The sequence below is a fragment of the Pseudophryne corroboree genome, chromosome 1, assembly GCF_028390025.1.
Source record: "Pseudophryne corroboree isolate aPseCor3 chromosome 1, aPseCor3.hap2, whole genome shotgun sequence".
In the NCBI taxonomy this organism is placed as follows: Eukaryota; Metazoa; Chordata; class Amphibia; order Anura; family Myobatrachidae; genus Pseudophryne; species Pseudophryne corroboree.
In genome coordinates this window covers 748,843,557-749,131,914 of record NC_086444.1, presented here as the reverse complement: position 1 = coordinate 749,131,914, position 288,358 = coordinate 748,843,557, and the positions used below count along the sequence as shown (strand labels likewise).

The 288,358-nt window shown below is 46.1% G+C and overlaps 1 protein-coding gene across 2 annotated transcripts; it reads left to right on the top strand.

Annotated features, from left to right (window-relative positions):
- The first annotated feature begins 50,494 nt into the window (after positions 1 to 50,494).
- On the top strand, positions 50,495 to 273,498 carry PARM1 (prostate androgen-regulated mucin-like protein 1). 2 transcript variants are annotated; one of them, XM_063916790.1, is made up of 4 exons: positions 50,495 to 50,824; positions 176,548 to 177,324; positions 226,333 to 226,411; positions 269,839 to 273,498. In XM_063916790.1, exons 1-4 carry the CDS (start codon positions 50,740 to 50,742, stop codon positions 269,921 to 269,923), a joined length of 1,026 nt encoding a protein of 341 aa, XP_063772860.1. In that variant the 5' UTR covers positions 50,495 to 50,739; the 3' UTR covers positions 269,924 to 273,498. The 2 variants fall into 2 exon arrangements, with proteins under 2 accessions (XP_063772860.1, XP_063772871.1); XM_063916801.1 differs by lacking the exon at positions 50,495 to 50,824 and adding an exon at positions 50,971 to 51,045.
- The last annotated feature ends 14,860 nt before the right edge of the window (positions 273,499 to 288,358 follow it).

Sequence of the window (288,358 nt, the reverse complement as noted above, 5' to 3'; positions counted from 1 at the left end):
TCTACTTCCTCAACGTCCAGACCTACTTGTTCATGGCCCTTGTGTCTACCCGGACCTGGCCAGACTGGCTTTGACGGCGTGGCTCTTGACGATTCACTCCTGAGGGCCAAAGGATTTTCCGAGGCGGTTATCCAAACTATGCTAATGGCCCGCAAGCCGGCTTCTGCACGGATTTACTATAGGGTCTGGAATTCTTACTTCACCTGGTGTGCTGCTAAGAATTACGATGTTTACAAGTTTAGTACTTCCAGATTCTGGCTTTTTTGCAACAAGGCTTGGATTTAGGACTTCATCTGGCCTCCCTCAAGGTTCACATATCTGCCTTGTCAGTGTGGTTTCCATCTATACCTAACGTTCATACATTCACTCAGGGCATACTGCAGATACAGCCTCCCTATGTCCCTCCTGTGGCTCCATGGGATCTGACTGTTGCCCTGAATGCCCTGCAAGATTCTCCATTTGAACATCTTGAAACAGTGGACCTTAAATGGCTCACGGCCAATGTCCTGTTTTTACTGGCTATTGCCTCTGCTAGGAGGGTATCGGACCTAGGCGCATTGTCCTGTCGTCCACCCTTTCTAATATTTCATCGTGACCGGGCAGTTCTTCGAACTCTCCCTGGTTATTTACCAAAGGTGGTGTCATCTTTCCATCTCAATCAAGAGATTGTGGTTCCGGCCTTCATCTCTTCTGATTTGTCCTCTAAACAACGATCTTTGGATGTGGTAAGTACTCTCCATATATATGTGGAGAGGACTGCCTCCATTAGGAGGACTGATGCCCTTTTTGAACTTTGTGGTTTCCACAAAAGTGGCTGACCTCTGAATAAGCAAACCTTGGCCAGATGAATTAGAATGGTGATTGCACAAGCTTATGCGCAGGCTGGGCTCCCAGCTCCTGCTGCTATCAAGGCCCATTCTACTCGGTCTGTTGGGCCTTCTTGGGTGGCCCGCTGTGGTGCGTCTGCAGAACAATTGTGCAAGGCGGCTATGTGGTCCTCAGTGAACACGTTCATTAGGTTCTATGCCTTTGATACTTCCGCCTCCCAGGATGCTTTCTTTGGATGCTGGGTTCTCATACCTGCTAAGGTGCGTCCCCTCCCTTGAGGAACTGCTTTAGGACATCCCGATGTATTCCCTGTGGAACACAGTGTACCCAGCTGCAGAATAGGAGATTTATAGTTAAATCTTTATCTGCGAGGTACACTGGGTTCGACAGGACGCCCACACAGATGCACTTAGCTTCTTTGGGTTTGTATGCCATTAGCCGCTGGTCCCTCCTCCTGTCATGAGAACGTGGTTCTATGTGACTAACATCTGCCTTCTCTTTTACCTGCTACTGCATTGGAATGGTTAACGAAACTGATCTCCAGTGCCCGGAGGCAGAGTTATAGAGGAGGCCCTGCAATGCATCCTGGGAACAGTCAAAGCTTTAGCCTGTTGGTGCCTCTGGATCAAGATCCAACTCTACACCCCGATGTATTCCCTGTGGAACCCAGTGTACCTTGCAGAAAAAGATTTAACTATAGTAAGTCTACCATAAATCTCCTTTTTCCAATACCGATACCCGGGATTGAAAAAATGGCCCGGGATTGGCCACCCTAATTGGGACATAACGGACCCACTGGAGGAATGCAGTGATAGGGACCATGCTTAGGGGTGTGGCCAGCCACTAGAGGAGGTGCGGTCAGGGAACACAAGGCATGGCTAACCATCTGAGCATGCATGGTCTGGGCTGCTTGATAAATATAGTCCATTCATGATAACGTACCAGATTAATAACATCAATACACTGTAGAAAATATACCATAGACCTGTGCAGTATAACACATATATAATGTATGAGTCAAGTACACGGTCTGGATCCTGGCCCCTAGAATAGGCAGTGGGCAACTTTGGGTTTCCCCTGTGGGCCTGTGTCCAACCCTGGAAGAGGAAAAGGGGGGGGGGGGTGCTGGGACAGTGACGTGATATGCGGTGGGGTGGGTGAGGCAGAGCCTTTCCTGCCCTACTGCTGCTTGCACCAGAGTTTTGACCGTATAATGTATATGAAAAATACAAACAATATGTTAGAAATATCTTCTTTGTATTTTTATAATCAGTCAAAACTAAAAAGTCTATGGCAGGTGAGGCAGTGCCCTCTGCTTACCTTGTCCGCACACCTCTGATCAAAAGTCAGCAAATTTCCACTGTGTGTAAATCTGACTCTGGTACTTGCCAGTGCCTCCTGAGCCATTTACCTCACAGCACGTCCCTGAGCTGGGGGCCGTGGCACCTTCAAGTGGGCAATGCATTTACAATTCTCTGGCATTGCAAAGTGGGGGTCCACACAAAATCACATCATCAGGCAACCTGGACCCGCCAGTTTTACTTGAAAAGTGATCAGGGATGGGAAGTAGGTAACTGATCTCAGGAGACTTGTTTTTCCACACATAGTAATCTAATCAGCACTTAGCTGTAAAGCTATGCATGTTTAATTGATACAGTAGGTTTGCTCCATCAAAACTGTGCAGTACCGGATGCCTCCAGTTGTATACATATAATTGTTGCTATCATTAGGAATATTATTGGCACATAGTACCCCAACTGTTTCTGTGTGGGGTGTCTATCTGCTGCACTACCTTTCTGGTGTCTGAGGTTATTCCTCTGAATTAGGACTGCTGTTTAGTTGGCAGAATATTGACTCAGAACATTGAGTTTAACACAGGACAACTGGAGGATGGATTAAAATGCTAGCTCTTATGTTTAAGTTACATGACTTAAGCAGGTATTGGTGTCTTGCAGGAATAGAGCAGGATTTTCAATGATAGTAATATTTGCTTCTCACTAATAGTATTTTATACAAAATCTGGTACACACTTAACATTATACTCAGTGGCGGTGAGGGTGTTCTTCCCCTGTGCCCATGATTAGCCTATTCTTCACAAGGGCATGACTAAACATGGTCTGGGAAAATGAAATATTTAAATCTCCTGCCCAGAGGAAATCCAGAACTTGGCTCTTCAGGCTTTGGTTCACTCTCCATGCTGAATTTATCTTCATGAGTGTCAAAGTCGAAAAATATTGCAGTACACACATCACGTACAAACTACACACAGATGGCCTCCGCGCGCGTATTTGTTCTGCCGTGCGTGCACATATCCGCAATTTGCGTATGGTCGCTCCCGCGGTCCTGCGCATTAGCACGTGGTATAAGTATTTACGGTAGAGTTTGTGAACGCACGGAAAGCTATCAAAACACATTACATATTTAATCCAAATAGTGCACAATGTACACATAGTCTCCCTGCACTACATCAGTAAGTTACAACAGTTTAAATGGTAACAGAACAAAGGGATTCACCTTTACAGGATAGGAGGGGACAGAACAAGGTTATAAGGTGGTGTTTGGTATCCAGCTGTAGGGTATTGTAAGGGTAATATTCCGGTGTTGGTTTGAAGAAGATCGCATGTTCCTGTGAATAGTTATGTGCAGGAGCAGAATCTAGATATAAACTGTATTTACTGTACATTAAGTATGCGGCGGGAACCAAGAGGAGACCACCCACAAGTGCATCTTGAACAGACATCACCCACCTATTCAAACCGACCTATGACCTCTCCTGTACTGTAAATGACCATCCCTGTGTCCAATGGACAAAGAGATTACAGTGTCTATTGTGTTAAGTTTTGGAAGATTGTATAAAAGATGCCTGCTGCTGGCCTGGACACACAAGACTCACAAAGTTATCTATCTAGATGACCGAGGACCAGACTGGATAGCGCGGCGAAATCCAAACAAGTATGTATCATTGACTGTAGCCATTATTCTTTTGTATTGTATTGCTTTGTTATTGTAACCCCCTTTCAGTAATAATACGCTGTGGTGTCGGAACCCAGTAGTTTAATTACAATCTGGTGTCGTGTCTTCCTTTCCCTGCTAAGGTTTAAAGTGTATTATTATCGCATTGCATAGCTGTTAAGGGTTCACGGTGTATCATTGGGTGTGTACGCTCTGTATAGTTTGTACAGCCAGCGCAGCGTTTGTACGCAAAGTCCGTACTCGGTACGGGACTCTGTACGCTAACGGTGTAAAAAGTCCGTTGGTTGCGGATTAAGTATAGCGGCCGCAGCGGCTTCATTTAAAGTGTATGAAATGTCTTTTTAAAGTGTTGCTTTTAGTCCTGTATGAAAATCACCATTCTCAATTGGGGGCATCGTCCGGTTTTCCACATACTCACAACCTAACAGGTCACAGCAGACTTAATCTATCAGCAAAAGGGCAGACAGAAAGTATCCTACGTAACCTTTTCTTGGTCGATGGATACACTGAAAACCCTACTTGTGTGCCGATTAGATGACGTCTGCTCTGTATGGTTTGTAGAGATGCTGGTAGAACCCGTAAAACAAACAGGAAAAAAGCTATTTAAAAATCTGTGATTTTTTTTTGTTGGGCGCCAAAAGCGTACACAACAAAAGGCACCCATACTTTGTATACCCTCTCACATTGTTGCCATAAGACTCAGATTGCTAGATTCATTTAGATCTGTGTGAAACCGGATACATTTGTTGCTATATAGTTAAAACTAAAATAAATGTTTAAGGAAGTAAGTGTAAAGCACAAAAGCAGTCTGGCCTGGTTGTAAAGGTTTATACAGAAAAAAACTGTGTGTTGTGTTAAGTGAGCGATTATAGTTAGTATTGCCCACATTTATAGAAGTTGTGGGATTTGTTTTATTGCGGACATACGGTTTTGTACACGTGTATCAGACAAAGTACAGGACTGCGCACGCAGCATAAGAGACACGCACGTCGCGTGTTTACGCAAACTGCGTAAGAGTACGGGCGCTAAGTACAAATTACACAATAGTGTCGTTTAGCTAAAAGGTGGGACAGTAGCCATGCTACAATAGCACAAAACTGCCCGGTTTCTAAAGCAGATTAGTATAAAACTTTTGTTTAAAACTGTATTGCCTCTGGGGGTAAAGCTGCCTATCTGAATGAATTAAAATTTTCTGTACAGAAAAACAAAGTGTATTTGAGTGAGCGAACGTAGGAGTGAGTGAATATTCGAACCCAGGGAATTTGGGATCCTGTCGTGTGGTACATCAAGTAAGTGGAGGCTTGGTGGCGTGAGGTGGCTGACTCACGTTAGTATAAGGTTTAATACGCAAATCGTGAGGTGATTTGCAGAGAAGCGTGATAGTGCATAGTATTGTGAAGTATTGAAGTAAAAATAAGAATTTACTTACCGATAATTCTATTTCTCGTAGTCCGTAGTGGATGCTGGGGACTCCGTCAGGACCATGGGGATCAGCGGCTCCGCAGGAGACAGGGCACAAAATTAAAAGTTTGACCACTAGGTGGTGTGCACTGGCTCCTCCCCCCATGACCCTCCTCCAAGCCTCAGTTAGGATACAGTGCCCGGACGAGCGTACACAATAAGGAAGGATTTTGAATCCCGGGTAAGACTCATACCAGCCACACCAATCACACTGTACAACTTGAGATCTGAACCCAGTTAACAGCATGATAACAGAGGAGCCTCTGAAAAGATGGCTTCCAACAATAATAACCCGATTTTTGTAACAATAACTATGTACAAGTATTGCAGACAATCCGCACTTGGGATGGGCGCCCAGCATCCACTACGGACTACGAGAAATAGAATTATCGGTAAGTAAATTCTTATTTTCTCTGACGTCCTAAGTGGATGCTGGGGACTCCGTCAGGACCATGGGGATTATACCAAAGCTCCCAAACGGGCGGGAGAGTGCGGATGACTCTGCAGCACCGAATGAGAGAACTCCAGGTCCTCCTTAGCCAGGGTATCAAATTTGTAGAATTTTACAAACGTGTTCTCCCCTGACCACGTAGCTGCTCGGCAGCGTTGTAATGCCGAGACCCCTCGGGCAGCCGCCCAAGGTGAGCCCACCTTCCTTGTGGAGTGGGCATTTACAGATTTTGGCTGTGGCAGGCCTGCCACAGAATGCGCAAGTTGAATTGTGCTACAAATCCAACGAGCAATCGTCTGCTTAGACGCAGGAACACCCAGCTTGTTGGGTGCATACAGTATAAACAGCGAGTCAGACTTTCTGACTCCAGCCGTCCTTGAAATATATATATATATTTTTAAGGCTCTGACAACGTCGAACAACTTGGAGTCCTCCAAGTCGCTAGAAGCCGCAGGCACCACAATAGGTTGGTTCAGGTGAAACGCTGATACCACCTTAGGGAGAAACTGAGGATGCGTCCGCAGTTCTGCCCTGTCCCAATGGAAAATCAGATATGGCTTTTGTACGAAAAAGCCGCCAATTCTGACACTCTCCTGGCCGAAGCCAGGGCCAGTAGCATGGTCACTTTCCATGTAAGATATTTCAAATCCACCGATTTGAGTGGCTCAAACCAATGGGATTTGAGGAATCCCAAAACCACAGTGCCACTGGAGGCACAACCGGGGCTGTATATGTAGTACTCCTTTGACAAAAGCTTGGACTTCAGGAACTGAAGCCAATTCTTTCTGGAAGAAAATCGACAGGGCCAAAATTTGAACCTTAATGGACCCCAATTTGAGGCCCATAGACAATCCTGTTTGCAGGAAATGTAGGAATCGACCCAGTTGAAATTCCTCCGTCGGAGCCCTCTCCTTCAGGATCCGGCGTTCAACCGCCATGCCGTCAAACGCAGCCGCGGTAAGTCTAGAGGTAGAGTGCACGGATCCTCCGTGCGCATCTCTTGAAGTTCCGGGTACCAAGTCTTTCTTGGCAAATCCGGAGCCACGAGTATCGTTCTTACTCCCCTTCGCCTTATAATTCTCAGTACCTTGGGTATGAGAGGCAGAGGGGGGAACACATACATTGACTGGTACACCCATGGTGTTACCAACGCGTCCACAGCTATTGCCTGAGGGTCTCTTGACCTGGCGCAATACCTGTCCAGTTTTTTGTTGAGGCGGGACGCCATCATGTCCACCTTTGGTTTTTCCCAACGGTTCACAATCATGTGGAAAACTTCTGGATGAAGTCCCCACTCTCCCGGGTGGTGATCGTGTCTGCTGAGGAAGTCTGCTTCCCAGTTGTCCACTCCCGGAATGAACACTGCTGACAGTGCTATCACATGATTTTCTGCCCAGTGAAAAATCCTTGCAGCTTCTGCCATTGCCCTCCTGCTTCTTGTGTCGCCCTGTCTGTTTACGTGGGCGACTGCCGTGGTGTTGCCCTACTGGATCAACACCGGCTGACCCTGAAGCAGAGGTCTTGCCAGGCTTAGAGCATTGTAAATTGCCCTTAGCTCCAGTATATTTATGTGAAGTGAAGTCTCCAGGCTTGACCACACTCCCTGGAAATTTCTTCCCTGTGTGACTGCTCCCCAGCCTCTCAGGCTGGCATTCGTGGTCACCAGGACCCAGTCCTGAATGCCGAATCTGCGGCCCTCCAAAAAGGTGAGCACTCTGCAACCACCACAGAAGAGACCCCCTTGTCCTTGGAGACGGGGCTATCCGCTGATGCATCTGAAGATGCGATCCGGACCATTTGTCCAGCAGATCCCACTGAAAGGTTCTTGCGTGGAATCTGCCGAATGGAATCGCTTCGTAAGAAGCCACCATTTACCCAGGACTCTTGTGCATTGATGCACAGACACTTTTCCTGGTTTTAGGAGGTTCCTGACTAGCTCGGATAACTCCCTGGCTTTCTCCTCCGGGAGAAAAACCTTTTTCTGAACTGTGTCCAGAATCATCCCTAGGAACAGCAGACGTGTCGTCGGGCTCAGCTGGGATTTTGGAAAATTTAGAATCCACCCGTGCTGTTGCAGCACTACTTGGGTTAGTGCTACACCGGCCTCTAACTGTTCTCTGGATCTTGCCCTTATCAGGAGATCGTCCAAGTAAGGGATAATTAATACGCCTTTTCTTCGAAGAAGAATCATCATTTCGGCCATTACCTTGGTAAAGACCCGGGGTGCCGTGGACAATCCAAACGGCAACGTCTGAAACTGATAGTGACAGTTTTGTACCACGAACCTGAGGTACCCTTGGTTTGAAGGGCAAATTGGGACATGGAGGTAAGCATCCTTGATGTCCAAGGACACCATTAAGTCCCCTTCTTCCAGATTCGCTATCACTGCTCTGAGTGATTTCATCTTGAACTTGAACCTTTGTATGTAAGTGTTCAAAAGATTTCAGACTTAGAATAGGTCTCACCGAGCCGTCCGGCTTCGGTACCACAAACAGCGTGGAATAATACCCCTTTCCTTGTTGTAGTAGGGGTACCTTGACTATTACTTGCTGGGAATACAGCTTGTGAATAGCTTCCAACACCGTCTCCCTGTCGGAGGGAGATGTTGGTAAAGCAGACTTCAGGAATCTGCGAGGAAGAGACGTCTCGAATTCCAATCTGTACCCCTGTGATACTACCTGCAGGATCCAGGGGTCGACTTGCGAGTGAGCCCACTGCGCGCTGAAATTCTTGAGACGACCCCCCCACCGGACCTGAGTCCGCTTGTAAGGCCCCAGCGACATGCTGAGGACTTTTCAGAAGCGGGGGAGTGCTTCTGCTCCTGGGAAGGAGCTGCTTGCTGCAGTCTCTTACCCTTTCCTTTGCCTCAGGCAGATATGAATGGCCTTTTGCCCGCTTGTTCTTATGAGAACGAAAGGACTGAGGCTGAAAAGACGGTGTCTTTTTCTGCTGGGAGGTGACCTGAGGTAAAAAAGGTGGATTTTCCGGCTGTTGCCGTGGCCACCAAGTCCGATAGACCGACCCCAAATAATTCCTCCCCTTTATACGGCAAACTTCCATATGCCGCTTGGAATCCGCATCACCTGACCACTGTCGCGTCCATAAACTTCTTCTGGCAGAAATGGACAGCGCACTTACCCTTGATGCCAGAGTGCAAATATCCCTCTGTGCATCTCGCATATAAAGAAAATGCATCCTTTAAATGCTCTATAGTCAATAAAATATTGTCGCTATTCAGGGTATCAATATTTCCAGTCAGAGATTCCGACCAAACCCCCCCCAGCACTGCACATCCATGCTGGGGCGATTGCTGGTCGCAGTATAACATCAGTATGTGTGTATATACTTTTTAGAGTATTTTCCAGCCTCCTATCAGCTGGATCTTTGAGGGCGGCCGTATCAGGAGACGGTAACGCCACTTGTTTTGATAAGCGTGTGAGCGCCTTATCTACCCTAGAGGGTGTTTCCCAGCGCGCCCTAACCTCTGGCGGGAAAGGGTATAATGCCAATAACTTCTCTGAAATTAGCAACTTCCTATCGGGGGTAACCCACGCTTCATCACACACTTCAATCAATTCATCTGATTCAGGAAAAACTACAGGTAGTTTTTTCACACCCCACATAATACCCATTTTTGTGGTACTTGTAGTATCAGAAATATGTAACGCCTCCTTCATTGCCGTGATTATGTAACGTGTGGCCCTACTGGAAAATACGTTTGTTTCTTCACCGTCGACACTGGAGTCAGTGTCCGTGTCTGTGTCTGTCGACCGACTGAGGTAATGGGCGTTTTAAAGCCCCTGACGGTGTTTGAGACGCCTGGACAGGTACTAATTGGTTTGCCGGCCGTCTCATATCGTCAACCGACCTTGTAGCGTGTTGACACTATCACGTAATTCCATAAATAAAGCCATCCATTCCGGTGTCGACTCCCTAGGGGGTGACATCCCATTACAGGCAATTGCTCCGCCTCCACACCAACATCGTCCTCATACCTGTCGACACACACGTACCGACACACAGCACACACACAGGGAATGCTCTGATAGAGGACAGGACCCCACTAGCCCTTTGGGGAGACAGAGGGAGAGTTTGCCAGCACACACCAAAGCGCTATAATTATACAGGGACAACCTTATAGTAAGTGTTTTCCCTTATATAGCAGCTTAATGTATAATATCGCCAAAAAATGCCCCCCCTCTCTGTTTTAACCCTGTTTCTGTAGTGCAGTGCAGGGGAGAGCCTGGGAGCCTTCCCACCAGCGGATCTGTGTGGGAAAAATGGCGCTGTGTGCTGAGGAGATGGGCCCCGCCCCCTTCACGGCGGGCTCTTCTCCCGGTTTTTTCTGTAATCCTGGCAGGGGTTAAATACATCCATATAGCACAGGGGCTATATGTGATGTATTTTTAGCCAGTAAAGGTAATTACATTGCTGCCCAGGGCGCCCCCCCCAGCGCCCTGCACCCTCAGTGACCGCGGTGTGAAGTGTGCTGAGAGCAATGGCGCACAGCTGCGGTGCTGTGCGCTACCTTAAGAAGACTGGGAAGTCTTCAGCCGCCGATTTCTGGACCTCTTCTCTCTTCAGCATCTGTAAGGGGGCCGGCGGCGCGGCTCCGGTGACCCATCCAGGCTGTACCTGTGATCGTCCCTCTGGAGCTAGTGTCCAGTAGCCTAAGAAGCCAATCCATCCTGCACGCAGGTGAGTTCGCTTCTTCTCCCCTTAGTCCCGCGTTGCAGTGAGCCTGTTGCCAGCAGGACTCACTGAAAAAAAAAAAACCTAACAAACTTTTATTCTAAGCAGCTCTTTAGGAGAGCACCTAGATTGCACCCTTCTCGGCCGGGCACAAAAATCTAACTGAGGCTTGGAGGAGGGTCATGGGGGGAGGAGCCAGTGCACACCACCTAGTGGTCAAACTTTTAATTTTGTGCCCTGTCTCCTGCGGAGCCGCTGATCCCCATGGTCCTGACGGAGTCCCCAGCATCCACTTAGGACGTCAGAGAAAAAAGGTTTTTGTATTACGCTCCGGGCTGAGGGTCCTAGTTTGTACATCGACCCGTGATCGTACGGCAGATAGGTAACAAGTACCTATACGCTGTGCGATTGGACCGCGCATTTGTGGGTGTGATATATACAGCGCAACTTGATACCCCTTTTACGAGTTTTTGCGTAAAACCGCGGTATCGGTAGTGCTGTGTAGAGCATACGCAAGCGTGATTTGTGTATAAGTGTATAGGGAGTTTTCGCTGGTCTCTCTCAGGAAAATCTCCAGCGGTGCATATTCACTGGAAAAGGTAAGTCACTCCTAACACTTCCAGTAAATAGAAACCAGATAGGGACCTCACTGGGTACGCGGTGGTCACTATTGGAGTGAGTCGTGGTACTCAGTGGAGAAGGAGTGGGTGAAAGCGCTCTAAGAACTTTCACCGTCTATTCGTATTGTGCATTGGGGATTGCGTAAAAATGGAAAAAATCCGTGATGGGATCCAATTGCACAAGTGGTGGATGTTTTGTAGCCAGGGTTCAGGTTGAAGAGCCGCGGCCCAAGGGGTCAGCGAGGTTTGTTATGTGTGGAAAATATGGTTCACACACTGAAGACTTTTTGTCCGAATGGGTACGTATGACTGACAAAGATAGGATACCATTCCCTAGGGTGGGCAGCTTTGAACCAGAGGTATTGCAGAACTTAAGGATAAGGATATGTCTGATAAAATCCAGAAAACAAAGGATTAGACATACAGATTGTTTAAATTTATGGCACATTTCTAGGACATTTTTTACTTTGCAAGAGGGTTCACAGACTTTCACCTTGAAAATCGGATTGGGGCTCATTCCTATATCCATTCAAGTTAATTTATTTGTCTGCCCCCTCTGGAAGGGGTCAAACCAGTGGGTGGTGTGTGCAGTGTCAGATTGGGACTAGGGTGGCCAATCCCGGGATTGGGATCAGCGGGATCCCGGGATTTAGGCCAAAAATCAGCTTGGATTCAATCCCGGGATTGGAATCTCCAATCCCAGCGATTGCGGCATCAGGTTGCCCCTTGTGTTTTTAAACCAGGCAGCGTTGAGTGTCCTCAGGATGCTCAGACGCTGCCTAGCTCCCTTCCACCAGCTCCCCCTGTGCAGAGTGACTTAAGTCAAAGGTCACGCTGCGCAGTCAGCTGCCCGCCGTCACCCGCCGCCAAGCCCAAAGGAAGAGTCTCGTCCGTCCCTGTAGTATAGTGAGTTACGTATGTGGTGCGTGGTGGGTGGGGAGGGCCGGTGCAGGGCGAGGGGGACGGACGGACACACAGGAAAAAAGCCAATCCCGGGAATCCCGGGATTGACCATTTCTGCAGCGGGGTACACTGTGTCCCACAGGGAATACATCGAGGTGTAGAGTTGGCTCTTGATCCCGAGGCACTGATAGGCTAAAGTTTTGACTGTTCCCAGGATCCAATGCAGGGCCTCTTCTATAACCCCGCCTCCGACACTGGAGATCAGTTTGTAAGTTGGTGCCTGCAGAGCAGGTCACTTAACAGGTGGGCTGCGCTAGGCAGCCCTGAAAAGAGCTTTTAGAAGACTTCAAGGGCTGCAGCACTTTATATGTCATTGTGACATACTGTGTTGTGGCTCCATCACCTCCCCAGCAGTGCCGCATACTCCCGCTGGCCGAGTTCCCGGGTACTTGCGGCGGAGGCGCTCCGGTTCCCAGGCACACCACCGCTGACGCTCTCCAGGATCGTGTGGCTGCATCTTAGGGAAGAGATAAGAGGGTCCCCCATTTGGGACCCGCCGCTGAATTGCGTTCCGGTCACGATCCCAGGAGACGGACCGCGCCACTGGTGTGGACACTGTGTCAGTACAGAGACCCCACTATATCCACCAGGGCAGGGAGCACAGGTCAGATTGTGTAATATCTGTTTTAAATCGGCTCCGCGGTACCCGGTGGTGAGGACCAGCATAGGGGATAAGGCGCTGACCTGTAGCCCCTCCCGCAGCTCGGGGCACCATCTACTGCTGGTATTCACGCCCTGGAGCTGCTTCTCACTCTCCCTTACTCCCTGACTGAGATTTGGGCGCCATCTTCTCAAGTAGCTGTGTCTGGTCTCCGGGACTGCAGGGCAAAGTCTCCTCTGTAAAGCCGCCTGATTTATCAGCGCTGTGATTCTACAGACACTGAAGTATTGTACATGTCATTTTAAGACAGTTATTTAAGAACAAGTGTACCTCTAACAGAATATATTGTACGAGTTTTCTGATACAGGTTGAGTATCCTTTATCCAAAATGCTTGGGACCAGAGGTATTTTGGATATGGGATTTTTCCGTATTTTGGAATAATTGCATACCATAATGAGGTATCATGGTGATGGGACCTAAATCTAAGCACAGAATACATTTATGTTTCATATACACCTTATACACACAGCCTGAAGGTAATTTTAGCCAATATTTTTTATAACTTTGTGCATAACAAAGTGTGTGTACATTCACACAATTCATTTATGTTTCATATACACCTTATACACACAGCCTGAAGGACATTTAATACAATATTTGTAATAACTTTGTGTATTAAACAACGTTTGTGTACATTGAGCCATCAGAAAACAAAGGTTTCACTATCTCAGTCTCACTCAAAAAAGTCCGTATTTCGGAATATTCCGTATTTCGGAATATTTGGATATGGGATACTCAACCTGTATATACATCCGGTCGGAGACCGTGCATTGATATATATATATATATATATATATATATATATATATTAGTCCAGTGCAGTTTTAGTGTCTGACTAAAATAATTATCTGCATTGTCACTGTGACTGTGTCTGGCTGTATCTGCTGTGTGAATTTCACTTTCACTGTATCACAACCTATAGCTATAACTGAATTCTGTACCCTAGGGGACTAGGTGCATCAGGGTCTATTATATAGTACTGCGCAGTATTTACAGTTAAGTGTATTTTACTATTTCAGTCACCTCATCCCGCATTTATTCTCTGCTTGTGTTTTGCATTTTCTGCCAGACTGCCACATACTGTAAATAGGGGATTTATTTGCAGGTATTATATTTGTCTGGCTATATCGTACTGTTACGCTCTAAGGTTACGTTCACTATATTGTCTACCACAAAGGGCGGGAAATCCGTGGACGCTCCTGCATCTTGCAGCGCATGCACCAAGGATTTGCCTGAGGGGTAAGTTTTGAAGGATGGTCTGTGTAATATGTGCCATACATCTCCCAGTGAGCCCGCTGCTCCTGTAGCCAATCAGGAGACACCTTGGGCGGTGTTCTCAAACATGTTTAATACGCTTGTGACACGCCTTATGCTTAACCTTCTGTGCCATTGCAGCCACATATTGTCCCTGTGGTAAATCCGCCCTGGGCGGATACTCTGTCTACCCAGATACAACAGATGAACCAATCTTTAGTTAGACAAAAACCTACCCCATGTCCCTCTGCGGGCAAGGGGTCATCTAAGCGGGCCGCCTCCTCCTCACAATCCACTAATACTGATCCGTCAGACACTGATACAGTCGCTTCTGACGAGGAATCTACAACGCAAGTTGATGTCCCTGACCTATCGGAGGCTATTAAGCTGATTCTACAAATCGATGATGATGTAGAACCCACTACTGCATCCTCGAAACCTGATAAATTCAAACATCAGAAGGTAACAAAACTAGTCTTACATTATTCTGACCATTTGGTAGACATACGTCAGGAACCCTGGTCTTCTCCCTGTCTAAAAAGATGCTAGCTCATTATCCTCTCTCTGCTGAGTTGTGTAACAAGTGGGAAAATCCGCCGCCGGTGGATTCCCATGTCACCCGTCTTGTGGTGTCATCTACTCTGCCTGTCACCACTGTCACCTCACTGAAGGAACCGACAGATAAGTATGTCGAAGGATGCATGAAGTCTATTTACTCCCTTATAGTTGCTGTACATAGACCCACTATAGCAGCCTCCTGGGCTGCAAAAGGAATTGAACCATGGGTTCAGGCTGCCTCAGGATATATCTGACACTGCCAGACAATGGGGGTCATTCAGACCTGATTGCACGCTAGTTTTTTTCGCTGCGCTGCGACCAGGTCAGAACTGCGCATGCATATGCAATGCGCAGGCGCGTCGTATGGGTGCAAAGCGGTTCATTGCTGAGCTATGGATTTAATGAAGAATCCATTTGCACAGCCGATCGCAAGGAGATTGACAGGAAGAGGACGTTTGTGGGTGTCAACTGACCGTTTTCTGGGAGTGGCTGGAAAAACGTAGGCGTGTCCAAGCGTTTGCAGGGCGGGTGTCTGATGTAAATTCCGGGCCAGAACAGGCTGAAGTGATCGCAGCACCTGAGTAAGTTCTGAGCTACTCAGAAACTGCACAAAACTTTTTCGTAGTGCTGGCTGCACATGCGATCACACACTTGCAGAGAAATATACACTCCCCTATAGGCGGCGACTATCTGATCGCAGCACTGCAAAAAATAGCTATCGAGCGATCAGGTCTGAATGACCCTCAATATCTGTGTCATATTATCGCCGCCTCCCACTACATTTAGGAGGCATCCTCTGAGGTAGGTGTAATGGCGGCCAAGGCGTCGACTACGTCCAATCTGGCTCGCAGAATTCTGTAGTTGAGGTCATGGAAGGTGGACCTGGACTCCAAAAAGACCTTGGAGGTACTCCCCTTTAAGGGAGACATCCTATTTGGGGAGGATCTGAATAAGATTGTAACTGACTTAGCAGCTGCTAAGACTGTGTTTCTCCCAAATACTAACCTTTCTGCACAGAAGGCAAAGAGTACCACTTTTCATTCCTTTCGACCTCAAGGGAAAGCAAAAGGTCAGGCATACCTGATACACGCTCCTGCTCCCAAAACGACTAAGCCCAAAACAAAACCTGGGCTGCCCGTCAGCCTGCTTCCAAACAAGACAAGCCTGCTGCATGACGGGGGATCCCAGGGTGGGAGGCCAACTTCTGCAATTCACCTAGGTCTCGTTAAAGACCACTTCAGATGCATGGGTGCAAGAAGTCGTCTCTCACGGGTACGCAGTCTCTTTCAAGAGATGTCCCGCTCACCAGTTCCGAACTACGCTTATCCCTTCGGACCCGTTGAAGGCACAAGCTCTACACCTGGTTGTGAGTTCCCTCCTGGATACAGGAGTGGTAGTGCCGGTACCCCTGTCCAAGAGAGACAGAGGATACTACTCAACCCTGTTTCTAGTCCCGAAACCCAATGGGTTTTCCGGCCTATACTCAACCTCAAATCACTGAACAAGTGTTACGCACACCAGTGCTAACAGGAGTATACCGGTGTATGAACAGAGAGGGAAGCGAAGCAAACGAACTCACAGACAGTATAACATAACATACACAGGAGGTGATGGAATAACTAATAAACACAAAGTGAACGGAGAAGCCCAAAGGCTCAGGAATTGGGTGTCTCCCTAGTGTCAGGAATGCTCAGATGGAGTAGAGCGGACAATGAAGCGAGGTGTAGTGATTTAACATGTGGAGCACATGAAATGATGTTGCTAAGAGCAACAGAAAAAACCCCAAAGGGTTACCAACGGGTGTGGGAATAAACTCCTTGGTCAGAGATAGAAATATAGACACAAGGAGAGTATCCACAATCCTAACCCCCACTTGCAGGGCACAGGTTCAGCTTACTGCCACTAAACTGACACCTGGACGCCCTGCACAGTGAGGGAGAATTAAGCAAGCAGGTCTGAGAGTACAGCCGCAAACCTGCTGGGTTCACAGAATAGCAAAAGAACCCCAGCAGGTCAAACAACTGACTCCAGTCTTACTGCTAGGTCCGGATTGGCAGAATGAAGTACCGAATCCCAAGGCCTATTCGCAGTAAGCAACAAGTAAATACAAAGTCACACAGTACTAGCTAACTCTCTGGAACTGACTAACAAACAAAGATTCAGCAGCATTTGCCTAGCCTGAGAGGATGGTTTATATAGCAGGTGCTGTCCACGCCCTACTCAGACCTCACAGACTGTGAGCACAAAACCAGCGCCGGATTCCCTGCCGTGCACAGAGCCTGTAACCACTACACAGTAAAAACCCGGACCGGAGTATCAGCTGCGCTCAGGTTACTTCGCTAACACTTGCCTCCCGGTTGCCATGGCGACGTGGCAGCACAGAGCAGGAGATCCTAACAACAAGTCTGTGAGAGTGTCCAAGTTCCGTATGGAAACGCTGCGCTCAATTGTACTGGCCATAGAACCCAGAGGTTATATGGTATCCCTGGATATACAAGATGTTTATCTGCATATACCTATTGCCATATCACATCAGCAATATCTGTGGTTTGCTACTGGCAACCTTCACTATAAGTTCCAGGCTCTGCCGTTTGGACCGGTCACAGCTTCTCGGATCTTCACCAAGGTTATGGCCGTGATGACGGCTTATCTCCGTTGTCAGGGAATCAGAATCCTGCCATATCTGAACAACTTGCTGATCCTGGCAAACTCCCAAGATGTCCTCCTCAGTCATCTGCAACTGATGGTACACTTCCTACAAGCCCACGGGTGGCTCGTCAACTGGAAGAAGTCCTTGCTGGTCCCTGCTCGGAGCATGGTGCACTTGGGGGCACTGCTGGACACACACAGCCAAAGAGTGTTTCTGTCTCCAGAGAAAGTCCTGAAACTCCAGGACAGGATAAGACACTTCCTTTCTTGCCCAAGAGTGTCGATACACTCGGCGATGCAAGTAGTAGGCCTCATGGTGCCGGCATTTGACATGGTAGAGTATGCTCAGTTTCATTCCCGCCCTCTACAGAGGTTAATCCTTTCCAAGTGGGATGGCCTGCCTTATCGGATCAGGTCTCATATGATCTCCTTGACTCCAGAGGTTCGTCTCTCACTAAGCTGGTGGCTACAGGACCAGCAGTTGAACAGGAGCCGTCCCTTCTGGATTCCTGACTGGGTCCTCCTGACTACGGATGCCAGTCTGAGGGTTTGGGGCGTGGTGCTGGAGCAGCACTCTTTCCAGGGTTGGTGGACCAAGGAGGAATCTCTCCTCCCGATAAACATTCTAGAATTGTGGGCCGTGTTCAATGCTCTGACTCTTGCCCAGCCTCTGATACAGAACAGGCATGTTCAGGTACAATCAGACAATGCCACAACGGTGGCTTACATACTGTAAATCATCAAGGCAGCACTCGAAGCCGCATGGCAATGTTGGAAGTGTCCAAAATCCTTCGTTGGGCGGAACACCATGTGCCAGCAATATCAGTAGTGTTCATTCCAGGAGTCCTCAACTGGGAAGTGGACTTCCTCAGTCGTCAGGACGTGCATGCCGGAGAGTGGAGTCTTTATCTCGAAGTCTTTCAACTCAAGTGGGGCCTACCATATGTAGACCTGATGGCGTCTCGACACAATCACAAACTTCCGGTCTTCGGATCAAGAACAAGGGATCCTCAAGCAGCATTCGTGGACGCACTGGCAATTACATGGAACTTTCGGCTGCCCTACGTGTTCCCTCCAGTGTCACTCCTGCCCAGGGTACTATGGAAGTTCAAGCAAGAATAATAATAATAATAATAATAATTTTATTTATATAGCGCTCTTTCTCCAACAGGACTCAAGGCGCTTTACAGACATCAAAAACAATGCACATGATACAGAGGATTTGAGTAATACAACAATAGACAAGCAACACAGACATAAAAGAAAAATCAAAAGTCCACAGAAAGCATAACGCAGGATTGGTGCAGGCATTTTGGGTAATAACTTCCAAGGGTTGTGTATTCCACCCTTATAGGTACCAAGTGCAGCAGCCATCTTGGGCGCTAAGCGTAGGATTACCCAGGGTGGAATAGTCTACCCCTAGAAGAGATGACACAAAATGGGGGTGATTTCAGAGTCCTACAGTGTAGAGTAGGGTTCCAACAAAACCACAAGGTCCATGTATTTTTCATCCCATCCACAAGTGTACCATATGGGGCAGCCATGTTGGGCGCACTTTGAAGGTTACACTGTGGGAGGTGAGCCATACAAGGGCCAAGTTCATATATGGGAAAACTGATGCTTATGTAGTAGTATGATGTACCCTGCATGTAGGGCACAATGGAAAGGTGTGCAATCAGTGGAGGTAAACATTACAGGAAAAACACATGGTGGATTGGAAGCGAGCAATGGAGAGAAAAAAAAACACAATAGCAGGTAACTAGTGGCAGAAGTAGGAGTGGGATAACATTTTGATCAGATCTTAGTTCGGGTGGGTAGGAGAATGAGGGGGGCATACTCAGACGCAATGGGGATGTCCCTGCTGATCCTGGTCCTGGTGCTCTTCCCCCACAGTTCCCTGTTCATCTTGATGGTTAGGCCCAGGGGCAGACTTGATGTTCTCAGACAGAGAGGTGGTAAGCCTGGTCTTGGTGTTTTCATGTTTGAGGCGAGGAGAGGCCACATAAAGTTCCAGAGTATTTAGGTTGTAACACAGTCCGTTTGTTATCTTATTAGTTTGTTTACCTTCTGTTTTCCTTTGGTTTAACACAGGTATAACACTGCTATTGATATTAGCTGCCACTTAATAACTAGCCACTTCATATACTAGCCACTGCAGCGTCCTTATAGGCCTGGCGTCCTATACTATACTGGTTAAGTAAGTCTACAAACACATGCTCTTTGTGATTACAACCCCCTCCCCCACACAGCAACCCTCCACCAAAAGGTGTTAATCAACTACCAAATGTGAGATCACTAAGCCCCAGTCAATCACAAAGTTTTTGCTGACTACAGATATTAATCCACTTAACAATTTACCAAATATATCTTTTTAGCAATAAACACACAGTGATCAGCTCTCTGCTGTAGTTACCAAATATATCTTTTAGCAATAAACACACAGTGATCAGCTCTCTGCTGTAGTTACCAAATATATCTTTTAGCAATAAACACAGTGATCAGCTCTCTGCTGTAGTTACCAAATATATCTTTTAGCAATAAACACACAGTGATCAGCTCTCTGCTGTAGTTACCAAATATATCTTTTAGCAATAAACACACAGTGATCAGCTCTCTGCTGTAGTTACCAAATATATCTTTTAGCAATAAACACACAGTGATCAGCTCTCTGCTGTAGTTACCAAATATATCTTTTAGCAATAAACACACAGTGATCAGCTCTCTGCTGTAGTTACCAAATATATCTTTTAGCAATAAACACACAGTGATCAGCTCTCTGCTGTAGTTACCAAATATATCTTTTAGCAATAAACACACAGTGATCAGCTCTCTGCTGTAGTTACCAAATATATCTTTTAGCAATAAACACACAGTGATCAGCTCTCTGCTGTAGTTACCTGTTGGTGAAAAGGAGAGACAGGAGTCAATTCCAAATATCAGTTGAAGATGCAACCAATGAAACACAGGTATAACACTGCTATTGATATTAGCTGCCACTTAATAACTAGCCACTTCATATACTAGCCACTGCAGCGTCCTTATAGGCCTGGCGTCCTATACTATAGAAGGAGGAATACTACTTCCAGTCGCTCCAGCATGGCCCAGACGGCATTGGTTCTCAGACCTGCAGGGTCTATTGATAGAGCGTCCTCTTCTACTTCCTCAACGTCCAGACCTACTTGTTCATGGCCCTTGTGTCTACCCGGACCTGGCCAGACTGGCTTTGACGGCGTGGCTCTTGACGCTTCACTCCTGAGGGCCAAAAGATTTTCCGAGGCGGTTATCCAAACTATGCTAAAGGCCCGCAAGCCGGCTTCTGCACAGATTTACTATAGGGTCTGGAATTCTTACTTCACCTGGTGTGCTGCTAAGAATTACGATGTTTACAAGTTTAGTACTTCCAGATTCTGGCTTTTTTGCAACAAGGCTTGGATTTAGGACTTCATCTGGCCTCCCTCAAGGTTCACATATCTGCCTTGTCAGTGTGGTTTCCATCTATACCTAACGTTCATACATTCACTCAGGGCTTACTGCAGATACAGCCTCCCTATGTCCCTCCTGTGGCTCCATGGGATCTGACTGTTGCCCTGAATGCCCTGCAAGATTCTCCATTTGAACATCTTGAAACAGTGGACCTTAAATGGCTCACGGCCAATGTCCTGTTTTTACTGGCTATTGCCTCTGCTAGGAGGTTATCGGACCTAGGCGCATTGTCCTGTCGTCCACCCTTTCTAATATTTCATTGTGACCGGGCAGTTCTTCGAACTCTCCCTGGTTATTTACCTAAGGTGGTGTCATCTTTCCATCTCAATCAAGAGATTGTGGTTCCGGCCTTCATCTCTTCTGATTTGTCCTCTAAACAACGATCTTTGGATGTGGTAAGTACTCTCCATATATATGTGGAGAGGACTGCCTCCATTAGGAGGACTGATGCCCTTTTTGAACTTTGTGGTTTCCACAAAAGTGGCTGACCTCTGAATAAGCAAACCTTGGCCAGATGAATTAGAATGGTGATTGCACAAGCTTATGCGCAGGCTGGGCTCCCAGCTCCTGCTGCTATCAAGGCCCATTCTACTCGGTCTGTTGGACCTTCTTGGGTGGCCCGCTGTGGTGCGTCTGCAGAACAATTGTGCAAGGCGGCTATGTGGTCCTCAGTGAACACGTTCATTAGGTTCTATGCCTTTGATACTTCCGCCTCCCAGGATGCTTTCTTTGGATGCTGGGTTCTCATACCTGCTAAGGTGCGTCCCCTCCCTTGAGGAACTGCTTTAGGACATCCCGATGTATTCCCTGTGGAACACAGTGTACCCAGCTGCAGAATAGGAGATTTATAGTTAAATCTTTATCTGCGAGGTACACTGGGTTCGACAGGACGCCCACACAGATGCACTTAGCTTCTTTGGGTTTGTATGCCATTAGCCGCTGGTCCCTCCTCCTGTCATGAGAACGTGGTTCTATGTGACTAACATCTGCCTTCTCTTTTACCTGCTACTGCATTGGAATGGTTAACGAAACTGATCTCCAGTGCCCGGAGGCAGGGTTATAGAGGAGGCCCTGCAATGCATCCTGGGAACAGTCAAAGCTTTAGCCTGTTGGTGCCTCTAGATCAAGATCCAACTCTACACCCCGATGTATTCCCTGTGGAACCCAGTGTACCTTGCAGAAAAAGATTTAACTATAGTAAGTCTACCATAAATCTCCTTTTTCCAATACCGATACCCGGGATTGAAAAAATGGCCCGGGATTGGCCACCCTAATTGGGACATAACGGACCCACTGGAGGAATGCAGTGATAGGGACCATGCTTAGGGGTGTGGCCAGCCACTAGAGGAGGTGCGGTCAGGGAACACAAGGCATGGCTAACCATCTGAGCATGCATGGTCTGGGCTGCTTGATAAATATAGTCCATTCATGATAACGTACCAGATTAATAACATCAATACACTGTAGAAAATATACCATAGACCTGTGCAGTATAACACATATATAATGTATGAGTCAAGTACACGGTCTGGATCCTGGCCCCTAGAATAGGCAGTGGGCAACTTTGGGTTTCCCCTGTGGGCCTGTGTCCAACCCTGGAAGAGGAAGGGGGGGGGGGGGGGGGTGCTGGGACAGTGACGTGATATGCGGTGGGGTGGGTGAGGCAGAGCCTTTCCTGCCCTACTGCTGCTTGCACCAGAGGTTTGACCGTATAATGTATATGAAAAATACAAACAATATGTTAGAAATATCTTCTTTGTATTTTTATAATCAGTCAAAACTAAAAAGTCTATGGCAGGTGAGGCAGTGCCCTCTGCTTACCTTGTCCGCACACCTCTGATCAAAAGTCAGCAAATTTCCACTGTGTGTAAATCTGACTCTGGTACTTGCCAGTGCCTCCTGAGCCATTTACCTCACAGCACGTCCCTGAGCTGGGGGCCGTGGCACCTTCAAGTGGGCAATGCATTTACAATTCTCTGGCATTGCAAAGTAGGGGTCCACACAAAATCACATCATCAGGCAACCTGGACCCGCCAGTTTTACTTGAAAAGTGATCAGGGATGGGAAGTAGGTAACTGATCTCAGGAGACTTGTTTTTCCACACATAGTAATCTAATCAGCACTTAGCTGTAAAGCTATGCATGTTTAATTGATACAGTAGGTTTGCTCCATCAAAACTGTGCAGTACCGGATGCCTCCAGTTGTATACATATAATTGTTGCTATCATTAGGAATATTATTGGCACATAGTACCCCAACTGTTTCTGTGTGGTGTGTCTATCTGCTGCACTACCTTTCTGGTGTCTGAGGTTATTCCTCTGAATTAGGACTGCTGTTTAGTTGGCAGAATATTGACTCAGAACATTGAGTTTAACACAGGACAACTGGAGGATGGATTAAAATGCTAGCTCTTATGTTTAAGTTACATGACTTAAGCAGGTATTGGTGTCTTGCAGGAATAGAGCAGGATTTTCAATGATAGTAATATTTGCTTCTCACTAATAGTATTTTATACAAAATCTGGTACACACTTAACATTATACTCAGTGGCGGTGAGGGTGTTCTTTTCCTGTGCCCATGATTAGCCTATTCTTCACAAGGGCATGACTAAACATGGTCTGGGAAAATGAAATATTTAAATCTCCTGCCCAGAGGAAATCCAGAACTTGGCTCTCCAGACTTTGGTTCACTCTCCATGCTGAATTTATCTTCATGAGTGTCAAAGTCGAAAAATATTGCAGTACACACATCACGTACAAACTACACACAGATGGCCTCCGCGCGTGTACTTGTTCTGCCGTGCGTGCACATATCCGCAATTTGCGTATGGTCGGTCCTGCGCATTAGCGCGTGGTATAAGTATTTACGGTAGAGTTTGTGAACGCACGGAAAGCTATCAAAACACATTACATATTTAATCCAAATAGTGCACAATGTACACATAGTCTCCCTGCACCACATCAGTAAGTTACAACAGTTTAAATGGTAACAGAACAAAGGGATTCACCTTTACAGGATAGGAGGGGACAGAACAAGGTTATAAGGTGGTGTTTGGTATCCAGCTGTAGGGTATTGTAAGGGTAATATTCCGGTGTTGGTTTGAAGAAGATCGCATGTTCCTGTGAATAGTTATGTGCAGGAGCAGAATCTAGATATAAACTGTATTTACTGTACATTAAGTATGCGGCGGGAACCAAGAGGAGACCACCCACAAGTGCATCTTGAACAGACATCACCCACCTATTCAAACCGACCTATGACCTCTCCTGTACTGTAAATGACCATCCCTGTGTCCAATGGACAAAGAGATTACAGTGTCTATTGTGTTAAGTTTTGGAAGATTGTATAAAAGATGCCTGCTGCAGGCCTGGACACACAAGACTCACAAAGTTATCTATCTAGATGACCGAGGACCAGACTGGATAGCGCGGCGAAATCCAAACAAGTATGTATCATTGACTGTAGCCATTATTCTTTTGTATTGTATTGCTTTGTTATTGTAACCCCCTTTCAGTAATAATACGCTGTGGTGTCGGAACCCAGTAGTTTAATTACAATCTGGTGTCGTGTCTTCTTTTCCCTGCTAAGGTTTAAAGTGTATTATTATCGCATTGCATAGCTGTTAAGGGTTCACGGTGTATCATTGGGTGTGTACGCGCTGTGTATAGTTTGTACAGCCAGCGCAGCGTTTGTACGCAAAGTCCGTACTCGGTACGGGACTCTGTACGCTAACGGTGTAAAAAGTCCGTAGGTTGCGGATTAAGTATAGCGGCCGCAGCGGCTTCATTTAAAGTGTATGAAATGTCTTTTTAAAGTGTTGCTTTTAGTACTGTATGAAAATCAGCATTCTCAATTGGGGCATCGTCCGGTTTTCCACATACTCACAACCTAACAGGTCACAGCAGACTTAATCTATCAGCAAAAGGGCAGACAGAAAGTATCCTACGTAACCTTTTCTTGGTCGATGGATACACTGAAAACCCTACTTGTGTGCCGATTAGATGACGTCTGCTCTGTATGGTTTGTAGAGATGCTGGTAGAACCCGTAAAACAAACAGGAAAAAATAAGAATTTATTCACCGGTAATTCTATTTCTCGTAGTCCGTAGTGGATGCTGGGGACTCCGTCAGGACCATGGGGAATAGCGGCTCCGCAGGAGACAGGGCACAAAATTTAAAAGTTTGACCACTAGGTGGTGTGTACTGGCACCTCCCCCTATGACCCTCCTCCAAGCCTCAGTTAGGATACTGTGCCCGGACGAGCGTACACAATAAGGAAGGATTTTGAATCCCGGGTAAGACTCATACCAGCCACACCAATCACACCGTACAACTTGTGATCTGAACCCAGTTAACAGTATGATAACGTAGGAGCCTCTGAAAAGATGGCTCACAACAATAAACAACCCGATTTTTTTGTAACAATAACTATGTACAAGTATTGCAGACAATCCGCACTTGGGATGGGCGCCCAGCATCCACTACGGACTAAGAGAAATAGAATTACCGGTGAGTAAATTCTTATTTTCTCTGACGTCCTAGTGGATGCTGGGGACTCCGTCAGGACCATGGGGATTATACCAAAGCTCCCAAACGGGCGGGAGAGTGCGGATGACTCTGCAGCACCGAATGAGAGAACTCCAGGTCCTCCTTAGCCAGGGTATCAAATTTGTAGAATTTTACAAACGTGTTCTCCCCTGACCACGTAGCTGCTCGGCAGAGTTGTAATGCCGAGACCCCTCGGGCAGCCGCCCAAGATGAGCCCACCTTCCTTGTGGAGTGGGCATTGACAGATTTAGGCTGTGGCAGGCCTGCCACAGAATGTGCCAGTTGAATTGTGCTACAAATCCAACGAGCAATCGTCTGCTTAGAAGCAGGAGCACCCAGCTTGTTGGGTGCATACAGTATAAACAGCGAGTCAGATTTTCTGACTCCAGCCGTCCTTGAAATATATATTTTCAATGCTCTGACAACGTCCAGCAACTTGGAATCCTCCAAATCGCTAGTAGCCGCAGGCACCACAATAGGCTGGTTCAGGTGAAACGCTGATACCACCTTAGGCAGAAAATGAGGACGCGTCCTCAATTCTGCCCTGTCCGAATGGAAAATCGGATATGGGCTTTTATACGATAAAGCCGCCAATTCCGACACTCTCCTGGCTGAAGCCAGGGCCAGTAGCATGGTTACTTTCCATGTAAGATATTTCAAATCTACCGATTTGAGTGGCTCAAACCAATGGGATTTGAGAAAATCCAAAACTACATTGAGATCCCACGGTGCCACTGGGGGCACAACCGGGGGCTGTATATGTAGTACTCCTTTTACAAAAGTCTGGACTTCAGGAACTGAAGCCAATTCTTTCTGGAAGAAAATCGACAGGGCCGAAATTTGAACCTTAATGGACCCTAATTTGAGGCCCATAGATAATCCTGTTTGCAGGAAATGTAGGAATCGACCCAGTTGAAATTCCTCTGTCGGGGCCTTCCTGGCCTCACACCATGCAACATATTTTCTCCAAATGCGGTGATAATGTTGTGCAGTCACCTCCTTCCTGGCTTTGACCAGGGTAGGGATGACCTCTTCCGGAATGCCTTTTTCCCTTAGGATCCGGCGTTCAACCGCCATGCCGTCAAACGCAGCCGCGGTAAGTCTTGGAATAGACACGGTCCCTGCTGAAGCAGATCCCTTCTTAGAGGTAGAGGCCACGGATCTTCCGTGAGCATCTCCTGAAGTTCCGGGTACCAAGTCCTTCTTGGCCAGTCCGGAGCCACTAGTATCGTTCTTACTCCCATTTGCCGTATAATTCTCAGTACCTTGGGTATGAGAGGCAGAGGAGGGAACACATACACTGACTGGTACACCCATGGTGTTACCAGAGCGTCCACAGCTATTGCCTGAGGGTCTCTTGACCTGGCGCAATACCTGTCCAGTTTTTTGTTGCTTCTGCCATTGCCCTCCTGCTTCTTGTGCCGCCCTGTCTGTTTACGTGGGCGACTGCCGTGATGTTGTCCGACTGGATCAACACCGGCTGACCCTGAAGCAGAGGTTTTGCCAGGCTTAGAGCATTGTAGATTGCTCTTAGTTCCAGTATATTTATGTGAAGAGACGTTTCCAGGCTTGACCACACGCCCTGGAAGTTTCTTCCTTGTGTGACCGCTCCCCAGCCTCTCAGGCTGGCATCCGTGGTCACTAGGACCCAGTTCTGTATGCCGAATCTGCGGCCCTCTAACAGATGAGCACTCTGCAACCACCATAGCAGAGAGACCCTTGTCCTTGTCGACAATTTTATCCGCTGATGCATCTGCAGATGCGATCCGGACCATTTGTCTAGCAGATCCCACTGAAAAATTCGTGCATGGAATCTGCCGAATGGAATCGCTTCGTAAGAAGCCACCATTTTTCCCAGGACTCTTGTGCATTGATGCACAGACACTGTCCCTGGTTTTAGGAGGTTCCTGACGAGTTCGGATAACTCCCTGGCTTTCTCCTCCGGAAGAAATACCTTTTTCTGAACAGTGTCCAGAATCATCCCTAGGAACAGCAGACGTGTCGTCGGGATCAGTTGGGATTTTGGAAAATTCAGAATCCACCCGTGCTGTTGGAGCACTACTTGAGTTAGTGCTACTCCGACCTCCAGCTGTTCTCTGGATCTTGCCCTTATCAGGAGATCGTCCAAGTAAGGGATAATTAATACGCCTTCTCTTCGAAGAAGAATCATCATTTCGGCCATTACCTTGGTAAAGACCCTGGGTGCCGTGGACAATCCAAACGGCAGCGTCTGAAACTGATAATGACAGTTTTGTACCACGAACCTGAGGTACCCTTGGTGTGAAGGGCAAATTGGGACATGAAGGTAAGCATCCTTGATGTCCAAGGACACCATAAAATCCCCTTCTTCCAGATTCGCTATCACTGCTCTGAGTGACTCCATCTTGAACTTGAATTTTTGTATGTACAGGTTCAGAGATTTCAGATTTAGAATAGGTCTTACCGAGCCGTCCGGCTTCGGTACCACAAATAGCGTGGAGTAATACCCCTTTCCCTGTTGTAGAAGGGGTACCTTGATTATCACCTGCTGAGAATACAGCTTGTGAATGGCTTCCAATACCGTCGCCCTGTCTGAGGGAGACGTTGGCAAAGCAGATTTTAGGAACCGGCGAAGGGGAGACTTCTCGAATTCCAACCTGTAACCCTGAGATACTACCCGCAGGATCCAGGGGTCCACCTGCGAGTGAGCCCACTGTGCGCTAAAATTCTTGAGGCGACCCCCCACCGCCCCTGAGTCCGCTTGTAAGGTCCCAGCGTCATGCTGAGGCCTTTGCAGAAGCCGGGGAGGACTTCTGCTCCTGGGAAGGGGCTGCTTGCTGCAGTCTCTTACCCTTTCCTTTGCCTCGGGGCAAATATGAATGTCCTTTTGCTCGCTTGTTCTTATAGGAACGAAAGGACTGCGGCTGAAAAGACTGCGTCTTTTTCTGCTGGGAGGGGACTTGAGGTAAAAAGGTGGACTTCCCGGCTGTTGCCGTGGCTACCAAATCCGATAGACCGACCCCAAATAATTCCTCCCCTTTATACGGCAATACTTCCATATGCCGTTTGGAATCCGCATCGCCTGACCACTGTCGTGTCCATAGACTTCTTCTGGCAGATATGGACATCGCACTTACTCTTGATGCCAGAGTGCAGATATCCCTCTGTGCATCTCGCATATAAAGGAATGCATCCTTTAATTGCTCTATAGTCAATAAAATACTGTCCCTATCCAGGGTATCAATATTTTCAGTCAGGGAATCCGACCAAGCCACCCCAGCACTGCACATCCAGGCTGAGGCGATTGCTGGTCGCAGTATAACACCAGTATGTGTGTATATACTTTTTAGAGTATTTTCCAGCCTCCTATCAGCTGGATCCTTGAGGGCGGCCGTATCAGGAGACGGTAACGCCACTTGTTTGGATAAACGTGTGAGCGCCTTGTCCACCCTAGGGGGTGTTTCCCAGCGCGCCCTAACCTCTGGCGGGAAAGGGTATAACGCCAATAACTTCTTTGAAATTAGCAGTTTTTTATCAGGGGTAACCCACGCTTCATCACACACGTCATTCAATTCCTCTGATTCAGGAAAAACTACAGGTAGTTTTTTCAGACCCCACATAATACCCCTTTTTGTGGTACTTGCAGTATCAGAGATATGCAAAGCCTCCTTCATTGCCGTGATCATATAACGTGTGGCCCTACTGGAAAATACGTTCGTTTCTTCACCGTCGACACTAGATTCGGTGTCCGTGTCTGGGTCTGTGTCGACCGACTGAGGCAAAGGGCGTTTTACAGCCCCTGACGGTGTTTGAGACGCCTGTACAGGTACTAACTGGTTTGCCGGTCGTCTCATGTCGTCAACCGACTTTTGCAGCGTGCTGACATTATCACGTAATTCCATAAACAAAGCCATCCATTCCGGTGTCGACTCCCTAGGGGGTGACATCACCATTACCGGCAATTGCTCCGCCTCCACACCAACATCGTCCTCATACATGTCGACACACACGTACCGACACACAGCAGACACACAGGGAATGCTCTGATAGAAGACAGGACCCCACTAGCCCTTTGGGGAGACAGAGGGAGAGTTTGCCAGCACACACCAAAGCGCTATAATTATATAGGAACAACCTTATATAAGTGTTTCCTTATAGCTGCTTAAATATATATAATATCGCCAAAAAATGCCCCCCCTCTCTGTTTTTTACCCTGTTTCTGTAGTGCAGTGCAGGGGAGAGCCTGGGAGCCTTCCTAGCAGCGGAGCTGTGTAGGAAAATGGCGCTGTGTGCTGAGGAGATAGGCCCCGCCCCCTATTCCGGCGGGCTCTTCTCCCGGTTTTTCTGAGACCTGGCAGGGGTGAAATACATCCATATAGCCTCATGGACTATATGTGATGTATTCTTTTTAGCCAGAAAGGTATTAACATTGCTGCCCAGGGCGCCCCCCCCAGCGCCCTGCACCCTCAGTGACCGCCGGTGTGAAGTGTGCCTGAGCGCAATGGCGCACAGCTGCAGTGCTGTGCGCTACCTCATGAAGACTGAAAAGCCTTCAGCCGCCGTTTCTGGACCTCTTCTTACTTCGGCATCTGCAAGGGGGTCGGCGGCGCGGCTCCGGTGACCCATCCAGGCTGTACCTGTGATCGTCCCTCTGGAGCTAGTGTCCAGTAGCCTAAGAAGCAAATCCATCCTGCACGCAGGTGAGTTCACTTCTTCTCCCCTAGGTCCCTCGTTGCAGTGAGCCTGTTGCCAGCAGGACTTACTGAAAATAATAAAACTATCAAAACTTTTACTCTAAGCAGCTCTTTATGAGAGCCACCTAGATTGCACCCTGCTCGGATGGGCACAAAAACCTAACTGAAGCTTGGAGGAGGGTCATAGGGGGAGGAGCCAGTACACACCACCTAGTGGTCAAACTTTTAAATTTTGTGCCCTGTCTCCTGCGGAGCCGCTATTCCCCATGGTCCTGACGGAGTCCCCAGCATCCACTAGGACGTCAGAGAAAAGCTATTTAAAAATCTGTGAATTTTTTTTTGGGGTGCCAAAAGCGTACACAACAAAAGGCACCCATACTTTGTATACCCTCTCACATTGTTGCCATAAGACTCAGATTGCTAGATTCATTTAGATCTGTGTGAAACCGGATACATTTGTTGCTATATAGTTAAAACTAAAATAAATGTTTAAGGAAGTAAGTGTAAAGCACAAAAGCAGTCTGGCCTGGTTGTAAAGGTTTATACAGAAAAAAACTGTGTGTTGTGTTAAGTGAGCGATTATAGTTAGTATTGTTCACATTTATAGAAGTTGTGGGATTTGTTTTATTGCGGACATACGGTTTTGTACACGTGTATCAGACAAAGTACAGGACTGCGCACGCAGCATAAGAGACACGCACGTCGCGTGTTTACGCAAACTGCGTAAGAGTACGGGCGCTAAGTACAAATTACACAATAGTGTCGTTTAGCTAAAAGGTGGGACAGTAGCCATGCTACAATAGCACAAAACTGCCCGGTTTCTAAAGCAGATTAGTATAAAACTTTTGTTTAAAACTGTATTGCCTCTGGGGGTAAAGCTGCCTATCTGAATGAATTAAAATTTTCTGTACAGAAAAACAAAGTGTATTTGAGTGAGCGAACGTAGGAGTGAGTGGATATTCGAACCCAGGGAATTTGGGATCCTGTCGTGTGGTACATCAAGTAAGTGGAGGCTTGGTGGCGTGAGGTGGCTGACTCACATTAGTATAAGGTTTAATACGCAAATCGTGAGGTGATTTGCAGTGAAGCGTGATAGTGCATAGTATTGTGAAGTATTGAAGTAAAAAAAGGTTTTTGTATTACGCTCCGGGCTGAGGGTCGCAGTTTGTACATCGACCCGTGATCGTACGGCAGATAGGTAACAAGTACCTATACACTGTGCGATTGGACCGCGCGTTTGTGGGTGTGATATATACAGCGCAACTTGATACCCCTTTTACGAGTTTTTGCGTAAAACCGCGGTATCAGTAGTGCTGTGTAAAGCATACGCAAGCGTGATTTGTGTATAAGTGTATAGGGAGTTTTCGCTGGTCTCTCTCAGGAAAATCTCCAGCTGTGCATATTCACTGGAAAAGGTAAGTCACTCCTAACACTTCCAGTAAATAGAAACCAGATAGGGACCTCACTGGGTACGCGGTGGTCACTATTGGAGTGAGTCGTGGTACTCAGTGGAGAAGGAGTGGGTGAAAGCGCTCTAAGAACTTTCACCGTCTATTCGTATAGTGCATTGGGGATTGCGTAAAAAGGGAAAAAATCCGCGATGGGATCCAATTGCACAAGTGGTGGATGTTTTGTAGCCAGGGTTCAGGTTGAAGAGCCGTGGCCCAAGGGGTCAGCGAGGTTTGTTATGTGTGGAAAATATGGTTCACACACTGAAGACTTTTTGTCCGAATGGGTACGTATGACTCACAAAGATAGGATACCATTCCCTAGGGTGGGCAGCTTTGAACCAGAGGTATTGCAGAACTTAAGGATAAGGATATGTCTGTTAAAATCCAGAAAACAAAGGATTAGACATACAGATTGTTTACATTTATGGCAACAGGAGGGGGATGTGCAAAGGGAATTAGCTTGCGCAGCAGATTCCAAACCTAGCGGGAAAATAATGACGACCGCACCACCACCACCACCACCACCACCATATATTGTGGGGGAGAAAGTGGCTACAGACAATGGTACATTGGTACAGGATAGGAGAGTAATTGATAAATGTACTAAAGCTAACCCTTGCCAGTTGTATCCCGTTTTACATTTTCCCCAAGACTGCGAGCAGGAAGATGAGCCCAGCACGATATTGGCACTCTCTCTAGCAGCCACCATACAGGACACTCAGGTGGGCACAGCCCAACCAACAAGAGTTGTAGCAAGGCCCACTAGCGGAGGGATAAGTGAGGTCGTGTCCACAGGTAAGTACGGTACCATACATTATGCAGAGACAATAGCTCCCCACATTGTAGAATCAAACCAGAAGGATGTAATTGAATTAAATCCTGTCAGGGTAATTGCAGTCCCCAACGGGAAAACTGACAATCAGGGAGTAACTCCTATCAGGAACATTGCCATGCATTGTCCCTGGTCCCGGGCAGAGTTAAGGTCAATTATGTCTGAATTTCCCGATCCCAGGAAAGATCTAGTCGGATGCCAGAGATTCATTAAAGAGTTAGGTAACGCCCATGAGCCTACAAATAAAGATTGGCGAACAGTGCTACGAGTGTGTTTACCCTCAAATATTGACATCACAAAATTTATAGCAGACAGTAAGTTAGATGCAGAAGTACCTTTCACTGATGAATACAATCAGGAGAACGTAAAGCAAATCAATCTGCAACTAGGAGTGTATTTCCCTACTGTTGTCAAATGGAATAACATTTTCTCCATAAGTCAAAAAGAAGGTGAAATGGCATCCGAATATTTCCATCGAGCACTGCAGGAAATGGCTAGATACACTGGGATCGAGGACATTAAAGACAATGCACATCACAGGGAAGTAGCTGTTACTGTATTAATGGAAGGGTTGAAGGAGGCACTGAGAACAAGAGTGCAGACCTCTCTACCAAACTGGAGAGGTATCTCGGTGGCTGCATTGAGAGAGTCCACTATCGAGCACGATAGGAACATCAGTAAGCACAGGGAGTCTCGGGGAAAAGCTGACGACCGTAAGTATAGACACACTTACAAAAAAGCCATATCAGCCGAAATCACAGACCTCTGATGGTAAGTCACGTGTAGTAACATGCTATACTTGTCAAAAGGTAGGACATTACTCGAGGGAATGTAGGAATAAAGGTACACTTAATGTATACCGACCCCCTAGACCAGGATATGAGCCACACTACAATGCACATAATTGGTATCAGGGACCACTTAGGAGAAATTACGAGCCACATGCAGGGGAAACAAGGAGGTACCCACCAAGGAGAGACTGGCAGGCCTCCGAAAATTCTCAGCTACCCCCCTCACATATTGTAGCTGCCAATGCGCTGTGGGAGGGTCTCAACGCACAATAGGGGTTGGGCCACACCTGTAGTCTGCAGCCAGTGAAGTTGATTGCTAGCCTTGGTAGTGAACCTGAGGTAACGGTTGATGTAGCTGGTGTACCATTACCTTTACTTGTAGATACAGGGGCGGCCAGGTCAGTGTTGAATTCCACATCAGGTATAAAGATCACGGGTAAAACAATTTCGGCAATGGGAGTAACAGGAACTGTGCAACAATACCCTTTGAGTAGACCTGCAGAGATTACGATAGGGCCCTTGCAAACCAAACATTCTTTCCTGCTGGCTGCATCGGCTCCGACTAATCTACTCGGCAGAGACGTATTGTGTAAAATGCGGTGTGTCATATATTGTACTCCTGAGGGTGTCTTCTTGGATATACCTGAGAACCACGCTCAAGAAGTGCAAGATATATTAGACACCCCTCAAAGGCTAATGTCGCATTCTGCTGTTATAGACAAGTGTCCATCAAAGGTAGAGGAAATGAACTCACAACTACCGGGTTCCCTTTGGACCAAAGATGGACAAGACACTGGATTGATGACATATGTAGCTCCAGTAGTAGTACAAGTAAAAGATGGTAGGATAGCTCCAAAATTCCCTCAGTATCCTCTGAAGCCAGAGGTAGAATTAGGAGTGTACCCTGTCATAGAGCGGCTGCTACAGCAGGGCATCCTAGTCAGGACGTCCAGCACCGCCAATAGTCCCATCTTCCCTGTGAAAAAGAGTGGGGGAAAGGGGTTACAGGCTAGTGCAGGATCTAAGGGGGATAAACAAGATAGTTGAGAGCCAATTCCCCGTAGTCCCCAATCCAGCTGTCATCCTCATGCAAATTCCCTCTACTGCAAAATTTTTCACTGTCATTGACCTCTGTTCTGCTTTCTTTTCTGTCCCTCTTCACCCTGACAGCCAGTACCTTTTTGCCTTTACATACAGGGGAGTACAATACACCTGGACTCGTCTCCCCCAAGGTTTCATTGACAGCCCGAATATTTTCTCTCAGGCCTTGCATGACTGTTTACAATCCTTTTCAACCTGAGAGTGGATCAGTGCTAATACAGTATGTCGATGACTTATTGTTGTGTTCTGACTCACTCGAATCGTCCTTGTAAGACACGAAACGGCTTCTGTTTCATCTTTTCCAAACGGGACACAAGGTTTCAAAGGATAAGTTGCAGTTGTGCCAGACCAGGGTAAAATATTTGGGACATTGCTTGACTCAAGGACTTAGACACCTCACCGCTGATAGAATACAGGCGATTCGCGACATGACTCTGCAACAAACACAGCAACAGATCCGCACTTTCCTTGGAATGTGTGGGTCCTGTCGAAACTGGATTCCAGGGTTCTCTATACAGGCTTTACCTTTGCAAGAAATGGTCTCTTCAAACAAACCAGAACGAGTCTCGCACACAGATGAGTCTGAACTGGAATTTGAGAGACTCAAACAGTGCCTATCACAGGCACCTTGTCACAACTGAGGGCCTGAGCTGACGGGAGGCAGCCTCAGTTGTAGGGGCTGAGATGTAACGGAACCTGGGAGGTTGTATCAGACCCCTAGACATGTAAGTAACATGTAGAATAACTGCCCGAAGGCGTGACCACGACAACCAGGATAAAAGTCAATGATGTTTATTATGACAAACTCCGTAACACAGCAGCAGTAAAAGGAAACATATAAGTCAACAGAGGATAAATACAATTCCTGGGTACTACAGGGTGGCAAGGGCCACAGGCACTGGTAGTGTGAGACAGTTCTTATAATCTTCTAGTTGGAAAGTCCTTACCAGGCCTAACTGTAGCAATGGAGAGAACCCAGGATCGTACCAGCTGATGTTCCAGGAAAGGCTGGGCGGCTGAAGGTAAAACGGCTGCTGTGGATACTGGCTGGAACCAGACTGTTGTTGGTACGGAGTGGATACTGGCTGGAACCAGTTAAATAATAAACGAACTTGAGAGCGATGAAATAATAATGAAGTTTGGAGTTTGAGAGCGGTGAAATAATAATACCGGTGGAGAGTGGTAAACTGCAGAAAAGGACACCGGCCCTTTAAGAGAAGCTATACACTGCTGGAAGCTGGGCTGGAAGCAGGTGATTGTTTGAGAGCGGTGAAATAATAATACCGGTGGAGAGTGGTAAACTGCAGAAAGGACACCGGCCCTTTAAGAGAAGCTGTACACTGCTGGAAGCTGGGCTAGAAGCAGGTGATTGTTGTAGCTGGAAACAGGTGAGTCCAGAATGGATCGGAGAGTCAGGCTACACCGCAGATGGAATGCTGGTGCGGGTCTCTATAGCAGAAGTCTGGAGACAGGAGCTGGAACCTGGAAGACAACCACAGGAGAGAGACAAACTGGAACTAGGTTAGACAACCAAAGCACTGACGCCTTCCTTGCTCAGGCACAGCATACTTATACCTGCAGCAAGGAAGGGGTTGGCTAGGCAATTATGCAAATCAACAATACAGACAGCAGATTGGTGGAAATAATCAGATGACAAAATCCAAGATGGCTGCGCCCATGCAGACACTTGGAGGGAAGTTTGGTTTGTAATCCATGTGAGAATTGAAACAGTAATGGCGACGCCGGCCACAGGAGACAGGAGACGCCAGACTGACAAGCGCACATTTAACCACGCGGGCACAGCGGAGGCCGCGGCTGATGAAATCACCACTCTGACATTCTGCATGTGGAAACTCAGGAACAGCGGGATCCGGTCCTGGAACGCTGAGCCAGCCTTAGGAGGCATCTGAAGGGTAAGTAATGGCGTCCAGATACCCGGATCGTGACAGCACCCCCCCCTTTAGGAGTGGCCCCAGGACACTTCTTAGGCTTTAAAGGAAACTTTGCGTGGAAATTTCGGACCAAGGCAGGAGCATGGACGTCTGAGGCATTGGTCCAAGAGCGTTCTTCAGGACCATAGCCCTTCCAGTCAATGAGGTATTGTAACTGACCGTAACTGAAACGTGAGTCCAAAATCTTGGCCACCTCGTACTCGACTCCCCGTTGAGTCTGAACTTTGGGAGCTGGAGGAAGTGCGGAATGAAACCGATTCAGGATCAGCGGTTTCAACAAAGAAACATGAAATGTCCTGGGTATTTTCAAGAAGGATGGTAACTGTAACCTGTAGGCAACAGGATTGATGACTTGTTCAATCTTGAAGGGTCCGATGTAGCGAGGTGCAAATTTCATGCTGGGAACTCTCAACCTCAAATTCTTCGTGGACAGCCACACACGATCACCCACCTTGAGAGCAGGAACCGCTCTACGCTTCCTATCGGCAAACTTCTTATACCTGAATGAGGCTTTAAGCAGGGCTGCGCGGACGTTCCTCCAGTTATTTGAAAACTGACGCAAGGTGACATCCACTGCTGGAACAGAAGTTGCGGGAAGCGGTTGGAATTCTGGGACTTTAGGGTGGAATCCATAATTAATGAAGAATGGTGTAGAAGAAGATGAGGAATGGTATTGATTGTTGTGGCTGAACTCGGCCCAAGGAAGGAGTTGAACCCAGTCATCTTGAGAGGAAGACACATATATACGGAGGAAGGCCTCCAAGTCCTGATGCACCCTCTCGGTTTGACCATTGGTCTGAGGATGGTAAGCCGTGGAAAACTTTAACTTGACTTGGAGGGCTTGACACAAACTTCGCCAAAATTTGGCTACAAATTGTACTCCACGATCCGAGATGATCTCTTCAGGAAGACCGTGAAGTCGGAAGATCTCTTGTATAAACACTTGAGCCAACTTGGAAGCTGACGGAAGACCGGTGAGAGGGATGAAATGTGCCATCTTGGTGAACCGGTCAACTACCACCCAGATGGTATTAAACTTGTTGCAGATAGGTAGATCGGAAACAAAGTCCATCGACAAATGGGTCCAAGGTCGACGGGGAACAGATAATGGAACCAGTTGCCCCGCAGGCGACTGGCGGGAGACTTTGTGTTGGGCACACTTTGGGCAGGAGGCAATAAATTCCATAACGTCGTTCTTCAGAGTTGGCCACCAGTAGGACCTAGAAATAAATTCAAGGGTTTTCTGAATGCCTGTATGTCCAGCAAAACGGGAAGCATGGGCCCAATGCATGAGCTTCTTCCTTAGAACTGGCTTAACAAAACTTTTCCCTGGTGGAGGCGTAGAGTCCATCCCTACCGTGGAGAATGCCAACGGATTAATAATAGGATGCTTGTCTGCAGACTCGGACTCATTTTCTTGCTCCCATGAGCGTGAAAGGGCATCGGCCTTACGATTCTGAGAACCCGGACAGAACTGGAGTTTAAAGTCAAACCTAGAGAAGAAAAGTGCCCATCTGGCCTGACGAGGATTCAGACATTGTGCGCCTTTGAGATATATAAAAGATTTTTGTGGTCGGTAAGTATGGTGATTGAGTGGGAAGCTCCCTCCAACAGGTATCTCCACTCCTCCAGAGCGAGCTTGATGGCTAGCAACTCCTGATCGCCAATGGCATAGTTGCGCTCAGCTGGGGAGAACTTCCGGGAGAAGAAACTGCAAGGATGTAGATGTCCATCTTTGGCCCTCTGGGATAACACTGCTCCTACTCCAACGGAGGAGGCATCTACCTCTAAGATAAAAGGAGAGTCGGTGTCTGGCTGTTTCAGAACTGGTGCAGAGATGAACCGTTGCTTCAGAAGGTGAAAGGCCTGTGTAGCTTCCTCGGACCACTTGGACGGATTAGCACCTTTCTTGGTTAATGCAGTGATAGGCGCCACGATGGTGGAAAAGTCTCGTATAAATTTTCTATAATAATTGGCGAACCCTAAGAACCTCTGGACCCCTTTGAGGCTTAAGGGTATAGGCCAATTCTGGATTGCTTGGAGTTTCTCAGGATCCATCTCTAGTCCGGAACCGGACACAATGTAACCTAGAAACGGAATGGTTTTAACTTCAAACACACACTTCTCCAATTTACAATAGAGGTGATTGACACGGAGACGGGAAAGAACCTCTTTTACCCATAAACGATGATCTTCGAGATTATTAGCAAAGATGAGGATGTCGTCTAGATAAACCACGACATGGCGGTACAAGATGTCCCTGAAAATCTCATTCACGAAGTGCTGGAAGACTGCTGGAGCGTTGCTCAATCCGAAGGGCATGACGAGGTACTCATAATGTCCGTCACGGGTGTTAAAGGTGGTCTTCCACTCGTCACCCTCACGGATTCGGATGAGATTGTAGGCACCCCTCAAGTTCAGCTTTGTGAAAATAGTTGCACCACTAACTCTATCAAAGAGCTCGGTAATCAGGGGTAAAGGGTATCGGTTCTTGACGGTAATGTCGTTCAGACCTCTGTAGTCGATGCACGGACGCAGACCACCGTCTTTCTTCTTAACGAAGAAGAAGCCTGCGCCGGCTGGAGAAGAAGATGGTCGGATGAAACCCTTCGCCAGGTTCTCTTTGATGTACTCTTCCATGGAGTGTGTCTCAGGCAGAGACAACGGATAAGTTCGGCCTCGCGGTGGAACCTTCCCTGGAATGAGGTCGATTGGGCAGTCCCATTCTCTATGAGGAGGAAGGATATCAGCAGAGGCTTTACTGAACACGTCCGTGAAGTCTTGATATGGAGGAGGCGGAACATCAGATGACCTGGGGAAGGAAGAACAAACAGGGAGAACTTTGGCTAAACAAGTCTCAGCACAGGAGGGACCCCATGCCAGTATTTGCGTAGTCGTCCAGTCAATTGATGGGTTGTGGAGACGGAGCCATGGAAGGCCTAAAACCACTGGATGTGTGGCTCTTGGAATCACTAAAAAAGAAATATACTCAGAATGAAGAACTCCCACTCTCAGACGAACTGGAAGAGTCCTTAAGGAAATGACTGCGTCAAAAATCTTGCTGCCATCCACGGCAGTCAAAGAGATGGACGAGGACAGTCTCTCGGTGGGTAGGGACCACCGTTTAACATAAGCTTCGGTTATGAAATTCCCAGCTGCTCCGGAATCAAGGAGGGCAATGACGTTCCTGTAACGTTGAGCAATTTGGAGCGACACTGGGAGGTTACAGTCATGAGGAGATGGAGAGGAGATCATTACTCCTAGCCGGCCCTCTCCTTGGCGAGCTAGGATCTGGAGTTTCCCGGACGTTTGGGACAGGCATTGATAGTGTGCGACGGAGCTGCACAGTAGAGACTGAGAGACTCAGAGAGACGTCTTCGGCGCTCAGCGGGAGATAGACGGGAACGACTAATTTGCATAGGCTCATCCTTGGATGGAGATGGTTGACGAGGAGGAGGAGCAGAAGATTTAGGAGTAGATGATCTTCCTCGCTCGGTTGCTCTCTCTCTGAAATGTAGATCAACCTTCGTGCAAAGAGAAATTAGCTCATCCAACTTAGAGGGCAAGTCTCTGGTAGCTAACTCATCCTTGATGCGTTCTGATAAGCCATGCCAGAATGCAGCATACAGGGCCTCGTCGTTCCATGCCAGTTCGGATGCCAGGATTTTAAACTGTATAAGATACTGTCCCACAGTACGTGTTCCCTGGCGTAAACGGAGAATCTCAGATGAAGCAGATGTTATCCGGCCTGGCTCGTCGAAGATGCGCCTGAATGTAGCTACAAAGTCAGTATAGGAGGATAGCAGGGGATCAGACTTCTCCCATAAAGGTGATGCCCAGTCAAGGGCTGAGCCACTGAGAAGGGAGATGATATAGGCAATTTTGGTACGGTCACTGAAGAAATTGCCAGGTAGAAGCTCAAAGTGGATTTCACATTGATTGAGAAATCCCCTGCAGAACCTTGGAGATCCATCAAATTTTGCTGGCGTTGGAAGATGTGGACTGGAAATGGGTAAGGTGGGTGGGGTTACAGCTGGTGTTACTGTAGTGGACGCACCGGACGTGCCAGGTCCACGGAGGGTCGTTTGAATCCCATCCAGCCGTGTAGAGAGATCCTGGAGACAGCGGATGATGTGGCCCTGTGCAGCCTCCTGATGTTCAAGTCGGGCTGCCAGTTCTTGCATCGGCCTGGCCGCTTGATCCTGGTCTCCGGCTGGATTCATTAGGTCAGTGCTTACTGTCACAACTGAGGGCCTGAGCTGACGGGAGGCAGCCTCAGTTGTAGGGGCTGAGATGTAACGGAACCTGGGAGGTTGTATCAGACCCCTAGACATGTAAGTAACATGTAGAATAACTGCCCGAAGGCGTGACCACGACAACCAGGATAAAAGTCAATGATGTTTATTATGACAAACTCCGTAACACAGCAGCAGTAAAAGGAAACATAAAAGTCAACAGAGGATAAATACAATTCCTGGGTACTACAGGGTGGCAAGGGCCACAGGCACTGGTAGTGTGAGACAGTTCTTATAATCTTCTAGTTGGAAAGTCCTTACCAGGCCTGACTGTAGCAATGGAGAGAACCCAGGATCGTACCAGCTGATGTTCCAGGAAAGGCTGGGCTGCTGAAGGTAAAACGGCTGCTGTGGATACTGGCTGGAACCAGACTGTTGTTGGTACGGAGTGGATACTGGCTGGAACCAGTTAAATAATAAACGAACTTGAGAGCGATGAAATAATAATGAAGTTTGGAGTTTGAGAGCGGTGAAATAATAATACCGGTGGAGAGTGGTAAACTGCAGAAAAGGACACCGGCCCTTTAAGAGAAGCTATACACTGCTGGAAGCTGGGCTGGAAGCAGGTGATTGTTTGAGAGCGGTGAAATAATAATACCGGTGGAGAGTGGTAAACTGCAGAAAGGACACCGGCCCTTTAAGAGAAGCTGTACACTGCTGGAAGCTGGGCTGGAAGCAGGTGATTGTTGTAGCTGGAAACAGGTGAGTCCAGAATGGATCGGAGAGTCAGGCTACACCGCAGATGGAATGCTGGTGCGGGTCTCTATAGCAGAAGTCTGGAGACAGGAGCTGGAACCTGGAAGACAACCACAGGAGAGAGACAAACTGGAACTAGGTTAGACAACCAAAGCACTGACGCCTTCCTTGCTCAGGCACAGCATACTTATACCTGCAGCAAGGAAGGGGTTGGCTAGGCAATTATGCAAATCAACAATACAGACAGCAGATTGGTGGAAATAATCAGATGACAAAATCCAAGATGGCTGCGCCCATGCAGACACTTGGAGGGAAGTTTGGTTTGTAATCCATGTGAGAATTGAAACAGTAATGGCGACGCCGGCCACAGGAGACAGGAGACGCCAGACTGACAAGCGCACATTTAACCACGCGGGCACAGCGGAGGCCGCGGCTGATGAAATCACCACTCTGACATTCTGCATGTGGAAACTCAGGAACAGCGGGATCCGGTCCTGGAACGCTGAGCCAGCCTTAGGAGGCATCTGAAGGGTAAGTAATGGCGTCCAGATACCCGGATCGTGACACACCTGCATTAGGTATGCCAGCTTATGAGAAGTCCTTTGAATTGTACGGTACAGAAAGTGCTGGGTGCGCTGCAGGGGTTTTAACACAGAGACATGGTGATGCCAGCAGACCGGTAGCATACTACAGTGCACAGTTGGACACTGTAGCGCGGTCTCTCCCCACTTGCTTGTGAAGTGTTGCAGCGACAGCTTTGCTGGTAAGTAAAAGCGAGGACATAGTGTTAGGACATGACCTGACCATTCATACACCTCATGCAGTATCAGCCTTACTGAACTCAGCCCAAACCAGACATGTCTCATCTGCTCGGTTTACAAAGTGGGAATTATCACTGATGGCCCCGGTAAACATCACCATTAAGAGATGCAGCTCACTAAATCCTGCAACTTACTTGCCAAGTGTGCATGGACAAGCACAAAGGGTGGAGGATGAGAATAATGGTGAAGGAGGATTTAGTGCAGACACCGATACGCATGATTGTATGGAATACCTGAACCAAACTTTCACTGCGTGACCTGACATTAGTGACAACCCACTGGAAGGAGTGGACTTTACCTTCTACACACTGACAGTAGTTGCCACAGACAGACAGAATCGGGAGACTTGTGTACTGGATATGCAGTTGTAGACGACAGAGGTATCAGAGAAGCTGAACCCCTGGGTCCACCGCACTCAGCACAAGTTGCTGAGTTGATCGCCCTAACCAGAGTGGGTGAATTGGCCAAGGGTAAGTCAGCTAATATATACATGGATTCCAGGTACGCCTTTGGAGTAGTGCATGATTTCTGGGCCCTATGGTGCCTCAGAAATTTCATGACGGCAGCTGGCACACCTGTAGCGCATGCGTTCCACATATAAAGGCTTCTAACAGCGATACAGGAACCAGACAGAGTGGCTGTTATCAAGTGCAAAGCACATACTTACAACCAAGACCAAATTTCACTTGGTAACAGCCGGGCAGACGAAGCTGCTAAATCAGCAGCCAGCACCCCCATACAAACGAACATCACATCACTGATGACATTTAACACGATCAACACACAACAATTAATTGAAATGCAAGATTTGTGTTCTTTACAGGAAAAGGCGGTCTGGAGGTCAAAGGGGTATGGCCAGGAATCCTCAGGACTGTGGACAGATGGACAAGGTAAGCCGGTGGCCCCCAGAGCATATCTTCCAAGCTTAGCTGAGGCGGCACACGGTCTGACTCATCTGGGCAAAGAGGGTATGTGCAAGCTGGTAAGAGCCTACTGGTGTGCGCCAGGATTCTCTTCTCATGCAGGTAAGAGAGCAATGACATGCTTTACTTGCTTGAGGAAGAATATTGGAAAGTCAATACCAACAGAGCAATCCCATATCCCTCCGACAGATGGACCTTTTCAGGTAATACAAATCGATTTCATACAGTTACCACCCTGTAGGAATTTAAAATCTGTGTTAGTTTGCATTGATGTATTTTCCAACTGGGTAGACGTGTTCCCTGCTGCCACAAATACTGCTACGTTCACTGCAAAGAAAATTGTGCAGGAATTTGTGTGTAGATATGGTATCCCTAGAATAACTGAAAGTGACAGGGGTACCCATTTTACAGGTGAAGTCTTTCAGGTCATGTGCAAACAGATGGGAATTAATAGCAAGCTGCATACTCCGTACCGTCCACAGGCGAGTGCAAAGGTGGAGAGAGTGAACAGCACTATTAAGAACAAGCTGAGCAAATGAATGGCTGAAACTGGATTGTCGTGGCCAGAAGCTTTGCCACTAGTGTTGTACAGCATCAGAACCACTCCCAGGTCTCCCCTTAACCTATCACCCTTCGAAATTCTTTTTGGTCGACAACCTCGTGTAATGATAGACCCCCAGGATGATTTGAAATGTATTAATGAAGTGACTGTGAAATATTTGGTTGGGATGAGCCAGCAGCTGAAAAATCAACAAAGAATTTTAAAGCTGGTGATTCCTGACCTACCGAACAGTAATTGTCATGACATTGAGCCTGGAGATTATGTGATGATTCGAAATTTCTTACGCTCAGGTTGCCTCATAGACAGGTAGGAAGGACCATACCAAGTCTTGTTAACCAGCATGACAGCATTGAAGGTCGCCGAAAGAGAGACTTGGGTCTACTCGTCCCACTGCAAGAAGGTCGCTGACCCGGAGAGAACTCGTGACAAAGAGCAGAGTACAGAGAATCTCATATCACTGGAGTGTCTGTTCCGGGAAAGTTGAGAGGCAGGACTGTTGAAAGGCATCTGAGCACAGAGAGTAACAAGACCTAGAACGGTTGTCGTACCACTTTCTTTTTTCACCTCCCCCGGCATTTTTCCTTTCTTTTCTCCTTCTTATTTTCCTCCTTTCCCTAAACAAAATGGATCGATCACAAGAGACTGCATTTCGGGTTCTGTTAGTAATTCTGGTTTTAATCAGGACAGTTTGTTTTGGTGAGGGTCCTAGAGAGGTCGAGCAGGGATCTGGACTGGGATCTGATGGCATGTATGAATTTGTAGGATCTCAGGATCAGCACATCACTTTGGTAAAGGCTGGCATCAGTAAGCGCTCTGGTAGTCAGGGAGCTCGGAGGCACTGTGAGGGGTTATTGTCTGATGAATATTGTATTTGTAGGAATTGTGAGAATATAGTCGAGGATGGGCTCATCCAGAGATGTCAGTCCAACCTTAATATCGACATGGACCGTCATCCGTTGAGTGATTACCACACTAGTGGGTAAGGTCTTAAACCAGACAGAATGCTGGGTGTGCTCACAGGTACCTCAAGGTCAGAGCAAGTCAGGATTAGTACCATACCCTTTAGCAATAGATGAGGTACTCGAATTACGGGGTGGGAGACCGGTGGACAAGAAATTCAATATCTCTATGCCCCCTAGTTTGAAGCTCCACCAGTATCATGTAGACAGGTCCTTATTGTGTTATAATATTTCCAATTACCGAAAACCGGGCAATTGGAAAGTGACGTGGAATGACCAGACAATTACCTTTTCACACAGAGCTGATAGCATACCCATAGACTCTGAACTTGTATGCCAAATAGCCAAAAGTGGGAGGTATTTCCGGTATAGGTATACTCGAGGAAGCAAGACCATGTGGGTTGGAAAAGTATCACCAGGGTATTGTGCTCATATCATCCAGCCCGATACTTGTACTGAGCAGATGGGAGAACTAGGGATTGGTTTCTTTACTTGGAAAATTTGTAATATGGTAATGTTATATTTTGTCCCCTATGTTCTCCCAGATGATGCCTATTTCATATGTGGGAGGAAGGCGTACAAGTGGCTTGCCCCGAGCTCAGAGGGATTGTGTTATATTGGGAGAGTACTGCCAGAGGTCATGACCATAACCCATGGTAAAATGAAAGATGTTCACCGCAGTGCTCAGGCTCCTTATACTCATACTCACTATGAACACATTGTCAAGAGACACCTCATAGATAGGACAGAGCACGCAGCCTCTGATTTGATCCACAAATCCACCAGGATTCAGTTCCTTCTCGCGTTAGACATCACCCGTACTGCCAGAGGAACTATAAATTATAGGTATATCCATGCGCTAGCGAACTTGATAGATAATATCACTGAGATGTGTGACAACACCTTCAGGTATACGGGAAGGGAGTTACAAGCTTACAAGAAGGAACCAATTCAGCACAGGATGGTCCTTAATTATGTCACAGCCGTGACAGGTGGGTATTGTGTAATGCTGGCAACTCAATATGGTGTGAAGTGCTGTACGTATATTACAAACAGCACTGACGACCCAACGGAGATTATCGATCGAAAGATGGACGATATTTTGCAGTTGAAGTGGGAGTTCAGGAGGAAGCACAACCTTACCTTAGCGACTGTGAGTAATGAACTGACCGGCTGGGTCTCATGGTTGAACCCACGCAAATGGTTCTCAGGTTTAGGAGAGTGGGCTCAGAATGTCATTATGAGTGTGGGGAAGTTTCACCTTTGTATTCTGGGAGTCATCATAATTATTGGTTCGATATTTAGGTGTGTTCGAATTCTAATGTGGCGCAAGCACGGCACAACTCTGATGAGTCTAAGGAGCGAGGGCGCTGTTATAGCAGCAGATTTAATTTATGACCATCCATAGAGACAGTGTTATGATAAGGATTGCAAATGAATTTCATGGCCTGTTTCTTTCACCCGTTTTTCTTTTGTTTCCCCCTCTGCCCAGATACTTCCATCCGGAAAAGACATCAGCCCTACCCAAAATGTTTATGTGAATGTATTTTATATATGTGTCTTATCTTCATCTCTACAACCTCCAGTTAATGGCACACATAGTCGACAGGTGATATCCACATATACTAACACTCACATATGTTTCCCCCTCCATGTATCATCAACTAAATGTGCACCCCATTTGTTGGAACAAGAAGCCGAAAAGAGCTCGGTAGTGTTTGTTGGCCCATTTACAGACCCTTAATATGGGATGAGAAGGATTTAATGTATACTTCGCAATACCTAGAAGCTTATTACATATACGGCACGATGATACATGCCCCTCAGACATGGAGTCATACATACATGCTTTTTACTATCCCACTAGGTTATATATTTCCCACCTACAACTCTCCCCCGACCATCCAAACTTCTGTAGATATTGTGTAGATATTTTTCTGTTTATTGATTAGATAGTGGCAGTTATTGGTGACTGCCAAAGGGTGGACTGTCAAAGTCGAAAAATATTGCAGTACACACATCACGTACAAACTACACACAGATGGCCTCCGCGCATGTACTTGTTCTGCCGTGCGTGCACATATCCGCAATTTGCGTATGGTCGCTCCCGCGGTCCTGCGCATTAGCACGTGGTATAAGTATTTACGGTAGAGTTTGTGAACGCATGGAAAGCTATCAAAACACATTACATATTTAATCCAAATAGTGCACAATGTACACATAGTCTCCCTGCACCACATCAGTAAGTTACAACAGTTTAAATGGTAACAGAACACAGGGATTCACCTTTACAGGATAGGAGGGAACAGTACAAAGTTATAAGGTGGTATTAGGTATCCAGCTGTAGGGTATTGTAAGGGTAACATTCCGGTGTTGGTTTGAAGAAGATCGCATGTTCCTGCGAATAGTTATGTGCAGGAGCAGAATATAGATATAAACTGTATTTACTGTACATTAAGTATGCGGCGGGAACCCAGAGGAGACCACCCACAAGTACATCTTGAACAGACATCGCCCACCTATTCAAACCGACCTATGACCTCTCCTGTACTGTAAATGACCATCCCTGTGTCCAATGGACAAAGAGATTACAGTGTCCATTGTGTTAAGTTTTGGAAGATTGTATAAAAGATGCCTGCTGCAGGCCTGGACACACAAGACTCACAAAGTTACCTATCTAGATGACCGAGGACCAGACTGGGTAGCGCGGCGAAATCCAAACAAGTATGTATCATTGACTGTAGCCATTATTCTTTTGTATTGTATTGATTTGTTATTGTAACCCCCTTTCAGTAATAATATGCTGTGGTGTCGGAACCCAGTAGTTTAATTACAATCTGGTGTCGTGTCTTCCTTTCCCTGCTAAGGTTTAAAGTGTATTATTATCGTATTGCATAGCTGTTAAGGGTTCACGGTGTATCATTGGGTGTGTACGCGCTGTGTATACTTTGTACAGCCAGCGCGGCGTTTGTACGCAAAGTCCGTACTCGGTACGGGACTCTGTACGCTAACGGTGTAAAAAGTCCGTAGGTTGCGGATTAAGTATAGCGGCCGCAGCGGCTTTTTTTAAAGTGTATGAAATGTCTTTTTAAAGTGTTGCTTTTAGTCCTGTATGAAAATCAGCATTCTCATGAGGATACTAGGCCCCAGCAGTCTCACTGTTTCCTCAGGAAGGGCTCTTTTAGCTCAGCTATGCGATATGCTTCCTGGTATCTCCATGTTCCTCATTCAGAACTGGGTTGCAGTAGCCCAAATATTGCCAGCCCCATGTCTTACTCGGGTAGAGCCTAGCACTTGGAGCTCCCCACGGTAGTTCCATGAACCATACACAAAACTACTAAAGACTGCTCCCAATTCCAATTGCTTGGGGGTGAGGACAACAAGCCAACACATGCCAGGACACACCAAACCCTTTCTGGACCACAAGGGAGTCGAGCTTTCTTGGACTACAGAGCTCTAGTTCCTGAAAAAGTGGAACTGGAGCAGTGGCACAGTAACAGGGATGCATCGCACATGAAGACATTCAAAAGGAGAACCATGATAATGCAGACATAACCACACAGGAATACTCAAGTAGAAGAAAGAAACTAGAAGAGCCCGTCCATATGCCAACCAATCCCGGGGAGAGAGCTGTCCTAGTGCTCATATACCAAGGGTTATGCCCCATGAAGAGCCAACTAAGGAGACCATATAGCTGAGAAATGATCACACTCATTGTTAATAATTCTGGTAATGTGTTAATAAATTTGTATTTTTAAAAACATAACATCTAAACACATTTAGCCTTCATTTTACATAGATACACTGGTCTGTGCCTCACGCTATTACTACAGTCCATTTGTGCCGCTGTAGGCTTTCCCTTTCTTGTGAATAATGTGAACCTCATAAATATGAAGTGCATGGCACCTCAGCAACAGCCCGCCATTCTGCCAGTGCAGCCATTGTAAACATCTGAGATCTGTCACCTCTGTGAAGTGCCTACTATACAAACTCTACACTACAGTAGATGATATCTGAGATGTGGACCCATCTACTGTCGTTTTATTACCGCAGGCGATCTGGCCCTATTGTAATCTGCATAACTGCGTCCACAAGGTTGACCAAGGTAGTTTGTATCTGGCCTTGTCCTCCTGGCACATCCGCACACATAGAAAATGAGCTAAATGTACAGCAAGTGTAAAATGGTAACAAATAAACAAAAAATTTAGTCACACAGTTACACAACATAAACCTTTTATTACAAAATTATTTTAAAGAGAAATTTCTGTTGAGGTTGTATAGCAATTTTAAGTTCATTAATAGCGCTACTAGAATTACCCAGTTTTATATAAAACTGGTTAATAAGAGTAACTAGATTAGTTCAATCTGCCAAAATAAAGACAGAGTCCCTTATTCCGAGTTGATTGCTCGCTAGCTACTTTTAGCAGCCAAGCAAACGCATAGTCGCCGCCCATGGCGGAGTGTATTTTCGCTTTGCAAGTGTGCGAACACCTGTGCAGCTGAGCTGTGCAAAAACATTTTGTGCAGTTTCTTGGTAGGTCCGGACTTACTCAGCCCTTGCGATCACTTCAGTCTTTTTGATGCCGGAATTGATGTCAGACACCCGCCCTGCAAACGCCTGGACACGTCTGCATTTTTCCAAGCACACCCAGAAAACGGTCAGTTGCCACCCATAAACGCCCTCTTCCTGTCAATCTCCTTGCGATCGCCCGTGCGAATGGATTATTCGTTAAATCCATAGCTCAGCAACAATCCGCTGTGTACCTGTATGACGCGCATGCGCATTGCAGTGCATATGCATGCGCAGTAGAGACCTGATTGCTGCGTTGCGAAAAACGGCAACGAGCGATCAACTCGGAATGACCCCCAGAGTGCATTACCAAAAATGTAAGACAAAAGCCCCCATTGTAGCATTAGGTCTACATCACAAGCTGAGCAACATTTGGGCACAAGAGAACAAAGGGGCAGATTTATTAACCTGGAGAAGGCATAAAGAAGTGATAAACCAGTGATATGTGCAAGGTGATAAACGCACCAGCCAATCAGATTCTAAGGGGTCTATTCATGCAGCAGAGAAAAGCCCTGTTTTGCGTTAAACAAGGCTTTTCTCTGCTTACCGCAATTCACAGAGCGGGTTACCGTGGAGAAGTCCCTGACTTCCCCAGCGGCACCCCCGCTCTGTGGCTGAATCGCATCACCATACCTTTGTATGGTGAGTGCGATTCATGAAGGTGCGGAAAGCTCTGCTTTCCGCTTCTCCATGGAGTTCAGGTTCGTCATCTCAGGACGGCGTAACCTGAACTGTGGTGCGGAGACGGCAGGGAAGCTCAATGCTTCCCTGATCGCTGCTCTGCACCTCGCGCTGGCTCCGCCCCCTGACCTCCCAGCAACCACTGCGGCCTGCCGGGAGGTCAACACCATGCGCAAAGGGACCCGCCGCTGGACCCCGCGCATCGCTGGGAAGGACCGCTGGAGATGACCTCACCGCAGGAGCCCTAGACACCGCAGCGCATCGTCGGAAGGGTGAGTATACATGAATTGCTACTTATTACAGCTATACATCGCATCGAAGCGATGCAATGTATAGTGATAAGTAGCAATTCTGTTTTCGTTTTCTACATGAATAGACCCCTAACTGTTAATTTACATATTGGAGCTGATTGGCTGGTGTGTTTATCACCTTGCACATATCACTGGTGTATCACTTCCAAGTTCCTTGTGCCTTCTCCAGGTTAATACATCTGACCCAAAGGCTCCGGAAAACATCCTGATCCTTTTATTTTCTGCTACAACTTCTGCGTTTTGCTGCACTGACTATTTTACTTGTTAGCCAAACAATAGTGCCTGTCATCGAGACTTCTTGTCACTGATCAAAATAACATGTCATTAGAAGCATAATTATAAATGAAGCAAACCTCTTACATTATTAATAACAACTAAAAATACAGAACCCTAGCCTCCCTCCTTTTACATGCCCTCTTGCAGATGAATATTTCATAACCCGTATGAGTTACATGGACAATCTGTTTATGGATTTATTTATTTTAGGCAGGATCATCTGCCAACCTCGGCTTCCCCGGTGCTCGTTACTTGCTGCAGATAAACGCCAGGTTATACCCATTCTGCACACAAGTAAGCTGCTGGGGCTGCCTGTGAGTGAGATGGCAGCAGATTGCCCAGAAGAGGTCGCCGTGTGGCAGATCACTGTCGCAGGCACAGTATTATACTGTACCAATGTGTCACTGATCAGAGAGACAGGGAGGGAGGCGTGGGAAGGGGCAGGCGGGTCTCATACCGGAGTGTGTGTCAGATAAGGAAGCATGGACAGTAGATCAGAGGCTTCACGGGACAGGAGTAACAGGTGCCTTGCCTATTACTGTTACAGGCTGTGAGACACCTGCTCTGCATGCATTGCCCGCCAGCTTCCCACCCCGGGTTTTATTCTTCAGCAGTTCTTCCCCTAGCCCTGGCCGGATCGCAGTGACAAGGACAGCGCTGCGCCTTTCCTTCTCGTTTCTGCTCCGTCGCGTTAATAGCGCAAGATGGATTTAACCCAACAGATGCTACAGAGCTCAGTCGCAGCAATGATCTGCAGGACAGCGATTGCATGCCTGCTCCTATTATCAGGTAATGTGCCGTGTTTTCTAACTTCCCCCTTGCTCCCTGTGTGGGATGATGTGAGTGAGGAGAGCAGGTGGTTATAGTGATCCCTGCCTGGGATGTGTAATGTGTGATAGAAGTCTAATGTGTCATGCTGTACAGAGGACTCATACAGGACATTGGCCATGTTGCTGCTTGGGTGGTTGTATACATACTGTACATAAAGTATTTGTGGAGCAGTATGCCAGGTCTGTAAGTGATGCATTTATACCTGTCACTTGCTACACAACTGGGTTATCTAATTATAATGTCGTAACTGTGGTAAATATATATCTCAAGCAAGATTTTCAGATCACTGACCCAGCATACACATTTATATCTATCTACATAATATATCTGTAAATATGTCTGTTCATAGATTCACACATTCATACACACCCACCACACACGCCTACATGATGTAAACACATACCTGTATACAGTGTGTTTATATGTAAAACGTACATGGAAATATTTACAGTCACTTTGATGATGGTCAGCAAGTCTATACAGTGCTTTTGTTACAAATCAAACTGCATTGTCATTGACTTTCTGAATAGCAGTGTGCTGCACATGAGCTGGTTATACAACACACTCATAGTAACATAAAAATAAGCACTTTGTGGAAACTGTTTTCCAAAGATAGAAAGCTGTTGTGGTCTGATGTCCACTATCTCTACTTATTGCCAGGCAGCTGCACTCCCTTACAGTGTAAGAGGCCCATTTATCATCAATCGTATATTCATATCGTATCATTAATCGTATATGCAATCTGGCGTGATATTAGCACCCAGAATCTTATTGCAATATGCGATTATAATGGCGGGATGTATCATTGGGCATCTGCAGGGCCCGTCCCTGCTACAGTATGTGCTCAGGGAGCTACCGCTGCTCCTGCACGTGCGCAGTCCTGCTTACTGCACATGCACAGGATACATTTCCATGGAAGGTTCCAGGGGAACCCTCCGGAACTACATTTGTAGTGTGTAGCCCAAAGGCTACAGCAGGCTACTGCCATCTTCAGAAAGTAGCAGCATCGCATCCCCCATAGTATCTGGCAGCATCACATCCCCCATAGTAACTGGTAGCGGATGCGGCTGTCGACGGGATTGGAGGGAGAGCAACAGGTATCTTCATCCCAGTTTGGTGCCCCCCCCAGTGCTCTCAGTCAGTCTACAGGGACTGAAGTCCACAGTAAATTGGCAGCGCTCCAGGTACACATTAGGGGGAATTCAAATGTTTGAAAAGTCATTGGGTGTCTGTTTTTTACTGTCTTATTAGATAGGAAAAAACACCAACTGACTTTTCAAACATTTGAATTCCCCCCTGTGTGTGGCAATGGTCGGTGGATCAGGGTCAGACGCACGAGATTCAGCAGCATGCAGAATCAGCCTTCACCGGTGGGTCCCATCTCACAGCCCAGCAGCAGCGGCGGGTGCACCATCACTTGCTACAGTGCAGTCATCCTGTGCCCTATTGCAGGTGTTAGCAGGGCTCTGGGATAGAGCCAATTAACTTTGCAGCAGCAGCGGGTGCGCCACAGAGCTCCATTGGAAGAGCAGTGGTCACATCTGAATCCCGCTGTGAACAACGCAGGTGTCCCTTCAGAGCTTGGAGCCCAGAGGCAGGTATCTCCCATGCCTCTGGGAGATAAGCCCCTGGTTGTCTGGATGCAACCATCATTAGTTACATCATATGCTTCCTCATGGGATGGTATCGGGAGACCGGAGTTTGGGATCCCGGAGTTCACTATACCGACCCCGGGATCCTGGCCGCTAGAATGCAGACGGGGGTGAGCGCAATAGAGCCCCTTGCGGGATCGCTTCTCTCACCATGCAGCACACTCGGTGGCTCACTGTGCTCACCACAGATTCTATTCCCACTCTATGGGGAATAGCCCCTGTTAGTCGGCATGCCAGAGATCGGGATTCCGGCATCAGTATTGTGACCGGCGGGATCCCGACTACGTCCCCTTCCTTATTGCAGCCTTATCTGGTAATAGTTTTCCTGCTGCTGTGTATGACTTCATTCAGGGAGGACAGTTTCATTGTAGTTCAACTCATCTCTACAACAAGAAATTTTCTTATAATTGTTCCATTGTAATTAGAGCCTGCAGCACTGTTCCAACAGTTAAGGTTGAATGATTTTATTTAACAAATTTGTAAAATAAATATAGAAACAGTCTGGAAAAGACTGCTGGCTGGTTGAGGAGTTGGCTGGTATTTGCTGTTTCTATTTCAGAAATTGACTCTACAAAGTTCATCCTGCATTGAGCATTTTAATGGTGATGAAGCCTTGAGTCTTTGAGATTATGAGGGACTAAGGAGATTCCTGGGCTGTGTGCACCTGGTTGGGTATTGGTGAAGTGGTGGTGGTTTTGTGGTTATTTTAGCTTACTGTAGTTTACTTGCATTTAGCAGCTGGAGAGTCCTGGTTTTCATCTTAATTCTTCCAAAACCAGTGTGACATGTTGTTATTTTCAATGTTTAGCTGATCAGATAGGTCTCATGCAGATCTCATGTTCTTTTGAACAAATATGAACTAAACAAATTCTGTACATATATGCTACTTGCTTTTTGATAGGCTGGTTACTTAGCATATAGTAAACATTAAGGGAGACCTTCATGTTTCCGATATCCTATCAGATTGCTTTGTTTAATAATGATTGGTTGTTTTATATTAGTTTATTTTAGTTCTCTGCATTTTAATAAAAGGTTTAAAGGGGTTGCCCACTTTTGGGGAAACTATCTGGATATACTGTAAAGTGCCCCTATATGCAGCCATTCAATGTAGTCCCTCTCTGTGTCTCCCAATAAGAACCTTGGGTACATAGATGTTGTTACATTGCTAGGCTAGATGTGTCACAGGAATTGAGACGATAAAGATGAAAAAAAGAACTAAATAACTAAATAAAGTTAAATATATGTCATTTGTATTGGTCAATATAGGTAAGATATTTAAATAAATAATTACAATATTACTATTCTTGAGATTTAAAGTATTGACAAAGACGCATCCACTCCATTCAATTGCCCCAGTATGTATCTACCCTGTATCCATTACATAGAGTGCCTTGTGCAATATGGGAAGCGTTTATTAGCCTTCCTGGGAGCTTAGCTGACTATCTACTAAAACTTTCATAGAGAGTCACAGGCAATGAGATGTATTAGGTTATTTTTACCTGTTCTGCAATGTGTAATGTTGTCCTCCGATGTATGTCTCACTGTATACCGTACTCCTTAATAATACTACATATACTGACTGGTGCTCCGCAGTTTTCATGTTGGTAATCGCAATGGTGCCATATGACCAGTCACGATACACCTTCACCACAGCAGCAGGTGAACACAATACTACTACCCTTGGCCCAAAAGCCAATAATCATCCCTTTTTGCAACTCGGATAAATCACCCCTTTAACCCATGACAGCAACAAGTGATATGTGTGCAGACGGCATATCACACACCTTATATACCCACCAAGCCATACATACTGTCTATTTTTGCTTGAGTTTCCTCTTGATGTTCTGGTCACAATCAATCTGGTAGATGTTCTTTTCAAGGCCTACTAAGGGGGAAATTTACTAAGCAGTGATAAGAGCGGAGAAGTGAGCCAGTGGAGAAGTTGCCCATGGCAACCAATCAGCACTGAAGTAACATCTATAATTTTCTTACTATAAAATGATACAAAGCTGCTGATTGGTTGATGGGGCCATTTCTCCACTGGCTCACTTCTCCGCTCTCATCACTGCTTAGTAAATGTCCCCCTAAGTCTTGGATAGTGATAAAGTGGAGAGAGATAAAGTTCCAGCCAATCAGCTCCTAACTGCCATGTTACAGGGTGGGTTTGAAAAATGTCAGGAGCTGGTTAGCTGGTTTATTTCTCTCCAAGGCTTGATAAATAGACCCCCATGTCCGTCTGTAACACAAATGTTACTGAGAAGCAGCAGTTACTTTTTTTCTCTGTTGTTGCTTAAGTTTGTGGTGTTATATGATTATATGGGGTACCTTGTAGGTTTGGAAGTCTTTACCGAACTATTTGTCGTAACGTACATATATATTCCACAATTCTATTCATATAGATTAGGTACAGACTGGGGTTGTTATTAAATTGGATTGCAGTCAAGCATTTCTTACTACCTTATAGAATTATAAAAATACTGAATAACAAAGATGCAAGGTAACTTGTTTAGTCAATGAGAAATATACTATATTCTGTACATGTCATGATTTTGACTGTACCTTACTTTAAGACAGGGGTGTCAAACTCAAATTCATCGGGGGCCGCATCAGCAGTTTGGTCCCCATCAAAGGGCCGGTTGTATCTGTAGGTCTATCCAAAATTTACCGCTCCACCTGCCTTATATGTGCCCAGCCATCTGCCCCCTTTTAAAGTGCCCAGCCATGTGCCCCCTTTTATAGTGCCCAGCCATGTGCCCCCTTTTATAGTGCACAGGTCCCCATTTTACACATTGCGGCAGGCACAGGTCCCCATTTTACACATTGTGGCAGGCACAGGTCCCCATTTTACACATTGTGGCAGGTACAGGTCCCCATTTTACACATTGTGGCAGGCACAGGTCCCCATTTTACACATTGTGGCAGGCACAGGTCCCCATTTTACACATAGCGGCAGGTACAGGTCCCCATTTTACACATTGTGGCAGGCACAGGTCCCCATTTTACACATTGTGGCAGGCACAGGTCCCCATTTTACACATTGTGGCAGGCACAGGTCCCCATTTTACACATAGCGGCAGGTACAGGTCCCCATTTTACACATTGTGGCAGGCACAGGTCCCCATTTTACACATTGCGGCAGGTGGTGGAAGGAGGGAGAGAGAGAGAAAGAGAGGAAGGGAGAGGGGCTGACTTACATTTGAAGCGGTTCTCGCCGCTCTTCAGCCGCCTCTCCCTCCTCGTCTGCGCGGCTCCCTTCTCCCTCCTCCGACGGGGTTTCGTTGAATGACGCGTTTGCGCCGTGACGTCACGACGCAATCGCGTCATTCCGCGAAACCCCGCCCCCCCCGAGCTGGGCACTCGGGAGAAGGGGGTTTCATGGCGGCGGCACCGCGGGCCATCAGACGAGGTCTGGCGGGCCGGATTTGGCCCGCGGGCCTTGTCTTTGACACCCCTGCTTTAAGACCTAGCAGTTTTCACAGTCAATTTACTGAAAATGTCTAAAAATAGTACGGCAGTATCATCTCCTTGTCTTGTTAGTGGTTTGTCACCAAACTGGATAATATGAGCAGGTGTTCGACCTGCTGTGTTAAATAGAATAGAAGATAATGCAAACTATGATGCTTAAATCCCATATTCAAATGTTGTTGCATGATATTTGCTACATTTTTCTACATACAAAAGTATAAAAAGGTACTAGACATGCAGTGAAAGGCAGCTGATACACATCTGGGGACACATGGGCGGCCATCTAACTTTTGAAAGGGATACACATTGCCCATTTTCTTAGTAATTGGTTAAAACAATATATATAGACAACTAGACTACTATTTGTGGAAACATATCATTATATATTTTAAGCAAGTGTTACCTGTTATAATAAACAAATCTTGGCATAAAAGCAGGAAGTCACTGCCAAAATGTAACAGACTGAAGGGCTAAGAGCCACCTGTTGCCTACCATATATTTTTTGCAAGGAGTTATAGTGGGATCTGACACACTGGAAATGGGAAGGCAGAACCTACAGTATGAGAAAGGAGAGATCAGGATAAATTAACTCTTATCACCTTGATCGATGTTTTCCAAATAGGAAAATAGGTTTTCTTAAATTACTAAAAGGTAAACTATCTTGGCTAGACTTGTTGCTGTATATATATTACAAGACTTTATATGCAAAATACATCAAACTTCAGAGTCTTGGGACACTGTGATATTTAGCTACAATGTGTGATAGACCCCAAAGTATTTAGTAGCCATCGGCAGACAGGAGATTAGCTTTTACCCATATTGTACATGGTACCAGCTGCGTGGCAGTATTAATGCCATATACGTATATAAAACAGAAAGTGAAGATGTTGCCCTTAGCAACCAAACAGATTCTAGTTATTATCTTCCAGAAGGTGCTAGACAAATGATAAGTAGAAACAATATTTAGTGAAAAATGACTCTGTGCGCAAACAGGTGCAGCCTGTCAGTTAGATACTCCTTGAAGGTGTCCTCCACCCTTCACCAATAGTGCAAATGACAAAAAAAAAGTTGGCAATATAACTTAACCAGCGCTCCTTAGTAGAATGTATATTCACTTAGTTCCCTATGTTGTCTCTCTGTTTTAAAATAACCAGTCATAGGATGAGAAACAGAGAAGAAACATATAGTGAAGTACAGTTTAATATATCACATTAAAACACATATATACAAAAGGAATTTCTGCTCAATCACAGAAAGAAACTAAAAGCAGTATCTCTATTGCAAGAGGTTTCCAAGTAACTTTCAAACAGCGGATAATTACCACAGATGTTGGAACTGCAAATTAACAGTTCTAAACAGCACATAGGTTTAGTAAAGGGAATCCCGGGACTTCACCGCACTATGTCTGCTGTCGTTAGGTAGTTTCACCACTGTCACCATGAAAAGAAAGGATTGTATAAATGTGTGTCAGAGTCTTTAATGGTCCATAAATATCTTTTCATTAACTGAACATATCAGACAGTGAAGAACGTGATTATTTCACCAAAGAGGCGTACCCCAACTCACTTTTCCAAAGAAAAGATTACACTCATAAAGGTATCTTTCATCCACCACTGTGTTAGACAGAATCACTCTCACGGTCAAACCCTTTTGCACGGGAAGAAGACGGGCATACCTCACTCACAATAAAGGAGGCTGCTTCAAACGCATCAAGGTTTCTTTTGCTGATAGTTCTTTCTTCCTCCTAAGCAAAAAAGTTTTTTTGCTTAGGAGGAAGAAAGAACTATCAGCAAAAGAAACCTTGATGCGTTTGAAGCAGCCTCCTTTATTGTGAGTGAGGTACTGTATGCCCATCTTCTTCCCGTGCAAAAGGGTTTGACCGTGAGAGTGATTCTGTCTAACACAGTGGTGGATGAAAGATACCTTTATGAGTGTAATCTTTTCTTTGGAAAAGTGAGTTGGGGTACGCCTCTTTGGTGAAATAATCACGTTCTTCACTGTCTGATATGTTCAGTTAATGAAAAGATATTCATGGACCATTAAAGACTCTGACACACATTTATACAATCCTTTCTTTTCATGGTGACATCTACACGAGTGAAAGGGAGGTCCTGTCAAAGAAGAACATTGAGGAACGTATTGTAAAGTACCAATCACGTCAATATCTTAGCGCCTGTATTTGTTTGAGTCCCACACATTTTTTGTGTCAAATTTGTTTAAACTTTGAATTCTAGTGAGATTCAATTGTGGTGAATCACGGCTCGGGCAGCTTCCAGGGCGCCATTTACAGGGGTTCTCATATCCATTTTCTCCTAGTTTCACCACTGGATCAGACTGGAACACCTTCTCACCGACGCGTTTCTACCCCTGGCTGGGGTCTTTATCAAGGTGCAAATAATGAATGCTCCGGATCTGCTTGGAGCCGCTATTTAAATTAACCATGTCCAGTCCTACGAATAGAGAATAATCGAATATGCCTGGTCAGTCTGGAAGTTGATCTGTAAATCTCAAACAAGCCTTATTCATAGTTGAACACTACACATAGCTTGTAAAGGCACAACTATTAAGTAATCAACCCTTAATACAACACTCAAACAGTTTCATACAAAACATTGTGGGAAGGGCAGAGCCGGATTAAAAATGGGGCAGATGGAGCCGCAACTTCCAGACTGACCAGGCATATTCGATTATTCTCTATTCGTAGGACTGGACATGGGCCCTCATTCCGAGTTGTTCGCTCATTATTTTTTTTCGCAACGTAGCGAATTGTCGCAAACTGCGCATGCGCAATGTTCGCAGTGCGTCTGCGCCAAGTAAATTTGCTAAAAAGTTTGGTATTTTACTCACGGCTTAACAAAGAAATTTCTTCGTTCTGGTGATCGTAGTGTGATTGACAGGAAGTGGGTGTTTCTGGGCGGAAACTGACCGTTTTATGGGTGTGTGTGAAAAAACGCTGCCGTTTCTGGGAAAAACGCGGGAGTGGATGGAGAAACGGGTGGAGTGTCTGGGCGAACGCTGGGTGTGTTTGTGACGTCAAACCAGGAACGAAACTGACTGAACTGATCGCAGTGGCAGAGTAAGTCTCGAGCTACTCAGAAACTGCAAAGAAATTTCTTTTCGCAATTCTGCGAATCTTTCGTTCGCAATTCTGCAAAGCTAAGATTCACTCCCAGTAGGCGGCGGCTTAGCGTGTGCAAAGCTGCTAAAAGCAGCTAGCGAGCGAACAACTCGGAATGAGGGCCATGGTTAATTTAAATAGTGGCTCAAAGCAGATCCGGAGCATTCATTATTTGCACCTTGATAAAGACCCCAGCCAGGGGTAGAAACGCGTTGGTGAGAAGGTGTTCCAGTCTGATCCAGCGGTGAAACTACCGAACGACAGCAGACGTAGTGCGGTGAAGTCCCGGGATTCCCTTTACTAAACCTATGTGCTGTTTAGAACTGTTAATTTGCAGTTCCAACATCTGTGGTAATTATCCGCTGTTTGAAAGTTACTTGGAAACCTCTTGCAATAGAGATACTGCTTTTAGTTTCTTTCTGTGATTGAGCAGAAATTCCTTTTGTATATATGTGTTTAATGTGATATATTAAACTGTACTTCACTATATGTTTCTTCTCTGTTTCTCATCCTATGACTGGTTATGTTAAAACGGAAAGACAACATATGGAACTAAGGCCCTCATTCCGAGTTGTTCGCTCGCAAGCTGCTTTTAGCAGCATTGCACACGCTAAGCCGCCGCCTACTGGGAGTGAATCTTAGCTTATCAAAATTGCGAACGAAAGATTAGCAGAATTGCGAATAGACACTTCTTAGCAGTTTCTGAGTAGCTCCACACTTACTCGGCAACTGCGATCAGTTCAGTCAGTTTCGTTCCTGGTTTGACGTCACAAACACACCCAGCGTTCGCCCAGACACTCCCCCGTTTCTTCAGACACTCCCGCGTTTTTCCCAGAAACTGTAGCGTTTTCTCACACACTCCCATAAAACGGCAATTTTTCGCCCAGAAACACCCACTTCCTGTCAATCACATTACGATCACCAGAATGAAAAAAAAACCTCAGAATGCCGTGAGTAAAACACCTAACTGCATAGCAAATTTACTTGGCGCAGTCGCACTGCGGACATTACGCATGCGCATTAGCGACTAATCGCCCCGTTGCGGAAAAAAATTAATGAGCGAACAACTCGGAATGACCCCCTAAGTGAATATACATTCTACTAAGGAGTGCTGGTTAAGTGCTGGTTACTCCAACTTTTTTTGTCAAATGATAAATAGAATCTGATTGATTGCTATGGGCAACATCTCCACTTCCATAAACCCGCACAATAGTATATATAGCCCTTAGAGTCCAGGGGCCGGATTGTAATGCAGTACGAGACAGCTGTATTGTACTGCAGGACGTGCAGATTTTGGATAGACCCCAGTGACTTCTGCTTGGTCTTCATCTACTTTCCCCTCCCCCCCTTCCTCCCCGCCCTACACTCCAGACCCATTTTAAAGTGGCAAACGGAAATGTTCAGTCATATAGATGGTAGTGTAACTTTACTTGAGCAAGAACTTTACTAGTTTGTTTGTACTTTTGTCAGTTTTCAGCAGTTTTACATCTATTTTTATACTTGTTATTAAATGAAGTGAGAATAATGTTTGGATATAAACCTGTAGTAATTCTGTAGTGTGGCCATAAACCAATAATGGTTGCTAAATTCTGTAGTGTAATTAGTGTATTAGAGATTTATTACCACAAAGCTAAATCATTTAATTTAATCCATTGTCACAATGGCACCAGAAGCTTGAGTATGACTAACATGCGTGACATAAGTGTCCTTCCGTTGCTTTGTCTAATTATCCCATGAGAGCTTTGTGGAAACACTGAGATAAATAGTTGCTCCCAGAGGTGCTTATAAATATATGTAATAATGCTACGTGTAAAAAGGTACAAATGACCCACAATAAAAGTGATTTATACTTCAGAATGTCTGCCAGTTTCTTATTTATTAATAATATCCATACAGAATACCTGATGCTAAAGTGCGGCATATGATTATTTTAAAACAGGGTGTTTACAACTTTTGGTCCAAAGGACACATTTGGAGATTTTATATATATATATATATATATATATATATATATATATATATATTGATATCCGGTCTTTAGGTCGACAGTAAAAAGGTAGATAGTCAATAGGTCGACCACTATTGGTCAACATGCATTAGGTCGACATGGTCAAAAGGTCTACATAACAATGGTCGACACAGCATATGGTCAACATGAGTTGTTTTTTTTCACATTTTTATAACTTTTTTCTAATTTACCATCCACGTGGACTACGACTGGGAATGGTAATACCAATGTGAGAGGACACGGTACACTACTTGGTGGGTCCATGTGCTAAAAGTGACAAATTGACACCTCAGAAACTTAAAAAACTCACGTCGACCTTTCCATGTGTCAACCAGTTTCATGTTGACATTTTGCTTGTGTCAACCTTGTGGACCTTGTGCAATTCGACCTTTTGGGGTCAACCTAGACACTGTCAACCTTTTAACTGTCGACCTAATAAACCATACCCATATACGGTATATTGAAGGGAACACAAAAAGTCGACTTAAAATAAAAAATGAAGCAAAATATGAAGGAGAACAGTAACCTATCTGCTCTTGTGGCTTACATCTGTACACAAGCACAAACTAAGGGGGGGATGTATGCAGACGTGTAAAAAAAAAGTGGAGACGTGAGCCAGTGGTCAATATGATATATACTGGTGATGTTATTAAAAGTATGACGTGTAAATACTCCCAGCACCACAAATGTGTACAATGCACTGTAGTGCCCCCAATTCACATTATGCCACAAAGAAAGCGCAGTTCATGGATGTCACTGTGCCCTCCATGCTGGTGATGTAGCTATGTATGGGGGACCAATGCCCTCCTTGTTGTTAATCTTGCACTTGTAAATCTCCAGTAAATCAGTTGCCCTTGTACCCTCACCTCACCTCACCTCATTGCCTACATGACACACTTCTTACCAAGCATCATATGCTCCCTTCCCCCAAGTCCCCTGTCTACATTACCATCTTTCTACTGACCTGACGTGTACAGGCAACAAAACTTAGGGGGACATTTACTGAGCAGTGATAAGAGCGGAGAAGTGAGCCAGTGGAGCAGTTGCCCATGGCAACCAATCAGCACCGAAGTAACATCTATCATTTGCATACTATAAAATGATACAGAGCTGCTGATTGGTTGATGGGGCAACTTCTCCACTGGCCCACTTCTTCGCTCTTATCACTGCTTAGTAAATGTCCCCCTAAGTAACATGAGACAAGACTTTAATAATTTCTCTCTTGCAATACTAGGCTGGGCAGAAAAGGGACAGACTGGCAGCCATTCAGAGTGCAGATAGTTCACTGTCTTTCACTGTCAAACTGATCTCAGTAGTGTCCTTATCCCCACTGCCGTAGTCAGAGTCAATGCAATGAGGGACAGGACTTAGGAGGTCCCTCATTACATTGCATGATCGCAATAACCCCATTCCCGGTGCCAGTGCGCATGCACAGGTCACGTCCTACGCATGCGCAACCAGCCAATGCGATCTGATCGCAATGGCTGTGAACGCCTCTGCCTGATTGACAGGCAGAGGCGTTTGCGAGGTGGGCGGCGATGGAGCATTGTGGGTGGTGGCGCTGGGAAACTGGGGGTGGGTTGGCTGCATTTTTGGTGATGTCACACGCAGCAGCTCCGATAAGAAAAATGGCGGCTGACCGCCTGCATACGCAGCTTAGCTGCGGCTGCAGGGGGTCGTCCCCAGTTGCTGCGACCTCAATTAAATTGCGGTCGCATCCGCTGGGCAGGCCATTCTGCATGCTGGGCGGTCCCCAGCAGGCGAAAGAAAGGATTGCAAATTCTGCTTATTAGCAGAACCTGCAATCCGTACTGAATAACCCCCTAAGGCTGCACAATCGGAGTATCAACATTAAATATTACCCATCAATGTCACTGTCATCACCTACCCATTGATAGCAGGCAACAAGTTTCTTTGTTCACAGAATAATGTGAGTAGACTGGGTGGCACTTCTGGCCATGGGTTACCAGTTTGCTATTAGCCAGCCTGTGGCTGTACAGTCGGGACATGCTGGGACACATGAATATATACCAGGACTCATATGAGCTTACACCCAATATAGCACAGCAGTTAATAATAAAAATGTTGAGGTGCTGCCATGTAATCAGCCCCCAGAGTAACACTTACATGCTGGGTTTGTCTTGAGCAACTGTTGAATCACTAGTGCTGGAAGAGATAACCCCTACGAATTATCAAAATAGCCACAGCTGCAAGGGAACATGCCAGATGGTTTTTTTGGGGGGTGGGCAATGACAGAAATACCATAGGTCCCAGAGAACCAGGTCTTTTTCTCTTTATCCTGCTTACTGCAGGCTGAAAAATGGTAGGGACCACAAGTAGTTTATCGATGTGTTACATAGACACCAGGATGACGTTAACCTGGTTGGAAAGAGTCCCAGGGTTCCCTCACATTTCCTGTACTAAGCCATTATGGCAAATAATATAGAACACAGGCAGCAATGTTCCCAGAGGCAGGGGGTATGAAATAACACTATTTGCACAGATTTAAGAGGTCCTGGAAAAGGTGGTCATGCATAATGTTTTAGTATTTGTTCACTGCTAGATGTAAAGGAAAAGTCACACATACAGTAATTCAAATAGGATTAGTCAATCATACGGGATCCGGTTTTTGGTCTACAGTAAGTAGGTCGACACTGTCTAGGTCGACCACTATTGGTCGACAGTAAGTAGGTCGACATGGTTTCTAGGTCAACAGGGACTCTAGGTCGACATGTTCTAGGTCGACATGACAAAAGGTGGAAATGAGTTTTTAAAAAATGTTTTCATTTTTTTAACTTTTTCATACTTTACGATCCACGTGGACTACAATTGGGAACGGTACATCGGCTGAAGCATGGCGAGCGAAGCGAGACATGTGAGGGGACATGGCGCACTAATTGGGGTTCCCCGTCACTGTATGTAGAAAACGACTCCCAAAAAAATACAAAAACCCTCATGTCGACCTTTTCTCATGTCGAGTTAGTACATGTCGACCTAGAGTCCCTGTCGACCTAGAAACCATGTCTACCTACTTACTGTCGACCAATAGTGGTTGACCTAGACACTGTCGACCTAAGTCTAATCTACCTAACATACCACACCCGATCATACATCAACCAAAAATGGTTTTAATGTTAAGAGTACAATGGTATAACTAAAGAATATGCTGGCCATAGTAAGCAATAGTGCTCTGTGAAATATTTTAAACAAGAATAATTGCCTGTATTTATTGTATATAGCAAAAACTGTTTGAATAGTTTTAGCCAATGCATATTTTAAGATAGCGGATCTCTCTTTGTGGTAAAAACAACAAAGTAATACGCTTTCATTTCTAACTGAAAAACAAGAAATCTTATGCTGAGTACACACTATATAGCCAATGATATATCGTCCTGACCATCTGTAATGTGTACACCCAATACACCTGTGAATGTCTTTCACCGATATACAGTACTAGTCGTTCTACCCGTTCTTCACATGGGAGTTTGTGATTTTCACGGTTGTAAATATAAATGAGTGTTAAAAATTTGGTAAATCTATAGAGATGTACATTTGAGACATCTTAATGTAAGTAAATATTAATCCCTGGTTCTTGGCGTTACCCGAGGAGCACCCGTAGCAGATATGGTAAAAAGTGACAGGACCATTTTTATAGTTTATGAAATTCTACACACTGGAGGTGTAATCCAAATTTTGGTCAGATTGTCCATTTGGGCGTTATCGTTCACACAATGCAAGCTACGCATCGGTAATGATGTCATTATGTCACCCCCTTTTTATCCCCTCTATGAGCGGGGCTCCATCTGTAGTTAGTGAGTGAGTGAGTGAGTGAGTGAGTGAGTGAATAAGTGAGTAAGGGCTTTCACATTTATATATATAGATTTCATCGGCTATGCTGTATGGCAGATGTGATGTATCGCACAGATATGTTATACATATTGTGTATATGGACAACAAAATGACCGCACAATATGATGGCCACAGGAACCTTTCAAAATGTCATCAAAACTGGGCGGGCATATTTAAGTGAGTTCTTCTGCACATACATATCGGTAAATGGGTATGCATAGTTACCTACAGTACACTAGTTATATTGCTCGGTCGCTCCTCACATTGTTCAAGTGTGTACCCTACATAACATTACTTGCTTTCCAGGGATGTACAGCCAGTGTAGGCAGAGCCTATCCTGTCATACTCCAGAGTTTTTATATAAAAACAATTAGAATAATACAAAGAAGATATTTATAACTTATAAACATCTTCATTGTTTATTGTATGTATTTTTATAGTTAAAACTCACCAGATCTGTGGAGCTTCTGGAATTGCAGGGAGATAGACACTGCTTGAGGAGCTGGGGACGGGGCCACATCACAGCCAGTAATACTGCACAGAAAATAAGCCAAAAAGGCATGTCTCTGAGTGTGGTGGTTGTGCCTTGAGCACTGACGGACAACTTGGATGTGTCATGTGACCAGTAAGTGCACTGTATGGAGACCAGAGTTCAGCAGTAGGAATGGCCATCAATGTGGTTTTCATCAACGGTTACCATTGATGGTGATATGACAAGTGGCCTCGATGATAGCCTGCTTTGCAATGGATGACCATTGATGGTTTCAACAACCGATGCTCATCCCTGTTCTTTGACTGACTGTCCCATGGGCCAATCAGAACCTGGGGGGGCTTTTCAGGTGTCAGGGCGGAGCTATGTTCCATGTCCCGGCACCTTGTAAGAAAAAAAAAACATAAAAATTTACAGTGCCATTGATGGAGGGAAACCACCTGGTTCTCCCCCATCAATGGTAAAAGTATTCTACATCAGCCATAAACCATTGATGATTATGAATGATGGTTGATGGCCATCCATGCTCAGCAGCAGCAGGGGGGGGGGGGGGAAGGGAAGACACAGTGATGCAGGTAGGCGAATCAATGGACACTGAGGCTTAGTGTAATAATGGGAGAGTTACACTGAGTAGGGGGTGAGACAGGCTCCCGGCACTCAGACCCACCCCTATGTGTGCTTCCCCAGCAATTAACCTGTCACTGATGCTTTCAGGTGACATGAATTTCGGTTGGAATAAGGAAGGTTGTGAGAAAAACTTTTTGGGGCTCATTCGAAGTTGGAAGCAAAGAAAATAAGCAATTACCTTTGTATCTGGAACAATCCATGTTGCAATACAAAGGGTGCAAATATATTTATGTTTGCATGCATGGTAAAGACTGGCTGCTTTTGCATGCAGCCCACAATTGCTGGAAATCTTCAGAATTAGGCTTGGACACAGCCCCTCTGGAATATAAATCTCTCTGCACATTTTAAATCCATGGTTTTACTAAGGTGCAAAGTTGCTTTTTTTTCATTGCTCTCTACTCAGAATCAGTTGTTTTAGTGAAAACACAGCCAAGGTAAGTAGAATACCTTTTCAAGTACATTATACTCTTAGGTGTAAATGTATTGAGCTGCAGGTTTTCAAGTTGACAGATTTGTAAGTGATTATGTCAGCCATTTATAACGTTATTGAAGACAGAATGTGCTAGCTTTTGCGGTTTTAAGAAAAGCCGGCAAAATTGCAGAAAATTGCCTATTTAGAAAAATCACAGCTCCATACATCTACCCTTGCAGCTGATTGGCTTGGTGTCAGTAACTAGAAAGCTGGAGACAGACATGGCATAAGTGATCTACCCCCAGGCCAGATATTATAGGCCACTCATTGTATAACAGCAGCTAGGAGGGGATACGGTCGTTAGGTCGACACAGCTTAGGTCAACAGTCATTAGGTCGATCACGGAATGTCGACATGCATTAAGTCAACATGGTCATTAGGTCGACATGTGCTAGGTTGACAGGTCAAAAGGTCGACATGAGTTAAAAAAAAACAAAAACAATTTTCCATACTTTACGATCCACGTGGACTACGATTGGTAACCTCTGCCGAGCGAAGCAAGGCACCTTGCCCTGAAGCATGGCGAGCGAACACGGTGCACTTATTGGGGTTCCCCGTCACTTTACAAAGAAAACGACACCAAAAACAGTCCAAAAGCTCATGTCGACCTTTTCACCTGTTGACCTAGTACATGTCGACCCAATTCCCTTGTCGACCTAGTGCATGTCGACCTAATGCCCATGTCGACATTCAGTGGTCGACCTAATGACTGTCGACCTAAGTTGAGTCGACCCAACGACCCATATCCGCTAGGAGTGTGGAAAAGAACAGAGCATGCTCAAATAGGAATACACATTGAGTATGACCCATTATTCTTGCACAAATAAATAGTTTGCCTGCAGTTTTTAAAAGTATTTTGCAGAGACATCATAGGTTTATCCCATGATGCACTTTTGCCTGTTACGGACTCATGTCATCATGCTGAAGCATTTGTTAGTGCATGAGTTATGTTTAGGCTTCCCATACCATCCTTTTACACCGGGACACTAATAATACCCCTTTCAGACAGAACATGAAATTACCGGGTGAAGCAGTTCCACCCGGTAATTTCATGTAACACGCGGGTCCTTTTTCTGTGTGAAAGGGTCAACCCGTGTTGTAATTCCCGGGACTTCGACCCAGGAATTTACCAGGGTCGTTGACAAGGGAATTATGACACAGGTTGACCCTTTCACACAGACAAAATACCTGTGTTGACCTGCAAATTACCGGGTCGAAATGAGGGGGGGGGGGGGGGTCAGGCAGGTCCCGGCAAAACGACCCAGCACTGAAATGCCGGGTAATATCCGGGACATTCAGACTTTTCTGTCTGAAGAGGGTATAAATTACATAGGTTCCGTGGCTGATTAAACCAGGTGAAATGGAGGCTTGAAGTTAGCCAGTCACAGAACCTATGCAATTCATTAGTGTCCTGGTTTAAAGGTATAGTATGGTAAGCATAGTTATGTTGTATTATATATATCTTGATAAAGGGCTCTGAAAAATTGGGGGTAATTCAGAATGCGTTTTTTGCATCCCTGCGATCAGGTAGTTATTGCCTACAGGGGGAGGGGGAATTGGCTGTGCAAGTGTGCGTTCGGATGTGTTGGAGAGCTGCACAAACTCATTTTGTGCAGTCTCTGCGCAGCCCAGGACTTACTCTTCCAGTGCGATGATCGGGGCCGGAGTTGACGTCAGACACCCTCCCTTCAAACGCCTGGTCCCTCCTGCGTTTTTCTGGACACTCCCTAGAAACGGTCAGTTGCCACCCATAAACGCCCTCTTACTGTCAATCTCCATGCGATCGCCGGTGCGTTCAGATTTTATGCACCATCCCGTCTAGGGAGGCCAATCCCGGGCCGTTTTTTCAATACCGGGTATCGGGATTGAAAAATGGTCAATCCCGGGATTTCCGGGATCCCCGGGACTGGCGTTTCCCTGTGTGGCCGCCCCCTTTGCCCTGCCCCGCCCCAGGACACATCATCAGCTTTCTCCCGCTGGCATGTCACAGCGCAACGTGACCTCTGACTGCACGTCACGCTGCGCTGGGGAGCTGGAAGGAGGAAGCCGGCCAGAGTCTAAGCGTCCAGAGGACGCTCAAAGCTGATCCTTCAACCCCCGGGATTGGAGCTTCCAATCCCGGGATTGAATCCCGGACGTTTTTGACCCTAAATCCCTGGCATCCCGCCAATCCCGATCCCGGAATTGGCCTCCCTAATACTGTTGCTGCCCGCGCAGTTCAGACCTGATCGCCTGCTGTGCGAAAATGCACAGCAGCGTTCTGGTCTGAATTAGCCCCATTATCTCATGAGTTAGCTGCACTGCTTAGTTAAAATATACCTTTCTGTGAAAATTTTATTTTTACCGCTTCCTACCTCTTTGCTATTTTATGGTATTTCAAATGTTCCTGTTATTTTTTTTATACTTTTGTGTAAAAGTATTTTTGTGTAAAGAATCACAGAAAAATTAATTTTGTACTTTCCAATTTATGTTTAAATTACTAGCCCAAATGTATGCCAAAGAAAAAAAGAAAAGAATAAATCCATGCCTGTCAGTAGTTTTATTAATGAGAGGTTTGTGTAGTGTGGTTTGTTGTGGTTTGTATTACTAATATGCTGAACGTTGTATAGACATACTGTAGGACTGTCTCATAGACATCCTGCTTGTTGTAATGCATAGAACGTTGGGGGTAATTCCAAGTTGATCGCAGCAGGAAATTTTTTAGCAGTTGGGCAAAACCATGTGCACTGCAGGGGGGGCAGATATAACATGTGCAGAGAGAGTAAGATTTGGGTGTGTTATTTTGTTTCTGTGCAGGGTAAATACTGGCTGCTTAAATTTTACACTGCAATTTAGATTGCAGATTGAACTCACCACACCCAAATCTAACTCTCTCTGCACATGTTATATCTGCCCCCCCTGCACGGCACATGGTTTTGCCCAACTGCTAAAAAATTTCCTGCTGCGATCAACTTGGAATTACCTCCATGGTTTTGCCCAACTGCAAAGGCCCTCATTCCGAGTTGTTCGCTCGCTAGCTGCTTTTAGCAGCATTGCACACGCTAAGCCGCAGCCCTCTGGGAGTGTATCTTAGCTTAGCAGAATTGCGAACGAAAGATTCGCAAAATTGCAAATAGAAATTTCTTAGCAGTTTCTGAGTAGCTCGACACTTACTCTGCCACTGCGATCAGTTCAGTCAGTTTCGTTCCTGGTTTGACGTCACAAACACAACCAGCGTTCGCCCAGGCACTCCCCCGTTTCTCCAGCCACTCCCGCGTTTTTCCCAGAAACGGCAGCGTTTTTTCACACACACCCATAAAACGTCCAGTTTCCGCCCAGAAACACCCACTTCCTGTCAATCACACTCCGATCACCAGAACGAAGAAAAATCCTCGTAATGCCATGAGTAAAATACCTAACTTTTGAGTAAAATAACTAAGCGCTTGCGCTCTGCGAACATTGCGCATGCGCAGTAAGCGACTAATCGCAATATAGAGAAAATCGGCAATGAGCGAACAACTCGGAATGAGGGCCAAAGTTCCTGCTGCAATCAACTCAGAATTATTCCCATTATCAGGCAATGACATCTCAGTGTGTGTGCTGACATAACACATAAGTTACACACAGGGGCGGATCCAGAAGAAAATGAAAAGGGGGGTACCATGATAGGGGAACGGTAATGGTTATATTTACATGCACCTAAGGCATGCGTGCTCCCAGATAAGAGTAGTGGTATCACAGGGGGCGTGGCCTCACAGAGTACGCCATCAGCTAATGATTGGCTGTAGGAGTGCATCCTGGTTTATTGCCAATGTTTCACCCTGATGAAAAGGCTGATTGGGGCTTGAAATGTTGGTCACCTGTTCCATTAGTTATGGGAGCCTGGAAGGGACCCCAGCACAATATAATTATTATAGTTTTTAGTTGGTGGTGGCAGGTGCAGCATACCTTGTTTTGGGCACTGCAGTGAGACTCAGACTGCAGGACACGAACTGCCCATCTTTGATTAGCAGAAGCAGCCAGCTGGATCTCCAACAAGCAGCATAAGACATCTGCAGGACAGCCCTGTCACAATCACATGGGCAGCCTTCTCAAAGCTGAGGCGGAGTTTGACTGCACCTAGCATGGTGGTAAAGGAAGTGGAGGAGGAAGCGCTGGGAAACTGTGCGGTGCAGTGAGGGCTAATGAAGCCTTCTGCGCCGTCATAAGTAACAGTCTTACTCGATGCTGGCATTTGAACCCCGCGCCTGGGCTGGACTCTGGCTGGCTTGCAGTGGGGGAGGTAGGTTGCAGTGTGAGCAGGGGAAGGCTGGAGCTGCAGCTCACCTCCCCATTGGTTACCACACGGACTTGCTGTTAGAGCAGCGTCGGGTCCTAGTGCCTGCCGTCTCTTTTATCAAATCTGACTGACGGAAATAGCAGTAGTGCTGCTGTTGTTCTCCTTTTGAAAAGAAAAGAAGTCAGAAACGACAGGGGGGGCACGGGCCGAGTGCGTTTTTTGCATCCCTGCGATCAGGTAGTCGCCGCCTACAGGGGGGAAGGGGAAATCGCTGTGCAGGGGTGCGATCACATGTGCAAGAGAGCTGCACAAACAGAAGTTTGTGGAGTCTCTGCACAGCCCAGGACTTACTCTTCCAGTGTGATGATCGGGGCCAGAAACACTCCCTTCAAACGCTTGGACACCCCTGCTTTTTCTGGACACTCCCTGAAAACGGTCAGTTGCCACCCACAAACGCCCTTTTCCTGTCAGTCACCTTGCGACTGCTTTTCTCGTACATCCCGTTGCTGCCCGCCGATCCCCATTGCTGATGACTGACACGCCTGCGTATTGCGGTGCATACGCATGCTCAGTTCAGACCTGATCGCAATCTGTACGAAAACGCAGCCTAGCAATCAGGTCTGAATTAGGCCCAATGTCACTGCACTACTTCCTTACTACATTGTACTTGGTAGTCTCATCCTTTTTATGTCGCACATCTGTGGAATCAGCGACGTGGCATGTGGGCATACTAATAACATCTCCATAGTGCTACTGGTTACAGATCTGGACAATAAAGATCTCCCAGCAGGATTGTGTCTAAATAAGTCTGAATACGTTTTTCCACTAAAATCCAAATGAAATTGTTTGTTTTGGTGATATCAAATGTAATGTCAAACTTAGGAGTCTGGTGGTCATTCCGAGTTGTTCGCTCGTTGACGTTTTTCGCAACGGAGCGATTAGGTGGAAAATGCGCATGCACACGGTACGCAGCGCGCATGCGTTCAGTAATTTAACACAAAACTTTGGAGATTTGCACAAGCTCGAGCGACGTTTTTTCATCGCTCGAGTGATCGTAGTGTGATTGACAGGAAGTGGGTGTTTCTGGGTGGTAACCGGCCGTTTCCCGGGAGTGTGCTAAAAAACGCAGGCGTGCCAGGTAAAAACGCAGGAGTGGCTGGGGAAATAGGGGAGTGGCTTGCCGAACGCAGGGCGTGTTTGTGACGTCAAACCAGGAACTAAACGGACTGAGGTGATCGCAGTCTAGGAGTAGGTCTGGAGCTACTCAGAAACTGCTTGAAATTTTTTAGTAGCAATTCTGCTAATCTTTCGTTCGCAATTCTGCTAAGCTAAGATACACTCCCAGAGGGGGCTGGCCTAGCGTTTGCAATGCTGCTAAAATCTGCTAGCGAGCGAACAACTCGGAATGACCACCTCTATGCAGGTAATTCAGAGTTGATCGCAGCAGCAAATTTATTAGCAGTTGAGCAAAACCATGGTGGTCATTCCGAGTTGTTTGCTCATTGCCGTTTTTCGCAACGGAGCGATTAGGTGGAAATGCGCATGCGCACGGTACGCAGCGCGCATGCGTTCAGTAATTTAACACAAAACTTTGGAGATTTCCACAAGCTCGAGCGACGTTTTTTAATCGCTCGAGTGATCGTAGTGTGATTGACAGGAAGTGGGTGTTTCTGGGTGGTAACTGGCCGTTTTCTGGGAGTGTGCTAAAAAACGCAGGATTGGCTGGGGAAACGGGGGAGTGGCTGGCCGAACGCAGGGAGTGTTTGTGTCGTCAAACCAGGAACTAAACGGACTGAGGTGATCGCAGTCTAGGAGTAGGTCTGGAGCTACTCAGAAACTGCTTGAAAATTTTTAGTAGCAATTCTGAGGGCGGCGGCCTAGCGTTTGCAATGCTGCTAAAAGCAGCTAGCGAGCGAACAACTCGAAATGTCCACCCATGTGCACTACAGGGGGGCAGATGTAACATATGCAGAGAGAGTTAGATTTGGGTGTGGTGTGTTGAAACTGAAATCTAAATTGCAGTGTAAAAATAAAGCAGCCCAGTATTTACCCTGCACAGAAACAAAATAACCCACCCAAATCTAACTCTCTCTGCACATGTTATATCTGCCCCCCCCCACCCCCTGCAGTGCACATGGTTTTGCCCAACTGCTAACAAATTTGCTGCTACGATCAACTCTGAATTACCCCCTATGTACTAAGACTTGGAGACAGATAAAGTGGACGAAGATAAAGGAGCCCATTTTTCAACGAGTCATTGATAAATGGACCTCTTTATCTCCGTCCACTTTATCTCTCTCCAAGTCTTAGTACATAGGGGGTCATTCCGACCCGTTTGCACGCTGCAATTTCTCGTAGCCGCGTGAATGGGCCTGAACTGCGCATGCACGCGTGCGGCAATGCGCAGTCGCGCCGGTCACCGGTGCCAGCCAATGCCACGAAGTGACGGACCTTACGAAGAAACCGTTCGCAGCGGCGAACGCAAGAAGATTGACAGGCAGAAGCTGGACCTGGACGGCAACTCACCGTTTTCGAGGAGTGTTCGGAAAAATGCAGGCGTGCCCAGCCTTTGAAGAGGAGGGTTCCTGACGTCATCTCCAAGCCGGATCATCGCAGCGGGTAAGTCCAGAGCTGTGCAGAGACTGCATAAACTTTTTGTTTGTGCAGCGCTCTGCACAAGCGATTGCAGCCCTGCACAGCCCTAACCCCCTCCCCTGTAAGCAGCGATTACCTGGTCGCAGCAGTGCAAAAAATAGCCTGCATGCGACCAGGTCGGTATCACCCCCATAGACCAACAAGTTTTACATTACATTTTATAAGTTTTTCCCACAGCCGAAAGAGGGAGAATGTAAAGTACTTCGACACACAGGTACTTTAACACTCTCCCTCTTCGGCAACCATGTTTTTAATCCATGTTGGCTTTATGTGGACGCGTTTCACCTCGATCCGGAGGTGAAGCAAGTCCTTACACATTACGGCCGAAGCATCTATTTTAATACATCTACCCCTTAATCTCAGTTTACTTTATCTCTCCAATGATTAGTACACAACCCTCTAGTTTTAAGGGGGGTACACACGGAGCGATGTTCACCTAATTTCTAAGCAATCTGACTAGATTGCTTAGAAATTAGAAACACATCGCTCCGTGTGTAGGGGTGTCGGCGACAATGATAAGCGGTCCCGCGCGTCGCTATTGCCGGTGCCTGGTTGGCCGCGCGTCGCTATTGCCGGTGCCTGGTTGGCCTGCATGCAGGCACAATCTAGCAGGTTGCTCTCTTCACCACTGGGTGAAATGAGCACCCGTCTGTCCGTCCCCCCTCGCTCAGCACACATCGTGCTGTGCTGAGCGGGGGGAGAGGTGTGCACTGAGCGGTCTGTGCTAGACCGCTCAGCACACATCTCCCTCCACATCTCCCAGTCTGTACAGCCCTATAGACATCCATCATAAATGGATACTACGGATGGTGTAATGGTTAGCATTACTGCCTCACAGCACTGAGGTCATGGGTTTGATTCCCACCACGGCCCTAACTGTGTGGAGTTTATATATTCTCCCCGTACTTGCGTGGGTTTCCTATGGGTACTCCGGTTTCCTCCCACAATCCAAAAATATTCTGGTAGGTTAATTGGCTCACAACAAAATTAACCCTAGCGTGTGTGTGTACATGTGATAGAGAATATAGATTGTAAGCTCCACTGGGGCAGGGACTGATGTGAATGGCCAAATATTCTCTGTAAAGCACTGCGGAATATGTGTGCGCTATATAGATAACTGGTAATAATAACAATAATAAATAGTCTGCAAGAATTATGAATTTATATCTAATATATTAAAAAACGTGACTTACTCAATTTTGAGCATGTCACTTGTCACATACAGTTGTAGGAAAGTATAGTATATATGTAGAATAAATGGAAAGTCCTTTTTTTATTTTTATTTTCTTCAATTAAGTGGATTTATGCATTTTTTGTAGGAGTCCCTCCACCATCTTTCTCTGTGCTGTGGGGACACTTGACATCAGACCCCCACAATGGAGGACTTGGTATGGATATCAGGCTGTAGTAGAGAATAATGCCATCAATAATCCACTAGATCAGTGGTTCCCAAAGTGGATGCTGTAGCACCCTGGGGTGTATTGTAGCACTTGCAGGGGTGCCTCGGGTTGATGTTCCAGGACCAACTCAAATTATTTATGGTCAATGTAATAGGCAAAACTAGTGCTTGTGGCTTCTAATCATAAATTATGTGGAAAAACAGAAGTGAATCCTGCCCCTCACCATGTAACTGAACCCAAGGGTCACATGTAAACACAATTTACTTAATTTGATATTTTTTATCAGAAATTCCCAATACGAAACATTTGGCCTAGGGGTGCCGTGAAAAAAATGTCTAATTCTTTAGCGCGCCGTGACTCAAAAAAGTTTGGGAACCACTATACTGGATTATTATGCTGGTATGATGAGCACTTGATGTGCAGTAAAATACATTGATATTGCACAGATGTACCTAGTTAGCTCACCTTGAGTAAACCATGGTACATGACTGCCCTCTGCTATCAGAAAGCAGCTTTACAACCTAATAGCATGGCATGGGTGCAAATGTTTTTAGTCAACCTTCTACCACTTTAGAATGTTCCCATTAATTTAATTTAATGTTTCAGTCCTGCTTGGTTTAGCCTCATCTGTACATTTATGTTACGCAATTATCTTATATCATACTTGGCTACATTTTGGACCTTCCCATAGAGAGTGTGACATTGTGATATGCATCATTACCTAATGACATCACAGATGATGACTAGTCACCAGCTGGCTACACGATCGTACGTAAATCATAGGCAATTAAATTGTATTTCTATTATCCTCACAATGTAATACAGTTGTTATATTTATACACAGTAAGGAGACACGTATAGATTAGAGTGTGTACACGCACACAACTCTTGTTACACTTCTTCTGCTTCCCAGTATAGGCCCTTAAACATTATCAGCACCAGGCATATGTAGCCCTTAATCCAGGATTCAGGCACTGACTTTGATGGAATTGGCATCATCAAGGCACTTTTTTCTGAAGGAAGTAATGTAGACACAGGAGGGTGGCCTACAAAATCCAAGAGCAGGCAATATGTCTTAAGGTGTGTACACACGGTCAAAATCGCAAGGAAAGTTAGTGGAAAGCGCAAGGTGTTAAGCAGCTTGCGATACTGATTCGATCCCTATGCGCACTCCCGCGGGGTATCGCATGGCTAGATAGACTGTGCAGGCAAGTCAATCATGACTATATAGTGTACTATCTAGTACAAAGTATACTCAAAATTGGCACAAAATCTGTACTATCTATGCTGTCTGGGCTCTGGGGGAGTTCAAGGGAAATTGCATAGTCAACATCGGTCATAGCAGGATCTCACCGTGTGTATGCACCTTTACATAGGAACAAAATACCACTGTACTCCAAAGTACAGTAAATTTTCCACGAAATTACAGCATATCATCTGGTTATAGCTTCTAGGTATTCACTAGTTCACACATGTGTTTACTTATAAGCGGGATTAAATTTAAGCCACGGTGTAACTTTTTGTAAATAATTTGCTTTCTTAGGAAGAAATGCACACCTCTAGGGTGTGTACACATGGTGAGATCCCTGCTATGTTCGATTTTGACTATGCGATTTCCTTTGAACTCCCCCAGAGCCCAGATAGCACAGATAGGACAGATTTTGACTATCTGTGCTTGAGATTTTGTCTATGTACGATTTTGATTAGTGTGTACACACGGTGAGATATTTTCTTGAGATTTTGACTATATAGTCAAAATCTCAAGAAAAGTTAATGCAGATCGCAAGGTGAAAGTCACCTTGCGATCTTGATGCGCGGTCCCGCCAGGTCAGCATCGCAAGAAAAGATAGACTGTGCAGGCAAGTCAATCCTTGCTAGATCGGTGTACTATCTAGTTCATCTCACATGTCAATGACATCTCACATAAGCCAAAATCGTACATAAGCCAAAATCGTAAGCACACATAGTCCATATCTCAAGAAAAGTTAGTCAAAATCTGTGCTATCTGGGCTCCGGGGAGTTCAAGGGAAATCGCAAGTAAAAATCGGGCATAGCAAGGATCTCACCGTGTGTACACATAAGTGCCAATTTTGACTATACTTTATACTAGATAGTACACTAGATAGTCAAGATTGACTTGCCTGCACAGTCTATCTAGCCTTACGATACCGACCCCACGGGAGTGCGCATCGGGATCGAATCTGTATCGCAAGCTGCCTAGCACCATGAGATATGCACTAACTTTTCATAAGATTTTGACTATATAGTCAAAATCTTACAGATTTATCTCACCGTGTGTACACACCCTAACTTTATGGCTGCTAGCAGGTGACATGTTGATATTAAATATTTATTATGTGAATGATTTGGCAGTTAGTCAAATAGGAAACAGTGATATATTTACTTATATCTTTCAATTGCCATTCTAGATTCATTGTTCCATTCTAACATGCTTTATTATCTCAAAAGCCATTTAGTTCTTCAAGTATGCTTACTTTCTAGTGTGTAACTTGCACAAACATACGACACTCTCTACAATTACACAAGATTGCAGCAGTTTGTGCACATCTTCTTTTGGTGGGAAAATTATAAGAAAACACACATTCTGTTGATATTCTTTATGGCATACCCATTACACTATTCCTGCACTACTGACTATGATCGAACTTCACTAGTACACAATGACAATTAACACATTTTCAGGCACATTTATCAAGGAATTTTCCTCTTAAAAACTTCAGAAATACCAGTTTTTGCATATATTTAATTATATATTTAAACTTAAGTATACAGTAAATGTATCAACTGGTCAACGCAGGAGATTTCGCATAAATCTCCTGTGTTACGTAGAAAACACAAAGGAACTGCTCTATCACCGCAGTCCCCATGACTGTAATGGAAATATCAATTTACAGTAATGTAATAAGCTCTGAAAATATCTAATTTCTTTTTCAGATCTTTCCCCTTTCTACCTGCATCTCTGGCCTCCCTAATAAATACAAGTTCTCTTTTTCTAACTTCCAACTCGGCTCATTCCAGCACAAGAGTATACTCCTTTCTAGCAGTCCCCAACTTCTCCTTCCTAGTACAATTCATACACCACTGGCTGCTTTTCCTTTAGTAATCTACTTTTTTTTTTTACTACCACAAAAACCCACATTTGTTGTACCTAACCCCCTCTTTCCATTGTCCATTTTCTTTGTCCTATACTCAGGTTTAAAAAAAATAATTAAGTTAAAAAAAGTAAAAAAACTAAAAAATAAAATCTGTTTTAGTGAAAGTGTCTTTTAAAAAAAATAAAATTTAAATGGAGTACAAGCTTATTAATTACTGGATAATTCAGTGTGATTGTATGGCTCTCAGGCCACTGAAAATATTATGAACTACCAATATTCAATGTTGATCCTTGTTAAAAATAAAATAAAAATTCACTAATGAATTGCACGGGTTCTGTGACTGGAGCCCATCACAAAACCTATGCAATTCATTAGTGTCCCGGTCTAAAGGGATGGTATTATCCCAAAATTGGTATGATGAGCGGTAAAGAGTTTATGGAATGAATATACGAGAAAGAACTACGCCATAGGAAAAGAAACCTTTATGTGCAAGTTAAAGTTTACTAAACTGTAAAGGGCCATATATACGGGGAGATGTGGGGAGAGATGTGTGCTGAGCGAACCGCTCAGCACACATCTCTCCCCCGCTCAGCACAGCGTGATGTGTGCTGAGCGTGCAGAGGGAGACGGGGGGGGGGCGCTAATTTCACCCAGCGGCTCAAATGAGCGACCTGTTAGCACCAGCGACTGCGACGCGTGGGGCCGCGCATCACTATCGCTGTGGGGGGGGGGGGGGGTACACATGGACTGATCATGCTTAAAATCTAAGCAATCAAGTCAGATTGCGTAGATTATTGCTCCGTGAGTACCCCCCTTAAGTTTGGTACGTTATCTATCTCTTTGTATCATCATCACTTGTTGGATACCTCTTGGGAATACAGTATAGCGGTGTATAAGGACCACTCGTTGTTGTGGACTGTAAAAAAAACCTTTATGAGCAGGGCCCTACTTCACTTGGGTGTGAGAACGGCAGGATAATTTATCCATACGTTTACCTGTGGAGGAGAAGCCTTTCTTGAGATACCTTTACATTCTTTTGATTGAACTTTGCTTTTAAACATACTACACTATATTGTTGTTTTTTTCTGTTTTTTGTGGTCATATGGTACGGAGGCACTTTCGTCTAGAAAATCCAGGAACGTTTGACCACTCCGGAGAGAAGCACAAGCTCCTTATATTTTTCTAAGTATTTTGTACAGAGACTTCTTATATATATATGATAACATTTTATGTGTAATAGTGAACGCAAAATTATTTGGTTGTGTTTCAATTCACATACGCACACAATTAACTTTTTGCAGCTCCTAGCGTGCGCAGTGGTAGATATACAATTTTTGTTTACAAGGTGCCATGATACAGCTTGTACACGTAAAACTAATGGGCCCTACACACTTATAGATCTAACTGAACGATATGAACGCTCTTGTTCAAACTCGTTCATATCGCTCAGTGTGTAGGCACCAATGATGAACGATGCGTGGCCCGCACTCATTCATCATTGATGCCAGGTCGCTTATACATGCATGCCAATATGGACAATCTCATCCATATTAGAATGCAGAGCTATGGGGCCGGGTGTCGGGAGAGTGAAGTCAGACGTCAGGCACCTCTGTGGCCAATCACCTAATGTGTAGGGCCCATAAGTACATCTGCAGGCAGTGTCTTGAGCCTTTGTGTCCAGGGTACTTCTTCAACTTTTATACTAAGCACTAAATCAGTCAAATTCAGTTTGTGAAATGTGACTATTAGCTAGATATGAAGCAAACTCAAGTAATTTTTTTCTGAATGAATATATCCATAGATAGCGGTAAAAATGTATTGTTTTCAATTTAGTGGATTTTTTTTTTCTGGAGAAAAAAACCCAGTAAGTAACAAGGATAAGAAGGGCCGGATTAAGCATTGGGGATGCCCGGGGCACTTAACACAGGGGGACCCAATGGAAGGTGGGGGATGTAGATTAAATTGTGCATACCTCCCAACATGTCCCATTCCAGGAGGGACAAAATGCTCTCTACCTGGACTTCCCACTTAACATATGATTGGTGCCACCTGTGTTGAGCTATTTAATTGAGAAGAAAGGTACTTCAACACAGGTGATTGCAATCATAAATTAAGAAGGAAGTCCAGATAGAGAGCATTTTGTCCATCCCGGAATGGGTGATGGTGGGAGGTATAGATTGTGTATATTAAATTTAAACCAATGGTGTATATTAGTTTTAACTAATAGTTTAATTTTGTCCATCCCGGAATGGGTGATGGTGGGAGGTATAGATTGTGTATATTAAATTTAAACCAATGGTGTATATTAGTTTTAACTAATAGTTTAATAAAGCCTGGGTACTGTTTATAGCTCCACCTAATTGAAAGACAACTATTTTATAAACTTTTCTTAAAATACACATAGAAAAATAAATTAATTTATCTTGTCACATGCAAGAATAACAGCAGCCTCTGTACTACTTACACACTGGGACATTACTCAGGAGGACTCCCTGTCTGTGTCTCTATCTCTAGACCCTAATGGTTTAGTTGCATAACAGTTTACACAGGACCCAGACAAAGAACAAAGAACAAAGAGACGGTTATTGAGTCGGGCGCACAAGTCAAATTTGTTTGATTAGTTATTATAATAAAATGTAGCTTTTATTGCTTATATTAATATTAAGACAGTTCCTATTATAGGACACATACAGCAAAATATAGAGGTTAAAATATGACACATACGAACATATAAGTGATAAAGAGTAGGAAAATAGTGTACTAGGTTGATTAAAAGGTGGGCTCACCACAATACCTCCTGCAACTTTATGTTTATAGTGTGTCAATTGAGCCACTTAATCCATTATTATTGATTCATACCACTGTACATTTGTAAAAGTATTATTGATTCATGCCACGGCACATTTATACAGGTGTAGTGAGCCCGTGAGGGGTCACGCTGCGCTCGCCTAGGGATCCCGGCGTCGGTCTCCTGAACGCCGGGGTCCCGACCGCCGGGATCTCATACTGTTCCACAATGGGTAACTGCAAAGTTGTATCTGTTAAAGCTCTTAAAAGGAAACTATGAAAACTTGCAACAGAATAGTAGAAATAAATAGACTACCAAATGAGTTGTGGATTCGTATGTGAAAAGGGCTGCATTTTGTCCAGCTGTAGATATGATACAAATAAAAGGGAACTAAATCACCTGCAGCAATGTTGCTGAACCCTGGCAGAAGCAGGCTGTTTGGGTGATGAGAATTTTTGTAAGATATTCAGCACTCAACCACCTGACTGAAAGGGCCCAATAGAAAAGCGATTAGAAGTATTTGTTGGTTTCTGCCATTGTTCATTAGTTTCATTTCAGTCTACAGGATTTGGCTGTGAAGTCTATCATAAACTAGTAATACGATGGAGTTTTAGACAGAAAAAAATGATGGGTAATGCCATCAAAATTCAATAGACACTCAAAAATGCTGCATTTAGACTCTCCAAACCGACAGTGATGTCCAGCAATTTGGTTTAGAAGTCAAGCACGATTCTTAGTAAATTTACCACTAAATCTTTCCAAACAAAATTCATAATTAGAAGGCAAATAAATCATATTTTAGCCAAAAATGTTAGCACCATGTTTGCAAACTGTCCAAATTTTGTTAGGATTTTTCAGATTCTTGGATCCCAAAGAAGGGCACAGCCTGTCTAAAATGAGTTTAATGTCACATGATAATGGTGAATTGCTTCGTATGTAGTTTGTGCAGATTGAGGCTTGATTTTGGCAGTTAAGGGTGTGATTTGTTTTGTACTATTTTTTGTTCATTTTAGAATGTTGGTAATTACTGTATGTAGTATACTGTATTAAATATATCCGAAAAGGAATTATGCAAGAATAGACTGCCATTAACCTTTGGCAATAAGTTAATAAAGAAGCTATAGCAGTCAGCAACTTGTGACACCAGGGTAGGAATGACTAATGGAATCAAACAATAATGAATTTGAGTACTTAGATCCCTATTGGGCCTCTTTAGCCCTGCATGGAGCTAGCAGTTGTGACCTCTATGGGGTATATGCAATTGCCGGCGAATCGCGGAAATTTTTCGCCCGTTTTTTAATTCGACACAATTCGACCGTCGAATTCCGGCAAGTGGGTGCCGGAATTCAACATATTCAATAAAAAACGGATTCGACAGTCCCGCTGTCGAAAAACGGCCGATTTGACGGATTTTGATTAGATTTTTTAAAAACGGGAAAAAACAGGAAAAAATCAGAAAAAAAATTGCGTGGGGTCTCCCCTCCAAAGCATAACCAGCCTCGGGCTCTTCGAGCTAGTCCTGGTTCTAAAAATCCGGGGGAAAAACTGACAGGGGATCCCCCGTATTTTTAAAACCAGCACCGGGCTCTGCGCCTGGTGCTGGTGCAAAAAATACGGGGGACAAAAAGAGTAGGGGTCCCCCGTATTTTTTACACCAGCATCGGGCTCCACTAGCTGGACAGATAATGCCACAGCCGGGGGTCACTTTTATACAGCGCCCTGCGGCCGTGGCATTAAATATCTAACTAGTCACCACTGGCCGGGGTACCCTGGGGGAGTGGGGACCCCTTCAATCAAGGGGGCCCCCCCAGCCACCCAAGTGCCAGGGGTGAAGCCCGAGGCTGTCCCCCCCATCCAAGGGCTGCGGATGGGGGGCTGATAGCCTTGAAAAAAATGAAAGAATATTGGTTTTTCCAGAAGAACTACAAGTCCCAGCAAGTCTCCCCCGCAAGCTGGTACTTGGAGAACAACAAGTACCAGCATGCGGGGGGGAAACGGGCCCGCTGGTACCTGTAGCTCTACTGGAAAAAAAATACCCAAATAAAAACAGGAGACACACACCGTGAAAGTAAAACTTTATTTCACACCTGCCGACACACACATACTTACCTATGTTGACCCGCCGACTGCCACGCCCCCCTCGTCACTGTAGAATCAGGGGTACCTGTGAAAAAAATTCTACTCACCTGATCCAGTGTCCAGATTATAATCCACGTACTTGGCAAAAAAAAAAAAAATGAACACCCGGACCAGGCGGACTGAAAGGGGTCCCATGTTTACACATAGGACCCCTTTCCCCGAATGCAGAGACCCCCCCCGTGACTGCTGTCACAGAAAGGTCTCTTCAGCCAATCAGGAAGCGCCACTTCGTGGCACTCACCTGATTGGCTCTGCGCGTCTAAGCTCAGACGCGCATTGCACAGCTCCCTCCATTACTTTCAATGGTGGGAACTTTGTGGTCAGCGGTGGGGTCACCCGCGGTCAGCCGCTGACCGCGGGTAACCCCACCGCTGACCGCAAAGTTCCCACCATTGAAACTAATGGAGGGAGCTGTGCGATGCGCTGTCTGAGCTCAGACGCGCATACAGGCGCTTCCTGATTGGCTGAAGAGACCTTTCTGTTACAGCAGTCACGGGAGGGTCTCTGCAGTCGGGGAAAGGGGTCCCGTGTGTAAACATGGGACCCCTTTCAGTCCGCCTGGTCCGGGTGTTCGTTTTTTTTTTTTTTTGCCAAGTACGTGGATTATAAGCTGGACACTGGATCAGGTGAGTATAATTTTATTTTCAGGTACACCGTGGATTCTACATGGACAAGTGGACAGAGGTCGGCGTGTGAACATAGGTAAGTATGTATGTGTCGACATGTGTGAAATAAAGTTTTACTTTCAAGGTGTGCGTGTCCTGTTTTTATTTGGGTATTTTTTTTCCAGTAGAACTACAGGTACCAGCGGGCCCGTTTTTCTCCCGCATGCTGGTACTTGTGGTTCTCCAAGTAACAGCTTGCGGGGGAGGCTTGCTGGGACTTGTAGTACTACTGGAAAAAACAATATTCTTTCAATTTTCTCAAGGCTTTCAGCCCCCCATCCGCAGCCCTTGGATGGGGGGGACAGCCTCGGGCTTCACCCCTGGCCCTTGGGTGGCTGGGGGGGGACCCCTTGATTGAAGTGGTCCCCACTCCCCCAGGGTACCCCGGCCAGGGGTGACTAGTTGGATATTTAATGCCACGGCCGCAGGGCGCTGTATAAAAGTGACCCCCGGCTGTGGCATTATCTGTCCAGCTAGTGGAGCCCGATGCTGGTGTAAAAAATACGGGGGACCCCTACGCTTTTTGTCCCCCGTATTTTTTGCACCAGCACCAGGCGCAGAGCCCGGTGCTGGTTTTAGAAATACGGGGGATCCCCTGTCAGTTTCCCCCCCGGATTTTTAGAACCAGGACCGACTCGAAGAGCCCGAGGCTGGTTATGCTTTGGAGGGGGGACCCCACACAAATTTTTTCTGATTTTTACCATTCCATTTAAAAAAATAATAATAAATAAATAAAAAAATATTTTAAAAATATATATAAATAATACTTGTACCTCCAAAATAGACAAACCAAGTACCTAATCCCTTCTAATATAAATAGATATGCTATTACCAATAAAAAACACACCAAAAAAAACATGTTTTTTAAATTTTTTATTAGATTCCGCCACCAAAGTGTGGCGGATTGAAAATGACGAATTTACTGTCTAAAAGCACTGTTGTCGAATTTCCAAACTTCAATTGAATATACTTTTGTCGAATTGCCGCATTTGTACCCTTGCAGAAATGTCGAATTTGACAAATGTCGAATTTCAAAAAGTCGAATTTGGAAAGTCCGTTTTTTTGACGAAAAGTACTTTATTGCATTGTCGAATTTTTTTTTTTGGCGAAAATGTCCCGTTTTTCGACATTTTCGGGAATTCGACCGCAATTGCATATACCCCTACATGTCTACATCCAGTTCTATACAGAATTTATCTGTCTAGAAGCATCACCTGAGAGATGGTGCAAATCTACACTTTATACGTCTCTCCTGGAATTTATGGGTGTTCTCAGATAGTCTTACAATCTCCCTGAAGCCAGGCCAGATTGACAAATTGTAGTTGAAACCCAGCATGATCTAGGAATTTGAATCGTCACACTACACCTACTATAGTAGGACAATGGGATATTTTAAGCTGATTCAGAAGTGGATGCTGTTTGCATCGTCAGTATCACTTCATCTTTCTATACAGCAGCTGTGCGAAAATATACAGAAGCCGCAGGAAACATCTTGTGTGAAAAGACACCGTCTAATGGCTTCTGTGATCCACTTGCTGCATCCTAAGACTCAGCATTGGATCACCATTGCAGCCATCAGGGCAGGCATCAGCCATCTGAGTAAACTTATGATTACTTAGAATAGCCGCCACATCTCAGCTGCCGAGGCCATTAAAGCATACTTACCTACTTTTTGGCAGCTCTCTCCGGGAGAGAGCTGCCAGGACGGCTCAGTGGAGGGGCTGGGCTGAACAATGATGAGAGGAGGAGGCGTAACGGGGTGTGGCGGAGGAGGGGCAGAGGCAGAACGAGGACGGGGTTACAGCGGGACACTGCTTAAGCCACGCCCCCGCTCTGTAATGCCGCTATAACCGGCATTTTACAGCAGGGGGCGTGACTATGATGACGCGATTCAACAAGAATCGCGTCATCTACTGTCCGGACCGCCCACTTTGCTCTCAAAGTGGGCAGCCGGGCAGGGGGGTACTGAAAAACCGGGAGACTTGCCTGCTCTTCCGTGGGGCCGGGAGGGTCACTGATTTTCGGGAGCCTCCCGGCCATTCCGGGAGAGTAGGCAAGTATGCATTAAAGCTGTGTTGGAAGACACAGTCCTGGGTCTCAGCTCTTCCATATAAGGAAGCAACACACCTACATACTTCCCAATTGTCCCGATTTTCGTGGGACAGTCCCGTTTTTTGGGGACAGTCCCGCTGTCCCACCCGCGGGCCGCAGTGTCCCGCGGTGGGGGGGGGGGGGCAGTTGGGAGGCTCTGTCTGTCGCTGCCCTGCTTAGCAGAGCAGCGTTGAATAGACGCTGTGCGCATGCGCACAGCGTCTATTCAGGGGAGTCAGAGGGAGAGGGGGCATGCCAGCGGCTCACAGAGCGCCGGGCATGCCCCCTCAGTGACGAAAACGGGGCGTGGCTCGTGATCGCAGGTCCTCCCGCGAAGCCATGCCCCTTTTCTTAGGCCACGCCTATTTTTCGGGAGCGCGCGCGGCTTCGCCGCGCGTGTGTCCCTCTTTGAAGAAACACAAAGTTGGGAGTTATGCACCTATGTTTTGTGCAAGGGTCTCCACCGCCTCCCCCAAACAGGGTGTGGCTCAGCCCACAATGTGTCTGTGAGCATGTGCTGAGATACTGCTGCAGCTCAGGCCGTTTGAGAAAGGGACAGGGACCATTGCACAAAACACAGTTAAATAAGTCCCTGTGTCATTATTCACCTCCCACCATGGGACAGTAGTATAATTATTTCCTTCTACCCATCCCTGACTTCACAGAGTCCCCCCAGCATCTTCCAGACTGGAGGGCTGAAAATATGGCAACTATATTCTATGATCATTCTTCATATGCCCTTTGTTCAGTATAAAATGCACTCTAGCACTATGATACATATTCACTCATCAGAATTAAATAAATAATATTTTTCAGAAAATGACTTTAAAAACTAGGAAAAAATACAAGCTGGGAAAAAAAAATCAATCTGCATTAACCTTCTTACTAATATATACAATGTAACAAATTCAGTAAGTCACATATTCAGTATATCTGTATCCTGCTGTGATATAATAAAAAATCAGCAAAATTGCAGATCCAAGGGTTACACGAAGATCAGATTTTTATTGGCATATACTGTTCTCAGACTCAAGAAAGAATTAGACATCTACTTATCAAAACAGGAACTTCATGGCCACTGCCGAAAATAAATCCTGAGGCTGTGTTGATCCAACGAGTAGTCTGGTTGTCAGTATCGAGACAGTAAGATATTTTGTTCCCCTCTTAAGGGAGCTTCAGAAGAGCCATCAGGTTCCCTGTCCTGCCTGCTCCCTCCACCACTCACATGAGTTCTGCATGCTGTCAAACAGACGTCTTTTCTCTGCACAACACACTGCCTATCTGAGAAGAGTACAGGTTGGTGATCTCTGCTGCACTCCTCTCCCTCCTGTCTACTTAAGGCCCTAACACACTATACGATTTTGAGCTCAAAGTAGCTCACTTTTAGCGTTTTGAGCTCAAACTCGGGCAGTGTGTATGGCCGGGTGATAAGCAGTAAACGCCGATGCGCGCTTCCGCATCATTGCTGGCCACCGCCGTCCGTCAGACTGTTTTACCAGCCGAGTGAAGCATCACATTCTCCTCGTACATCCTAGTCACAATGCGTTGTGAATAAGATGCATTTTCTGCAGGAAAAAAAAAAAAGCAAAAAAGATGACAGAAAGTAGAAGATTCTCACGCAACCTGGCGTGCCAAGAGGGGCTGTTTGGTGTGACTGCAGCAAAGATGTACAGTATGAGGACACATCTGTAAAGACAGATTCAATTAGCTGGGATTACTGTGCAGCTAAATTCCGGGGTTTAATATCCAGAACTGTTCAAGAATTAGCTAATTTCCCTAAGTCCGTGGCTAATGCGTATTAAACAATAGATTCTGGGTTAAGTTCTCGAAGGCTTTAGACTACCCCACACAGTAAGCTCCAGTGGGTGCACGTAACAGATTTTCCTCCCAACTCCAGAGGCTGTGAGGAAAATCCACATTAAGTGGATCCTTTGAGGGTTACCCTGTGTGGTAATGACATTGATTGAATAGCTGTTGGTAGAACTGTAGACTCGCGGTAAGCCCTGCAGCTAATTGATTCTGCCACTTAGTGATTCACATCAGGCCATACCCCAGTGGAGCTTATAGTCTATATAACTTATTGTATGTATACACACACACTTATGCATTTAAGTTAAAAAAAAATTGTCAGAAGCTAATTAACATATCTGCATGTTTTTGCGAAAGACCGGAAGAAGCCCACACAAAAATTGTGAGAACATGCAAACTCTGTGCATATCAGGCCTTGGTATTAATCAAGCCCTCAGTGCCTTGAGGCAGCAAGCCAATTATTGTGCCCCTGTGCTGCCATAATAAAAGTAGATGTCACCATAACCTCAGAAGTGTCAGCTTATGAAGTAAAATACATGGCTGGAACTGTTCTCTTTTATGAGCAGGCACTGATACTCATAGAGCTGTGAGAGTCTACTCTGCATATTGGGGTTGTATAACCATACCCTCCAACTGTACCTTTTTGCCAGATACAGGACCTTTTTTTTATTGTCTGTACTGATTTTTGGCTCTCCAAACTTCCATTGAAAGTATAGGAAAAGGGGCGCCCCTTTACCAGTGACCACACCCCCTTTTCAAATTTGTACTGATTTTTCTGTGTAAAATGTTGGAGGGTATGTTTAACCAGGGCCAGCGACAGGGGTGGTCAAAGGGGACACCTGTACCGGGCCCCAGGGACCAGAGGGGCTCCAAGATACGCAGCTTAGTGCCCGGAAGGGATGTAAGCCATCTTGTCCAAGTAAGGCAGCGAGCTGTAGGTGATGTGGGTGCGGTCTCAGAGTGACAGGAGCCTCTCACACACAGTGACTGTGTGGTACAAGTGTGCATCCACTCTTCCGAGTCCAGCTCTATTGCAGGCATTTATGGGACATGGCAGAAGCTCCGCTGCCAGGACTGCGCCCGCCGGCCTCTTCTGGTGGGGTGGTACCTACTATGCGGTGTGAGGATCTGGATACTGGGGAGTGCAGTGCAGGTATGGCTTGGTGAGGGGATACAGGGCTTTGGGATGGGGAGGGAAGTTGTGAATACAGCATGGAGTAATTGAGAGAGATAGACTTTGGGGAGTGTGGGAGGAAGGAGAGAGGGAGACAGACTGTGGTGTGTGTGGGGGAGGAAGCAGAGATATACATATTTATATATGTGTATAAGTAAATAAATATTTATGAAGTTTCGTATATAGCGCAGCAAACCTAGAATTCAGTGTGTGTGTGTGTGCATGTATATGTATATGTATATATATATGAAATAAAAATAGAGGAATTGGGCGCCCTAGGATTATATCAACCCCAGAAGATTGGAAAGAACCTCAAATAGTTACACAATAAGATTTACTATGGCTTTAGAATATAGAAATGAACTGTTCATTTATAAAAATGTATTAAAAAGATACAAGAGCATACATAGTGTCCATCGTATTACATAGGCAACAAGATGTAAATCTCCTATACTTTGTGGAAGAATGCAGTCAAACTTCTGCTGTGTCTTTAATCTTCCTTATAGAATGTTCGGAGATAACATCAGAAAACAGAGTAATAACCCTTATATTTATTTATGAATTTTCATATATAGCGCAGCAAATCTAGAATTCAGTGTATGTGTGTGTGTGTGTGTGTGTATGTATATATATATATATATATATATATATGTGCCCTGATGAAAATGCTGCTACATTGAAATGTTGGCTGAAAGTGGCTGTTGTTTGTTTATTCCTGAGTTTAGCTGTTGAAACTTGTTTATTTATACTGAATAAACAGTATATAAGATCTAAAGGGGCTCCAGAGATAACTATACCGGGCCCCAAGATTTCTGTTGCCGACCCTGGTTGCAATTACCTCTCTATCTGTCCCTGCTGCCTCTCTATCTGTCCCAATGTCCCTGCTGCTTCTCTATCAGTCCCTACGTCCCTGCTGCCTCTCTATCTGTCCCTGCTGCCTCTCTATCTGTCCCTACGTCCCTGCTGCCTCTCTATCTGTCCCTACATCCCTGCTCTTTCTATTAGTCCAAATGTTGTTGCTGTCTCTCTATCTGTCCCTACGTCCCTGCCACCTCTCTCTGTCCCTACGTCCATGCTGCCTCTCTATCTGTCACTCTGTCCCTGCTGCCTCTCTCTCTCTCTCTGTTTCTATGCCCCTGCTTCCGCTTTCTGTCACTATGTCCCTGCTGCCTATCTCTGTCCCTATGTCTTTGCCGGCACTCTCTCTCTCTGTCCCAGCTGCCACTCATTCTGTCTTTGTGTTCCTGCTGCCACTCTCTCTGTCTCTATGTTCCTGTTGCCTCTATTTGTTCCTACATCCCTGCTGCCTCTCACTTTGTCCCAACTGTATATCACAAAATCCCTGCTGACCCTCTATCTGTCTCTGTCCCTACTGCCTCTCCATCTGCCCCTACGTCCCTGCTGCCTCTCTGTTTCTATGCCCCTGCTGCCTCTTCCTGTCCCTACATCCCTTTTGCCGCTTTCTCTGTTTCTATGCCCCTGCTGCCTCTTTCTGCCCCTAAGTCCCTGCTGCCTAACTATGTCCCTATGTCTTTGTCGGCACTCTCTCTCTGTGTCCCTGCTGCCACTCGCTCTCTGGAGATCTGAGTTGGGAGACCCCTTAAAAATGTTGCTATGGTACCCACAAAGTTCTAATCACGCCCCTGCCTCTATATAAATATGGTGCTGATTTAGAGGTGGGCGCTAATGGCACCTCTGCAGAATTATGCAAAAGCTACATGAGGTGTATTAAGTAAAAAGTAACCCAGGATTCTGTGATGCGCTGCTGCATCTGAAGGGGCAGCATGGGATCATCTGCGTGCACATAGGACATCTAGTAACCCTGAGGTTACTCAGGATGTTGCGGGACCAGAACTGTACGTGTGCAGTGCGGTGCCTGCTCATGTGCAGATCATTAAACATCAGAGATTTATGTAAATCACAGAATCAGGCTCTATATGGGTAACCAAATATCTCCCCCTATTAGCTAATAACTGTTCTGTAACATGACTTTTTTCTTTTATCTTTGGCCTAATCTGAGCCATGCCAGTTCAGGAACTCCAACGGCACATCGTGTCCTACCAGCATTACAACATGGAGGTGCAGGAGAAAACCTGAGATTTCGGCACTACCATAAGTGCCCGATATGTGCTCAGCTGGGCAAGGGAGAGATGTAGCAAACCTTCTAAAGCGTTTGTTGTCCATAGCAACCAATGAGCTTCTAGCTATCATTTATCAAATATGTTCTTTAAAATGATAGCTAGTACCTGGTTGGTTGGTTGGTTGGTTGGTTGGTATGGGCATTGTATGGTGGTCACTGGGATGCTCCTTGTATTGAATATCTCTCACTGGAATGGTAGACAGAGACATTGTGATGAGACCAGTGGGTGTTTAACAATGATGAGACCCCAGTCAGAATGATCTATATTATAGTGATCTTTTACAGGTCGGTGCTAATCTTTGGAATTCCCTGCTGTTGGATTAAGTAGTAATAATCATTTAATGTGTCTGCTTGTCACCCTGGTGTGCTGACTCTGCCTACCAGTACAATGCCTCACTTACTGGTGTGATCACCCACTGTGGCACAATCTTTCTGCTGAGGCCACTACATGAGGCCACTTTTCATATTTTTCCAGGGACACATTAAGTTCCTAATCCGTCCTTGTCTGGCATAGAAGAAACGTGAATGATAAATCAAAGTAAATGTACCAGGAGGGTATTGATAAGCCATTAGAAAGTTATCAGAAGATAGAAACCCTTTTTAACATTATCTTATACTGTGAATTTCTTACCATGTTTCCAAGACAAAGACATTGGTGGTCATTCCGAGTTGTTCGCTCGCAAGCTGCTTTCAGCAGCTTTGCACACGCTAAGCCGCCGCCTACTGGGAGTGAATCTTAGCATAGTAAAATTGCGAACGAAAGATTAGCAGAATTGCGAATAGACACTTCTTAGCAGTTTCTGAGTAGCTCCAGACTTACTCTGCCACTGCGATCAGTTCAGTCAGTTTCGTTCCTGGTTTGACGTCACAAACACTCCCAGCGTTCGCCCAGACACTCCCCCGTTCCTTCAGACACTCCCGCGTTTTTCCCAGAAACGGCAGCGTTTTTTCACACACACCCATAAAACGTCCAGTTTCCGCCCAGAAACACCCACTTCCTGTCAATCACATTACGATCCTCAGAACGAAGAAAAAACCTTGTAATGCCGTGAGTAAAATACCTAACTGCACAGCAAATTTACTTGGCGCAGTCGCAGTGCGAACATTGCGCATGCGCAATTAGCGGAAAATCGCTGCGATGCGAAGAAAATTACCGAGCGAACAACTCGGAATGAGGGCCATTGTCAATTATTCAGTTAACTTTTTAAGTAAGTGAAAGGGAGACATGATATTTTCCGGGAGATGTATCAAGCCACGGAGAGAGATAAAGTTGGGTATTTTCCCAAAGCAAATGATGCTTCTAACTACAGGTATAATTTCATGAACTGTGCTGGATAAGTGACAGAAGATGATTGGGTGCTTTGGACATTTCCACTTTCTCTCTCTCCAGGCTTGATACATCTCCCCAAGAGTGCTGTATATAAAATATGTCTAGTAAAATATATGACAGTACAGTAACAGTCATATTAGTAATAATTTGCGGACCCTGTGAAATTATCATGCAATAAAGAATGGAGACTCAGTCAATTAATACATATTATGAAGAATATTCAACAAATAATATTTGCGAGACATCTCAGAAAACAGTCGGTTTTGGAGGCTGCCCACAAATATTAAACAGCCCCTGAATGTATGTATTGGGGGCTGCAATAGATATTGAAGATATCTGCTGCATTCTTCCTATTGTGATTGCAAAGTAGCCACCAAAAGTTTCTACGGCAGCTGGTAAACTGCAAAACTCACCAAGCTCCAGAATGTGAAGCATTTCTGAGCTTGGCCCGGCAGCTAATGCCATTTCTAAATGACGTTTGTATCCCGTGGGTTACATTATGCAATTCTTCTCAGGAGAAGGATCCTTGGGATCCCTCTGCATTACTGTCTGCTCTCACATACGCAGTCTGACGAATGCACATGTGAAGTAGCGCAGCCGGGTTCTAAACCCAGAAGTAAAGTGATCACATTAGCGATTATTTTACTTCTTATACATTGCAGGGACGGGCATGAGATTGATACTCATTATGGCAGAAAAGCTACACCTATGGACTCACAAAGAGTCATCCTTCAGCACTCAGGAGAGGAAAAACCCCCTTGGGGGGAAACCTCTGGGGAACCATAGCCTCAGGATTGCCCTTCCCTCTGAGCATTATAGGTGTACTAATAGTGGGATCAGTATGATATCCCGGCGCACGGGATCCTATTGGTCGTAATACCGACGTCGGGATCGTGGTGCAAGAAAGGCCGATAGGGATGAGTAAGAGGTGTTTTCCCCTCTCCCCACCCCTTTAACCCTCCCTGTCCGCAGCCTAAAACTGACCTCCCCCTTTGTGCCTAACTCTAACCCTCCCGTGGAGGTGCCTAATCCTAACCTCTATCCCCACTGCCTAACCCTAACCCACCCTATCCGCAGCCTAACCCTAACCTCTCCCCACCCACAGCCTAAATCTAACCCCACTGGGAGCTATGACTAACGGGAGGGGTAGAATACTTACCTATACCTGCCTATACTTGCCAAAGGTCAACTGCTGTGTAGACTAAAGGTGGGTACACACTAACAGATATATCTGCAGATATATCTATGGACAGATCGAGCAGTGTGTTCAGCATACACACTGCTCGATCCGTCGGGGACTGACGTCATAAACTGGGCGGGCGTGTACACACGCCCGCCCAGTTCACCTGTCAATCACCGCCGGCCGCCGCAGCATGTGTACACACACAGCGACGCGCCAATATATCGGTAGATATATTGGCCGTCGGCTGTGCTGCGCGGCCGATGCGATACGTCTGTGTACGACGGAGTTCACAGACGTATCGGCCGTACACACGGGCCGACGGTCCTGCGATATAACGGCCGATATATCGACCAGTGTGTACGGGCCTTCAGAGGAAAAGAAGAAAAAACATTGTTAGTGGATGAACAGAGAGACAAACTGCAAACAGTGGTGTGGTTGTATAGAGAGACTAATCTCTCTATGGGGGTCATTCCGAGTTGTTCGCTCGTTGCTGATTTTCGCTATGCTGCGATTTGTTGCTAATTGCGCATTCGCAAGGAACGCAGAGCGCATGCGCTGTTATTTAACTAAAAACTTAGCAGTTTTGCTATGGATCCTGCGGCGCTTTTCAGTCGCACTGCTGATCGGTGAATGATTGACAGGAAAGGGGCGTTTCTGGGAGGTAACTGAGCGTTTTCCGGGTGTGTGCTACAAAACGCAGACGTGCCAGGGAAAAACACAGGAGTGGCTGGAGAAACGGGGGAGTGGCTGGCCGAACGCAGGGTGTGTTTGTGACGTCAAACCGGGAACTAAACGGACCGAGCTGATTGCAATCTAGGAGTAGGTCTGGAGCTACTCAGAAACTGCATGAAAATTTTTAATAGCAATTCTGCTAATCTTTCGTTCGCTATTCTGCTAAGCTAAGATACACTCCCAGAGGGCGGCGGCCTAGCGTGTGCAATGCTGCTAAAAGCAGCTAGCGAGCGATCAACTCGGAATGAGGGCCTATGTAAATATGTTACTCTAACTATTGAGGACATGGAAAACACCTAAATTAAGGACAATTAACTCAAAGGGCCAGTTGTATTTATACTACACACATTGGGGGGGATACGTTCCTTCTTTTAGTAATAAGTGGGTACCTTCAGAATAGAAATTTGACCAGTAAATAATAAAAGCTATAAATTGCTAACATTTAGGGGTCAATCCAATTAGGTACAAGTTGCCATTGCTGCGATGTTTCAACATCGGCAACGGACCCAAACTCGCACTCCTCGTGGCCAGATAGGGCTGCGGGCACTTTTGAGCGACTTTAGGCTGCCGGAAAGTGCGGCTGTTGTAAGACAAACTCGCACCTAATTAAATTGACCCCTTAGTTGTTAAATGTAGTGTTCATGCTAGGCTGTTCTAGCAGGGCGCTGCGCCCTGCCCGATTTTTTAAGGGCAAAATCCACCCTGCCTTTTCTGCGGCGCCCTGTTAAAACAGCCACCTGCTTCTCGCCCTTCCAGCGTGTAAAGATGCCATGTGCATGCGCACGGCATCCATTCCCCTCTGGGAGAGAGCTTGGGGGAAGCTCAGCACTTTCGTAGGTGCTGGGCACGCCCCCAACAGTGATGCCGCCCATGCCCCATGTAATAACGTCTGTGGACCACACCGCCCACTTCAATGACGTAGAATGGCCACGTCCCCTTTTTGGACGCGCACGCGGCTTTGCCCCGCGCACACACATATGCCCCCTGCAGTCCAGCGCTGTGCCGTGCCCAATTCCTGAAGTGAACACTATAAATGTGATAGAATAGTAAAATATAATGGTGTAATTGTGAGCCTGATTCACTTGTGGTTGTTGTAATCTTTTGCCATTCGCAATTGCATCGCAGTACACCCTGAGTGAGTCTGAGCTTTCGTAGGCTGAACAAGTCTCCTAGACACTGAGGGCTCTCCAGCATCAACACAGGTCGCAATGGGTAATTTATACACGTTCACGGAAAGGTGTTTGAACAGAAATGACACGCCTGTATACAGTTAGCTACCCCCGTTACCACCCCAAATGCCGACTTCCTGCCAGTCACTTTGCAATGGGATCCTCTATGTGAGTTAATATATCTGTCCCCAGTTCATTGATAAAAGGTCACCCAGTTCACTATCACCAGAGGAGCGGCTCTTCCAGTTTTGACATTAGGGGAAACGAACAGAGAAAATAGGCTCCCCACTTCTACTGTGGGCATTGTGTGTATAAGTGGCAGTACTACTGTATGCATCATGTGTATAAGGGGCATCACTACTGTTGACATTATGCATTATGCATATAAGGGGCACTACTGTGGGCATAATGTGTAAAAACAGCACTACTACTGTGGCCAATATTTGTATGGGGCATTATGTGTATAATGGGCACTACTGTGTAGCATAACATGACTAGGAGGCGCTAATGTGTGAGGTAATGTGAATAAGGGACACTACTATGTGGTGTACTATGAATCAGGGCACTACTGTATGTGCAGTGTAATGTAAATAAGATTGTGATTTTGTGTCACGTAATTTGAATTTGGAGTGCTATTGTGTGTTGACGCCCCTTCTTTGTGAGACCATACTGCTTTTTTTCAGCCAGCTAGCTGTCACTTTATGGGAGGGCTGAAATTTATAATTTGCAGGGGGGCGCCAAACACCTTAGCACCGTCCCTGCCCCCACACCATCGGTATGTCCCATACTGAGTTGTCCAATCTCCCCCATAGTCTCTGTTTTGTACTGTGCTCTCAATACCCCCCACCACACACACAATTACATAAGTATGGTAACTTACCTCCTGCATGTTATCCTCCAGTCCTTACTGCCTCTGCGACCCCTCCCGTCATTTTCAACTGACTTTGCAGATCTCTTTGCCGGTCACCCGACACTGCAAATCTATTTGCCAGAACTTTGCCAGAACTTTGCCAGATGATGATCTAAACAACCATAATTTCTTGGTCAGACAGAGTACTGTATGTGTATAATTGTACTACTACATTTTGTTACGTACTTTCAATTTTAGTAATTTGCAATTTATCTATTTTATCGACTTTTTCACCCAAAACCAAGATCCTGTCTCATAGAGACCCAAGTTATCTGCTCCAGGTTTTATCTTCCCTAGTGCTAGGGCCATGTTAGTATCATACAATACCCACAGTGTGCAGGTTACAGTCATAATTATAGAGCTACTGTAACTATCCTTTATACTAGAAATTACATTGTGTATAAGGGGCACTACTGTGGGCTTTAAGTGTATAGGGGCACTATTGATGTGCGCATTATGTGTAAGGGGCACTACTACTGTGGGCATTATGTGTAAGGGGCACTACTAGTGTGGGCATTATGTGTAAGGGGCACTACTACTGCGAGGATTATGTGTATAAGGGGCAATACTGTGGGCATTATGTATAAGAGGCACTACTTTGGGCATTGTGCATAAAGCATTATGTATAAAGGGCATTACTGTGTGGCATTAGGTGTACAAGGGCCGCTACTATTGTGGACATTATGTGTATAGGGGCACTACAACTGTGGGCATTATGTGTATAGGGAGCACTACTGTGGGGATTATGTATATAAGGGGCACTACTACTGTGGACATTATGCGTATAAGCGGCACTACTACTGAGGGCATTATGTGTATAAGTGGCACAACTACTAAGCGCATCATGTGTATAAAGGGCATTACTACTGTTGACATTCTGCATATAAGGGGCACTACTGTGGGCATAATGTGTATAAGCAGCACTACTACTGTGGGCATTTTTTGTAAGGGGTATTACTACTGTGGGCATTATGTGTATAATGGGCACTACTATGTAGCATAATCTGACTAGTGGGCGCTACTGTGTGATGTACTGTGAATAAGGGATACTACTGTGTGGCGTACTGTGTATCAGGGGCACTACGTGCGGTGCAATGTGAATAAGATTGTGCTTTTGTGGTGTAATTTTAAATGGGAGTACTATTGTATGGCCTTGCCCCTTCTTTGTGAGGCCACACCCCCTTTTCAGGCTACTTGCTGTCACTTTACAAAGTATGGGAAGGATCAAATTTATAGTTTGCAAGGGGGCAGCGTACACCCTAGCACCACCGCTACCCCCACACCATACTGAGCTGCCTCCATCTGCCTGTGTCCTATACTGAGCTGCCTCCATCTGCCTGTTTGTATTGTCCGCTCTCCCCATACCATAGTCTCTGTTTTGTACTGTGCTCCCAATATCCCCCACAACACACACAATTACATAAGTATGGTAACTTACCTCCTGCATGTTATCCTCCAGTCCTTGCTGCCACTGCGACCCCTCCCGTCGTCTTCAACTGACACTTTCCAGATCTCTTTGCCGGTCACCCGACACTCTGCAAATCTCTTTGCCAGAACATTGCCAGATGATGATCTTCTAAAAAACACAAAAGACTATCCATAAGCCTAGTACTAGTTTAAGTACAATAAAATGTCCATGAGTCAACCACTTTCCCAATGTTCCTTAAACCAAACAACATAGTATCAATTTGCCATTTATCTATTTTATTTACTTTTTCATCCCAAAGCAAGATCCTGCCTCATGGAGACTTCTCTACATCCACGGCCCTCTTTATTTCTGTAATGCTACAGTACATTTGTATTCTTAAATATGTAATTCCTTCTTATGCTTCTCCTAATGTGTGTTTGTACCTATATTAACTGTTCTGTCTATCTTGTCTTGCCTTTGAGCTGACTATACTGCACTCTGTCTTTATTACCCCCTCCATCATACCCTACTATGTAGGACTCACCTCCTCCTACCTGTCTTCCTGCATGGTAACTGGAAACTTCTGCAGCTGTAGATAGAATGTTACAGGAAGAAGCATTGTGATGTCACAGGCTAGTGATGCCACAGGATAGGTGTGATGTCACAGTAACCAGCAGCAAAGCTACTAAGTTACAGCTTTCTTACATATACATTTTATACATCAATTATAAATGGATTTACATGAATTTCTAGTTTAAAAAAAAAATGTAAACTAGTGTAGAAAATTAACTATTGTACAGAGTGCCTCAATATATAGGTAAAGGGAAAACAGAAGTGAGAGGCATTTCTAGACTAAATCACTACTAATATTTTATAAGGAAATAAAGCTTTATCTAGCAGACTGAATTAATAATTTTTCAGTATATGAGTGTGTATATATATATATATATATATATATATTTATAGAATATATATATATACACACACACACACACACACACACACACACACATACATACCGCCCAACTGTCCCGCTTTTTGTAGAGCAGCAGTGATTAGACGCTGTGCGCATGCGCTGTACAACATGCCCCATTTTCTGCAACGCTGCCTGTTGCCGCAGTATCGCACTCCCTGATCTGCACATGCGTGTATCTGAAAACATCAGAGATGTATGTATACACCAGGTTTACTCTTTGGGCGAAGCAGTAAATTAATCCTTAAATCTCTTTCAGGGTGAACTGCGTTGACAAAAGACTTAAAAAAATAAAAGTAGGCATTCAGAATAAGAAATCACCTTAAGCACTGCTGTTTCATAACTCATCCCCAGATATGCGGGCACAGATAGTTATAATTGGTAGCATCAGCAAAGGCTACAGCTATAAATGGGATTAAAGGGGTTTTGTACAATGCTCCTTAATCTATTCTCACAGAGAGGGGCGGTGAAACCATCCTGCAGCCTGAGTCAGAGGGTTGTAAGGGGTATATTTATTAATGTGTGTTTTTGGGGGGTACCTGCAAATATAATGGATCCAGTAAAGAAATAGGGTGATTCTGCACAAGATCATTCTGTACATTCAGTAAGGGCAATGATTGGACTTCCGAGTTTAGGACCCAGGAGTCCTTCTGCTCCCGCATAGACTGATGCTCGCACCGCAGGGGACACTGGGAGGGATCCATTTAGATCCCTCTCAGGAATCAATAAGAAGCCCATAAGCTTCTATTAGGTAAGGCTACCTACAGATGGCATTGCCTACTGGGTCCAAGCTCTGGAAAGTATCTCTTTCCAAAGCTTGGTACATATGGGAATCACTTTAGTACATCCCATCCAAAGTCCTTTATGGATTTTAAATGGGAGATAGAGTATTATTTGTATTGTAACAATCATAGATTATGATATATTTATTATATTGTCCTAATTGGGATAAGTACATAAGGCCTGATTATGACTGGGGCGATGGGTTGTCTACTGATACGCCCACCAGCTGCGGCTGTAACCCACTGCACTGTGCAAACAGTCGCACCATCGGACTTTGAGTAACCCCATAGGGTCAAACCACTCGCCCTCTGTGGGGAGAATGAGAAAAAGTCCAGCACTCCACTCTTCCAATTACCGTACTTGCCCTGGTGCCCTCCGAGATGTCCAAGCATCAGAAATTACACAATATGGAACAGCACTACTCATGGTCACACACAGAATAGATAACTGAAAGGCGGCCTCTGTCCTTTATGTAGCCCACAGGAGATAGAAGGATGTATGGGGAGAAGCAGACGGCTGATTATTTGATCCTGCTCCAGTTATCAGGGCCGGCGACAGGGGGCGGTCAAAGGGGACACCTGTACCAGGCCTCAAGGACCAGGAGGGCCCCAAGGACACAACACTTATTGCCCGGCAGGGATGTGAGCCGTCTTGTCCAAATAGGGCAGCGAGCTGTAGGCTGTGTGGGCGCAGAGTGACAGGAGCCTCTCACACATACTAACTGTGCGGCACAATTGTGTCCCTGCTCTTCCGGGTCTAGCTCTGTTGCAGACAGTTACGGGACATGGCAGCAGTTCCCCTGGCCAGGATTCATGTGTTCTGCGCTGGCCTCTTCTGGTGGGGTGTGAGGGCCGCATGGTACCTGCTGTGTGGTGTTCATGTCTGGATACTGGGGAGTGCAGTGCAGGATAGTCTCTTCCCAGGGTAAGAGTGGATTGGTGAGGGGATACAGGGCTTTGGAATGGGGTGGGGGAGCTGGGAATGCAGCATGGAATCATTTGGGAGAACCAGACAGTGGGGCGTGTTGGAGGAAGGAGAGAGGGAGGCACAGACTGTGGTGTGTGTGGGAGGAAGGATAGAGGGAGACAGACTGTGAGGTGTGCGGGAGAGGAAGGAGAGAGGGAGGTACAGACTGTGGTGTGTGTGTGGGGGAGGAAGGAGAGATATACATACTTACAGTATATAGTTGTATAGATATATATATATAATTTTATTTCCCGTTTCTTAGATAGGGCAGCAAATTCTGTTGCGCTCTGATAGATATATATATATATATATATATATACAAACTCAGAATGGCGGCACTCACGGGTCTTGTACTGTAGTTGTACTGTAGTAATAATCAGTCTGCTGGCACCTTCTAGCTGGTTAACATTTCAGTTTATTTTAAAACTTTCGTCAGAACAAATAACAAATAAATTTGACTTACCTATATAGACAAACACCAAGTAAGCAAGACAGCGTGTGCTCCAGGCTGTGCGCCAGGTGGATGACGTCACAAACTTGCGACGGGCGCTTCCCTATGAATGATCTGAGGGGGTCCCAGTGAAATCAATGTACCGGGCCCCAAGATTTGGGTTGCCGACCCTGTGTATAACTTGACATAATGAGGGGATACTGCTTTGCTCAGTTAAGGAACGACTGCTCTGCATACTGGGGGCTACTGCTGTGCACATTGGAGCTTGACATTGGCACATTACAGCACAGTCCTTCCTGGTCTAGGCTCCATACGTTATGAGTTGCGGCACACAGGACGCATGAGAGCCGCTAGCTCCTGTGCGACTCTGCAGTGCCGGGCTTCTTTTTCACATTGCTATAATGAGTATACTAGAAAACAGCCGCTAACACTGTAAGGTAGCATTTTGTATACAGATACAGCTGCAGTCACACACAGAATATACACATATTTTTATCAGCGTAGTCTGCTTGAGCATCTTATTCGCATAGCATTTTCAGGGGAAAAATACGCACAAAAAGACGTCTGTCATTAGTAAATTCGCTCGGAACTAGTAACGACTAGAAGGACAGTTTAATGTGACTGCAGCAACAACGGAGGACACATCTGTATACAGCTGTATGCTGGTGTCTGTCACTATGGGATGAAACAGGCATGATTATGTAGGTAGATAAGGGAGGCCCAAAGCACAAAGGGTTGTACACCAGGACCTAGGAGTCTTTCAGTTATCCCATATACCCACTGTAGCTTGGGGATACATGTACTGAAGTGTCAGATGTTTCAAACAGTTTCTTCCTGTTGGCAGATTGGAATTTAACTATCTTTGAATCATATACATTATATACAGAAGTGGGAATACTGTATCACTTCCATAGTAAAACATCTTCCATTTCCCATTTCCCTTCTTCAGGTTTTTGTTTTATTTTGGATTATGGAGTATAATAGTTATTAAGTCGTCTCCTGAATGCATTGCCTTTTCTTATCCTGTCCTGATACCATTTATTATAGGTAGTACAAAGGAATGTTACAGTATACTTCCCATTAATGGTTTGTACGTTTCTTCAGATTACACCACTTGCTAAAATCATGTAAAGCAGGTGTTCGGTGTTGAACTCTTAGTGCTGGGAAACTCATAGAAGTCCAAAGTGTATGTGACAGAAATGATGCATTGATGTACTGTACTCCACAGATTGGGAGCAAATAACATCAATGTAGCAAATAATTAACCTAAAAAAAAAATCACAAAAAACAACAACAAGGCAGACTTTCAGGATTTATCTGGCAAACATCATAAGCAGGATCTGTTCAGGATCCCGGCGTTCCGGATGCCGGCGGTTGGAAATCCGATGCCAGAATCCTAACACTGCTTAGAATATCCTGATATCGATCGCAGTACCTGCGCCAATCCCAACTGCCTGCATTCTGAACATAAGTATGCCGGAGCGGCTTAAGGTTACGTTTAGGCTGCGGGGAGAGGGTAAGGGTTATGCTGCAAGGGGGGATGGGGGACGGGGGTGTTAGGCATCACCGGGGAGGGCTAGGGTTAGGCTGTGGGGGTGGGAGGGTTTGGTTTAGGCAGCAGGGGGTGGGAGAAATAAGGTTTAAGCACCATCGGGGAGGATTAGGTTTCGGCTGCTGGGGGTGTGAGGGGTCAGGGTTATGGTCGGGCTGCGGGGAAGGAGGGTTGTAGAGGTAGGAGGCTAAGCTTAGTATACTTACCTATTAGGTGTCGCGATCCTGTGCGTTGGGATGCCACTGTCTGTATTCTGGAAATTGTTTCATGAGAATTGTAAATTACTTGAGATTAACTGTTTTTTTACTGTATTGTCCAGATCAATTTTTTTTTATAACATATTGTTTACTGACGAGTTTCAGTAAAAACTATCATACACAAAATACGTCCACAAAAGAATGCTACAGAACACTGCAATAAATCAGCAAGTATTAGATTACCAAAATACTGTACATGAAGCAAAAATTACCCCTTACAAAAGAATCGGTGTGTCATTGTAATATAAATGGGGTCATACCGAGGCGTACCCTTGAAACAAAGCACAAGTTGCTCTTTAATGTGGGATGTTGCATTTGTATGTTCTCCCGTGCTTGCGTGGGTTACCTCTCACACTCCAAAAATATACTGGTAGGTTAATTGGCTCCCGTCAAAAAATTAACCGTAGTGTGTAAGTGTGTGCATGTATTTGTGTCTAGGGCAGACTAGATGGGCCAAGTGGTTCTGCCATCAAATTTGATGTTTCTATATTGACGTAGGAAAAATCTTTGTGGAAGTAAAGAAATCGTTAAGAAGAGTTTTGGTACTTAGGGAGGGGAAATGATCTAACCAGTTCACTAAGCTGGTAGTGGTTTCATAATAATAATAAAAATTTTTTTTTTTTTAAATTGCCTCATAAACACATAATGGAACAAGACTGTGGGGAAAGTAGCGACTCAAAATGATTATGCCAATCATGTGGAGACAAACAATGAGCAACATGACTAGTTCAATGTTGGGCTTGAAGAAATTTCAATTGAACGTGGGCTAAAACATTGTAATTGTCTAGTAACTCCTGACAGGAAAAAAGGCTGTGGTGAATCGGCTAAGAAATTGGCCTATTGACTTAGACTCCATCTATTCCATAATGTGTAGGGGTATGCTGCCTTGTTGTCTTGGAAGGAAGGGTTACTCAATAAGGGAAGGAAAGGTGAATAAATTGAATTTAATGCCTCCATTGCAGTATGTGGCAAGTTTTTTCAGAGTGACATGAGGAGGGGATTGAGCTCACTTTTGTATACAGTGGATAAACCTCCAAATATACCCATTGGTTGAATTTAACATCACCATTACTACACAGCTAACTGCGGAAGACCCAATTATACTTGGATAAGCTCTCAACCTATTTACTATTGGTGCAAGACCTCTAATAATAATAATTAAATAACAACTTTGAATTCATATATATTTCCCCACTGGCACCACATAATTTTCTATGATTAATGAGGACAGCTACCCAAAGGGCGTGAGAGGTTTTTTTGGGCACATTGTAATTACTATTTCAATCACTAAAATATTAGCATCCACATCATTTTTTTTAATCTATTATATTATTCAGCTATGTTATCTGATTTTTTTAATCAAATTTGATGTCTGTAATCAATTAAAGAAATCTTTCCGCTCTACATTTTTTGTCAATATTTCATCTTAGCATTTTCTAGAATACTCTGTCTTTCAGTAAGATATTGATGTCTCCTATTGTGCCAATTCAAGCAAAGCTGTTTAAATTCCCATAAACTCACATGCACTTTCATTTCTATTTATATTGTACTCTAGCATCTATGCGTGTAAATGTATACATTTAAAAAATGCAAGTAATTAGTCTTGGGTATCATATGTTTATACATCTTTGAAATTCCCCATTTATCTTAGCAACAGCTGCTAATACATGTAGATTGTAAAACCTTGCAAGCTTGCTATGTCATTGTGTTCCAAAATATCGTACTAGACTTTATTTTCAGTCTGTACTGAAAAGATTTTTATTTTTGTAGGAATGGAATATATTGAGTTAAATGTAGGTTTCTTATTTTGTTGTGTAAAACAGATGTGACATATTTGATATATGTTAGTTGGTGGTCAAATTTGAAGCTTTGGCCTTTATTTATAAAGCGGTGGCGTTTGTAAGCCACCACTTCCCAGCGGTTTGGAGGTGAAAATTTAAACCGTCTCTCACAGTCAGTCTAATACATGTTGGGCTTTACACTGACTGTGGAGAGCTGTTTTCCCCTCCAACCTGCCAGGAAGAGGCGGCTTACAAATGCCATCGCTTTATAAAGAAAGACCTTTGTATAATTTGTCAATCAGCTATAGAGAGATATAGACATTGGCTCCTCTTGTGTTCCGTTAAGTATTTTACCGCTATCTCTAACCCTAATCCCTAACCCACTCTCTAGAGTCTATTCCTAATCTCCCCCCAAAGCCTAGCCCTAACTCTCCGGCCCACAACCTAACCCTAATGTTAACCTAACCTAACTGACAACATACTTCCCAACTTCCCAGCCAAATCTCATCCTAAGCCTCTGTTCCACATTCTCTATGTACCCCATCTGTGTCACCCCTGTCTGTCTACCCCTCCCCTTTAGAATGTAAGCTCTCACGAGCAGGGCCCTCTTCCCTCATGTGCTTATCATTTGTCTTACTTTAATAATCTTCAACTGCACCACATCCAGCAGTCTTCTGCCACCTGATACTTATTCCAGTGTCATCTGCTGAAGTAACTATGTGTATTTACCCTGTACTTGTCCTATACTGTCATCAACTGTAAGTTGCTGTTTTCCTGTTTGATTATTTATGTACTCTGTAATTGGGCGCTGCGGAACCCTTGTGGCGCCATATAAATAAAGGATAATAATAATAATAACTTATGTAACAGCGGAGGAGGGACACTAACACGCAACGAAGGGGGGCGTGGTCTTGTGGTAAGGGGGCGTTGCCTTGCTGCAAGCGACATGAATGCAAGCCACGCCCCCATTTTTGTCAATATGAGCTTATGGACATCGCTCAGTGAGCTGCTGGTCATGCCCCCTGTCCCTCTCTGTCAGGGAATAGACGCTGCGTGCATGCTCAGAGCAGCGAGTGACAAGGGGGATCTCCCAACTGTCCGTCCCCCCAACCGCGGGACACTGTGACCCGCAGGTGTAACAGCAGAACAGACCGTGAAAAACAGGACTGTCCCGCCAAAATCGGGACAGTTGGAAGATATGCTGACAACGAGGAAATGTTGCCTGTCTACATTTTGTTGTCAACATTGTTATTGTTGAACATTTGACTACGTCCCGTTTTATAATAATGCATTGTAAACAATATAGCCATGCACTGGTTTTTCCGGGTTATGAGCAGGTCACTGTTACCAGCATGCACAATAATTAGGATTTCTACTCTGCGTGTAATATGGAGGCCTGCCAGTTTGAGGCATTATAGCCTGCACCATACTGTTTCCCCTGCCCTGACCTCTGCTCTGTTTCCACTGGAAAACTATTTACTATTCCTCAAAAGTATTTCTAAGTGCATATTTTTAATAACATTCCTAATAAGACAAAAACACTGTAAAACCATCAGCTTAATGATAATAAAAACAGCGATAATGGGCATACAGAGCATGCGGAGAAGGAAAGATTCAGACAAGAGCACGGCTCGTTATTTCAATCATCAATCTGAATCACTTTGTGGTCTAAATGCAACATATTAATTTTTTTTTTTTTTTAATCAGAATCGGTTTATTGCCAAGTACTGTATGTCAGTACATAATACACAAGGAATTGGTTTCCGATAACCACAGCTCTCAGACAAATACGACACATGACATAACATAGAGAACAGAAGCATGATGGGTACTTGAGTACATGTTACGTGTATGAACATGAAATGAATTGGGCGATTGTTGCTTGGGGAAAGAAACTGTTCCTATGTCTAGCAGTTGTCACCAGCTGCAAGCTGTACCGTCTGACAGACGGCAGCCATCGGAACAGGACGTGAGCAGGGTGGGAGTGGTCGTCAATGATCCTTTCCGCCTGCTTCGTGACACTTTCCCGATAGATATAATCAATTGCTGGGAGATTTGTCCCTATGATTTTTTCCGCTAAATAATATGTAAATGCTATACAAATGCTGCCAGCTAAAGCCATGGTGTGTTGAGTTTGTTTTCCTATTACAGATCTTGATATTAACCTTGAAGAGTACAGATGTGACCTCATAGATCATTGCTGCAGTTGTGCCAAACAGCCCCTCTTGGCGTGCCAGGTGCCATGAGACTGTGCTATTGCCGATCGTCTTTTTGGTTGAAAATGCATCTAAGTCGCAACGCAATGCATATACACACACACTACAGTATTAATAATTAACACTATAAATGGTCTATAGAATAGGCTGTATAAAAAATATTTAACTAATATAAATAACATAAGCGATCAGGAAAAGGTTAAACATCTCATGATATATACACAAACAACAGAACCAATAGGAGACAGAACTACACTTTCGAAGCACTTATTCTCCCACCTCATGGTAAGGCACCTGTCTCTTCTTCCTGGCAGCTACTCTCTGTTCCATTGCACTGATTGAGCGCTCATATGCACACACAGCAAACTTGCTAAGCTGCATGTTCAGCACTTCCACTCTGTCTCTTAAACTGCATGTTGTGGCGGCAGCTCTAGCAATCATATTATACACTATTACACTATTGCCAGTGGTTCTCAAACTTTTTAAAATCACGGCGCCCTAGAACATCAGAATTTTTTTTCTCAGCATCCCTAGGCCAAAAGTTTTGATTGAGAAATTTAGAAATAAATATAAAATTAAATTAATTGAGTTTATATGTCACCCTTAGGTTTAATCGTGTGGTGAGGGACAAGATTTGCTTCTGTTTGTCCACATATGTTATGATTGACAGCTACCAGCACTGGTTTTGCCTATTGCAGTGACCATAAATAATTTGAATTGGTCCTGAACCACCAATCCAAGGCACCCCTGCAAGAGTCTCACAGCACCCCAGAGTGCCACGGCACACAGTTTGACAACCACTGCACTATTGCTATTGTAGTCCTAATTTGAGCAACTGGCCAAGTGGAGGGGGCTGACGCCCCCCACCCCTGCATTTGCCTATGACTTTGCCACTCTCCCAGTGAGATTTTGCCTCTCCATAGATATGTGTGCATTGTGCAGTTGTCCTATAAATGGTAACACTGGGCCTGATGCAGAAAGGCGGATGTTATTCTCATCGCTGGTCCATCTTTTGAACGCAGCAAGGTGAGAAAATATTCTAATGGTGCAGGATGCATCTGAGGACAAAATACCCTCCTGACAGCATTGCAGATCCAAATGCTGCGTCTGAAGACATAGTATTGGATCAATATCCCGACAATTGCCGCCCTTGGCTATCTAAGTAAGTCCAAGCTAACCCAGAATGACTGCTGGAAGCTGTTCAACTGGAGCCAGTGCCGATCCTGCGCATGCGCCAATCTGTAACAGTCAGGACGTACACAATCCATCGTTAAATGAGGCATACAGTTCACTTCAAAACAGTACACACATGCAGGCAGGATATTGAATTTATGGGGTCATTCCGAGTTGTTCGCTCGTTGTCGATTTTCGCAACGGAGCGATTAAGGCAAAAATGCGCATGTGCATGGTACGCAGTGCGCATGCGCAAAGTATTTTAGCACAAAACTTAGTAAATTTACTCATGTCCGAACAAAGAATTTTCATCATTGAAGTGATCGGAGTGTGATTGACAGGAAGTGGGTGTTTCTGGGCGGAAACTGGCCGTTTTCTGGGAGTGTGCGGAAAAACGCAGGCGTGCCAGGAAAAAAACGCGTGAGTGTCTGGAGAAACGGGGGAGTGGCTGGCCGAACGCAGGGCGTGTTTGTGACGTCAAACCAGGAACGAAACGGCCTGAGCTGATCGCAATCTGTGAGTAGGTCTGGAGCTACTCAGAAACTGCTAAGAATTTTCTATTCGCAATTCTGCTAATTTTTCCTTCGCAATTCTGCTAAGCTAAGATACACTCCCAGAGGGCGGCGGCCTAGCGTGTGCAATGCTGCTAAAATCTGCTAGCGAGCGAACAACTCGGAATGACCCCCTTAGTACGGTAATTACATAATCTATTCACATAGTACATAAAACAATTAAGCAACATAGGTTAACACTGCATGGCTTTTAACCAACAGTAATGGATTGCATCATAATTCCATCACATTTCACCAGCTGAAAAAGTATTGTAAACTGGAATTTTTTCATATAAATGTAAAATCTATAGTATGGCATATCTCTCAACTGCCCCGATTTTGGAGACCCTCTCTCACAATGTCTATTCGCTGGGAAAGAGGGAAATGGGGCATGACAAGCAGCTAACACAGTGATGGGCATGCCACCACAGCTGTGTAAGCGGGGACCATTCCTGTTTAACTCCCCCTAGCGGCAAGGCCACGCCCTGATAATGTCGATATTATCTTAAAACATAAAGCTATATCTTTAAACACACTTTTACCATGGAGCCGCTGCGGCCGCTAAACTTAATGTGCACTCTACGTACCTTTTACGCTATTTGCATAATGCGTCCCGTACCATTTCCGTACTGTGCATACAAACGCTGCGCTGGGGATGCAAAGTACACGCAGCGCGTACACACTCAATTAATACACTTTTAAACCTTATACAGTTAGGCAATGTAATACACTTTAAACCCTAGCAGGGAAAAGAGGACACAACACCGATTTGTAGTTAATCACTGGGTTCCGACACCACAGAGTAATATTTCTGAAAGGGGGTTAACAATACAAATTATGCACTACAATACAACAGAGTAAATGGCTACAGTCAATGTACATACATGAGATTATTCGCATGCGCTTCCCGGTCCGGTCCTCCGCTATCAGGTAGATAGCGTTGAGAGTCTTGTGTGTCCGGCCAGGCAGCAACAGGCTTTTTATACAATACTTCCAAAAGCAATACAATGGATATTGTAATCCCTTTGTCCATTGGACACAGGGATGCATCTTTACAGTACAGGAGAGGTCATAGGTTGATTTGAAAAGGTGGGCGATGTCTTTCTCAACTGTTCTTGTGGGTGGTCTCCTCTGGATTCCCGCCGCATACATAATATACAGTAAATACAGTTTATATCTATATTCTGCTTCTGCACATAACTATCCACAGGAACATGCGATCTTCCTCAAACCAAACCGGAATGTTACCCTTAAAATACCCTACAGCTGGATACCAGACACCACCTTATAACCTTAATCTGTCCCCTCCTATCATGCAAAGGTGAATCCCCTTGTTCTGGAATCATTTAAACTGTTGATACTTGCTGATGTGGTGCAGGGAGACTATGTGTACAATGTGCACTATTTGGATTAAATATGTACTGTTTTGATAGCCCTCCATGCGTTCACAAACTCCGCCGTAAATACCCACACCACGCGCAGGACCGCGGGAGCGACCATACGCAAATTGCGGATATGTGCACGCACGACGGAACAAGTGCACGCGCAGTGGGCATGTGTGTGTATTTTATACGTGCTGTGTGTTCTGCAATATTTTTTGACTTTGACAGTCCACCCTTTGGCAGTCAACAATAACTGCCACTATCTAATCACTAAACAGAAAAATATCAATACAATATCTACAGACGATTGGATGGTCCGAGGAGAGTTGTAGGCGGGAAATGTAGGACCTAGTGGGATAGTAAAAAGCATGTATGTATGAATCCATGTCTGAGGGGCATGTATCATCGTGCCGTACATGTTCTAGATAAGCTTCGAGGTATTGCGAAGTATACATTAAATCCTTCTTATCCCGTATTAAGGGTCTGTAAGTGGGCCAACAAACACTACCGAGCTCTTTTCAGCTTCTTGTTCCAACAAATGGGGTGCACATTTAGTTGATGATACATGGAGGGGGAACATATGTGAGTGCTAGTATATGTGGATATCACCTGTCGACTATGTGTGTCACTAACTGAAGGTTGTAGAGATGAAGATAAGACACATATCTAAAATACATTCACATAACATTTTCATAATCTTTCTTGGGTATGGTCGATGTCTTTTCCGGATGGGTGTATCTGGGCAGAGGGGGAGACAAAGGAAAAACGGGTGAAAGAAACAGGCCATGGAATTCATTTGCAATCCTTATCATAACACTATCTCTATGGATGGGTCGTAAATTAAATCTGCTGCTGTAACAATGCCAACGCTCCTTAAACTCATCAAATTTGTGCCGTGCTTGCGCCGCGTTAGAATTCGAACACACCTAAATATCAAGCCAATAATTATGACGACTCCCAGGATACAAAGGAGAAACTTTCCTACACTCATAATAACATTTTGAGCCCACTCTCCTAATCCTGAGAACCAATTTCGTGGGTTCAACCATGAGACCCAGCCGGTCAGCTCATTACCCACAGCGGTCAGGGTAAGGTTGTGTCTCCTCCGGAACTCCCACTTCAACTGCAATATATCATCCATCTTTTGATCGATAATCTCTGTGGGGTCGTCAGTACTGTTTCTAATATACGTGCAGCACTTCACACCATATTGAGTTGCCAAAGTGACAGTACCCACCCGTCACGGCTGTGATATAATTGAGGACCATCCTGCGCTGGATCAGTTCTGTCTTGTAAGCTTGTAACTCCCTACCCGTATACCTGAAGGTGTCGTCATACATCTCAGTGATATTATCTATCAAGTTCGCTAGCACATGGATATACCTAAAATGTATAATTCCTCTGGCAGTACGGGTGATGTCTAATGCGAGAAGGAATTGAATCCCGGTGGATTCGTGAATCAAATCAGAGGCTACGTGCTCTGTCCTTTCTATGAGGTGTCTCTTGACGATGTGTTCATAGTGAGTATGAGTATAAGGAGCCTGAGCACTGCGGTGAACATCTTTCATCTTATCATGGGTTATGGTCATGACCTCTGGCAACACTCTTCCAACATAACACAATCCCTCTGAGTTCGGGGCAAGCCACTTATACGCCTTCCTCCCACATATGAAATAGGCATCATCGGGGAGAACATATGGGACAGAATATGACATTACCATATTACAAACTTTCCAAGTGAAAAACCCCATCCCTAGTTCTCCCATCTGTTCAGTACAAGTATCAGGCTGGATGATATGAGCACAGTACCCTGGTGATACTTCTCCAACCCACATGGTCTTGCTTCCTCGAGTATACCTATACCGAAAATACCTTCCACTGTTGGCTATTTTGCGTACAAGTTCAGAGTCTATGGGTATCCTATCAGCTCTGTGCGAAAAGGCCATGGTCTGGTTATTCCATGTCACTTCCCAATTTCCCGGTTTTCGGTAATTGGAAATATTGAAACATAATAAGGATCTATCTACATGATACTGGTGGAGCTTCAAGCTAGGGGGCCTAGAAATATTAAATTTCTTGTCCACCGGTCTCCCACCCCGTAATTCGAGTACCTCATCTATTGCTAAAGTGTACGGTACTAGTCCTGACTTGCTCTGACCTTGAGGTACTTGTGAGCACACCCAGCATTTTGTCTGGTTTAAGACCTCACCCACTGGTGAGTGGTAATCACTCAATGGATGACGGTCCATGTTGATATTAAGGTTGGATTGACATCTCTGGATGCACCCATCCTCGACTATGTTCTCACAATTCTTAGAAATGCAATTTTCCTCAGCCAATAACCCTTCACAGTGCCTCCGAGCTCCCTGACTACCAGATCGCTTTCTGATACTCGCCTTTGCTCGAGTGATGTGTTGCTCTTGAGATTCTACAAATCCATCCTTGCCATCAGAACCCATTCCAGATACTTTCTCGACCTCTCTGGGACCGTCCTGGTCAACAACAGGATTAACAGGAAAACCCGGAACGCAGTCTCTTGGGGTAAGTCCATCTTGTTAAGGGAAGAGAAGGGAAACAAGAAGGGGGGGAAAGAGGAGGAGAGAAGGAGGGTAGTGGGAGATGGAGAAAATAATAAAAAAGAAAAACTGGTGCGACAACCGCCTCTGGTCTTGTTGTTCTCCGCGCTCAGGTGCCGTCTCAACAGTCCTGCCTCTCAACCTTCCCGGAACAGACACTCCAGTGATGCGATGTTCTCTACACTCTGCTCTTTGTCACGGGTTCTCTCCGGGTCAGCGACCTTCTTACAGTGGGACGAGTGGACCCAAGTCTCTCTTTCGGCAACCTTTAATGCTGTCGTGCTGGTTAGTAAGACTTGGTACGGTCCTTCCCACCTGTCAATGAGGCAACCTGAGCGTAGAAAATTTAGAATCATTACATAATCCCCAGGTTCAATGTCATGACAATTACTGTTCGGTAGGTCAGGAATCACCAACTTTAGATTTCTATTTTGATTCCTCAGCTGCTGGCTCATCTTGACCAAATATTTTACAGTCACTTCGTTATTGCATTTCAAATCATCCTGGGGGTCTATCATTACATGGGGTTGTCAGCCAAAAAGAATCTCAAAGGGTGATAGGTTAAGGAGGGACCTGGGAGTGGTTCTGATGCTGTACAATACTAGTGGCAAAGCTTCTGGCCACAACAATCCAGTCTCAGCCATCACTTTGCTCAGCTTGTTCTTAATAGTGCTGTTTACTCTCTCCACCTTCGCACTCGCCTGTGGTCGGTACGGAGTATGCAGCTTGCTATTAATTCCCATCAGTTTGCACATTACCTGAAAGACTTCACCTGTAAAATGGGTACCCCTATCGCTTTCAATTATTCTAGGGATACCATATCTACACACAAATTCCTGCACAATTTTCTTTGCAGTGAACGTAGCAGTATTTGTGGCAGCAGGGAACGCTTCTACCCAAACACATCAATACAGACTAACACATCAATACAGACTAACACATATTTTAAATTTCTACAGGGTGGTAACTGTATTAAATCAATTTGTATTACCTGAAAAGGGCCGTCTGTCGGAGGGATATGGGATGGTTCTGTTGGTATTGACTTTCCAATATTCTTCCTCAAGCAAGTAAGACATGTCAGTGCTCTCTTACCCGCATGAGAAGAGAATCCTGGCGCACACCAGTAGGCTCTCACCAGCTTTCACATACCCTCTTTACCCAGATGAGTCAGACCGCGTGCCGCCTCAGCTAAGCTTGGAAGATATGCTCTGGGGGCCACTGGCTTACCCTGTCCACCTGTCCAGAGTCCTGAGGACTCCTGGCCATACCCCTTTGACCTCCAGACCGCCTTTTCCTGTGGAGAACACAAATTTTGCATTTCAATTAATTTTTTTGTGTTGATTGTGTTGAATGTCATCAGTGATGTGATGTTCGTTTGTATGGGGGTGCTGGCTGCTGATTTAGCAGCTTCGTCTGCCCGGCTGTTACCAAGTGAGATTGGATCTTGGTTGTAAGTGTGTGCTTTGCACTTGATAACAGCCACTCTGTCTGGTTCTTGTATCGCTGTTAGAAGCCTTTTTATGTGGGATGCATGCGCTACAGGTGTGCCAGCTGCCGTCATAACATTTCTGAGGCGCCATAGGACCCCGAAATCATGCACTACTCCAAAGGCATACCTAGAATCTTTGTATATATTGGCTGACTTACCCTTGGCCAATTCACACGCTCTGGTTAGGGCGACCAGCTCAGCAACTTGTGCTGAGTGCGGTGGGCCCAGGGGTTCAGCTTCTATGATACCTCTGTCATCTACGACTGCGTATCCAGTACACAGGTCTCCCGAGTCCGTCTGTCTGTGGCAACTACCATCAGTGTAAAAAGTAAAATCTACGCCTTCCAGTGGGTTGTCACTGATGTCAGGTCTTGCAGTGAAAGTCTGATTCAGATATTCCATACGATCATGCGTGTCAGTGTCTGCACTAAATCCTCCTCCACCATCATTCTCATCCTCCACCCTTTGTGCCTGTCCAGGCACACCCGGCAGATAAGTTGCAGGATTTAGTGCGCTGCATCTCTTTATGGTGATGTTTACAGGGGCCATTAGTGCTAATTCCCACTTTGTAAACCGTGCCGATGAGACATGTCTGGTTTGGGTGGAGTTCAGTAAGGCTGATACTGCATGAGGTGTATGGATTGTCAGGTTGTGTCCTAACACTACGTCTTCGCTTTTACTTACTAGCAAAGCTATTGCTGCAACACTTCGCAAGCATGTGGGGAGAGACCGCGCTACGGTGTCCAACTGTGCACTGTAGTAAGCTACCGGCCTGCTGGCATCACCATGTCTCTGGGTTAGGACGCCTGCCGCACACCCAGCACTTTCCGTACCGTACAATTCAAAGGGTTTCCCATAATCTGGCATGCCTAATGCAGGTGCCTGTGATAGGCACTGTTTGAGTCTCTCAAATGCCAGTTCGGACTCATCTGTGTGCGAGATCTGATCTGGTTTGTTCGAAGAGACCATTTCTTGCAAAGGTAAAGCCAGTATGGAGAACCCTGGGATCCAGTTTCGGCAGTACCCACACATTCCAAGAAAGGTGCGGATCTGTTGCTGGGTTTGTGGCAGAGTCATGTCGTGAATCGCCTGTATTCTATCAGCGGTGAGGTGTCTAAGTCCTTGCGTCAAGCAATGTCCCAAATATTTTACCTTGGTCTGGCACAGCTGCAACTTATCCTTTGAAACCTTGTGTCCTGTATTAGAAAGATGAAACAGAAGCTGTTTCATGTCTTTCAAGGACGATTCGAGTGAATCAGAACACAGCAGTAAGTCATCTACATACTGTATTAATACTGATCCATTTTCAGGTTGAAAGGATTGTAAACAGTCATGCAAAGCCTGGGAGAAAATACTTGGGCTGTCAATGAAACCTTGGGGTAGGCGAGTCCAGGTGTACTGTACTCCCCTATATGTAAATGCAAACAGGTATTGGCTGTCAGGGTGCAGAGGGACCGAAAAGAAGGCAGAACAGAGGCCAATGACAGTGAAAAATTTTGCAGTAGGGGGAATTTGCATGAGGATGACAGCTGGATTTGGCACTACGGGGAATTGGCTCTCAACTATCTTGTTTATCCCCCTTAGATCCTGCACTAGCCTGTAACCCCTCCTCCCACTCTTTTTCACAGGGAAGATGGGACTATTGGCAGTGCTGGACGTCCTGACTAGGATGCCCTGTAGTAGCAAGCGCTCTATGACTGGGTACACTCCTAATTCCACCTCTGGCTTCAGAGGATACTGAGGGATTTTTGGAGCTATCCTACCATCTTTTATTTGCACTACTACTGGAGCTACATTCGCCATCAATCCAGTGTCTTGTCCATCTTTGGTCCAGAGGGATCCCGGTATTCGTGAGATCATTTCCTCTACCTTTGATGGACACCTGTCTATAACAGCAGAGTGTGACATTAGCACTTCCTGAACGTGATTCTCGGGTATATCCAAGAAGACACCCTCAGGAGTACAATATATGACACACCTCATTTTACACAATAAATTTCTCCCAAGTAGATTAGTCGGAGCCGATGCAGCTAGCAAAAAGAAATGCTTGGTCTGCAAAGGCCCTATCGTAATCTCCGCAGGTCTACTCAAAGGGTAGTGTTGCACTATTCCTGTTACTCCCATTGCTGAAATTGTTTTACCCGTGGTTTTCATACCTACCGTCGAATTTAACACTCACCTGGCCGCCCCTGTATCTACAAGAAAAGGTAATGATCTACCAGCTACATCAACTGTGACCTCAGGTTCACTACCAAGGCTAGCAATCAACTTTACTGCCTGCAGACTACAGGTGTAGCCCAACCCCTATTGTATATTGTGACCCTCCCGCAGCGCACTTGCAGCTACAATATGTGAGGGGGTTAACTGAGAATTTTCGGAGGTCTGCCAGTCCCTCCTAGGTGGGTACCTCCTTGTTTCCCCTGCAAGTGGCTCATAACTTCTCCTATGCGATCCCTGATACCAATTATGTGTATTATAGTGTGGTTCATATCCTGGTCTAGGGGGTCGGTATACCTTATGTGTGTTTTTATACCTACAATTCCGTGCAAAATGTCCTTCCTTCTGACAGTTATAGCATACTACTACACGTGACTTACCATCAGGGGTCTGGGGTTTTGGCTGATGCGGTTTTGTTGTAAGAGCATTTATACTTACTGTCATCAGCTTATCCCCCTGAGACTCCCTGTGCTTAATGACGTTCCGGTCGTGCTCGATAGCGGACTCTCTTAATGCAGCCACCGAGATACCTCTCCAGTTAGGTAGAGAGGTTTGTACCCTTGTTCTTAATGTCTCTTTTAACCCGTCCATTAATACTGACACAGCTACCTCCCTGTGATGTACATTGTCCTTAATGTCCTCGATCCCAGTGTATCTAGCCATTTCCTGCAGTGCTCGGTGGAAATATTCAGATGCCATTTCACCTTCTTTTTGTCTTATGGAAAAGATTTTATTCCATTTGACAACAGTAGGGAAATATACTCCTAATTGCAGATTGATTTGTCGTACATTCTCCTGAGTGTACTCATCAGTGAGAGGTACTTCTACGTCTAATTTACAATCAGTAATGAATTTCGCGGGGTCAATATTGGAAGGTAAACATACTCGTAGCACTGTTCGCCAATCTTTGTTTGTGGGTTCGGTGGCGGTACCTAACTCTTTAATGAACCTCTGGCATGCGACTAGATCCTTTCTGGGATCGGGAAATTCTGACATAATTGCCCTCAATTCTGTCCGGGACCAGGGACAATGCATAGCAATGTTCCTGATGGGAGTGACTCCCTGAGCGTCAGTCCTCCCATTGGGGACTGCGATCACCCTGACAGGATTGAATTCAATTACATCGTTTTGAGTTGACTCCACAATCTGAGGTGCTATTGTCTCTGCATAATGTATGGTACCGTACTTACCTGTGGACACGACCTCACCTATCCCTCCGCTAGGGTGCCTTACTACTGCTCTTGCTGGTTGGGCCGTGCCCACCTGAGTATTCTGTATGGTGGCTGCTAGAGAGAGTGCCGATATCGTGCTGGGCTCATCTTCTTGCTCGCAGTCCTGAGGAAAGTTTAAAATGGGATACAACTGGCAAGGGTTAGGGTTAGTACATTTATCCACTATACTCTTATCGGATACCAATATGCCATTGTCTGTAGCCATTTTGTCCCCCACAATATACGGTGGTGGTGGTGCGGTTGCCATCATTTTCCTGCTAGGTTTGGAACCTGCTGCGTGAGCTAGTTCTCTTTGCATATCGCCCTCTTGCTGCCATAAATTTAAACAATCTGTGTGTCTGACCCTTTGTTTTCTCGATTTTATCAGACATATCCTAATCCTTAAATTCTGCAATACCTCTGGTTCAAAACTGCCTACCTTAGGGAATGGTTCCCTATCTCCCGCAGTCATACGTTCCCATTCATTGCACAAAACTTCTGTGTTTGGTCCATACTTCTCACACATTATGAACCTCGCTGACCCCCTGGGCCGCGGTATGTCAACCTGAACCCTGGTTGAACGTCCCTTACTTGAGCAACTGGCCCCCATATTTTGCAGGTATTGTCCTTTCGGCTAATCCCACAAAAAAAAAAAAAAAATACTCAATATAAGGCAACGGTGAAAGTTCTCCGAGCGCTCTTCACCCGCTCACCGTCCACGTTGGCCAGTACTACCATACACTGTCGATAGCAAAGGCAATGTACCCAACTTAGGGCCCTATGTAACCTCTATTTACTGGAAGTTTCTGGGAATAACTTACCCTTTCCAGTAAATATAAGCCGTTGGAGTTTTCCTGAGAGAGACCAGCGAAAACTCCCTAAACCTTTATTATACACAAATCACGCTTGTGTATGCTATATACAGCGCTAATGATAACGCGATTTTACGCAAAGCTCGTAAAAAGGTATCACGTTGCGCAAAATATTGCACCCACGAACGCGCGGTCCAATCACACAGCGTATAGGTTCTTGTTACTTATCCGCCGTACGACCACTGGAATCGATTTTCAGGCTGCGAAACCTCAGCCGGAGCGTATACAAAAAAAAAACTAAATGGGTAAACCTTCGCTAACCCCCTGGGCCGCGGTACTCTAACACAATTGGCTACCTTGCTCCTTTGTACTTCAATCTATATTAACGTGAGTCAGCTGCCTCACGCCACCAAGTCTCCACTCACTTGATGTACCACTCGACGGGATCCCGAATTCCCTGGGTCCACTACGTTCTCTGTTACGTTTGCTCACTCACGTTCACTCATTCAAATACACTTTGGTTTTTCTGTACAGAAAATTATCTTTCATTCAGATAAACAGCTTTATTCCCAGAGGCGATACAGTAAAAAAGGTTTTATTTAAACTAAATCTTGGAAACCGAGCAATTTGTGCTAATGTAGCGTGGCTACTGTCCCGCCCCTAAATTAAACGATGCTATTGTGTAATTTGTACTTAGCGGTCATACCCTTACGCACGTTGCATAAACACGCGACCGTGTGTATGTCTTTACGTTGCGTACGCAGTCTCGTCCTTTGTCCGAGACACGTGTACAAAAACCGTACGTCCGCAATAGTACAAATCCCACACTTCTATAAATGTAAGCGATATTACCTATAATCGCTCACTTTACACAACACGGTTTCTTTCTGTATAAACCTTTTTAACTAGGCCAGACTGTGTTTGTGTTTTACGTTTACTTCCTTAATATTTATTCTATATTTTAACTAAATAGCAACAAATTTCTCCGCACAGGTCTAAATGAATCTAGTAATCAGTACTTATGACAACAATGTGAGCAGGTATACAGAGTACAGGTGTACGCTTGTGTTGTGTGCGCATTTGGCGCCAACCAGAAATTCACAGACTTTTTAAATAGCTTTGCGTATTTACTTTACGGGTCCCACCAGCATCCCTACAAACCATGCAGAGCAGACACCATCTAATCAGCAATAAAATAGGGTTTCCATTGTATCCTGCGGCCAGAAAAAGGTTTACGTAGGATACCTGTCCGCCCTTTGCTGATAAAGTCTGCTTTAACCTGCCCGGCTGCGGGTATGTGGAAAAACCGGACGATGCCCCCAATTAATAATGTCGATATTATCTTAAAACATAAAGCTATACCTTTAAACACACTTTTATCATGGAGCAGCTGCGGCCGCTAAACTTAATATGCACTCTACGTACCTTTTACGCTATTTGCGTAATGAGTCCCGTACCATTTACGGACTCTGCGTACAAACGCCGCGCTGGGGGTACAAAGTACACGCAGCGCGTACTCACTCAATTAATACACTTTTAAACCTTATACAGTTAGGCAATGTAATACACTTTAAACCCTAGCAGGGAAAAGAGGACACAACACCGATTTGTAGTTAATCACTGGGTTCCGACACCACAGAGTAATATTTCTGAAAGGGGGTTAACAATACAAATTATGCACTACAATACAACAGAGTAAATGGCTACAGTCAATGTACATACGTGAGAATATTCGCATGCGTCTCCTCTGGATTCCCGCCGCATACATAATATACAGTAAATACAGTTTATATCTATATTCTGCTTCTGCACATAACTATCCACAGGAACATGCGATCTTCCTCAACCAACACCGGAATGTTACCCTTAAAATACCCTACAGCTGGATACCAGACACCATCTTATAACCTTAGTCTGTCCCCTCCTATCATGCAAAGGTGAATCCCCTTGTTCTGGAATAATTTAAACTGTTGATACTTGCTGATGTGGTGCAGGGGGACTATGTGTACAATGTGCACTATTTGGATTAAATATGTACTGTTTTGATAGCCCTCCATGCGTTCACAAACTCCGCCGTAAATACCCACACCACGCGCAGGACCGCGGGAGCGACCATACGCAAATTGCGGATATGTGCACGCACGGCGGAACAAGTGCACGCGCAGTGGGCATGTGTATGTATTTTATACGTGCTGTGTGTTCTGCAATATTTTTCGACTTTGACACCTTATTTAACTTGCTAGACCATCAGTAGATTGGGAGGTATGAGACTGAGTATGCCCTTTTAGAATGCTTAAAGCCATTTCCTATGTGCAGCCATTAATATTCCTCACAGTTACATAGATGTTTGGTGGCCTGGCATATGTGTAAGTTTTTCTTCATTGTTAAAGATATTTACTTAGTTAATTAATTAATTAATTAATTAATAACTCTAAACAATAAATCCCTACTTAGCTTAAGAATTCTATTACTCAAAAGAATTACACACTATTCCTTTGTTACAAGCAATGCCTATGCTCTGGCATTGATAGTCTGGTACAACCTTATTATGGGTGCCATGCTTTGAATGAAATGCCTGATTCAGAGATGAATGCAGAAGACACAGCAGCTGCGTCTTTGGACGGAGCCTTTTTGCGAAAATATGCTAATATAGCAGGAGGCGTCTTGTGTTAAAAGACACCCACTGCTGGTATCTCAGATCCAGAGACTGAATTATCCTTTTTGCAAACTCTCTCACTCAGGTTATCCCCCACGTCCCCAGACTCAGACCTTCCCCCAACTCATACACGCACGCACCCACGCACGCACGCACGCACGCACTATATCAGCTTTCCTTCCTCGACATCCACACTAACCCCCTGCTCCTCCACCAGGTCCCCCAGGTGAAGAGAAAAGACGATATGGAAGTCCGGGATAGGTGACGGCCATGCAAGAGAGCTTTAAGGTTGCCGCCCCCTAGGTGAAGAGTGCATGCTGCCCTTTGCCGAACTCTTCAGGGGGATGGCCCCGTCTCCTCTCCTCTGGCCAGACTCCATGTTTTTTGTTGCAGTCAGCAGCGGCCATAGTACACGGCCCTGTCGGCGTTGCCCTCTTTTGCCATGCCTGTCACGGTGCCCAGGGCACGTGATCCGCTCTTGTTATGTCACTGCACTGTTCCCTTTTAATTTGTGTCTCAGCCATTCCCCATATTGATGCCTAGCCCCCTCTCCCTAGCTGAGTCAGCTCCTACCCCTTTCATTACAACAGCCCCCTCTCCTTATCTGTGCCCCTACCCCATTTACCTAAGTGTGCCCATGTGTACTTCTGTTTATTTACCCCATGTGTGCTTCTGCCCCTAATCCCTTGGCTGGCAGCTGCTGATCAGAGTTGGTATGGAGGAACAGATGATCAGGCAAGCACACTTTTCGGTTACTAAATCATTAGGGCAGGGTTGAGACGTTTTTAATTAGCTTAATTTGGTTAATACAATAATTACATGTCATTATTGGGGAGAAATTCTGCAAAGGGCAGAATAAAGAGTTAACAGATATGGGGGTGCTGTTTGGATGTACAGGTGTTTCTCTGACGTCCTAGTGGATGCTGGGAACTCCGTAAGGACCATGGGGAATAGCGGCTCCGCAGGAGACTGGGCACAAAAAGTAAAAGCTTTAGACTAGCTGGTGTGCACTGGCTCCTCCCCCTATGACCCTCCTCCAAGCCTCAGTTAGATTTTTGTGCCCGAACGAGAAGGGTGCAAGCTAGGTGGCTCTCCTGAGCTGCTTAGAAGTAAAAGTTTAAATAGGTTTTTTATTTTCAGTGAGTCCTGCTGGCAACAGGCTCACTGCATCGTGGGACTAAGGGGAGAAGAAGCGAACTAACCTGACTGCAGAGTGGATTGGGCTTCTTGGCTACTGGACATTAGCTCCAGAGGGACGATCACAGGTTCAGCCTGGATGGGTCCCGGAGCCGCGCCGCCGGCCCCCTTACAGAGCCAGAAGAGCGAAGAGGTCCGGAGAAAGCGGCGACAGAAGACGTTCCTGTCTTCAAATAAGGTAGCGCACAGCACTGCAGCTGTGCGCCATTGCTCTCAGCACACTTCACACTCCGGTCACTGAGGGTGCAGGGCGCTGGGGGGGAGCGCCCTGAGACGCAATAAAAACGATATAAAAACCTTATATGGCTAAAAAAATGCATCACATATAGCTCCTGGGCTATATGGATGCATTTATCCCCTGCCAGTTTCCTGAAAAAAGCGGGAGAAAAGGCCGCCGTGAAGGGGGCGGAGCCTTTCTCCTCAGCACACAAGCGCCATTTTCTTTCACAGCTCCGCTGGAAGGACGGCTCCCTGACTCTCCCCTGCAGTCCTGCACTACAGAAACAGGGTAAAACAGAGAGGGGGGCACTATTGGCAGCTAATATATAAATACAGCAGCTATAACAGGGAGTAACACTTATATAAGGTTATCCCTGTATATATATAGCGCTCTGGTGTGTGCTGGCAAACTCTCCCTCTGTCTCCCCAAAGGGCTAGTGGGGTCCTGTCCTCTATCAGAGCATTCCCTGTGTGTGTGCTGGGTGTCGGTACGATTGTGTCGACATGTATGAGGAGGAAAATGATGTGGAAGCAGAGCAATTGCCTGTGTTAGTGATGTCACCCCCTAGGGAGTCGACACCCGACTGGATGGTAGTAATTAAAGAATTACGTGACAATGTCAGCACTTTGCAAAAAACTGTTGATGACATGAGACAGCCGACAAATCAATTAGTGCCTGTTCAGGCGTCTCAGACACCGTCAGGGGCGCTAAAACGCCCGTTACCTCAGATGGTCGACACAGACCCTGACACAGATACTGAATCCAGTGTCGACGGTGACGAGACAAACGTAATGTCCAGTAGGGCCACACGTTACATGATCACGGCAATGAAGGAGGCATTGAACATTTCTGACACTACAAGTACCACAAAAAAGGGTATTATGTGGGGTGTGAAAAAACTACCAGTGGTTTTTCCTGAGTCAGATGAATTAAATGAGGTGTGTGATAAAGCGTGTGTTTCCCCCGATAAAAAACTGCTGATTTCTAATAAATTATTGGCACTATACCCTTTCCCGCCAGAGGTTAGGGCACATTGGGAAACACCCCCTAGGGTAGATAAGGCGCTCACACGCTTATCAAAACAAGTGGCGTTACCGTCTCCTGATACGGCCGCTCTCAAGGAACCAGCTGATAGAAGGCTGGAAAATATCTTAAAAGGTATATACACACATACCGGTGTTATACTGCGACCAGCGATCGCCTCAGCCTGGATGTGCAGCGCTGGAGTGGCTTGGTCGGATTCCCTGACTGAAAATATTGATACCCTGGATAGGGACAGTATATTATTAACTATAGAGCATTTAAAGGATGCATTACTATATATGCGAGATGCACAGAGGGATATTTGCACCCTGGCATCTAGAGTAAGTGCGATGTCCATTTCTGCCAGAAGAACGTTATGGACGCGACAGTGGTCAGGTGATGCGGATTCCAAACGACATATGGAAGTATTGCCGTATAAAGGGGAGGAGTTATTTGGGGTCGGTCTATCGGACCTGGTGGCCACAGCAACGGCTGGAAAATCCACCTTTTTACCCCAGGTCACCTCTCAGCAGAAAAAGACACCGTCTTTTCAAACCCAGTCCTTTCGTCCCTATAAGGGCAAGAGGGAAAAAGGCCGCTCGTTCCTGCCCCGGGGCAGAGGAAGGGGAAAAAGATTGCACCATGCAGCCTCTTCCCAGGAGCAGAAGCCCTCCCCCGCTTCTGCCAAGTCCTCAGCATGACGCTGGGGCTCTGCAAACAGACTCGGGCACGGTGGGGGGCCGTCTCAAGAATTTCAGCGCGCAGTGGGCTCACTCGCAAGTGGACCCCTGGATCCTGCAGGTAGTATCACAGGGGTACAAATTGGAATTCGAGACGTCTCCCCCTCGCCGGTTCCTGAAGTCTGCTCTACCAACGTCTCCCTCCGACAGGGAGGCAGTATTGGAAGCTATTCACAAGCTGTATTCCCAGCAGGTGATAATCAAGGTACCCCTCCTACAACAGGGAAAGGGGTATTAGTCCACGCTGTTTGTGGTACCGAAGCCGGACGGCTCGGTGAGACCAATTTTAAATCTAAAATCTTTGAACACTTACATAAAAAGGTTCAAATTCAAGATGGAGTCACTCAGAGCAGTGATAGCGAACCTGGAAGAAGGGGACTATATGATATCTCTAGACATCAAGGATGCTTATCTCCATGTCCCAATCTACCCTTCTCACCAAGGGTACCTCAGGTTTGTGATACAAAACTGTCATTATCAGTTTCAGACGCTGCCGTTTGGATTGTCCACGGCACCACGGGTCTTTACCAAGGTAATGGCCGAAATGATGATTCTTCTTCGAAGAAAAGGCGTATTAATTATCCCTTACTTGGACGATCTCCTGATAAGGGCAAGGTCCAGGGAGCAGTTAGAGGTCGGAGTAGCACTATCTCAGGTAGTGCTACGTCAGCACGGGTGGATTCTAAATATCCCAAAATCACAGCTGATTCCGACAACACGTCTACTGTTCCTAGGGATGATTCTGGACACAGTCCAGAAAAAGGTGTTTCTCCCGGAGGAGAAGGCCAGGGAGTTATCCGAGCTAGTCAGGAACCTCCTAAAACCAGGACAAGTGTCAGTGCATCAGTGCACGAGAGTCCTGGGAAAAATGGTGGCTTCTTACGAAGCGATTCCATTCGGAAGATTCCATGCAAGAACTTTTCAGTGGGATCTGCTGGACAAATGGTCCGGATCGCATCTTCAGATGCATCAGCGGATAACCCTATCTCCAAGGACAAGGGTATCTCTCCTGTGGTGGTTACAGAAGGCTCATCTTCTAGAGGGCCGCAGATTCGGCATTCAGGATTGGATGCTGGTAACCACGGATGCCAGCCTGAGAGGCTGGGGAGCAGTCACACAGGGAAGAAATTTCCAGGGCTTGTGGTCAAGCATGGAAACGTCTCTTCACATAAATATCCTAGAGCTAAGGGCCATTTACAATGCCCTAAGTCAAGCAAGGTCTCTGCTTCAGGGTCAACCGGTATTGATCCAGTCGGACAACATCACGGCTGTCGCCCACGTAAACAGACAGGGCGGCACAAGAAGCAGGAGGGCAATGGTAGAAGCTGCAAGGATTCTCCGCTGGGCGGAAAATCATGTGATAGCACTGTCAGCAGTGTTCATTCCGGGAGTGGACAACTGGGAAGCAGACTTCCTCAGCAGACACGACCTCCACCCGGGGGAGTGGGGACTTCATCCAGAAGTCTTCCAAGTGATTGTAAACCGTTGGAAAAAACCAAAGGTGGACATGATGGCGTCCCGTCTCAACAAGAAACTGGACAGATATTGCGCCAGGTCAAGGGACCCTCAGGCAATAGCGGTGGACGCTCTGGTAACTCCGTGGGTGTTCCAGTCGGTATATGTGTTCCCTCCTCTTCCTCTCATACCAAAAGTACTGAGAATCATAAGAAGGAGAGGAGTGAGAACGATACTCGTGGCTCCGGATTGGCCAAGAAGAACTTGGTACCCGGAGCTGCAAGAGATGCTCACGGAGGACCCGTGGCCTCTACCTCTAAGGAAGGACCTGCTCCAGCAGGGACCTTGTCTGTTCCAAGACTTACCGCGGCTGCGTTTGACGGCATGGCGGTTGAACGCCGGATCCTGAAGGTAAAAGGCATTCCAGATGAAGTCATCCCTACCCTGATCAAGGCCAGGAAGGATGTAACTGCAAAACATTATCATCGCATTTGGCGAAAATATGTTGCGTGGTGTGAGGCCAAGAAGGCCCCTACGGAGGAATTTCAACTGGGTCGTTTCCTACATTTCCTGCAAGCAGGATTGTCTATGGGTCTAAAATTAGGATCCATTAAGGTTCAAATTTCGTCCCTGTCGATCTTCTTCCAGAAAGAACTGGCTTCAGTGCCTGAAGTTCAGACGTTTGTCAAAGGGGTACTGCATATACAGCCTCCTTTTGTGCCTCCAGTGGCACCTTGGGATCTCAATGTAGTTTTAGGGTTCCTAAAATCACATTGGTTTGAACCACTTGCCACAGTGGATTTGAAATATCTCACATGGAAAGTGGTAATGCTGTTGGCCCTGGCTTCAGCCAGGCGCGTATCAGAATTGGCGGCTTTATCCTATAAAAGCCCTTACCTGATATTTCATTCGGATAGGGCGGAATTGAGGACTCGTCCTCAATTTCTCCCTAAGGTGGTTTCAGCGTTTCACATGAATCAACCTATTGTGGTACCTGTGGCTACTAGGGACTTGGAGGACTCCAAGTTGCTGGACGTAGTCAGGGCCCTGAAAATATATGTTTCCAGGACGGCTGGAGTCAGAAAATCTGACTCGCTGTTTATACTGTATGCACCCAACAAGCTGGGTGCTCCTGCTTCTAAGCAGACGATTGCTCGTTGGATTTGTAGTACAATTCAACTTGCACATTCTGTGGCAGGCCTGCCACAGCCAAAATCTGTAAAAGCCCATTCCACAAGGAAGGTGGGCTCATCTTGGGCGGCTGCCCGAGGGGTCTCGGCTTTACAACTTTGCCGAGCAGCTACTTGGTCAGGGGCAAACACGTTTGCTAAATTCTACAAATTTGATACCCTGGCTGAGGAGGACCTGGAGTTCTCTCATTCGGTGCTGCAGAGTCATCCGCACTCTCCCGCCCGTTTGGGAGCTTTGGTATAATCCCCATGGTCCTTACGGAGTTCCCAGCATCCACTAGGACGTCAGAGAAAATAAGAATTTACTTACCGATAATTCTATTTCTCATAGTCCGTAGTGGATGCTGGGCGCCCATCCCAAGTGCGGATTGTCTGCAATACTTGTATATAGTTATTGTTACAAACAAATCGGGTTGTTTATTGTTGGAAGCCATCTTTTCAGAGGCTCCTACGGTTATCATACTGTTAACTGGGTTCAGATCACGAGTTGTACGGTGTGATTGGTGTGGCTGGTATGAGTCTTACCCGGGATTCAAGATCCTTCCTTATTATGTACGCTCGTCCGGGCACAGTATCTTAACTGAGGCTTGGAGGAGGGTCATAGGGGGAGGAGCCAGTGCACACCAGCTAGTCTAAAGCTTTTACTTTTTGTGCCCAGTCTCCTGCGGAGCCGCTATTCCCCATGGTCCTTACGGAGTTCCCAGCATCCACTACCGACTATGAGAAATAGAATTATCGGTAAGTAAATTCTTATTTTTTAACTTTGAAGGTGGCAGGGACAGGTGTTTCTAACAATTTTTTTTTAAGTTGCTCAAAATGACTACAAAACCATCTAACAGGCATTTGTATGCACCCCTACAAATAACTAAGAAATTACTTTCTATCATTCTTAGGAGGATATGTACTAAGCCTTGCAGAGTGATAAAGTACCAGCCAACCAGCACCAGTGTTTGAAAAATGGCAGTTAGGAACTGGTTGGTTGGTAACTTTCCAATGCTTAGTACATCTGCCCGCTAACCTGCTGTTGAAAAATGGAAAAATCAGCCATTTAAAAGTACAGAATATTTAGCTTTTGGACAGTAATAGAAATATATTTAACGTTATCCAGTTTTTATTTGCATTTTGTTTAGAGTACAGGCTGATTTCCCCATTTAAAAAAAAATAAAAAATGTGGCTTATAACAGAAAAAAGTTCTCGCGTACATTTTTTTTATATTTACATTTTTTTGCTGCGGGAATCGGGAGTGCACATAGCTGCGTTAACCAGAAATTGGTTACGATAGCCGCGTAATTACAGTTAATTGGATATATTGATTACATATTTATAACAAAACTGGTGTCTTTTGATAAGGATGTAAGTTATTTATTAGTTCTGTTTGACCACATAGCTTTTTAAATTGATGAAGCCTGTAGATTCTAAATTTACTGTAGATGACACAATTTTTTTTTAAAACAAATTGAAAAAAAAATTGTCAAGAAAATATTTCTTTATTTTGGGATCATTAAATTGGACACAGATAAACAGCAGCTTCTGCAATTATAATGTATCTGGTAGCTGATATTCTTGATTTTCTGCATTCTTGTAACATTTGCAACAATTGTAAAGGGCAGGATTTTTTTTTTTTTTTTTTTTTACATTGTCTTTGGCATATACTCTACGTACATATAAAATAAATTCAAAAGACTGTTTGCCAAAGCAGTTTGATCATTTGCTGTTGAGCGAATCTGCATTATTGGAAAGTAGATTTTTTTTTTTAATCTTCTGAATTAAAGACATTTCAAACTCACTGTTCTAGTGTATCTCGCAGAGTATGCTTGCAGTGTTCCATGAGTAATTAGATCATTATACATGTATTATAAAGTATATAAGCTACTAATGTGCAATGTAAATCTTGCTTTTATGTCTGTCATTTTTGCAGTCAGGATCAGCATTACCTTTAGGCACCTAGAGTGGCATCATTTTTTTTTCAGGGGTGGTGGGTGACCTAAAACACTGACTAAGTGACATCGTGACACATGTCACTCGTGCAGACTGTTCTGATTTTTCCCCCCAGATCCCTAGAGATTGAAATTAAAATTCTCTCCCTTTCTCAGTGGCTGACAATAGGAAAGAAACAATGTGTTGCTGAGTGGGGGATGCACCTAGCGTCTTTGCTTTGGTCCTGTATACAGCATATGTAGATATTGGTGGTCATTCCGAGTTGTTCGCTCGCTGCCGTTTTTAGCAGAATTGCGATCAGGCTAAAAACCGGCAATTCTGCGCATGCGTATGGGCCGCAGGGCGCATGCGCAAAGTACTTTCACACAAAACTATGCAATTTTACACAGGGCTGTGCGACGCTTTTCAGACGCTCTTCTGATCGGTGAGTGATTGACATGAAGTGGGTGTTTCTGGGTGGTAACTGAGCGTTTTCCGGGAGTGTGCTAAAAAACGCAGGCGTGCCAGACGAAAACGCAGGAGTGGCTGGGGAAACGGGGGAGTGGCTGGCCGAACGCAGGGCGAGTTTGTGACGTCAAACCAGGAACCAAACAGTCTGCAGTGATCGCAATCTAGGAGTAGGTCTGGAGCTACTCAGAAACTGCAGGGAAATATTTAATAGCAGAACTGCTAACCTTTTGTTAGCAATTCTGCTAAGCTAAGATACACTCCCAGAGGGAGGCGGCCTAGCGTTTGCAATGCTGCTAAAAGCAGCAAGCGAGCGATCAATTCGGAATGAGGGCCATTGTAAATAGTGAAATGGAAAATGTTTTACTCTCTGTTTTTTCCATTAGAGAAAAACTATCATTTTGTTAAGGGTTCTATAAAAAAAGCAAATCACAAATCAAATCACAGATTTTCAAGTAGTGTACAAATCAAATAAGATATCTCACGCAAACGTATCAGAAAGAAAAATGGAAATTCCGTTCTCCACTGTTAGAATATAGGATAATTGGAATAGTTCAACCTGATCCACTGGTACAAATCTAGGAAGTTCCAATTGGTGTCCCTTAAGGTCCCCGTGCACTACTGCGACTTCTCTGAGGGGAGAAGTCGCATGCGTCTTCCTTAAACTGACCGGCAGCTTCTCGAACAGCAGGATCGCATACAATACATTGTGTGCAGTCCTTTTGCATACGATGTACAAGGGGAACAGGGGAACACATGGCACGGGGAGCATGGGCTAATATGGGTGGTATTCATGTGACGGGCGGTCAGGAGACCGATGGTCACATGACCTCCACAACAGCCCATCCCCTCGATATCCCGACGGTTGGCATGCCGACCAACAGGGACTATTACCACTCGTGGGTGTCCACGAAACCCGTAGAGTGGGAATAGAGGTCACCACTGAGCCCACAGCATGGCGAGAGCTCCGAGCCCGCAAGAGGCTTGCTGCACTCGCCCCCCACCCCGTCGGGATCCCAGCGCCGGTATGCTGCTGGGATGCCGGTATGCTGCTGGGATCCCGGCATCGTTATGCTGACCGCCGGTCAGTTATACCACACCCGCTAATATATAGCACAGGGGCACAGAGTAACACATGGCAAAGGGTTGTACAGGGTAACACATGGCACAGGGGGCACATGCTAACATATAGCACAGTGGGTGCAGTGTAACAAATAGGACAGGGGGACACAAGGTACATTGCTAAGGGGGACACAGATTAATAGCACAGTGGGGCACAGGCTAGCACACGGCACATGGTAACTCATGGTACAGAGTAACGCATTGGCACAGGGGGGCACAGGCTGACACATAGCATAGGGCGGCATAGGGTAACACACGGCACAGGGGAGCATAGGCTAACACATAGCACAGGGTGGGACAGGGTAACACATGGCACAGTGAGGCACAGATTAACACATGGCATAGGGGGCACAAGGTAACACATGGCAAAGGGTAATGCATAGTACATGGGGGCACAGATAATTACATGGCACCACAGGCACATGTGGGATAACACATGGCACGGGGGGAACTGCCGGAGAATTGTATGGAGAGAGAAGGAGGGGAAGGAGGGGTACATGGTGGTAGCTGGCGCCTGGGCATTACAATGCACTGCAGGAGTACTGGGAGCACACACTGCCTCCTCTTCTCATTGGCTCGCTGTAGGACCTCAGCTACTGCTGGGTCCTTGGCTGCTGCTGGGTCCTCCCCCACTGAAAATGGCGCTGGGCTGTACACAGGGTAATCTCTTCCATTGGCAGCATGGGAAGGAAGCGGGGAGCACGAGGGAGAGAGGTTGCTGAGTTTGTGCAGCCAGGTAGGGAAGTGTGAGCACAGAGCAGGGACGTGCAGTGAGCTAAATTGCTGAGGAGGCACTGGCTAGCACCAGAGCCAGATTTACACTCAAATATAAGCCAAAGGGTACATGGGGGCATTATACACATGTGCAGCTGTATAAACTCCTAGAAATTTGCTGAGTGTTGATCAGGGATGTGTGGAAAAGGTCAGCAGGTGAGGCACTGCCTCACCTGCCATAGACTTTTTACTCCACAGTTTTGGCTATAAAAATTATTAGAATAATGCAAAGAAGATATATCAAACATACTCTTTGTATTTTTCATATACTTTATACAGTAAAAACTCTGCCACAAAGGCTCTGCCTCATCCCACCGCGCGTCACTGGCACAGAGCACGCCCCACATGAAGCAGATCTGATGGAGCCTCACTGGGGGCGAGATGTATTAACATACATCGCCGCCCCTCGCCGGTTACCGCAGCGATGTTGATCGCATATGTACTAACATATGCGATCAACATCGCGATGCGGTGACGGAGGTGCCCCGCGATACCTGTTAGGTGGTCTGCGGGGGGTCTCCGTCACCTCCCAGGGGTCCCCACACAGGCTAGATGCCGGGAAGCAGCAGCAGGCTGCCCCCGCCGCCTCCTCCTCCCCCCTGCAGCCGGAAGGACGTCCGGCTGCGTTGCTAGGGGGAGGAGGAGATTACCTTCCGGGTCCAGGGTAGCCTGGAGGAAGGTAAGCTGGGGGGGAGGGGGGGAGGCATCTGCGGCGGTGTTGACGGTGTCGGCGGGTTGCGGCGGTCGGCGAAAAGAAGCCCATAGGCTTCTATAGGGTATCGCCATCCAGAGATGGCGATACCCTGGATGCCGAAAACGCGGCGGTAGGGTGTTAGTAAATATGAAAATGCGGTAAAACCCCCGTTTTCGGGGGTTTTACCGCATTTTTGCTTTAGTACATCCCACCCACGGCCTGTTTTCTGTGCAGCATTATTGGCTGCAGGTTGGCCCCGCCTCCAGTCCCAGGCACTGACTGACATACGGAGGGGAGGCAGAGCTGGTCACTACCTGTCCTTGGCTTTTCCCTGCCTCCTCTCCCTGGAGTACCACATATTTGGTGACATTTGACTATGAAAATTAGTAGAATAATAAAAAGAAGATATTTATAAGTTATAAATATCTTTTTTGCATTAGTCTAAGAATTTTTGTAGTCTGCCTCCCCTGACTGCAAGTCCCTGCTAAAATCCATCCTTAATAGGTGGTGTGCGTAAACAACTCTATAAATATCCTCCCAATGTGATAGATATTGAGTGAATACTGACATTTCTGCTTACATGAGCAATATGGTATAAGAACACGTAAAGGTTTCTTTTAATACATGTAGAAGTAGGGTCCACCGGGTAGATTATCCCCAAATCACCATGTGTTGCATAATTTGAACTGGAGGCCACTGTAATGGGTCATAATCTGATCTGTTCATTGTAATGTGGAGGACACTATAACGTTGCATAATAAAAACTGGTACACTGTAATGTAGCACAATATGCAATGGAGGCACTATAGTGTGGTATAATATGAACTGGGGCATTGTAAAGTTGCATAATTTGAACTGAAGGGCACTATAATGTGTCATAATATCAACTGGGGATACTGTATGCCATAATGTGAATTGGGGATACAGTGTGGCATAATGTGAACTAGGGTACTACTATGCGGCATAAAATAAACTAGGGCACTATTATGGGGCATAACATTAACAAAGGCGTTACTATGGTTCCAAAAATGAACTAGGGCACTATTATGGGGCATAAACTTAATAAATTCTGCGATGAGATGTCTCTCAAGAATCATTGAGACAATAGCCCTTTTAATATGTTACTATGTGGCCGACAAACTTCTGGTCACGCCCTTGCATGTATGCTTACATGGATATTTTGTTTGCAGACACATCTAGGTATCTTTATCTTTAATCATCAATCGGGATGCTTCCTCCGCAATCGATAATGGAAAGAGAAGATTCCACACAATGTGTGATAAGGTTATTTAATAAATCTCCAAAACATTATATACACTTATAAAGAGGACCTGCATCTTTACTGGGAAATAACGGTATTCAATTGCCACAACTAAAAAAAGTGAAGGACCGGGTATCCTCACCCCCTGGTGGTGTAAACAGTCACTGGGAGACAGATGAAAATGTTCTGCACAATCCCACCAATGCATTTCAACAGTCCAATGTCTTTATTAAGGTTGTGCTTGCACCTGTATATATAGATCACTGATATATTTTAGACAAAGACTTTTGCTGTTGGCTCTAACATAATGTACTGCAAATCTGTGTTGTCTAGCAAATAAAAGCATGGGGCTTTTGTTCATATTTTGAAACATTTAAACTTGCAGCCCATCGTCAAGGAATCCCAATTCTTTGCAAGTCGTTGCACTAGCATATATGCCTTAAGGCCCGTACACACTGGTCGATATATCGGCCGTTCTCTTGAACGGCCGATATATCGCGGGACCGTCGGCCAGTGTGTACGGCCGATACGTCTGTGAACTTCGTTGTTCACAGACGTATCGCGTCGGCCGCGCAGCACAGCCGACGCCCAATATATCTACCGATATATTGGCGCGTCGCTGTGTGTGTACGGCCCGTACACATGCTGCGGCGGGCGGCGGTGATTGACAGCTGAACTGGGCGGGCGTGTATACACGCCCGCCCAGTTCATGACGTCAGTCCCCAACGGATCGGGCAGTGTGTATGCACAGCATACTGCCCGATCCGTCCATAGATATATCTGCAGATCAATTGATCTGCAGATATATCTATTAGTGTGTACCCACCTTTACACACTGGGCAACACACTAGATAATATAAATGATAACGATTTTAATAAAAAAGATCTATCTGTCATATTGTCCAGTGTGTATGGATGAACGATACATGCACCCATGGGACGTTCTCATTCATCCATGATCTACCGAACATGCAGCTCAATGTTAACTACATCTTTGAGCTGCATGTTCGGGGAGTGAGGGTGATGAAGTTACTGAACGATATCGTACATCGATATCGTTCAGTGTGTATGCACCTGCGATCTCCCCTAATTAGCAATCAGTGATATAGCGCTGATTGCTAACTAGGGGAGGTTGCCCAGTGTGTTCCCGGCTTTACACACAATTATAAGATAGATGGTACTGACCCCAGGGTCTTGTGCCCTGTGCGACAGTAGCATACACACCCATAGTTCCGTTCCTGACATAAATCTGTAAGGAGTTGTTACATTTGTATTGTGCTATCTATCATATGTATTGCTTGCTTGTAAAACATAGTCTTTAAATTGTTTAATAATGGCAAATTGTTGTTTATTACGCTTATTAACAGATAGGGAAACAATAGGCTGGTAAAGTTGGATGCACTTACTGAACTAGAAAAACAATCACTGAGCACTAGCTAAACACTGTACCTAACCATACAGCATAAACACGTCTTCCATATCCTACAGGAGATCATTGGTTCCTAAACTTACTTGAATCACGGCACACTATATTATCAGTATGTTTATAAAAGGAACCTCTATGCCAAAAGTTTCTTATTAAGAAATTCACAAATACATTAAATTAAGCACATTGTGGTCTATTTACAAAGCCTTGGGTGGAGATAAAGTGGACGGAGATAAAGTACCAGCCAATCGGCTCCTAACTGCCATTTTTCAAACCCAACCTGTGGCATGGCAGTTAGGAGCTGATTGGTTGGTACTTTATCTCCATCCACTTTATCTCCATCCAAGGCTTAGTAAATTGACCCCATTGTGCCAGCTTGTCATCCTTCTGGTCAGTTATGTGATGATGGAAGGGCTGTGCTTCTGTTTGTCCACATATTTTGATTGGCAGCCACTAGCACTGGTTTTCCCTACCAGATTGACCATAAATAATTTGATTTGGTCCTGGACCACCAATCCATGCCACCTTCCCTGTTGCATCCCAAGGTGCCACAGCACCCAGTATGGGAACTACTGTCCTTAATAGATTTGTGAAGACAGAGATTTGAGACAAAACCTTTAGTTTAAAGAACCCTGCTGCTTTCACATTGCATAACATTTGACTATATGACATTGCAGTTAGAGGAGCATTACGTAATTAATACATTTTTATGATAGATTTCTTTTAATCATTTGAGCGGCTATTCTGCATGTACAGAGCTCATGGATTCATGTTAACTTTCGCACTCACTCTTTGATTTATATGTCTGTTTTTTTGTAATGTGTACAGCAATTCTCCAGAAAGAATGAGTTACTGTATCACTTCTCGCAAAAAGCATTTTTTCCTGTAAGAAACTGGTTGAAAGGATGTTATAATAAAAGCATAGTATCAAGCAGGGGGTCAGTCTTGTGGCATACTTCATCTAGTTTGAAAAGAATTTGGAACTTTGCAAGACAAGCGCATTGTGTTTTGCATTTTTATCTCCTTTAGATCTCGCCACATTTCATATCATTTGCTCAATTCTCAAAGAAGAACCATCTGTACTTTTTCCTCTTTCTTCTTTGTGATAGTGTTTTTATGACCCAGGCTGCTGCCTGCTTTTGTGTTTCCCTAATTGCCTTCAGCAATCTTCCAAACTAGGGTAACAATACATTCCTATCACAGTAATGTCTGCTGGTTCAACTTAGCGCACTAAGCCGAAAATGTCCACAAATATATTCTATTGTACTCTGAATTGTGGTACCCCTTTCAAATAGGAAAGAACGTGTTTAATAGGAATTGTAAACCGCATATATTATTATGGGCCTAATTCAAGGTTGATTGCAAAAGGTACATTTTCCTCTAATGGGCAAAACCATGTGCACTGCAGGGGGATGTAGTTATGTGACCGGCGGTCAGGAGACCACCGGTCTCAATACCACCCGCTACATCCCGCCCCCTCACAATCCCGACGGTCGGCATGCCGACCAACAGGGACTATTCCCACTCGTGGGTGTCCACGGCACCTATAGAGTAGGAATAGAATTCATGTCGACCGCAGGGCGCCACCAAGCCCGCAGCATGGCGAGTGCAGCGAGCCAGCAAAAGGCTTGCTGCACTCGCCACCCCCCGCCGGGATTCCGCTGCCGGGATCCCGGCGTCGGTATGCTGACCGGCGGTCCCGGAATGCCAGCGTCGGTATGCTGACCGGCGATCCCGGGATCCCGGAATCAGTGTGCTGACTGGCGACTGGCATACCATACCTCACTGCAGGTGGGGCAGAGATAACATGTGCAGAAAGATTTAGATTTGGGTGGGTTATATTGTTTCTGTGCAGGGCAAATACTGGCTGCTTTATTTTTACACTGTAATTTAGATGTCAGTTTCAACACACCCCACCCAAATCTAACTTTGCGCGAACATGTCGGTTCTGTGCATGCGCGGCAGCCGCAATACGCAGGCGCATCGTTGCCCAGCAACGCCCGTCGCTGGGCAACGACAAGAAGACCGAAGAAAGCATTCGCTGCTGCAATCGCAAGAAGATTGACAAGAGGAAGGCGTTCCGGGGCATCAACTGGTCGTTTTATGGGAGTGGTGCGGCGAAGCAGGCATGTCCAGGCGTTTGGAGGGCGGATGTCTGATGTCAATTCCGGGACCTGCAACGCTGGATTCATCGCACAGGGTAAGTATCTCTTACCCTGGTCTTGTTCTACACAAAACTTTTTTTGCATAGGGCTGCACAAGCGATCGCAGCCTTGCTATGCAAAATTACACTCCCCCATAGGCGGCGTCTAGTTGATCGCATGGGCTGCAAAAAGTTGCTACGTGCGATCAACTCAGAATGACCCCCCATGGGCAGCGTCTAGTTGATCGCATGGGCTGCAAAAAGTTGCTACGTGCGATCAACTCGGAATGCCCCCATGGGTTTTGCTCATTAGAGGAAGATTTTTCTTTTGCAATCAACCTGGAATTAGGTCCTATATACGATACGTGCCTACTGTTTTATTCTCCTCCCTGGTACAAGCCTGGAGAGGAGACGCAGGAGGTGGGGGTGGGGCCATACAGAGAAGACAGAGAAATGCCCGCTATTCCCCCCAGCATAACATTAGCCCCACAGTGCTGAAAATATCCTGCTTTGGGGGAGATGTAGTAAGCGTTGGAGAGTGATAAAGGGGATAAAGATAAAGTACCAGCCAATCAGCAACTAAATGTGATTTTTCAGACACTGAACCCTATTCAGAGTTGTTAGCAAATCAAAAAAGTTAGCAATTGGGCAAAACCATGGGGGTCATTCTGAGTTGTTCGCTCGCTAGCAGATTTTAGCAGTATTGCACACGCTAGGCCGCCGACCTCTGGGAGTGTATCTTAGATTAGCAGAATTGCGAATGAAAGATTAGCAGAATTGCGAATAGAAAATTCTTAGCAGTTTCTGAGTAGCTCGAGACCTACTCACAGATTGCGATCAGCTCAGGCCGTTTCGTTCCTGGTTTGACGTCACATACACGCCCTGCGTTCGGCCAGCCACTCCCCCGTTTCTCCAGACACTCCCGCGTTTTATCCTGGCACGCCTGCGTTTTTCCGCACACTCACAGAAAACGGACAGTTTCCGCCCAGAAATACCCACTTCCTGTCAATCACACTCCGATCACTTCAACGATGAAAATTCTTCGTTCAGACGTGAGTAAATCTACTAAGTTTTGTGCTAAAATACTTAGCGCACTGCGTACTATGCGCATTTTTGCCTTAATCGCTCCGTTGCGAAAATCGTCAACGAGCGAACAACTCGGAATGACCCCCCATGTGCACTGCAGGGGGTGGGGGGGTGGGGGTGCAGATATAACATTTGCAGAGAGAGTTAGATTTGTTGGGTTATGTTGTTTCTGTGCAGGGTAAACACTGACTGCTTTATTTTTACATTGCAATGTAGATTTCAGTTTGAACACACCACACCCAAACCTAACTCTCTCTGCACGTTATATCTGCCACTGCCCCCCCCCCCCCCCCCTCCCCCTGCAGTGCACATGGCTTTGCCCGGTTGCTAACTATTTTGGTTTACTAACAACTCTGAATAACCTCCCTATTCAGGTTCGGATGTAGTATGGTATGCCGTCGGCTGGGCCCCCGGCGACCAGCATACCAGCGTCGGAATCCCGACCGCCGGCATACCGACAGCGTGGCGAGCGCAAATGAGCCCCTCGCGGGCTCGCTGTGGTTCAGTAGCAGATTCTGCTAAATAGCAGAGTCTTCTACTGCTTGTGAACGCATGCTGGGGGCCGCCAAGCATGGCAAGTCCCTCCCAGCTTTGCGATGTCAATCTAATTGTGTTTAAATTGCTGACAAGGGAATAGCAAATGCCCCCCTGCATATGCCGCCATCTATTTCATCGGAGCGGCTTTGTGCGACAAAACGCAGTCGCCCTGAAAAAAAGGTCCGGCCATGCCTGCGTTGGTCGGACCACTCCTCTGCAATGCCATCCCCCCCAACAGCCGTCACTGTCAATCGAAATGAGATCCTCCAGGGATGTGATCGCATTTTGATCCCCGCGCACCTGCATTTGCAGACGCGTTTTCACAGCACTGCGATCCAATCTGACTGAGGGCCACAGACTGTAACATGGCAGTTAGGAGCTGACTGGCTGGTACTTTTTCTCTCTCCACTTTATCACTCTCCAGTGCTTAGCACATATCCTCCTTAGAGAGACTTGATTACTGGCTGTGGTGATTGGCAGGGGTTCACTACGGCTGGCCGGCGGTCGGGCTCCCGGCGACCAGCATCCCGGCGCCGGGAGCCCGACCGCCGGCTTACCGACAGCTTGGCGAGCGCAAATGAGACCCTTGCGGGCTCGCTGCGCTCGCCACGCTACGGGCACGGTGGCGCGCTACGCGCGCCACACTATTTTATTCTCCCTCTATGGGGGTCGTGGACCCCCACGAGGGAAAATAAGTGTCGGTATGCCGGCTGTCGGGCTCCCGGCGCCGGTATACTGAGCGCCGGGAGCCCGACCGCCGGCAAACAGAAGACCACCCGATTGGCAGATGTCCTGGTTACATGTTAGGATCCTTCTATGTACACCATATGTTGTAATGGGGATTGACCTCCACTACAATACTGCTATTGTGAAGTTAGGGTATTTAATCAAGTTTATAATTAAAGTGGAAAATTAATTTAAGCAACAGCAGTGCCTTAGTCATAAACATTAACCATATATAGTGATGATAATAATAATAATAATAATAATAATAATTATTATTATTATTATTATTATTATTGTAGTACTAGTAGTAATAATAGTAATTCATTTCTAAAAAAAAAAAACCTAAAACATTGCACTGTGGCCAGCCTGTTACTACAGATCAAGTTGTTTATATGATGTATGACGGCATTTACTTCAGCTGTCCATGTTGTAAGTTACATTATAATATGGGATCATTTCAAAATACATATAGCTATTTCAGAAGTGGGCACAGTTATACAGACAGATGTAAGTTAGAAAACAAAATATATTTATTGTGTTCAGAAAATCATAGTGAAAACCCCAGCAATGCATTGCGGTTCATTAATCATCCGTTTATGGGGCCTTATTCAGCTTCAGTTGCAATATCGCAAATCGGGTAATTATCTGCAGACTGCGCATCATGTGCTGCGAATGCATTGCGCATGCGCAAAGGCTACATTGTGATTGCCATTTAGTGAAATGTGATCGCAGTTTGATTGACAGGTAGTGACTGTTTGTGGGTGTTAACATGGCGTTTGTGAGGAGTGGTTAGGAAAACGCAGTCGACTCATGGCCGTTTTCGAGGTGCATATCTGACGTCAGTTGCAATGGATGGCGCCGGTGCGACTGCATTCACGTTATTCTGAGTAGTCCTGGGTCAACTGCAATTGTCTACGGTACTCGATTTGTGTATATGCATCGAAATTTTGCGATTACATCGGTGGGAGTCTTTTACCTTTCTGGGTGGCTCTTCACATGCGATTTTTAGCAGAAGTAGGACTGAGAAAATCTAATTTTTTTTCTCAATAGCGATTCAAGCTGAATGAGGTCCATGATGTTGTGTGAGTATATTTCTCAGGATGACTATATCACACAACATCTATGGACGGATAGACAGTATGGCAATAGGCGGTAAGATGGTCTTGGCAGTTGCTAATTTGTACATATTATGAACAGAGATACCTTTTGAACAACACTGCTCAGTTACTTTTCTATAATAGATACATTGATCATATCATAACTAATTAGCCAAGGACTCCTGATTCTTTCCTTGACTGGTATAATGGGGCCTATTTATCATTAAATATTTGTGGGGTACCGGCAATTATTAAGGATCCCCCAGATGTACTATGGAGGTATCACAGTGGATATCTCTGATATCAGCCACAGTCCCTCCATGTTCATCTGCAAATGCACAGATTGAGCCGCAGGGATTCAGCCTGCTTTTGGTGAAACAGCTTCAACGTCAAAGCCCTGACTTCTTGGAGTGACATCAGCAGGATCTACATTGGCCTCTCCACTCTCACAGGCATTGTGCCAAAGAGAACTCCTTATGGTCCTAAGTATATTGGGTAACTTATGACTATTTAACCAACACGAATAACTATACTTACCTGTAGCTCTGTGGACTTTATACTGAATATTAAAAGACAACTGTCCCTTTTTGTATACAAATTCGATTTTATACAAATTGGGCATTATATTGAATTGCTACAGTACCAAGACTAAGGACGGCTACAAATCAGAAGGATCGCGAGGCGGCGGGTTGCGGATCATATAGTGGTGACATTTGGCGGGGGGTGGCCCTTTCATGATTTTGCTATGGGGCCCACAAAGTTCTAGTTTCGCCCTTGGTCTCCCCTCTGAGAGCACGTAGCCATTATGGAACTATTTGCAGGCAGAGAAAAGAATAGCATTTGATCCTGAGCCCTACTAATAGGATAAAAGTAAAGCTACAGTATATGGTAATGTATTTATTGGTCATCTTAGCAAATACATAAGTGCATAATCTATTTTGTGTTTTGCTGGTAGACATAGAAATGGATGTTAATTAAAAGATCAACAGTACATAGATAGTGTCAGGAATCGACTTACCAGGCTGACATCCGTCCGCCGCTGCGGACTCCGTCCTGGCTCCCTGCGGTCACCTGTCACCTATGCCCCTGCCATGGGACATCATCAAGGGCCTGGGAACACTCCTGAGACAGCGGGCATGTAGCGCGCCGCGTCCCTGCTAGGCCGCAGCGTGGGCGCCGCCATGACAGTCTGTAAACAGCCAGTATACTGCGGCCAATCCGGTGCTTGGCCGCACCCACTTTCCTTCACTCATCCAATCCCTGTGCACCATGGGGTACATAGGAGACTGCAGGATCAGTCTGCAGGCATCCTGGACTTTGTGTCTCTCCAGCGACCCATGTGAAAGGATCTGTTCCTGTTCCTCCTGTGTTCCTGGTTCTCTGCTTAAGAACTTGTACTCCTGGTTACTCAGCACAGCTCCGTGGAACTTCAAGGCCCAGCAATACCTGCAACCTGCAAGTAAGGCTTCACACTCATCACCACCTTGTGTGCTTCAGCCTGCAGTTGAAGACTGACTCCAGGTGTGTTTCATTCCTCCACCTGTGATACAGCTTGCTGCTGCCAGTGCCTCATCACCTGCACTGTGAAGTCAGACTCCTGCCTCTGCTCAGGTTTGCCATTCTACACCTTGCTGCCTAAGTTTCCTGTTTTAAAACCTGCACTGGTTTCCAAACCAGAACCATTTCACAAACACTTGTTCTTCTGTTTATATATTACCGGATATTATTTTCTCAAGTCATCTGTCATCCATTGCCATAGACTTTCAGTTATCATACTGAGTGATTGACTTTATTCATCTGTTATTATTGTTTCTGCTACCATTCTGTGTTATATCATCTGCCAAATAAAATACCATTGCGCTCATGCGCAGGAACGTTATCCAGCCTCCTCGTTTTCTCCCATCTACCTCCACTGACCCACTAGCGCCCCCTCCGGGGACACAGCCCAAACACAATCTGACAGTAAGTCCAGGATCGATGGACTCGGATGGTGGACGGAGTGTGGGGTCAGAGGCCTTGCAAAATCTGGTCTCTCGTCTGGATGGTCAAGAGGTTGCGCAGCAGCAGATGCTTCAATTCCTGCAAGGGATGTCCTCCCGATTAGATACACTACAGCAATCCCTGCCTAGTGTACTCTCTCCTACTGTTCCTGTTACTCCAGCACCTGCCAGTGCTGTGAGTTCTTCTATGCCGGCTGCATCAGCTCCAGTGTCACGTCTGCATCTGCCCGTGCCGAGCAAGTATGATGGCAGTCCTAAATTATGTCGCGGGTTTCTCAATCAATGTGAAATACAGTTTGAGTTATTGCCACATAATTTCCCCACGCCAAGGTTGCCTACATCATCTCCTTACTCTCTGGATCTGCTCTGAGTTGGGTGTCTCCTCTGTGGGAACGTGCTGACCCTCTGATTAACAACTACACAGACTTCGTGTCAACCTTCAGATGGATCTTTGACGAGCCTGGTCGTGCGACATCAGCTTCGGCAGACCTGATCCAACTTCGTCAAGGTACCCGAAGCATGGGACAATATGTCATCCAGTTCCAGACGTTGGCTGCAGAGGTTCAGTGGAACAACCAAGCTCTGGTAGCAGCTTTCTGGCACGGACTCTCGGATCGGATCAAGGATGAACTGGCGACCCGTGACATTCCTGTTCAACTGTCTGATTTGATCTCCCTGTGCATTAAGTTGGACTCTCGCATCCGCGAACGCAATAATGAACGCGCTCGGAGTGAGCCACGCAGATCAAGGTTCATACCTTCTGTACAGTTCCAGTCTCCCTCTTCTGACGAGCCTATGCAGATAAATAGGTCCCGCCTAACTCCTGAAGAGCGGGCAAGAAGAATACGTGAGAGACTCTGCCTATACTGTGCTGCTGCGGGCCATCAGATTAACTCCTGCACGGTGCGTTCGGGAAACGCCAGATCCTGACTTGTAAGGGAGGAGTCAAGTTAGGATCTTTCAGTCAAGCTCCTTCTCAACAAGACCTCATCCTTCCAGTGATGCTAGAGACTCCAGTTGGGCTCCAGTCTGCGTCAGCATTAGTGGACTGCGGTGCTGCAGGAAACTTTATCACCCAAGCTGCGGTAAATAAATTTTGCCTATCTACCTGTGAACTTTCTTGTCCAGTTTACATTACTGCTGTGGATGGTAGTCGAATCTCCAAGGGGAACATTTCTCATCAAACTGTTCCAGTGGTTCTGGGAGTTGGATTTCTCCATTCTGAACTGATCAAGTTCCTGGTCATCCCTCAAGCCACCCAGGAGATTGTCTTGGGCATGCCCTGGCTCCAGCTACATAATCCACAGTTTGACTGGTCAACGTTGCAGCTTACCTCATGGGGTTCACATTGTCATCAATCCTGCTTAGCCCAAGTGTGTCCCATTAAGTCTACCGAAGTAAAGACACAGTCAAGTCTCCCAGCAGCTTATCAAGACTTCTCAGACGTCTTCTGTGAAAAGGCTGCTGATATCCTGCCGCCCCATAGGGAATGGGATTGTCCCATCGATCTCCTTCCTGGCAAGAAGCCACCTAGGGGGCGCACCTACCCATTGTCTGTTCCTGAAACTGAGGCGATGAGTAATTACATCAGAGAGAATCTTCAGAAGGGATTCATCCGTCCGTCATCATCTCCCGCTGGTGCAGGTTTCTTCTTTGTTAAAAAGAAGGATGGAGGACTGCGTCCATGCATTGACTATCGGGGTCTCAATGACATTACTATCAAGAATAGTTATCCATTACCACTCATTACCGAATTATTTGACAGAGTTAAAGGAGCCCGCATCTTCACCAAGTTAGATCTCCGCGGTGCCTATAATCTCATCAGAATCCGGAGTGGTGACGAGTGGAAGACAGCTTTCAACACTCGAGATGGCCATTATGAATACCTGGTAATGCCATTTGGGTTGAGTAATGCTCCAGCAGTGTTCCAACACTTTGTGAACGAAATCTTTCGTGATGTCCTGTATAAGTACCTCGTTGTTTACTTAGATGATATCCTTATCTTCTCCCAAGACCTTCCATCTCATCGTCTACAAGTTTGTGAAGTTCTCCGACGTCTTCGTGAGAACCGGCTCTACGGGAAACTATCTAAATGCACCTTTGAAGTTCCCTCTATACCCTTCCTGGGTTATATAATTTCCGGATCGGATCTTCAGATGGACCCGACAAAATTGGAAGCTATTGCCAATTGGTCCATTCCAAACTCTCTCAAGTCTATCCAGCGATTCCTGGGTTTCGCCAACTACTATAGAAAATTTATTCGAGGATTCTCCACTATCATCGCTCCTATTACCAACCTGACTCGGAAAGGGGCAGACCATTCCAACTGGTCAGAAGAAGCCTTGGCAGCCTTCCAGAAGATCAAGCTAGCCTTTATGTCTGCTCCAGTGCTGTCTCAGCCAGATGTCAACAGACCATTCGAGTTGGAGGTAGATGCCTCTACAGTTGGGGTTGGAGCTGTTCTCTCCCAGAAGGGATCCGATGGGAAAGTCCACCCTTGTGGATTTTATTCTCGAAAGTTTCTTCCTGCAGAAGCTAACTACTCCGTGGGAGATCAAGAACTACTGGCGATCAAGCTGGCTCTCGAGGAATGGAGATATCTCCTAGAAGGGGCCAAACATCCGTTTAATATCTACACGGATCATAAAAACCTGCTATATTTAAAGGCAGCTCAGTGCCTTAACCCTCGCCAGTCCAGATGGGCTATGTTTTTCTCACGTTTTAATTTCAAGCTTCATTTCCGCCCAGGTTCGCAGAATGTGAAAGCCGACGCGTTATCCCGATCCATGGAATCTGAAGAAGGAACATCTGACTCAGTGCCACATTCCATCCTGAGTCCCGTGGTTTTCGCTGCATCTCAAGTCTCCCCAGCTCCTCCTCCTGGTAAGACTTTTGTTTCCCCAGATCTCCGTCCCAAGTTGCTATCTTGGGCCCATCAATCCAAGTTCACTGGTCATCCTGGGGTCCTGAAGACCTTCAAGTTCCTTTCTGCTACATATTGGTGGCCAAAGATGAAAATGGACATCCAGGATTTCGTGGCATCCTGTCCTAAATGTGTGCAGCACAAGACTCCTCGTCAGTCTCCAGCAGGTCAGTTACAACCACTGTCTATCCCTAGTCGTCCCTGGTCACACCTGTCCATGGATTTTATCACCGACCTTCCTCCTTCTCAAGGACATAATACCATTTGGGTTGTAGTGGACAGATTCACCAAGATGGCTCATTTTGTTCCTCTCCAGGGTCTCCCTTCTGCCCCAAAACTTGCCCAAATCTTCCTACGGGAGATTTTCCGCTTACATGGTTTACCCTCTGAAATAATATCTGACCGGGGGGTACAGTTTGTAGCGAGGTTTTGGAGGGCCCTCTGTTCTGCCATGCAGGTCAAACTGAAGTTTTCATCTTCATACCATCCTCAGACGAATGGGCAGACAGAGAGGGTCAATCAAGAACTTGAGACTTTTTTAAGATTATATGTTTCATCTTCCCAGGATGACTGGTTCGATCTGCTCCCATGGGCCGAGTTTGCCCACAACTTTCGATACCATACTGCCACTGAAACGACACCATTCTTTGCAGTATATGGGCAACATCCCCGTGTACCTGATTTCCAAGAACTCCCTCATATGGATGTTCCTGCTGCCACTACTGCTCTGAATCAGTTTTCATCTATTTGGAGAAAAATTCACGTTTCCCTCAAAAAGGCCTCCAGTCGGTACAAGGTCTTTGCCGACCGCAAGAGACGTGCGGTTCCCCATTTGAAACCTGGGGACAAGGTTTGGCTATCAACCCGTAACCTCCGTCTCAGGGTCCCATCCATGAAGTTTGCACCACGCTTCATTGGTCCTTACCCTGTCGAAAGAGTCATCAACCCAGTGGCCTATAAATTAAAGTTACCATCTTCCCTTCGTATACCTAACGCTTTTCATATTTCTCTCCTCAGACCTCTAGTCCTAAACCGCTTTCAGAATACTCTTCCAGTAGGTCCCAAGGTTCGAACTCAGCGGGGCGTGGAATTCGAGATCAACAAAATTCTGGACTCCCGTTGTCGGTATGGACGTCTCCAGTACCTGGTCGATTGGTCCGGTTATGGCCCAGAGGAGAGAAGTTGGGTGAATTCGTCCGATGTCCATGCTCCTAGGTTGGTCCGTGTCTTCCACAGCACTCATCCCTCCAAACCACGTGGGTGTTCGGTGTCCACCCCTAAAGGAGGGGGTACTGTCAGGAATCGACTTACCAGGCTGACATCCGTCCGCCGCTGCGGACTCCGTCCTGGCTCCCTGCGGTCACCTGTCACCTATGCCCCTGCCATGGGACATCATCAAGGGCCTGGGAACACTCCTGAGACAGCGGGCATGTAGCGCGCCGCGTCCCTGCTAGGCCGCAGCGTGGGCGCCGCCATGACAGTCTGTAAACAGCCAGTATACTGCGGCCAATCCGGTGCTTGGCCGCACCCACTTTCCTTCACTCATCCAATCCCTGTGCACCATGGGGTACATAGGAGACTGCAGGATCAGTCTGCAGGCATCCTGGACTTTGTGTCTCTCCAGCGACCCATGTGAAAGGATCTGTTCCTGTTCCTCCTGTGTTCCTGGTTCTCTGCTTAAGAACTTGTACTCCTGGTTACTCAGCACAGCTCCGTGGAACTTCAAGGCCCAGCAATACCTGCAACCTGCAAGTAAGGCTTCACACTCATCACCACCTTGTGTGCTTCAGCCTGCAGTTGAAGACTGACTCCAGGTGTGTTTCATTCCTCCACCTGTGATACAGCTTGCTGCTGCCAGTGCCTCATCACCTGCACTGTGAAGTCAGACTCCTGCCTCTGCTCAGGTTTGCCATTCTACACCTTGCTGCCTAAGTTTCCTGTTTTAAAACCTGCACTGGTTTCCAAACCAGAACCATTTCACAAACACTTGTTCTTCTGTTTATATATTACCGGATATTATTTTCTCAAGTCATCTGTCATCCATTGCCATAGACTTTCAGTTATCATACTGAGTGATTGACTTTATTCATCTGTTATTATTGTTTCTGCTACCATTCTGTGTTATATCATCTGCCAAATAAAATACCATTGCGCTCATGCGCAGGAACGTTATCCAGCCTCCTCGTTTTCTCCCATCTACCTCCACTGACCCACTAGCGCCCCCTCCGGGGACACAGCCCAAACACAATCTGACAGATAGTCAATAAGGCAACACCAGATGCTTGATAGTCAAAAGGCTGACAGGGTCAAAAGGTCAAGGGTGCCATATGGTTGACAGGGTCAAAAGATCAACATGCAAAAGGTCAACACAGAAAAGGTTGATTCATGTTTCTTTGTTATTTTAAACCTAATCCTAAACCTGACTCTGTATCCGGTCTCTAGGTCGACAAGACTTAGGTCACCAGTGTCTAGGTCGACCACTATTAGTTTACAGTAACTAGGTCGACATGTTCTAAGTCGACAGTTCAAAAGGTCAACGTGAGTTTTTCAAATTTTTTTTTCTCTTTTGGAACTTTTTCATACTTTACGATCCACGTGCACTACGATTGGGAATAGTAACCTGTGCCGAGTGCAGCGGTAACCATGCGAGGAGTCATGGTACGGCAAAAACGTCACCATTTTAAAAAAAAAACCTCTTGTGGACGTTTTGACCTGTCGACCTAGACCATGTCGTCCTAGAGACCCTGTTGACCTAGAATCCCTGTCGACCTAGTTGCTGTTGACCAATAGTGGTCGACCTAGACACGGTCAACCTTGCATACCACACCCACCTGACTCTCCCCCTAGTGCCTAACTCTAGCGCCTCCCTATGGCATAACCCTAATTGTCCACTTCTGCAGCCTAATCATAACCCTCTGCCAAGGGCCTAGCCCTAACTTCCCCTCTGGTAGCCTAACCCAAACCATAAAAATCAGGAAAAATCATGTGTCAGCCTTTTCTGTGTCAGCCATTTAGATATCGACCTATTGACCGTGTTGACCTATTGACTATCGACCATCTGGTGTGGACCTGTTAACTACCTATTTACTGTCTATCTTCCATCCAGATACCCATATAAATATGCTTGGAGGAAAGATAGGTTTTGTAGGTCTTTTACAGGGAATTCTTTGTACCAATTAAAGCTCATTTAAATATCTTATTTCAAGACGCAATATAATTTTTGCACACAGCTGTAGTACTAAGCAAAGAGAGCCATGTTCCACTCAATTTTAGCAGGTCCCCTCATTAGAAGATGGAAATACTGCACCACTCACAAGTGTCAACTTCACGCTAATAATGCATGTGCTTCCTGTAGATGTGGGAGCAAAAATAGTCCAAAATAGGCATGTCATTACAAATTGTAGCTTGATCTGCAAACCTGCACTTTCATAATGTAACGTCACCTAACAAGCTTCGCAATGTTTTTCATAAGGAAACTATTAATGAAACTAGCCAGCAGCAGTGGCGGTCTATGGTGCAGGCTAGCAGGGTGGGCACCCAGGGCTCTGCGGCCCTTAGGGTGCAGCCACAGTCACCCTGCAAATGCCATGAATTGCGCGCAGAGAGAAAAAGCGAGAGTTGGGAGCTGGAGAATCTATTGCCGCGGGTGGATGGTGAGAGACAGGCACACCAGCAGCAGCACACAAACGCGCACACATATACATACATACACACACGCACTCTCTATCTCTCTCTATAGAGGGGCTCTACCTGGCGCAAAGTGTATAAGGGGCTTTACCAGGCACAATGTGTATAAAGGGCTCTACCTGGCTTAACATACTATATATAAAAGAGTCTCTACATGGTGTAACGTGTATCCGAGGCTCTACCTGGCACAATGTGTATAAGAGGCTCTACCTGGCGCAAAGTGTATAAGGGGCTCTATCTGGCATGTATAAGGGGTACTACTGTGTGGTGTAATGTGACTGACGGACACTACTGTGCAGTGTAATGTGAATTCATACTATTCTGTGGTCATGCCCCTTCCCCATGAAGCCATGCCCCTATATCTTTGGCATGCACCTTTGGCATGCACTTACCCTGTTTTGAATGGGTGGGGGGGCACCAAAGGAAACATTCGCCCTGGGCGCCACAAGGTCTAGAACCGGCCCTGGCCAGCAGAGACTATTATCTATGAAACAAAGCTGCAGGGCTTGTTAAATACGGATGGTTTTGCCAGATGTAGGGCTTACCTATGTCGTGATACACAGTATACACTCGGATATCTGGCAGCTCTTTAGACACTCGGAAATCTGGCAACTTTTTATTGTTAAAGTCATGACAAACAAAACATAAAATTGACATATTTACATTCTCTGCTGAACTTTCATTGTCCCATGTAGTTAGAAGATTTTACATAGTAAATAATGAGACAGCAGAAAGGGTGTACAGTATTATTATGTAATGTAGCTTAGTGTTAATATCATTTTAAATAATTCCCTTGCAGAACTGTTAAAGATATAACCAAAGAATAAATAAGAATTTACTTACCGATAATTCTATTTCTCGTAGTCCGTAGTGAATGCTGGGGACTCCGTCAGGACCATGGGGGATTAGCGGCTCCGCAGGAGACAGGGCACAAAAGTAAAAGCTTTAGGATCAGGTGGTGTGCACTGGCTCCTCCCCCTATGACCCTCCTCCAAGCCTCAGTTAGGATACTGTGCCCGGACGAGCGTACATAATAAGGAAGGATATTGAATCCCGGGTAAGACTCATACCAGCCACACCAATCACACTGTACAACTTGTGATCTGAACCCAGTTAACAGCATGATAACAGCGGAGCATCTGAAAAGATGGCTCACAACAATAATAACCCGATTTTTGTAACAATAACTATGTACAAGTATTGCAGACAATCCGCACTTGGGATGGGCGCCCAGCATCCACTACGGACTACGAGAAATAGAATTATCGGTAAGTAAATTCTTATTTTCTCTGACGTCCTAAGTGGATGCTGGGGACTCCGTCAGGACCATGGGGATTATACCAAAGCTCCCAAACGGGCGGGAGAGTGCGGATGACTCTGCAGCACCGAATGAGAGAACTCCAGGTCCTCCTCAGTCAGGGTGTGCCCCTGACCAAGTATCAGCTCGGCAAAGTTGTAAAGCCGAGACCCCTCGGGCAGCCGCCCAAGATGAGCCCACCTTCCTTGTGGAATGGGCATTTACATATTTTTGCTGTGGCAGGCCTGCCACAGAATGTGCAAGCTGAATTGTACTACACATCCAACTAGCAATCGTCTGCTTAGAAGCAAGAGCACCCAGTTTGTTGGGTGCATACAGGATAACAGCAAGTCAGTTTTCCTGACTCCAGCCGTCCTGGAAACTATATTTTCAGGGCCCTGACAACATCTAGCAACTTGGAGTCCTCCAAGTCCCTAGTAGCCGCAGGTACCACAATAAGCTGGTTCGGGTGAAACACTGACACCACCTTAGGGAGAAACTGGGGATGAGTCCGCAGCTCTGCCCTGTCCGAATGGACAATCAGATATGGGCTTTTTTGAGACAAACGCCGCCAATTCTGACACTCGCCTGGCCGAGGCCAGGGCCAACAGCATGGTCACTTTCCCTGTGAGATATTTCAAATCCACAGATTTGAGCGGTTTAAACCAATGTGATTTTAGGAATCCCAGAACTACGTTGAGATCCCACAGTGCCACTGGAGGCACAAAAGGGGGTTGTATATGCAGTACTCCCTTGACAAACTTCTGGACTTCAGGAACTGAAGCCAATTCTTTCTGGAAGAAAATCGACAGGGCCGAAATTTGAACCTTAATGGACCCCAATTTGAGGCCCATAGACACTCCTGTTTGCAGGAAATGCAGGAAACGACCGAGTTGAAATTTCTTCATGGGGCCTTCCTGGCCTCACACCACGCAACATATTTTCGCCACATGTGGTGATAATGTTGTGCGGTCACCTCCTTCCTGGCTTTGACCAGGGTAGGAATGACCTCTTCCGGAATGCCTTTTTCCCTTAGGATCCGGCGTTCAACCGCCATGCCGTCAAACGCAGCCGCGGTAAGTCTTGGAACAGACATGGTACTTGCTGAAGCAAGTCCCTTCTTAGCGGCAGAGGCCATGAGTCCTCTGTGAGCATCTCTTGAAGTTCCGGGTACCAAGTCCTTCTTGGCCAATCCGGAGCCACGAGTATAGTTCTTACTCCTCTATGTCTTATAATTCTCAATACCTTGGGTATGAGAAGCAGAGGAGGGAAGACATACACCGACTGGTACACCCACGGTGTTACCAGAACGTCCACAGCTATTGCCTGAGGGTCTTTTGACCTGGCGCAATACTTGTCCAGTTTTTTGTTCAGGCGGGACGCCTTCATGTCCACCTTTGGTCTTTTCCAACGGTTCACAATCATGTGGAAGACTTCCCGATGAAGTCCCCACTCTCCCGGGTGGAGGTTGTGCCTGCTGAGGAAGTCTGCTTCCCAGTTGTCCACTCCCGGAATGAACACTGCTGACAGTGCTATCACATGATTTTCCGCCCAGCGAAAAATCCTTGCAGTTTCTGCCATTGCCCTCCTGCTTCTTGTGCCGCCCTGTCTGTTTACGTGGGCGACTGCCGTGATGTTGTCCCACTGGATCAATACCGGCTGACCTTGAAGCAGAGGTCTTGCTAAGCTTAGAGCATTGTAAATTGCCCTTAGCTCCAGTATATTTATGTGGAGAAAAATCTCCAGACTTGATCAAACTCCCTGGAAATTTTTTCCCTGTGTGACTGCTCCCCAGCCTCTCAGGCTGGCCTCCGTGGTCACCAGCATCCAATCCTGAATGCCGAATCTGCGGCCCTCTAGAAGATGAGCACTCTGTAACCACCACAGGAGAGACACCCTTGTCCTTGGAGATAGGGTTATCCGCTGATGCATCTGAAAATGCGATCCGGACCATTTGTCCAGCAGATCCCACTGAAAAGTTCTTGCATGGAATCTGCCGAATGGAATCGCTTCGTAATAAGCCACCATTTTTCCCAGGACTCTTGTGCAATGATGCACTGACACTTTTCCTGGTTTTAGGAGGTTCCTGACTAGCTCGGATAACTCCCTGGCTTTCTCCTCCGGGAGAAACACCTTTTTCTGGATTGTGTCCAGAACCATCCCTAGGAACAGCAGACGTGTCGTCGGAAACGACTGCGATTTTGGATATTTAGAATCCACCCGTGCTGTCGTAGAACTACTTGAGATAGTGCTACTCCGACTTCCAACTGTTCTCTGGACCTTGCCCTTATCAGGAGATCGTCCAAGTAAGGGATAATTAAGACGCCTTTTCTTTGAAGAAGAATCATCATTTCGGCCATTACTTTGGTAAAGACCCGGGGTGCCGTGGACAATCCAAACGGCAGCGTCTGAAACTGATAGTGACAGTTCCGTACCACGAACCTGAGGTACCCTTGGTGAGAAGGGCAATTTTGGACATGGAGGTAAGCATCCTTGATGTCCAGGGACACCATATAGTCCCCTTCTTCCTGGTTCGCTATCACTGCTCTGAGTGACTCCATCTTGATTTGAACCTTTGTATGTAAGTGTTCAAAGATTTCCCATTTAGAATAGGTCTCACCGAGCCGTCTGGCTTCAGTACCACAATATAGTGTGGAATAATACCCCTTTCCTTGTTGTAGGAGGGGTACTTTGATTATCACCTGCTGGGAATACAGCTTGTGAATTGTTTCCAATACTGCCTCCCTGTCGGAGGAAGACGTTGGTAAAGCAGACATCAGGAGCCTGCGAGGGGGAGACGTCTCGAATCTCCAGTCTGTACCCCTGGGATACTACTTGTAGGATCCAGGGGTCCACTTGCGAGTGAGCCCACTACGCGCTGAAACTCTTGAGACGACCCCCCACCGCACTTGATTCCGCTTGTACGGCCCCAGCGTCATGCTGAGGACTTGGCAGAAGCTGTGGAGGGCTTCTGTTCCTGGGAATGGGCTGCCTGCTGCAGTCTTCTTCCCTTTCCTCTATCCCTGGGCAGATATGACTGGCCTTTTGCCCGCTTGCCCTTATGGGGACGAAAGGACTGAGGCTGAAAAGACGGTGTCTTTTTCTGCTGAGATGTGATTTGGGGTAAAAAAGGTGGATTTTCCAGCTGTTGCCGAGGCCACCAGGTCCGATGGACCGACCCCAAATAACTCCTCCCCTTTATACGGCAATACTTCCATGTGCCGTTTGGAATCTGCATCACCTGACCACTGTCGTGTCCATAAACATCTTCTGGCAGATATGGACATCGCACTTACTCTTGATGCCAGAGTGCAAATATCCCTCTGTGCATCTCGCATATATAGAAATGCATCCTTTAAATGCTCTATAGTCAATAAAATACTGTCCCTGTCAAGGGTATCAATATTTTCAGTCAGGGAATCCGACCAAGCCACCCCAGCGCTGCACATCCAGGCTGAGGCGATCGCTGGTCGCAGTATAACACCAGTATGTGTGTATATACCTTTTTAGGATATTTTCCAGCCTCTCAGCTGGCTCCTTGAGGGCGGCCCTATCTGGAGACGGTACCGCCACTTGTTTTGATAAGCGTGTGAGCGCCTTATCCACCCTAAAGGGTGTTTCCCAACGCGCCCTAACTTCTGGCGGGAAAGGGTATACCTCCAATAATTTTCTATCGGGGGAAACCCACGCATCATCACACACTTCATTTAATTTATCTGATTCAGGAAAAACTACAGGTAGTTTTTTCACACCCCACATAATACCCTTCTTGTGGTACTTGTAGTATCAGAAATATGTAACACCTCCTTCATTGCCCTTAACATGTAACGTGTGGCCCTAAAGGAAAATACGTTTGTTTCTTCACCGTCGACACTGGAGTCAGTGTCCGTGTCTGTGTCTGTGTCGACCGACTGAGGTAAATGAGCGTTTTACAGCCCCTGACGGTGTTTGAGACGCCTGGACAGGTACTAATTTGTTTGCCGGCCGTCTCATGTCGTCAACCGACCTTGCAGCGTGTTGACATTATCACGTAATTCCTTAAATAAGCCATCCATTCCGGTGTCGACTCCCTAGAGAGTGACATCACCATTTCAGGCAATTGCTCCGCCTCCTCACCAACATCGTCCTCATACATGTCGACACACACGTACCGACACACAGCACACACACAGGGAATGCTCTGATAGAGGACAGGACCCCACTAGCCCTTTGGGGAGACAGAGGGAGAGTTTGCCAGCACACACCAAAAACGCTATAATTATACAGGGACAACCTTTATATAAGTGTTTTTCCCTTATAGCATTTTAATATATATATACATATCGCCAAATAAGTGCCCCCCCTCTCTGAGTGCAGTGCAGGGGAGAGCCTGGGAGCCTTCCCACCAGCATTTCTGTGAGGGAAAATGGCGCTGTGTGCTGAGGAGAATAGGCCCCGCCCCCTTTTCGGCGGGCTTCTTCTCCCGTTTTTCTGAGACCTGGCAGGGGTTAAATACATCCATATAGCCCCCAGGGGCTATATGTGATGTATTTTTAGCCAGAATAAGGTACTATCATTGCTGCCCAGGGCGCCCCCCCCCAGCGCCCTGCACCCTCAGTGACCGCTGCTATGAAGTGTGCTGACAACAATGGCGCACAGCTGCAGTGCTGTGCGCTACCTTATGAAGACTGAAGAGTCTTCTGCCGCCGTTTCTGGACCTTCACTTTTCGGCATCTGCAAGGGGGGTCGGCGGCGCGGCTCCGGGACGAACCCCAGGGTGAGACCTGTGTTCCGACTCCCTCTGGAGCTAATGGTGTCCAGTAGCCTAAGAAGCCAATCCATCCTGCACGCAGGTGAGTTCACTTCTCTCCCCTAAGTCCCTCGTAGCAGTGAGCCTGTTGCCAGCAGGACTCACTGAAAATAAAAAACCTAAAAAACTTTTACTCTAAGCAGCTCTTTAGGAGAGCCACCTAGATTGCACCCTTCTCGGCCGGGCACAAAAATCTAACTGAGGCTTGGAGGAGGGTCATAGGGGGAGGAGCCAGTGCACACCACCTGATCCTAAAGCTTTTACTTTTGTGCCCTGTCTCCTGCGGAGCCGCTAATCCCCCATGGTCCTGACGGAGTCCCCAGCATCCACTTAGGACGTCAGAGAAATAAAGATGCCAAAAATAATTTACATACTGTAGCTGCATAACTGACTCTTTTGCAACTACGGTATGTGTCTGTATGTACAGGTAAGTACATACCTTACAAGGTAAATATCGTGTAAACTATAGGGGTTCCAAATATTTTTCCATCGGATGGGAAGAGTTAGCTTTATTGGGTGAATCCTTGCTAAGTGCAGGCAGGCCATACATATATGCCTGGTATTGCACCCACATTGAAAAATTAAATTCCAATTAATTTTAAGAGATGTAGGGGTATATTTACTAAAGTCTGGGTTCATACAAGTGGAGATGTTGTCCATAGCAACCAATCAAATTCTACTTACCATTTATCTAGCTCATTCTAGAAGATAATAGCTAGAATCTGGATAATAGCTAGAATCTGCTTGGTTGCTATGGGCAACATCTCCATTTCTATAAAACCTCACTTAAGTAAATTTACTCCGTAGCAGAGGTGTCGGAATGGGTGGGGCAAGGGGGCAGCTCGCTCCCCCCCCCAAACATGAGAGGCACCGGCCAATGTTCACAGGAGGAGCGGTCAGTTTAAAGATCGCATATCACAACCTCCGTGCAGCGCAGGGACTAGGCAATGGCACTCCCCCACCCGTAACTCCCAGCAGAGCAATGCCAAACTGCCGCGAATCGCAGGTGCTTTGGGGACATGGCTTAACGCCTCCATGAGAGACCTGTGGCTGTGCTGCTATGTAATCAGGACAGGTACAATAGTGTCTCTCTCACTTCATCTCTCTCCCTGTTCCACTCTCTCTCCCTAACACTCTCTCTCTCTCCTCTCTCTCTCTCTCTCCCTAACACTCTTTCCTCCCCCTCTCTCTCTCTCTCTCTCTCTCTCTCTCTCTCTCTCTCTCTCTCTCCCCCTAACACTCTCGCTCCTCTCTCTCTCTCTCTCTCTCTCTCTCCCTAACACCCTCTCTCTCTTCTCTCTTTCTCTCCATAACATTCTCTCTCCTCTTGCTCCTCTCTCTCCTTGACACTTTCTGTCTCTACCTGACACTGTCCCTTTCTCTCCCTCACTCTCCCTGACTCTTAGTCTCTCTCTTTCTTTCCCTGACAGTCTCCCTCTCTCTTCCCACCTCCTTCCCACCATGGTGCCGCCTCCATTTTGTCCCCGTAGTACCGCCTCCTCCTCCCCGGTGGCTCCGCCCCCAGGGGGGCACCAAATGAGGATCTATCTTTCCTTCCCCAGCCCATAAATGTTCTGACGCCCCTGCCCCGTAGTGCACATTTATAACAGTGTTAATGGGATAGTTGGTAGCTGCAGATCCTTTTTTCTCTGGAAAGCTTTATGGAATCACTGCACCCTAGAGTATCAGATTTGTTTTCTCGGCACCCCTAGGCAGGATCGTTTTGGCCTTAGAGCTCACCAGGAAGATTCCGGGTAGGCCGACATGTCTGTGGGGCCTGTTTTGTGTGTTGCCATGTTGTACCGCTCCCCACATGACAGGTAGCCCACCGCACTCAGCACACTGCATTGTCCCCATTCATTCTGGTATTTCATCTCTGTAGTACTGCAACTCTGCCATCCAGTGATGCTGCCATGGCTACACAGTATGTTATACCTCTTGTGCTGCCCATGTTGTGCCACTTTTAGTTCCCCTGGTCTCAGACAAAACTGCGGCAAAATACTGAAGGAAGGCCGCAATTGCATACAATCAGGCCCTATGAGGAGGGATCCCGCCCCTCCTCAATAGACCCCACCCTCTCAGACCGCACCCCAATTAGGGCTGCTTCCATAAATTTCCCGGGCTGGTTTTCCATACCAATCCGCCCCTGCCCCTAGGCCAAAAGTTTCTTATTGAGAAATTCAGAAAGAAACATTAATAAAGTAAATTGTGTTTATATTTCATTCTTACGTTTAATTGCTTCTGTTTGTCCACATACAGTGCATCCGGAAAGTATTCATTGTGCTTTACTTTTTCCACATTTTCTATTGTTACAGCCTTTACCTGACACGCCTGACTACGCAGGCGTGTCAGGTAAAAACACAGGCGTGCCTGGAGAAACGGGGGAGTGGCTGGCCGAACGCAGGGCGTGTTTGTGATGTCAAAGCAGGAACTAAATTGTCTGAAGTGATCGCAAGGAAGGAGTAGGTTTGGAGCAACTCTGAAACGGCATGAAAATTTTTCCGAGCAGTTCTGCTAACCTTTCGGTCGCACTTCTGCTAAGCTAAGATACACTCCCAGAGGGCGGCGGCTTAGCGTTTGCACTGCTGCTAAAAGTAGCTAGCGAGCGATCAACTCGGAATGAGGGCCAATACCCTATAATGACAAAGTGAAAAAAGTTTTTTTGTGATTTTTTTTCAAATTTATTAAAAATAAAAAAACTTAAGAAATCACATGTGCATAAGTATTCACAGCCTTTGCTCAATACTTTCTTGATGCACCTTTGGCAGCAATTACAGCCTTTTCGCATATGATGCCACAAGCTTGGCATACCTACAGTATCTTTGGCCAGTTTCGCCCATTCCCCTTTGTAGCACCTCTCATGTGCCATCAGGTTGGATGGAAAGAGTTGATGCACAGCCATTTTCAGATCTCTCCAGAGATCTTCAATCGAATTCAAGTCTGGGCTCTGGCTGGGCCACTCAAGGACATTCACAGAGTTGTCCTGAAGCCACTCCTTTGATATCTTGGCTGTGTGCTTAGGGTTATTGTCCTGCTGAAAGATGAACCGTCGCCCCAGTCTGCGGTCAAGAGCGCTCTTGAGCAGGTTTTCATCCAGGATGTCTCTGTACACTGCTGCATTCATCTTTCCCTCTATCCTGACTAGTTTCCCAATTCCTGCCTTTGAAAATCATCCCCACAGCATGATGCTGCCACCACCATGCTTCACTGGAGGGATTGTATTGGCCTGGTGATGAGCGGTGCCTGGTTCCTCCAAACATGACGCCTGTCATTCACGCCAAAGATTTCAATCATTGTCTCATCAGACATGAGAATTTTGTTTCTCATGGTCTGAGAGTCTTTCAGGTGCATTTTGGTAAACTGTAGGCGGACTGCCATGTGCTTTTTACTAAGGAGTGGCTTCCGTCTGGCCACTCTACCATACAGGTCTGATTGGTGGATTGCTGCAGAGATGGTTGTCCTTCTGGAAGGTTCTCCTCTCTCCACAGAGGAATGCTGTAGCTCTGACAGAGTGACCATTGGGTTCTTGGAAGCTCTAGGAAGAGTCCTGGTGGTTCCGAACTTCTACCATTTATGGATGATGGAGGCCACTGTGCTCATTGGTACCTTCTAAGAAGCAGATATATTTCTGTACCCTTCCCCAGATTTTTGCCTTGAGACAATCCTGTCTCGAAGGTCTACAGACAATTCCTTTGACTTGGTTTGTGCTCAGACATGCACTGTCAAGTGTGGGACCCTATATATTATATAGACAGATGTGTGCATTTCCAAATCATGTACAATCAACTGAATTTACCACAGGTGGACTCCAATTAAGCTGTAGGAACATCTCAAGGATGATCAGTGGAAACAGGATGCACCTGAGTTCAATTTTGAGCTTCATGGCAAAGGCTGTGAATACTTATGTACATGTGATTTCTTAGTTCTCTATTTTTAATACATTTCTAAAAATCACCCAAAAAATTTTTACGTTGTCATTATGGGGTATTGTGTGTAGAATTGTGAGGGAAAAAATAAATTTATTCCATTTTGGAAAAAGGCTGTAACATAACAAAATGTTGAAAAAGTGAAGCTCTGTGAATACTTTCCGGATGCACTGTATTTTATGATTGACAGCCACCAGCACTGGTCTTGCCTTGACAATTGCATTGACAATAAATAATTTGAATTGGTTCTGGACCACCAATCCAAGGCGCCCCTGCAAGTGCCCTGAGGCTCCCCAGGGTGCCACGACACACAGTTTGAGAACCAATGGTATATACAGTAAATGAGAACTTTTCAAATGCATATTATACAGGAAGCTACATTCTAAGTACAGGTTGAGTATCCCTTATCCAAAATGCTTGGGACCAGAGGTATTTTGGATATCGGATTTTTCCGTAGTTTGGAATAATTGCATACCATAATGAGATATCATGGTGATGGGACCTAAATCTAAGCACAGAAAGCATTTATGTTACATATACACCTTGTACACACAGCCTGAAGGTAGTTTTAGCCAATATTTGTTATAACTTTGTGCATTAAACAAAGTCTGTGCATTCACACAATTCATTTATGTTTTACATACACCTTATACACACAGCCTGAAGGTCATTTAATACAATATTTTTAATAACTTTGTGTATTAAACAAAGTTTGTGTACATTGAGCCATCAGAAAACAAAGGTTTCACTATCTCACTCTCACTCAAAAAAGTCCGTATTTCGGAATATTCCGTATTTCGGAATATTTGGATATCGGATACTCAACCTGTATATTCTACTAATGTAATAGAACTTAATGCTAACGTGTTTTCACAATTTCTTAGTGATTAACCACTTAACTGATGATTTGTTTTTCGAAAAACCACTCAGAAATTGTCTGGGTTTTTTTAAGAGTGAATTAGGTGAAGATAGGTATAGGTATTTAAGCTTATCCAAAATGATTTTAGTAAAAAAAAAAAGGAAAAAAAAATGTTTTTTTTTTGTATATTTGCCAAAAAATTTGTTTACTTTCAAACATCGGAACATCAGTCAGTACCATCGGAACATCGGAAACATTGCGACCATCGCAACTTTCCTTTTAACAGCCGGGACAGCCACTAGGTACATGGTGGGGGGCTTGGTGGATTTCATTTACACTTCCCAAGCTTCTACTGTAGTGCACTAATGATGCGGGTCACAGCCTCACTTGTCGCATAGAAACAAGAAAGTAGAGATTATATCCTGTGTCGCTTGTGTCTCCACAACACGGCTTCTAAATCATTTCTGCAAATTCAGTATGGTAATAAAGTAATGGTATGCCATACCTTTGTATTCCACCCTATTTTGAGCACTGAGTATGTTATAAAGGTCATGGCTGTAAGAGAGGTTTGGGAGGTTGAACACAAGACAGCCTGTGAGAAGAAGGTCACAGCCCATTATGTGTGTTCATTATGAAATGGCTTAGATGGAGGAAGTTCAAACCAGGTTGTAGTAGGGCGTGGGTAAAATGAGCTACAGACATTAAAAGGAGACTTTGATTACCTGTACATCTCTGTATAGTTTAGATGCAGAGATTGCATTTTAGGATTGTGGGCTTGATTCTGAACAGGTACTGTAAGGCTGGAAGGGCCTTACACATAAAGGGGGTCACTCTGACCTGATTGCACGCTGCCGTTCATTGCAGCACAGCAATCAGGTCAGAAGTGTGCATGCACCGGCGCATGGCTGACAGCCGACGGCTGTCATTGCCTAGCGATCGCCTCTATCGGATTAACAGGCAGAGACAGTGGCTGGGCGGAAGAGGGCGGCACGGCGGCGTTTGGCCGCCATTTTGTGGGCGCGGTCCGGCCAATGCAGGAGTGGCAGGACCGTGCGGGGGGGCGCAGCGGCTGCGTGATGTTGCACGCAGCCGCTGCGGCCCGGGCAGCGGCGAGTAGCTCCTGGCCATGACGCAAAAGCTGCGCTGGCCGGGAGCTACTCCTAAAGTGCAAAAGCGCTTTTGTACTTCTACGTAGGGGGGCGGGCCTGACATGCGGGGCGGACTAGCCCTGTGCTGGGCGTCCCCCCGCATGTCAGTGTGCCTGATCGTAGCCGTGTAAAATTTTAGGTCTGAATTAGGTCCAAAGTCCTATTGGATTGTTTGCTGTGCTACTTGCATATATGACGATACCAGGCATCACTGGATTGAGTACAAGGATGATTGGTTATGTAGCGCTCAGACTTATTTGTGTGCAATAAAACATCAAAAGTTTACACAGTAACACAAAATGATATGGTGTGGTAAGCAATGAAAAAAGAAAAAGAAAAAATTGCAAACGAAGCAAGTTTGCCCATTTCAAGTTCATAAAAGAAATATCAAAGTTACAATGTCAGGTATTTGGAATCCGGTAGGATTATGCCGGCTGTAGTTATCTTCCGTGGTTTGAGGATGGTTTTGAGGGTGGATGGTAAGGGTTCAGTGTGAGAGGGACGGCATCCCATACCCCCCACTCTCCACAGAACGAGATCTGGTCTTTAGGTTGACAGTAAGTAGGTCGACACTGTCTAGGGCGACATGGTTTCTAGGTCGACAGGGACTCTAGGTTGACATGACAAAATGTTGACATGAGTTTTTCACTTTTTTTCTTATTTTTTTTTTTTACTTTTTCATACTTTAAGAGCCACGTGGACTACAATTGGGAACGGTAACCTGTGCCGAGCGCAGCGGTAGCGGACCGAGGCAACACGTTGCACTAATTGGGATTTACGGTCACTGTACGGAGAAAACAACATCAAAAAAAGTAAAAAAACTCATGTTGGCCTTTTCTTATGTCGACCTAGTACATGTCGACATAGAGTCCCTGTCGACCTAGAAACCATGTCAACCTACTTACTGTCGACCAATGGTGGTTGGCCCAGACACTGTCGACCTAAGTCTAATCTACCTAACTTACCACACCCCACAGAACTTACCCGTCCGATGTACAGGATGTGTGTTTTCTTTGAAATTAATGGTGTTAGCTGCGATTTGTTATTCTCCATCCACCAGGGGTCCATGCTTCGCCGGTTAGAATCTCTTCTTACATGGCTGGTTGCCTGGGGGACCACTGGTCTCTACACTGACTTCCGTAAACTCACGCTATTGCAAAATCGCACTGGTCCTATGATCAGTTACTAAGTTACTGGCCGCTCGACACGCCAGTTGGCGAGGAGACTTGCGGGGTTAGCGGTCAGTGGTTGGTGCACACACTACTCCATGAGGAAGGCCTGCTAAGGCATAAACGCGTTGGAGCACAAACCAACACCAATTATCAACAACCACTGACCGCTAACCCTGAATGTCTCCTCTTCAGCCGGCGAGTCGAGCGGCCGGTAACTCAGTAACTGATCACGGGACCAGAATTATCTCACAATAGCGTGAGTTTCTGCAAGTCAGTGCAGAGACCGGCTGTCCTGATGGCTCTTTTTCACACAGCATGGAGCAGGTACAGGTCCCAATGCTGATGATCTCAGCTGCAGACATCAAAACATTGTGTAGGTTGGACACATGGATGTCCAGCATACACAGGAAGCAGATTCCCCCATTAACATAAGCTGGCCTATTCATACGGCTGTATGTGCAGCACATGTAAATAAAACATGTAGTCATTGCAGAGTCAATGGTGGTCATTCCGAGTTGTTCGCTCGCTAGCTGCTTTTAGCAGCATTGCAAACGCTAGGCCGCCGCCCTCTGGGAGTGTATCTTAGCATAGCAGAATAGCGAACGAAAGGTTAGCAGAATTGCTACTAAATAATTCCTTGCAGTTTCTGAGTAGCTCCAGACCTACTCCTAGATTGCGATCAGCTCAGTCCGTTTAGTTCCTGGTTTGACGTCACAAACACGCCCTGCGTTCGGCCAGCCACTCCCCCGTTTCTCCAGCCACTCCTGCGTTTTTGCCTGACATGCCTGCGTTTTTTTAGCACACTCCCGGAAAACGCTCAGTTACCACCCAGAAACGCCCCTTTCCTGTCAATCACTCACCGATCAGCAGTGCGACTGAAAAGCGCAGCACGAACAACAACAAAACTGCTAAGTTTTTAGTTAAATAACTAAGCGCATGCGCGCTGCGTACCATGCGCATGCGCATTTAGCAGCAAATCGCAGCATAGCGAAAATCTGCAACGAGCGAACAACTCGGAATGACCACCAATGTTATTTGGAAGCTATATTGTCACATTTTACTTGTTTTTATCATGTACATTTTCACTTGGTCCCATATTTACTGACTTCGGCCATTTTTCACTGCTGCAATAACCCGGGTTATTGTTGCGGCTTGGTGAAAAAGGGTCCTTGAACAATAACACGGGATAACTACCAGGGTCAGACCTGGGAAGGACTCGGGTAGCCTGTGCTGTAGTAGGCGCAACCTGGATTATCTGACCCGGGTCACGCTAAAAGTGTAGAGAGAGCTGAATCACCAGTACTTGGAGATGATGTCATATCCAAGCGCCTGCAGAACAAAAAGACTGCACATGGGTGCAGTGTGAAAGGGCTCTACCCGAAAATATGCTAGATCTAGCCTGCAGTTCAATGATACTTGCCTACCCTCCCGGAATGGCCGGGGGCTCCTGAAAATCGTGTGGCCACCCAGAAAAGAAAGCAAGCATCCCGCATCCAGCTTGCACCCCCGCACTATCCCCTGCTTACCCCCGCTACTAGTGGAAGAGTGGGAGGGGTGATGTCGTGATTCACGCTAAATTGCGTAATCGTGGCCCGGCTTTTCATTGTACAACGCCGGTAATGCTGGTATTGTATAGCAGATGGTGGAGCCGTGATGATGCAATCGCATCTCCACATCCGCAGACCGCACACTTTTCAAGAGCACCGCCCCCCGTTGAGCCGACCTGGCTTCTTCCTCCCGGAGGGAGCAGCTAAAAAGTCGGCATCTATGGGTTTAAATGTGAGCTGACCTGGCTGTGACATGGGTTGGACCGGTGTTTGAAAACCCAGGTTGGACTTGGCATTTTGGTGGAAAAGTGGAATTACCGTACAGCCAAACCCACCTTCCAGGTGCCCCTAACTGCAGGTATTAAAGTTGATTACATGTTTCCCAAAGAAAACATAGAATTAAGATATAAATGCAGTCTACACTACAGAAATATTAAAGTTATATTTCAATACACATGAACTTTTTTGGTTAACCTTATGTAGGCCCCTTTCCTAGCACAAGATCTCTGTTTGCTGGAATCTGTCTTGGGAGGACCCATTGTTGATACATCAGTGACGAAAAGATGCAACACCATCCAACTGTGTTGCTATTCCTGATAAATACATGCTGGCACACTGGGCTGCAGCTCTAGCACCTGCACACCTAACATTATATCCTGTATAATAAAAGACTAACGCTTCTCCTCACCTCTGTTATGTGCGCCGGCGGCCACTAGAGGGCACCTGATGAACCAATTGACTCCTTTGTGTGCTGCATGCTGTCACAGGTGAAAGTGATACTCCAGGGAGATGTTATAGCAGATAGGGACTGGAGGGAGGGAGAGGGGGGTTGGGGTAGATAGGGACTGGGGAGAGAGTGGAGTGGTAAAGGCAGATAGGGACAGTGGAGAGAGAAATCCAGATTTTTTTCAATATAGTATTACATATCTATATATAAAAGGCTAATGCTGCTCCTCACCTCTGTGGTGCTGCCGGCGCCAACTGGAGGGGCATACACACACATACTCCTCTATGTACATTGCACCATCCACCATATACTGCCCTATATATACATTGCACTCCTATACCCCTTCATACACTGCTCTCTTTATACAGGGTACCCCCTCTTCCATATACTGCTACCGCCATATGCTGTATACTCTGCACACCCTCCTCCATATACTGTGCTGCAAACCCCAGGTTTCTTGCCATCCTGGGACTCAGCAACAAGTAGCAACAGTAACCAGGAAACGGATGCAGGAACCACAACTCAGAGGCACTGGGGACAAGTGTGGCCACTTACCGGCAAGGTCAAATTAGTTTGGCAGGAAGGGGTGAGACTCTGTGTGTGTGGTGCTGGGGCTGCAGATGATGCGGGTAAGAGGAGGAAGACAACCAGCTCTGAATGCTATATATTTACTGCACGGTGGTGGAGGGGTGGGGTCCTGTGCTCGTCCCTCCCACACACCCACACAGACCATGCCCAGACTCCTCCGGCCAGCTGCTGGTGGCTACTGGCCTCCTCTACTCACTGACTGGCCTGAAGCTGTGCGGGGACTGGTACAATGCCGGTAATGCTGGTATTGTATAGCACGTGCCAGTACTGGTGTATATAGTGCAGCATCATTGTAGCCTGCCCATTACAGATATACAGTGATATGGTACTGTATATTTAATGGCACTCAGTAATACAATTTAGTAATAACATGCAGTGGAACTAACAGAATGGGCAATAAGTGCAATGACATATAATCAATACAGACAGTGATAACCTGTTTAGACAGTTGACAATGAGGCTGGCATCAATACTGTGTTAAATATCTTACGCTGCATAAAGCACTCAGTTTAGGGTGTGGGCGTAATATGGGCAATGTTCACATTTACAGACACACACCCTGATCTGATAAACGTCTGGGTAATCAGACTACTGTATGTTAAATGGTAAAACTAGAACATGAAGAGTTAACTACCATACATACTACTGTACAGATGTCCCAATACACTGTGGCTTCTGTTGTGCCAAAAAGCCCCACTTGGCGTGCCAAGCCCCGCTGAGCAATTTTGCTCATGCTGCAGAAGGGGCGGGGGTTGCAGAAGTGGGTTAAGGGTCAGGCTGCAGGGAATGTTAGGGTTAGGGACCTGGGAGGAGAGTTAGGGTTAGGCACATAAAAGGAGAGGTTAGGGTTGAGCATCAAGCGGGGAGGGTTAGGTTTAGGCAGCGGGAAAGTTAGGGTTAGGCAACAAGCGGGGAGGGTTAGGTTTAGACAGCGGGGAAGTTAGGGTTAGGCAACAAGCGGGGAGGGTTAGGTTTAGACAGCTGGGAAGTTAGGGTTAGGCAACAAGCGCGGAGGGTTAGGTTTAGGCAGCGGGGAAGTTAGGGTTAGGCAACAAGCGGGGAAGGTTAGGTTTAGGCAGCGGGGAAGTTAGGGTTAGGCAACAAGCAGGGAGGGTTAGGTTTAGGCAGCGTGGAAGTTAGGGTTAGACAACAAGCGGGGAGGGTTAGGTTTAGGCAGCGGGGAAGTTAGGGTTAGACAACAAGCGGGAAGGGTTAGGTTTAGGCAGCGGGGAAGTTAGGGTTAGGCAACAAGCGGGGAGGGTTGGGTTTAGGCAGTGGGGAAGTTAGGGTTAGACAACAAGCGCGGAGGGTTAGGTTTAGGCAGCGGGGAAGTTAGGGTTAGGCACCCAACAGGGAGGATTAGGGTAGGGGGAATATTAGGGTGCATACTGGGGTGTTGTCGGTATTGTGATGAACGGGAATGCCGCTGTCGTATTCTACCCACCGGCTTTGTTCATTGGCAAAGCATACTGATCCCCAATATTTAGTAATAAGAAGTAGTGGAGATTAGCTCTTCATAGAATGTTTTGCAGCTGACTAGGTTTGAAAACATTTTGGGCTCTTAAAATACTGACCATATTTGATAAGTCACTAGTAGCCCGGCGATTGCAGGTGTATGTGTCATACCTGTACCATCCCACGGCCGTCTGTCTCAGCCTCTTGAAGAGCCCCGGACTGCACTCCTGTGTACATTTTGGCAGAGGGATGCAGGCAAACCCAGAAGACCTCCACAGAAAAAGTGGCAGACAGAATGTATGCAAAAGGACTTTTGTATTTATTTCTAGAGACTCAATACAGGTTAGAATGGGTCACTTCAATTATAGGAACATATGGCAAGCATTTCTCAAATCATATCAACACAGGTATCACTAATGCCTACTTAACAGTTGTCAATTAATTCTACTTAGCAGTTTGCAATAATTTCTACTGAACCATGGAATAATATAGTCACATACATTCCTATACACTCTCAGTGTGGTTTGGTTCAATTAAACTTAAATAGATGAAAAGTCTAGAAGACAATGTCATCTTTGTCTTTAACACCAGTCCATGTGAATCAGGCAATAAGCTGTGTATTTCAGTGGTATAGTTGCAACGCTGATATATGTATTACAGACAATGGCCCTCATTCCGAGTTGTTCGCTCGCAAGCTGCTTTTAGCAGATTTACTCACGCTAAGCCGCCGCCTACTGGGAGTGAATCTTAGCTTCTTAAAATTGCGAACGACGTATTCGCAATATTGCGATTACACCTCTCTTAGCAGTTTCTGAGTAGCTCCAGACTTACTCGGCATCTGCGATCAGTTCAGTGCTTGTCGTTCCTCGTTTGACGTCACAAACACACCCAGCGTTCGCCCAGACACTCCTTCGTTTCTCCAGCCACTCCCGCGTTTTTCCCAGAAACGGTAGCGTTTTTCCGCACACACCCATAAAACGGCCAGTTTCCGCCCAGTAACACCCACTTCCTGTCAATCACACTACGTTCACCAGAACGATGAAAAAGCCGTGAGTAAAATTCCTAACTGCATAGCAAATTTACTTGGCGCAGTCGCACTGCGGACATTGCGGAAAATCGCTGCGATGCAAAAAAAAATACCGAACGAACAACTCGGAATGACCCCCAATGTCTAGCACAGGCTGGTGCATGCGTAGAAGACATGGGTGTCTCTCACCAAATCAGTGAATCTATCAGGCTTCTCCTTCAGGGCAATCTGGGATGACTTGGAGCTTTCCTTTCCTGTGAAATGCTTGGTCTGGCTGTGGCACCACAAGTCTCAGCCACCTATTTAATGCAGTTTATCTCTCTGGCTACTGTCTTTCCCATTTGCCGCTTGCTCTTCTTTCATGGCTTCATACCCTCCAACTGTACCTTTTTGGCAGGTACAGTACCTTTTATTTATGGTCTGTACCGATTTTTGGCTCTCCAAACTTCCATTGCAAGTATAGGAAAAGGACTCGTGGCCACGCCCCCTTTTCTAATTTGTACCGATTTTTATGTGTCGAATGTTGGAGGGTATGAGGCTTTCACACATCACGTAACTTTCTCTGGCTGTCCGCTTCACATCTCCCCATCATGGACTCTTCCTTTTGTGTTCTCAGCTAACCCTTTTTTCCATTCACTTTCCTTGTTTTCCTCCACCCAGCCCCCAGCTTGAGGGGTCATTTATTTGCTGGTGATGACACAGGTAGGGGGGGTTTGTTAACCCCTGCAGCTTGATATCCAGCTGGTAAGCAAGGGCTCTCCTGGGATGCCACACATAAAGTACACTGCTGGTCAGCATTTTTAGAACACTCCCATTTGTCCAGTATTTATTGAACTTTCCACCGTTTAATAACTCAAAATAATTAAAGCGTAGAACAAATAAACAATTTCACATAAAAAATAAATCACAGAATCATTTTGTTTAATAAAACTTAATCTGAATTTCCACATCTGGAATAAGGTTTGCAGGGGCCCCTGGGCAACACACTTGTGCGGATCCCTAAGCGGAGATTGGTCACAATCGATGTGTATGGAACATGGAACCAAAAATTCTCGCATGGCCCTGACATGCCAATTTATGTCTCTAAATGCCATCAGATCTTCCAACATGTTCCTTATATGCACATAAGACCCCCCCTATACCATTAGATCTGCCCATACACCTCATACTTTATACACATCAGCCTGTACCAAATGCCTCTATGAGATATTAAGTGAAGATGTTGACCCTGATCATTCCACTTAGAGCCCAGTGGACACTTAGGATCTCTGATTAACATAGCCCACTTTCATGTGGGTTCTTCTGAAAAAATGAGAAAATAAAAGAGGCAAGAAACCTATATATAATCCTCTATCTGTATTTTGTAGCCCACCTCTACCCCCTCAAAGTTCTGATTGGATCTTGCTGAAATGGGTGTGGCTTTGCATAAAGGGGCATGTCATTGCAGGAAAAGACTACCTTATACCCCAGTTTTGCAACCTGCACGCCCAGACGTTGGTCACCACAGGAAAAAAAAATAATCCTGATTCATGCCCCTTACATTATTTGTAATTTTTCCTCCTTATAGTAATGGCCAGTATACATTATGCCACATACTGCAATGGCCCTTAGACATTATGCCACACACAATAATCCCATATATATATATATATAAAAATATATATAGTGATTCAAAAGTTGCAGTACACCCTTTTGTTTCAAAAACTGTGCAGGAAATGGGAAAACTGACTACTCCAGTAAGGTAAGGGTGAGGTGGGCTATTTTAGGGTATGTACCGAACATCTTGAATCTAAGACAGTTTTCACATTTTCTGCTCAGTTTTTTAAACAAAAGGGCGACTTTTGAATCACCCTGTATATATATATATATATATATGCCTCCCACCTGCGTAAGGCATATATCAAACTTCATGTGTTTATTTACCATTGCCTTGAATCCTGATGAAACAATTTGACACATTATAATGATGTACGTACAGTATGTGATCCATGTAAAATCATTTGAGGGTGCTGCTAAACACAACTGGGCAGACTAGGCGTTAAACCTAATGCCAGAGCTGGTACAGATTGTTATGTGCTATATGTGAAGTCCACATTTACAGTATCTGCATTAGCATTACTGTGTCCATGTGTGATTAACAGTATGAAACACATACAATCCAATGCGGTGTGAATAAAATATATTTACAACAACATCACTATGCTGTAGGACGCAGGTAGAAATATATATACATAAAAGAACGCAGATTGGTCACTGCATCTTTATGTTTGTTCCCTTAAAGAAGGTAAATTTCCAGGAGGGCGTTGAATACATTTTTTTCTGAAAAAGGGGCGGTAGGCCAAATAAGTTAGGGAACCCCTGTCATCGATGAACAACTATTCAGTGCGCTCTGAGGAGGCATAACTTTTGTAAACAGACAAAACATGAACAACCTAACAAAACATAATTTCTCTATCGTCCTAAGTGGATGCTGGGGTTCCTGAAAGGACCATGGGGAATAGCGGCTCCGCAGGAGACAGGGCACAAAAAAGTAAAGCTTTTACCAGATCAGGTGGTGTGCACTGGCTCCTCCCCCTATGACCCTCCTCCAGACTCCAGTTAGATTTTGTGCCCGAACGAGAAGGGTGCAATCTAGGTGGCTCTCCTAAAGAGCTGCTTAGAGAAAGTTTAGCTTAGGTTTTTTACTTTACAGTGAGTCCTGCTGGCAACAGGATCACTGCAACGAGGGACTTAGGGGAGAAGTAGTGAACTCACCTGCGTGCAGAGTGGATTTGCTGCTTGGCTACTGGACACTAGCTCCAGAGGGACGATCACAGGTACAGCCTGGATGGTCACCGGAGCCGCGCCGCCGGCCCCCTTGCAGACGCTGAAGAGAGAAGAGGTCCAAAATCGGCGGCTGAAGACTCCTGAGTCTTCATAAAGGTAGCGCACAGCACTGCAGCTGTGCGCCATTTTCCTCTCAGCACACTTCACACAACAGTCACTGAGGGTGCAGAGCGCTGGGGGGGGCGCTCTGAGAGGCAAATAAAAACCTTATTAGAGGCAAAAAATACCTCACATATAGCCCACAGAGGCTATATGGAGATATTTAACCCCTGCCTAACTTCAAAAATAGCGGGAGACGAGCCCGCCGTAAAAGGGGCGGGGCCTATCTCCTCAGCACACAGCGCCATTTTCTCTCACAGAAAAGCTGGAGAGAAGGCTCCCAGGCTCTCCCCTGCACTGCACTACAGAAACAGGGTTAAAAAAGAGAGGGGGGGCACTGATTTTGGCGATATTGTATATATATAAAAGATGCTATAAGGGAGAAACACTTATATAAGGTTGTCCCTATATAATTATAGCGTTTTTGGTGTGTGCTGGCAGACTCTCCCTCTGTCTCCCCAAAGGGCTAGTGGGTCCTGTCCTCTGTCAGAGCATTCCCGGTGTGTGTGCTGTGTGTCGGTACGTGTGTGTCGACATGTATGAGGACGATGTTGGTGAGGAGGCGGAGAAATTGCCTGTAATGGTGATGTCACTCTCTAGGGAGTCGACACCGGAATGGATGGCTTATTTAGAGAATTACGTGAGAATGTCAACACGCTGCAAGGTCGGTTGACGACATGAGACGGCCGACAATCTATTAGGACCGGTCCAGGCGTCTCAGAAACACCGTCAGGGGTTTTAAAAACGCCCATTTACCTCAGTCGGTCGACACAGACACAGACACGGACACTGAATACAGTGTCGACGGTGAATAAACAAACGTATTTCTCATTAGGGCCACACGTTAAGGGCAATGAAGGAGGTGTTACGTGTTTCTGATACTACAAGTACCACAAGAAAGGGTATTATGTGGGAGTGGAAAAAACTACCTGTAGTTTTTCCTGAATCAGATAAAATAAAATGAAGTGTGTGATGATGCGTAGGGTTACCCCGATAGCAAATATTGGCGTTATACCCTTTCCCGCCAGAAATTAGGGTACGTTGGGAAACACCCCTTAGGGTGATAAGGCGCTCACACGCTTATCAAGTGGCGTTACCGTCTCCAGATACGGCCGCCCTCAAGGAGCCAGCTGATAGGAAGCTGGAAAAATATCCTAAAAAGTATATACACACATACGGTGGTTATACTGCGACCAGCGATCGCCATCAGCCTGGAGATGCAGTGCTGGGTTGGCTTGGTCGGATTCCCTGACTGAAAATATTTTATTCATGTAGAGCATTTAATAGGATGCATTCTATATATATGTATGTGAGATGCACAGAGGGATATTTGCTCTCTGGCATCAAGATAAGTGCGTTGTCCATATCTCCCAGAAGATGTCAGGGACACGACAGTGGTCAGGTGATACAGATCCCATACGGCAGATGGAAGTATTGCTGTATAAAGGGAAGGAGTTATTTGGGGGTCGGTCCATCGGACCTGGGGACCACAGCAACAGCTGGGAAATCCAACCTTTTTTACCCCAAGTTACATCTCAGCTAAAAAAGACACCGTCTTTTCAGCCTCAATCTTTCCTTTCCCATGAGGGCATGCAGGCAAAAGGCCAGTCATATCTGCCCAGACATAGAGGTAAGGGAAGTAGACTGCAGCAGGCAGCCCTTTCCCAGGAAAAGAAGCCCTCCACCGCGTCTGCCAAGTCCTCAGCATGACGCTGGGGCCGTGCAAGCGGACTCAAGGTGGGGGGGTAGTCTCAAGAGTCTCAGGGCGCAGTGGGATCACTCGCAAGTTGACCCCTAGATCGTACGAGTATTATCCCAGGGGTAAAGATTGGAGAGTCGAGACATCTTCTCCTCGCAGGTTCCTGAAGTCTGCTTTACCAACGGCTCCCTCCGACAGGGAGGCAGCATTGGAAACAATTCACAAGCTGTATATCCAGCAGGTGATAATCAAAGTACCCCTCCTACGACAAGGAAAAGGGTATTATTTTTCCACACTATATTGTGGTACTGAAGCCAGACGGCTTGGTGACACATAGTCTAAATCTAAAATGTTTTGAACACTTACATAAAAGGTTCAAATCGAGATAAAGTCACTCAGAGCAGTGATAGCGAACCGGAAAAAAGGGGACTATATGGTGTCCCTGGACATCAAGGATTACCTCCATGTCCAAATTTTGTCCTTCTCATCAAGGGTACCTCTGGTTCGTGGTACAGAACTGTCAATATCAGTTTCAGACGATGCCGTTTGAATTATCCACGGCACCCCGGGCCTTTTTACCAAGGTAATGGCCGAAAAGATGTTTCTTCAAAGAAAAAAGGCATCTAAATTATCCCTTACTTGCACGACCTAAAAAGGGCAAGTTCCAGAGAACAGTTGGAGGTCGGAAGAGCACTATCTAAAGTAGTTCTTCGACGGCACGACTGGATTCTAAATATTCCAAGAATCGCAGCTGTTTTCCGACGATACGTCTGCTGTTCCTAGGGATGATTCTGGACACGGTTCAGAAAAAGGTTTTTCTTCCCGAGGAAAAAGCCAAGGAGTTATCCGACCTGTCAGGAACCTCCTAAAACCAGGAAAGGTGTCTGTACATCAATGCACAAGAGTCCTGGGAAAAATGGTGGCTTTTTACGAAGCAATTCCATTCGGCAGATTCCATGCAAGAATTTTCCAAAGGGATCTGTTGGACAAATGGTCAGGGTCGCATCCTCAGATGCACCTGCGAATAACCCTGTCGCCAAGGACAAGGGTATATCTTCTGTGGTGGTTGCAAAAGGCTCATCTATTGGAGGGCCGCAGATTCGGCATACAGGATTTGATCCTGGTGACCACGGACGCCAGCCTGAGAGGTTGGGGAGCAGTCACACAAGGAAGAAACTTCCAGGGGGTATGGACGAACCTGGAAAAGTCTCTTCACATAAACATTCTGGTACTAAGAGCAATCTAAAATGCTCTAAGCCAGGCGGAACCACTCCTGCAAGGAAAACCGGTGTTGATTCAGTCGGACAACATCACGGCGGTCGCCCATGTAAACAGACAGGGCGGCACAAGAAGCAGGAGTGCAATGGCAGAAGCTGCCAAGATTCTTCGCTGGGCGGAGAATCACGTAATAGCACTGTCAGCAGTGTTCTTCCCGGGCGTGGACAACTGGGAAGCAGACTTCCTCAGCAGACACGATATTCACCCGGGAGAGGGGGGTCTTCATCCAGAAGTCTTCCACATGCTAATAAACTGTTGGGAAAGACCAATGGTAGACATGATGGCGTCTCGCCTCAACAAGAAACTGGACAAGTATTGCGCCAGGTCAAGAGATCCACAGGCAATAGCTGTGGACGCACTGGTAACACCTTGGGTGTACAAATCAGTATATGTGTTTCCTCCTCTGCCTCTCATACCAAAGGTATTGAAGATTATACGGTGAGGAGGAGTAAGAACAATACTAGTGGCTCCGGATTGGCCAAGAAGGACTTGGTACCCGGAACTTCAAGAGTTGGTCACGGACGACCCGTGCCCTCTACTTCTGAGAAGGGACCTGCTACAACAGGGTCCCTGTCTCTTTCAAGACTTACCGCGGCTGCGTTTGACGGCATGGCGGTTGAACGCCAGATCCTAAAAGGGAAAGGCATTCCAGAAGAAGTCATTCCTACCTTGATTAAGGCAAGGAAGGAAGTCACCGCGAAACATTATCACCGCATTTGGCGAAAATATGTCGCGTGGTGCGAGGATCGGAGTGTTCCGACGGAGGAATTTCAACTGGGTCGTTTCCTACATTTCCTACAATCAGGATTGTCTATGGGTCTCAAATTGAGATCTATTAAGGTTCAAATTTCGGCCCTGTCAATATTCTTCCAAAAAGAATTGGCCTCAGTTCCTGAGGTACAGACTTTTGTTAAAGGAGTACTGCATATACAGCCTCCTGTGGTGCCTCCGGTGGCACCGTGGGATCTAAATGTAGTTTTAGATTTCCTCAAATCCCATTGGTTTGAACCATTGAAAAAGGTGGATTTTAAATATCTCACATGGAAAGTGACTATGTTACTGGCCCTGGCTTCCGCCAGGAGAGTATCTGAATTGGCGGCTTTATCTTATAAAAGCCCTTATCTAATCTTCCATTCGGATAGGGCAGAACTGAGGACTCGTCCGCATTTTCTCCCTAAGGTGGTATCAGCGTTTCACCTGAACCAACCTATTGTGGTGCCTGCGGCCACTGGCGACTTGGAGGACTCCAAGTTGTTGGACGTTGTCAGAGCCTTAAAAATATACATTTCAAGGACGGCTGAAGTCAGAAAATCTGACTCGCTGTTGATACTATATGCACCCAACAAGTTGGGTGCCCCTGCTTCTAAGCAGACGATTGCTCGTTGGATTTGTGACACAATTCAACTTGCTCATTCTGTGGCAGGCCTGCCACAGCCTAAATCTGTTAAGGCCCATTCCACAAGGAAGGTGGGCTCATCTTGGGCGGCTGCCCGAGGGGTCTCGGCATTACAATTCTGTCGAGCAGCTACGTGGTCGGGGGAAAACACGTTTGTAAAATTCTACAAATTTGATACCCTGGCAAAAGAGGACTTGGAATTCTCTCATTCGGTGCTGCAGAGTCATCCGCACTCTCCCGCCCGTTTGGGAGCTTTGGTATAATCCCCATGGTCCTTTCAGGAACCCCAGCATCCACTTAGGACGATAGAGAAAATAAGAATTTACTTACCGATAATTCTATTTCTCGGAGTCCGTAGTGGATGCTGGGCGCCCATCCCAAGTGCGGATTATCTGCAATACTGTACATAGTTATTGTTAACAAATTCGGGTTATATTGTTAAGGAGCCATCTTTAAGAGGCTCTTTCTGTTATCATACTGTTAACTGGGTTTAGATCACAAGTTGTACGGTGTGATTGGTGTGGCTGGTATGAGTCTTACCCGGGATTCAAATTGCCTCCCTTATTGTGTACGCTCGTCCGGGCACAGTACCTAACTGGAGTCTGGAGGAGGGTCATAGGGGGAGGAGCCAGTGCACACCACCTGATCTGGTAAAAGCTTTACTTTTTTGTGCCCTGTCTCCTGCGGAGCCGCTATTCCCCATGGTCCTTTCAGGAACCCCAGCATCCACTACGGACTCCGAGAAATAGAATTATCGGTAAGTAAATTCTTATTTTATATTTTGTTACGTCTGAGCACATACAGTATGAATTGCAAAACTGACTGAATTACTTCTGCTACAATTCCCAAACAGGATACATATTTGATATGATACACTCTTGACTGGCAACACTAGTATATAGATTATCCATGTAACACGTTTTTGAGTTACTCAAATTGAAGCCTGTAGAGCAGGGGTGGGGAACCTCCGGCCCGCGAAGCCGTTTGGTCCGGCCCACCCGCTCCTCTCAGTGAGACACGCCGCCGCACAGTGTCTCAGCTGTCACCAGACGGAGGAGAGCGCGGCTATTGTCAGGCGGCGGCGGCAGCGTGTAGGACTTGAAACCAGCCGCCGGTTTGTGAGCCAATCAGAGCTTGCGGACCGGCAGCCAATCAGGATCCGCGGCTGCCGGTCCGCGAGCTCTGATTGGCTCTCGAACCGGCGGCTGGTTTCAAGTCTTACACGCCGCTGCCCAACGTAGCCGCGCTCTCCTCCGTGTCCCCGCCGAAAGGAGCGGTAAGCGGGGGGGGGGGGGGGCATCTGCATACCTGGCACTGTGGGGGGCATCTGTATACCTGGCACTGTGAGGGGCATTTGTATACCTGGCACTGTGGGGGCATCTGTATACCTGGCACTGTGGGGTCATCTGTATACCTGGCACTGTGAGGGGCATTTGTATACTTGGCACTGTGGGGGCATCTGTATACCTGGCACTGTGGGGGCATCTGTATACCTGGCACTGTGGGGACATCTGTATACCTGGCACTGTGGGGGCATCTGTATACCTGGCACTGTGGGGACATCTGTATACCTGGCACTGTGGGGACATCTGTGGGGACATTGCTGCAGTAGTGATCCCAGATGTGTCCTAGGATGCAGCATCAGTTCACTCAGTTACCATTGGGCGACTTATGGCACCCATGGTGCTGCACAAGCCACTTGTCGCAGAGGCCTGGAAATCTCCGTCCAACGACAGAGATCCCTAACTTCTTCTCCTCCCCTCTATGGCGGCAACACGCCTCCGTTTTCACAAATGGAGGCCATCGCCGACCAATCCCTGCGCACCAGATGGCAGCAGACTGTCAATCACTGACAGTAATCTACTGTTGATTTGTATTGTATTGCTCCCATTCATTCAATCAGCTATGAGAACAAAGGCGGACTATGGTAAAACCACTTATGTAAACCCTTCTTCAAATGCAATGGTATGCTTAGTACTCACTGAACTGTAACAAACAGTATCCAAAAACGTGTGATACACAGGAACACAACACACAGTGACATAACTGAACAGAATGTTTTTATTTTAACATGCAATTGAATACTGTGCGCTTGCATTAAAAGCACGAGGAAGGGCCACGTTTAAATGCTAGTGGATATTTGACCTAATATTTGTGAAATAGTGAAAATCAATAAATTATATCTTTAAAAAAAAAACTATATGTACTTTGCGTGCTTACATAAATGTTTAGTTTATAATGCTGCTTTTAACATCAAAGCAGATGTTTACGTAATTTGCTTGGGTTATTTGATTATGTTGTAGTTCTCTTAATAGAATGACTAGCAACAACCTGTAAGTATACATGCATCATTATATGTGTTCCTTTACCTCTTTCACACCAGGGGTGGGGTGAGTTATTACAATATGTACTAGCTATTTCTTTACATGTAACTTTCACTATTCTAATTGTCTGTACTTTTATTTCAGGACTTAATTGTGAAAGTCCTGTCACTGAAAGCTTACAAACAACACAGACCACATTGCCTATCTCAATGAGTCCTCATTTGGAATCATCACAATCTTTAACAACATTAGAACTTTCAAACACTGTTACTTCTTCTGTTGCAGTGACGGAAACATTTAAGTCAAAAGAATCCTTGCAAACTAAAACAGAAGGTCCATTCCAATCCACCCTATCAGGTGACAATAGCGCCACTACAGCACCAGATGTCAATTTCAATTCTACCGCTATGAAAAATGATTCAGCAGTCATGAATTCCACTACTGAGAGCAATGAAAGAAATATGAGCACCACTGCTCCTAACAGTTTACCAACAGATTCAAGTATTGCACCTAGTACACCTACAGTGGTAAGTGGTGAAACTCTTACCACTAAAATTGTTGAGCTTTCAAGTGGACCCGTGGAATCCAGCACAGAAACAACAAAAAATCTGGCAACAATAACTGAAAATCAGACAGAAATAACTACAAAACAAACAGAAACAACGAAAAATCAGACAGAAACAACAGAAAATCAGACAGAATCAATTTCAAATCAAACAGTTGCAGTAACCATAGCTACTGGGAATAATCCAATAAACAGTACTAGTGGAGAGTTCTCATCTACTGCTTCTACTCTAGTCGAATCTGGCAAAACTGCTGGTAATACAGATCCAACAACACCTGTAAGCAAAATCGATCCATCCACAAATGCTGATGAATCAACAGAAAGTAATAAAGAGCTTCACAAGGCACTAAGTACAGGTGAGTGTTGGGGCCTTCAAAGAAGTGACTGTTGCAACTATAAATGTTTTGCTATAAGTCTTGTTAGTTAGGGCTAGCCCAGCACTCTGATTGGTGTACTTGCTGACTCACTGTTAAATGATTGGTGCTAGCAATCAAAGTGCTTGGAGCTGTCTCCTTGGTATGATGGCTTCACGTCACAGTCAAACGTCCTCTGTTGTAAGAGACCGTGTGGGTCCACAGGGAGGGTAACCATCATTTGGGAATGTCTCCTGTTACCACAATAGATCTAAGACATGCAGTGTGTCATCACATGAGCCATGGGGCATTCTGCATTGTAACGGCACTAGAAATTTAGATGACGTGCAATGCAGAGCCACCAGAAACCTGGGATCTTTGTTATAAAGACACTAAATGTTTGGGAGTTCTGCATTGGAAATCCACCAGAGCTTATGTTTATGCACGTTAAAACCATTAGAGATGTGGAGGTATGCTTTGTGTAGTGGCCTCCTGTGTTGTGGTTCTTAGTATGCACTGCATTTAGTCTAGTGGTCCCTGCAAAACTGTGTTTTGTGTAGTGGCCACTAGAATGCTTTTTGCATTTCATATTGGTCACAAGGATGGTTTCAGTATTGTTTAGCTGGTTTTTACATCTTTTTTTTGTAGTCTAGTATATTGGTGGTTAAAATGTTGGCAGTATTCTGTACCAAGCATTATAATGTTCTCTGGATTGTGTTTTGGTCTGCATTGTATGTCAATCACTAAGATACCCAGTGGGGACCACACTGCACACTGGGTACCCATGGAATATACTTACCTTGCAGCTGCCACTAAAGATAAGCGCATGTGCAGTAGAGAAATCATCTGGAAAATGTCATTTGAGCCATTTACCTGTAGATACAGTATACGCATGTACAGTAGGCTCTAACATAGTGCCACAGTCTATAATGCACATGTACTGCTAACGAAGGAAGTCTGCTTGGAAACTGCACACTGACCTCCTCGACTCATAAAACACCCCTGTATAGGTACTGGATTGAAAACTAGTTAGGCTGGGCTGTAAAATTTCTCCTTGAAGCTTTTTAGATAACAATTTCCCTATATTTTAAGGAAAACCCATGTTTCCATTGTGTTGTGTTGCTATAAGAACTTGGTCCATCTATGTGATTTGCCACAAGGACAAAAGTTCCTCTGAACCTTCACCAGAGCCGAAACTAGGGGGGGGGGCTAGGGGGGCACGCGACTTGGGCGCGGAAAAGGAGAGGGCGCCGGCGCGAGGCAGTAATCGGGAACGAGCAGTGCAGGACGGCGCAGGGTTGAAGAGGCGCCGTCCCGCTCCGCTGCACCAGGACGCTTCCGTAGCGTAGAGGCTAGTCAGAGCTGCTTCCTGATAAGAAACACAGCCGTCGCTTCTGCCAGCGCGGTGTGTGTGACTGTGACAGCGCGCTTCGGAAATGGAGAGGAGGGGGCCCTGACTGACACAGCAGATCAGCACTAAAAGTAGGTAGGGAGAGGCGGGCAGCTATATATGTACAATATGTGTGTGTGCAGTGTACTTTAACCTAATGTGTGTGAGCAGTGCAGTGTAACCCTGAGTGTGTGTGTGTGTGTGTGTGTGTGTGTGTGTGTGTGTGTGTGTGTGTGTGTGTTGAAGCAGTGCAGTGTAACCCTGTGTGTATGTGTGCTTGAACAGTTCAGTGTAACCCTGTATGTATGTGTGTTGGAGCAGTGCAGTGTAACCCTGTGTGTGTGTGTGTGTGTGTGTGTGTGTGTGTGTGGGTGTGTGTGTGTGTGTGTGTGTGTGTGTGTGTGTGTGTGTTGGAGCAGAGCAGTGTAACCCTATGTGTGTGTGCATGTGTTGGAGCAGTGCAGTGTAACCCTGTGTGTGTATGTTGAAGCAGTGCAGTGTAACCCTGTGTGTATGTGTGTTGAAGCAGTGAAGTGTAACCCTGTGTGTATGTGTGTTGAAGCAGTGAAGTGTAACCCTGTGTGTGCTGGAGCAGTTCAGTGTAACCCTGTGTGTATGTGTGTTGGAGTAGTGCAGTGTAACCCTGTGTGTATGTGTGCATGTGTTGGAGCAGTGCTGTGTAACCCTATGTGTGTGTGCATGTGTTGGAGCAGTGCAGTGTAACCCTATGTGTGTGTGCATGTGTTGGAGCAGTGTAACCATGTGTGTGTATGTTGAAGCAGTGCAGTGTAACCCTGTGTGTATGTGTGTTGGTGCAGTGAAGTGTAACCCTGTGGGAATGTGTGTTGGAGCAGTGCAGTGTAACCCTGTGTGTGTATGTATGTTGAAGCAGTGCAGTGTAACCGTGTGTGTGTGTGTGTGTGTGTGTGTGTGTGTGTGTGTGTGTGTGTGTGTGTGTTGGAGCAGTGAAGTGTAACCCTGTGTGTGAGTGTGTGTGCTGGAGCAGTTTAGTGTAACCCTGTGTGTATGTGTGTTGGAGTAGTGCAGTGTAACCCTGTGTGTATGTGTGCATGTGTTGGAGTAGTGCAGTGTAACCCTGTGTGTATGTGTGCATGTGTTGGAGCAGTGCAGTGTAACTGTGTGTGTGTGTGTGTGTGTGTGTGTGTGTGTGTGTGCGCATTTGCTGGGGCAGTTCAGTGTTACCCAGTGTGTGCTGGAGCAGTGCAGTGTAACCCTGTGTGTGTACTGGAGCAGTGAAGTGTAACTGTGTGTGTGTGTGTGTGTGTGTGTGTGTGTGTGTGTGTGTGTGTGTGTGTGTGTGCATTTGCTGGACCAGTTCAGTGTTACCCAGTGTGTGTCTGCTGGAGCAGTGCAGTGTAACCCTGTGTGTGTACTGGAGCAGTGAAGTGTAACCGTGTGTGTGTGTGTTGGAGGAGTGCAGTGTAACCCTGTGTGTGTGTACTGGAGCAGTGCAGCGTAACCCGGTGTTGTGTGTGTATGCTGGAGTATATAATTTGTATGTATAGGAAGGGTGTAATTAATCACAGTATATTGGGGTATGTGTATATACAGGGGCACGTATATATGTTAATTTTGGCAGTATGTGTATATTCAGGGGCTGATTATTGATAATGTGTTCATGTATGGGAGGATGTATTTCTGTATAACAGGGGGGGGGGGGGGGGTGACAGAAACCCTAGTTTCGGCCCTGCCTTCACATTTAGAGTTACTCCTATTGAGCCAGTTTTCTGTAATATGTATGACCAAGGGGAATCTTTACTGAGTCACGGTTTGTTAAAGTTGACGATTATCGGCTTTTAATAGGAATTAATGCTAAATAAGCTTTGACAAATCACAACTTAGTAAATCAACCCCCTTGCATTTACATTCCAGCTTATTTTGAATAATGGATTACATTTCGTAATTTTTCTGAAATATTTCTCATCGGGGGGAAGAGTAGTTGCTGCATATGGTGAGTGAGTGAGTGAGTGAGTGAGTGAGTGAGTGAGTGAGTGAAATACTTGTTAAGTTTGTACAGAATTAACTGGATATTTTCTGTTAGGATCAAACTAAATGGGTACAATATTCCTGCGTTTGGGATGCTGGCAGTCAGAAGACCGACCGTGGCATCTCAAATGCTTTCCTTTCCCCTAATGTCCCTCTAACCCTAATCCTCCCTTTCTGTAGCCTAAACCTAACCCTCCTTCCCCCGCAGCCTAACCCTAACCCCGCAGCCTAAACCTAACCTCGCTTCCCCCGCAGCTTACCAAAGTGCAGCCCCGCTGAGCGGTCGTTCAGAATCCTGTCGGTCTGGATTCCGGCACCAGGATTGTGATCTTTGTCGAGATGCCGGCGCTGACATTCCATTTGTTGGGATTCCGGTGTCAGGGTTTCAACTGCTTTGATCCCTACCACCAGGATCCTGACCGGATCTCCATCAAACGGTGTATTGAACATTATTCTTATGTATTCAAGTTTTACTGTTTTGCTCAATAGGTTTTTGTGACTGGCAATGATTTTTTTTGTAAACAATGACTTCAGGCATAGGTTTATAGCATTGGATAGACATTATTATGTATATTTAAGGATCTGCAGAGCTCAGCCACATATAGAGGGCACAGGGAATGTTATCAGTGTTCTTCTACAAGTAAGACCCTTGCTTAGTGTTTAATAGCCATTATCTTTCAGAACTGACTCAGATTAGGACATTTGCCAATGGCAGTAGTTCTATTGCAGTATGCTTTGCTGTGCAACTTTCAATCTTTCCTTGTGTTGTATTAAACAAACACTCAGGGTTTCCATTGTTCTGTTTGTATGCAGCATCCTTTGATGATACAATTTAGATGTGCAATGTTTATACCAATATACAGAAGCATTTGTATAAGAATTTTCCCCATAGACAGAAAGAAGCAGAGATCTTTGAACGGGATGCGGTACAACTACAGTATGTCCTTATTATCTAGTAATAAAACTGACATGGGAAAAAAATGCTTTTAGTTTTGTAGAAAAACCACGCTGTGCAGCCTGAGATACATTTCAGATGAATATACCTATACATAAATGTAAAATAAGTCCATTTAGTTCATATGGGATAGGCAATTGACTAATACGTTGATGTTGGGGTTACCTAAAGGTTAAAAAAAGGGCAGTCTAGATGGGTCATGTGGTTCTTATCTGCCGTCACCTTCTGATGTATGTTCTAATTTCTTGGCAAAACTTAGATCTTCTGTTTCACATCCTCAAATTTATCAGATCAGAGTGGAGTTACTGATAAACAGGGGAAACACAGCCGAATAGTGGGTCACGTGTGATAACAGCATAAGAGAGTTGGGGGCTGATTGAGTCGCACACTGCTGTGACCGCTGTAGCATCTTTCACCATAGTCACTCCTATAACTTTATGCTAATGCTGCCACAAGCAAGTGTCTGACTATGTAAGGACTAGGATGCCCACTCTGGACCTGATTCTGAGTCTCATGCAAAAGCGCACACAGCAGCATCTATTAGTGGTCATCTGGCTGTGAGTTTATACACATGGCTTACAAACTCCTTCCCTTGTGTACATCCCTGCGGCTGAATATGCTCGGACAGATTGGTGTAACCTTATACGCCATAATCGGTTACACCATCGTAAATTGCACCAGGTCTATGGCAAGTGTAGTTTCTCCGTCTGACTGTAGCCTCCTAGGCCTGCGCTGTGCACCTGTAAACGCAGTTGCTTACATTGACACTCCTGCAACCCTCCCATAATACGTCCAATGAGCGGCACATTTTTCTGTGCACCGCCAAGGAACAGCCATCACTTTTCCGCCACCTTACTGTTACTGCCTGAATGGATCGCCACAGCACCTTTGTGCGTATACTCTGTATCGCATGCGTCATTGGGGTTTTTATTACCTTTTGCCCATGGCGTGTGTATTGTGTGTGACTCAGACCTTTGGGGTCTATTTACTAAGCCTTGGATGGAGATAAAGTTGCTGGAGATAAAGTAATAGCCAATCGGCTCCTAACTGTCATTTTTCAAACCCAGCCTGTGACATGGCAGTTAGGACCGATTGGCTGTTACTTTATCTCCAGCAACTTCATCTCCATCCAAGGCTTAGTAAATAGACCCCTATGTCTTTAAATGCAACCATCAATCGCTCCATTAAAACTTTCACCAGCCCCATGCTAGGTGCAGAATCTCTAGACTATGGCCTCCAATGTAAGCAATTAAGCGTCTGAATTTGCAGCCAGTTATGCAACATACCCATGACACTCCCATAACTCCCATAACTAGCACATAAGACGGTGTATCTCTGTGCGCCTGAATAGCCACTGCCCATACACTTTTGAGACTATGGGGTATATGCAATTGCGGTCGAATTCCCGAAAATGTAGAGAAATTGGACATTTTCGCCCCCCAAAAAAATTTGACAATGCAATTCAGTACTTTTCGTCAAAAAAACGGACTTTCCAAATTCGACTTTTTGAAATTCGACATTTGTCAAATTCGACATTTCTGCAATGGTACAAATGCGGCAATTCGACAAAAGTATATTCAATTGAAGATTGTAACTTTTTAAAACCAGCACCGGGCTCTGCGCCTGGTGCTGGTGCAAAAAATACGGGGGACAAAAAGCGTAGGGGTCCCCCGTATTTTTTACACCAGCATCGGGCTCCACTAGCTGGGTAGATAATGCCACAGCCGGGGGACACTATTTTTTTTCCAGTAGAACTACAGGTACCAGCGGGCCCGTTTTTCTCCCGCATGCTGGTACTTGTGGTTCTCCAAGTACCAGCTTGCAGGGGAGGCTTGCTGGGACTTGTAGTACTACGGGGAAAATTAATATTCTTTCATTTTTCAAAAGGCTATCAGCCCCCCATCCGCAGCCCTTGGATGGCGGGGACAGCCTTGGGCTTCACCCCTGGCCCTTGGGTGGCTGGGGGGACGACCCCTTGATTGAAGGGGTCCCCACTCCTCCAGGGTACCCCGGCCAGGGGAGACTAGTTGGATATTTAATGCCACGGCCGCAGGGCGCTGTATAAAAGTGACCCCCGGCTGTGGCATTATCTGTCCAGCTAGTGGAGCCTGGTGCTGGCACAAAAAATACGGGGGACCCCTACTCTTTTTGTCCCCCGTATTTTTTGCACCAGGACCAGGCGCAGAGCCCGGTGCTGGTTGTTAAAATACGGGGGATCCCCTGTCATTTCCCCCCCCCATATTTTGGCAACCAGGACCGACTCAAAGAGCCCGAGGCTGGTTATGCTTAGGAGGGGGGATCCCACGCAATTTTTTTTCGGGTTTTTTCCCATTTTTTTAACATTTTTAAAAATCTAATCAAAATCTGTCAAATCGGCCGTTTTTTTCGACAGCAGGACTGTCGAATCCGTTTTTATTGAATATGTAGAATTCCGGCACCCACCTGCCGGAATTCGACTGTCGAATTGTGTCGAATTAAAAAACGGGCGAAAAATTGCCGCGATTCGCCGGCAATTGCATATACCCCCTATGTGTATCAATCACTACTGCGACTCACACTACTGCGTAATACACCATTGGATGCATGTGCTATTCAACTTTTTGGCAACTGAGACGCATGTGCAGCTGGAAAACATGGACTGTTTGCGAGAATATCGGCATTGCATACAACTCAAAATCAGGCCCTTAATGTCCATTTTCTTTGCTGTGTCGTGTCCCATAGGTTAGCATTAGATGACTTAGTGCAATAGTCCATTGGTCTTGATTAAAACTGCAAAACATACAGAAAATGCATGACATTCTACCAGTTTTGTTGCCTACATTCAATGTTTGGGGATTAGCATTTGCCCCTGTGTAAAATATGTTCTCATCTGTTTCCTGATTCTTGTTAAGTCACGAAAATGAGAAAAATATCAAATATACTTCTATTTAAAAAAAACTTATAAAACATATGTAGGTGTGAAATACTGTCATAAGTCCAGCAGCCTACAGATATTTGTCTTTCACAGCATAGTCAGTGGATCAACAGTAGAAATCTCTTGGAATGAATTCATTTCACTTACAGATTGGCATGACTCACCAGATTCATAAGATGCATAAACCTATCAGTGCATAAACAGCATCTGCAGTCACAGAACTACAAAGACAAATAACCCAAAAAGGCAAGATCCCCTTTTCAAGGATCCAGTGGGTGTAGTGATATTCATAAATAAGAACTATAGGAGGCGGAGCACACATATCACATGGCAATAATGTACCTTTTTTATACAATCAATAAAATATTTTTTATTATGCACTACAGGTATTCAGATGAAATTAGCAGGGCCGTAACCAGGTGTGGGCGGATGGTGCTTAGCATACAGCGCACTTGTGCCTTGGGCGCACCATCCGCATACACCCTGATTGGCCGCCACCAGCACCGTAGCGCTGCGCCCGGCTCCCTCTCTGCTGGACGCTAGCTGGCAGCGCTGGGCAGCAGTGTCAGTCTCCCCTGTGTGCTCCGCCCAAAGCCCCCCTCCCTACCTGCTGCAGTTTGGCATGTGGTCATTCAGGACCCTCATGACACTCACCATTCAGACAGAAGGCGCTGTGGCTGAGCGGCGCTGGACGGGTGGTGGAGCCGGAGTGCAGTGATCTGAGGTGGCAGGTGAGCAGCTGCGGGCTGACGGGAAGTGATGGGACACGGCTGCGGAGCACGGCTGATGCGCAGGCTCGGCGAGGGGAACAGTATCAGAGTGGCTGGTATGCTCGCTCAGGAGAGGGAGGGTGATGGCGTCATGTGTCTCGTAGGCCGGGACTGGGCAGCATGATGACCTGTCCGCATGGTGATTGGTCCTAGCTGGAACGTGGCCAGTCACAGCGCCCCCTGCCTGTGTTTGCAGAGTCCAGGCTGCATGGTGACTCATAACTGCCGGAACATGCCAGAACGTGGCCGGGCACAGTGCCCCCTGCCGTGTAGGCACCTGAACCTCTCTTGTTCCCTCTCTGCTCCAGCATCCCCTCACCCCCATTCGCGGCACCCCCCAGGCCCCTCCCCCACACAGGTTCCTCTCTTGTTCCCTCACTGCTCCAGCCTCCCAACTGCGGCACCCCTGCCCCCCCTCCCCCACACAGGCTCCTCTCTTGTTTCCTTACTACTCCAGCATCCCCCTCACCCCCATTTGCGGCACGACCCAGCCCGCCCTTCCCCGCACATTCTCCTCTCTCTCGTTTCCTCAATGCTCCAACATCCCCCTCACACCCATTTGCGGCACCCCCCAGCCCTCCCTCCCCCGCACAGGCTCCTCGTTTCCTCACCTCCCTAGCATCACCCTCACGCCCATTCGTGGCACCCCCCAGCCCCCCTCCCCCGCACAGGCTCCTCTCTTGTTTTCTTACTGTTCCAACCACCCCCATGCATGCCCCCCTCCCCCACACAGGCTACTCTCTCCACTCTGTTATTCTCCCTCACTGCTCCTGCACCCCCCCCCCCCCCTGCAGTCCTCTCTGTTCCCTCACTGGTCCAGCACCCCCCACCCCATCCACACCTCCCTCCCCCGGCCCACCCCTTCCACGCACACGCTCCTGTCTGTTTCCCCACTGCTCTAGCCTCCACCATCTGTGGCACCCCCCAATCTCACCCTCTTCCACATAGGCACTTCTCTCCAGTCCTCTGTTCCCTCACTGCTTTCTTTCCCTGACAACCTCTATCTCCATGACACCCTCTATCTCCCTGTCACCCACTATCTCAGTCACCCACTATCTTCCGGTCACCCTCACCATGTCACCCACTATCTCTGTCACCTTCACCATGTCACCCACTATCTCTGTCACCCACTATCTCCCTGTCACCCCTGCCTCACCAGTTACCCACTATCTCCCTGTCACCCCGCCTCCTCAGTTACCCACTATCTCCCTGACATCCACTATCTCCTTGTCACCCTTCCCATTCACCCACTATCTCCAGGGGAGGCACCAGACAGAATATTGCCTGGGCCCCTAGGGCATCAAAATAGTCAGGGCCGTCTCTGGCTCCGCTCCACTCCACCTCCCTCCTCCTCCATTCGTGCAGCAGCCCAGTGTCCTTCCAGCATATGGGCTGGTCCGGGGATGTGCCTCCTCTCGGAAAAGAGCTGCCCAGGGGATGCCGGGAGGACGAGTTTGACCAGGGACATCCCCCACTGCAGACACCGCCATGGCTGCCCCCAGGAAGAGGTACCTTCACCACTGCCGGGTGAGTGCACTGCCTGCCACCATTACATAGGTACCTGTGGCTCTCCCGCATGTGCTCAGGCTAGGCTCGGGTACCTCTCTGTCTTCCCACCACACTCTCTCTGTCTACCTGCCACCTTTCTTTCTCTCTTTCTCCCTCCCTCTCTTTTTCGTGACTCCTCCTGCCGTACTGTGTAAAAGGAATCTCTACCTGCTGTACTTTGTGAAAGGGGACTACGTGCCGTAATGTGTAAAAGGGGACTCTACATTGTGTAATATGTAATATTGGGCACTACCTGGAGTAATGTGTGATAGGGACTCTACCTGACGTAATATGTGACAGGGCTCTGCCTGGCATAATATGTGACAGGACTCTACCTGGCGTAATATGTGACAGGGGCTCTACCTGGCGTAATGTGTGAGAGGGGCTCTACCTGGTGTAATATTTGACAGGGGCTCTACTTGGCGTAATATGTGACAGGGGTTCTACCTGGCGTAATATGTGACAGGGGCTCTACCTGGCGTAATATGTGACAGGGGCTCTACCTGGTGTAATGTGTGTAAGTGGCACCACTGTGCGGCGTAATTTGAATAATTAGACTACTGTGCAGCATAATATGAATTGGTATCGTTTTCATGGCCCCGCCCCTTCCCCATGAAGCCATGCGCCTATATTTTTGACGCGCGCCTGAGGTGCGCACTGGCCCTGTTTTCAATATGGGGGGGGCGCCGATGCGGTTTCTTGCACACATTGCTAAAATGTCTAGTTATGGTACTGGAAATTAGGATCATTATTTGTATCACCCAACTAGTTTTCCTATCCCAACTTCATCAAGGCCATGTCACGGTTTGGTGCACAAGGTTACCTGGGTCTGGTGATGACCGACGTCCAGGGTCTGAGGCTTGGAGCTGGAGTGGAGGAGGCTGAATATAGCTCATTTGCATGGGATTTGGGTAACAGTGAGAACTGCCTTTGATACAAGTTCAAGGTTATGAACCATGCAGTGGTAATGTACCAGACTGGTTACCAGCTGAGTAAAACAGCTGGACCGGATTGGTTACCAGCTGAAGAGATGCTGCTGGACTGCACCGGCTAGCGGCTGAGGAATACAGCTGGACCAGACTAGCTACCGGCTGAAGAGATGCTCCTGGACTGGACTGGCTTACAGCTGAGGAATACAGCTGGATCAGAGTGGCTACTGGCTGAGGATATGCAGGACTGGACTTGTTACCAGCTGAGGATATGCAGGACTGGACTGGTTACTGGCTGAGAATATGCAGGACAGGACTGGTTACTGGCTGAGTATATGCAGGACAGGACTGGTTACTAGCTGAGGATATGCAGGACTGTACTAGTTACCAGCTGAGGATATGCTGGACCTGATAGTACCACATGGAAGAATTAAAGCAGGTTCACTTGTCACACTACCTATGTGACTAGTTACACAGGCCCTGAATGCATGCAGCTGGACTTCCTTTAAACCCCCTACTGGGCTGTGATTGGCTGCAGGGAAACTGGCTGGCCGGACTGAGGCTTAGGTTGGTGAAGTGGAGATCAGCTGGAAATCATGGAATACAGCAATGTCAGAAAGTATCATAGACTGCACATAGGAGCTTGAACAAATCTCAGGCTCACAAATAGTTAACAAATGCATACCTCCCAACTTTGATTCCAGCGGCGGAGGCCGTTTTAGGGGGCGTGACCTAAGGAGAAGGGGGCGTGGCTTCACGGCAAGTGCCGCTATCGCAGGCCACGCCCCCGTTTCGTCATTATGGGGGCATGAACAGCGCTGTGAGAGCTGCTGGTCATGCCCCCTGTCCCTCTCTGCCGTGAATAGACGCTGTGCGCATGCGCACAGCATCTATTCACCGCTGCTCTCCACAGAGCAGCGAGTGACAGGGAGGGATCTCCCAACTGCCCCCCCACCCGCGGGACACTGCAACCCGCGGGTGGGACAGCGGGACAGACCGTAAAAAACGGGACTGTCCCGCCAAAATCGGGACAGTTGGGAGGTATGCAAATGGTCTGAAAACACTTTTGCAAAATGGAATCTGTGCAATCAGCCTGGGAAGGTGCTGCAGTTTGGAAACTAGTGTGCACAGCAGACACTGGAGTCAGAGCATGAAATAAGGATTTCAGGAGCAAGGCTGAGTGAACTCTAGAATGCTACAGGAAGTCCTGGCCCACAGGACAGGAGACTGGGGTAAGTCGCAGAGCTGGTTACTACTTACTACAACATATGAGAATCTAGTCAGGTTCATGACAGGCCATAGCAAGTTATGTCAAAAACCCATTATAAATCTACCTTGAAAGTGACCAATAGGCAGCTGTAATTGATTACATCATTGATCATTGGAAAATAAAATATAATAATAATGTATCACATGCTCAAACAGAAACTTTAGGGGTCAATACAATTAGGTGTGAGTTGCGAGTTTGTTTTATGAAACTCGCAGACTTCACACGAATGTACGCACCCGAGAATTCTCTAGACCAATTAAAATGTCTATTTGCGGTACTCATAACGGGAGGGTGCGATGTGGGATAAGTGCATGAAAAAATGGGCAGACCTTCCTGGACCCCAGAATAGTGATAATGTCATTAGCAGAATAAAATAGAAGGATGTTAGTGGGCAAAAGGAAAATAATAGACTACTTTAAAAGATGTAAAATGGCTGATTTGTGCCTTTTTTTAAGAAAGTAAAATAATGCAAAAAGCTTACAAAATTTCATTAAATTATAAAGGAATTAAATGAAAAATGCAACAACAACAAAATCATAGAAAAAAGGTGCTTGTGGGGTAATTTGCGGCCATTTTAAAGTGTAAAAAAAAATGGGGAAAAATGATCCAAAGCTCTTATTTTTGACTTAAATAAATGCTTTCTTTAAATTTGTGGTGCATATTCTAACAAAAAAGTTGATTTTGGGGTAATTTGAGGACAATTTTTTTAAATCCCAAAAATGGACCAAGTAAGCTTATTGAAAACTTCAAAATGCCTTACAGAGGGAGCCACACTAATCGTGCGAGTTTCTAATCGGATTGCAAATTAATTCTCAATGTGAATTTGCAGAGAAAACAGCAACTCGCACATCCAGGACAATACTTTTTATGTGTTTCCAGAATATTAAATTACATAAAAATACTTTATGGTTCATTTGACCTATTCCGTATTACTCAGTGTTTCTAATCTACTATTTCTCACCTATCACTAACAAAGAACTTAAAATCTGTTCATGTACTCTATTAAGGGGCTATGTTCCCAGCAGTTGAATTAATGTAGTTTCATTCCTTAAAATGTGGTTGATAATATTTCCCCTCTTCTGTGAGTCACAGAAATTGTTTTCACCTTGTAAACTATAGAAGATGGCAGCTGTTGATCCAATCAGTTTTGGACTTGTATTGGCACAGTACATACTATGATTGCCTTGATGTGAATAGCATGAGGTACAAAACACATACCTCCCAACATGACCCTCTCCACGAGGGACAGAATGCTCTACTCCTGGACTTCCCTCTTAATTTATGATTGCAATCACCTGTGCCGAAACACCTTTCTTATCCATTAACCTGTTCAACACAGGTGCTGGCAATCATAAATGGAGAGAAAAGTCCAGGAGCAGAGCATTGTGTCCCTCCTGGAGAGGGTCATGTTGGGAGGTATGAGAACAGGTCACTGAAATCGCATGTAACAGCCTAACTGCTTAGTATGCCAAACTCTTAACATGAGAGTCCAGGACCCATTCCAAGGCCATGTGATAAAAATGTTGTGTTGCAGAATACCACATTGTCTACCATGGAAAGTCTTCTGGTTAAATGTAACCACACACATACATAATGTTAGTTATGTAACTTTGTCTACCCCTCAGATCCACCACTTTCCAAAAGTTTTGTCTGAATGAACAAACACATATAGAAAACACTTTAGATGGGCTTTTTGTTGTTCCCTGGGCCAGAACTAAGAGCATTTTCCCTAACTTATATAAATATTAATGTTTGCGGCAACAGTTGTTTCGGACTTCGATACCACCCCTTTGCTGATAATACCCAAATTTACCTTTCTACCATGGACTTCTCTCCCTCTGTCCTCTCCTGTGTCACCTCCTGTCTGTCAGCCATCTCATCCTGGCTTGTAAAACACTTTCTGAAACTCAATATTTCTAAAAAGAAACTCACTGTCTTTGCCCCAGACAGAACTTTGTGGGCCCCATTGCAATATTTTGAATAGGGCCATTGTCCCAATGCTTCTCTGCAGCAGTTGTCAATTTGATGCCCCATAACAGTTCTTTAGTTCATTTTATGATTCATAGTAGTGCCCTAGTTCACATTATGTCACATTGTAGTGTTGCCAGTCACATTATGCAATACAGTACCTCCATTTCATTACATACAGTGTCCTAAGTTCATATTATGCCACACTATAGTGCCTACGTTTCATATTGTACCACATTACAGTGTACCAGGCCATATTATGTAACATTATAAAGCCCTCTAGTTCATTTTATTCCACCTTACAATGAGTAAGTCCAGGGACATAACTAGATAAATTATAGGCCTGAAGGCAAAAGCTTGTAAGGGCCTCTATGTACCACCCAATGTTGAAAATTGTATATACTCTAACACAAGTAACTGGGACAGGAAGGTGGCCACTCTCAGCTCTGGGCCCCATAGAAGCTACACTCACTGCACTTATTGTATCTACACCCTTGGCCCCAGCCAAAGCCGCCTCTTCTCCAGTGTCACTCTTCACACTTCCCTTTCCTTCTCCCCTCCCCACAAAGTCCCTTTCACAATGATGCAGTTTCCACTGCTGTAATATTGCCAGATTCAGCCTCTTCCTCAATTCTCCCCTCCCCACAAAGTCCCTTTCACAATGATGCAGTTTCCACTGCTGTAATATTGCCAGATTCAGCCTCTTCCTCACCCTGCATGCTACAAAACCTCATTTCCCACCTCAGTTACTGTAATCTGCTCTTCTCTGGCCATCCTAACGTACTCCTGACCCCTCTCCAGCCTATCCTAACCTCAGCTGCCTGCCTCATTTTCCTCTCGTCTCCCTACCTCCGCTGTTCCTCTCTGCCAGTCACTCCACTGACTCCCTACACCACTCAGCATTAAATTCTAACTCCTCTCATCTCCCTACCTCCGCTGTTCCTCTCTGCCAGTCACTCCACTGACTCCCTACACCACTCAGCGTTAAATTCTAACTCCTCTCGTCTCCCTACCTCCGCTGTTTCTCTCTGCCAGTCACTCCACTGACTCCCTACACCACTCAGCATTAAATTCTAACTCCTCTATCTCACCTACAAAGCTCTCACCCTCACTGCTCCTCCTTACATCTCCTGCTCATTTCCCAACACACACTCTTTCCAGCCCTCTTCACTCTAGTAATGATTGCCGCCTCATCTCCTTCATGATCACTTGGTACTCTCACATTCAGGATTTCTCTCGGGCTGCTCTTAACTTCTGGAATGTCCTCCCTCATTCCATTATACTTTCTCTGACGTCCTAGTGGATGCTGGGAACTCCGTAAGGACCATGGGGAATAGACGGGCTCCGCAGGAGACTGGGCACTCTAAAAGAAAGATTAGGTACTATCTGGTGTGCACTGGCTCCTCCCTCTATGCCCCTCCTCCAGACCTCAGTTAGATTTCTGTGCCCGGCCGAGCTGGATGCACACTAGGGGCTCTCCTGAGCTCCTAGAAAGAAAGTATATGTTAGGTTTTTTATTTTACAGTGAGCCCTGCTGGCAACAGGCTCACTGCAACGAGGGATTAAGGGGAGAAGAAGCGAACCTACCTGCTTGCAGCTAGCTTGGGCTTCTTAGGCTACTGGACACCATTAGCTCCAGAGGGATCGACCGCAGGACCCGTCCTTGGTGTTCGTTCCCGGAGCCGCGCTGCCATCCCCCTTACAGAGCCAGAAGCATGAAGATGGTCCGGAAAATCGGCGGCAGAAGACTAAAGTCTTCACCAAGGTAGCGCACAGCACTGCAGCTGTGCGCCATTGCTCCTCATACACACTTCACACTCCAGTCACTGAGGGTGCAGGGCGCTGGGGGGGGGGCGCCCTGAGCAGCAATAAAAACACCTTGGCTGGCAAAATAATCACAATATATAGCCCCAGAGGCTATATATGTGATAATTACCCCTGCCAGAATCCATAAAAAAGCGGGAGAAAAGTCTGCGAAAAAGGGGCGGAGCTATCTCCCTCGGCACACTGGCGCCATTTTCTCTTCACAGTGTAGCTGGAAGACAGCTCCCCAGGCTCTCCCCTGTAGTTTTCAGGCTCAAAGGGTTAAAAAGAGAGGGGGGGCACTAAATTTAGGCGCAATATTGTTTATACAAGCAGCTATTGGGGAAAATTCACTCAGTGATAGTGTTTATCCCTACATTATATAGCGCTCTGGTGTGTGCTGGCATACTCTCTCTCTGTCTCCCCAAAGGGCTTGGTGGGGTCCTGTCCTCAGTCAGAGCATTCCCTGTGTGTGTGCGGTGTGTCGGTACGGCTGTGTCGACATGTTTGATGAGGAGGTTTATGTGGAGGCGGAGCAGATGCCGATAAATGGGATGTCGCCCCCTGTGGGCCGACACCAGAGTGGATGGATAGGTGGAAGGTATTAACCGACAGTGTCAACTCCTTACATAAAAGGCTGGATGACGTAACAGCTATGGGACAGCCGGCTTCTCAGCCCGCGCCTGCCCAGGCGTCTCAAAGGCCACCAGGGGCTCAAAAACGCCCGCTCCCTCAGATGGCAGACACAGATGTCGACACGGAGTCTGACTCCAGTGTCGACGAGGTTGAGACATATACACAATCCACTAGGAACATCCGTTACATGATCCCGGCAATAAAAAATGTGTTACACATTTCTGACATTAACCCAAGTACCACTAAAAAAGGGTTTTATGTTTGGGGAGAAAAAGCAGGCAGTGTTTTGTTCCCCCATCAAATGAGTGAATGAAGTGTGAAAAGCGTGGGTTCCCCCGATAAGAAACTGGTAATTTCTAAAAAGTTACTGATGGCGTACCTTTTCCCGCCAGAGGATAAGTTACGCTGGGAGATATCCCCTAGGGTGGATAAGGCGCTCACACGTTTGTCAAAAAAGGTGGCACTGCCGTCTTAGGATACGGCCACTTTGAAGGTACCTGCTGATAAAAAGCAGGAGGCTATCCTGAAGTCTGTATTTACACACTCAGGTACTAGACTGAGACCTGCAGATAGTGCTGCTGCAGCGTGGTCTGTAACCCTGTCAAACAGGGATACTATTTTGCGAACATAAGTCGTCGTCTTATATATGAGGGATGCACAGAGGGATATTTTGCCGGCTGGCATCCAGAATTAATGCAATGGCCATTCTGTCAGGAGGGTATTAGAGACCCGACACTGGACAGGTGATGCTGACTTTAAAAGGCACATAGAGCCTTATAAGGGTGAGGAATTGTTTGGGGATGGTCTCTGGGACCTCGTATCCACAGCAACAGCTGGGAAGAAAATTTTTTACCTCAGGTTTCCTCACAGCCTAAGAAAGCACTGTATTATCAGGTACAGTCCTTTCGGCTTCAGAAAAGCAAGCGGGTCAAAGGTGCTTCCTTTCTGCACAGAGACGAGGGAAGAGGGAAAAAGCTGCACCAGTCAGCCAGTTCCCAGAATCAAAATTCTTCCCCCGCTTCCTCTGAGTCCACCGCATGACGCGGGGGCTCCACAGGCGTAGCCAGGTACGGTGGGGGGCCGCCTCAAAAATTTCAGCGATCAGTGGGCTCGCTCACAGGTGGATCCCTGGATCCTTCAAGTAGTATCTCAGGGGTACAGGCTGGAATTCGAGGCGTCTCCCCCCCGCCCTTTCCTCAAATCTGCCTTGCCGACAACTCCCTCAGGCAGGGAGGCTGTGCTAGAGGCAATTCACAAGATGTATTCCCAGCAGGTGATAGTCAAGGTGCCCCTACTTCAACAAGGACGGGGTTACTATTCCACACTGTTTGTGGTACCGAAACCGGACGGTTCGGTGAGACCCATTTTAAATTTGAAGTCCTTGAACACATACATAAAAAAATTCAAGTTCAAGAGGGAATCGCTCAGGGCGGTTATTGCAAGCCTGGAGGAGGGGGATTACATGGTATCCCTGGACATCAAGGATGCTTACCTACATGTCCCTATTTACCATCCTCACCAGGAGTACCTCAGATTTGTGGTACAGGATTGCCATTACCAATTCCAAACACTGCCGTTTGGACTGTCCACGGCACCGAGGGTCTTTACCAAGGTAATGGCAGAAATGATGATACTCCTTCGAAAAAAGGGAGTTTTTAATTATCCCGTACTTGGACGATCTCCTTATAAAGGCGAGGTCCATGGAGCAGTTGTTGGTCGGAGTAGCACTATCTCGGGAAGTGCTACAACAGCCCGGATGGATTCTATACATTCCAAAGTCACAGCTGGTTCCTACCACACGCCTGCTGTTCCTGGGGATGGTTCTGGACACAGAACAGAAAAAAAGTGTTTCTCCCGCAGGAGAAAGCCAAGGAGCTGTCATCTCTAGTCAGAGACCTCCTGAAACCAAAACAGGTATCGGTGCATCACTGCACACGAGTCCTGGGAAAAATGGTAGCTTCTTACGAAGCAAAATTCCATTCGGCAGGTTCCATGCAAGAACCTTTCAGTGGGACCTCTTGGACAAGTGGTCGGAATCGCATCTTCAGATGCATCGGCTGATAACCCTGTCTCCAAGGACCAGGGTATCTCTACTGTGGTGGCTGCAGAGTGCTCATCTTCAAGAGGGCCGCAGATTCGGCATACAGGACTGGGTCCTGGTAACCACGGATGCCAGCCTTCGAGGCTGGGGGGCATTCACACAGGGAAGAAATTTCCAAGGACTTTGGTCTAGTCAGGAGTCGTCCCTACACATAAATATTCTGGAACTGAGGGCCATTTACAATGCCCTAAGTCTGGCAAGGCCTCTGCTTCAAAACCAGCCGGTACTGATCCAATCGGACAACATCACGGCAGTCGCCCATGTAAACCGACAGGGCGGCACAAGAAGCAGGATGGCGATGGCAGAAGCCACAAGGATTCTCCGATGGGCGGAAAAAATCACGTCTTAGCACTGTCAGCAGTGTTCATTCCGGGAGTGGACAACTGGGAAGCAGACTTCCTCAGCAGACACGACCGACACCCGGGAGAGTGGGGACTTCATCCAGAAGTCTTCCAACTGTTGGTAAACCGTTGGGAAAGGCCACAGGTGGACATGATGGCGTCCCGCCTAAACAAAAAACTAGATATTGCGCCAGGTCAAGGGACTCTCAGGCAATAGCTGTGGACGCTCTAGTGACACCGTGGGTGTACAAGTCGGTTTATGTATTCCCTCCTCTGCCTCTCATACCAAAGGTACTGAGAATAATAAGAAAACGAGGAGTAAGAACGATACTCGTGGTTCCGGATGGGCCAAGAAGAGCTTGGTACCCAGAACTTCAAGAAATAATATCAGAGGACCCATGGCCTCTACCGCTCAGACAGGATCTGCTACAGCAGGGGCCCTGTCTGTTCCAAGACTTACCGCGGCTGCGTTGGACGGCATGGCGGTTGAATTCCGGATCCTAAAGCAAAAGGGCATTCCGGAGGAAGTCATTCCTACGCTGATAAAAGCCAGGAAAGAAGTAACCGCAAACCATTATCACCGTATTTGGCGAAAATATGTTGCGTGGTGTGAGGCCAGGAAGGCCCCAACAGAGGAATTTCAGCTGGGTCGTTTTCTGTACTTCCTACAGTCAGGAGTGACTATGGGCCTAAAATTGGGTTCCATTAAGGTCCAGATTTCGGCTCTGTCGATTTTCTTCCAGAAAAAACTGGCTTCACTGCCTGGAGTTCAGACATTTGTAAAGGGAGTGCTACATATTCAGCCCCTTTTTTGTGCCTTCTGTGTCACCCTGGGATCTCAACGTGGTGTTGAGTTTCTTAAAATCACATTGGTTTGAGCCACTTAAGACTGTGCATTTGAAATATCTCACGTGGAAAGTGGTCATGTTATTGGCCTTGGCTTCGGCCAGGCGTGTGTCAGAATTGGCGGCTTTGTCATGTAAAAGCCCTTATCTGATTTTCCATATGGATAGGGCAGAATTGAGGACTCGTCCCCAGTTTCTCCCTAAGGTGGTATCAGCTTTTCACTTGAACCAACCTATTGTAGTGCCTGCGGCTACTAGGGACTTGGAAGATTCCAAGTTACTGGACGTAGTCAGGGCCTTAAAAATTTATATTTCCAGGACGGCTGGAGTCAGGAAAACTGACTCGTTTTTTATCCTGTAGGCACCCAACAAAATAGGTGCTCCTACTTCTAAGCAGACTCTTGCTCGCTGAATTTGTAGCACAATTCAGCTGGAGCATTCTGCGGCTGGATTGCCGCATCCTAAATCAGTAACAGCCCATTCCACGAGGAAAGTGGGCTCATCTTGAGCGGCTGCCCGAGGGGTCTCGGCTTTACAACTTTGCCGAGCTGCAACTTGATCAGGGGCAAACACGTTTGCTAAATTCTACAAATTTGATACCCTGGCTGAGGAGGACCTTGAGTTCTCTCATTCGGTGCTGCAGAGTCATCCGCACTCTCCCGCCCGTTTGGGAGCTTTGGTATAATCCCCATGGTCCTTACGGAGTTCCCAGCATCCACTAGGACGTCAGAGAAAATAAGATTTTACTCACCGGTAAATCTATTTCTCGTAGTCCGTAGTGGATGCTGGGCGCCCATCCCAAGTGCGGATTGTCTGCAATACTTGTATATAGTTATTGCCTAACTAAAGGGTTATTGTTGAGCCATCTGTTGAGAGGCTCAGTTATATTTCATACTGTTAACTGGGTATAGTATCACGAGTTATACGGTGTGATTGGTGTGGCTGGTATGAGTCTTACCCGGGATTCAAAATCCTTCCTTATTGTGTCAGCTCTTCCGGGCACAGTATCCTAACTGAGGTCTGGAGGAGGGGCATAGAGGGAGGAGCCAGTGCACACCAGATAGTACCTAATCTTTCTTTTAGAGTGCCCAGTCTCCTGCGGAGCCCGTCTATTCCCCATGGTCCTTACGGAGTTCCCAGCATCCACTACGGACTACGAGAAATAGATTGACCGGTGAGTAAAATCTTATTTTCATCCAGACTCCCAGCCTTAAAGTGTTCCCTTATAACTACTAAGTTTTTTTTAATACTAGCTTACCACCCCTCCTCCTAACTCTATAGTCACTGTCCTCTTCTCTCCATTATTTCCATCCATATCACCATAGATTGGAAGCTTTTATGACAGGGCCCTCTCCACTTTGCTTTCTCTATATAATTATCCTAAATGCTCACCATAATTATGTATATATGTGAATGTATATACTGTCTGAATTAGTACATCTTGTCGTCAGTTCAGTCCCCCTGTACGGTGCTCCCACACCTTAGAAATAAAGGTAATAATAATAATAATAATAATAATCATGGCTTCCACCTATTGTTAAGAGATATACAGTGTGGAAAATGTACTGTACCCTAATGAAAGTTTAATATCACTCAGCATCACTATCTCACAATCCAAAGATCTATATCTTCTTGTTCCCATGGTGTAGATTGCCTGAAGATGCATAGTATAAATTACAAATGTAGAGGCAGATACAGAGACACATGCAGTTCTTATAAAGTGATGATCACTTACAATTCTAACCTATGTTAATATAAATTAATCAATTCTTGGCTTTTTTTCATGAAATACAGACAATTACTACTAACTAGAAAGCTACAGTTAAAATATAGATAAACTGGGTCTGACTATGAGTTGGATTCATCTGCAGGCGCTTGTCCGTCTGGCTGCGACAGCCTGCTTGATACCTTATGATACTGCAAGCACGTCTGTGCCACAGATCATGCGGTTGGGCCGCCCACTGTTTTCCATCTGCGGTCATCGTCATTGCTATCTGGACTTGCACCTACCATACACTGGGTGCAAAAGATGGGCCATCTCATCTATGTCCGCATGCTTCAAAGGAGCACAGAAATCAGCCTACATGCCCACGACACTCCCTAGAGATGTGCAATTGCATGGTATCCACCCAGTTGCCGCTCTTCCATGGAACGAGTGATCCGTTGAGTAATTGCTTTGCTTGAAAAAGGGTATTCTAGTTACTCTCTTTATATATAGGGTTAATTATTATTATTATTATTATTATCTTTATTGTGTAAAATTCTAAACAAACCTGTAACCCTTACTAATACACGTATATATGTAAATATGTATATTAATAACTTCTATAAGGGTCTCTAAGGTAATATTCACTTTTAAATACTGTCTGCTTTATTTTTACATTACAATTCAGATATCAGTTTGAACACACCCCACCCAAATCTAACTCTCTCTGCACATGTTATATCTGCCCCACCTGCAGTGCACATGGTTTTGGCCATTAGTGTGCTTTTTTGGTTTGCTAACAAACCTGAATAAGGCCCATTGTTAGGAAAATGTGTCAAGATTTTTCATGACTTAAGTTGCTGCATACTGCAGCTTTACCAGTGTCATTTTTTTTTTTACATTACTATTTATTGAAAATTTTTCACAAATAAATGGGGTACAGAAAGAAGAGAGAGGGAGAACAAATAAAAAAAAAACATTAAGGGAGCCAAGTACACTTCATACAGGTTGAGTATCCCATATCCAAATATTCCGAAATACGGAATATTCCGGAACACAGACTTTTTTGAGTGAGAGTGAGATAGTGAAACCTTTGTTTTCTGATGGCTCAATGTACACAAACTTTGTTTAATACACAAAGCTATTAAAAATATTGTATTAAATGACCTTCAGGCTGTGTGTATAAGGTGTATATGAAACATAAATGAATTGTGTGAATGTACACACACTTTGTTTAATGTACAAAGTTATAAAAAATATTGGCTAAAATGACCTTCAGGCTGTGTGTATAAAGTGTATATGTAACATAAATGCATTCTGTGCTTAGATTTAGGTCCCATCACCATGATATCTCATTATGGTATGCAATTATTCCAAAATACGGAATAATCCGATATCCAAAATACCTCTGGTCCCAAGCATTTTGGATAAGGGATACTCAACCTGTATAACAAATTCAAAGCCCGGTTGACCTTTAAACTAAAATACAATTTTATCATTAGAATTTTCTATTATAATAAAGATTATCACAAATCCGAATGAGGAGAGTGTAGCACAGACAGATCAGTTGGAGAACTGTGTATAGTGGAGTGGCCCATTTGTTCTCTATAAAGATTCCAGCCATACCACTTCATGAGAATAGAGGACGAGGAGGAATATTTAGCCCCAGCTGTTTCAAACATACAGTGTTTGTGTACTTTATTCTGAATAACTAACAAAGAGGGAACTGCTTCTGATTTCCAGAGCTGAGCAATCGCAGCCTTGGTAGCAATCAAAATATGTCCCATAACATATTTATCCCCAGCAGATAACTGGCCTAAGTAAAGATGAAACAGAGCTATAGATGGATCTGCAGGAATATTCACTCCAAGAATAGTACTCATCATTTGGAACACCTCTCTCCACAGTGAGTGTAACTGTGGGCAAGCCTAAAAAATATGATAAATATCGCCTACCCCACCACATTTCCTCCAACAAAATGGAGACGTAGAAGGCCAAATTTTGTGTTGCCTCTCAGGGGTGAAATATGCTCTCTGTAGTAATTTGAGTGATTAATGCATTTGGAAAGTCTGAAGCAAGTACCAAAGATTGAGACCCACTCTTCATCAGTAAAAGATCTAGTCAAGTCCCTCTCCCACGTAATCTGAGACTTAAGTTTACCTTTCCTACCATCATGAATTCGGAATTGGTACTACCAGGAAATCTCCCCTTTATGAGAAGGCGAATCAAGTTTGGCCTTAATAAAAGCTAGGAACACTGGTTTCTTATGGGATTTAAACAAAAAAGTTTGAAGCCAACTTCTTATTTGCAAAATCTTAAAAAAATCTTGTTTCTGAATATTGGGGGTCATTCCGAGTTGATCGCTCGCTTGCGGTTTTTAGCAGCCGTGCAAACGCTATGCCACCTCCCACTGGGAGTGTATTTTAGCTTAGCAGAAGTGCGAGCGAATGGATCTCAGAGCAGCTACAAAACCATTTTGTGCAGTCTCAGAGTGGCTTCAGACCTACTCAGCGCTTGCGATCACTTCAGACTATTCAGTTCCTGTTTTGACGTCACAAACACGCCCTGCGTTCGACCAGCCACGCCTGTGTTTTTCCTGGCACACCTGCGTTTTTCCGAACACTCCCTGAAAACGGTTGACACCCAGAAACGCCCACTTCATGTCAATCACTCTGCGGCCAGCAGTGCGACTGAAAAGCTTCGCTAGACCTTGTGTGAAACTACATCGTTCGTTGTAATAGTACGACGGGCGTGCACATTGCGCCGCATATGCATGCGTAGAAGTGACGATTTTTTGCCTGATCGCCGCGCAGCGACCGAAAACAGCTAGCGATCAACTCAGAATGACCCCCATTGTACTGATTTTGCAGCTGAGAAAAAATATAATAAACTGTCTCCAATAAATAAATCTCCTATAGTTTTAAGCCTGCCACTAATCCAAGTATCCAACCCCAAGTTCTGAATAAGTATCATCAAGGCATGTAATGATAGAAAAGGGGATGGTCAAGTAGCCTCCTCACATTTGGAGAAGAGTTTATGCCACACATCAACAGTGGTTTTAATTGATTACAAGAACACACCCATTAGCGGGTAATGGAAGTCGGCATCCACAACAAATCAGGGAGAGCTATCGGATGACAACTACTGCTTTCTAAAGTGACCCATGGCTTCGGGGATTGTAGATCAAACCAATCTCTAATCTGGTTAATCAAACACAAAAAAATTATATTTCTCAATATCAGGGAAAGCTACACCTCCTGCTAATTTAGGTAAAATTAGAGTGTTCTTCGCAATTTTTGGTTTGGAACCTTTCCAAATATATTTAATCAAAATCTGATTGAATTTATTATATAATGATTTTGGGAGAAGCCGAGGAATAGCGCGAAACAAATACATAAGTTTTGTCAAAAGAACCATTTTTTGCTGCCGCTATCCTACCCAACCAAGAGACCTCCTGTAACATCCAATCTCCAGTCAGTCCCTCGAAGGCCCTCAGTAGGGGGCCATAATTGCAGTCAATTATATTGTCTTCAGTTGCCAGATTGATCATAAGGTATTTAAAAAAACGACCCTGCCAGGCATATTCGTATGTATGTTTAAGTCTATCTAAAATATCAGCAGGGATCTTAATAGAAAGTGCTTCTATTTTATTGGTATTTAATCTGTAGTACGAGATCTTGGAGTATTCCTGCAAGACCTTATGAAGTTCCGGCAAAAAGGACTCCGGATCCTACAAACACAGCAAAATATCATCTGCAAACAGACTAATTTTATGGGAGTACCATCCTATCAAAGGTCCTCTAATTGATACCTGCGATCTAATTCTTTCAGCCAAAGGTTCTATTGCCAGCGCAAAGATAAGAGGGGACAACGGGCATCCCTGTTGAGTGCCATTAGTTATATCAAATCCCGAGGAAAGACAACCATTTACAAATACTTTAGCAGATGGAGTTGAATAAGGCGCCAGGATAGAATCTAAAATCGTTCCAGCGAAGCCAAATGTTTCCAACTTGCTTGCAACAACCCCCAATGCAACCTATCGAACGCCTTTTCGGCATCAAGCGATAACACTAGAAGGGGCTGCCCCTGATATAAACACTTTTCAATGACATTGATTACCCGTCTCGTATTGTCCAGGGCCTGTCTATTCAACACAAAACCCGCTTGATCAGGCTTAATAAGGGACGGGAGGAGAAGGGAGAGGCGATTGGCTATTAATTTCACAACATTTTTTCACATCGGAATTAAGAAGAGCTAATGGTGTAGAATTTTGAACTGACGATTGACTCTTTTTTTGGTTTGGGAATAGCAATAATTTGTGCTTCCAACATTTCTTTTGGAAATTGTTTTAACCCAGAAGCCTCATTAAACACAAAATATTTTGTAGAAATTAGATGGGTACCCATCAGGGCCCGGCGATTTGTCACTGGGTAAAGAGTCAATAACTCGTTCCACCTCCTCTAATGTCCAAGGTGCATTAAGAGCTGAACAAACCCCAGACGGCAACAAGGGGAGATCAAGAGCCATCTACTATATTAGGTTGATGGGTGGAGGTGTCAGTTTTCAAATTATAAAGTTTAGAATGATAAGATGCAAAAACTTCTGCTATGTCGTTAGGGTCAAAAACCTTCATTCCTTTATCTGAATGTACAAAATTAATCTTTTCCCTCGCTTTTTTACCTATCAATTTTCTTGCAAGTAATCTGCTGGCCCGGTTACCATATACATAGAATTTCTGATTGTGTCTAGTAAGGTTACGCTGAACCTCGTTGAGATAAAAGACATTTACTTTGTCGTTAGCTGCACACAATTTAAATTGTGATTTATCATGTGGGTTGGTTTAATGCGCTCTTTCTAATCTAGCAATTTTTGGATTCGGTTTGCTCAAATTTACCCCTATAATCCTTCTTAAATTTAGCCACTATCTGTATTGCTGAACCTCTTATCACTGCTTTAAGAGTGCACCAAAAATTTCAAATGGTTGCTTCCTCGGGAGAGTTAACACTCAAATAACAGTCTAGGGAGATTGAATGGCCTGCTTAGACTCTATCTGGATGAGACTGTGTTTCCCCAAACACCAAGGTTCAGGAGATGTCTTTCTATTCCCAATATCACACACAATAAATAATGGCGAATGATCTGACCATGTCATGGGGAGAATAGTAATCTTAGTAATAGACGATAAGGTCCACATGTCAGATAGTGCTAAATGTATTCTAGAATACGTACCGTGTACATGAGAATAGAAGGTATAGTCTTTTTGCGACGGATGTTTTGTACGCCATATAGCAAACAAATCATATTCTGCTAACAATTGCCAAAAACCCATTGCGGTGTCAAGGGGTCGACTGGAGAGAGGAGTTCGTTTATGCAATCTATCAATTAGTGGGTCCAAAACCATATTAAAATCTACCATTATTAGTAGGGCACCTTTACCAAATTGTTGAATTTTGGAGCAAAATTTCTTACAAAAAGATAGTTGTTTAGTGTTTGGGGCATAACCAACTACCAGAGTGGTCTCTACGTTCTCAAGAAACCCAATCAAAATCCGGTATCTCCCTTCAGGGTCCGAATGTTTGGAGGTGAGAGTGAATGGACAGTGCTGTAAAAATAGAATAGCCACCCCTGCTTTCTTTGTGTGGCCATTGGCCATATGACAGAGAGGATATCTCATATTGCTAAACTGAGGTGGGGCTGAATTTTTAAAGTGAGTCTCTTGTACTGCCACTACCAGTGTCATTAATCAGCTTCTATTATGCACTGTCCAGAACGCTCATTGGTCATGGATTGCACCCAGGTGATCCTCTGCTCTCAGCTCAGTATTATTATTGTTGAATGCCACACAGACAATTCTATCTGGATTGCAGGAACAACAGTACATACTGGCATAGGCATTTCTATAATGGGTGCAGTATATACGGTGCACACGGGCCCATGGGTCAAGGGGGCTCACACTGCACACCCTGCACCCATGTTTAATGTCTTATCTCTCTGGAGTCGCACTTTGGCGCTGCTGATGCAGTAAAAATCCCCCCCAAAATGGCGCGGTGGCCATATCCCCAGTGATTTGCACATGTGCAGTACAGGTTTGTCTCCAACTACATGGTGGCCCCATGTTTTTTGAGATTCACACATGAGCACTAGAGATTAGTCTCCGGAAACATGGTGGGCACCATGTTACCAGAGACTTGTGCATGCGCAGAGCCTGCGGCGCTGCGGGTTCAGTATGAATTACCGGCGGTCGTCAGTACACTGACAGCAGAATTCCGGACACCAGTATGCCGGCAGTGGGTCGAGCACTAGAATGACCCATGCAGGCTCACTGTGCTCGCCATGCTGCGCTTGCCACACTGCTGGCACGGTGGCTCGCTGCGCTCACCGCAGGTTATATTCTCCCACAGAGGGAGAATAGCCTGTGGTGCTGGTTTTCCAGTGGCGGGATTTCGCCGCTAGTCGGGATTCTGGCATCGGCATTGTGACCGCCAGGATCCAGACTAGCAGTATTTTTTTTTTTTTTTGCAAATAGATTTTTATTGAAGTTTCAGAATGAACGAAAACAAGAAGTTGCAGAAACAATACAATAGCTTCTAGTACCATCAGAGATACATCATCTGGAGATACTCAACACCGTGTATAGTAAAAAGACCCGTAAAGGGGGATATCGCCTTTCCACAAACGTATCGTGTCTCCAGAAAAAGAAAAAGAAGCAAAGAATAGAGGAGTAAGAACCATAAACGTTTCATGAATTACAACTTCTTGAAGCTAAAGGGAAAGAGTAGAAGTAGGAGAGGAAAGAAGGGTAACGAGAGACAGAGAGAAAGATAAAGGGATAATGAGTAGTGTTACTCTCAGGGTAGAGGAGTAGAAAGAAAGATAGCGTAGAGAGACAAGGTTTAGGGAGGGGGGGGAAGGGGGGGGGTCTCTCTTCCTATCCTAAGGGGCTTTAGTCGTGACTTATATCAGGTGGCTACTGGAGGTAAAAAGGGGGGGGTTTCTCTTAAAGAGAAGATTTGTAATGGGTTGTCGCTTTATAATCCAGCCATGGGCTCCAAGTAGCAGTGAAGGAAGTGTTTCTCATTTCCAAAGACAAAATGAGGTCCTCCATTGCCATATAGTGATCTAAGCGGGCGGTCCATTCTTTCATAGTGGGGGACACTGTTGATTTCCAGTGAACTGGGATCACTGCCTTAGAGGCACTCAAAATGTGGCGAAGTAGTGATTTCTTGAGATGATATCTAGGTGTACGCATGAGATTTAATAACCAAAAACTAGGGCAAAAGGGTAAGTCCTCACCGAGGATAATGCTAGCTGTCTCCACCACCTTGCGCCAATATGGTTGCAAGAGAGAGCATTCCCACCAAATATGTAGTGGGGTGCCTACTGCTGTCCCGCATCTCCAACACGTGTTGGGTACTCCAGGATAGATTTTCGCAAGGATATTTGGGCATCTATACCACCTTGTAAGTACTTTGTAGTGAGTCTCCAGGACTAGCACATTGGTAGTTAATGAGAAAGTATTTTTATAAATACCCTCCCAATCGTCTGTGGCCACCAAACCCCCTAGGTCTAATTCCCAATCTCTGACAAATTTCGGTTGGGAGGAAAATCTATGGTTCAAAATCCATTTGTAGAACGTGGAAAGAGTGTGCCTAGGGTATGTGTGGGAGAGGCACATCTGCTCAAACAGAGTCAGTGCTCGTATACCCTTTCCAGAAGAGCAAAAAGTCTGTAGGTAATGTTTAATTTGGAGATATCTCCAGATTTCTTTATTGGGTAGATTCCATTTAGTTTGCAGTTCGGGAAAAGGTATTATGCCAGATGAGTCCAGCAGTTGATTAGTTCTCAGGATGCCCCTTTCCTGCCATGAACAGAACGACAGGGAGTGGCATCCTGGGGGAAACTCAGGATTCCCAAACAGCGGTGAGAGTGGGGAAGGATGCGCTGAAACATGAGGGAGGGAGCGTAAGAGACGCCAACACGAAAAGATGGGACCAGCTAGTGGGTGCAATACCTGGGGGACTTTAGAAAGCCAGGGGGAGTTCGAGCTAAGAGAGGGAAGAGAAACCAGTTCAATGTCTACCCATTGTTTCCTGTGGAGTTCACTACTCCACTCCATGACCCTCGTAAGGAGTACTGCATGGTAGTAGGATAAAAAGTGGGGAAGCTGGAGGCCTCCTTGATGTTTCCGTCTAAAGAGAATCTCATGCTTAAATCTGGGTTTTCGCCCTGCCCAAATGTAGTCTCTAATCTTTCGTTGTAGTAAGAGGAACCATGATCGAGGAATAGTAACCGGCAGAGTTTGTAATAGGTAAAGAATTCTGGGTAAAATATTCATTTTGATTACTGCTATTCTCCCTATCCATGAAATTTTTTTCCCACCCCATTTGGAGAGATCAGATTGAAGTTTTGATAGGAGTGGGGGGAAATTCAATTGGCAAATCTGGGAAAGATCCCTGTGTAGGATTACTCCTAAATATTTTAATTGTGTTGGATGCCATGCAAAGGGCGAGATAGATTGTAGTACTTGGAGGCTGGTCTGGTCTAGTGTTAAATTCAATGCTGTAGATTTTGATAAATTAATTTTAAAATTGGAGAGAGTTCCAAAACGTTTGAACTCTTTAAGAAGGTTGGGTATAGAGGTCAAAGGATTAGAAATCACTGCAAGGAGGTCATCTGCAAACAAGGCAAGCTTGTACTCCGTCATCCCCACCTGCAGCCCTGTGATGTTAACATTCTGGCGAATGGCCCTCGCCAGGGCCTCCATGCTAAGCACAAAAATAAGTGGTGACAGAGGACACCCCTGACGAGTGCCATTCCGTATCTGGAACGGGTCCGACAGTTCACCATTGATACGAACGCGAGCAGCGGGACCAGAGTACAGGGCCCTAATTCTCTGGAGGCCTACCATGCCCAGGCCCATGTGCTCCAACACCCCCAACAGGAAATCCCAGTCCACTCTGTCAAACGCTTTTTCTGCGTCTGTTGAGAGGAGGATGGAGGGGGATTTACAAGTTGAAGCGTAATAAATTAAATCCAGAACCTTCGTGGTGTTGTCTCTGGCCTCGCGACCCGGAACGAAACCCACCTGGTCCGAGTGTATCAGTTTTGGAAGGAAGAGTTTTAAGCGATTCGCCATTAATTTGGCGAAGAGCTTCAAGTCTACATTTAACAGGGAAATGGGTCTATAACTGGAACAGTGGGTCAGGACTTTGCCCTCCTTATGGATCACTGTGATATGTGCGAGCATAGACTGGGGAGAGAAGGAGGACTGGTCTGAAACCTGATTAAAAGCTCTAAGCATCAGAGGTAGCAAAACATCTCCAAATGTCTTATAATAGGCTAAAGAGAAGCCGTCAGGGCCCGGACTCCTGCCATTAGGGGTGGTTTTAATAGCTTCTTCAAGCTCTGCCAGAGTGTAGGGGTCCTCAAGTGACTCGACTTCTTCAGGTGTAAGAGTGGGGAAATTAATTTCACGTAAAAACTCTGCAATAGAGGCCTTTCGTGAGAGATCAGATTCGACCTCCGTGGAGCCTCTTAGATTGTATAACTGGGTATAATAATGTCGGAAGGCTGCTGCTATCTCTGTCGTGGTGTGTTGTGTTGTTCCCGTATGCGATTTTACTTTAGATATAAAAGATGCCACGCGTTGAGCCTGGAGAGCCCGCGCCAGCAGCTTCCCAGGCTTGTTCCCCCATAGAAAATAACGACTACGACATTTTCTAGCCTCTAATTTCAATCTGTGGGACATAAGCGAGTCTAATTCCTTCCTAGCCATTAGTAGTGATTGAAGGTTATCATCTGACATGGTGGATTTATGGAGAAGTTCTAAGGCTTGAATTTTTTGTAACAAGGCCTCCCGTGCCGCCATATGTTGTTTTTTCCTATGGGCGCCCAGTTGAATGAGTTTTCCCCTTATTACACATTTGTGGGCCTCCCAGACTACCACTTTAGAGATCCCCTCTGTATCGTTAACATCAATATAGTCAGCTATAGCCTCTCTGATCTGCTGCTGGCAACCGGGATCCTGGATGATCATCTCGTTTAGTCTCCACGTGTAGGAATTCGGGCGAGCAGGGGACAAGCGAACCCCCAAAGAGACAGGAGCATGATCTGTCCAGGACATGCTGCCCACAGCAGATGCCTCAGCCAGGTGCAAAAATCTATGCGGGATAAACAAGTAGTCAATCCTAGTGTAAGTGTTGTGAGGGTGTGAATAAAAGGTAAAATCCCGAGTGGAGGGGTGTTGAATCCTCCAGACATCAATGAGTTGGAAGTTATGTAGAATCCTCCGGACCCTACGGTGTAGTTTATCCGAATACCTAGGGGAGGGGTTGGAGGAGTCTAGTCGGGGCTCCAAAGACCAGTTTAAATCCCCGCCAAAAAGCAAAATCCCATTAATATGGGGTTGGGCTAGGGTGAGGACTCTTTCCAAAAAGCCTGGCTGTACCTTGTTAGGGGCATAAACATTAAGAAATGTAAGAGCTCTATTGGCGATAGTGCAATTTATAAGCAGAGCCCTGCCGGGGACAAGTTGATGACAAACAACATCAGCAAGGGCAACATGTTTGGCAAACAGGATCGCTACCCCCAAAGTCTTACCATCAACGTTATTGGAGAAATACCCTGTAGGGAAGTCTCGATTCCTGAGAGAGGGGGCCACCCCCTCTTTAAAGTGGGTTTCTTGCACAAAGGCAACGTCTGCTTTTTCAGCTTTCAATTCTCGTAAGGCCCTTGACCGTCTCTCAGGAATGTTGAGTCCCCGGGCATTAATAGAAACCACTTTTAGTAGCGCCATTTACCCGTTCCAAAAAGAAATAGTGAATCTGGTCTTACAGAGGTCCCAGCAGCATAGAGTAGGGTTTGGGTGTTGGTGAGTCTAGGTAGTTTTGGAAGGGAAGAGAGAACCTGAAGAAGAGAAGGGGAGAAAGAAGAGGACAGAGGAAGAACAACAGAACAAAAAAGCATAACAATATAGAACAATTGAACAAGTGAAGACATAACACCGCTCCTGGTGATACGAACAACGGGGACAGTGTTCCCATCGATCGTTCCAAGACCAAACATTGCGGTGCAAATGGGGTAACAAGGGAGGGACGGATTTGCCCTCCAACACGAACTATATCAATGGAACATAATTAACGACCACAATAATATGAACATTGCATGTCACAACAATAGGAACAGTACATTACCCGAACTATGTTAATGCAGTAGAGACCGTGGCAAAGTTGCTTAAATCTCACTCTATTCGGGAAATTAAAATGTCTAGGTCCCTCGGGCATGATGGGACTATCAAATATAGAGACGGGGGTCCGAGAGGCATCGCGCCCCTCAACTGCAAGGTGCCTCAAGGGAGGAAGTCTTCATATAGGAGCCGTGGCCCCTCCTATAGTGTCTCGACATAATGAAGCAGTCCTCTTTATGCCAATCAATCTTGCGTAGCGAGAAAAAGTTGCCATTCTAAAGGTGGGGTGATCAGGTCTTCGCAGCCGAGGAGGAAGATGAAGATGGAGGGGATGGAAGGGAGCGATTCCGTTTCTGTGCTGCTGAAGGAGATCCCACTGTTTGGAAAGGTGTGTCAGCCCGGGGGGGTTGGGGGGGGCGGATCCTCAAGCCTACGGATTGCCACTCAGGGACTTGTACTGGGTCAATAGATAGGGTGGAGCAGAAGGGGGCGACATCCTCGGGGGTCCGAATCGTTGCAGACCGGCCGTCATTGGTTGCTGTAATGCTGAAAGGAAATTCCCACCTGTATTTGATGTTGTTTTTACGGAGGGCATCGGTTAGGGGCTTTAATTGACGTCTAGACTGTAGGGTGTGACGAGAAAGATCTTGGAAGACCTGGATAGGTGAGCCGTTGAAGTCTAGGTCTCCGGCGTTTCGGAGTTTCCTGATTATCTCTTCTTTTTGGCTGTAGTAGTGAAGACGGCAAATAATGTCTCTTGGTCGATCGGACTGCAGGCCTCTGGGACGCAGTGCTCTGTGTGCCCTGTCAAATACAATGGGGTCGTTCGGGTCGGTTTCCAGGACTGCACCAAAAATCTTGTTGAGGACATCTGGGATGCTTTGCTGTGGTATGTCTTCAGGGATGCCCCTCACTCGCAGGTTGTTTCTACGTCCCCTGTTGTCTATATCATCAAGATGGTCGTGCAGGTTCTGAATCTCTTCTGCTTGAAGTCTGATAGTATCCACCAATGCGTGTTGAAAAGCGTTGGATTCATCTCCCCTGGTCTCCAATGTTTCGATACGAGAGCCCAGCTGAGTCAGTTCAGACCGAAGTGAGGACACCTCAGAGTGGACCACGTCCCGAAGTTTGCTCTCCAAAGATGTGAAGTCCGCCATAGTGGGCAAGGTCTGTAGGAGGGTGAGGACTTTCTGCATGTCTTGCTGTCCAGCGGAGCTCCTATCTGGTGTAATCACCCTGGTTTCGCCTTGCGTCTCCGACCTCTCGGAATGAGCCGGAGAGGAAGGCGTCGATGGAGTCGACATATCTGTATCTTTCCGGAGATTGAGAAACCGCCTTAGGTCTGAGCGGGGGGTGACTGCAGGCTGACAAGTAGAGGTTTTCACTCCCCTACGTTTCCTGCGACTCATGGGTAATAAGAGGGGGATAGGAGCGTCGAAACCTGCACGGCAAGCGCTGGAGCAGGGGTATTGGGCGACTCAGTACCACAGATCACACCTTGATCACTCCCTCGGTCCCATATCCCAAAGCTTGGGGCTGATATTCACAGATCCCTATGTCGCCACCATGTAGAAGAGAGTGTCAGGTGCAGTGGTGGGTGCGTTCGGTAAATCGCATAGTTACAGACATGTCGGAGTGTATGCGTTATCGTGTCGGGCCTAGCGAAAGACTGCAGAATCAGCAAAACAGATCTGTGGTCGTTTTGGTGGTAGATCGTGTCAGAAGGCGTCAGCCATCATCCCTCGAGACGGCCTTACATGGCTGCAGGAGGAGGCATCTATTTCCTTTTGGGTGGTGACATGATGGTCACACGGCGGTGACTATTTGTAGGCAAGTTGGTTTGTTATAATACAGGCAAGTGTAACAGTGGGGGAGGTGAAATGCAACAGGGATCCACAAGGGGGAGCTTCAATTCCCTATGTCAGGCAAAGAGTGTGCAGTCAGGTTTAGCTCGTCCCCTATAACTAGTGGGGTGGCTGGAATTCTGTGTCAACAGCCCCTGTCACCGACACCATAGGTGACAGCAGGGCTATAAATCACCACAGAACAGCTTCTCTTAGTGTGGGCGCCTTTCCAGTTATAAAGATGGCGCCGTCAGGCTTCTATTTCCAAATGCCTGTAGAATCTTCCAGGATTAAAGATGGCGCCGCCAGGCTACTAACTCCCAGTGCCTGTAATAGGCCTCATGTAGCCCCTGCCTGCGGGAGAAATTCGGTGGTGGCAGTGGCTGGCGGCCCCGGAGCCCAGGTGGGGCCCCAGGAGACGCGCGGTGAGCGCTGGAGGTAGCGGCGGCCGCGTCCGGCTCCAGGAGCGGCACCACGTGACCGGCGCCGCGCTCCCTCGCACCACGGAGCTAACCGCCGGGCTCACGGGGGACCGCCGCACGGAGCGGACCGGCCGGGGAGAGACTCACCAAGACGAGGTGAGGAGTGCGGGGGCTCCAGGGGTGAAGGGGACAGCTCCGGCCCGGCTCTCCGCGGCAGGGCACCGCACTTCCGGTCCGGAGCAGCTCCAGGCGCGAGGTCCCGGCTCCAGCTGGCAGGGTAGGCCGCAACCCGCACGGGTCCAGGAGGCACCCGCCGGCTCCGCAACCGCCCTGTTCAGTGCTGGGGGGGCCCGAGTAGGCAAAGGGTGGGTAATAATTCTCCGATTAGAGAGGCTATTGAGCAGTTAAAACTGCTACTATGGCAGGGGCTCGGGTGCTGCACAACCTCCTGCATCCACAGCCAGGCCACGCCCCCAGACTAGCAGTATTTTAACCGCTTCCCGATGCTGCATACTGGTCAGATGGGATCCGTTCAATTTGCCAGCTCTTGAGTTCCTGGCGGTCAGGAATACTGACATCGGAATCCTGACAGCCAGCAATGCCGCCAGCCAGAATCCCGGCAAAACAGGACTGTTACCAGTCATGGGTGTCTACAACACCCATACAGTGGGAATAGATCCTGTGGCAAGCGTAGTGAGCCACCGAGCCCGCAGTGTGGCGAGCGTAGCTAGCCCGCAAGAAGACTCTTTGCGCTTGCCCCGCTGCCGACATTCTGGCGGATGGGATGCCGCTGTCGGGATATGGACAGCCTGCATCCCACCCGCCGGTAAATCGTATGTATTCCTGGCGAATGTATAGTGTACTAGAATTTTTTCTGTAGCTCTTAGAGTAGGTAGCTTATCCAGAGGGACACTTTAGTTCCCTATCTACTTAACTTACATTGATTATCTGGTATATTTATTTATTAATTACCAGGTATTTATATACCCCACACATATTCCGCAGCTCATTTAGATCATTAACATAATTTACTGGCAGAGTAAAGCTTACAATCTATGCACCTAATTCAGTCCCGATCGCTAGGGTGCGTTTTTTGCATCCCTGCGATCAGGTAGTCGCCGCCTACAGGGGGAGGGGGAAATCGCTGGGCAGGGATGCGATCTTTGCACAGCCGAGGACTTACTCTTCCAGTGCGATGATCGGGGCCAGAGCTGACGTCAGAAACCCTACCTTCAAACGCCTGGTCCCTCCTGCGTTTCTCTGGATACTCCTTTAAAACGGTCACTTGCCACCCACAAATGGCCTCCTCCTGTCAGTCACCCTTTTTTTTTTTTTTTTTTTAATTTGTCAGTAGCTAATTAATCTATCAATACATTTTTTTGGAGTGTGGGAGGAAACCTGGGATACCCAAGGGAAATTTGCAAACATGAGAAGAATATACAAATGAATACATCGGTTGCCTGACTGTAAGGACAACACCTGCAGAGAGGTTGGCTATGGGAATCTGTCTGAATATTTAAATAAAGACCTGAGAGTACTGATTGTCTACAAAGCACAAAGATCAGCCCTGTGGGGAGTTATTGGATGCTATATTATTGCCTGCGTCATAAGGGAAATGGTCAAAACCTCGTCAAAACTAGTTACATAATACATCATGGAACCATCTAAATGACCCACGTGTTGTATCATTTTGCAGGCCATGAAATGTGATACATCATGAAAAGTGATCCTTAGTCTCCTGCCCAGGCAAGATGCCCACTGTGTTTATCTCTGACTGTTGAGGAAATTCATTTACTAGCAGCTGAAGCATGTGAGTTGTCTACTCCAGGGTCAGCTAAATATCAGAATGGATAGAAAGACGACAATGATGCATAGTACATTTAAATGAAAACAATGTTAATAACATATAAGTACTGACAATGCAATTAATAGTTGTAAAAAAGACACGTTAGAATTTCAGATAGTACAGTATCTAAATAATCTCCTGCTTCAGAAGTGAGTTAAAAAAAAAATGTTTAGATTATCACTGTAAAATGTATGCAGCTTTCAAAAATAAAAATCATTTAATATATTGTTTCCTTTCTGCAGCGGGGTACACTGTGTTCCACAGGGAAAACATTGGGGTGTAGAGCAGGCAACGGTTTGACTGTCCCAGGATGGATTGGGGCCTCCTCTATAACCTCGCCTCCAGGCACTGAGAGCTCAGTTTCGAGTGCTGCCTACAGGCAGCAGATCACCTAACAGGCGGGCTGCACTGGGCAGCTCTGAAAAAGCTTAGAAGACTTTAAGGGCCGCAGCACTGTTATGTCAGGTTGGCATTCAGTGCTGCGTCTTCGCCACCTCCCAAGCGGTGTCGCATACTCCCGCGGCTCAGATCTGCATATTTGCAGGGGAGACGCACTGGCTTAGGCACACGGTCGCAGACACTCTCCTGGTTCGCATGGCTGCTACGAAGGGAGGAGGTAAGAGGGTCCCCCAGGTGGGACCCGCCACTTAATCGCGTTCCTGGTCGCAGTCTAGGGAGACGGACTGCGATGCTGGCGTGGACTCTGTCACAGAGCAGGGACCCCACTATATCCGCCAAGGCATAGGAGCACAGGTCGAGTATACTAGCGCCCCTATTGGTAAGGCTCCATAGTACCGGCGATGAGGCCCAGCATAGGGGAGTCGGCGCTTGACCTGTAGCCCCTCACCCGGCCCAGGGCGCCATCTCTTCACATATTTCCCGCCCTGGAGCTGCCTCACACTCTCCCTCAGTTCCTGACAGAGACACTGGGCGCCATCTTCTGAGCATTGCTGCTGCTGGTCTCTGGGATTGCAGGGAAAAGTCACCCCTGTAAAGCCGCCTGTACACAGCGCTGAGACTTTACAGTCACTTGAATACTCTACATGTCTTATTACAGACAGCGTTAGTTAAGAAAGAGTGTACCTATTCCAGAATATATTGTACGAGTATTCTGATATGTACCTCCGGTCTAAGACCATGCTGTGTATGGTTTCACTCTCATGTGTATCCCATCTAAGGTAGCTGTCACTATATTCTATACCCGAAGGGACTAGGTGTGTCATGGTCCTATAATATAGGGGGTCATTCAGTCCCGATCGCACGCTGCATTTTTTCGCAGCTGTGCGATCGGGTCTGAACTGCGCATGCATGCAGTCTGCAATGCGCAGGCGTGTCGCTGTCCACAGCGATGGTTTCTACGACGAAAGTGATCGCATGGGTGATCACAAGAAGATTGACAGGCAGAAGGTGTTCCTGGGCGGCAACTCACCATTTCCTGGGAGTGTCTGGAAAAACACAGGCGTGTCCACCCGTTTCGGAGGAGGAGTCCTGACGTCACCAGCGGCCCAGACCGTTGCAGTGGCTGAGTAAGTTCTGGGCTGTGCAGAAACTGCACAAACTTCTGTTTGTGCAGCTCTCTGCACAGCTGTTCGCACCCCTGCGATGTGCTTACCCCTTCCCCCTGTAGGCGGTGATTACCTTGTCGCAGCAGTGCAGAAAATAGCCTGCATGTGACCAGGTCTGAATTAGGCCCATAGTGTACACAGTACTTATCGCTATACGGATATTTTACTATGCTACAGTCACGTACACCGGATTTAATATACAAGGTGTGCTCTTACGCTGGTTGTGTACTTTGTCCGCAGGTTGTGTACTCTGTCTGGCTTCATCGTACTAATAGCCTGATTGTTGCTTTATTACAATGTCTAACAATAAGGGCAGTAAAACTCTGGAGGCGCCTGTAAAATGCAAGGTATGCTCCAGAGGTTTACCTGAGGGGGAAGTATTGTGTGATGGTCTGTGTTCTAAATGTCATACACCTCCCAGTCAGCCTGCAGCTCCTGTACCTACAATGGAGCCACCCTGGGCTATGTTCACTACCCTCCTGGGGACTATGGTGGACTGTTTAGCCCCCGCTATGGGAACTCCGGTGCCACTGCCGCCACAAGTCCCTATAGTAAATCCACCCTGGGCGGAAAATTTGTCTAACCAGCTGCAGCAGTTGAATCAGTCCTTGGCTAGACAGAAATCTACTCCAGGTCACTCCCATGTCCCTGGGTCCTCCAAGCGGGCTGCTTCCTCCTCACAATTCACTAACCTCTCTGATGTTTCACCTGATGAGGAGAGGGAGCATACGGTCCTGTCAGACTCTGAATCATGTGTTACTGATGAGGATTCTACCTTACAGGTTGATGTCCCTGGCCTGGTGGATGCCATTAAGCCAGGCATGTCCCAACTGCGGCCCTCCAGCTGTTGAGAAACTACACATCCCAGCATGCCCTGACACAGCTTTAGCATTCTCTGACAGCAAAACTGTGTCAGGGCATGCTGGGATATGTAGTTTCACAACAGCTGGAGGGCCGCAGTTTGGACATGCCTGCATTAAGCAGATCCTGCAGATCACTGAGGATGAGGATTCCACTACAGCGGCCAAGAAAACTGATATGTTTAAACAACAGAAGGAGGTAAAAACTATATTACCCCATTCTCATCATGTTGTGGACATCAGGAAGGAACCCTGGTCAACCCCAGGTAAGAAATTCCCACTCCCTAAATGGGCTTTGGCTCGCTATCCTGTCCCTGCAGAGTTATGTAGTAAGTGGGAAAACCCCCCGCCGGTGGAGTCACACGTCACCCGTCTTGTGGTGTCATCTACTCTGCCGGTCACCACTGTCACCTCACTAAAGGAACCGACGGATAAGCGTGTGGAGGGATGCCTGAAATCTATATATTCCCTCGCAGGGGCCATTCATAGGCCCACCATAGCTGCCTCCTGGGCCGCAAAGGGTATTGAGGCGTGGGTTCAGGCGTTACAGGATGAGCTTCCCGAGGATATTTCTGACCAAGACAGACAATACCTGTCTCACATATGCACCGCCACCTATTACATTCAGGAGGCGTCCTCTGAGGTAGGGGTACTGGCAGCCAAAGCGTCATCCACATCTGTCCTGGCTAGCCGCATACTGTGGTTAAGGTCGTGGAAAGTGGATTTGGACTCCAAGAAGACCTTGGAGGTACTCCCCTTTACTGGGAACATTTTATTTGGAGAGGACCTGAGTAAAATAGTGTCTGAATTAGCAGCTGCTAAGACTGCTTTTCTTCCTCCTACTAATTCTTCTACTCAGAAGACGAAGTCTACCACTTTTTGTTCCCTTCGACCTAAAGGGAAAGCCAAGTGTCAGTCTTACCCCAGACAATCTCATGCTCCCAAAACCACCAAGCTCAAGAGGAAACAGTCCTGGGCAGCCCGTCAGCCTGCTTCGAAACAAGACAAGCCTGCTGCATGACGGGGCGGGCTTTCCCCTCTGAGACCCCAGGGTGGGAGGCCAACTTCTACAGTTTGCCCAGGTCTGGTTGAAGACCACTTCAGACGCTTGGGTACTGGAAGTTGCCTCTCACGGTTACGCTGTCTCATTCAAGAGACGTCCTCCTCACCAGTTCTGCACTACGGTACTCCCTTCAGATCCATTGAAGGCGCAGGCTATACAAACGGTAGTAGGTTCCCTCTTGAGTACAGGAGTGGTTGTGCCGGTACCTCAGTCCCAGCGTGGCAGAGGCTATTATTCGACCCTGTTTCTGGTGCAGAAACCCAATGGGTCTTTTCGTCAGATACTCAACCTCAAGTCACTGAACAAATTTGTGAGGGTAGCCAAGTTTCGTATGGAAACGTTGCACTCTGTTGTGCTGGCAATGGAACAGGGAGATTACATGGTATCCCTGGATATACAGGATGCTCATCTGCATATTCCTATTGCCATAACGCATCAGCAGTTCCTGCAGTTTGCTGATGGCGACAGTCACTACCAATTGCAGGCTCTGCCGTTTGGACTGGCCACGGCTCCTCATAAATTCACCAAGGTTATGGCCGTGATGACGGCGCACCTCCGTTGCCAGGGAGTCAGAATCCTGCCGTATTTGGACAACCTGCTGATTCTCACAAGTTCCCACAATATCATTCTCAGTCATCTACAATTGACGGTGAGTTGCTTACAAGCCCACGGATGGCTGATCAATTGGAAAAAGTCCTTGCTGATCCCAGCTCAGAGCATGGTGCACCTAGGGGCGCTTCTGGACACACACAGTCAGAGACTATTCCTGTCTCCAGACAAGATCCTGAAAATCCTGGCAAGGATAAGACACTTCATCCGTCACCCCAGAGTGTCGATTCACTCGGCGATGCAGGTACTTGGCCTGATGGTGTCGACATTCGACATGGTGGAATACGCTCAATTTCGTTCCCGCCCTCTGCAACGAGTAATTCTTGCCAAGTGGGACGGCCTGTCTCTTTGGATCAGATCCAAAATGATCTTGTTGACTCCGGAGGTTCGTTTGTCGCTGACCTTGTGGCTCCAGGACCAGCAACTGAGCAGGTGCCGTCCCTTTTGGATTCCCGACTGGGTCCTCCTGATGAAGGACGCCAGTCTGAGGGGATGGGGAGCGGTGTTGGAGCACTCTTTTCAGGGTCCAAGGAAGAATCACTCCTTCCAATAAACATCCTAGAGCTGAGGGCGGTATTCAATACATTATCACTTGCCCTGGAACAGATCGGTTCAAGTACGGTCAGACAACGCCACGACAGTGGCATACATAAACCATCAAGGCGGTACTTGATCCACATGGCTGTGAAGGAAGTGTCAAAAATCCTTTGTTGGGCAGAACGACATCTGCCAAGTATATCGTCAGTGTTCATTCCGGGTGTCCTGAAATGGGAAGCGGACTACCTCAGTCGCCAGGATGTACACGCCGGAGACTGGAGTCTTCATCCAGAAGTCTTTCAACTCCTCGTGGACAGGTGGGGTCTGCCGGACGTAGATCTCATGGCAAATCTCGACACAGTCACAAAGTTCCAGTCTTCGGCTCAAGGACAATGGAACCTCAAGCAGCGTTCGTGGATGCACTAGCGATTCCATGGAACTTTCAACTGCCTTATGTGTTCCCTCAAGTGTCACTCCTGCACAGAGTTCTACGGAAGTTCAAACAGAAAGGAGGAAGATTGCTTCTAGTCACTCCAGCGTGGCCCAGAAGGCACTGGTTCTCAGACCTGCAGGGTCTATCGACGGGGCATCCCCTTCTACTTCCTCAACATCCAGACCTCCTCGTACAGGGCCCTTATCTCTACCCAGACCTGGCCAGACCAGACTGACTTTGATGGCGTGGCTCTTGAAGCATCACTTCAGAGAGCCAAAGGATTTTCAGAGGCAGTTATTCAAACGATGTTGATAGCCTGCAAACCGGCCTCTGCCCGGATTTATTACAGGGTTTGGAATTCTTTCTTCACCTGGTGTGCTGAGAAGAATTATGATGTCCTGGAATTCAGAACTTCCAGAATACTGGCTTTTCTGCAAAGATGCAAGGACTTAGGGCTTCGTCTGGCCTCCCTCAAGGTTCATATTTCTGCCTTGTCGGTTTGGTTTCAGAGAAAAATTGCCTCTATACCTGATGTTCAGACGTTCATTCAGGTCGTTATTTCGATTCAGCCTCCCTATGTCCCTCCTGTGGCTCCTTGGGATTTGTCTGTTGTGCTGAATACTCTGCAAGAGTCTCCATTTGAACCTCTTGAATCGGTGGACCTCAAATTGCTCACAGCCAAGGTCCTGTTCTTGCTGGCCATTGCCTCTGCAAGACGGGTGTCGGACTTAGGCGCTTTGTCCTGTCGTCCACCCTTTTTCATATTCCACCGGGCCCGGGGGTTATTTGCCTAAGGTGGTGTCATCTTTTCACCTTAACCAAGAGATTGTGGAGAGGACTGTCTCCATCAGGAGGTCAGATTCCCTTTTTGTACTGTTTGGTTTTCACAAACGTGGCTGGCCTGCGAACCTTGGCCAGGTGGATTAGAATGGTGATTGCACAAGCCTATGCGCAGGCTGGACTCCCAGCTCCTGCTGCAGTTAAAGCCCATTGTACTCGGTCTGTTGGACCCACTTGCGTGGCCCGCCGTGGTGTGTCCCCAGAATAATTGTGCAAGGTGTCTACGTGGTCCTCAGTGAACACATTAATTCGGTTCTATGCCTTTGATACTTCCACCTCCCAGGATGCTTCCATTGGACGCCGGGTTCTCTTACCCACTAGGGCGCGTCCCCTCCCTTGAGGAACTGCTTTAGGACATCCCTGATGTTTTCCCTATGAAACACAGTTTACCCCGCTGCAGAAAAGGAGAGTTATGGTAGACTTACCATGGTTAACTGTCTTTCTGCAAGATACACTGGTTTCCACAGGGCGCCCACCCTGATGCACCTAGTTTCTTTGGGTTGTATGGCATAAGCCGCTGGTACCCTCTCCTGTCGTGAGATTGTGATTCAATGTGACTAACATCTGCCTTCTCTTTTACCTGCTCCTGCATTGGACTGGTTAACAAAACTGAGTTTCAGTGCCTGGAGGCGGGGTTATAGCTTTAAAGCTTTGCCTGATGGTGCCTCTGGATCAAGATCCCGCTCTACACCCCGATGTTTTTTTTTCCTGTGGAACCCAGTGTAACTCGCAGAAAGTCTACCATAACTCTCCTTTTTTTGAGACTTTTTAACACAAGGTTGTAAATTTAGATTAAAAATGCAACATATTTTAATTAACCACATACCTGGCATGATCACATCATGCAAACGATGCAACCAGTTAAAACATAATGAGCATCAAAAATTATGTTTTTAGCCCAAAAATACATAGGATCCATGAAAAACCACGGACCAATGTATTTTGCCACACTTTTCTCAGAACAAAGCCTGCCTGAGCCCCGTCGGTGGTAATTAGCTGCAGTAAATTGGCGTGGCTAATAGGATACCGTCCATAGCGGTTGACTGCCGGAAGAAAACCTTCCTGCAGCCGCCAATTACAGAGGGACTTTCGTATCCTCTGCATCTCTGCACACTCCCCCAGTATCTCCCATGCTGCCGACCACTGCTGATCAGTGCAGCAGGACCCCCCACAGAGTAGCAGTCACACAGGAGATGTAAATTAAACACCCCCTCCCAGCCCCCTAGAGCAGGCCTGGCCAACCTGTGGCTCTCCAGCTGTTGTAAAACTACAAGTCCCATCATGCCTTGCCACAGTTTTGCTATTAGGGAATGCTAAAACTGTGGCAGGGCATGCTGGGATGTGTAGTTTCACAACATCTGGAGAGCCACAGGTTGGCCAGGCCTGCCCTAGAGTGTACCTGGTGGATCTTCTGATTCCTCCCCTTTAAACTGGACTGGCCTCATCTTCCTCTTTGCACAAACTGCACAGTAGTAAATTCCCTGAATATAGTGTCAAAATACAGTTGCTACTGTATCATTAACAGTATATCTTATCTCTTCGCCAGAACAGAATCATATAGGATACTGTGTTTTGGCAAGAGTTGATTGATAAATAGCATTGAAATAACATCTCCAATTGTAGCAAATAAAGCAATACGTAACGGGACAGAAATTCCAAAACTGACAATTAAGTCCACTGGTCAGATTAATTTGTATGTAAAAAAAAAAAAAGGCTATAAATGTGTTTCTGGGTATTGGTAGTTACAGTAATTTTCAGACACTGGTTAGGTGCAGCCCCACATAAAATGTATAAGAGCCATAAATCTACGGGAAACCAACGTTTTAATGACTGTAGTTTACAATTACTGTTCTAATTAGGGTTTTTTTTTTTCTAATTAATGAATAGCCCAGTGTATAGTACAGTTATGATAAGAGTTTGCTATACAGTCACTGACAGATGAGTTGGCTGTAAGATCCCAAGACACAAAATGCAATTTTCAAAATGATACATTTCTCTCTTACATTTTACATCTAGTAAAATTTGGGAACTATGCTGTGATTGCTTGCATTCCCCCTTAGCCTCAGCATGATTGATATGCTGCTGCATTTGGGTGGTGGAGTGTCGATGGCTGGAACCGCTCTACAAAACGTGCATGTGTCGCCCTTGTTTTGTAGGCGCACCAAACCCGGGGTCTTCGTCATTGGATACAGACTTCCTGGACCCGGCAAAGAAGTTCCCACAGTCAAACTTGACTCCGGCTTACTGATGGCTGAGAACTACGACCATCATTTCAGTTGTTTGGTATTGCACAGTCGCTTCCCTCAGGCCATGTGTTCCTTAAAAGAGTGGTAATTATTACTTAGAAACTGGTGTAATATACTTTATATCATACAAAGTTAGACATTTAGCATCGCTCAGCAATGTTCCTTCTGGACTTCCACTCACCCAGCAATCATTTAATCAGTAGAGCAGAGAGGAAAATAACAAGACAAACAATAGACTACAGCTGCTTCCAGGCAACTCTCTGGCCACAGGAGTACATGAGGCCCACATGTGACTATAGGGCCACCAGTTGGTCTCCAATCTGAGGTGATACTTTTATAACTGTTCTACAAAGGAATGCTAGCAGTTTTAATGCAACACATGATAGCAACTCTTGTTATACATATAGGCAGGGCATGTGTGTCATAATTAACTGCATTTGTTAATACAGATATGTACGATATATACAAAGCATATAATACGTACAGCTGCATCTCTCAATCAAGTTGGCTATGCCATGGATAAGTTTTGCCTGTAACACCCTCTATCTCTGTAAGAGCAGAAACGCTTGGGTCTGATATCTGCTTGGGTGATACTCATCCGTATACTCCTTCTGTCTTGGTGGTTTGTAATGGTCTGTTCTCATTTCACCCTGTCTGCTGCCACAGCAAACCCTCTTAAATGGTTACTAGATTTTGTGTTTAGGCAAAGGTGCTTTACATGGTTTGGTAACAGCTATTTTTCTTTAGTTGCTTAGCTGTCATATCTATCTATCTATCTATCTATCTATCTATCTATCTATCTATCTATCTATCTATCTACCTACTGTATCTATCTGCCTGTCTGTCTACTGTACCTATCTATCTCTCTATCTATATCTTTTACCGTATATATTTCTGAAAAAGGCAAGGTGAATGCATTTACTTCCTGCACAACATGACACTTTGGCAGTAATGATGAATCAGAGGTTAAAAATTCTGGGGCGTGACTGACGGTTCAGTGTAATCTTGAAAGGAAACTTGGCAGGAATGAGTATAGCAGTTGCTATTACTGAGGCTTATTTTATTGATAAGTGTATTACTTTCGTTGCTGCCTAAGTATATTTATGTGGAAAATGTTATGTTCCTGAATTTTGCAATAGCAAATACAAATAAAAAGAATAAAGGACTATAAACCTGCAAAATAAAGTGTAATGTTAAGAGAATCTGCTTACTGTAATGTGTTCATATGTCCAATGGTCTTATGCATGAGTACATTTTTATTTTAAATTCAGGAATGTTACAAATATGTAGATACTGTGTGAATTCATTATCATAATGGTACCTTTTTTAATTGTATGGTAATTACAAAACGTATAATGTTAAATATGTATAGCTTTCTGTTGTTGTTGATGTTTTGTTTAATTATCTTCCTACCTTTCAGATAACAAAATGATATTACCGAATCTACAGTATATAAATCCAGTATATATTACCATGCTGTTTTAATACAGAATAGCCTCACTGTAGGCTGTTTGCTGTGATTAAGATCAAACTGCATTTAATAATCATAATTTGTGATAAATTGTGTACATTGTTATCTTACAAAATCATAATGTTTCCATAGGTTTAAATAATAAAGAGTACTTGTCATATATTTACAGTATGTTACAACATAAATAATAAAAGCCATGTACAGTTATTAGCAAATATACCTTTATTTATTTTTTAAATGGAATAAAACTCTGCTCCCCCATGCCCCAGGCTGTGTGCATAGGCTTGTGGTATGAAACTATACAAACCCTCTTTTCAGGACACATATGTATATGTCAGTGGCGTAACTAGAAATTTTTCTCCCCCAAGCCAAAAAATTATTTGGCGCCCCCCCCCCCCCCCCCCCGCCGCATAATTGGGAGCAAGAAAGGGATAAATATGCGCGCGCTGCAAAAAAAGGGGCGTGGTTTTGTTGGAATGGGCGTGGTTTCTCATAAAGGGGCGTGGTATTGCAGGAAAAGACTACCTTATACCCCAGTTTTGCAACCTGCACGCCCAGACGTTAGCCACCACAGGAAAGAAAAATAATCCTGATTCATGCCCCTTACATTATTTGTCATTTTTCCTCCTTATAGTAATGCCCAGTATACATTATGCCACATACTGCAATGGCCCTTAGACATTATTCCACACACAATAATGCACATGACACATTATGCCACACACCATAATGCCCCCGACACATTATGCCACACACCGTAATGCCTGTGACGCATTATGCCACACACCGTAATGCCTGTGACACATTATGCCACACACCGTAATGCCCCCGACACATTATGACAGGAATCGCAATGCCCGTTATACATTATGCTATACACTGCAATGCCCCTGATACATTATAGCACATACAATGCCTGTGACACATTATGACACACACCGCAATGACCTTGAGACATTATACCACAATGCCCGTGATATAGTATACCATACACCGTAATGCCTGTGACACATACCGCAATGCCCTGCCCGTTATACCCTATGCCACACACCGCAATGCCCGTTATGTATTATGCCACACTGCAATGACCCTGAGACATTATACCACATACCACAATGCCCGTGATATAGTATACCACACACCGTAATGCCTGACACATTATGACACACACCGCAATGTCCGTGATACATTATGCCACACACTGCAATGACCCTGAGACATTATACCACATATCACAATGCCCGCGATATAGTATACCATACACCTTAATGCCTGTGACACATTATGACACACACCGCAATGTCCGTGATACATTATGCCACACACCGTAATGCCCATTACACATTAAGTCCTACAGTAAGGCTTCTAATTACTTTTCAATTACCTTCTCGTTGTCAGGGGTTTCATGCACTGGGTGTCATGCTCGTTGCCAGGTGTTTCATGCACTGGGTGTCATGCTCGTTGTCAGGTGTTTCATGCACTGGGTGTCATGCTCGCTGCTAGGAGGTAGTCCTTGTTGCTAGGGCTGTGCTCCCAGTGCCACATATGACCCCAGTGCCAGATATTCCCCCACGGTGCCAGGTACTCACATGCCCCCGGTGCCAAATATAGCCCCCCCCCCATGTGCCAGGTACACATATACCCCCCCCCCCAGTGCCACATATGCCCCCAGTGCCAGATATTCCCCCCCAGTGCCACATATGCCCCCAGTGCCAGATATTCCCCCCGTGCCAGATATGCCGCCAGTGCCATATATTCCCCCCCAGTGCCACATATGCCCCCAGTGCCAGATATTCCCCCAGTGCCAGATATCCCCCCTAGTGCCAGACATCCCCACCCCCAGTGCCAGTCATCCCCCCCCAGTGCCATATATGCCCCAGTGCCAGACATCCCCCCCCAGTGCCAGATATCCCCCCCAGTGCCAGACATCCCCCCCCAGTGCCAGACATCCCCCCCAGTGCCATATATGCCCCAGTGTTAGACATCCCCCCCCAGTGCCATATATGCCCCAGTGCCAGACACCCCCCCCCCCCCAGTGCCAGATATCCCCCCCAGTGCCAGACATCCCCCCCCCCCCCGGTGCCAGATATCCCCCCCCCCAGTGCCATATATGCCCCAGTGCCAGATATCCCCCCTAGTGCCAGACATCTCCCCCCCAGTGCCATATATGCCCCAGTGCCAGACATCCCCCCCCCCAGTGCCAGATATCCCCCCCAGTGCCAGACATCCCCCCCCCAGTGCCCTATATGCCCCAGTGCCAGACATCCCCCCCCCCAGTGCCAGATATCCCCCCCAGTGCCAGACATCCCCCCCCCCAGTGCCATATATGCCCCAGTGCCAGATATCCCCCCTAGTGCCAGACATCTCCCCCCCAGTGCCATATATGCCCCAGTGCCAGACATCCCCCCCCCAGTGCCAGATATTCCTCCCAGTGCCGCCGTCGCCGCCGCCGCTTATTGGAGGGACACGGAGGGCACAGATCGCCTCTCCTGTGTCCCTCCTGCTGCATCATCTCCGGCGGCCGCGGGTCTAATAGGGGGAAGTGCCGTCCGTGAGCCAATTAGAGCTCACGGACGGCACTTCCCCCTATTAGACCCGCGGCCGCCGGAGATGATGCAGGAGGGACACAGGAGAGGCACACGCTGTGCCGTCCGTGTCCCTCCAACAAGCGGCGGCGGGAAGGAGAAAGCAGTCTGACATGCGGGCGCTCGTCCGCATGTCAGTCTGCTGTAATCAGTGGCGCCCCCGCAGCCCCTCGCCCCCAAGCCACCGCGAGGACTGCGGGGGCAGTAGTTACGCCACTGGTATATGTAATCAGTTATGTGTTTGTTCAAATATATTACATTATAAAATACATTTGTGAAGTACAGGCATATTTAACCAGTGTTCTCTTGTTTTTTTTATACAGGAAGTGTTGCTGCAATTACAATAATTGTAATTGTCCTTGTCTTATTAATATTTGGAGGAGCAGCATTCTGGAAGATTAGGTAAGTGTCTTGATATTGTTTCAGGCATAGAAGGTGGTTTTACTAGGTGATGCTGCATACAATAAACCATTGGCGTTTTTAGAAATGTACTTCCCCAAGCTGAAAAAGTTTCTGTGGCCCCGCTCCCATTCTCATTTGCACCTCACTGCAAGAGGCGTGGCCTTGCAGGAAAAAGACTACCTTGTACTCCAGTCAGTGGCGTAAGTTCGTCACAGTTGCCCGGAGGCAAGATAAATATTAGTGCCCCCCTATTTCCTATATTAAGATAAATATATGTATGTGTGTGTGTGTGTGTGTGTGTATATATATGTGTGTGTGTGTGTGTGTGTGTGTGTGTGTGTGTGTGTGTGTGTTCTGAAAAAAAGTTTATATACTGTATTTATACATTTAATTGTCTTTTATTTTAAATCACACATTTCTTAGCAGTCATACCCAGGATTAGAACCCATGACCTGTTACACTAACAGCAGACACTTTACTGATAGAGTTATTTGCTCCTGTAGAGGAAGCATGAGAATTCTAACTATATGAAGTTACGTGTAATTGTCAGAGAAGTATCTTCATATAGTTAAATTCTCATATTTCCTATACAGGAGCAAACAGCTTCATCGGTAAGGTGTCTGCTTCCAGTGTAATAGGTTGTGGTTTCTAATCCTGGGTGTGATACTTGTAAAATGTGTATATTCAGTATAATAGAGAGGGTGTGATTTGTAAGGTGCAGGGACCAGTGAGGAAGCCGGCCACTGAAAAGACAGCGACAGCTATCAATTAACTTAATGCAATGGTGTCAAAGAACGAGAGGAGAGGTGCCCCCCTTCAGAGCAGGAGCCCGGCGGCAGATTACTCCGTTGCCTCCCGGAGTTCTGCCTCTGACTCCAGTTTTGCAACCTGCACGCCCAGACATTGGCCACCACAGGAAAAAAATAATACAGATTACTTTATTTGTCATTTTTCCTTCTTATAGTAATGTCCCTTACACATTATACCACACACCACAATGCCCATGATACATTATGTCACATACCATAATGCCCGTGATACATTATGCCACACACCACAATGTCTCTGACACATTATACCACACACCGCAATGCCCGTGATACAGTATGCCACATACCGCTATGCCTGTTATACATTATGCCACACACCGCAATGCCTGTGATACGTTATACCACACACCGTAATGCCTGTAACACATTATACCACACACGCAATGCCCGTGATACAGTATGCCACACACCGTAATGCCTGTGACACATTATGTCACACACCACAATGCCGTTATACATTATGCCACACACCACAATGCCTGTGATACATTATATCACACATTGTAAAGCCTGTGACATATTAAGCCACACACCACAATGCCTGTTAAGCATTATTCCACACACCACAATGCCCATAAAACATCATGCCACATACCATAATGCCCATTACACATTATGCCCCACAGTAAAGCTTATAATTACTTTTAAATTACCTGCTTGTTGTCACTGGTTTCTTGCTCTGGGTTCCCTGCTCACTGCCAGGGTTTTCATGCCCTGGTTTTCATGCTCTGGGTTCCATGCTCATTGCCAGGGGTTTCTTGTTCTGGGTGTCATGCTCATTGCCAAGGGTGTAATGCTCATTGCCTGGGGTGTAATGCTCGTTGCCAGGGGTTTCTCCAAATCTCTAAATCTCCTCCAATGCTCCAAGTCCGTTCGCACCTCACTCACCACTGAATGGTTTTTACCACTGTGTGCAGTCTGTGCGCAGCCCAGGACTTACTCCTACAGTGCGATCAGAACGGACTGATCGGTGCCGGAGCTGACGTCACACACCCTCACAGAAAACGCTTGGGAATGCCTGCGTTTTTCCTGACACTCCCAGAAAACGGTCAGTTACCACCCACGAACGGCCTCCTCCTGTCAATCAGCATGCGAATGGCTGTGCGATTAGAATTTTTGCACTAGCCTGTTGCTGACCGGCGACGCGCATGCACATTGTGGTGCATACGCATGCGCAGTTAATCACTGATCACCAGATGTGCGAAAACGCTCAGCAGCTATCAGGTCTGAATCATCCCTATAGTACAGCTAAAACACAATAAAGTACTAAAACTTATTATAGATACTGTATAACACATAAGTCTGCAAACTCGGTCCTCATTACCTCACACATTGCATGTTTTGCAAGTCTCCTCACAGAAACGCAAGTGAAATAATTATCTCCACCTGTGGACCTTTTAAAATGTGTCAGTGAGTCATATATACACCTGTGCACCTGCTGGGTTACCTGCAAAACATGCACTGTGAGGGGTAATGAGGACCGAGTTTGCAGACCTATGGTATAACACAACTAGGTAATAAAACTTAGTACAAGTACAACACAACAAAGTACTAAAACTTACTACAGTTATAACACAGCAAGGTAATAAAACTTAGTACGGGATGCGGTTCGCCGGCAGAGTATACCCAACACCTTAGTACAGCTAAAACACAACAAAGTACTGAAGCTTATTCTAGATATAACACAGCAAGGTAATAAAACTTAGGGCCTGATTCAGACCTGATTGCTGTTGTGCGTTTTCGTACAGTGGGCGATTATCGATTGACTGTACATGCGTATGCACCGCAATGAGCACACGCGTCACCCAAAAAAAACAGGCATCACCAAACAGCGGCAAACGAAAATTTCAATCGCACAGCCATTCGCAAGCTGATTGACATGAAGAGAGCATTTGTGATTGGTAACTGATCATTTTCTAGGAGTGTCAGGGAAAACACAGGCGTTCCCAAGCGTTTTCTGGCAGGATGTGTGACGTCAGCTCCGGCCCCGATCAGGCTGTTCTTTTCGCACTGTGGGAGTAGGTCATGGGCTACGCACACACTGTACACAGTGGAAAAATTATTCAATGGTGAGTGAGGTGCAAACTGATTTGCAGCTGTCTGCTGACTGAGGGATATTTACGCACGGCATACATATGCGATCTCACATTTGCACGGGGGAATTTACACTCCCCTTGGGTGGCGACTATCTGATTGCAGAACAGCTAAATTAGCAGCCCAGCAATCAGGTCTGAATTAGGCTCCTAGTACAGCTAAAACACAACAAAGTACTAAATCTTACTACAATTATAACACGGCAAGGTATTAAAACCTAGTACTGCTAAAACACAACAAAGTACTAAATCTTACTACAATTATAACACAGCAAGGTAATAAAACCTAGTACTGCTAAAACACAACAAAGTACTAAAACGTATTACAGATTTAACACAACAAGGTCATAAAACTTACTACAATTATAACACAACATGGTAATAAAACGTAGTACAGCTCAAACACAACAAAGCACTAAAACATATTACAGATATAATACAACAAGATAATAAAACTTAGTACAGCTAAAATACAACTCATACCTCCCAACTGTCCCGATTTTTCACGGGACAGTCCCGTTTTTTTGGGGCTGTCCCACCCGCTGGCCGCAGCGAGGGGGCAGTTGGGAGGCTCCTGTCACTGCTGCTCTGCTGTAGAGCAGTGGAGAAAAGACACGTCTATTCAGTGGAGACAGAGGGAGAGAGGGCATGCCAGCAGCTCACAGAGCGCTGGGCATGCCCCCTCACTGACAACAGCGGGGGCATGGTTATCGATCGCGGCACTGCCACAAAGCCACACACCCTTTTCCCAGGTCACACTCCCTTTTCGGACGGGCGCGGACAGAAGTCCCTATCCATCTATTTTAAATGTTAGGAGGTATGACAACTAAGCACTAAAACGTACAAATAATCTATAGAATTCATTTTAATATAATGAAATTAGAGGTCAGATACACGTGGATATTATGAATAGAATGTAGTCATAAACAAAAAGAGAAACTGATGTACTTTGGGATATGGTTTAAGAACTACATGAAAGCCATTTAGTGAAAAGGTTTTGCCTATGATTATTTCTGTTACTAATTATATACAGCAGTAGTCCATGTGATACATGTGCTGCTCACCGCGTATGAAGAGAGCAATAGAACCACTTTGATTCAGCTTAACCATTAGTAAACACTGAGCTAAACAGGGAAGATGGTTCATATCAGTTCACTACTAGACTACTCCTCTTGCACTTTAGACTATTTCAGTTATTCCATACGATTATTAGCTGTTGCTGGAACTTTGGTAGGGAAGTAAAGCTTCTCTAAAGATTGTTTTCACTGTTTATTTAATGTACTATGCAAAAATACAGCAGTGAAGAAAGCCGTGTAAATACTGGGTGATGCTGAAATGCTGGTGATGAACGACTATATCGTTGAACGATGTAGCATTCAACGATATAGTGCGTACACACTGAACGTTATCGTTCAAGGATAACGATCAGTGACATCACTGCCGGCATTCCCGGACATGCAGCTCAGCCCGACATTGATGGGTTGAGCTGCATGTCAACTCAATATTGGTGATTGCTGAACGACGTGAGGGGCTGCGGTGCTGGGGGGGAAGGATGGTTAGTAGGTTGGAGGAGCTTTTAAACTAGAAGCCTGGGGGGATGGTTTAGTTAGAAACTATGGGTCATGTAGCGAGAATAGTAAAGATGGTGGTAATCAGCTAAATGGGGGTGGAGAAGGGGGGAGGGAAAGAGCAGCCAGCAAGGGCAAGGGTATTTGCATGGGTTCTAAAAAGGGTGTTAACAAAGGTATTGCCAAAAATGAGATTTATAGTAAGAACTTACCTTTGTTAAATCTCTTTCTGCGAGGTACACTGGATTCCACAGGGAATAACATCAGGGGGTGTAGAGTAGGGTCTTGGTCCGAGGCACCAACAGGCTAAAAGCCTTGACTGTTCCCAAGATGCTGAGCGCCACCTCCTCTATAATCCCGCCTCCATGCACAGGAGCTCAGTTTTGTTCAGCAATCCAATGCAGTAGCAGGCAAAAGAAACAACAACAGTTAGTAGCCACAGACATCACATTCTCACGACAGGAGAAGGTATCAGCGGCTAATGCCATACCAACCCAAAGAAGCTAAGTGCGTCAGGGTGGGCGTCCTGTGGAACCCAGTGTACCTTGCAGAAAGAGATTTAACAAAGGTAAGTTCTTACCATAAATATAATTTTCTGCAGCGGGGTACACTGTATTCCACAGGAAATAACATTGGGATGTCCTAAAGCAGTTCCTTATGGGAGGGGACACACTGTAGCGGGCACAAGAACCCAGCGTCCAAAGGAAGCATCCTGGGAGGCGGAAGTAACGAAGGCATAGAACCTTATGGACGTGTTCACTAAGGACCACGTATCCGCCTTGCACAATTGTTCAAGAGTCGCATCACGGCGGGCCGCCCAAGAAGGTCCAACAGACCGAGTAGAATGGGCTTTGATGGTAGCAGGAGCTGGAAGGCCAGCCTGTACATAAGCATGTGCAATCAGGAGTGTTTCTAGGGGTCCGAGCGCCCCTGGCAAAGTAAGGGCTGGTCCCCCTCCCCCACACACACCCACACACACATATTGGAAATAAGGAGGGTGTATAAAAAAGGGTGTGGCCTTGTGGGGAATGGGCGTGGCCACACAATAGTACTTCCAATTCACATTATGCCAAACAGTATCACTTTACACCGCACAGTAGTGTCTCTTAATCACGTTATGCCACACAGTAGTACCCCTATAGGAAACACTGTCTATAAAAGACATATGGGGAATACAAATAGAAAATAGAAATGTGGACAAGTGCAAGTAAATATATTTCTATTTTATTATTAGTTCTCAGTGCTAAAAATGGTGGCGGACCACCTGCATACGCAGCCTAGCTGCAGGGGGTCTTCCACAGTTGCTGCGACCACAATTAAATTGCGGTCGCAGTGGCTGAGCATCCCCCAGCATGCAATAGAAAGGATTGCAGATTCTACTTTTTAGCAGAATCTGCAATCCTTACCGAATAACCCCCACTGCCATTAGTACATCTGATCCCGCCCATAGGCACACACATATACACATACATACTGTCACACACAAAACACATACAGTGCATATGATATACAGTACAGTCATACATGCAGTATATACAAATAGTTACAAACATATATACTGTCACATACATACATTGGGCCTAATTCAGAGTTGATCGCAGCAGCAAATTTGTTAGCAGTTGGGCAAAACCATGGGGGTAATTCTGAGTTGATCGCAGCAGGAATTTTGTTAGCAATTGGGCAAAACCATGTGCACTGCAGGGGGGGCAGATGTAACATTTGTAGAGAGAGTTAGATGTGGGTGGGTTATTTTGTTTCTGTGCAGTGTAAATACTGGCTGCTTTATTTTTACACTGCAATTTAGATTGCAGATTGAACACACCCCACCCAAATCTAACTCTCTCTGTACATGTTATATCTGCCTCCCCTGCAGGGGCGGATCCAGAAAAAAATTACAGGGGGGGCACCATAAGGGACGTGGCTTCGTTGGAATGGGCGTGGCTTCGTTGGAATGGGCGTGGTATTGCAGGAAAAGACTACCTTATACCCCAGTTTTGCAACCTGCACGCCCAGACGTTGGCCACCACAGAAAAGAAAAATAATCCTGATTCATGCCCCTTACATTATTTGTCATTTTTCCTCCTTATAGTAATGCCCAGTATACATTATTCCACATACTGCAATGGCCCTTAGACATTATTCCACACACAATAATGCACATGACACAATATGCACACACTGTAATGCCCCAGACACATTATGCCACACACCGTAATGCCTGTGACACATTATGACAGGAATCGCAATGCCCGTTATACATTATGCTACACACTGCACTGCCCCTGATACATTATAGCACATACAATGTCTGGGACACATTATGCCACACACTGCAATGACCTTGAGACATTATACCACAATGCCCGTGATATAGTATACCATACACCGTAATGCCTGTGACACATACCGCAATGCCCGTTATACCCTATGCCACACACCGCAATGCCCGTTATATATTATGCCACACTGTAATAACCCTGAGACATTATACCACATACCACAATGCCCGTGATATAGTATACCACACACCGTAATGCCTGACACATTATGACACACACCGCAATGTCCGTGATACATTATGCCACACACTGCAATGACCCTGAGACATTATACCACATATCACAATGCCAGCGATAGAGTATACCATACACCGTAATGCCTGCGACACATTATGACACACACCGCAATGTCCGTGATACATTATGCCACACACCGTAATGCCCATTACACATTAAATCCTACAGTAAGGCTTCTAATTACTTTTCAAATACCTGCTCGTTGTCAGGGGTTTCATGCACTGGGTGTCATGCTCGTTGCCAGGGGTTTCATGCTCTTGGTTCCATGCACGGTGCCAGGGGTTTTCATGCTCAGGGTGTCATGCTCGTTGCCAGGGGTTTCATGCACTGGGTGTCATGCTCGTTGCCAGGGGTTTCATGCACTGGGTGTCATGCTCGTTGCCAGGGGTTTCATGCACTGGGTGTCATGCTCGTTGCTAGGAGGTAGTCCTTGTTGCTAGGGCTGTGCTCCCAGTGCCACATATGTCCCCAGTGCCAGATATTCCCCCACGGTGCCAGGTACTCACATGCCCCCAGTGCCAAATATAGCCCCCCCCATGTGCCAGGTACACATATACCCCCAGTGCCAGATATTCCCCGACAGTGCCACATATGCCCCCAGTGCTATATATGCCCCCATTGCCACATATGCCCCAGTGCCAGATATTCCCCCCCCCCAGTGCCACATATGCCCCCAGTGCCAGACAATGCCCCAGTGCCAGATATCCCTTCCCTGCCAGTTATTCCCCCCAGTGCCAGATATCCCCCCCCCCCAGTGCCACATATGCCCCCAGTGCCAGATATCCCCCCCCCCCCAGTGCCAGATATGCCCCCAGTGCCAGATATTCCCCCCAGTGCCATATATGTCCCCAGTGCCAGATATTCGCCCCCCCCCCCCTCCCTGCAAATATGCCCCCAGTGCCAGATATTCCCCCCCAGTGCGTCCCCCGTCCCCCCCCCTTCCTCCGCCGCCGCCGCTGCTCCCCCCGCTCCCCTGCTGTTAGGAGGGACACGGAGGGCACAGTGCACGCCTCCCTGTGTCCCTCCTGGGTCTCCGGCGGCCGCGGGTCACTGTAATAAAGGAAGTGCTCACGAACGGCACTTCCTTTATGAGACCAGCGGCCGCCGGAGACACAGGAGGGACACAGGAGAGGCGCGCACTGTGCCCTCCGTGTCCCTCCTAACAGCAGGGGACGAAACGAGACCGCAGACTGACATGCGGACACTCGTCCGCATGTCAGTCTGCACTAAAAATGACAGGGGGGGCACGTGCCTTGGTGCCCCCCCCCTAAATCCGCCACTGCTCCCCTGCAGTGCACATGGGGGGTAATTCTGAGTTGATCGCAGCAGGAACTTTGGGGGTGATGTATGAAAAAACGTCCTAACGGACGTTATGTGTCCAGGGGCGTATCACCACATTATCGTGGTGATACGCCCGCAGCTGCCGCCACAATGTATGATTAAGGCCCCCGCCGATGTGGGAGTGCGTTATCCTACCTTTCCCGCGGTAGCGCACCTTCCACATCGGCTCGGCGCCGCAATGTGTGCGCATGCACCCTTCTTCCTGTGTGCACCGCCAGAGGCCCCCGGCGCATGCGCAGTAGAGCTGTGTGGACCAGCAGAAGAATGTCCTCGTTAAATAAAGTTTATTCAAAACCAAAAAAAAAAAAATAAGCCACTGCACATTTTGAACACATCGCCTGCCCGGGGGAAGGCGTTCCGGATCGGCGGCTTCAGGAGACGAAAAGGGACAGCAGAGGCAATCATACATTGCCTCTGCTCTTCGTCTCCCATTCAGTACTGCGGGTAAGTGGTAAGTGGCGGGGGCGCGCGGCGGCCAGTGCATACGGCGTTAACACGCCGTTCATACATATGGGTGCAGCGCAAAATGCTGCCTTAAGGTGCGCTGTGGTCAGCGGGAACCACAGCACACTTTCATACATCTGGCCCCTGGTTAGCAGTTGGGCAAAACCATGTGCACTGCAGGGGAGGCAGATATAACATGTGCAGAGAGAGATAGATTTGGGTGTGGTGAGTTAAATCTGCAATCTAAATTGCAGTGTAAAAGTAAAGCAGCCAGTATTTACCCTGCACAGAAACAAAATAACCCACCCAAATCTAACTCTCTGCAAATGTTATATCTGCCCCCCTGCAGTGCACATGGGGGGTCATTCCGAGTTGTTCGCTCGTTATTTTTTTCTCGCAACGGAGCGAATAGTCGCTAATGCGCATGCGCAATGTCCGCAGTGCGACTGCGCCAAGTAAATTTGCTATGCAGTTAGGAATTTTACTCACGGCATTACGAGGTTTTTTCTTCGTTCTGGTGATCGTAATGTGATTGACAGGAAGTGGGTGTTTCTGGGCGGAAACTGGCCGTTTTATGGGAGTGTGTGAAAAAAACGCTACCGTTTCTTGGAAAAACGCGGGAGTGGCTGGAGAAACGGAGGAGTGTCTGGGCGAACGCTGGGTGTGTTTGTGACGTCAAACCAGGAACGACAAGCACTGAACTGATCGCAGATGCCGAGTAAGTCTGGAGCTACTCAGAAACTGCTAAGAAGTGTCTATTCGCAATTCTGCTAATCTTTCGTTCGCAATTTTGATAAACTAAGATTCACTCCCAGTAGGCGGCGGCTTAGCGTGTGCAAAGCTGCTAAAAGCAGCTTGCGAGCGAACAACTCGGAATGACCCCCATGGTTTTGCCCAATTGCTAAAAAAAAATTCCTGCTGCGATCAACTTGAATTACCCCCATGGTTTTGCCCAATTGCTAACAAAATTCCTGCTCTGATCAACTCAGAATTACCCCCCATGTGCACTGCAGGGAGGGCAGATATAACATGTGCAGAGAGAGTTAGATTTGGGTGGGGTGTGTTCAAACTGAAATCCAAATAGCAGTGTAAAAATAAAGCAATCAGTATTTACCCTGCACAGAAACAAAATAACTCACCCAAATCTAACTCTCTCTGCAAATGTTGTATTTGCCACACCTGCAGTGCACATGGGGGGTAATTCCGAGCTGATCGCACGTAGCAACTTTTTGCTACCCGTGCGAACAACTAGACACCGCCTATAGGGGAGTGTATTTCTGCATAGCAGGGCTGCGATCGCTTGTGCGATCGCTTGTGCAGCCCTGCTATGCAAAAAAAGATTCCTGTAAAACAAGACCAGGGTAAGAGTTACTTACCCTGTGCGATCGATCCAGCTATGCAGGTCCTAGAATTGACGTCAGACATCCGCCCTCCAAACGCCTGGACACGCCTGCGTTGGACTCACCACTCCCAGAAAACGGTGAGTATCCGCTCCGGAACGCCTCCTTGCTGTCAATCTTCTTGCGATCGCACTAGCGATCACTTTCGTCTGGTCGTTGCCTGGCGACGGCTGTCGCTGGGCAACGATACGTGTTCGCATTGCGGGCGCCGCACAAGCGCAGTCCCAACCCGTTTGCACCGCTGCGACAACCAGCAGCGTGCAAATGGGTCAGAATGACCCCCCTGGTTTTGCCCAACTGCTAACAAATTTGCTGTTGCGATCAACTCTGAATTAACCCCATAGTTACACACTTATTCACATACATAGGGGGTAATTCTGAGTTCATCGCAGCAGGAACTTTGTTAGCAGTTGAGCAAAACCATGTGCACTGCAGGGGGGGCAGATATAACATGTGCAGAGAGAGTTAGATTTGGGTGTGGTGTGTTCAATCTGAAATCTAAATTGCAGTGTAAAAATAAAGCAGCCAGTATTTACCCTGCACAGAAACAAAATAACCCACCCAAATCTAACTCTCCCTGTACATGTTATGTCTGCCCCCCCCCCCCTGCAGTGCACATGGTTTTGCCCAACTGCTAACAAAGTTCCTGCTGCGATCAACTCAGAATTACCCCCATAGTCACTCGCTAATACACACATATATACAGTAGATACTTATACACACACAAACATACATACACATATAGTCACATACATAAATGCAGTGACAGCAACACATACAGACTATATAGTGTTTACCCCCTCACTTCACAGACAGGGTGAACTCAATGCATGTACTTTAGTAGCTCCTTGTCCTCTCCCCCTCTCCTCCATGCTGCTGACTTACATAGTTATATAGTTTCTGAGGTTGAAAAAATACAATTTGTCCATCGAGTTCATCCTATTTGTGGCTCCTACGCTGTATTATTTTTAGCACTATTTTTATCTATATATTTTTATTTTTTTTGTATTATTATAGTGCGTGACCTACCCACAATAACCCTGTATATCCTTATCCATTAGGAATTTATCTAGCCCATTCTTAAAAGTATCGATCGAGTCCGCCGTTACTACTCTATCTGGCAGGGAATTCCAAACACGTATTGTCCTTACTGTAAAAAAAACCTGGTTGCCTGGCACTGACTGAGTGCCGTGTAGCCCCACCCCCCTGCTTCCACTCCGTCCACTTCCCGAAGGTCATCAATGCCGTGCAGTGAAGTATTGTGCAACCCCTCCTCTCCCTTAATCCGGATTGTACCTTGTGACTGTCTGTTACTGCCGGCATCGGTGTCCAGCAGCACAGCACTGCACTAGTGATCAATCAGACTCACAATAAACTACAGCTTCCAGAGCTCCTGGCAACAAGGGATGCTGGTAATTGTAGTTTATGTTGAGTCTGATTACAAGTGAGGTGCGGTGCACTGCCTCCTGACACTGGCGCCGGCACTAACAAGTCTGACAGTACTACTGGATTCTACCCCCTGGCCGTGGATGGCACTGCCAAGCAGCGCCCCCTCCTTGCCTGGCGCCCCTGGCAAGTGCCATCCTGGCCAATGGGTAGATACACCCCTGTGTGCAATTACCATTATAATCCATCTGGTTAAGGTCTGCTTGTTAGCAGGCCAGCCACGTTTGTGAAAACCAAACAGTACAAAGAGAGAATCAGACTTCCTAACGGAGGCTGTCCTCTTCACATAAATACAGAGAGCCCGTACCACATCCAAAGACCGCTCTTTGGAGGATAAATCCGGAAAGATCAAGGACGGAACCGCAATCTCTTGTTTAAGATGGAAAGAAGACACCACCTTAGGTAGATAACTAGGGCGCGTTCGAAGAACCGCTCGGTCACGGTGAAAAATCAGATAGGGGGACCTACAAGACAAGGCACCCAAATCTGATACCCGTCTAGCAGAGGCAACAGCCAGCAGAAACAAGACCTTGAAGGAAAGCCTTTTAAGGTCCGCAGATTCAAGAGGTTCAAACGGAGACTCTTGTAAAGCCTCCAGAACCACCAACAAATCCCAAGGAGCCACAGGTGGGACATAGGGAGGTTGAATCCGTAAAACACCATGAGTGAATGTATGAACATCAGGCAGAGTCGCAATTTTTCTCTGATACCATACCGAGAAGGCAGAAATATGAACCTTGAGGGAGGCCAGCCGAAGGCCCATGTCCAGGCCCTGTTGTAGGAAAGCCAAAAGTTTGGCCGTACTAAACTTGTAAACGTCATGATTGTTAGATGCGCACCAAGTAAAGTAAGCATTCCAGACCCTATGGTAAATCCGAGCAGAAGCCGGCTTACGGGCCTGCAACATAGTTTGAATGACCACCTCAGAAAATCCTTTGGCCCTCAGTACGGAAGTTTCAAGAGCCGTGCCGTCAAAGCCAGTCGGGCCAAATCACAAGGGCCCTGAACGAGGAGGTCTGGTCATTGCGGAAGTAGAAGAGGACGCTCTAGCGAGAGACCCTGTAGGGCTGAGAACCAATGCCGTCTGGGCCACGCCGAAGCTATTAGAAGAAGGATTCCTCCTTCTTGCTTGAACTTCCTCACTACTCTGGGCAGGAGTGACACCGGAGGAAACACGTACGGCAGCTGAAAGTTCCATGGAATTGCCAGTGCGTCCACAAACGCCGCTTGAGGATCCCTTGTTCTTGCTCCGAAGACCAGAACCTTGTGATTGTGTCAAGACGCCATCAGGTCTACATCTGGTAGGCCCCACTTGTCCACTAGGAGTTGAAATACTTCTGGATGAAGGCTCCACTCTCCGGCGTGTACGTCATGACGGCTGAGGAAGTCCGCTTCCCAGTTGAGGAATGAACACTGCCGATATGGCTGACAGATGGCGTTCCGCCCATTGAAGAATCTTTGACACTTCCATCATTGCCATGCGGCTTCGAGTGCCGCCTTGATGATTAATGTACGCCACCGTGGTAGCGTTGTCTGACTGTACTTGAACAGGTCTGTTCAGTACCAGATGCCGAGCTAATTTCAGAGCATTGAACACTGCCCGCAATTCCAGAATGTTTATCGGGAGGAGAGACTCCTCCCTGGTCCACCAACCCTGAAGAGAGTGTTGCTCCAACACCGCGCCCCAACCCCTCAGACTGGCAACCGTAGTCAGAAGGACCCAATTGGAGATCCAGAAAGAACGACCCCTGCTCAATCGATGGTCCTGCCGCCACAAGGTCGATGACAGACGGACCTCCGGAGACAAGGAGATCACTTGAGACCTGATCCGGTGAGGCAGGCCGTCATGCTTGGCGAGAATCACTTTCTGCAGAGGGCGGGAATGAAATTGAGCATACTCCACCATGTCGAAAGCCAACACCATGAGGCCTAGTACTTGCATCGCCGAGTGTATTGACACACGCGGACGAGAGAGGAAGCAACGTATCTTGTCCGGAAGCTTCAGGACTTTCTCCTGTGACAAAAACAACCTCTGGTTGTGAGTGTCCAAAAATGCTTCCAGATGCACCATGCTCTGGGCAGGGACCAGGGATGATTTATTCCAGTTGGTTAGCCACCCGTGGGCTTTCAGAAACTGGACCGCCAGATCCAAATGATGGAGGAGAACTTCTGGGGAATTGGCCAGGATCAGCAGGTCGTCCAGAGACAGCAGGATCCTCATGCCCCGACGGTGGAGTGAAGCCGTCATAACTGACATGACCTTGGGGAAAATTCGCGGAGCCGTGGTCAGACCAAATGGTAAGGGCCGGAATTGGTCATGGAGATTGCCAATAGCAAACCGCAGGTATTGCTGATGTGACATGGCAATAGGGATATGCCGGTAAACATCCTGTATATCCAGGGATACCATATAGTCCCCTGGTTCAAAAGCCATGACAATAGAGCCAAGGGTATCCATACGAAACTTGGAGAACCTCAAAAACTTGTTCAAAGATTTGAGGTTGAAAATGGGCCGGGAGGAACCATTCGGTTTGGGTACTAGGAACAGCGTTGAATAGTACCCCCTGCCCCTCTGAGCCAGAGTCATCGGCAGTACCACTCCGGTGTCCAGGAGGGATTGTACCACTAAACGGAGAGTTGTTGCTTTCACCTGATCCGAAGGGATGTCCATCAGGCAACAGCGAGGAGGAAGATGTGTCTTGAATGATATAGCGTATCCGTGAGTGATGACTTCCTGTACCCAAGTGTCTGAAGTGGTCTTCAACCATACCTGGGTGAACTGTACAAGTCAGTCTCCCACCCTGGGATCCCCCAGACGGAGGCCCGCCCCGTCATGCCGCAGGCTTGTCAGATTTGGAAGCCAGCTGACGGGCAGCCCAGGCACTTTTAGGCTTGGGCTTGGTGGTTTTGGAAGTGCGAGACTGTTTTGGGTACGCCTGACCCTTTGCTTTACCCGGAGGGCGAAAGGCACGAAAGGAAGTACTCTTAGCCAAGTCAGAGACAATCTTGTTGAGATCCTCACCAAAGAGGAGAGTTCCCTTTAAACGGGATCACCTCCAAGGTTTTCTTAGAGTCCAAGTCCACCGACCAGGACCACAACCAGAGAATACGGCGATCCAAAATGGATGTCGTAGCAGCCTTGTTCGTCAGAACACCTGCATCTGAAGCTGCTTCTTTAATGTAATGAGATGCCGTAACAATATAAGAGAGACATTATCTTGCATGTTCAGAAAAATTAGACGGAAACTCAGCCTCTGTTTCCTGAGCCCACACCTCAATAGCTTATGTGGCCCAAGTAGCAGCAATGGTGGGCCTATGCGCAGCCCCTGCAAGGGTATAGATAGTTTTTAAGTAGCCCTCCACACGCTTATCTGTTGGCTCCTTGAGAGAAGTGACTGTAGTGCAGGCAGAGCAGATGACACCAACAGCCGAGCGATTGCGAATCCACCGACGGTTGTGTTTCCCTATTTTTACTCAATTCTGCCGCAAGGGGATAGTGGGCTAGCATCTTCTTGTGCGGGGTGAATTTCTTTCCTGGGTTCTCCCAAGATTCCAGACGTATGTCATCCAAATGGTCAGAATGAAGTAAAACCAATTTAGTAACCTTCTGACATTTGAACCTGTCTGGTTTCTTAGATGTAGTAGCAGGCTCAGGATCATCATCAATCTGAAGAATGAGCCTGATAGCCTCTAATAGATCAGGAACATCCACCTGTTAAACAGATTCCCCATCAGAAACGTCACGATCAGAGTCTGTGGGGTCAGTCAGTATACACGCCATCTTCATCGGAAGAGGTATCCGGAACATGCGTGGATTGAGAGGAAGTAACAGCCCGCTAAGAGAACTTCTTAGGTTTAGTCTTAGGCGGGCAAGGGTCAGGAATACGTTTATCCAAAGAGTTATTCAAGTGCTGTAACTGAGTGGACAGAGCATCTGTCCATGGCGGATTAACCGCAGGGACCATATAAGGCTGATAAGGCACAGTAGGTCCCATATGGGGAACATGTCTAGTTACCAGCGTAGTCAGTAAATTAGAAAAGGCAGACCAAGGCGGGCCCTGATGTGCCCCCGTTGTTACAAACTGACTGGGGGGTACAGAACCCCCAGAACCTGAACCCTCCGCAGCCATGTTATCCTCAAATGCATCTGGGACATCATAACCGCGCACGGCGGAATCAGCCCCAGACCCATCGCCCCCTGTAGATGACATGATATGAAAGCGTAAACCACGGGCGACACAGTACAATATCAGCAGATATAATACCCCGTGCAGTGTGACAGCAAACAGAGGATTTCTGAGGTAAAATGTGACTGAAAAACACAGAGAAAAATACAAAATATGTATATACTGTGAAATACCTATATTATCTAATAACCCTGACGTACAGAGCCCACTCTGGTTACAGAATATAGTGATAGTAGTAGGAGTGAGATACACGGAGTAGAAATCACCCAGCAGCTATATGCACACACACACACACAGTCACATGTACAATCAGGAATTATAACAAACAATAAAACTGCACTGGACTAGCAATACTATCACTGAGTAAAGCTATGTATATAAACAGATATATCAATGCACAGTAAAAACTGGATGAATATCACAGGGTACTTGTACTAAATAACCCTGAAGTATGCACTTGTTCTTAACTAACACTGTTTAAACGACATGTAGAATACTTAAGTGTCCTGTAAATGCACAGCGCTGATGATGCAGGTGGCTTTACAGAGGGGGCATCAACCAGCAGTCCCAGAATCAGCGCAGCTGTGTGTAACGGCACCCAAACACTGACAGGGAGTGAGGGAGACAAAGAAATGCAGCTCCAGGGTGGGAACATTTACTGTAAATGGCGGCTGGGGGAGGGGCTACAGGCCAGAGCCTTATTCCCTTACTGGACTTCACCACCGGGTGCTAGGGGCCTTAATAAAATGTATTATAGCCTAATCCGACCTGTGACCTTACCCTGGTGGTCTAGTGGGGTCCCTGTACTGCCACAGTGTCCACGCCAGCCCCTCCTAATGGCCACGGCGGATCGCAATTTCCAGCGAGTCCCGCCTGGGGGCCCCTCATACCTCCTCCCTGAGTACGGCCACGCGATCCCGTAGAACTTTGGTTAGTGTGTGTGCCCTGGGTTAAAAACTGGAGCCTCTGCTGTAAGTACCCGGCAACCAGGGACGTGGGAGTATACAGCGCCACTGGGGGAGCCCTTGAAGTCTTCTATCTTCATTAAAATAGCTCTTCTTAGGGCTGCTGGAGCAGCCCTGCCTGTTAGCTGCCTGCACTGCAGGCACCAGTTTACGAACTAAGCTCCTGTGCACGGAGGCGGGGTTATAGAGGAGGCGGCGCTGAGCATCTTGGGAACAGTCAAAGCTTTTAGCCTGTTGGTGCCTCGGATCAAGATCCTACTTTACACCCCCGATGTTATTCCCTGTGGAATATCAATGTACCCCGCTGCAGAAAGATCACTACTTGTATCAATTAGTCGAGGACCCAACTAGGGTTAAAACTATTCTAGATCTAGTAATTACTAATAATATGGACATCATATCGAATACTAAAGTTGGGGAGACTTTGGGTAACAGTGATCACCATATGATCACTTTCAACATCAGTTTCAGGAAACATAGCTATAAGGGTTCAACAAAAACATTTAACTTTAGAAAGGCTAACTTCATTAAGCTGAGATGTGCATTAAACGACATTGGGGGTCATTCCGCACGCAACTGTTCTTTGATGCGGTGCGAATGGGTCAGAACTGCGGCTGCACGGCGCCAGCATTGCGCACGGACCGAAGAAAGTGATCGCAGGCCCGATCGCAAGAAGATTGACAGCAGGAAGGATGATCGGGGCGTCTATTCACCGTTTCCCGGGCGTGGTAAGGCGAACGAAGGTGTGTCCAGGCGTTTGGAGGTCGGATGTCTGACGTCATAGCCGGGACCTTCATCGCAGGATCCGTCGCACTGGGTAAGTAGGTGCAGGGCTGGTCTTGTTCTGCACAAAACTTTTGTAGCAAAGCAGGGCTGCACAAGTGATCGCAGCCCTGCTATGCTAAAATACACTCCACCATAGGCGGCGTCAAGTTGATCGCATGAGCAGCAAAAAGTTGCTACGTGCGATTAACTCGGAATGACCACCCTTGAGTTTGAAGTTTTGTTTCATGGTAAGAACACTTTGGAAATGTGGGATGCTTTATAAGGGTTGCTAGATAGCAATATTCAAAATGTATTCCCATGGGCAGTAAGCGCAGGAGTACCAAACTCAAACCGATGTGGCTTAACAAGAAGGTCAAGGCAGAAATCGATAAAAAGAAGCGTGCTTTCAAAGCATTTAAATCTAATGGATAGGATTCATTCCAGTACTATAAGGAATGCAAAAATGCAATAAGAGCAGCTAAAATTGAAAACGAAAATCAAATTGCTATAGAGTGTAAAACCAATCCAATTTTTTTTTTAAATACATAAACAGTAAAAGGTTAAAAAAAGAGAACATAGGTCCAATAAAGGATGAATTTGGAGTATTGGTAAATGATGACGGATCAAAAGCAGAAATACTGAACAACTTTTTTTCATCAGTATTCACCAGAGAAGAACTAAAGGTGGGAGTAGTGCATAGCGATAGTGACAGTAAGGATTTGTGGTTAGATACTTGTTTAAGCAAAGAAGTAGTGAGGCAGAGATTACGAAAAATAAAGATTAATAAATCACTTGGCCCTGACGGACTTCATCCGAGGGTTCTTATGGAGCTTAGGTCACAACTAGCAAGACCCCTATACTTGATTTTCAATAGTTCAATTAGATCTGGCACGGTACCGAAGAATTGGCGTATAGCAGAGGTAGTGCCATTATTTATAAAGGGATCCAAAAATCATCCGGGTAACTTCAGGCCGGTTAGTTTGACATCTATAGTGGGGAAAATATTAGAAGGAATTCTAAGGGATAGCATACAGGAGTATCTGCAGACCACTAAGATTATTAGCAAGAACCAGCATGGGTTTGTGAAGGACAGATCATGTCAAACTAAGTTAGTTAACTTCTACGAGGAAGTGAGCGATAATCTTGATCAAGGAAAAGCAGTGGATGTGGTCTACGTAAATTTTGCAAAAGCCTTCAATACAGTGCCTCACAGGAGACTAATCATCAAATTAAAGGAGCTTGGCCTAGAAAAAACTGTTTATACAGGGTACAGCGAGTAGTGGTCAACGGGAAGTCCTCAAGCTGGACACCAGTAGTCAGCGGAATACCACAGGGGTCCGTACTCGGGCCACTACTGTTCAACATATTTATCAATGATCAGAAATAGGCCTGGAAAGCACAGTGTCAGTCTTTGCAGATGATACTAAACTGTGATGGGTAATTAATTCAGAAATAGATGTGGAGTCTCTGCAGAATGACTTATCTAAACTTGAAATCTGGGCGTCTAAATGGAGAATGAGGTTCAATATAGAAAAATGCAAGGTAATGCATTTCGGGACTAAAAACAAACTTGCATCCTACATCCTATTAAACGGGGAAAGTCTAGGGGTAACAGTTTTGGAAAAAGATTTGGGGGTACTCATTGAAAATAAGCTTAATAACTGTATACAATGTCAAAGCGAAGTAAAGAAGGCAAGTAAGGTGTTAGCGTGCATAAAACGGGGAATTGAGACAAGGGACGAGGATGTAATTCTGCCGCTGTACAAATCATTGGTGGGTCCACACCTGGAATATTGTGTTCAGTTTTGGGCACCACTGTATAAAAAAAGATATTGGTGAACTCGAAAGGGTTCAAAGGCGAGCTACTAGATTGATTAAAGGGCTAGAAGAACTGGATTACGAGGAAAGGCTTACTAGTTTGAACATGTATACACTGGAAAAGAGGCGTCTAAGAGGAGACATTATTAAACAAAGAAACATAGAATTTGACGGCAGACAAGAACCACTTGGCCCATCTAGTTTGCCCTTTTTATTTAACCATATTTTTATCTCAAAACTTATTTGATCCTTATTTCTTTGTAAGGATATCCTTATGTCTATCCCATGCATGTTTAAATTGCTCTACTGTCTTAGCCTCTACCACCTCTGATGGGAGGCTATTCCACTTGTCCACTACCCTTTCTGGGAAGTAATTTTTCCTCATATTTCACCTGAAGCCCCCCACCCCCTCCAGCCTAAGTGCATGTCCTCGTGTCCTATTGCTTCTCTTTATTTGGAGAATGTTTCCCTCCTGGACTTTGTTAAAACCCTTGATATATTTGAAAGTTTCTATCATGTCCCCCCTTTCCCTTCTCTGCTCCAAACATATTGAGATTTTTTAGTCTTTCTGGGTATGTTTTGTGATGTAGGCCATGCACCATTTTAGTTGCCCTTCTTTGTACAGTCTCTAATGTATTAATATCCTTTTGAAGATATGGCCTCCAAAATTGAACATAGTATACTAGATGAGGCCGTACCAATGACCTATACAGTGGCATTATTACTTCTTTTTTTCTGCTGCTGATTCCTCTCCCAATGCAGCCAAGCATCTGACTAGCCTTCCTCATTGCTTTGTTACATTGCTTACCTGCCTTTAAGTCACCTGAAATAGTGACTCCTAGATCCCTATCCTCCTCAGTAGTTTCCAGTATAGTGCCATTAATACTATTTCTCTGACGTCCTAGTGGATGCTGGGACTCCGTCAGGACCATGGGGATTAGCGGCTCCGCAGGAGCAGGAGACAGGGCACAAAAATAAAAGCTTTAGGACTAGGTGGTGTGCACTGGCTCCTCCCCCTATGACCCTCCTCCAAGCCTCAGTTAGGTTTTTGTGCCCGTCCGAGCAGGGTGCAATCTAGGTGGCTCTCCTAAAGAGCTGCTTAGAAAAAGTTATTAGGTTTTTTATTTTCAGTGAGTCCTGCTGGCAACAGGCTCACTGCAACGAGGGACTTAGGGGAGAAGAAGTGAACTCACCTGCGTGCAGGATGGATTGGCTTCTTAGGCTACTGGACACCATTAGCTCCAGAGGGATCGAACACAGGCCCAGCCATGGAGTCCGGTCCCGGAGCCGCGCCGCCGACCCCCTTGCAGATGCCGAAAAGTGAAGAGGTCCAGAAACCGGCGGCAGAAGACTTTTCAGTCTTCATGAGGTAGCGCACAGCACTGCAGCTGTGCGCCATTGTTGTCAGCACACTTCACACCAGCGGTCACTGAGGGTGCAGGGCGCTGGGGGGGGGCGCCCTGGGCAGCAATGATAATACCTTGTTCTGGCTAAAAATACATCACATATAGCCCCTGGGGCTATATGGATGTATTTAACCCCTGCCAGGTCTCACAAACACCGGGAGAAGAGCCCGCCGAAATAGGGGGCGGGGCCTATCTCCTCAGCACACAGCGCCATTTTCCTGCACAGCTCCGCTGCGAGGAAGGCTCCCAGGACTCTCCCCTGCACTGCACTACAGAAACAGGGTAAAAAAACAGAGAGGGGGGGCACTTTTTTGGCGATATTGATATATTAAGCTGCTATAAAGGAAACAACACTTCTATAGGGTTGTTCCTATATATTTATAGCGCTTGGGTGTGTGCTGGCAAACTCTCCCTCTGTCTCCCCAAAGGGCTAGTGGGGTCCTGTCTTCGATAAGAGCATTCCCTGTGTGTCTGCTGTGTGTCGGTACGTGTGTGTCGACATGTATGAGGACGATGTTGGTGTGGAGGCGGAGCAATTGCCGGTAATGGTGATGTCACCCCCTAGGGAGTCGACACCGGAATGGATGGCTTTGTTTATGGAATTACGTGATAATGTCAGCACGTTACAAAAATCAGTTGACGACATGAGATGGCCGGCAAACCAGTTAGTACCTGTCCAGGCGTCTCAGACACCGTCAGGGGCTGTAAAACGCCCTTTACCTCAGTCGGTCGACCCAGACACGGACACCGAATCTAGTGTCGACGGTGAAGAAACAAACGTATTTTCCAGTAGGGCCACACGTTATATGATCACGGCAATGAAGGAGGCTTTGCATATCTCTGATACTGCAAGTACCACAAAAAGGGGTATTATGTGGGGTCTGAAAAAACTACCTGTAGTTTTTCCTGAATCAGAGGAATTGAATGAAGTGTGTGATGAAGCGTGGGTTAACCCCGATAGAAAACTGCTAATTTCAAAGAAGTTATTGGCATTATATCCTTTCCCGCCAGAGGTTAGGGCGCGCTGGGAAACACCCCCTAGGGTGGATAAGGCACTCACACGCTTATCAAAACAAGTGGCGTTACCGTCTTCTGAAACGGCCGCCCTCAAGGATCCAGCTGATAGGAGGCTGGAAACTACCCTGAAAAGTATATACACTCATACTGGTGTTATACTGCGACCAGCCATCGCCTCAGCATGGATGTGCAGTGCTGGGGTGGTTTGGTCGGATTCCCTGACTGAAAATATTGATACCCTGGATAGGGACAGTATTTTATTGACTATAGAGCAATTAAAGGATGCTTTTCTTTATATGCGAGATGCTCAGAGGGATATTTGCACTCTGGCATCGAGAGTAAGTGCGATGTCCATATCTGCCAGAAGAAGTTTATGGACGCGACAGTGGTCAGGTGATGCGGATTCCAAACGGCATATGGAAGCATTGCCGTATAAAGGGGAGGAATTATTTGGGGTCGGTCTATCGGATTTGGTGGCCACGGCAACAGCCGGGAAATCCACCTTTTTGCCTCAGGTCCCCTCCCAACAGAAAAAGACACCGTCTTTTCAGCCGCAGTCCTTTCGTTCCTATAAGAACAAGCGGGCAAAAGGACAGTCATATCTGCCCCGAGGCAAAGGAAAGGGTAAGAGAGTGCACCAAGCAGCTCCCTCCCAGGAGCAGAAGCCCTCCCCGGCTTCTGCAAAGCCCTCAGCATGACGTTGGGGCTTTACAAGCGGACTCAGGGGCGGTGGGGGGTCGACTCAAGAATTTCAGCGCACAGTGGGCTCACTCACAGGTGGACCCCTGGATCCTGCAGGTAGTATCTCAGGGTTACAGGTTGGAATTCGAGAAGTCTCCCCCTCGCCGGTTCCTAAAGTCTGCTCTGCCAACGTCTCCCTCAGACAGGGCGACGGTATTGGAAGCCATTCACAAGCTGTATTCTCAGCAGGTGATAGTCAAGGTACCCCTCCTACAACAGGGAAAGGGGTATTATTCCACACTATTTGTGGTACCGAAGCCGGACGGCTCGGTAAGACCTATTCTAAATCTGAAATCTTTGAACCTGTACATACAAAAATTCAAGTTCAAGATGGAGTCACTCAGAGCAGTGATAGCGAATCTGGAAGAAGGGGACTTTATGGTGTCCCTGGACATCAAGGATGCTTACCTGCATGTCCCAATTTGCCCTTCACATCAAGGGTACCTCAGGTTCGTGGTGCAAAACTGTCATTATCAGTTTCAGACGCTGCCGTTTAGATTGTCCACGGCACCTCGGGTCTTTACCAAGGTAATGGCCGAAATGATGTTTCTTCTGCGAAGAAAAGGCGTATTAATTATCCCTTACTTGGACGATCTCCTGATAAGGGCAAGGTCCAGAGAACAGCTGGAGGACGTAGTAGCACTAACCCAAGTAGTGCTGCAACAGCACGGGTGGATTCTGAATTTTCCAAAATCTCAATTAACCCCGACGACACGTCTGCTGTTCCTGGGAATGATTCTGGACACGGTTCAGAAAAAGGTGTTTCTTCCGGAGGAGAAAGCCAGGGAGTTATCCGAACTTGTCAGGAACCTCCTAAAACCAGGAAAAGTGTCTGTGCATCAATGCACAAGAGTCCTGGGAAAAATGGTGGCTTCTTACGAAGCGATTCCATTCGGCAGATTCCACGCACAAACTTTTCAGTGGGATCTGCTGGACAAATGGTCCGGATCGCATCTGCAGATGCATCAGCGGATAACTTTGTCTCCACGGACAAGGGTGTCTCTTCTGTGGTGGTTGCAGAGTGCTCATCTGTTAGAGGGCCGCAGATTCGGCATACAGGACTGGGTCCTGGTGACCACGGATGCCAGTCTGAGAGGCTGGGGAGCGGTCACACAGGGAAGAAACTTCCAGGGAGTGTGGTCAAGCCTGGAGATGTCTCTTCACATAAATATACTGGAGCTAAGAGCGATTTACAATGCTCTAAGCCTGGCAAAACCCCTGCTTCAGGGTCAGCCGGTGTTGATCCAGTCGGACAACATCACGGCAGTCGCCCACGTAAACAGACAGGGCGGCACAAGAAGCAGGAGGGCAATGGCAGAAGCTGCAAGGATTCTTCGCTGGGCGGAAGATCATGTGATAGCACTGTCAGCAGTGTTCATTCCGGGAGTGGACAACTGGGAAGCGGACTTCCTCAGCAGACACGATCTACACCCGGGAGAGTGGGGACTTCATCCAGAAGTCTTCCACATGATTGTGAACCGTTGGGAAAAACCAAAGGTGGATATGATGGCGTCCCGCCTCAACAAAAAACTGGACAGGTATTGCGCCAGGTCAAGAGACCCTCAGGCAATAGCTGTGGACGCTCTGGTAACACCGTGGGTGTTCCAGTCAGTGTATGTGTTTCCTCCTCTGCCTCTCATACCAAAAGTACTGAGAATTATACGGCAAAGGGGAGTAAGAACGATACTCGTGGCTCCGGATTGGCCAAGAAGAACTTGGTACCCGGAACTTCAGGAGATGCTCACGGAAGATCCGTGGCCTCTACCTCTAAGACGGGACCTGCTTCAGCAGGGACCGTGTCTATTCCAAGACTTACCGCGGCTGCGTTTGACGGCATGGCGGTTGAACGCCGAATTCTAAGGGAAAAAGGCATTCCGGAAGAGGTCATCCCTACCCTGGTAAAAGCCAGGAAGGAGGTGACTGCACAACATTATCACCGCATTTGGAGAAAATATGTTGCGTGGTGTGAGGCCAGGAAGGCCCCGACGGAGGAATTTCAACTGGGTCGATTCCTACATTTCCTGCAAACAGGATTGTCTATGGGCCTCAAATTAGGGTCCATTAAGGTTCAAATTTCGGCCCTGTCGATTTTCTTCCAGAAAGAATTGGCTTCAGTTCCTGAAGTCCAGACTTTTGTAAAAGGAGTACTACATATACAGCCCCCGGTTGTGCCCCCAGTGGCTCCGTGGGATCTTAATGTAGTTTTGGATTTTCTCAAATCCCATTGGTTTGAGCCACTCAAATCGGTGGATTTGAAATATCTTACATGGAAAGTAACCATGCTACTGGCCCTGGCTTCAGCCAGGAGAGTGTCAGAATTGGCGGCTTTATCGTATAAAAGCCCATATCTGATTTTCCATTCGGACAGGGCAGAACTGCGGACGCGTCCTCAGTTTCTGCCTAAGGTGGTTTCAGCGTTTCACCTGAACCAGCCTATTGTGGTGCCTGCGGCTACTAGCGATTTGGAGGATTCCAAGTTGCTGGACGTTTTTAGGGCATTGAAAATATATATTTCAAGGACGGCTGGAGTCAGAAAATCTGACTCGCTGTTTATACTGTATGCACCCAACAAGCTGGGTGCTCCTGCTTCTAAGCAGACGATTGCTCGTTGGATTTGTAGCACAATTCAACTTGCACATTCTGTGGCAGGCCTGCCACAGCCTAAATCTATCAAGGCCCATTCCACAAGGAAGGTGGGCTCATCTTGGGCGGCTGCCCGAGGGGTCTCGGCATTACAACTCTGCCGAGCAGCTACGTGGTCGGGGGAGAACACGTTTGTAAAATTCTACAAATTTGATACCCTGGCTAAAGAGGACCTGGAGTTCTCTCATTCGGTGCTGCAGAGTCATCCGCACTGTCCCGCCCGTTTGGGAGCTTTGGTATAATCCCCATGGTCCTGACGGAGTCCCTAGCATCCACTAGGACGTCAGAGAAAATAAGATTTTACTTACCGATAAATCTATTTCTCGTAGTCCGTAGTGGATGCTGGGCGCCCATCCCAAGTGCGGATTGTCTGCAATACTTGTACATAGTTATTGTTACAAAAAAATCGGGTTGTTATTGTTGTGAGCCGTCTGTTCAGAGGCTCCTACGTTTGTCATACTGTTAACTGGGTTCAGATCACAGGTTGTACGGTGTGATTGGTGTGGCTGGTATGAGTCTTACCCGGGATTCAAAATCCTTCCTTATTGTGTACGCTCGTCCGGGCACAGTATCCTAACTGAGGCTTGGAGGAGGGTCATAGGGGGAGGAGCCAGTGCACAACACCTAGTCCTAAAGCTTTTATTTTTGTGCCCTGTCTCCTGCTCCTGCGGAGCCGCTAATCCCCATGGTCCTGACGGAGTCCCAGCATCCACTACGGACTACGAGAAATAGATTTATCGGTAAGTAAAATCTTATTATTTAGCCTTTGGATTTTTGAGACCCAAGTGCATAATTTTGCATTTTTGGGCATTAAGCTGTAATTGCCAAACTATTGACCATTCCTCTAGTCTACCTAGATCCTCAGTCATTTGTTTTACCCCACCTGGTGTGTCTACCCTGTTGTAGTGTCATCTGCAAAAAGGCATACTTTCCCTTTAATGCCATTTGCAATGTCACCAATAAAGATATTAAAAAGCACTGGTCCAAGTACAGATCCCTGGGGTACTCCACTGGTAACATTTCCCTCCTGTGAATGCACTCCATTCACCACAACTTTCTGTTTTCTATCCTGCAACCAAGATCTTATTCATTCAATATTCCTAGTATCCAATCCCAAGCTTCCAAGTTTATTTAGCAGTCTGCGATGTGAACAGTGTCAAATGCCTGACTAAAGTCTAGATAAGCTATATACACGGCTCCACCTTTATCCATCACTTTAGTCACACAGTCAAAAAAGTCAATAAGATTAGTTAGACATGATCTTCCCCCTGCGAATCCATGCCATTTGGGATCCTGTAAATTGCTGGATTTGAGATAATCTACAACTCTTTCTTTTAAGAGTGTTTCCATCAATTTCCCTACTACTGATGTAAGACTCACTGGTCTGTAGTTGTTTGCCTCTTCCTTGCTTCCACTTTTGTGCAGTGGGACTACGTTCGCTCTTTTCCAGTCCTCTGGAATTACTCCTGTAGCTAATGACTGATTGAATAATTCTGTCAATGGTGCTACCAGCACCTCTTTAAGTTCTTCTAGTATCCTTGGATGTATCCCATCTGGCCCCATAGATATGTCCACTTTCAGCTTTGAGAGTTCTGTTAGGACCTTCTCCTCTATAAATGTACTTGTTTCATTTTCTTGAATATCTCTGCAACTTAACTGTGGCCCTTCCCCCTCTCTTTCAGTAGTGAATACTGAGCAAAATAATTATTAAGATGATCTGCTATTACATTGTCTCCCTCAACAAGACTTCCAGTCTCTGTCTTTAGTTTTATTATTCTGCCTTTTGTTTTTCTCCTTTCGCTTATATAGCTTAAAAAAGTTTTGCCTCCTTTACCCACTGACTGGGCCATTTTCTCCTCAGCTTGTGCCTTTGCACATCTGATTACCTTCTTAGTCTCCTTCTGTCTAACAAGATGTATCTCTTTGTTTTCATTATTTTGTGTCTGCTTATATTTCCTAAAAGCCATCTTTTTTTTCTTTCACAATATTTGCTACTTCTTTCGCAAACCAAACTGGCTTTCCTTTTCCTTGGCTTTCCTTTTCACTTTTAATACAAAGGTCTGTTGCCTTTAATATTGCACTTTTTAATGTTTCCCACCTCTCCTGCACTGCTTCCAAGTTCCTCCTCTCTGCCAAAGAATCACTTACACATTTTCCCATCCCTACAAAATCAACCTTCCTAAAATCCAGCACCTTTATTTTTGAATGGGATGAGTCAGTCTCTGTCTTTATGCTGAACCATACTGATTGATGATCACTGGATCCCAGGTTTTCACCCACTTTTACGTCCTTAATTCTGTCTCCATTTGTAAGTATTAAGTCTAATATTGCGTCTTTCCAAGTGGGTTCCCTCACCAATTGGTGGAGGGATGCTCCCTGAAGGGAATTTAAAATGTCTCTACCTCTAGTGGAACTAGCAACAGACACCTCCCAGTTTACATCAGGAAGATTAAAGTCTCCCATGATTATTACCTCTCCTTTTAATGCCTTTTAGTTATGTCCTGAAATAGGTTCTTGTCCACTTCTTCCTGTCCTGGTGGCCTGTATATCACGCCAATATGAATAATAGACTTCTCCCCTGTTTCTATGGTCACCCAAAGAGCCTCAATTTTTTCTTCAATACTTTGTATTAAGGTAGTATTTATGCTTTTTTTTTACATACATTGCTACCCCTCCTCCGATTTTTCCCATTCTGTCCTTCCTAAATAAAGTATATCCTGGTTTAGCTATGTCCCAGTCATGATTTTCATTGCACCATGACTCTGTAAGTGCCACAGTATCTAGATCATCCCTTGTCATTATTGCAGTTAGTTCTGGAATTTTATTTCCTAAGCTCCTAGCATTTGCACAGATAGTTTTTAGAATTTTGATTGTGCTTTTCCTGTTCCTATAGCTATGTTCTTCTCTCTGCCTATGTTTATTTAGTTTTGATCCGAATTATCTGCTGTTGCTGTGGATATGCTTCCTATTCCCTTTGCCTGCAGAGACAATACCTCTGTGTTGGGGGAGCAGATTGCTTTATTCCTATTCATTATTAATGTCTTCAAATATGTAAAGGGGCACTACAAAGAGTTATCAGAGGAATTATTTATTAAAAGAACTCTGTTTAGGACATGTGGGCACTCGCTGAGGCTGGAGGAGAGAAAATTCCATACGCAACGGAGGAAAGGGTTCTTCACTGTTCGGGCAATAAGGATTTGGAATTCCTTGCCAGGGAAGGTGGTAATGGTGGACTCTGTAAATGCATTGGATTGGGGATTGGATGAATTTCTGATTGAAAAGGATATCCAAGGTTACAACATTTAAAATATTGACATTGTTAATCCGGGTGTAACATGATTTGTAGTTGTCAACTAGTCATAAAGCATTTTTCAGCAGGTACAGTAAAATCAACTCAACGTAATACAAAATACAGGTTGAACACGATGGGCATTTTGCCTCTTTTCAACCTCAATTACTATGTTACTGTCATTCATCGGTCACCAATAATAGCCACATACACACTGGACGATATAAGCCTAAAAATAAACAATGACGACATTATCAGGGTTTTTCTTAGGCTGAAATCGCCTAGTGTGTAACCATCTTAAGTTTACAATACACAAAACTAAAAAAAACTATTGACACATTGGGGGTAATTCCAACCTAATCGTAGCTGTTACACTGACATGCGTGGGGACGGCCAGCACGGGGCTAGTCCGCCCTGCATGACAGACCGGCCTCCCCCACACAAGTACAAAAGCATCACACAGCAGATGCCTGCAGCCAGAATACCAATGGCCGGCAAACGCTCGTTCAAGAACCCGGTGGTCACAATTCCAGCGCTGGGATTGTGATCTTAGGATGCTGGCAGCGGCATTCTGATCATTGTCAAGATTCTGGAGTCGGTATTTCAAGTGCCAGGATCCCGACCACCGGGATCCTGAATGGATCCTCTCCTAATTAATATGAAGTTCGCTACCTTGATATTTTGATCCCAAAACTTTTTCCATTTTCTGATGTAACACCCTTTTCCCTCACCTTCATCACCTGAGGTTGCTTTTCCATCAGTTTATCCTTTTTGTACATTTTCCTTATAGCCTCCAAACCTTTAGATATTCCCAGAAAAATCAATAATATGTGACATATATACTGACCTTATTATCTATTTTCGTATTTCAAAATATTCAGATGTGTTTTATTACTGTGTTTCCAATTGTAAAGCACTGTGAACAATGCTAACACTCAGGGCCACAATTACTGATGTGCCACTGGTGCCTGGCACACAGCGCATATGCACTGTGGTCGCAGAACCACTGGCAACACCTGCCTGGCCGCCCTGCCGCCGCACTGTAGAGTATGCCTGGCCACACACCTGCTGTCACCGCTCAGCTGCAGCGCATTGCCCGGCTACATCTTCTTGCAGCGCTGCAGCTTGTTCACCTCGCCTCCCGGCTCCCCCTCTCCCACACATGTTCTGGGATATATGATGTCTCTTCCCGCCCACCAACGGTGCCCTTTGCTGTGAAGAGCCGCAGCGTAGGGCGGGAAGGACAAAAGGACTGCTGGCTGGTCAAAGGTAAGTATAACAAACACTCACTCACTCTCTCTCACTTCCTTTCTCCTTTGTATAATGTGTACTCTGCTGCCATATTGTGAAAAAAGGGGGACTCACCTGCCATAAAGTGTAAAAAAGGGACTCTGCCATAATGTGAAAAAAGGGGGACAATGCTGCAGTAATGTGTAAAAAAGGGGACTCTGCTGCGTAATGTGCAAAAATGGGTACTCTTCTGTAATGTGTAAAAAGGGGGACTCTGCTGCTGTAATTTATAAAAAGGGGGACTCTCCTGCCGTAATGCGTGAAAAGGGGGACTCTCCTGCCGTAATGTGTAAAAGGGGGACTCTGATGCCATAATGTGTCAATAGGGAGACTCTGCCTGCCGTAATATGTCAAAAAGAGGACTCTGCTTTCGTAATGTGTAAAAAGAGGACTCTGCTGCCGTAATGTGTAAAAAGGGGACTCTGCCTGCCGTAATGTGTAAAAAGGGGACTCTGCCTGCCGTAATGTGTAAAAAAGGGGACTCTGCTGCGTAATGTGCAAAAATGGGTACTCTTCTGTAATGTGTAAAAAGGGGGTCTCTGCTGCTGTAATTTATAAAAAGGGGGACTCAATTGATCTGCAGATATATCTATGGACGGATCGAGCAGTGTGTTCAGCATTCACACTGCCCAATCCGTCGGGGACTGACGTCATGAACTGGGCGGGCGTGTACACACGCCCGCCCAGTTCAGCTGTCAATCACCGCCGGCCACCGCAGCATGTGTACAGGCGGTCGGCCGACCGCCCCGTACACACACAGCGACAATATATCGGTAGATATATTGGCCGTCGGCTGTGCTGCGGGGCCGACGCGATACGTCTGTGAACGACAAAGTTCACAGACGTATCGGCCGTACACACTGGCTGACGGTCCCGCGATATATCGGCCGTTCAAGAGAACGGCCGATATATCGACCAGTGTGTACGGGCCTTAAGTGGTACTACTGTGTGGAGTAAATTGAATTATGGAGACTACTTTGCGATGTAATCTGAATTTGTATTATTTTGTGACCACGCCCCTTCTATATGAAGCCACACCCCTATATTTTTTGTGCGCACCTTCAGCCCGCACTTTGATGGTTTTGAATATTGGGGGGGAGGGCTTACGTCACCAATTCTTTTTCTGGCAGAGGGCACCAAAATGTCTAGTCATAGCTCTGCTGACACTATATTAATTAATAATAATAATAATAATAATAATGTACTGATATATGCAGATATTAATTGCTTCAGGAAAAAATTGTAGAAAAGGAGTTTTTATTTGACATTAATTATATTCCGCAGAAAGCAGATATTACACAAGCAAAGTATAACGCCAGTGCCTCTTTATACTGTCACATTTTGACCACATAGAAAGGATATAGGCCCTCATTCCGAGTTGTTCGCTCGGTATTTTTCATCGCATCGCAGTGAAAATCCGCTTAGTACGCATGCGCAATGTTCGCACTGCGACTGCGCCAAGTAACTTTACTATGAAGAAAGTATTTTTACTCACGGCTTTTTCTTCGCTCCGGCGATCGTAATGTGATTGACAGGAAATGGGTGTTACTGGGCGGAAACACGGCGTTTCAGGGGCGTGTGGCTGAAAACGCTACCGTTTCCGGAAAAAACGCAGGAGTGGCTGGAGAAACGGTGGGAGTGCCTGGGCGAACGCTGGGTGTGTTTGTGACGTCAACCAGGAACGACAAGCACTGAAATGATCGCACAGGCTGTTATGCACACCAGTGCCTGCAGGAAAGTACTGGTGTCAGAACTGTTATGCACTCCAGTGTCTGCAGGAATGTACTGGTGTTTGAACTGTTATGCAAAACAAATGGACTCACAGACAAACTGGGGAATATGACATAACGTACACAGAAGGTAATAGGGTAACAAAATACACACAAAGTGAACAGAGAAGCCCAGAGGCTAAGGAACTGGGTATCTCCCTTGTATTAGAACTGCACAGATGGAAAAAGCAAGATGTTGTGTTTTAATACGTAGAGAACCCGAAATGCTGTTGCTAAGGGCAACAGCAAAACCCTAAAGGGTTACCAACGGGTGTGGCAGTAAACTCCTTGGTCAGAGATGGAATGATAGACACAAGGAGAGTCTCCACAATCCTATTTCTCACTTGCAGTGCACAGGTTTTAGCTTACTGCCACTAAACTGACCCCTGACACCTAGCACAGTGAGACAGGATTAGACAGGCAAGTCTTAGAATACAGCCGCAAACTTGCTAAGTTCACAGAGTAGTAACAGAACCCCAGCAAGCTAAACGACTGACTCCAGTCTTACTGCTAGGTCTGGATTGGCAGAGTGTAATACCAAATCCCCAGGCCTATTTGCAGTAAGCAACAAACAAATACAAAGCTACACAGTACTGGCTAACTTTCATGAACTGACTAACCAACAAAGATTCAGCAGCATCTGCTTACCCTGAAAAGAGGCCTTATAAAGCAGGTGCTGTCCACGTCCCACTCAGACCTCACAGACTGTGAGCACAAAAACCAGCACCGGATCCCCTGCCGTGCACAGAGCCTATAACCACTGCACAGCAAAAGACCCGAACCGGAGTATCAGCTGCGCTCAGGTTACTCCACTAGCACTTGTCTCCCGGTTGCCATGACGACGTGGCAGCACAGGGCAGGAGACCCTAACAGTACCCCCCCTCTGACGAGGGGTCAAAGAACCCCTACCACCGGGTTTATCGGGGAACTGCAAGAAGAAAGAGCGTATCAGTCTGGGGGCATGAAGATCACAACTGCGCACCCACGACCGCTCCTCCGGGCCATACCCCTTCCAGTGCACCAAAAATGACAGCCGACCCCGAACCACCTTGGAGTCAAGAATCCTTTCAACAACAAACTCCCTCTGGCCACGTATCAGAAGAGGGGAAGGTCTTCCACTGGAAGAAGGATTACTAATCGCCCGTTTTAAAAGGGAACAATGAAATGTTTTATTGATACCCAAAGAACGGGGCAGATCTAACTGAAATGCCACCGGATTGATAACCCTGGTGATCTTATAAGGGCCGATGAACCGGGGCCCTAACTTATGAGATGGCTGTCTCAACTTCAAATTCTTGGTAGACAACCAGACGAAGTCTCCTAATTTGAAGCTGCAGGGTCTTTTCCGCTTATCAAAAACCCTTTTGGTCACTAATGACACAGACACAAGGGCTTTCTTCACTTTCCGCCAAATACCTCTAAGGACCGAAACCACAGAGGAACCACCAGGCGTGGAGTCCAGGGGGTCAAAAGAATTGGCCTTAGGATGATGCCCATACACACAAAGGAAGGGAGAGATCCCTGTAGCAGAGTGAGCCGCGTTGTTATAGGCAAACTCCGCCATGGACAGATGAGCAACCCAGTCAGTCTGACACTTGGAGACATAACACCTGAGGAACTGCTCCAAGGACTGGTTCACCCTTTCAGTCTGCCCATTAGACTGCGGATGGTAGCCTGACGACAAGCTGACAGAAATCTGGAGATCGGAACAAAATGCCCTCCAGAATTTGGCCACAAACTGGGATCCGCGGTCAGAGACCACATCAAGTGGCAACCCGTGGAGACGCACAACATGCAGCATAAATAATTCAGACAGGCGTCTGGCTGATGGCAGCCCAACCAGTGGAACGAAGTGCGCCATCTTCGAAAACCTGTCAACGACAACCCAGATGGCTGTCATCCCCGAGGATTTGGGCAAGTCCACCACAAAATCCATTGAAATGTGGGTCCATGGCTTAGATGGGATAGAGAGTGGATGTAATGGGCCAACAGGAACCCCTCTAGGAGTCTTATTTCGGGCACAGATGTCACATGCCCGAACCCACTGATCCACATCCTTAGCCACCGAGGGCCACCACACCGCCCTAGATAGCAACTCCCGAGTTCTGGCAATACCCGGGTGACCTGCCGACTTCTTGGCATGGAATTCCAGGAACACTCGCTGTCTTAACCTAGGAGGCACAAACAAAAGACCTACCGGAAGGTCTGGAGGAGCCTGCTCCTGTGCTCTAAGGACTAATGATAAGAGGTCCTGGGTAATGCCCACTTTAATACATGATGGGGAAACAATGGGCAACGGCTCCTCGGTGGTCTCCTGGATTGGAGCAAAACTCCGCGAGAGCGCATCAGCCTTGATGTTTTTTGACCCAGGGCGATATGTTATCAAAAAATTAAAGCGAGCAAAAAACAAAGCCCATCGTGCCTGCCTGGCATTGAGACGCTTCGCTGACTCTAAATATGCCAGATTCTTATGGTCAGTGAGAATTGAGACCACAAACTTAGCCCCCTCAAGCCAGTGTCTCCACTCCTCGAGTGCATCCTTAATAGCCAACAATTCCCGGTTACCCACGTCATAATTCATCTCGGCAGGCGAAAATTTACGGGAAAAGTAAGCACAGGGATGAAGGCGATTATCAGACACTCCCATCTGAGAAAGCACTGCCCCAATACCCATCTCAGAGGCATCCACCTCCACCACAAAAGGACGCTCTGGATCTGGGTGTCGCAGCACCTTGGCCGAAACAAATGCCCTTTTGAGACGGGCAAAAGCCGCTTTAGCCTCACAAGACCAGTGAGCAACATCCGCCCCTTTCTTAGTGAGTGCCACCAAGGGCGCCACTATAGACGAAAATCCAGCGATAAATCGTCTATAAAAATTCGCAAAGCCCAGGAAACGCTGAAGCGCCTTCAAACTAGTGGGCTGCACCCAATCCAGGACTGCCTGTACCTTGGAACCCTCCATTTGGAAACCCTCTGGGGAGATAATATATCCTAGAAATGCGATTTGCTGAACTTCAAATTCGCACTTCTCCAGCTTCGCCCCAAGCCGGTGGTCTCTGAGTTTCTGGAGGACTAAGCGTACATGCTTCCGATGTTCCTCCAGGGAATGGGAGAAGATTAGGATGTCATCTAAGTATACAACTAAGAATCTATCCAAATATTCCCTGAGCACATCATTCATGAAATCCTGGAAGACTGCCGGGGCATTACAGAGCCCAAAAGGCATCACCAAATATTCATAATGCCCTGAGTGGGTATTAAAGGCAGTCTTCCATTCATCCCCCTCTCTTATTCGGATTAGATTGTACGCACCGCGTAGGTCAATCTTAGAAAAAATGGTGGCAGTACGAAGCTGGTCAAACAAGACCGAAATGAGAGGCAGTGGGTATGAGTTTTTAATCGTGATACGGTTCAATTCCCTGAAGTCGATGCAGGGTCGCAACGAACCGTCCTTTTTACCCACGAAGAAGAACCCCGACCCAACTGGAGACTGTGAAGGTCTGATAAATCCCTTAGCCAAGTTCTCCTGAATGTACTCTGCCATAGCCTGAGTCTCAGGACGTGACAGGGAGTACAACCTGCTCTTGGGAAGCTTAGCATTTGGCAACAAATCAATGGCACAGTCATAGGGGCGATGGGGAGGTAGTACCTCTGCAACTTTTTTGGAGAACACGTCCGCAAAATCTGCATAACACCCTGGCAATCCTGGCAAACTTAGCTGCGAGAGCCTGACTGGAAGGCTCAAGCAACTCCTGAAACAATCAGTACCCCAACTAAGAATCTCCCCAGAGACCCAGTCAAATTGAGGATTGTGGGCCCTTAACCAGGGTAACCCCAACACCAATGGGGCAAAAGTACAGACAGTCACATAAAAGGACAATTTTTCAGAGTGTGTGGCTCCAATAAACAAAGAAATCTGGCTAGTGCAAGAGGTAATTTTACCTTGGGATAATGGTTCCCCGTTTAACCCACAAATCTCAATTTCCGATGCCAAGGGTACTAAGGGAACAGAGTGTTTCAGGGCGAATTGGCGGTCCATAAAAACCCCGTCGGCCCCACTGTCCACAAAGGCCTCAGTCTTGACAGTTTGACCGAGGATCTTCAAGGTCACCGGAATGATAAAAGTCTTCTTGGGAAATTCTGACTTCTGGCCTGACAGGATATTTCCCATCACCCTCAGGCCCTGAAGTTTTCCGGCTTTTCTGGGCATGATACTACCACATGACCTTTATTCCCACAGTACAAACACAACCCCTGCTGTCTCCTCCGCGTCTTCTCACGCGAGGAGAGGCGGGTAGCCCCAATCTGCATAGGCTCCTCAGAAAATTCCTCAGAGTCTGAGGTTCCCTTGGGAAGGAAGGAAATCTCAGTCTCCCTTTCAAGCCTACGCTCTCTCAGCCGTCTATCCACCCGGATGGATAACTGCATGAGCTGATCCAAGCTATCAGGCAAGGGATATTGTACCAGTTGGTCCTTTATCTGGTTAGAAAGACCTCTTCGGTACTGGTGTCTCAGGGCTGGGTCATTCCACTGGGTATCATGGGCCAACCTCCGAAACTCCGTACAGTAAACCTCAACTGGCCTTCGCCCTTGCTTAAGGATCGAAATCTGAGCCTCGGCTGAGGCCGTCTTGTCAGGGTCATCATACAACATGCCCAGTGCCGTAAAAAAAGCATCAACACTTTTAAGCGACGGACAGTCAGGCTGCAACCCATATGCCCAGACCTGTGGGTCTCCTTGTAGCAAGGAAATCACTATGCCCACCCGCTGAATCTCCGACCCAGAAGACTGAGGCCTAAGCCGGAAGTATAGCTTGCAGCTCTCCTTGAAACAAAAGAACTGCGAGCGATCTCCAGAAAAACGATCCGGGAGATTTACTTTCGGCTCCTTAACCCCTGCAGGTGCTGCTGCTGCGGGAGCTCCGCCAGCAGCCTGGGAGGTGTGCATTTTAATGGACAAATCATTAAATTGTCGAGTCAGGACCTGCACCTGATCGACCACCTGTTGCAACGTATTTTGAGGGGTATGCTCCATATTCCCACAAAATTTCAACAGGAGTATTAGGCTGCTGAATATGTTATGCACACCAGTGCCTGCAGGAAAGTACTGGTGTCAGAACTGTTATGCACTCCAGTGTCTGCAGGAATGTACTGGTGTTTGAACTGTTATGCAAAACAAATGGACTCACAGACAAACTGGGGAATATGACATAACGTACACAGAAGGTAATAGGGTAACAAAATACACACAAAGTGAACAGAGAAGCCCAGAGGCTAAGGAACTGGGTATCTCCCTTGTATTAGAACTGCACAGATGGAAAAAGCAAGATGTTGTGTTTTAATACGTAGAGAACCCGAAATGCTGTTGCTAAGGGCAACAGCAAAACCCTAAAGGGTTACCAACGGGTGTGGCAGTAAACTCCTTGGTCAGAGATGGAATGATAGACACAAGGAGAGTCTCCACAATCCTATTTCTCACTTGCAGTGCACAGGTTTTAGCTTACTGCCACTAAACTGACCCCTGACACCTAGCACAGTGAGACAGGATTAGACAGGCAAGTCTTAGAATACAGCCGCAAACTTGCTAAGTTCACAGAGTAGTAACAGAACCCCAGCAAGCTAAACGACTGACTCCAGTCTTACTGCTAGGTCTGGATTGGCAGAGTGTAATACCAAATCCCCAGGCCTATTTGCAGTAAGCAACAAACAAATACAAAGCTACACAGTACTGGCTAACTTTCATGAACTGACTAACCAACAAAGATTCAGCAGCATCTGCTTACCCTGAAAAGAGGCCTTATAAAGCAGGTGCTGTCCACGTCCCACTCAGACCTCACAGACTGTGAGCACAAAAACCAGCACCGGATCCCCTGCCGTGCACAGAGCCTATAACCACTGCACAGCAAAAGACCCGAACCGGAGTATCAGCTGCGCTCAGGTTACTCCACTAGCACTTGTCTCCTGGTTGCCATGACGACGTGGCAGCACAGGGCAGGAGACCCTAACACAGGCAGAGTAAGTCTGGAGCTACTCTGAAACTGCTAAGTAGTTAGTAATCGCAATATTGCGAATACATCGGTCGCAATTTTAAGAAGCTAAGATTCACTCCCAGTAGGCGTAGGCTTAGCGTGTGTAACTCTGCTAAATTCGCCTTGCGACCGATCAACTCGGAATGAGGGCCATAAGACTAACTATGGGCCTCATTCAGTATGGATCGAATCAGCTATGTGATCACATACTGAAGAATTTATGTGCAGTGAGCATGCACTGGAGCCGTACTGTGTGTGTGCACAGTAGCGGATCTTGCTACGGGCAAGCATGTTTTTGCCCGGGCACCACTGTCCCGAGGGCGCCGCTGCCGCCGTGGCAAGATCCGCTACTACTGCCGTGCGGTGCGTGATGACGTCAGGCGCACCGCACGGCATTATGGAAACGGCTATAGACGCTAGAGGTCATAATTGTCCTCTAGTGTCTGTGAGGTGCTATGGGAGAGACGTCATGACGTCTCTCCCATAGATCCGAGGAGCGGTGCCGGTGGCCGGAGATGGAGGACAGCAGCGGTTGGGAAGCAGGAGTGGGGCTGGTGAGTATTTTTTTATTTATTTTTATTTTTATGGTAAGCGGCGCTACTAGGGGTATTAATACAGGGGGCACAGTACTGGGGCAAAACTAGTGGAGGCACAGCTACAGCGGGCACAGTACTGGGGGCAAAACTACTGGAGGCACAGCTACTGGGGCACAACTACTGAGAGCACAGCTACAGGGGGCAAAACTACTGGAGGCACAGCTACAGGGGGCAAAACTACAGGGGGCATAACTGTGATGACGCACCTTCCCCATCAAGCCACGCCCCTATTTTTTGCGCACACTAACCCTGTTTTACCTGCCGAGGGGGGGTGCGCCAAAGGAAACTTTTGCCCTTCACTTATGTGAATGCCACGGCCTGATTGACAGGCAGAAGCGTTCACTGAGCAGTTTGGGGCGGTGATGCGGCGTTGTGGGGGTGGCAACGCAGCGGCATTGGGTGGGCGTGTCATCGGAAATGGGGGCAGAGCAGGTGGGGGGGCATCCACAATTCAGCAATATGATCGCAATTTAATTGCCAAATGCATGCGATTGCAAACAGTTGCAGTTTTGCTAAAATATCAAAACTGCAAGTGAACCTGAATAAGGTCCTGTGTTGCCATTATAATTTTTACGGATCTGTATATTACAGGTTGAGTATCCCTTATCCAAAATGCTTGGGATCAGAGGTATTTTGGATATGGGATTTTTCCGTATTTTGGAATAATTGCATCCCATAATGAGATATCATGGTGATTGGACCTAAATCTAAGCACAGAATGCATTTATGTTACATATACACCTTATACACACAGCCTGAAGGTCATTTTAGCCAATATTTTTTATAACTTTGTGCATTAAACAAAGTGTTTGTACATTCACACAATTCATGTATGTTTCATATACACTTTATACACACAGCCTGAAGGTCATTTAATACAATATTTTTAATAACTTTGTGTATTAAACAAAGTTTATGTACATCGAGCCATCAAAAAACAAAGGTTTCACTATCTCATTCTCACTCAAAATAGTCCGTATTTCGGAATATTTGGATATGGGATACTCAACCTGTACATCACAGTATTCATCAGTTTATAAATGGTCATATGTTATATTTAACACTTGGCCTGCCTATTCTGATTACAATGCAGTTAGCATTTAGACTGGCATTAGATAATCTGTTTGGCATGTTAATAGATAGCTATCTGATCTGGAAATTCTGCTGACATACTGCATTTATAATTCTATAACAATATAATCTTCAAAATGAAGAGCAGACAGGAGTGTGAGGAAATGGATTCATAGTAAAGGGATAAGGATTAAATGACTTTCTGTGAGAGAGCCAATGCTAATAACTCTGAATGCTTAAGAGATATTCTGGGTACTCATGTTTACAACTAAATAGAGAAAATGATAGTTGCTGACCAGTAATCTGGTGATTATTTACTTATATAGTGCATATGTGCATTAATAACAACAACTAGTTATACATTTGTTTTCACTATCTACGTTGCACAACACTGATTAAAAAAACATCATCGGCATTTAGATGAGTGTAAAACAATTATTTCAATAGATGGAAAACTGATCAGTGCACATTCATACATTTTAGTTTAGAGATGAATGGTAATCAGTTTGTGGCACACATGGCCATGTCTCACCAGGTCTGACACTTTTGGGGCTGTTGAAAAATTACTCTTCTGGGATTGTGTTTTTCAATAACACAGCACTGATCAGGAGTCGGTGCAGGCATATTAGTGGCTGAAGCCGACCTTGATTTGTTCATAATGTTTCATCCCTCCCCAGGGACCAGCCACCTATGTCTGTGCTTCATGGATCACCTAATCCATTCATGATCCCCTATTCGCCCTTGCCTTGTTCCCCAATGGCAGTGGTGTAACTAGAAATGTTGCATTTGAAAAGGGGGGTGGCCTCACTGTAAGGGGCATGGTCTCACTACAAAGGGCGTGGCATTGCAGGAAAAGACTACCTTATACCCCAGTTTTACAACCTGCACACCCAGACATTGGCCACCACAGGAAAATAAAATCCTGATTCATGCGCCTTACATTATTTGTAATTTTTCCTTTTTATAGAAATGCCCCTTGCACATTATGCCACACACCACAATACCCCTTACACATTATGCCGCACACCATAATGCCCTTGACACATTATACCATACACCGTAATGCCCATGACACATTATGCCATACACCGTAATGCCCCTTACACATTATGCCACACACCGCAATGCCCCTTACACATTATGCCACACACAGTAATGCCCATGACACATTATGCCATACAACATTAATGCCCCTTACACATTATGCCACACACCGCAATGCCCCTTACACATTATGCCACACCGCAATGCCCGTGATACATTATGCCACAAACTGTAATGCCCGTGATACATTATACGACATACGACAATGTACCTGACACATTATACCACATACCGTAATGTCTGTCATACATTATGCCACACACCATAATACCTGTGACACATTATGCCACACACTGCAATGCCCGTTATACATAATGCCAGACATTGCAATGTCCATTATACATTATGCCTCACACTGCAATGCCTGTGACACTGTATGCCAAACACTGCAATGCCCGTTATACATTATGCCACACACGGCAATGACTGTGATACATTATGCCACACACCACAATGCCCATTACACATTATGCCCCACAGTAAGGTTTCTAATTACTTTAAAATTACCTGCTTGTTGCCAGGGGTTTCATGCTCTGGGTATAATGCTCGTTGCCAGGGGTTTCATGCTCGTGGTGTCATGCTCATTGCAGGGGCGTAATGATCATTGCCAGGAGTTTCATGCTCTGGGTGTCAAGCTAGTTGCTACGGGTGTAGTGCTTGTTGCCAGGGGTTTCATGCTCTGAGTGTCATGTTTGTTGACAGGGGGTAGTGCTTGTTGCCAGGGGTTTCATGCTCTGGGTGTCATGCTTGTTGACAGGGGTGTAGTGCTTGTTGCCAGGGTGTAATGCTCTTTGCCAGGGGTTTCATGCTCTGGGTGTCATTCTCATTGCCAGTAGTGGTATGCTCGTTGCTAGAGATTTGATGTTCTGGGTGTCATGCTCGTTGCCACGGGTGTGTAATGCATGTTGCCAGGGGTTTTCATGCTGTGGGTGTCATGCTCATTGCCAGGGGCATAATACTCATTGGCCAAGGGCACCAGCACTAAGCGAGCACTCCTGGCTCTTCTTGTACCCCTGTCAAGTATGACCTCTAGCATCTGTCTCCTCCAAGGCTGCACCCATTTTAGGAGGGACATTTAGCAGATTTCCATGCAGACTCATGGGAATCTGCTGCTTAAACAGTGGCAGCACCCCCTAAGCCTGGCACCTCCAAGCCTCCGCAGTGGCAGCAGCTGGGAAACTCACTCAAAGAGAGTAACGTCCTGTCTGCTTGGTTACCAGCCAGTTTGGAGATTCGCCTTGGGGGATTGACGGTGTGGTTCCCAGCAAACAAAACCTCCCCTCCAGGCATTTAATTTACTCTGCCACTCTTAAAAATAGAGTGAGTGAAATACTACATAAATATCCAAATCTACAGTGCACAACGAAGAACCCTTTATCATACTACCAGAAATATACACTATTTGGATTGTCAGCAATGAAAATAAAATTATGATTAAACCAACTCACTGATACTTATGTTGCATTCCTTTACTCTAATAAAAAAAGTAGACAAGATAGATAACTCAAAACTTGTTTGGAAAATCTTTAAGTATATATCTATTCCCAAACAAAATCACAGCTCTGAAATTTTATTCCATCCCGCTGAAATACAATCCAAAAAATAGACTTTGTTTAAAATTTGACAATTAACTGTGGCCTTAAATTTCAATCATAAGGAAGTGAGGTAGGGAAATAGTTATATGACAAACATGTAGCTTGAAATGTGCTAAAAAATAATGGTTTTAATCCCAGCTTTCTAAGACTTTTCTGAGCTGAGATATTGCATTTACCCCAAACAGTGAAAACTGTCATACGCCATAATACAAAAAAGCCGCCATCTTCATATGATGGTGAATAAAAATAAAGTAATGGTGGTTTCTGACTACTAATTTACATTATAACTTATATATTTTTTTTATTAATTCATTTATTTCTGGACCATTTGATATGGATTGCATCTGTGACTTGGTGCTAATGATGCTACAATGTACTTCCCTGGTGTATATCCGTACTTTCAAATAAGGAAGGAAGGACTGTGGTGCCCACTTTTAGTGTCTACAGAAGCGATACTCTTGCTTTGTGCGTCATGCTTTGTGCGTTGGTCGCACCATTGAAAATTTCACCAGCTCTATGCTAGGTACAGATAATCTGTCTGAGTATGGCCTTCAGTGTGAGCAGCTGAACGTCTCTATATGCAGCCACTTTTAGCAACACACCCATACTACGTTACATCTACGTCTCAATAGCCAATTCCCTGTAACCACACATGAATGGCAAACACGTTTCTAACACACTTCTTGGTGCGTGTGTCTTACTCTCTACTGCATCTGTACAGTAACACCATCGTGATGCATGCATGCGCGGTGCAAGTACTGTAAGACGTAAGCACAGATGAAAAACATTGCACACAAAAAAAAACACACATTGGCCCCCACAGGAAAAAAATAGGCATCCACAGGGAAAAAAATAAATAAATGTATACTATAGCTTTTGCTATTACAAACTGTTTCAAATTTCCACTGTAGTTTGAAAGGCCCAGTGACAGCAAGAGATTTTATAATTCTTGGCTGTAACATCTATATATTTTTTTATTAACATTTATGTAGCAATAGCATATTCCATTGCTCTTTCTTTCAAAGTTGGGCAAGGGCAGACTGGGAACTGAAAGTGGCTCCGGAAAAATTTGTAGAAGTGGCCTCACGTGTGCAACACCAGAGGTATACGTACTAACCATGGCGGCAGCACCACCCCTCACATGTCAACAAACAAAACAGGCCACACAAGCACATTGGCCCACCAGGGATCTGCCCTGTGGCCAATCGACCTCTGCATATGTATAATGTATATTTCAAGTGCACAGTCTGGAGCCTGATCCCTAGAACATGAAATGGGTCGCCACACAAATTGGTCCCAGCAGGGGTTTCCTTTGTACCCCCGTGGGCCAGTCCAACGCAGCCTGATGACTTTTAATTTGCTTCTTGAACTTCAGTGATAAAATGTAGTTTAGCCCAGTGGCCATGTTATCATGTTATTAACCTTTTACATTTTACGTTCTACAGGCATTCATCCTATGGAAGACTACTAGAAGACCAAGATTACGGTTCCCTAGGCAACTACAACAATCCACTGTATGACGACTCTTGAAGGAAAGATTTCAAGCTCAAGAACAAAATGTGTTGCCTGATTTACTGTTGGGCTGAGTCAGACCAGCAAATATGCTTTACCTTTTAATTCTCAGGCCTGCTGAAATGACCTATCACGCTGTATGTCTGCTGTGCATTGAACAAAGTAATGAATATGAACTGAAAACCAAAGTGAGATTTATGTACTATTCTGTAAAATATACATCTAACTAATGAAATTAATGATCAATCATCATACAGTACTTCATTAAACATTATACCCTTCAGTTAACCCAACCAGTTAGATCGTGATCATGCATTCTATTAGAAAGCGTAATAACTAATGGCTGTATTATCAAGAAAAACATAGTGATTATATATTTTTTCATTAAAATGCAATTTTGCACACATAAAGGATTCTTGCATACAAATTGTTCTAGGAAACATTAACATTTGAAAAGCACTTTCTTGACAACCCAAAGAAGCTTCTTGCATCCGTTTGCAACTATAATTAAGGATAATACAGATCAATTAATATCATTACCTTAGTTTAGAGATTGTTTGCTGAAAATAGTCAGACATAATGATCATATCTATTTATGTGTTTTCATGCAGCTAGTGACTGAAAGTTACACAACAAATTGTGCATGTGTTGCGTTCAGACATTTCAGATTACAGAAATCATCACCCTTCAAAAACACCCTGGCGAAATGCTCTACCTCACAGCTCTTATCATGTGATTTTGACATTATCCATTTTATTGGGTTGGTTTTGTTTTTTTGTCTGCATACTAGTCTACTCTAGTTTCTCAGTCATGCTGTGGAGGGTTTAACAACCAGTAACATGTAGGTCACATGTGGCTTACCAACACTTATTTTCCATTCATCAGTCTGTTGCATGTATGTGTGCAGTATACAGGCCCCCCCCCCCGTCCACTTGTGACATCAGTCATTTTGGAAGTGTTCCATAGACGGATAGATAACAAATAGTTCTGAAGTGAATGTCGCCTGTATGAGGAGAATTTTGTAGCACATAGGTGTCCTATCGCACGAAAGACTGGTAGATTAAAAACTTTCTCAAATTAGGTCGTATTAGTAATTGGATAGTTGTTAACTAATGTGGCTTAGTTAATGTGATCTTGGTGGTGACAATGATAATATGCAGTATATTGGCTACTGATTGTTAGCAATGAAAATGTGCTTCTGATGACAAAGAATGTTTGACAGGAGAAAAGTCTAGTCTAGGAGCATTTAGTCTGCTCAGCAATCTGTCAAATCCATAAAATATCTCAGTATGGGCTCCATGTACTAAAAATCCACTTATCCTGAAGTAAAAGCCACTCCTGCTTCACATGTCATCATTGCGATGCAGGAGGGATCTACCAAAATATCTACTCAATAGCCCTACCGAGGCTAGTGACTGTAAAGCCACCCCCTCGGCAGTGTCCACAGAGATGCACAGCGCGTCTTGAATGAGTTGTGCACGTGTTAAACAATGGTACTCTGCTGCTTTATGGGATTTTTTTTTCATTAAACTTTATTGACAATCAAACAGCTACAGAGAAGACATCCAGATTGCATGGAGGCAGATAACAGGACTTTCAAGTCCTGTAGAAAACAGCTGACATTAAGGGTGTGTACACACGGTGAGATATTTTCTTTCGATTTTGACTATATAGTCAAAATCGCAAGAAAAGTTAGTGCAGATCGTAAGGTGAAAGTCACCTTGCGATCCCGATTCAATCCCGATGCGCGGTCCCGCCAGGTCGGCATTGCAAGAAAAGATAGACTGTGCAGGCAAGTCAATCCTTGCTAGATCGGTGTACTATCTAGTTCATCTCATGTGTCAATGACATCTCACATAAGCCAAAATCTCACATAAGCCAAAATCATAAGCACACATAGTCCATATCTCAAGAAAAGTTAGTCAAAATCGGTGGTGCTGGGCTCCGGGGAGTTCAAGGGAAATCGCAAGTGAAAATCGGGCATAGCAAGGATCTCACCGTGTGTACACACCCTAAGTGTCTACTCTCTTTAGTAACACCTGGGTCACTTAGCCCTGCCAAAGATGCCTATATCGGTGCCGATATTCTAACCTGCTAGTAGCGTTAGTAAGCAGAAGGTACAGAAATCCCTTTAGTAAATATGGAGAAGTGATATGTATAGGTATTTTCTCTTTTTCGTTTGGCCCCCCTATCTCCCTTTAGTACATGGACCCCCTATAACTGTCTAAAACTGCTTAAACCCTGAGTCTGGGTATATTCTTGTGGCCTTGCTTTATACCTATCGTTAGCCTTATCTTTGTCCTCTCTTGAGGGTGAATGCAATCCTTTTGCACACTGTTTTTACATGACATTGTTTTAAGAGCATTTAATGCTGGTGTTGCACTAAAACAGTATTATGTGGTAAGTTGTTTTTTTATGTAGGAATAGAATTTAAAAAAATGCAGACAGTATCTGATCTAGGTGGGCGAAAGGGGCATGGCATTCTGTAACCATGCCGTGGTATTACTTCAGCCGATGTCCTAAGGAGAGGGGTCTATTTACTAAGCCTCAGGTGGAGCATCGACACGGCTCCCATTCACACTGCGCCTGACCCGGTATTCAACCCGGGAATAACCCTTCTTATATACCGGGTTGAATTAACGGGTCAGGCGACCCGCTAATTCGGGCAAAGTGCTTTCACATCGCACACTGACCCGTGTCGACACGGCAATATGCTGTGTCGATACCGGGTTATTTGTGCGATGTGAAAGGGGTATTAGGAACTGATTGGCTGGTAGTTTATCACTCTCCATTTTATCACTTTTCAAGCGATGATGCATCTGTTCCTCTATCCTCCAACTGTGACCTGATAATTGTTTGTCAGATTGGAACACCTGTAGACAGGATCACCCGTGGGCTGAGTAGGGCCCAGGTGCTGTGAGCATAGTGCCTGAATCCAGGAGGTGTGAGCAAACCCCCTCCAGGGATAAAAACAAAACTTTGTCTCCCTCATCAGCACTGCAAAGGAGGACACGTGTCACCCCCCAGCTGCTGACCCTGTCCTCTCCAATAAGCCTGAGTTTGGGTAATCAGTAGCCCCTCCCCTCTCAGCACCCCTGACTGTAGACACCATGTGTGCGCTTTGTATATTGGTACATCATTTTGGTCATTTTTTTCAATGATTTGTTTTTCACTTACTTGCCAAAAGTTCACCCTGACATATTGTTCTATATACTTGGTTTTTATGTTACCTACCATTAACATTTGTTTTGGTGCTTATGTTTTATGTGTGAATTAGTAATATAGGGATTTGCTTGAATTTGTTAGTCAGATGCACTCCATTTTAAAATATTGCCTTTAGCTAATTTGGCAATCATTGTTATTTATTTTTATCAATTCTACTTTTGGAATATGCATATTGAAACAACCCTTCAACATCAGCATGATTGTTTACAACCATGTTGACACATAACCCTCTTAGACACTGGATTGATGAGACTGACCTTCCTCGTGGACCACTCAAGCGTTAACCAAGACATGTATATATCACTCAGACTGTTTATCGTTTGTTTGGCAATTTCAGCAAATAAATTGTTGAAGCTTAAAATGTACAATTCCTATTTTATTGTCTTTTACTGGAATATTGGTATATTGGATGGAAGCTGTGTTGAAAATGTCAGAGATGAATAAAAAGAAAAACATTTCTATGTCCTATCCTCCTCACATTACTCTGTCCTTCCCTGTAATGCTGGCCACCTGAAACATTGCCCACTGTTCTTTAACCCTAATGCTTCCTGCTGTCTCATTTTATGTCACAGATCACTATCTCCCACTTCCCAGTGCCTGCAGATGTCTACATTGCCTAATTTGTGTCAGCCACACTATCATTGGATGAATTTACTCCAAGGTCATGTTCCAATTCAAACATGAGGTTCGATGTCTTTTCAAACATAGGGGGATATTCAATTGTTTGAAATGTCAGTTGGGTGTCTGTTTTTTCCTATCTAATAGGAAAAAACAGACACCCAACCGACTTTTCAAACAATTGAATATCCCCCATACAATATTATGGGGGGAAAAAAGAGGATAAGGAAAAATAAGAAAAGAAAAGTGCAAATTGAACCATGCCTATATCAGCTTGATTTGACCCGAAACAGATAGTGTCAAGCCGATTCTCAAATATGACCTTCCTAATATAAACATGCATTTGCATAAAATTAATATGTCTGCTCATGATTTATTTATAGTTTATGTGATACCATGGGCCGGATTTAATGACGCCCGAGTTAGACGGCCGTGCGGGATGCCGTTCGAACTCGCACGATTTTGGTTTTGCCATGAAAGTAATTGCCTCTTTAAAAAAATGTCCTAGTTCGGCCAGCATCCCGCACCCGAACTCAGGCGTCAATACATACGGCCGTATATGTTCCACTGAGTATTTGATCTTATTTACAGGACCATGATAAAATGTGTTGATTTATTTAATTAACTACTGTATGCAATCTGTTTTAAAGAATATTTGTGGACATGCCATCTTTTTTTTTTTTTTTTTATAGTTCTCTTTATTAGACAGCCATAAAGTTATGTCACAAGGGATCAATTTACAAAGACATTAAGCAGTGACAGATAATCAAGTTCAAAATGCATAAAATGCAGAATATTGAAGGCTGTGCAATTTTTTTTTATAAGAAGAGAAAAGAAGATAGAAAGAATTCACATCAAGTAGTATAAACACAGCTGTATAGCAACAATACAAAGGGGGCATAAATCACCTAGGTGCATTACTGCCCCAAACAATAAAAACAACAATTATAGAAATTAGACCAAGCATCACAGCTGACAGGAAAAAGGAGAGACAGTAAAAGAAAGAAATAGAGATAGAAAGAAAATAAAAATAAATAGTATAGAGATACAATGAATAGATGAAATATATGAAATATATTGCCGGGGGTGGATCAAACATACATTCTGGGGAAGAAAATTAAATTGTGGTTTTGGAATGGACGCAATAGTATGTAGTGTCAGGAAGTGGGGAGTCGATGCAATAATAAAGGTCTACAGATTAAACCAACACCCCAGATCACAAAAAAAAATTCAAGCAATAGTTCCAGCCATACGGTTGGTCAAATACCACTTTGTATCCCGAAAAACCTTCCAGATACAGTCACGCCTGTCCAGAGGTAAGCTATCTATATAGGTGCCCCATTTTTTATGGAACAGCATCACCCCAGTTTCAATTTGGAAAGTGGCCATTCGCCTCTCACAAAATAGTACATCTAATAAAGCTGATTCCCATTCTCCCACTGATGGGGCTGTTTTATATATCCAATGTCGCAGTATCACCTGCTTCGCTACCGTGACCATCACAGTCAGTAAAGGAATCACAGGAGCGAGGTCAGACCGCAACATCCAGGGCGAGAAATCCGCGAACAGCAACGGGCCCACTACTCTTGGAAGAGTTAATTTGAGTAAACGGGATAAATATTGAAGGATCTTACACCAAAACCGTTTAATTTTCCCACAAAACCAAAGATTATGTGCAAGAGAAGCTCCACTCACTCCACATTTAAGACAAATTCCTGGTTCACTGGGGCGGAAATGTTGTCTTTGGGAGGGGGACACATACATCCTGTTCACAATCCGTAAATGTATTTCTTGTAATGTAGCGGATTTTAGAGCCCTCAAGACCAATTCGGTGTTTGCAGAAATCTCATCCATCGTAGGTGCCTCTGGGAATTCCCGCTTCCATGAAGCAGAGAGAGGGGACCAGGAAGGGGCTGATACCTCATTCAGGTCATTGTAAAGATAACGAATCTTGAACGGATTATATTTACAAAACGAAAGGGTGTCGAGTATTGCTCGAGTAGAGGTTGTCTTACCTAAGGGGTCATTAAGGGAGTTAATATAATGGCGCGCTTGGAGGTACTGTACATAAAGAAATTGGAGCGGGGCAAAGAAAACCTTTCGTGTAGTTGCATGAAGGAGAGCATCTGTCCACCAGGATCAAAGACATCCTTGATTGTGTATATTCCCTTACATTTCCATATATAAAAATGTCGATTATCTAAAGAAGAGGGGAAATCGGGGTTGCCCCACAAGGGTATATATGGTGATTCAGAAGGATCATTACCAAACATCTTATGAATGGAGATCCAGGCCTTATATGTATTCCAAAATAAAACATTAGTCCTAAATTCCTGGGGAAGTTTAGACAGTGGGGTGTGAAGCAACGCTGCTGGGGAGTAAGGGAAAAATAATGCCTCCTCCAGTTCCAGATTCGTAAATAAGTCTGCCTGAAGCAGCCAGTCTGAGGCAAACTTAAATAATGCAGATCTAGCGAACATCGTCACATTAGGCATACTCAGGCCACCCTTTCGCTTATTAACATAAGTTCGGGCTCTGGGCATACGAGGCTTAGCATTTTTCCAAATAAATTTTGAAAATAATTGCGAGCAGAGTAGGGAATCCTGTTTAATGATCGTGATTGGGGAGCATTTGAAGCAGATAAGCCAGTTTGGGGAAGATAACAGCCTTTATCACCGCTATCCTGCCCAACAGAGAAAGTTTGAGATCCTTCCAAGTTTCTAAACGTGTTTTAATTTTTTGAATAACGGGAGTATAATTAAATAGATACAACCGGGAAAGTTCCGAAGGAATATAAATACCTAAATATTTTAACTTAGTAGGGGTCAGAGTAAATTGGGAAGAGAAATCAGCATAGAGAAGGGGGTCATTTATGTTAGTCAAAGGGAGTAATTCGGACTTATGGGCATTTATGCGGTAACCAGCGAAGGTGCTAAAACAGTGTATAGTGTCAAAAATAGCCGGAATCGTTGTACGGGGATTGGAAACAAATAAAATCATATCGTCTGCAAATAGTCCAAGTTTAACCACCCTCCCCCCCACCGAAATCCCTGAAAAAGCCGGCAACTGTCTCAGTGCTATAGCCAGTGGCTCTAAAGCTGCCGCAAAAAGCAAAGGGGATAAGGGGCAACCCTGCCTAGTCCCCCTATGTATCATTAAGGGTTGAGATACAAATCGATTAGTGAAAATTTTTATAGATGCATTATGGTATATGGTATGTATTATGGCCACAAATCGGTCGGGAAATCCAAAACGTCGAAGTGTTTCGAACAGGTGATCCCACGTTACCAAATCAAACGCCTTTTCAGCATCTAGTGATAATAGGAAAGTGGGATCACCTGCCTCCACACCCCCCAAGGACTGGAGGACTGTCAGAACTTTACGGATATTAGTCACCGAGTGCCTGCCTGAGATAAAACCGGTTTGATCTTCATGGATTATTTCAGGCAAGATAAATTTCAGCCGGTCCGCCAGCAATTTAGTAAACAATTTGTAGTCCACAATAAGCAAGGAGATAGGGCGGTAAGAGGATGGGAGGAGAGGGTCCTTGCCAGGTTTGGGTAGAACACGAATCAGGGCCGAGTTAAAGTAATGTGGGATAGTAAGATTAGAAAAAATAGAATTAAATAAGGCAGTCAGGGAGTCAACTATTTTAGGGGAGAGCAGTTAAAAGAATTCCCGAGACAAGCCATCAGGGTCCGGGGTCTTCAGAGGTTTAAGGGCTTTAATAGCCTCTGTCACTTCAGTGACAGTAACAGGAGCAGTAAGGGAATCCGATTGAGCAGAGGAGATCTGAGGCAACTGTAATGTCTCCCAGAAGGAGCTTTTGTTAAGCTGGTCAACATCGCTGTGTGAATAAAGATCGCTAAAAACGGAGTAAAAAATATCAGTTACCGCTTTCCCCTCAGATTGTACAGTAGAGGTAGAGTCCTTCAGAGCCGTCACATGTTGGGGGCCCTTATCGGATTTAAGTAAATTGGAAAGCATTCGGCTAGGCTTATCTCCATACTGAAAGAATTTATATTTACCCGCGATAAGGAATCTATTATCCATATGTGTTAGAGTATGTTCAAATTGGGTCCTAGCATCCCTATATTTCTGCTTGTTAGCTAACGTAGGTGAGGATTTAAAATTTTGAAATGAGGAGGAAAGTGTAGATTGTGCTGTCCTATAAGCGGCATCTTGGTCCCGTCTATATTTCGACATATATGCAATTATATCCCCTCGCAGAACAGCTTTAGCAGTCTGCCAAAACAAGGCAGGGTCAGAGATATGGCCGGAGTTATTAAGATAATAAGAGTCCCAGGAAGCCATCAGCATAGACTTAAAGTCTGGAGAAGCCGCCAATTTGGCAGGGAATCTCCAATGTGAATTAGTAACCAAAGTGAATTTACCCTGTAGTACAATCGAAATAGGAGCATGGTCCGAAATAGTTATGGGGCTAAAAGTTGCCTCAATGATCCTGGGGGACAGATCGGTGGATACAAAAAAATAATCAATACGGGAAAAAGAATTATGAGTTGAAGAGTAATAAGTATATTCCAATTCCACGGGGTTGTGGAGACGCCATAATCTGGTTCCCTCTAAGGTGACATCCAAAACAATATATTTACCTAAGGGATCAATAATCTGATGATGAATGTCAAACTCAACCCCCTTACGGATGAGGATTGCAACCCCTCTCACCTTAGAAGAAAATGAAGAAAAGGCTACAACCTCTTGTTTAAGCATGGTAAGTTTAACATGATCAGCAGGGGTCAGGTGTGTTTCCTGGAGCATAGAGATATCCGCTTTTATCTTATTTAAATAGGTAAGGATACGTCTTCGTTTGATAGGAGAATTAATACCCCTAACATTCCACGAAATTATATTAAGATGTGACATCTATACCGTCAGCTGGAGAATACAAAGAGACAGTAACAGGACTAGAAATGGGAGACATTAGTAGATGAGTAATCCAGTGCATCAAAAACAATCTCCACCCCATCCGGCCAGGCAGCAGCAGGAAAAAAGAAATAGAGAAGAAAGTAGAAAAAGTCAGAAAGGAGAAAGCAAAGTAGAAACAAAAACAGTATATGAGAACATATACAACAGTATACATCAATATAGACATTCAGCATGGAACAGCTATGATGTAGAACAAAAGGAAAAAAAAAGAAACAACTAACAGGCAATACCGAGATAACGAATTCAAGAAAACAACACAATGACCCTTACGGCAAGAGAATAAAGCGCCATCAAAACCATCGTACTAGGAGTTAAACCAAACCCACCCCGCAATAAAGAGGAAATATTAGCAATATCAACCAGCAGGAGAAGAAAGGCGAAGTCCCGGAATCAGGTGTCAATCATTACAAGCCATGGTCGGAGAAGATGGATGCGAAACCGAGGGCGACTGCATTGGTCCCCCGAGCCCAGTTATAAAGTCCTTAGAGTCCACTGAAGTGAAATCCTTTGGACCGTGTGGAGTGAAGATGCGCAGCCGCGCAGGGTAAAGGAGGGCAAATCGGGTACCGCTTTTCACCAACTGAGAGCATATAGGAGACATTTCCCTTCTGGCCCTAGAGACTTCTGCGGAATAATCTTGGAAGAGAAACAGCCGTTGGCCATCCCATTGAAGAGGACCTTTGTTCTGAGCCGCAGACCATATTATTTCTTTATGTCTGAAGTTTAAGCAATTGAAGATAACCGGGCGGGGTCTAGATTGGTTAGAGTCACGTGGCAGACCCAGTCTATGAGCCCGCTCAATTTCCAACGAAGAGAGTTTTTCAGGGATACCCAAGAGGTCTGGCAAGTCGGAGAGGAGAAATTTTAGAAGGTCGGGGCCTTTCAGCGATTCTTGAAGGCCCACAATTCTCAGGTTGTTACGCCTCAAACGATTTTCAAGGTCGTCCATCTTCATCATCATATGTTGGCGTGAAGATGTTAAGGACACGACCTGTTCTTTAAGATCTTCAATTTCCTTGAAGTTAACTCCAATCCTATTCTCGTTTACCGAGATTCTGCGCGACATAGTCCCAAGTTCCGATTTCAGGTCCGATACTGCAGTCATGAATTTATCCGCCTGAGCTTGCAACAGAGGCTCCACAGTTTCCTTAATCGCTTTCACTATTTCCGAATAGGAAGGAGGAGCGAGAGGAGCCTTCGGAGGCATGATGGGCGATGAGTCAACCGCGTTGTCCAGGCAATCAGAATTAGATGACGGTGGCGGGGATTCAAGGCTTGGTTCCCCACGTTTACTACCACTTCTATATCTTTGAGGTTTTGGTGTAGAAGAACTTAAGAATTTGTCCATAATAATAATTATGAGCTCATGAGGGTCGAGCAGATGAGACGGTATGCCGTTTGTAATAGAAGCAGAAAAAACTTTACATCACAGCTGTGGGTGGCGAGAGATCACATAACGCAGCCAAAGGTGGTCATTTAGGAAAAACTGAGAGCAAACGTGATCACCAAGTTGGCAGAAGTATTCAACTGTATTCACCAGGTACAATAATAACACTGCCAGTATATATGGGAGAGTAAACAGTGAGATTGAGAGAGCGTGACAAACAGCAACGGTAGTGAAGTGTTTCAATAATCACGGCAATCCGGCCTGCAGTATCGCCGTGTGGGCACGCCAATTGAAGGTATTGAGATAATCACACTCACCTCCCACACATGTGGTGACGGGGAGGGGGGGTAGGAGATATAATTCACTTTGTGGCAACGGACTGGAGAAAAAAATCACTGGCCCTGAAGATCAATAATAAGGGTATTGGGGATGACCAGTCCCACTATATGACAGTCCAGGAAATTTCCAGTGTAGGGCAAAGGATTAACAACAAGGGGTAATGAGGGAAAGGATTCAGTGTGCTTGTGCAGCCCCTGCAGGTGATCTTATGCAAGATAGCAGGTGGCTTGACTGATCATCTTTATTCCCCCATATAATGATTATTCCTGCACTCCCCCTCACCTCCAAGTCCTTCTCCCTCTTCCTCCAGCTCCAGTATGTGTTATATTCAGGGGAGAGAGGTGCAGGGAAGGTGCTGCCGCTTCGGAGGGAGTCCGTGACAGGCAGAGGCAGAGCTGTGCAGGCACAGCGCCGGAAGTGCGGTCCCGCAGCTTTCCCCGGCTGCGACCGCCGGGTCCCGATTCCCGCTCCACGGGGCACCAGCGACGGCGCAGGTGGGGTCCCAGAGGCCAGTCTGCAAGCCCCAAGGTGGACGAAGTGGCTCCAGCAATCGCGGGCGGTATTGGTGTCAGCGCGCCCCACGGAGCTTCTCAGCGGGCCGGATGTGTAAATTTAGTCCGTGGCTCCGGCCCCCGGTGCAGGCCACAACCCGCAGAGACCGAACAAACGGTCTCCCGGCTCCGCAGACAAGCACACAGGTACCCAGAGCCACAGGGGGACAGTATGGGTAATAATGGGCTAAACTCTCCAGAGGCAGCTGTTGTAATAATATCAGGGAGCAGGAGCCCTGAACTCCTGCATCCAGCTGCTACTCCAGTTAGGCCACGCCCCCCGGCCATGCCATCTTTAACATAGCCCAATTTATTAATCTAATTGCCCATTCTCCTAACAAAAGAAATAACAAATGTGGTTAAAATGTTTAAACTCTCCACATCAGATGCACGTCCTCATTCATACACTTATCTTAAAAATGATCACACAGACAACTGTAAATTGCGGTGAAAGGGGTCAGCTTTTTATTGAGAGGGTTTAAACCTAACTATTTAAAGTTTGAAACTAAACTAAAGTATAGTGGCAGGATAAGAACAGCCTAGATAAGCAAAAGCATTAACAGTAAAACATATATACAGGGCCAACTGCCCGACAGGTAAGGATGAGCCAACTGCCACCTTCCTTGCCCGTCCGACTCTCCAAGGCAGGGCCGACCACCCAAGCATTGCGGGGACAAACAACCGATGAGGCCACCTGCCCACATCAGCATCGACTTGAGGCAACAGTCCAGCCATGCAGAAGGATAAAGTAGCCCATATGGTACGCCTTGTTCGACACTGTTGACCATGCCTAAATCCTCTGCCACTGAACTGTCCTCCAAGGAAAAATACTTCTCATATAAAGCATAAGCCATTATGAGCCCGGACAAACTGAAGGTTTACCCTAAACCTGCGCTGCCACCATACTACTAACAGCTACTAAACCAACCTCACACCTCTAAAAATGTCACCCACGAACCTTGACATGCCTTCTTCCGAAAGATGCACTCCATCTGCCATAAACAGAGTGCTCTCCTTATAGAAAATACCAAGGTGTGAGATGACACGACCACCACTGGCAACCACGGCACGGCCAACAACCACGTTAACTCTCCTCCTCACCAGATTGACAGCACCTGGCCTCACCATGCCTTACCACACCAAACGCGGAACAATGTCGGACCACCATATCCTACAGAAGGGCCAGTCTTCAATCAGTTCCACCAATAGCCTCCTAATATCGCACCTGAGGTCGAGAGATGTCCTAGAGGTCAAATCATTGCCTCCCAAATATAGCTTCCCAGTGCATTCCCCTCCGACCTATCCACCGGTAGAAAAAAGCCTCAGGATACCTATTAACATCCCCTGTACACTCCAAACGAGCTGCCCAATAACCGAATGAGTGGCCAACCACCCAAAACAAATGCTCGACTAAACGCAAACCTGTATGTACGAACAATGTTAATAAAGATCCATAACTTACGACAAACCTTGAACAGCTAAGCAAAAAGCAAGCCCTAAGTCTTCATGGCAAATAGCCAAGAATAAACTACATAACAGGGGGAGGGTCTAATGGGCAACTAGCCCTAAACCTAACCAATGGATCCTCGAGAGAGGGGGGGGGGTTCTCCTAACTTCACTTGAGGCAAAAAACACAAAACGTCCCTCAGCCGGTAGAAACCGTAATTGAAACTGAGGGTAAAACAAAATCTTCCACAAGACCCCCACCTAATGGAGACGAGTGGCTAATCCTCAAGTTAGGTTGCGCTGACAAGGTCATCGTCTGATGTATCTACGAAATACGGACCATCCCGCCACAGCGGCAGCAGTGGCTGCTCCAAATTGAAAGAATGAGTGCCATAAACATCCAGAGATAGACCCAAGTGGAGAATGTAGCGCCTCAGAACCCAACCAAACTGATATCATGTCAAAGGAGAACCATCTGCATGAATCAACCAAGAACCATAAAAAACGGAACAAAGTCCCTCATAATCTGCAGCCAAGACCACAGGACAGAATCTGCGATCCGAGCAACGACCCATGGAGATCCAATGTCCCCTACCACCCTGATCAGTCTTGGAGCGCTATGCCATGCAACAGACACCGTCATTATGAACCACAACCTGAGACGCCAGCTTAAACAGAGAAACTTAATAACTGAATGCGCAAACTCGTTTCAGTGCTTAAAACAAACGCAATGACAATGGACCATCAATGGGCAAGCGCGAGTCCGGCAGGGTAGGGACAGCTTTCGCCCAACCCTTCAGGACCCTAAACAGGAAGAAAGACTTGGTAACATCCTGTTCCCCTCGTACACAAAGGAATTAGGATATACCCGCACACAAAGGCAAGAATAAAAGAATGCAAACTCTTACCTCTATTGCCCATGCGTATCACAAACTGGCTCCATTGCTCCCACGCGGACAGATATGCCGCATATGTTGCTGGGGCCAGGGAATGATGCACTAGTCCCTCTATGCTGGATGGATAACCTGCTACGCATAAAGAGGACAAAACTCACCAAACGGCTCGGCATGCGGCGCCAACCGCCGAAAGTGCGAATCGAGACGGAGCATCCGCAATACCATTATCACTACCCATCACGTGCTTCGCCATAAGTGATATATTACGCAGTAACAATTTGCACCAGGACTCTAACTACCGGAAGAGAAGTCGAATGCTTCTGGTTAATGGCCTGAACGACGCCCAGATTATTGCACCAAAATACAGAAGCAATAGATTGCTCGTCAGACCCTCATCAAACCAGTCAGATGGCCAAGGCGCCGCACATCATTTCCCATAAAAAAAGGCACCAAAAATGGTGGAACCAGCCGCATCCGTAAAGAACTGGAGAACAGGACTGGAAACCGGAGGGGACATCCAAATACAAACGCCATTAAATGTTGACAAAAAAGCATCCCATATTAATAAATCTCTCCGTATCTCTCTGGACAGTCGAATGAAATGATAAGGCCGACGTATACCCACCATTGCTCTCTCCAATTTCCTACAGAAAACCCTACCATAGGGATAAGGCGGCAAGCAAAATTAAACAGGCCCAAAAGCGATTGAGCCTGCCTAAGAGTGACCTTACCACCAGCCAAAGGAAGCAAGACGCCGTCACGCAAGCGACTAACCTTCTCCAAAGGAAGACGATAAAGACCTTCCAAGGTATCAATTTCAATACCTAAATAAATTAGAACCTCTGTCGGTCCTTCAGTCTTATCACTTGCCACTGGGACACCAAAAGTTCTAAACAAAGCCTCAGCCCGACTAAGCAGATGCGTGCTACGCGTGGAGCCCGCGGGACCCACCAGGAGAAAGTCATTGAGGTAATGAGCCACTCCTGATCCCCCAGACTCCTGCACTAAACACCAATGCCAAAACGTACTAAAACATTCAAAGTATGCACAGGAAATAGCACACCCCATAGGGAGGCATTTCTCAATATACAAACTGTCCTCCAGCATGAAACCCATATAACGGAAGGCTGACAGGCGCAACGGAAGTAAACAAAATGCTGATTGAACATCCAGTTTACACGAGGGACGGACTAATGTTCAGTGCTGACTCGAATGATTGATATGTCACGCTACAGTGAACAATGGCTATAGCTTCGTTCACCGAGGCGCCAGCAAGAGAATATAGATGTTGAATCAGTCAAAACTTACCGGGTATCTTCTTAGGCACTACCCCTACCGGAGACAGCACCAAATCATCCACAGGGGGCTCACTAAAGGCCCCACCATCTGACCCAACGCCACCTCAGCCAATACCTTGTCAAGCAAAACAACTGGAAATTCCCTTGCAGAGTGCAAGTTATCCAAGGGGCCGGACTTAACCTCTTTCTCAATCGGAAGGGAAAACCCATCCTAAAAACAAGCTCTAAGGAATTCTGCCACTGTGCGATCGGGGTAAATGTCAAGCCGCGGGACCATGACTTTGCTGAGCTGTTGCTCCCCCACCAACTGACAGTGTACAGTCCTTGATAGGGTGTGTCCCCACGCATCTAATACAAAGATGCCGAAACTTGCACTTACCCCCAAGTGAGCACTGCCAATTATTAAAAGCAAAACATTTAACATGGCCAGTGTGCAAACCCCTGGCCGAACTGAGGCAGCCCTAGCAGCTACATTCCAAATATTCCGACCCATGCGACGGGAGAGGTTTCCACCGGCGAGTTGTCGTGGTGAGTAACGTCAACATACAGCTCCACATCCTTTTTACCCAGATCCATCACCTCACTTCCGTGCTGCTTACGACGAAACTCCTCATCATAAGCCCTCCAAGCCAAACCCTTGGAAGAGGAGGCAAGCTTATGTATCAGAAACAAATAACGCACTACATTAATGTGCTTGTCAGGCTTGCTTCTCCAGGTAACAGGCTGCAAAAACATACATTCCCCAAAGCCAATTATGAAAGTACATATAAGCTTCCACCGCCGTGCAACCTTTTTTCTTCGCCACATCCAGCGCCTTCCTAGTTTTGCTGGTTAAAGCAAAAATATAAACATAGAGCCCTTTTCTAATCCGATCCTTAACCCTGGGGCGCAACCCCCTCTGGATCGCTGTATTAGCACAACGCACCTCATCAGACTGCACTGAATCAACTGACATGCTCGAACTAGAAGACCGGCGACGACGCTTAGCACCCGTACGCCTGTCAGACCGACTCGGACCCCGTGAGGATTGAGAGGATCTGGATGAGGTTGAAGAAAGGCTATCACCCTTCTCACTTTTACCCTTACATCTACGCCTATGCCTGTTCCTATGCGCTGCTGAACTAGTAGAACGTGTCGCAACCAAGCTATCTTCACCAGACCCATCATCCACCCAATCAGGGTCAGCAGAGGACTCACCAGAAGCTTCCGAAGCCACTTCAGCATGGGAAGACCTGTTGCCGGATCCTGCAGCCTGCTCACGTTCCATAGCCACGTCCTCACAAATCGGTTCAGCAGCTGCAGATATATGAGGAGAAGGGCTGGTATTCATGTGACCGCCGGTCAGCTGACCGACACTCACATGACCTCCTCCGTGAGCCCGACGGCTCACTATCCCGATGGTCGGCATGCCGACCAACAGGGACTATTTCCACTCGTGGGTGTCCACGACACCCATAGAGTGGGAATAGAACCCGTGGCGACCGCAGGTCGCCACCGAGCCCGCAGCGTGGCGAGCACAGCGAGCCCACAAGGGGCTTGCTGCACTCGCCCCTCCCCGCCGGGATCCCGGCGTCGGTATGCTGCCGGGATCCCGGCGTCGGTAAGGTGACCGGCGGTCAGGAGACCGCCGGTCACCAGTACTACACCCAGGAGAAGACACCTCCAACACCATAGGTACTTTGTCAACCCTAGGACCACTGGGTGACTCGCCATCTGCAGCACCTGATACTGCCTCCTGGGTGTACCGACCACCTCCGCATAAGAGCGGACCCTTGTGCCAGTCATAGGAGGGCCAGCCCTAGCACTATTATGCGAGGTAGGTGTGTAAAGTGTAGCCATGTCCCTATCCAATGGTGAACCTCCAAAATCTGTCCCTCTGGAAGAACTGCTCCCGCTATCAGATCCTGCTAGATTACCAAAATGGTGCCGGTGCCTCTCTTGCCGGCGTGCCCATGCATTAACATGTCCCACCTGACCTAACTCTTCCACAGTCACTGTCATGCCCACAACCTGGGCCCGCATCTACCACCAGAAGCCCTACGTGAAGGCCTCTTTACTCTGATGTCAGGCAGAGAACCTGAAACAGTTGCCATAGAAGCGCTGCTGCTAGAAGCCAAGGCTACCCTGCCTGCACGTTCGCCTGAGTGGGGTTTTAAGGGTATCTGGCACTGCTGTTGCATACCATGTGGCATAATGTGAATTCGGCTCATGCCATGTGGCGTAATGTGAATTTCAGCTCATACCGTGTGGCGTAATGTAAATTTCCACTCATACTGTGTGGGGTAATCTGTATTTGGCTCATACTACAGTATGTGGGGTAATGTGAATTTGGCTCATATCGTGTGGCGTAATGTGAATTTCAGCGCATACTGTGTGGCGTAATGTAAATTTCCGCTCATACCGTCTGATGTAATGTGAATTTCCACTCATACTATGTGGCGTAATGCGAATTTCCACTCATACTGTGCAGAGTAATGTGTATTTGGCTCATAATGTGTGGCGTAATGTGAATTTCCACTCATACCATGTGGCGTAATGTGTATTTGGCTCATACTGTGTGGCGTATTGTGAATTTCAGCTCATACTGTATGGCATAATGTGAATTTTAGCTCATACCGTGTTGCGTAATATATATATCACCTCATACTGTGTGGCATAATGCGAATAAGGGTTAACTGGTGAGCATGGGGACATGTGTGACAAATGATGGTGTCCTGCCGACGAGGGGTCTGATGTCATATGTGTAAATTTTAAACTTTACTTGCGTTATATTAAATTTCAAATGTTCGCCCACCTAAAATCTCCCATACTTTTCAGAGTGGCCCACTCAAAATCAGGGTGTTGGTGCTGGGGGGTGCAAGGGGTGGGGTGTGTGTGTGGGGGGGCGGGGGGGGCGGGGAATATATATGCACCTAGGCTCACCACTCTCTAGTCCCGCCACTGGGTCAGGGATAGGTTGAGGAAGTGTAAGCAGCAATAGGGTGCAGCGGCAGCTAGGACTATGGGTTATGCCATAGCAGGCAGTCAGTACCAGCCGGTGGTCGCACTATTATGTGTTATTTTATTTCTCTGGGGTGTATTATATTTACTTTATTAGGAACTAGGGGGAATTTAGTTTAAGCTATGTGATTTTACTGAGGGAATGTGAAATAGTGCTAGACATGTCCCAGGGCAGTGCTAGACACGCCCAAAAGGTGGTACTAGATATGCCCAAAAGGCCGTGCTAGACATGCCCCTCCGGCCGTGCACCCCCTAATAAAATTAGCTGCGCACACCTATGAATATGTGTGTCATCTAGAACATTATTATGGTGTAGTGATTAATGCAGAATTAAGACAGGAAGTGCTCCCATAAAAGCATTTCATTATACGATGGATACGTTAAGGTTTATCTGTCCATAGTGAGGACGCCCACTACTGCAACACAGGTATCTAGGTAGATGGCACAAGTAGCCACTTATGTTCATAGTTATTGTGTCTTTATTTTCAAATACAACCATGTATAGAAAAAAACTTTTGTTGTACCGAGACAAATACATCAATGTAATTCCACAAGTGCAATTAAGGATGCAAAATATCTACACACTATCAAATTAAACAACCAGAATATTCATAATTATTACAAGTCACTCTGTATTGCCCAGCACTTCTGATGATCTGAAAGAGATCACTAGCGTGAAACAGTGGTATATCATTTGTCTTTATTGTCTTGCTACATTGTAACAATTTGGTGCAGCTGTTACAAAG

What these genes read in the sequence shown, in the direction of transcription:
- PARM1 (XM_063916790.1), top strand. Translation starts at nt 50,740, where the DNA reads ATGGATTTAACCCAACAGATGCTACAGAGCTCAGTCGCAGCAATGATC. An exon ending in TCACAAGGCACTAAGTACAG is followed by an intron (nt 177,325 to 226,332) that starts GTGAGTGTTGGG and finishes TTTTTTATACAG; the next exon opens with GAAGTGTTGCTGCAATTACA. An exon ending in GCAGCATTCTGGAAGATTAG is followed by an intron (nt 226,412 to 269,838) that starts GTAAGTGTCTTG and finishes TACGTTCTACAG; the next exon opens with GCATTCATCCTATGGAAGAC.